We start from the raw sequence: 231,367 nt of genomic DNA on the forward strand, positions 1-231,367 counted from the left end.
AAAAAATTAGTCTAAACTCGCTGTCTCCGGTTCCTTCGTCCTCTACCCGGCAGCTTCTGCCCCCACAGAAAGTGGTCTTGTTGCCATCACTCATGTCATCTAACTTAAGCTTTAGGCACCATTTGACGCTGTTGGACATTATCACTTATTTTCTGACACTATTCAGGTTTTCCTTCTTCCTCTCTGGTCATTCTTCTCAGTCTCCTTCAACAATTCTTTTTCTAACCTGCTTCTTAAATATTAGTGTTCACAAGAATTCTTGGAGAACACTAATATTTAAGTGTCCCTTCATGTCCCACAGGCATCTCAAATGTAGCAATTTCAAAGTGACTCTTCCCTCCTCCCTATTCACTAATATTGACTCCAACCTTCAACCTAGATTCCTCCCTCTGTCTCACTCCTTCATCCACTTATGTCCAAATGGGCACCAAATTGTGTAGATTCTATGTCCTGAGTATCTCTTGAATCTGCTCCCTCTTCACACCACTGCCAGAGATTTAAATCAGACCCGTCTCATTTCTTACCTGGTCACAGCGTGGGCTTCCTTACTGGTCCCAGCACTTCAGCACCTCTGAGTCCTCCCTACTGCCATCAGGCCTATTTATGCAGCCAGCAAAAATTAATCATATCACACTTTTGGTTAAAGCATTTAAAGGATCCACTTGATTGGCTTTGGAAAGAGAAATGGAAGTGAACCTCCTAAGTGGTTTTTACAAAATATGGACACCAGCCCCACTACTTACTCTCCATCCTTACACATGTTGTGGTTCGGAGGTTCAGAGAAGAGAGATTTATAGCAGATCTTATTTCAGGGTAGGTGGATATCGGCATGTTTTAAACATTCCCCAGATGATTCAGTCATTCAGCAAGATGTATTTGGTTGATGCTATATACCAGACTTTGTGCTGAGTACTGAGAAAATAACAGGGAACAAGACAGTCCCTGCCCTTGTGGAGTTGATGGTCTCTTGGAAGAGATAGATATTAATCAAATGATCCCATACCAAAAAAATGAAACCAACAAAAACAAAACCCCACAATTACCAGCTGTGAATTATGCAGGAATTATTATGCAGGAAAAGTAATCAATTCCTTTCCCTTTCCCTCTGCCACCCACCCTATGGTGTTAATCAGCATATCAAACAAAGCCTGTCAGGAGCTAATCTCCTCCCACTGCCTCCTATATACTTCTAGATTTACCGAAATGCTGAACTGCATAAATTGTTCCTCTGTTTGGAAAACCCTTCCCTTTCTCCCTTGACTAACTTCTGTCTTACTCTGCTGCATTCGAAGCAAACCAGTAGAATACCAGGCTCATGGAAGGATTTTCTGAGGATTGGACTACGTCAGGTGATAACTCCCGGGCAAGCAGAGATGAGCTAGCTGAGTAGAGGAGCCAGGCACATTTGAACATGGGCTACTGGCAGCAGGGCTGTGTTAGCCGCTTTGGAGGCAAAGGGCCTGAGCCAACATACCCAACCTTCAAAACACAAATCAAGTGTCACCTCCTCCAGGAAGCCTTTGCTGAGCTCTCCCAGGATGAACTAATTGTTCTTTCCTGGGTTCTCATTGCACCCATGCTGACCTCTCTTTCAGTGATAGGCTAGAGCCAGCTCATTCCGGCTTTGAAAAGCTGTTTAATATTCAGGAATATTACAAGTCCGTTTTTAAACCATTGGTAACTTGAAATCAGCTGTGATGGGACTATTTACACCACCATGGAAATCAGCAAATGACAAATCAGGGGGGTTTTGTTTGTTTGCTTGCTTTTGAGCATCAGTTTACCAGCATATCACTGCCTGTGTCTCAAAATGCATCTCTACGCTGTATTGTAGTGATTACTCCCATATGAGAGACAAATTCTTTGTAACGACTTCATTTAGCAAATATTTATTGATATTTATCACTGTGCACCTGAGACTAGCAAAATGCTGAAGGGATTTACAGTGAAGAACAAACAAACACGGTCCCTACTGTTATGGAGCTTACAATCTAGCAGATAGGACAGAATGTAAACAAAGAACTGTGTGCTTACCAACTGAGCTGGGCTGCTTTGTTGTAGAACATACTGGCAATGAGTGGCGGTGGACATAGAATACTATGCTACTTTAACAAGGTGGTCCAGGAAGGCTTCTCTGAGGAGGTCACATTTCCAGTGAGCACTGAAGGATGAGAAAGAGATGATCAAGGGGAGAACCAGGGAATCAGTGTTCCAGCCAAAGGGATGAGACCACACAAAGAATGAGCTAGGCTGTTTGAAGGACAGTATGGTCAGTTTTGTGGAATGGTGTGAAAGGTAATTTTATGTGTCAACTTGATTGGGCCACTGAGTGACCAGATCAAACATTATTTCTGGGTGTGTCTATGAGGATGTTTCCAGATGAGATTAGCATTTGAGTGGGTGGACTCAGATAAGTAGCTTATTTGCCCTCCCTAATGTGGGTGAGCGTCACCCGATCTGCTGAGGGTGTGAATAGAATAAAAAAGGGGAAAGGGAGGAGTCCTTCCCTTCTTGCCTGCCTGCTTGAGCTGGGACATCAGTCTGTTGGTATTCTTCTGCCCTCAAACTGGGATTTACACCATTGGCTCCCTGGTTCTCAGGCCTTCGGACTTGGACTGGAATTATACCACTGGCTTTCCGGGGTCTTCAACTTGCAGACAGCAAATTGTGGGACTTCTCAGCCTCAATAAGATCACATGAGCCAATTCCTCACAATAAATCTCCTTTTATATATGCATATATACACACACAAACATATATACAGCTATATAGGAGATATATATACACACACAAACATATATACAGCTATATAGGAGATATATATACACACACATACATATATACAGCTATATAGGAGATATATATACACACACATACATATATACAGCTATATAGGAGATATATATACACACACATACATATATACAGCTATATAGGAGATATATATACACACACATACATATATACAGCTATATAGGAGATATATATACACACACATACATATATACAGCTATATAGGAGATATATATTTATCCTATTTATATACACATATGTAGGAGATGCATATATATCCTATTGGTTCCTATTTCTGTGAAGAACCCCTGACTCATACAGATGACAAGAGTGTGGGTTGAGTGATCCAGATGACGTGACAAGGTAATTAGGACCAGATGTGCACAGCCTTGAGGACATGATGAGGACCCCGGACTAAATTATAGCCAAGAAAATGTTTAAACAAGGGGGTAATGTTATCTGATTGACATTTTTATACAGTCATTCCTGCTTTTGTTCAGAGGACCAGAGTAGAAGTAGAAGCCCATTTGCTGCAGTAGTCTAGGTAAGAAATTATAAAATGAAGTGCTGGCAGTGAAAAAGGTGGGTGGTAGACTTCCCTGGTGGCACAGTGGCTAAGAATCCGCCTGCCAATGCAGGGGACACGGGTTCGATCCATGGTCCGGGAAGATCCCACATGCTGTGGAGCAACTAAGCCCATGTGCCACAACAACCAAGCCTGTGCTCTAGAGCCGGAGAGCCACAACTACTGAAGCCCGCGGGCCCTAGGGCCTGAGTGCTGCAGCTACTGAGCCCACATGCCGCAACTACTGAAGCCCGTGCGCTCTAGGGCCCATGCTCCGCAACAAGAGAAGCCACCGCAGTGAGAAGCCTGTGCACCACAACGAAGAGTAGCCCCCGCTTGCCGCAGCTAGAGGAAGCCTGCGCCCCGCAACGAAGACCCAACGCAGCTAAAAAATAAAAATAAATAAAAATATTTTAAGTTAAAAAAATGTTTTAAAGACTTAAAAAGAAAAGAAAAAAGTTGAGTGGACTTGACATATATTTTGCAGTTTGAGTCTACAAGACTTGCTGATGATTGAACGTTAGGGGAGGATGGGCGGTGAAGGAAAGAGGACCCAAGGGTAGAAATTGTTTACATCCATCTCCATATTCTCAGCCCCTAGATTAGGGCCTGGCGCATAGTAGGTGTTCAAAAACCGGGTGTTGAATAAATTCAGCCATTCTATGAGCTGAGCTCTGTGCCCTATCACTACCACCTTGCTTCACACAGGGCCCCTACGAGCCCATATACTACTTTGTGCAAATTAGAATAAAGTGTCCCTTTCTCCAGGCGGACCCTGTCCATCACCAGGATGCACAGATTGATGAGCAGAGTGTGGGCTACATTTCAGCACCCACTTACCCTCTCAGTTGGCACCCTTGTGCACTGCATAGTCTGTAAAACCACATATGGCAGCCCTGGCTTAACATCCCTGGGAGACGGTTTTGTGGAATTAATCCTAGTATTCATGGGGAGAATTTGAGGTCCAGGGAAAGGAAGCTTCCTGCCTGGGGTCGCCAGAGCTGCTGCTGTGACTGAGATCCAAACCTTTGCCCTCTTAATCCCTGTGGGCTCTTTAGCTTTGGAGCCACACTGTCTCTTCCAAATCACTCAGCCCATCAATAAAGAGCTAAACTCAAAATGGTAACTTTGCTTCCTTGAGTTTCTCATCTGTCTCAGTTACTATTGTTAGAGTATTTCCCATTTACATAGCATCCAATATGTGCTCCGTGCCTTACAAAATACAATAAAGGAATGTGAAACAAAAGGACCTTGATTTTTTTTTTAACAGAATAAATAAGGAATGGCTGGTTTAAAGGGCCCTTAGCTCTTGGATTAAAATGAACTGTGGTATATTGGTTTACGGTGATGCTGTAAGCAATACAGAAGAAGATATGCCCATGTGCAAGCTGTTTTTCCTTTGCATGCCTGACCAGAAGAAGAGAGGATATTGGAGCAGCTGGCTTCAGAAATATAAACAAGGGGGATGGGGGGTTAAGGACATAAGGAGGAGAAACACCCTAGAGCAGGAAAAGAATTCTCCCTTTAAGAAATAATAGCGTTTAACACTTAGGTGCTTAATGTGTGCAGGAGCTGTGCTAAGCCCTTTATATGCCTGATCTGAGTCAATCCTCACACAACCTTACAAGGTATCATCTATTATTACCGTCATTTTAGAGTGGAGGCAGCTGAGAGCCAAGACTGTGCAGCTAATAACTGACAAACCTGACATTTGAACCAAGACAATCTGGCTCTGGAGTCTGAGCTCTCAACCACTAAATTACATCACCTCTCATTCACAATCTCCTGATGCCAGGTCCCCTCTTTTAGTAGTGTGACCCTTCGGAATCCTTGAGTAACTAATAGAGGATATCTGGTCCTCGGACTCTTGGAGATTCCATGTTGCCTGTCTGTTCAATGATTAGGGCTTGGTCATCTACAGTCTAGCTTCAAAATGGACAATTTGAACAAGGCATATATAAGAGAAGAACTCTGCTGGGGACATTTCACAGTCTCCTTGGAGTTTCAATATCCTCCTAATATAATACTATAATTACCCAGATGGCATGGATGGTGGAGGAGAAAATGTTATTAGGAAAGAGGGACTAAATGAGCCTGCCCCTTGGAAATGTGGGCCCTATTGGTCCCTCCTAACTTGAGAATTCTTTCCTTCAGTGACCTGCAACCAATAAATGCAGAAGGATCCAAATTTTATTGGGCTTTTGGGCACTTGGTTCCTTCCCTCATGACTAGCATCAGTAAGTGCTACTATCTAGAACTGTATCAGTCTTGGGTATCAACTGGAGGAAAAATAAGACTTTTTAGGACAATAGGAGGGCAGAGTATCAACCAGACAGCTCCTATGTAATTCATGAGGAAAACATGACAGAGGACTCTGATGAGCAACAATGACTTCAGACCCCAAGCCTTAGTTAGGAGCCCAGAAAAATCTCCCGGCTCTAATTGAAACCACCTTTAAAAGGGCATGGCAGGGCTTCCTGCCATGGTGCAGTGGTTAAGAATCTGCCTCCCAATGCAGGCGACATGGGTTCGAGCCCTGGTCCGGGAATATCCCTCATGCTGCGGAGCAACTAAGCCCGTGCGCCACAACTACTGAGCCCGCATGCCACAACTACTGAAGCCCGCGCACCGCAACGAAGAGCAGCCCCCGCTCGCCGCAACTAGAGAAAACCAGCACTTAGCAACGAAGACCCGACGCAGCCAAAAATAAATAAATAAAAATAAATACCTTTATTTAAAAAAAAAGGGCATGGCAGCAACTATTTTTTTTTTTTGGTTGACTGTCTGCTGTGAGGTCACATATCTGATGCTCTAATCCAACAGCAAGCTGTGCCAGTACCTCCAACACACACACACACACACAACACACACACGACACACACACATGCACACACAATTAGCTTTCCTGCACCAAGCCTATTCTACCCGCCTCTTGACCTCAAGGCTTGTCCGGCTAAACTATCCAAAACCACAATGTCACTTGGAGGGAAGGGCTAGGTCATATTATGTCCATATTCATCCTGATCTGAGGGCAACTTGACTCCTTGGAGCTATAATTGAGAAAATAGTGTAATAACTTCTGCCACTTAGAATTTCCTGGCTCAGCTCTAACTGAGCCAGATATTTACGGCTGGGCTTTAGGTTCCAATGCAACACCATCTGTGCCTTGATTCTAACATTCTCAATACCTACCTCAGGATGTACAGCAAGACACCTCCCACCCCTGGGTGCCATTGGGAACCCCTGACATGCACAGCACAGAGGCTGTGCTGACCGCTGACTTAGAAGGCAAGGCGGTGTGTGTAATAGATCAAACATGAGATCAGGATGGGGAAGCTTTCTACTGCTATAAAGCATGTAACCTTGGATAGTCACCAAACCTCAGTTTCCTCATCTATAAAATGGAGACCAACCAAGGCCACCTGCATCATTGGGTTATCATGAGGATTAAGTATATAATGGATGGGAAATGGTTTGGTAAACTCTAGAGAGGCAGCAAGGAAAAGGGACATACATATTACACAAAGTTTTGCTCATAAGGGACAGGGGTGAGTAGGGAACAAAGAGATTTTTTAAATTGCAACAGAGCAGTAGGGGTAGAGTGACCTTAGCAGAGCAGTAGGGGTAGAGTGACCCTTTTACAAAATTTCCTTCCCGGCATACAGTCCCTCAGCCCCAGACTCTTTCCCACGGCCCCGTAGCACTCAGAGTCCTGATCCCTTATCCACAACACCCAGCACAGTGCCTTGTATACAGTAGAACTTGCTAAATAGTAGCTAAACAATCATCTTTTCTACTCAGCCGTAGAACACCAAGAATTGGGCTAGACAGGTCACAAAGAGTTACATTCTCAGGGATAACCTAGAATTGGTAACCTGGTCCCTCATCTAGGGCAGTGGGACCCCAGATCCGCTTACTCAAATCAAGAAAGCAAGAAGCCCATTTCCACATAAACAGAACTTCTTGCACTCCAAACTGCCATGCTATTTCACATCTCCCTTCTTTTGTACATGTTCTCCCCTCTACCTGGAATGCCCTTTCTCTCCTTCCTCCATCTCCACCAGGATCTAACTTGTGTCACCGCCACAAAACTTCCCCAACTTCCCTATGAAGCACCCAGCTCTTGGCACATAATAAGCACTCCCTAAACAATAGCTGGTTTGTAACAGTCCAATCTTAGACATGACAAGCCCATTCTATTTAAAACTTCAGAAGGCTGGATTTGTTCCAAGACATCCTGGGCAGAGAGGGGGCGCTGGGGCCACTCTGGAGTTCCACCTGGAGGCTCAGACAACTGGTCTCATCGACCTTTGATTCCAATCTGGATCCATCACTCCCCAGCCATAGCCCTTGCCTAAGTGGCTTATCTTCCCAAAGCCTGATGTCCCCAGTAGGGCTAACAGTACTGAACTGCCTCACAAGGGGGTGCCGAAAAGATCAATTTGTGTTAGCAAAGTGCTTTGGAAATGTAACATGCTAAATATTAATGGGTATCTCTGAGTGTCGGGAAATGTGCAATCTGAACTCCGCTCAGGGCAGCTGAAGGTGGGGAGAGCAATTCTGGGCAGCCCGATTGCCACATCCTCGGCCTAACTGGGAGGTGGTACTGATGAAGGAGTGAGTGCAGAGAGCACCTGGGGGCTGGGCTCCACTGCAGAGTGACTGCTCTGGAAGGAAGGATGTTCTGAGGAAGCACCTAATCCACAAATCGACAGAAACCTGGGGTAGGTTTTGGGCAAACCCAGAAATGTCCTCAGGCTTTCTTTACAAAGAGCAAACACAAATCCGCCTGCCAATGCAGGGGACGCCGGTTGCTTGCTGTTCTCTCTTTCATGACTCAATTCTGGAGGGGACAGCACTGTGAGGACGTCAACCCTCTGAATTCTTGCCGTGCTCTCAGCCTCCCAAACCCCACGCATAGAGTGATAAACAGATTTTTTGTTAATCTTAGCCAGAACTCTCAGTGCAAAATCTTTAGTGTGACCAGACAGCAAAGACTCTGCCCCAGACCTTGCTGAACAGCTCTGGAGTAGCATCCTTTAGGACCCTGCTCAACTGTCACCTCTTCCAGGAAGGCTTCTTAGATCTAACTAGGTTGAGTTGAAAGCTCCTCTTTACAGCTTCTGTAGTGCTTTGTAATTGTTCCTATAAGTGTGTGCAGCAGATACTGTCAGTGCTCTGCTCACATCCTATCGAAGCCATCATTTCTACACACCCATAGCTTTCTATTGCCCAGGGCCATGCATGTGCATAGCCAGAGGTCAGGGCAGACTAGAGGGTGGGAGTCAATGGGCAAATACCCCAGATTCTCAGCCTTAGATGGGGAAACACTGAGATAGCTTCCACACTAGCTGTGAGACATGCCCAGTGGGACTGAGCCCCCTTTGCCCTCAGCAGTAACATGTTCATTAACACACCCGGTATTGGTTTTCTTTACTTCCCCATTTCAGCTTCAGCTCCTCTACTGGTCCTTCTCGGATTGCCACCTAGGACAGATTCTGGGGCACCCGGCTTAACACATGGTACTTACCCTGCTGTGGGAACATTATCTGTTTGTGTTTTACTTTCTCACCAGACATAAGCAACCTAAGGGAAGAGACTGTCTACTTCATCTTTTTTTTTTTTTTTTTTTTTTTTTTTACGGTACTCAGGCCTCGCTCCGAGGCATGTGGGACACGAACCCGCGCCCCCTGCATCGGCAGGCGGACTCCCAACCACCGCGCCACCAGGGAAGCCCCTACTTCATCTTTTTTACCCTCGATGTTTTGCCTCATGCCTAGTACATAAGTGCTCAGTAAGTATTTGCTGAATGAATGAACGAGTCCAGTAAGGAATCCTGTCCCAGGGCTTGGAAGGAAAGCAAATACCTGTAATAACTGGACCTTCCAGATGTGGTCAAAACTTGCTTGCACACCTGGTGGGAGCGTCCCCAAGAGCCCTGCATGGTTCCTGTCACTCTGGCCCCAGGGAGTTCAGCACATGCTGCAGGACAGTGGCTTCTGCCTATATAACAGCAAATGCTCCTTTCTCCTCATGCCAGCTCCTCAGGCCTCCTCTCTCTTTTCTGCTCTTCACATTAAAAAACAACAACAAAACTTGTTGGTTATTTTTTATGAATTTTCTGCAGTGTTGTCTTTCTTCCTGATTTTTTAACTTTCTCAGTGCTAAAAGAAAGGGAGAAACATGAATATGTAAGAATAGTGTCGAAAAAGCTAAAGCCAAAGGAGGAGTCAGTGCTCCAGGAAAAACTAAAAGCAGTCAAAGGGACTCAATACCCATGTTTGCAGGAGAACATTAAGAAAAGGCTAAGCCGCTGTTGGCAGAAAGTGTGGGAATATGCGGGTGACAGAGACAAGGAGGTCAAACTAGTCCGTGTTTGTTTTTTCTCGCCTTCTCCAGTCTTTACAAAGGTGTTCAAACTAGAAATGGTACGAAAATCGATATAAGAATGCATAGAATTCCAGCAGAAGGAAAGCACCTAAGCAATTTACGGTGAGGGCACATCATACAAATTCAACTATTGGCATTTGGGGAAAGAGAGAAATAGAGACAAAGAGAGCAAGAGAGAATGGGCAAGCAAGTACAATTTAAATAGTCTAGCACATTCTGCTTGCCTTTCCACCCACTGAGCATATGCCCCAGTAGGAACATGAAATGGGAGATAGTAAAATAATCGCTAACATTAATTGAAATACTATGTGCCAGGTGCTAATCTGAGGACCTCATACACGTTGATGAATTTGGTCCTCAATATAACCCTATGAGACAGGTATGTATTGTTATTATCCCACTTTACAGACGAAGAAATGGATGCATAGAGAGGTTGAGTAACTTGCCTATAGTCACATAGCAAGTGGTAGAACCAGAATTCAAAATTAGACAGTCTGGCTCCAGCACTCACTAGACTTGGTTCCCAAACACTTCCTATAAGAAAAGCATCTAAGGGGCTGAGAGTGATTCAGGTAGTCAGAGATCCAGATTTTTCATACTAGTGGGTTCCTAACGCAAACAAACCAATTCCTTGGGTGCAGAACTACAGAATCAGTGATTTGTTGCAGTGCTAAGGATATTCAAGGAAAATTCCAATATGTCACTTTTTAGCTTTCTATGCTGACTTGAGAACGTAACCTTCATGCTAGATGTGCATCCTTTGTGCCTGCAATTTGTCTAGGTCCCTAAGCCTAGGAGGAAAATCTCGCAGACAGCTGAAAGAATTTGCAATCTCAGAGTCACCATCAAAATCTCTGAGAAATCATAAAAATTAGGAAATGCCACAGGATTTCAAATGAGAAACTGGGCTCCTTTTCAAAAAGATTGGACTTGTTTTGAGAAACTATAGGCAAGAACACTGGATGCTACTAGGAACGGCTCCTAGAATAGGTTTTCGAGGAGACTAACTCATTTATTCACTCCACAAATATTTATTTGGTACCTGTTATGTGTCAGTCTCCATTCTTGGCACTGGGGATATAACAGGAACAAAACAGATAAAATCCATGCCTTTGTAAGCTTACATTCTACTAGGAGAATGTCAGTTAATAAATATAAAGATAATTTCAGGTAGTTATAAATGTTACTAAGTAAATAAGGCAGGATAAGAGGATGACAACGTCTCTCTGCACAAGTGGCAATGGGGCAGAGACTGGGTGAAGTGAGGGATCAAGCCATGGGGAGGACCAAGGGACGGGGTTCCTGAGATGGAACACCCAGTGTAGAAGTCCTAAGATAGCAACTAGCAGGTTTGAGGCAAGAAGGTCTGTGTGGGGACTTCCCTGGTGGCGCAGTGGTTAAGAATCCGCCTGCCAATGCAGCGGACACGGGTTCAAGCCCTGGTCTGGGAAGATCCCACATGTCACGGAGCAACTAAGCCCATGCGCCACAACTACTGAGCCTGCGCTCTAGAGCCCGCGAGCCACAACTACTGAGCCCGTGTGACACAACTACTGAGCCCGTGTGCCACAACTACTGAAGCCTGAGCTCCTAGAGCCCATGCTCCCCAACAAGAGAAGCCACCGCAATGAGAAGCCTGTGCACCGCAACAAAGAGTAGCCCCCGCTCTCTGCAACTAGAGAAAGCCCATGTGCAGCAACGAAAACCCAAACACAGCCAAAAATAAATAATAAATTAGTTAATTAAAAAAAAAGAAGGTCTGTGTGATCAGAGTGGAAAAGTGCACATTCACGCGGGCAAAGAGAGGTGGCCAGTGTCGGGCCACACACGATCCTACAGGCCACTGTAAGGACCTCGGGTCTATTTCTGTGTGTGATGGGAACCTTGGAGGGTTTTGAGCAGGAAAGTAATGTGATCTGATTTTTTTCTTAAAGAGAGAACTCTGGCTGCTGTGTAGACACAAGAACAAACCATCTCTACTCTCTTCATTGGAAGTAACTACCTTTTCCTCTGTATTTGTACACCATTTAGCCCATGTCTTGATGATAGTATTTGTTTTACTCTTTTGTGTGTCTCCCCGCTGGCCTGTAATTTCCTAGGAGACAAAAATATGAGTTTATTTGTCCTTGTCCTTCCTTCCACCTCAGTTACCCCTGTGGAGCGTTCATGTTCCTCGGCACACATGTGGCCATGTACACACAATGCCTAGGACAGTGCTGAGCAAATAAAATGCTCGATAAACCCCCCAAATGACTACCATTACAATCAGGCAGGTTTCAACTGAAAAGGAGGAACTTTTGAACACAGAAGTCAAAAAATTGAACGCTCTGCCTTCAAAAATAACAAAGTTCCCTATTAGAGAAGATACTCAAGACCTCCAGTCTTTCGCAGGGAATGTGGTAGCCTGGCAACTACATCTTCCAGTGGGTGATCGTGCCTTTTAAAGATCTTTGGGACTCTGAGGTTTTGTAATTCTAACGATACTGGTTAAGTCATGAAAAATAAAATGATCTGGTCCATACGAGAGTCTGCGTGATCCACCCCAAACAAGTCATGGTCACACTTTCATGGACGTTCTCATTCTCCCTGCCTAGAGACACCGTGATGAGCCTCGTCAACTTGGCCAACTCCTTTTCACCCATCAAGACTCAACCAAACGTCCTTTTGTGTTGGCCTGTGCTGTGATTTAGTAAGATGACAGATGAAGCACTGTGTATGTTCTGGGCACCACAGTTTAAGGGGAATGTAGACAAGTTGGGGCATGACCATGGGAGGCTAACCAGAGACGGAGGGTCTGAAAAACCAAATACTATAAGAAATGGCTAGAAGCACTTAGACGATTTCCACTAGAAAAAGGAAAGACTGAGGTGGAATGGGGGCGGCGGGATGGAAGGCATGACAGCCCTCTTCAAGTAGTGAAAGGAATGTCATAGGACACAGGGAGAGCCTTACTGTGTGTCGTCCAGAAGGCAGGTAGAGGACCAAAGGGATGTAATTAAAAGGAGGCAGATTTCTGTCCTGCTTAAAACCCTCTCAACACCCAGCCCCGGGCCTTTCCTGTGGTAGGAACACAACGTGTTTTAATTGGATTGGAGTTCAACAACTAATAGGCTCACAAAGCTTCCAGAGCAGCCCTCTAGAAAGCCATGGAAAGTAGTCCTGCTGAAGTGATGTTAGACTGGATTAGACCAGAGAAGGCAAAAGGCGTTCACGTTAGGTCTCAGCCGTGAACGCTGTTGGGCACTGGCTGCCTGAAACGCTGGTGAGAACATTTTGAGGCTGCATCTCTGCTTGGCAAACAAGTGTGTGGATGCCCATGGGCAGTGTCTGCCGTGGGTAGAGGAGTAGGGAACAGCAGCAAGAAGGCCAGCCCCGACACTGAAAGGCGCTTTCAACGCTTCAACTGTGTGTTCCTCTGTTGCTGTAGCCTTGTATAGGGGGCTTTTGGTGGCTTGGGTAACATGGCAGGTGTGAAATTCAGTAAAGTGTGGTTCAGTCTCCCAAATGGGTGCACGTTGTTGTGTTCTGCGAGGTCCACGTGGAGCCTCCACCCATGGGCCCCGTGGCTTTCAGATCTGCTCAGCGACCTGCGGCAGCCAGCATCGATCCTGTTTGCTTTCTTAGAAGGAACGGTATTGATCTGTTGGGCTGTGAAACCTGCTCTTGGGTCGCCTAGTTCCTTGTCTTCAGTGGCCATTTCAAAGTCCCCCAGACACTCCACTTCTATGTGGCTTGGCCTCCAGCTAACAATCTACTGAGGCTGGGCATCACTGAGCAGCCCCCGCTTAGACCTTCCTTTTTCACCTTCAAACAAAGCCACATTGAACGCCTACCTCTTAGGTGCCAGGAACAACGCTGGGCACGTGGCATGTGGCTGGCTCCAAATCTCAGTCCGGTGTAGACAACTGAAAAACAGACAGATTACCAAGTCTGATACAGGCAATACTGGCAAAGGAAAGTGAAGCTGGGGCTAGGTGGAGGCACAGGAGGGGAGCTGAGCTCTGCTGGGGCGTGGCGGGGGCTTGCTGGGGGCTGCTGGGTGTGCCTTGAGGGAAGGCGCGGCAGAGGAGGGCGGTGAGTCCTGAAGAATGAGTAAAGATCCCTCCTAAAGCAATGAGTACAATGTTGTAGTTTGGAAGTCACCTCCAGTGACCTGACAAGAGCTCTAAAGATTGATCAACAAGGTGTGAAATCAGGGCCAGGGCTGGACAAATTGTGAGGAAGTTAAAGTCTGGCATTTCCCTTCCTCTGGACCCTCTCCTTCAGACATGGACACACTGCCTCAGGCCAGGAAACCATCCCTTCCACTAACCCCAGCCCACCCCCGAAGAGGGCACTCTGAACGCTCGTGCTGCCCCTTCACATGCGGGACTTGTCCATTTAGGGTTCTACTTGGGCCCTACCTCATGTGAATCCTGCCAAGCTCCGGAACACTTGGGTTCCTGCCATCAGAACTGATCTCCCCCACCAGGTTTGTAGCAGCGTTATTCACAGTAGCCAAAAGGTGGAAGCAATCCAAGCGTCCATCTGTGGATGAAAGGATAAACCGAACATGGTATAGACATACGATGGAATATTATTCAGCTTTAAAAAGGAAGGAAAATCTGACACACACTACAACGTGGGTGAACCTTGAGGACATAGTGCTAAGTGAAAAAAGCCAGGAGGACAAAAGCTGTATGATTCCACTTATACGAGGTACCTAGAGTAGTTAAATTCATAAAGACGAAGTAGAATGGTGGCTGCCAGGGGCTGGGGGAAGAGAGAATGGAGAGTTGTTGTTTAATAGGTACAGACTTTCAGTTTTGCAAGACAAAAGAGTTCCAGAGATTGGTTTCACAAGAATGTGAATGTACTTAACACAACTGAACTATATACTTAAAAATAGCTAAAAGGATAAATTTTATGTTTATGCATTTTACCACAATTTAAAAAATTTTTTATTACAAAAACAAACAGAAACAAGGCAAACAAACAAACAAGCCTGATCTTCTCCAGAACCGAGCACATGCTCTGAGGGAGCTGGCCTTACAAGTCCTTTCATCCCACAGCCTCTGATTCTCTGATCTCTGCCAGTTCAGCCAGCAAACTGATTGTGCTAAGTGGGTGATAACAGGATAAAGTGATGCGCCTCCCAGGTAAAATACTGTCCCATTGATTCTTCCGGAAATCATTACTGGAAGCCAAGGGTCATGGTTAGCGGAGAGACCTTAGAAACTGCGGCGGCTCATGCAGGGAGAGGTTTTTGAGCTCCACCAGAGGAAACCCATGTTTGTCTTCATCACCGCTTTACCCCAACCCTTGGCACTGGGCCTGGGGCTTAGGACACTCTCAAAATGATTTTATTTTCCTCAGTAACAGTGAATGAATAAATTAATAAGTAAATGAAGCTGGGCCCTTTAAATGACACAAAGTAGGCAGGCATCTTATGGGAAATGGTGTATTTTCTACTTGTGTGCTGAACAAGTTGGTCTTGTCTGCTGACACACCTTCTTTTGGAGGAACTACCTCTCCCTCATTCCTGTGGTCTGAAGGACTGTCAACCACTGTGTCCTTCCCCATGGGCCACAGGGGTGGGCATGTGACCCAGGCTGAGCCAACTATCGTACTTCGTCCTTTAGACCCACTGGTCTTGATGTGGGCACAGAACCCAACCAGAGTCAGTGAAAATCCTTCCATGAGATTTGCATGCAACACAAAGATAAAAAGGGCCTCTCTTCCTTTCAGCTTGCAAGTCAGTAGCCATCCTTCCCACAAACTGGAGAGATCCTGCCTGAGGATGAAGCCATTGGAGCAGGGCCCAAAGCTGGAGAAAAAGAGACAGAATCCTGACTTCAGTATTTTAACCCCTGGGTGCAGCTCTGCTTAAAGCCAGATGCTCTCCAGAACTTCCCAATTATGGGAGCCAATTAAAATTTTTTTTTCCTTAAGATTGTTTGAATTGGGTTTATGGACCTTGCAACAAAGAATCTTGACAAATATAATCCTTTCATTTCAGTTTGAGTGTTTTCCATATGTGTTTCACCTTATGACATTGACTATTTTTAAGAGTCCACAGAATGTATCCTGCACATCTTTGTATGCAGTGCACCAAGACACAGCGTACAAACCCAGAGAGAAAGAATTAGAAAAGCCAGTGTTTGTCCTAAGGGACATTCGAATGGACATGAAGGGTGGGGGAGGGAAGAATGTCATTTAACCAGCTTTTTAAAATTATCTGCTACGTGCCATAAATGTGGTACATACTTATTTCACAGATAATTGTGGTTCATCATCACCAACCCTAAAAATAAGGTATTATTCTACCCTACAGATAAAATATGGTTCAGAGAGGGTAAACAATTTGCCCAAGACGACCCAGCTATTAAAGAGGAAGAACAAGTTTTCAAACTCAAGCTTCTGACTCCAAGGTCAGTGGCCTTGCCACTGTGCAAACCTGCCACTCGGACAGGAGATAAGACAATCTCAAGGAAAGGATAAGGAAAGTAGAGGAATCTGTTCATTGGTCCATTCAGTAAATATTCGTTCAGTGTTTGCTATTCACTAATGTCTGTGACAATACTTATTAAACTAGTGTACAGCACATAAATGTAAAATACCATCAACACGTGCAAGGCACTAGGCTGGGCACTATAGAAGGGGCGTGTGTGTTTGTGAATAAAACAGCATTTTCCTCAGGGGCATACAATAGAGCAGACCTAGAAATATTGCATGGCAAAGTATGATTAATGGCATAAGATTGGTTCAAAGTGCTGTGAGTGTTCTGAGCAGGAAATGCTCATACCTGATTGAGGGAGCCGGAAAGACCTCACCAAAAAAAAGTACATTAGGTAAGTGCAAATAAATGTATTGCTTAGGGTGTGTATACTCAAGTGCTGATGGGATTTTGGAAGGACTGGAAAAGAAAAGAAGGAAAGAAGGAAGGAATGGAGGGAGGGAAGATAGAGGAGCAAGGAGAGAAGGACAGGGAAGAAAGAAAAGAATGAAAAAGGAAAAAAGAAAGGGACAGAGGGAAGGAGGGATAAGAAGGGAGGCAAGTGGGCAGACAGGCACCAGCTGCAGCATAGTCCTGGGGCTGTGGCCTGGGTAGCAGGACATGGAACAGGGGTTCTCCTAAGCTTTCTTTCATAGACACGGTTAGGGCGAGATGTCTTCTCGGTTACTCACTCGACCATGCTACTGATCTCTGCAAAATAACTCAAATTTTTACTTAATCCTGTAACCCTTACCTTTTAAAACAGGAGGAACCTTGTAATTCCAAAATTCTAAAGGTATTTAACTTGAATGGAACAAGAAGCACTTGGGGAGCTTGCTCTAATGCAGACCCCTAGACCCTATCCCCAAAGATTTGTTTTCCACTGGTTTGAGTCCAGGGAATTTGCATTTTTAAAAGCCACTCAGATGAATCTGATGCAAGTGTTCTGAGGACCACATTTTGAGAAACATTGGAGTTTAACCCTATTGTTTCACAGGTAAAGAAGTAATAGAGCCCCAGAGAGGTTTGAAGACTTGTGCGAGGTCACACATCTAATTAGTGACAGATCCAGGCCCAGATCAGGTCTATGGACTCTTAGTCCATTGCTTTTTTCCCATTAGCCTTAACTGCTCTCCAGCTCAGAATCTGCCCTAAATATTGATACTGTAGGAGGGTAGATCAGACCTCAGTTGCCAGGAACATCCATATGGACCATACTCTGAGAACCACAGCTCTGAGTCATCTCAGGGTACAAGATTTCAAAGCTAGCTTCTCCCAGATCCCAGTGTTAACTTGCACATAGTAAGCACTAAATATATATTTGTTGACTTGATAAATCCTTAGCTGGAATATAAAAAAGAAAAAGAAAAAAGAGGTTCTAGTGAATCTTCTCAAGCACGCTCATGTGGCATCTCGTTCCCATAAGGTTGCCCTTGATTCAAGCTAATTTAATGAGTATTTATTGAGCACCTACTACTTTCAAGGCCATGTGCTTTGGGAAAACAAAAATAAAAGTCAGTTTTTCTATTCTTATGTGTGACACAAGAGAGACGGGTTGGAGGTGTGTTCAAAAAAAGAAGTATCTATTCAGGGAAATCAGAGTACACTTTATCTAGATTTCTTTTGAAAGGAATCTTAAAGGCTGAGTAGGATGTTAATAGATGAAATATGAAGGGAAGGTGGTCCAGATGGGATTCATCTCATTGGCAGCAAGATGTGGAAGAAATAGAAAACAGCCCACTTTGGCTGTAGCTTGGGCACCAACGAGAGAGTAAAGAGATTATAAGACGGGGAAGATAATGGAAAGACCCTGTTGTGGAAGAATTAGATTTTGCTTGAAAAATCTGGACTAAATCTGAAACATATTGAGAAATCATTGAAAATATTTGACTGCTTTGAAGTTTTAGGAAGATGTTTTTGATAAAGGTGTGTAGGGTGATCAGAAGCTGGGGTATGCAGGAGGCAAGAAGACCAACTGGGAAGAGAGTCAGTTTGAGAGGGAGGTACTAAAGGTCAAGAAGCGGCCGGAGGCAAAAGTGCAAGCTCATGGCAGCCGGCTGGCTGTGGGGTATAAAAGAGAGAATGATATGGATGACTCTAAAGTTTCAAACTTGGCCAAAGGAATAATCAGATATAGGGGAATAGGGAAGCGAGGTTGATCTGGCTTGGGTGGTGGTGGTGAAAATCTTGGTGTTAACATGTTAAGATTAAAGCTTCATAGACAACATACAGCTACCTAGCAAAAAGCTAGTAGTGCTGGAGTTGGAGGTGAGGAGACAGGTGTCAGGTAAGAGTGTAGAGGAATCATCCACATAGATGTGATCATGGAAGCTACTGGAACGGGTGAGAACAATGAGATATAAATTATAAAGGGAGAATAGTGAAGAGGGTTATAATGGTTATAAGTTTCAACTGCAAATAACAGAAAGTTCTACACATTATGATTTAAATAATACAAGGAATTTCAGGCTGAGCACAAGATCCCTGGAGCACTGCCCTGTTACCTCACCACCAACCAATGAGAAGAAAGTAACCCACTCAGCAGCCCTCACCCTAAATTTTGCCTATTAAAAACTTCTCCCCCCAAACCATCAGGGAGTTCGGGTTTTTTTGAGCATAAGGCACCTGTTCTCCTTGTTTGGCCCTGTGATAAACCTTTCTCTGCTCAAAATAATAATAATAAATTATAAATAAATAAATAAAACAAGGGATCTATTGACTTCTGTAACTGTAAAATCCAGTAAAGTGGGCTTCAGGCATGGTTCAGTCGGGAATCTGGATCCACTATGCTTCAGTTTTCTAAACCCTTCTCTATTCCGTGTTTTGCCTTCACCTTTACACTAGATTCTCTCAAGGTTGTAAGCTGGTGGCCAGCAGCAATTAGATTTAATGCTTTATCATTCATACCAAGAGGAGAGAAAGAACTGGCTTCCCTCAACTATAAAACTAAAGTCTTGAGCTTTGTTCTAGTTGAATCACCATAGGTCACGTGTAAATGTCACATGTTGATTGCTTTGGTCTTCTTTTCCCTGAACCATCACTGCGGGAAGAGGAATGGGTTTATACTAAAGGGCTTAGATCAGTCATAAGCTCACCATGAGAGCTGGAAATGAAATCAATTCCATCCAATTCCCCTGGCAGCTGTACAATGGGAGGTAGGGATAATTTAGAGTTCACTAAAAGGTCCCAGAACAGATTCTTCTGCAGGTACAACACTGGTAGAATGGAAGGAGCTCTAAGGAAATTGCTCTGTCATGGAACCCCAGACCAGAGAAAGTCTCAACGAGGACACAATAGCCAACAAGGTGGTGGGGATGATGACTGATAAAAGGTCATTTGTTTGGGTGATTAAGAAAATGACTGGTGGCCTTGAGTTGGCCGCTTTGGTTGCGTGTTGGGCATCAGCTAAAGAGAGCAAAAGGCTGAGAAGGAACTGGAAGATGAGAAGGTGACATGTAGACTATTCTTTCAGCAAGAGGGATGGTGATGGAAGAGAAGAGTAGTTCGGGGGAGAAGGGAAACCTTATTGCTTTTAGGAATAGGATATTTGCAGGCTGTGGGGAAAGATCAGGAGAAGAGGGAGAAAAAGATGATGTGAGAAGAGGAGAATAACTAATGCAGCATGGTTTTGAAGAGAAAGGAGGAAATGAGGTCAAATATGCTAGAAGGAGGTTTGTTTGGAGAGGAAATTGGACACCTCTCCCTTGCAGATCAGCCCAGGAGGGGAGCTAGGGTGAAAATAGAAAGGTTGCCTTGGAAGGAAGCTGAGGAAACTTGAGGACACATGCCTATAACTTTCTCAGTAAAACCACCTCTGGAGGGTGAGGGTAGCTGAACACCCCAGGCAGGTCCAGAAGATTTGGAACAACCCCTGGAGGAATACACTAGGAGGGTACAAAACAAGAATAAAAAGACTGGAGAATTGCAAATTAGTGCAGTCTTTCTGGAGAGCAGCCTGGCACCTTGCAACAAAAGTCGTGAAAGTGTTCCTAGCCTTTGACCCAATAATCCTCCTTCTAGGAATATACATCATGAAAATAACTGAAAAGCAAATAGACACTATTTGCAAGAAGATGTTTATTGTTGCCCTGTTCATTATTGGAAAACCCTGGAAATTGCCCAAATGCTCCACAACTGGGGAATGGTTCAGCAAACTATGGGACATTAATATGGTAGAATATTATATAACCATTTCAAATGATAAATGTGAGTTCTCAATACATGAGAAAGTGTATACAGACAAATGTTAGGTGAACAAGGTAGAGTACGAAATGGGATGGATAAGTTGATTTCTACCCTGGAAAATGATGCTTATACAATGATGGTTCATAAAAGGTCACTGAATTACACAAACAGTTGGTGTGAGGAGGTGAAGAGATTTTTTTTCTCCTTTAGAAAATTGTTGAAATACACATTTTTTAAGGAGGTGCCGAGCAGCTGAAGCTAGTCAGCATAGCTTTGCAGTGAAGCTGATCTGCAGGGCTCTCAGGCAATCTCCTTTCGCAGGGAAAATGAAAGTGGGGGGCTTTCAGAGCCAAAGACTGATAAAGTGGTGGGTGAGGACGGCAGGGGTCACCAAGAGATGACTAAGTTCTTCGCTGAAATGGTTCATCGTGGGGCAGGCTTTGTAGCGACGCGAGCGAAGACAGGACACATGGGACTATTCAGGAAATTGGGAGGAGGGGAGAAACTGAAGATCCCAGGGGCTGAAAAGTTGTGCTGATGGAAGTGGATGAGTGGGAGCTTTGGGGGTCCTCAGAGGGGTGTCACAGAACTTGGGGTCATGGGGTGATGAGAAAGTGAGAACTGAGTGTGGTTGGGAGGTGGGGGTGGAGAGAGGTCCCTGGAGTAAGCAAGGTAGAAGGATGGTGATATTAGAGAAACTTGTCTACAATGAACAGAAAAGTACAAGAAACACAATGGCCATTCATTCATTTCTCCACCCAACAAATACTTCTTGAGCTCTAATTATGTACTAGGCACTGTTTTAGGCAGTAGGGAACCAGCAGTGAACAAAACAATGAGATTTGCCCTACTGGCGATTGCACCCTCAGGGCGGCCCTGACCCACATTTCCTCTGGATTGCAGGTCCTAGTTTATGATCGGTATTCAGTTACCTTTCGTTACATGAACACAGAAATGAGATGAATCCCGTTGGTCTTTCAGAGTGGGGTCCATTCAGTGTGCTTGAGCCCCGGAAGCACAGGGAGGGCAGGTCCTCAGGGCTGCTGACCTGCCCTGGAGCAGCTGGAGAGTTGCTGCCCCACGAAGCGGGACAATAACGAGGAAGGGGTCAGCTGGAGAGGAGAGGAGACACCATCCTTTCTAGAACCAGAGGGAGTGATAAGAAGATTGATGCAAGGATAGGCTATTGCATGATGAAGAGTATATTCATGGAGTGTTCTTGGGGTTTTCCGTGGAGTCATTCATTCACCATTTACCGGGCGTCACCTGGGTGCACAGCTCTGGACGAGGGATGGTGGTGCCTGCAGAGATGAAAGAAACTCAGCTGCTGTTCTCAGAAAGTTTACACGTTTTAAAATCAGAGTTGGTCTTGAAAACTGGGGCTAAAGAAGAGAGGCATTCCTCCTGAATCCCCCAGTGAAGGAAGAAGCTGTGAGACAGCTGGGCTCTATCCCCTCCAGAATTACCTGAAACCTGGGGCAGAAACCAGAACACCAGCCTGTGCAGGTTTTCCAGGGCTTAGCCTGAAGCCGGAGGAGCACTGGGGCCTGGGATGCAGGAGAGAGAACCTGAAATACTGCTCAAGGAGCTGAGGTTAGGGAGGGCACAGAAAGGGATGGCCAGAGGGGCTGCTGACTGGGGAGAGAGAGAGGGGTGGGGTGATGGGGGCTCATTCTGGGGAGGTGGCAGAGAACTTTCTCCAGAGCCTTACCTTGTCCAGGGGAAAATGGATAAAAGACTTCAGAGCAAGTAGTATTATGCCCTGGAGGCAGAGAAAGCCTGAGCTCACAGAGATGCGGAAGGGCATGGATGGATGGGATCTGGCTCGGGAGCTAGACACCACCACAGGTCCCCCTGCCAGTCTACCTAAGGGGCTGCGGGCACCAAAGCCAGGGGGAGGGGGTCATTCAGCCCGTCAGCAAAATTTATTGAGTTCAAGCCGTGCTGGTTTCTACTTCCTGCTCTGCCACGATTTAGCCATGTGTCCTTGGACAGGTCACTTCACATCTCCGAGCCTCAGTTTCTTCATCTGCAAAACAGGTTTAATAACCTGGAGGATTACATGAAATCATGTACATGAAGGACCTTCAGAGTGCTGAGTAAGCCCTTAGTACGTGCTAGCTAGTGCATGTTTTTATTAAGAACTACGCCTAGTTCCGTGGGAGGTACAAAAAGGAGCAAGATACAGCCCTCCTCCCCTTCCTCCTAGAACTCCCCGTAATGAGGAGAGACAGATATAAACAAAGGATTACAACCAACTAGAATATAGTGGGGTCATTGTTAAAAGAGTAGCATGCCTGCTATGGGAGCCTGGAGGAGGAAATCATTAGTTCTGCCTGGACAGGTCAGGGAGGACTTCCCAGAGGAGGGGACATTTGAGCTGGGCTGTTAAGCAGATCACCTAGCAGAGAAGAAGGAGAAAGACACTACAGGCAGAGCAGCCGCCTTGAGCAAAAGCAGCATGGGACTGGGGAACAGTGACTAGTGCAGCTAGCCTGCGGCCCAGCAGGGGAGATGGGTAGAGGGCTGGAGGGTCATTTGGGGTCAGTCTGGGAAGAGCGTTGAGCCAAGGGCCTGGGCTAAGACGTGTAGATGGATTCCTGCCGCAGTGGGCTGTTTCTGAGCATTTGTCAGCAAGGGAGTGACGTGCTCAGGAGAGATGTCTGCGGGTTGGAGGACTGGAGGAGGGAGGTGAGAGAAGGGGCAAGGACGCCCATGCGGAGGCTGCAGCTGGGATCCGCCCTGCCCCCGTGGCCACGCAGCAGGGCTCCTCCCAAACAGTTTCTTGTTTAGGGATCCAGGGCCCCTCTGCAGCAGTGTGTCAATCCCGGCACCCGGAGTATCCAGGTGCTGCCGCCACTGCCACCCACACTGTGTTCCCTGCAGTGTGAACACAGCACCAAGACACTGAGCTCCAAAGTCGCTCTCCTGCCATTCTGGGGGTGCTCTGTGAGCCCCGCACCAGTTTTGAAGCTGCCTGGGGGCAGCCTTGGACTCTTTCACAGGAGGAGTGAAAGGTCAGTCCCCACCTGTTAAGTTGATTTTCCTTTTGAAAAAGAGAGTGCGTTGGTGATGAAGATTGATAAGTGCCTTTCACTGGTGAAGAAAGGATTTTAATAAAGGCTGCCGATGACTATTGCCCTGCTCCGCTGAGATACAGAGGCTCATTCTTCTTCCCTTTAATAACCCAGGGCGACTGCACTGGGGAGTGAACCAGAGCGGGCCACTTCTCACCCTAGTGCCACCTGCCTTCTCCCCCTGAGCCCAGGTATTTTCCTCTGTCTCCCCCTCTTCCCGTCTGCCAATCCCACTCTCATTTTTTCTCCCTTGCCTATCATTTTTCGCAGAGGGACATGAGGCTGGGAGGGACCTTATGGACAGGACACTCGCTCCAATGAGATGGATGGGCTGACCGGTGAGGGATCGAGCTCCCTGTCACCTTGGTGGTGATCACACAGGCTGGAGATCTTGCCAAGGAGATTCATGTTAGCACGTAAAATGTGGTTGTCAGACTTTCGTTTGCTTTAGAATTTCAGAATTCAGGTATGTCATTAAAAACACAGTTCCTGCCCTGCGCCTGAGCTTCAGCTTCCAGGCCTGCAAAGGGCCAGGGAATTGCTGTTTCCATAAGCCCCTTGGGAGACCTAGGCAGGAGGCCGGCAGCCGCTGCTCAAGAAGCTCAGGGGTGAGCTCGGACAGGTTGCCATCTCAGACTCCTGCTAACCCCATCCAATAGCTTTTTATCCAACTCCACTGTTTTTCATGATCCATGTGTTTAAGTCCTGAGCCATTTTGGTGGTTTGGGAACTTGAACTGTATGATACGTCAAAGTTGGTTTTGTCATCACAGTAGCTCACGTGTATTGAGCAAGTGTGGAAGGAATCCGGGTAAGCACTTTGTGAGCCTCTCATCAAATCCCCTGCCTCCGCTCCGAGGTGGGTCTTATTCCCTTCACTGCCGTTGTGTGACTGGCCCAGGGCTCCAGGCCAGTAAAGGCAGAGGAGGGCCCAGGCCTGAGCTGACAATCTCCCCATCCCATGCCCCAAACTCTGCTCCACACTCTCCACTTAGGAAACTTCTTTTCCCACAAGAAGTTCAAAGGAAAATGGTCTTCAGGAGAAAAGACCTGTTTTCCCAATTGTTTCCCTTCCCCTAGACCTTCCTGTGTTTGGCCTGATAGCCCTCATCCCAAATAACTCTCTCCTTTCTCCACCCCACACCCCTGAACTCAATTCCCAAACTACCCAGTTTGCCACCATGCTCCAGGCCTGTACGCGGATATCCCATTTGACACCCTCCATCTTTTAGCCCTTACACCAAACCCTGGCGACCCCTTCACTGCAGCCTCTCTGGGCTTCACCCCTTGATTATTTTCTGGCCTTCACACCAGCCCCCGCTACCACCACCATCCATGCCCGGAAGACTTCCTTCATTTCTCTCCTCTCTAGAATTCAGTCCTCCAAACTTCCAACATTCCTGGATGGCTGGCGTCATTTACGTCTTCCTAAACCCACTGCTGTCATCTTGCATTACCTTGCTTAACTGTCTACCCTGACTCCGCATTTCTTTCCACGCTGAATATAAAATCCCCTCCCACCCCAGCCCACATCTCCCTGCTTCAGCAGCATGAATCTTCTTTCCTACAGATCCAACATATTATACCACGTTCTTTCCAGCCACCAGGCCTTTGCTTCTGAGGTTTCTGCCAGTCAAGCCCTCCCTCTCGTTTTCCCTAATCCCAACCCTTCCTTCCTTTAACAGCCCAGTTCCAAACTCCTCGCCTCCACAAAGCCTCCTCTTTCACCTTTAATTCCCTGATGCTCCGTGTGCACGGTTGGCATCGCATACTCTCACACTTATTTGCTGTCTTAGAATTAGTCTAAGGTTGTTTCGGGTCTGCATGTTTTTCTCTCCCCAGCCAGATGCTATTGCTGTTGAAGAACAATGACCAGATCCCTTGCTCTGCAGCACCTCCTCACCCAGAGCGCAGTGAGGGGCCTTAGTAACTTTGCACTGAATGGAAACAATTCCTAAATGACCATCCCTTTAATTACAGTGAATGACTCCAACGCCCAAAGCCAGTGGAGTGTGTGCTTTGTGGATGGAAATGATCAGGTGATAAAATGGGGGCAAAGAACACAGGACTGAAAGGTGGGACACCTGCTTTATAACTGCACCTTTTCTTCTGAGCAGCTGTGTGAACCACGGCAAGTCACTTTACTTCTCTGTCCTGAGGGGTCCATCCAGATGTCCCGTGGGACCCTTTTCAGCGCTCACATCCTAAGATCTGTGCGCATCCACCCACTTCTCACCCAGCTGATGATCAAGGGCACATGTGTCTCTCTGGACCTTACTTTACTTACATATGAAATGGAAACTACAGTAACAGTAGCCAATTTATAGAGTGGTTGTAAGGATTAAATGCAACAATTCAGAAAGCTCTTAGCCTACAGCCTGGCCCACAGAAAGTCATCAATAAATGGTAACTATTATGAAGTCACTTGGCCAGGGTGAGGAGGGTAAGGTGTGCCCACAGGAGACAAGAAGGTCGTCCCCCAGTGTTCTGACCCAGGTGGGAAGTCCCAGAGTCCATAAAGCCATCTGAGCTCTGAAGAGGTCAGGATGGGGCCCCGGTTCTGTCCAGCAGCCTTGCAGTGGCTAGAGCACCAACTGTCCCATTAACGACAGGACTGCTGGCAGTTGGGGCGACCCTGTTGTAGAGTCCCATCGATTTTCCCATTACCCTTTAATGCTGTGTATTAAAGGCTTTGCAGATCCACTCTGTTACCTTCTTTCTTATTGTCCCCAGGGCCTGCCCAACTGCTTGGGAGGATTAAATTGCCTGGATGCAGTAAACCTCTCCTCAGGGTAAGACACCTCTTCCTGGGCAGAGCTTGGAAGCCAGGAGCCTTGGAGTCCCTCCTGGCTCTCCCCTGAGGTCACGCACACACTGACAGGGACCCTACAGGGAGCACAGGCCATGCTCCTGGGCCCAGCACACAACCCACTGACAGCTGGAGGAAGAGATGCCCGCAGAGCCAGGTCCTCACTCCTCTGCTAGGTGTCTCCTCTGCTCTTACCTGGCCTCAACCTGCTCCTGGTGAGTCACTGCCTTTGCCTGAGCCTCCCCTCCCATGTTCCTCATCTTGCTTCCTGCTGGCCCTGCCTCTCCCTGCCCAGATCCTAAGATTCATCTTCTGGCCCTGCCTCTCGGTGATTCCGTTTAGTGTTCTGGATACTAACACATACATGGTTTCACCTCATTCTGAACTTAAGTTTGCCTTCATTTTCTTATTGGTGAATGGGACTCTAAGTCCTCTCTTCAGGACTGGGGGAGATGGAGTCCATACGGTTCTCTGATGAGAGGTCAGAGGAACAAGTACTGCTCTTATTTTGAGGTATGACCAGAGATAATGAGGTTGATATTTCAGATGACAATCCATCTATGCAAAAAAGATTCGCCTCACAAAGCAAAACACCACTTCAAAGATGTACCTGCACCCCATTTTCAGCTGGCATCCTAGCGAGCAAGTCTCCACCTTCTGAGGGTAGATTTGAGTGTTGGATATGGTCACTCACAATTAAGTCTGGTATGTAAGGCCAGACGCTATCAAACTCTTAGAGGAAAACATAGGCCGAACACTCTAGGACATAAATCACAGCAAGATCCTTTTTGACCCACCTCCTAGAGAAAGGGAAATAAAAACAAAAATAAACAAATGGGACCTAATGAAACTCAAAAGCTTTTGCACAGCAAAGGAAACCATAAACAAGATGAAAAGACAACCCTCAGAATGGGAGAAAATATTTGCAAATGTAGCAACTGACAAAGGATTAATCTCCAAAATATACAAGCAGCTCATGCAGCTCAATATCAGAAAACAAACAGCCCAATCCAAAAATGGGCAGAAGACCTAAATAGACATTTCTCCAAAGAAGACACACAGGCTGCCAACAAACACGTGGAAGAATGCTCAACATCATTAATCATCAGAGAAATGCAAATCAAAACCACAATGAGGTATCACCTCACACCAGTCAGAATGGCCATCATCAAAAACTCTACAAACAATAAATGCTGGAGAGGGTGTGGAGAAAAGGGAACCCTCCTGCACTGTTGGTGGGAATGTAAATTGATACAGCCACTATGGAGAACAGTGTGGAGGTTCCTTAAAAAACTACAAATAGAACTACCATATGACCCAGCAATCCCACTACTGGGCATATACCCAGAGAAAACCATAATTCAAAAAGAGACATGTACCACAGTGTTCATTTCAGCACTATTTACAATAGCCAGGACATGGAAGCAACCTAAATGTCCATCAACAGATGAATGGATAAAGAAGATGTGGCACATATATACAATAGAATATTACTCAGCCATAAAACAAAACAAAATTGAGTTATTTGCAGTGAGGTGGATGGACCTAGAGACTGTCATACAGAGTGAAGTAAGTCAGAAAGAGAAAAACAAATGCCATATGCCAACACATATTTATGGAATCTAAAAAAAAATGGCTGTGATGAACCTAGGGGCAGGAAAGGAATAAAGACACAGACGTAGAGAAGGGACTTGAGGACACAGGGAGGGGGAAGGGTAAGCTGGGACGAAGTGAGAGAGTGGCATGGACATATATACACTACCAAATGTGAAATAGATAGCTGGTGGGAAGCAGCTGCATAGCATAGGGAGATCAGCTCTGTGCTTTGTGACCACCTACAGGGGTGGGATAGGGAGGGTGGGAGGGAGGCGCAAGAGGGAGGGGATATGGGGATATATGTATGTGTATAGCTGATTCACTTTGTTATACAGCAGAAACTAACACAACATTGTAAAGTAATTATACTCCAATAAAGATGTTACAAAAAAAAATTGTCTGGTGAACAAACAGAAAGCTCTTCTCCTCTCTCACAATGATGTAAAGTAAGGAGATGCCATTCTCATTGTATTGATACAAGGGTTGTCTCAATGAAAAGTTCTAAAAACTACTTTGGAGTAAGTGTTGCTTCCCAAGGTGACAGCTTTGAAAGGAAAGGCATTTACATGATTCAGCTTTGATCTACTTCTATATTAAACAGGACTTTTTGGTGGCAGGTGAAAGAAACTCTTAAGGCAGAAGAAATAATTAATTGTCTCAGTGATTGACACACACACAGTTAGGTCTTGTTTCAGGCATACCTGGATCCACGGGCTGAAATAATATATTCGGGACCCGGCCTTTCTTGATCTCTCAGGTTTTTTCCTTTGCTTTCTCTTCACTCTCAAGCCAGTCTTCCAAACATGGTGGTCCCCAGCCACTCAATCTTCAAATCCAATGGAAAAGAGAGCTTTACTTTCCCATCAGTTTCAACAAAAGCCCCAAGATGGACTGTCATTGGCTGTCTTGTGTGATACCCTTCCCTAAACGATCACCATGGTCAAGGGGTTGGAATTCATGAATGACCAGTTCTGGGTCATATGTGTATTCTTAAAACCAGATTATCCCACAAGGACCAAGAGTGGGAAAGAAATGGGTCCACAGAGGAAAAAATGAGATGCTGGTACCAGAAGAAGAGGGGCAAATTCTTGCTTGTCAGACAAAAACAACAGATACCCACTGTTTTTTGTTTTAATGTGTTTCATAGTTGCCATATTAAAAGGGTAGGATCATGAAGGCTTTTCTTTTAAAATTTAACTTGATTCTTATATTACAGCTCATAAAATAGATAGGTATGTAGATATCCCTTGAAAGCAATTTATACTTGAGCAAACTAAAAATGAAACTGCTTCATTCATTTCTGGTGGCATCTTAAGCAGTGTCCTTGCACTGAAGTCTAGGACGTTTGTCTGGAGAGGTTTTCGGGAAGGTCTAATCAATTAGCATGGATACGTTCTCATTTGTTCTTCCCTTTATACAACATCTGGTGGGCATGATGGGCAATACTCTGTGGTTATAGAATACAATAGTAGTTTTCAAACCCTTTTTAGAAACAGAACACTGTTTGCAAATGCCATCCCCCAACTTATCAAACAGTTGAGGGCAGAGCTGCTCTGGTTGACCTGGGGTAGAAAACCCCAACCCCCTCTGCCAAGTTCCCGTCCTCCCCTGTTCTCCTCCCCCTTTCCCTCAGCCTCTGATTCATGACCGCAGAGCTCTGAGCCTCCGAGAAATGCAATTTGAAAACCACTGGAATAGAGCGAAGTACCTGGCTCTCCTGAACAGTTTGGGGCTTTGGTTTCAGAACCACAGTTGGGAGGAGCGCAAAACGGACATTTATCGGGCACTTACTGTTCAGGTACTACACCTTCTCCATCTCAGTTAACGGCTATGACAACCCTGTGAGGTAGCAATTATTATCCCCTTTGACAGATGGAAAAATTGGGGCTCAGAATATCACAAAGCTGGCAAGACATGGAGCTGGTTTCGAAGCCAGGTCTTTCTGATTCAAACCACCCCATCTCCTTGGATATTCATGGAGTGCCTACAGGAGGCCAGGTACCATCCTAGGTCCTTCGATATGGACGGTTTCATTTTATTCTTACAAGACCCTTTCCCCAAGGGAAAACATCCAGACACCAAAGAGCACATGCCGTATGATTTTGTATAAAATTCAAAACTACATCTACCTAACCTATAAGGATAGAAATCAGAAATAGTGGTTCCCCTTGGTGGAGCAGGGGTGGATGGGTGGTGCTGACTAGGAAGGAGCCAGAGGGAGCCCCGGGGAGCACAGGCAATGTTCTGTGTCTTGATCTGGGTGATGGTTACATGGATGTACTCATGTGTAAAAACTCATCAGCTGTACACTTAAGACTTGTATGATTTATCACATGTGAGTTAAACCTCAGTTTTTTTTTTTAAATTAAAACCCTACTATTTAAAAAATTATCATTGTAAATATGAGGAAACTATGGTTCGGGAAGGTAACTTGTCTAGAATCATATATCGGAATGGGAACCTTCCGAGGTCTTTGTGATGCAGTCCTCCTGACCCGTGGGCCGATCTAGGGCATTTTCAGTGACGCTTGGGTGGGAGCAGTGATGTCCACGGATTGGCACCCAGAAGGAGCTGTGTGTTGCTCAGGATGGTGGTCAGTCACTTCAGATTCCCAGAGCCGTCCCCTCCCTCCCCTGCCACTGCACCCCAGCCTCGTCCCCCCTGTTAGGCTTTGGTTTGGTGCATGCTTAGCTGTCCCTGATGTTCCTGTGTTGGTGTGATGGCTGAGGACGGGGCACTGGGCAAGGCCTGGGCTCAGAGCCACGAGAGGCGTAGGAAGAGGGGTCGTGAGCAGGTGAGGAAAGGAAAGCCAGTCCCTGCCGTCAGGGACACTGTGTCTCCTGCCAGAAGGCCTGGCCTCCTGGGCCGGTCCCCATGCTCTCCAGAGAGCCCTCCCAGTGTCACGTCTGTCTATTCACACCCTGCCTGGGTCCTTCGCCTCTTCCCTTACGCTATAGGAGAGGCTTCTATGTTTAGGTTCCATTGTAAGGGAGACCCTGGGTTTCAGGCCAAGGATCCAGGGAGCTGGGAAACCACAGTCCCAGGGGCTGGATCAGCAACATAACTCTGTGGATAGAAAGGCAGCAGCCTTGGTATTGACTGGGTATAAAGGTAAGTCTGGTGGTGAATCACCGTGAGGCCCGAAGCAGGCCCCTGGCTCCCCGGATCTGAGGGGCGGGCTAGGGTCATGACCAGAGTGAAAGGCCTGCCTCCCTTCAGTCCCCTCCCGCTCAGACCCATCCCTCATGACACTTTCAGAACAATCAACCCCAAACCCAAATCTGCCCACATCACTTTTCCACTTAAAACATTTCAATTCCTCCCCTTCCATCCAGTAGCAAAGGGGAAGCATCAGAAGTTTTTAAGCAAAGAAACAGTGCCAAACTAGAGTTGGCATCTGAGCCAAGTCATGAAGGATGAGTGTATTTCAGGAAGTGAGCAGAGAGCCCACTGAGAGGACTCATGAGACAGGAAGTTGGAATGACCGAGTAGGACAGGTTGCTGCCGTCAGGGCCAGGCTGGGATATTTGGATGTCACACACAAGCACTGGCGACGGGTGATAATTCCTGAACAGAAAAGTCTGGCCATGATGTTCACACCCAAAAAATTATTCTATATAGGATGATCCAGAAAGGAAATAGGTTGGAGGCAGGAAGATCATTTATTTATTCATTCAACAAGCATTTACCAAGCACCTATTATGCGCCAGGCACTAGACTGTGTCTTGAGGAAACAGTGGCAAACAAAAAAGATATGGATCCTGGCCTCGTGAACTTTATCACCAGCAGAAAGGAAACGTATTGAACAGCAAGTTTCCAATGACATGTGTGACATGAAAGAGGTGTGGTAGGTAGTGGTGCTTACCAGGCTGTGGTAGGTAGTGGTGCTTACCAGGTGTGGTAGGTAGTGGTGCTTACCAGGTGTGGTAGGTAGTCGTGCTTACCAGGTGTGGTAGGTAGTGGTGCTTACCAGGCTGTGGTAGGTAGTGGTGCTTACCAGGTGTGGTAGGTAGTCGTGCTTACCAGGTGTGGTAGGTAGTGGTGCTTACCAGGTGTGGTAGGTAGTCGTGCTTACCAGGTGTGGTAGGTAGTGGTGCTTACCAGGCTGTGGTAGGTAGTGGTGCTTACCAGGTGTGGTAGGTAGTGGTGCTTACCAGGCTGTGGTAGGTAGTGGTGCTTACCAGGCTGTGGTAGGTAGTGGTGCTTACCAGGTGTGGTAGGTAGTGGTGCTTACCAGGCTGTGGTAGGTAGTGGTGCTTACCAGGTGTGGTAGGTAGTGGTGCTTACCAGGTGTGGTAGGTAGTCGTGCTTACCAGGTGTGGTAGGTAGTCGTGCTTACCAGGTGTGGTAGGTAGTGGTGCTTACCAGGCTGTGGTAGGTAGTGGTGCTTACCAGGCTGTGGTAGGTAGTGGTGCTTACCAGGTGTGGTAGGTAGTCGTGCTTACCAGGTGTGGTAGGTAGTCGTGCTTACCAGGTGTGGTAGGTAGTGGTGCTTACCAGGCTGTGGTAGGTAGTGGTGCTTACCAGGTGTGGTAGGTAGTCGTGCTTACCAGGTGTGGTAGGTAGTGGTGCTTACCAGGTGTGGTAGGTAGTCGTGCTTACCAGGTGTGGTAGGTAGTGGTGCTTACCAGGCTGTGGTAGGTAGTGGTGCTTACCAGGCTGTGGTAGGTAGTGGTGCTTACCAGGTGTGGTAGGTAGTGGTGCTTACCAGGTGTGGTAGGTAGTGGTGCTTACCAGGCTGTGGTAGGTAGTGGTGCTTACCAGGCTGTGGTAGGTAGTGGCGCTTACCAGGCTGTGGTAGGTAGTGGTGCTTACCAGGCTGAGGCAGGGAAGATACTTCAGCTGAACCTAAAGGATGGGTGAGGAGGTGCAGGGGTGGGGGGAAGAGAGCTCCAGGCAGAGGGGAACCACGGAAAAGGTCTGAGGCTGCAAAGAGGAACACGACACCCTTGGACATTTTTTACAAGTTGAATATGGCTTGAGCTGAGAGAGGAGAGGAGTCCTGGTAGATGAGGCTGGAGAGGCTGGGGGCGGAGGGGGAGGTATTGAAGCCAGGGGCCTGTGGGGAGCCCACCTGTCAGGTTAAAGACCACTCTCGCTACAGGGGAATGGATGGGGGCAGGGGGCAGGAGGGGTGCAGGGCAGCCATTTAGGACGTCATTGTGATGCCAGCAGAAAGATGACAGAGCCCTGACAGAAGCTGTAGTGGGGAACGGAGGGGAGCGGGTGGATGCCAGGGCCGTGGAGACAGAATCTGCAGGACTCAGCGGGGAGGGAGAGGGAGCCAGAGAAGCTGGGGAGGATTACAGCGTTCCTGGCTTGGAGATGACCACAGCAGAACTCTTTCCCCTGAATTCAGTCCCTCCTGAACACCACATCGCGTGTTCCGTGCTTTGCCCTTTAACTGGATCATAAGCTCCTTGAAGCCAAATACCAGGTCTTGCTCTGCCCTGGACAACACCTGCCTGGGACATTCCAGGTAAGAGATATTCAGTAAATAGCTGGTAAATGAGTAACAACCATGGAGGAAACACTTGACTTAATCCTGTCCGTGGCCGCTATGGCTAGACCTGGCCTTCCCTCCCCTCTCAGCCTTTGCTCCCCGCCCCCGCCCCCACCTTCTCCATTCCCCATTAGTGGCAGGCACAACCCAGGGGCAAGGGGCAGAAGTGGCTTGTGAGCCCGGTGCCACCTGGGATACTTAGAACATGAATCGCGAGCCAAGTGGCCCCTCTCACAGTTAATCGATGGCAGCATATCCTGATCGTTTTCATTATTATTATTTTCTTATGCACGTGGGATCGGGAGATTTATTGTTGAGGCTACAGAGGCAAAATCAATTATTCATGTTATAAATTAGAAAATGATTTATGCCTACAGGAGACGGGGCCTCAGCGAGCTGAGCCCATTACAGATAAGCTTTGCTGAAAGAACCGAGATTTATCTGTAAACTTCACAAATTGCAGCTCCAGTCCCGTTCCCAACCCCTCCCCCAGGGCACCCATCCCTCTTCCTGAGTCATTCTGTCTTTCTCTGTTGTCCACCATCCTCTTGACTTCTATTTCCTCTCCCTGCTTCTCACTGACTTTTTGTTCTTCTCTCCTGGTTTTTTGTTTGTTTGTTTTTTTGCGGTACGCGGACCTCTCACTGTTGTGGCCTCTCCCGTTGCGGAACACAGGCTCCGGACACGCAGGCTCAGCAGCCATGGCTCACGGGCCCCGCGGCATATGGGATCTTCCCGGACTGGGGCACGAACCCGTGTCCCCTGCATCGGCAGGCGGACTCTCAACCACTGCGCCACCAGGGAAGCCCTTCTCTCCTGTTTTTTACCTTTGACAAATACCCCAGCGCTTGCTCATATCTCTTTTGGGGGCAGACACTCTTGAAGCTTCTAAATAAACTTTCTGGTCACTGGGTACAGCCTGACCCGTACAGGAAGAGATAGGCAACAGCTGGGGGAAAATCCTCCTCGTTCAGTTTATCTGTAAACCTGTAGAGAGGATGAAGGACCGAATCACATCTCTTGGAGTAGCTGACTCCTGCCTCCAGTTAAAGACAACTGGTACCCAACATCTGCATTCCGTCTTCTCAAGGGTTCTTCCCAGAGAACATGGTAATGAGAAGCAAAGTGAGGATGTGGAAAGCCCATGGGCTTTGGAGTCCAATGTACAGGGAGTTGAATCCCAGCTGTGCAAGTCACTTACCCTCTCTGGTCCTCAATTTTCTTCTCTGCAAAATGATTTTGCAGCATTGGCCCTACTTCACGGGATTGTTGAAGGAGTAACAAAGACGGAAGGCAGGAAGGAGTACAAGCACGGCAGCCCCAGCACTGTGCCTGGCACACCGGGAGTGCCCCCAAGATGTTAGTTTCATTTGGGTGGACAAAAAAAGTTTCATTTGGGTGGACAGTCTCTCTTCTGTCAAACAACAACCGCCCTGGATTCAAAGATGAGTTGAACTGGGAGCCTGAGGACAGGGAAAGGTGTGTCCCGATGACGACCACCTCCAGTGAAGGCATTGTGGACACAGGGAAAAGGGGGCTAGCCCCAGGAGTGAGAAAACCAAGGTTCCAGACTTGCTCTCTCTTACGAACCTATGACCAGGACAAGTCACATCACTCTCTGAGTCTCGTTTTTCCCTGCTGTCAAGTGGGGATGAAATACTTGCCCTTCTGACCTCATAGGTCTTTGTGTCAAATGAAAGGAAGGCTCTAGAGTTGCTTGGAAAACTCTGAACTTCTCAACAATCTTGATAATAATCACAGCAGCACCTTGGAGCGTTCTTATTGGATGATGTTATAGGAGAAAATTGGCAAAAAAGAGGTTTTGGTCAGCTGGAGGGCAACCGTGAAAGAAACGTGCTTAGGAAGAATCAGTCTCTTGAGTGACTGAGTGACTACACCTAGAATGCTCTGAAATGGCCCCAAAGCCCCCTGAGGGATCTGCACACTTCACGAGGGGCTGTGCTGGTCCTGCTGGCCCACTGATGCCCAAGACCCTGGACCCACCAGGCCCCCAGGTCCAAGGCTAATATGATGGCGCGGCACAGTCTCATGGCTGACTTGGCGCAACGTCAGGAATCGCTGACCACAGAGAGCTAACCCTTCTGAGTGCCCACGTGTGCCAGGCGCCAGGGATAGTAGTGAGCACACCAGGCACAGCGGCTTCCCTCGGGAAGTGTGCAGTCTAGCGGAGGAGACAGACATGAGACAAAACCACACACACACACACGTAAACCTGTAAATCGCACGCTGCAAAAAGGTGCTATGATAAGGACATACAGGGAGCTATGAGATCCAGGCAGGGGGCCTAGCCCCAGCCTGGGGAGTCAGGCAAGTCCCCCATGAAGAAGTGGGTCTAGGCCAAGACCCAAAGGATCAAAGGACAAGTAGGAGTAATGAAGGGAAAGGGATAGGTTGGGGAGACTGCGTGAATCCCCTGGAGGGAGGGGAATAGGGAGTTAGAGGAAGGAAAGCGGCCAGTGTGGCTGGAGCATAGGACCCAGCAGGCAGTGACCGGAGGTGGGGTGGGGAGGCCGGCATGGGAAACTTTAAGAAAGAATCCAAACTGTCTCCAGCTCCCCGGCCAAGAACCTGCCTGCATTTGGGGGATTGTCTAACTGGAGCCCAGGAGCCAAATCCCAGGCCCATAGTCCTGACCTGGGAGACTCAGCCACACCCTCTTCCAAGGGCCTAGAACCCTGGGATCTGCTGGGTCTCCTCCTTCAAGGGATCCCATGTCGAAAGACAGAGCCCTTCCCCCTGTTCCTTGGAAGATCATGGGAGACTAGGCCCCGGGTTGCCAGGGGAAGTTCCACAGAGTCCACTCAGTACTGCCCCCAGAGTCCCGGACCCTTTCCCCAGATCCATGGGTGCCTGCCCCCAGGGAACCTGATGCCTGAAAGTAATTTTTCTCACCCCTATGGCTCTTTCTTGAAGTCCTGACACCTGGTCTTTCAGCTGACGGGAACCCAGTGAACCCATCCTCTCCCAGTGCCCCATGAGACAACCCCTCAGACCCCTGCCCTGGCCCAGGGAAGGACCACATCCCTGTTGACCAAGAAGCCTCAGACTGACCCCAGCTCCAATGATATTCTCACTAGATAAAACCGCTAGATCCAACTTTAATTCTTTCATCTGATTCTCCAAGGACTAGTGCCAGCGTTTTCCTTGGAGTGTCAGATAATTCCCTCAGAGATTCCACCTACCTTAAAGCCCAGATTAGATGATCCTACGCCCTACCTCCAAAATCCAGTGGCTCCCCATTGGCCATACCTGTAATGAGGGTCAAAATCATTAACATGGTAAGAAAGCCCCTCGAGTGGGCCCCCATGTCCCTACCATATCCCTAGCCCTGTCTGTCCTCCAGCTGTGTTTGCCATGCACTGTCCCACATTCATGGCTTTCACGCACACAACCTCACCATCAAAATCCTGCTTGTGCACCATGGCCCAGTTCAAACATTGTCCCCCCACCACGGCCGCCACCCCCGGGGCAGGGGGACAGCCTACGGGCATGGAGGGAGCACAGTGTTGTAGAGAGTGCCCTGGGCTTGACTCTTGGCTCCTCTACTTAATAGCTGTGTGCCCTCACTCAAGACACAATCTCTTTGGGCGTCAGTCTCTCCATATCTTAAATACAGGTAGTACCATTTCCCTCCCAGGTAACAGGGTCTTTTTGGGGGCAGGAGCTAGGGTTTGGGGTTCAAACCTGGCTAAGGAGACAGATGAAGACTTGAACCCAGGAAAAGAGCTGGGGAGCAGCATTTCAGATAGTCTAGGCCTTTCAGGGCCACAAAGCACTCCAGAAATAGGGCCTTATTACTAAGGTGGAAACGAGATGACGCCTATGAAAATGCACCGTAAGTGTTAGATTGCTGTACGTATCCTAGTTATCATCATCTCTGGATTATCAAAGAAGGAAACTGAGGGCTTTGGAGGGAGAAGAGGTAGCAGACTCATGACAGGAGCCAGCAGCTGCCCCTGGGACGCCAACCAGCTTATATCAGGATGGAAGCTTCAGCTGTCGCCGGAGAGGAAAGTGCAGGAGGTTGATGAACTAGCTTTGGCAACGCTTGGTTACCTTGTCCTGCCAATAAAGTCACCAGGATTGAAAAATGGAACCAACTCCCTCCCTTGCCCTTGTGCTCGGGTGTTCTGTGTGTCTGAGCTCTGTCCTTTTTGCTGCCAAATTACCTTTGCTCCCCTCGCTCTGAAAAGCTGGCGGTGAAATGACCTCCCCATGTAGGTAATAAAGCTAAACTGGATGCAGTAGGGTGTGGATGGTGCTGGAACTAAAGGTGTCTCGACTCACAGGGGAGCGGACATGGGCCTGAAGGAAAGGCGCCATCTGCTCTCTCATCACAGGTGAGACACAAAGCCTCTGAGGCTTTGTTTAAAGACTAAAGAGATCAGTCTAAAGTGGGATTTATTAGCACAGGTTCAGAATCAGGTAAACCTGGAATGGAATATGAGCTCTGCCACTTAGTAGCTGTGTGACCTTGGACAAGTTAACTTAACCTCTCTGAGCCTCAGTGTGCTCATCTGAAAAATGGGGGGAATAATATCTACCTTACCAACTTGTTGTGAGGATTAAATACACTTACTTAACTTAATGCTTGACATTATTATAACCGTTCAATAAGTGAGAGCCATTATTATTATTAATGACCTTCCCAGCTGAACCCTCCAGCTTTCTCTCAGAACTATGTGAGAAGGCCAGGAAGTAAAGCACCTGGGAGAAAGAAGGTAAGATTGACATTAGGAAGATAATTATGGCTGAGAAGAAAATAAGCTTGTGTAGGGAGAAGATTTTGCCCAAGAACTTGAGACACCTACCTCAAATCCCCTTTGGCATGCCATCAGTTGTGGGAGTGGGCATAAGAATAGAGCAGCCAACAAGGTTTACCCTGCCCGGATACAGGGTGCAGGGAGGGTCTTGCAAAAACTCTGGACTGGGAGCCAGGCTAGTGTGACTATAACTGAGCCTGGGTGTTTCCTCTTTAAAAGGATCTCTAAGGCTCTATGCAGAAAAAAAAAGAAAAAAAAAAAAAAGCCTAGTGCAAATGTAATAAATGCTTAATAAATTTTTGTTGAAAGGAAGGGAGGTGATAGGGAGGATGAGAAGGAGGAAGAAGGGAGGAGAGGAGGAAAGAGAAGGCAGGCTCTAAGGGAGGAAGCCAGGGGAGCTGTATGGGGGTTGGGCTCGCACCTGTTCCCTGTCCACCACGTCTGCCAGGTAAGCAGCCTGCATCTGGTCAGCAGCACTGCCTCAGAAGCTCAGCTCTGTGCGGTGTAGTCTGATCACTCCGCACGCTGCTCAGAGGCCTGGAGCTGGCCCACAGCCCCTCTGTGTAGGTCCTGGTAAGCCTGCGTCCCCCTCCCCTCCAGCCCCAGGCTCAGGCGGGGCAGCGTAGGTAGGAACTAAGATCTCCCAGGCTGCTTACTGCCGCCCTCCTCCTCTGACCCCACGGATCTTTTCAGCTGCCATCCCAGCTCCTTTCCTTGCTTCACTGACCAAGCAGCTCGTCAGCGCCCTGTCCTTCTGGCTCTGGAGCCTTCCACGCCTTTGCGGCATTGGCCTGCTTCTCCCTTCCGAAAGGGCAGCATTGTCTGAAACCTCCCACATCCTCCCGCAGGCTGTAACTGCCTCTTCCCTCACCTCCCCGCTCACTGACTCTCCCCACCCCTCACCAGTAGCTTCTCCCATCCTCTGCATGGTGGGCCCACTTAGTTCTGAATTAAATCAGTATATCTGGTTATGGCCTGTATGGGCGCTTAGACATCCAAGGTCATGTTAGGAGATCCCCGCCCTCCCAAGCCACCTCCAAATTCAATCACAATCTTGGTCCAGAACATTCTCCACTCCCCAATCCACCCTCCACCCTTCTCCTCCTGCCGAAGTCTGCAGATGATGCCTCCATAAGTCCCTACATTTAGCTTGCCTCTTCCGACGTGGATGGCACATAAGGCCCAGCTCAAATGCCACCTCCTCCATGAGGCCTTCCCAGAGCTGAGCCATCAGAATTCAACACCAGCACTTTGCTAACAACAGTGTTTGAAGCACAAATCACAGGCTGTCTGCATTAGGCTCAGTCATGTGGCTGCCTCCCCACTCGGCCTCTAATTTCTTAAACAGGAAGCTTCACTCATTCATTTCTGCCTCCTCCGCACCTAGCTTGTTGCCTGGAACATGGAAGGTACTACAATAACGTTTATTGAGTTGACTAAATGGTAGACACTACGGTTTGGCTGGTTTACGGAGCACTCAGCTCTCTCAGACGATGAAAAAGTGTGTTGTTTAGAAGGATGTCGCTTCAGGCTCACAACCCCCCAAGGATGGAGCAATGACCTGGCAGTTTTCCTCTCCAGGCCTGTGGCCACCAGTGCCCATAGGGAAAGATCCCTTGATATCCAATTCCCATCTGTCATTGCACCACCACATTGCGATTGTTTTCTATAGCAGTCCTGATTTCTGGTTCGGAGTCAGATTATTCTCTACTAGGGTGTCTGGGTCTTTTTCATCCCTATGAATAGATAGACACTGGGTACTTCCCTCACCTCCCCCACACTCCTTTTCATTCATATAGTTTATTCCTCTCTCCTTGGAGAAAAACATAGTTTTGATCCGTTTGCCTGTATAAATAAAAATACAGAAAATAGTCTAATTTGGGCGAGCAATCATCTTCGTCCCTTTCCTAATTTCCATTTTCCTTGTGGATAACATCTTCAGGTTAAAAACCTCAGACATCTTTGCCTCTTCAGATTTACTCCTTCCCCATAGCTAAGGAGCTAATTCATTCTTAGGAATGTTTCTGGGTTCATCCCTCCCTTCCCATTTTTAGAGGTTTTAGTCCTCAACACCTCATACCCGAGAGACAGCCCTTATGGAATGTTCAAGCAGGAAAGGACATTAAAAATCATAGTCCAGACTTCTCGTTTTAGAGATGGGGAAGCTGAGGCTCTGGCGTGAACCAACGGTCCAGTGTCATGTTGAAAAAGAGTGGTTGCCCCATGAGGGCAGGGCCAGGTCTGCAATATTCACCTCTGTATTCTCAGCGCCTGGCAAAGTGGCACACAGCCTCATACTCGATACGAACAAGGCTTGACTGATGGAAGCAGATTCAGAGCTGGGTCTTCTGACTCTCAGCCCAGGGCTCTGTTCACCCCGCCAGTGCAGTGGCCACCTGACTCTCTCCCAGCTGCCAGCTCATCCCTTGCCATCTAAACTGTGCCTCAACATCCAATCATAACTTCCTTTGACAGGCTATTTCCCTGCCTCAGGACTGAACACAGGTCCTTATTCATTGCCTTGTAATGAAACATACTTTCCCTCCTTTCTCAAATTATAGCGGCACTAATATATTTCTTTCCAAAAAAAGAAAAAAAAGATGGAAGTATATATTGTTGAGGGTGATAGAAAGGAGAGAATGGGCTTTGACATTCTAAATTAATGAAAGTCCAGACCTGATCTCCCAGCAATAGGATCCCAGGCCAGGAAATGAAGAACCTCTTGAACTGGCCTGATGGGGAAGGGGAGGGGAGGGACAGAAGTGGGTGCAGGGCCAGGCTGGAGAAGCCAGAGGGGCTGGAACCGAGGGAACCTTAGCCTTGTCTGAGGGAATCAGAGGTCAGCTCTGACCAGGGGCTCATCAAGTGGCATGGTCAGGACATGCGCAGTCTTCAGAAAGGAAACTAGGAGGTGGCCTCACGCAGAATGGTATCTCCACTGAGTGCTTCCCTGTCTTGGGGTCTGGAGCTACCATACTGAAGGGAGGACTCTCTCCAAGCATCCTGATGTCTTTAGTCAAACATCCAAGACTGGGTTTCTCCCTCTGTATTAGTTTCCCAGGGCTGCCCAAACAAAGTACCACAGACTGGGTGGCTTAAACAATGGAAATCTATTTTCTCACAGTCCTGAAGCCAGAAGTTTGAGATCAAGGTGTCAGCAGGGTTGGTTTTTTTCTGAGGCTTCTCTCCTTGGCTTATAGATGACTATCTTCTCCCTATGTCCTCACATGGCCTTTCCTCTATGCTAGTAAGTGTCTGTGTCCTAATCTCTTCTTACAAGGACCCAAGTCATATTGGATTAAGGCCCCCACTAATGACCTCCTTTTAATTTATCTACTTCTTTAAGCGTTCTCTCTCCAAATACAGTCAGATTGTGAGGTGCCAGGGGACTTCAACACATGAATTTGAGGGGACCAAAATTCAGCCCATAACATCCTCTCAGGGGACAGAGTCCAGGGTGGAATGGACATAGGATAAAGGCTGCAGAGGACCTACCTGGCTTCTTCTTGACGCATGTCCATGGGCAGGGAAAGCTTGGAAGTAATAGCAACTGATGAATGCCTACGGGTTTAGGGGTTTCCAGTTAAAGAGCTTTTAGAGCTTTTAGAGACTGGCAGCAGCAGACAGGTTTTGGCATGCAGTGTCTTCTTCACTGTCCTAGAAGAGACAAACTCAGCCTAGATTGGGCCATCCAAAAGTCTACCTGCACAGAACAAACGTACAAGACTCAGTTTGTTGTCCCAAGCTGTCCCAAGCTCACTCAGCAGGACCAAAATGGTGAGAAGTAGAGTAAGGCAACAGAACAAAGACCCTGAGAATGGAGGCCTGGTGGTAGACTGATCGTGCTAATAGCTCTAGTTAATGGCTTTGCTGAATTACACCCCCTAACCTGTAATTTTGTAGTCCTGCCCACTCTGACTCTGGACTTGGCCATGTAATTTGCTTTAGCCAACAAAATGTTAGCAAATATTTGCAAGCAGAAACTTGCAAATTGGCTGTGTGTTTCCATTCCTTGTGTGATCAGCTTGTGGACATGTACCATGCCATGAGAACATGTCTGGGCTTGACATATTCTGTGCGGACACTTGACAGAGAGCTGAGTCACTTCGTTCATTGCAGTCATCCAAGCAATCCAGTCATAGCCATCCTAGATCAGCCGACAGCAAGCCAACCACCCCACAATTGCGGAAGAATCCAGAATAAGAAAACCTTCCAGGGGCTTCCCTGGTAGCGCAGTGGTTGAGAGTCCGCCTGCCGATGCAGGGGACGCGGGTTCATGCCCCGGTCCGGGAAGATCCCACATGCCGCAGAGCGGCTGGGCCCATGAGCCATGGCCGCTGAGCCTGTGCATCTGGACCCTGTGCTCTGCAACGAGAGAGGCCACAACAGTGAGAGGCCTGCGTACCACAAAAAAAAAAAAAAAAAAGAAAATCTTCCGGCTAAGCCCAGTCACTGACCATAACAAGCTAAACAAGTGCTTATTGTTTTTAACACACTGAATATTGGAGTAGTTTGTTAGCATTATTGTGGCCACATAAAACTGATGCAAGAGACGAAGCAAGACGGCGAGCATCCAAGTACCAGACAACAGTCAGTGATCCAGAGACCCTCCAGAGGTCCAGAGACCAGAGCAACAGCCAGACTTGAACCCTGATGTCAAGGCAGCTTCCTCCTTACCTTGTATCCCTGACCCTCCCCAAGTCCTGCTTTTCACCTTCCTTCAATCAAGGTTACACGTGCATTTGCCTAATTCTCATACTAGGTTTTATACGTCTTGGTTTATCCATCACTCTCCTTCCCCTTCTCTCCATCTCCCCAGGGTACCAGAAAATCCCCCTGAACCAGGAGACAGAGTCTGACTCTTCTAATACCAACTGGGTAACCTTGGGCAGCTCACTCCCCGGTCACTGATCCTCAGTTTTATTGTTTGTAAAGTGAGAGGTGGGGCCGGATGACATTTAGGGCCCCTCCAGCTTTGATAGTCTAGGTTCCTTGTCATCCTGATCCCAGACCTTTAGTTCCATGCAGCCTCTTTCCCTTCACCTTTTACTCTCCAATTGTGTTTTCTTGCTTTCTGGTCTGTATGCAGTTTGTTTCAGCTACCCGAGGAATAAAGCATTAAAAACCTATGCATTTCTGGTGTCATCTATTATCAGCTTTCCCTCATCATCTATTAGGAAGAAACATTCCCCCTTATCTTCCTCTTGTTCCTAGTGTATTTTAAAGAATGTTTTTCTATTTCCTTTTATGTGTTTTTAGGTTGCATCTCATTCCTTTCTTTGATTTTCCTCTTCTCACACCTATAAATTCTGGCTATTTCTTTGTTCTTTTCTTGGGGTATCGGGCCAAGCTTCCTGTTTTTGCCTTTCCAACTGGCAGATCAGTTCCCTCTGCAGCTTTTTGTCTGGCCAATGAGATTTCTCCTCATCTCTTACCAATCTTGTTCATGCTGGAGGTTTTTGGGGTTGTTTTGTTTCTGGTTTTTTTCCAAAGGACTGTAATTCATCCTGTATGCCGGAGAGCTGATTGACAGTCACGACTCTGCAACTTAACTAACTTGAGAGACCTTGGACAGATCATTTAGCATCTCAGAGCCTCAGTTTCCTCACCTGTAAAATAGGGAAGTGACACCTGCCAGAGTTGTTATGAGGCTCTGAGGAGATGGGAAGAGAGACTTTGGGAAACTGCAGAGAATTGGATAAAGATAGGGGTCATTGTTTTTGCAGATAGGCTTTATCTTCTGCCTCATAAAGGTGAGCTCTGCAGAATAAAAGCAGAAGCCAGAGCTACATTTTATCCCAAAGAGCCCACTGAACAGGGCTGCTCAGCTTTCCTGAGCCCTGTTTCTCACAGCCTCCCCACTTCCCTCTCCGAAAATAAGACCCCTGGAGACTCCCTGACCTAACTGCCTGGGGCTGTGTGTTTCTACTTAACATTTTTACTGTCCAGTCTGATTCCCCATCATCTTTCTTCTGGTTCTTTAGGAAGGTCCTCCCTCACTTCACCATTTGAGCCGTTATTCTCATGCCCTGTTTGCCCTTCTACTCCCAACAGGTGAAGCCATGAGACTCAGGCTGATCAATAAGGTGACCTAAGCAGGGCCAATCAGAATCTTACCTGCGATTGATACATGGATATTGGGAAAGAGAAGGTATTTTTCTGCTGGTGTTGCAAATCAGAGATGGTGTGATTCTGGGACTCCTGAGAGCCATCTTGTCATCAAATGAGAGCCTGTCTTCAGAATAAAGCAGAGCGGAGAATGAGGGCTAGAGGAAGGGGCAGAGTCATGATGACATCATGCGATAAACATCCTCTCCTCCTTCCCTCCCCCCCCCCCCCGCATTGAGTCAGCATATCTGAACCTGGATCTATACCTATACCTAAACTTCCTAGTCCTGTGAGCTAATTACCTACCTTCCTGATTAGGCTTATTTGAGTTGAGAAACTATTATGCTACTGAAAGATCTAATACACCTCACGCATCTCAAATAATTCTGGGGACCCTCTGCTCCCTCTCACCACCAGTTGGTAATGTTCCAGGGCCAAGATGGCAAGGAGACACATAGAGGAGGAAAGGGAGCAGAGGAGCTGGTCTTTCCATCATAAGCTTGAGTAAGCTGTGTGCAGACTGGAATGTTCCTTCCTCTGTAGTGGCCTCATAGGGGGAGTCATGAGAATTTAGAAAGACCCCAGGCTTTAGAGGGAAACAGGTATGGGTCTTGATCCTGCTCCTACTTTTAAGCCATGTGATTTGAGACCCATACCCTCTCTGGGCTCCCATCTTACAGAACTATTTAGAAAGAATGAACATACAGACCCTGGTTTATAGTAGGCACTCAATAAATGGTATCTGTTATGGGAAGTTTCCTAATCATTCTGAATTCAACTTTCTAAACTGAAATTGTCTTTCTTTTGTGTTTTCTCTCCTGTTTTTCTTGTAAACCTATGTTGTAACAGTTTTTGGTGGTTTCCCCTAAGGTTATCTTCAACTTTAAAATACTCAAAGTCTTCTTCTTCCCTACTGTACCTAGATGCTGCCTGCACATAATAGACCTTTAATGAATGTTTATGGGGTAAATGAGTCAGTGAACACTGAATTACAAAGTGCATTCGCTTCATTATAGCTCTACCTTCAGCACCATGGAGCTGTCCGCAGTACTCTGGAAGTGGGGAGTAGAGTCAGAATTTAGAAGTTGAATGTGAGTTGTCTAGCAGACTTCTTTAACTATTTCAGGTGTATTATCTGGTCTCTCCAACCTGGAAGTAGGTTCCTTGGCAAGAGGGAACTTTTCATATGTTTTATTTTTCACCTCATTCATTCATTCCTTCATTCATCCAATAAAACTTTATGCAAGTTCCTAGAAAGATACCTATATTTCTCAAAGAGCCTATAGACTCCCCAAAGTAAACCTAAAAAAAAAAAAAAAAAAAAAAGACCTTTCCTCTACACATTTCTAGGCACATGGCATAGGCTCCATGGGGATGAAAACAGAATCTCATGATATTAAAAGTGGAAAAACCATTAGAAATCATTATATTCCACTCTCAGCACCACAACCCACCTTCCCCACCACAACTTATTTATTTATAAATGTAGAGACTGATGCCCCATGGCTTTCCCAAGGCCACACTTCTGGTTTGCTGTTTGTTTTTCAACAAATTCCATGGGCCTCTATTCAAGTATTAAAAGATTTCCATCTTTGGGTTTCTGGAGGGCAGCCCAAAGTTCTTCATAATTTTCCCTCTGAAAAACAGCCCTCTGGCACCCCTCATCATAGGTCTACATTGCTCCTTCCCCCTCCTTCTTCCCCATGAGACTGCCTGTGCTTTGTGTTCAAAGCCGCATCACTGCTCTATCCCTTGCTCTCAGATTAATCTGGCTGCAGAGCTGGCCCAGAATTTCAATCATCTACATCACATCATGGTCACCAACACCAGGAACACCTCTGGGGAGGATGTGTTTTGCAGATTGCCTCTGGTAAGCCAGGATGCCTCTGTCAGAGTATTTTATCCTCCTTCCCATCACCTTTGGGTATAGAATGTATTCACCATTCTCCCCTCCCTTGTATAGAGCAGAGAAACTCTTCCATCTTCCTATAGTTCATGTCATTCAGAGAGGGATGTTATTCAGACATGAGACATTTATCTGACCCTCAAAAATGGAGATAGGAAGCACCCGGTAGGGTCAGAAATATGGGAACCCAGGTAAGATTTTTAAGACCCTTTCAGACTGCCCCTTACACTCTACCACCATGAGGCTGGTATGCTTAGAGTCCTTTTATGCAGATATATTACCCCCACCCCTTTCTACCCATTTCTGGAAAGAGGTTTCCTGGGGGAGAGCTGTGCATGGAGGAGAGGAGGGCAGAGGAGAAAAGAAGTATGTGTATTGTTGTTAGTTGCTGGCTTTCGCCCCCACCAGACTATAAGCTCCATGAGAAGAGAAACCAAGTCCATTTTGTTCACATTGTTTACCTAGGACCTGGCAACAAGTATTCAATAAATACCTGTTAGATGAAGAAATTAAAAAAAAAACAAAGAAGAGAAACTGAAGAGTCAAGCAGAGGAGAGGCACTTCCCTGTGCACATGTCTCCGTCTTAGAGCTAATGGAATGGGATGGATGAGAGGGCAGCCCGCCCTCAGAGGCTTGTCTGAAGGGCTCTTGTATTCCCTCCCCTCACCCAAGGGCCAGGGTTGCTTCCCATGATTTCTGATCCAGGGCTGACATTAGTCTTCAGGGGAAGACACAACGGGCAGCTGACTCTCTCTCCTTATCCTTGTCCAATCATCTGTAACTGTGACAGATGGCAGCCAGGGAGGGCTGCATGTGAAAAGGGGCAGAGGCAGTGAAAAGACCAGGACAGAGAGAAAGGAGCTGCCTCAGGGTTTCAGATTCAGGTCACTTCTGAGTTCTGAATAAGCAAGATGGACAAGCCTTTCTTTGGCCTTCTAACACAGACTGAGCTCTCTCTCCAGCCCACCATGCAGGCTCTGGGGACATGGGTGTTCTGGCCAGTCTGTGGCAGTCTCTGTGCAAGGCTCGGCAGACAAGTCTGTTAAGGTGGGGGTGGGGTGTGGCAGGACACCAGAAGTTAGCTCAGCTTCTTTAGAAATGCCCAGAAGTGCTGTGGGCTCTGCATGTCTTGGCTTGACAATCTAAGCCTCCATTATTTGGCCTTCAAGCTACTTTACCAACCTCATGGTCCATTACACTCCCTCTATGTCTCATGGCATTCCATTCATGCCCCCTATGATTTCTCAGGGAATTTGATTAGCAAGTTCTAGAATTCATACAGAGAAGTCATTGTGCAAGAATAGCCATAACTGTTTTGAAAAAGAAAAAAGAGAGTTTGTCCTACCAGATGTCAAGACATATTACAAAGGTATATGAATTTAAATAATGTGCTACTGGCTCAAGTGCAGAGAAAGAGGACAATGAAATGGAACAGAATCCAGAATGAGACCCAATAATTTAAGGGAATTTGTTATAAAAATAAGATGTTATTTTTAATTATTGGGGAAAGAATTGGAGATTAATTAAATTGTGTTAGGGCAATTAACCATCCATATAGAGAAAAATAAAGTCAGATCCCTACCTCACACCACATAAATATATTCCAGGTAGGTTACAACTTTTAAACACCCTTAATTCTACTGCTTACATTTCTTTAAACATAGATTTTTTTTAAATGCACTTCTACCTCTCTCTGCCTTTGCTTACACTGTTCCCTTTGTATGGAATATTACAAGTCCAAACTCTGCTCCTTCTTTCCTCCAAACTCCCTCCTGAAGGTCCAGGCTACATGCACCTCCACATAGACGCTTTCCCTGATTGCCCCTTTGGATTGGAAGCTCCTCAAGGACAGCACTTATATCATACCTCTATATATCTATCCCCAGGATCTAGAAAAGTTTCTTGCAAGAAAAATGAGCTCTGTAAGTATATACCAATGATAATGTTTATGGTGATATTAATGGTAGCGATGATGATGATGAAACTTAGCTGAATGCCCAGGGAAATAGGACTGATACTCATGGTTTGCAAACAAAATAATCTTCATCAAGCTTTCTAATTACATCAAGAGTCAGGACTCCAATTCAGTTCATTTTCTGACATCTATCTATTAATTCCTGATTTGGAATCCAAAACTTACAATGATACTTGTCAGTCAAGGCCATGCAAGATCTTCAATGGCTTATACTCAAAGAAGTTAAAATGCAACTATTTGGAAATAAGTAGTTAAATCATAGGAATCAAAAAGACTTTTTAAAATCCTCACCCCTAATCAATTAATTAAAAAGCACTTATTGGGCTTCCCTGGTGGCGCAGTGGTTGGGAGTCCGCCTGCCGATGCAGGGGACACGGGTTCGTGTCCCGGTCCGGGAGGATCCCGCATGCCCTGGAGCGGCTGGGCCTGTGAGCCACGGCCGCTGAGCCTGCGCGTCCAGAGCCTGTGCTCCGCAACGGGAGAGGCCGCAGTGGTGAGAGGCCCGCGTACCGCAAAGAAACAAACAAACAAAAAAAAAAAAAAGGAAAAGCACTTATTGAGGCAGAGTCAAGATGGCGGTGTAGGAAGACGTGGAGTTAGTGACTTCCCACAACTAGGACGCCTGCTAGCCGCTGGTGGGGGACTCTGATGCCCAAGGAGACAGGAGGAACTCCAAAGTGAACCACTTGCGGGATCTTTGTTCTCAAGCCTGGGTCGGGCTGAAGCTCCTGCAGTGGGAGCTCCGAGTCCAAACCACTGGACTAACAAAGAACCTCAGGCCCCAGGGAATATTCACTGGAGTGAGGTCTCATGGAGTTCCTCATCTCAGCAACAAGACCCAGCTCTACCCAATAGCTTACAAACTCTAGTGTTGAAAGCCTCAGGCCAAACAACCAGTAAGACAGGAACACAATCCTACTCATTAAAAAAAAAAAAAAAAAAAATGAGATGGCAAAAAAATATGTCACAGATGAAGGAGCAAGGTAAAAACCTACAAGACCAAATAAATGAAGAGGAAATGGGCAATCTACCTGAAAAACAATTCAGAGTAATGATAGTAAAGATGCTCCAGAATCTCAGAAATAGAATGGAAGCACAGATTGAGAAAATACAAGAAATGTTTAACAAAGATCTAGAAGAACTAAAGAACAAACAGAGATGAACAACACAATAACTGAAATGAAAAATACACTAGAAGGAAACAATAACAGAATAACTGAGGCAGAAGGATGAATAAGTGAGCTGGAAGACAAAATGGTGGAAATAACAACCGAGGAGCAGAATAAAGAAAAAAGAATGAAAAGAATTGAAGGCAATCTCAGAGACCTCTGGGACAACACTAAATGCACCAACATTCGAATTATAGGGGTCCCAGAAGAAGAAGAGAAAAACAAAGGGTCTGAGAAAATATTTGAAGAGATTACAGTTGAAAACTTCCCTAACATGGGAAAGGAAATAGTCACCCAAATCCAGGAAGCACAGAGAGTCCCATACAGGATAAACCCTAGGAAAATCACACCAAGACACATATTAATCAAATTAACAAAATTTAAATTCAAAGAAAAAATATTAAAAGCAGCAAGGGAAAAACAAAAAATAACATACAAAGGAATCCCCATAAAGTTATCAGCTGATTTTTCAGCAGAAACTCTGCAGGCCGGAAGAGAGTGGCAAGACATTTAAAGTGATGGAAGAGAAAAACCTACAACCAAAATTACTCTACCCAGCAAGGATCACATTCATACTTGATGGAGAAGTCAAAAGCTTTTCAGACAAACAAAAGCTAAGAGAATTCAGCACCAAACAAACCAGCTTTACAACAAATGCTAAAGAAACTTCTCTAAGCGGGAAACACAAGAGAAGAAAAAGACATACAAAAACAAACCCAAAACAATTAAGAAAATGGTAATAGGAACATACATATTGATAATAACCTTGAAAGTAAATGGATTAAATGCCCCAACCAAAAGACACAGACTGGCTGAATGGATACAAAACAAGACCCATACATATGCTGTCTACAAGAGACACACTTCAGACCTAGGGACACATACAGACTGAAAGTGAAGGGATGGAAAAAGATATTCCATGCAAATGGAAATCAAAAGAAAGCTGGAGTAGCAATACTCATATCAGATAAAATAGACTTTAAAATAAAGAGATACAGGAGGGACACTCCATAATGATCAAAGGATCAATCCAAGAAGAAGATATCACAATTATAAATATATATGCACCCAACATAGGAGCACCTCAATACATAAGGCAAATGCTAACAACCATGAAAGGAGAAAACAACAGTAACACATTCATAGTAGGGGACTTTAACACCCCACTTTCACCAATGGACAGATCATCCAAACAGAAAATAGATAAGGAAACACAAGCTGTAAATGACATAATAGAACAGATAGATCTAAATGATATTTATAGAACATCCCACCTAAATGTGGCAGAATACACTTTCTTCTCAAATGCACAAGGAACATTCTCCAGGATAGACCACATCTTGGGTCACAAATCAAGCCTCAGAAAATTTAAGAAAATTGAAATCGTATAAAGCATCTTTTCTGACCACAATGCTATGAGATTGGAAATCAATTACAGGAAAAAAAAACTGTAAAAAACACAAATACGTGGAGGCTAAACAGCATGCTACTAAATAAAAAGAGGATCACTGAAGAAATCAAAGAAGAAATTTAAAAAATACATAGAAACAAATGACAAGGAAAACACAATGACCCAAAACCTATGGGATGCAGCAAAAGCAGTTCTAAGAGGGAAGTTTATAGCAATTCAATCTCACCTCAAGAAATGAGAAAAATCTCAAATAAACAATCTAACCCTACACTTAAAACAACTAGAGAAAGAAGAACAAACAAAACCCAAAGTCAGTAGAAGGAAAGAAATCATAATGATCAGAGCAGAAACAAATGAAATAGAAACAAAGAAAACAATAGCAAAGATCAATAAAACTAAAAGCTGGTTCTTTGAGAAGATAAACAAAATTGATAAACCCTTAGCCAGACTCATCAAAAAAAAAAAGGAGTGGACACAAATCAATAAAATTAGAAATGAAAAAGGAGAAATCACAACTGCCACTGCAGAAATACAAAGGATTATAAGAGACTACTACAAACAACTATATGCCAATATAATGGACAACCACGAAGAAATGGACAAATTCTTCAAAAGGTACAATTTTCCAAGACTGAACCAGGAAGAATTAGAAAATATAAACAGACCTATCACAAGTAATGAAACTGAAACTGTGATTAAGAATCTTCCAACAACAAAACTCCAGAACGAGATGGCTTCACAGGCGAATTATATCAAACATTTAGAGAAGAGCTAACACCGAACCTTCTCAAACTCTTCCAAAAAATTGCAGAGGGAGAAACACTCCCAAATTCATTCTACAAAGCCACCATCACCCTGATACCAAAACCAGAAAAAGATATCACAAAAAAAAAAAGAAAATTATAGACCAATATCACTGATGAACATAGAGGCAAAAATCCTGAACAAAATATGAGCAAACAGAATCCAACAGCACATTAAAAGGATCATATATCACGATCAAGTGGGATTTATCCCAGGGATGCAAGGATTCTTCAATATATGCAAATCAATCAATGTGATACACCACATTAACAAATTAAGGAATAAAAACCATATGATTATCTCAATAGATGCAGAAAAAGCTTTTGACAAAATTCAGTACCGATTTATGATAAAAACTCTCCACAAAATGGGCATAGGGAGAACTTACCTCAGCATAATAAAAGCCATATATGACAAACTCAGAGCAAGCATCATACTCAATGGTGAAAAACTGAAACCATTTCCACTAAGATCAGGAACAAGACAAGGATGTCCACTCGCAGCACTCTTATTCAACATAGTTTTGGAAGTCCTAGCCATGGCAATCAGAGAAGAAAAAGAAATAAAAGGAATCAAATTGGAAAAGAAGAAGTAAAACTGTCACTGTTTGCCAATGACATAATACTATATATAGAAAATCCTAAAGATGCCACCGGAAAACTGCTAGAACTAATCAATGAATTTGGTAAGGTTGCAGGATACAAAATTGATGCACAGAAATCTCTGGCATTCCTATACACCAACAATGAAAAATCAGAAAGAGAAATTAAGGAAACACTGCCATTTACCATTGCAACAAAAAGAATAAAATACCTAGGAATAAACCTGCCTAAGGAGGTGAAAAACTTGTACTCAGAAAACTATAAAACACTGATGAAAGAAATCAAAGATGACACAAACAGATGGAGAGATATACCATGTTCCTGGACTGGAAGAATCAATATTGTGAAAATAACTATGCTACCCAAAGCAATCTACAGATTCAATGCAATCCCTATCAAACTACCAATGGCATTTTTCACAGAACTAGAACAAAAAATTTCACAATTTGTATGGAAACACAAAAGACCCCAAATAGCCAAAGCAATCTTGAGAAAGAAAAGTGGAGTTGGAAGAGTCAGGCTCCCCAACTTCAAACTATACTACAAAGCTACAGTAATCAAGACAGTATGGTACTGGCACAAAAACAGAAATATAGATCAGTGGTACAGGATAGAATGCCCGGAGATAACCCCACACACATATGGGCACCTAATTTATGACAAAGGAGGCAAGAACATACAATTGAGAAAAGACAGCCTCTTCAACAAGTGGTGCTGGGGAAACTGGACAGCTACATGTAAAAGAATGAAATTAGAACACTCCCTAACACCACACACAAAAATAAACTCCAAATGGATCAAAGACTTAAATGTAAGACCAGACACTATAAAACTCTTAGAGGAAAACATAGGAAAAACACACTTTGACATAAACCACAGCAAGATCTTTTTCTGACCTACCTCCTAGAGTAACAGAAATAAAAACAAAAATAAACAAATGGCACTTAATTAAACTTAAAAGCTTGTGCACAGCAAAGGAAACCATAAACAAGACAAAAAGACAACCCTCAGAATGGGAGAAAATATTTGCAAATGAAACAACAGAGGATTTATCTCCAAATTATACAAACAGCTCATGGAACTCAATATCAAAAAAACAAACAATCGGGCTTTCCTGGTGGCACAGTGGTTGAGAGTCCACCTGCCGATGCAGGGGACACGGGTTCGTGCCCCAGTCTGGGAAGATCCCACATGCTGCAGAGCGGCTGGGCCCATGAGCCATGGCCGCTGAGCCTGCACATCCGGAGCCTGTGCTCCGCGACGGGAGAGGCCGCAGTATTGAGAGGCCCGCATACCGCAAAAAAAAAAAACAAACCCAAACAATCCAGTTAAAACATAGGTGGAAGACCTAAATAGACATTTCACCAAGGAAGACATATAGATGGCCAAGAGGCACATGAAAGGATGCTCAACATCACTAATGATTAGATAAATGCAAATCAAAACTACAATGAGGTATCACCTCATGCCAGTCAGAATGGCCATTATAAAAAAAATCTAGAAAAAATAAATGCTGGAAAGGGTGTGGTGAAAAGGGAACCCTCCTGCACTGTTGGTAGGAATGTAAATTGATACAACCACTATGGAAAACAGTACGGAGGTTCCTTAAAAAAGTAAAAATAGAACTACCATATGACCCAGCAATCCCACTACTGGGCATGTACCCTGAGAAAACCGTAATTCAAAAAGAGACATGTACCACAATGTTCACTGCAGCACTATTTACAATAGCCAGGACATGAAACCAACCTAAGTGTCCATCAACAGATGAATGGATAAAGAAGATGTGGCACATATAAACAATGGAATATTACTCAGCCATAAAAATAAACGAAATTGAGTTATTTGTAATGAGGTGGATGGACCTAGAGTCTGTCATACAGAGTGAAGTAAGTCAGAAAGAGAAAAACAAATACCGTACGCTAACGCATATACATGGAATCTAAAAAAAAAAAAAAAAGGCATTGATTAACCTAGTTTCAGGGCAGGAATAGAAAGGTAAACATAGAGAACAGACTTGAGGACACGGGGTGGGAGGGCGAAGCTGGGGCAAAGTGAGAGTAGCATCGACATATATACACTACCAAATGTAAAATAGTTGGCTGGTGGGAAGCAGCAGCATTGTACAGGGAGATCAGCTCGGTGCTTTGTGATGACCTAGAGGGGTGGGATAGGGAGGGTGGGAGGGAGGCTCAAGAGGGAGGGGAGATGGGGACATGTGTATGCATATGGCTGATTCACTTGTTGTGCAACAGAAACTAACACAGTATTGTGAAGCAATTATACTCCAATAAAGATCTATTAAAAAATAAATAAATAAAATAAAAAGCATTTATTGAGCTTTTTCTATGTGCCAGGATTTACAGAAAACACAAAGAGCTAAATTCAAAGCAGCCAGTTATAAAGGATATACACAGCGTATGCCAAATTCTAGTTCTGTGATTAAGCACATGCATTTGAAATTAGAAATATGTGGGTCTAAGTCCTAACTCTGCCACTCGCTATCTGTGGGCCTGAGTGAATTATTTTACCCCTCTAAGCCTATGTTTCCTCATCTATAAAACGGAGACTATAAGTATCTATTTTATAAGGTTGTCATGAGAATGAAATGGAATGAACATAAAGCACTCAGCACTTAGCATAGTGGCAGACATGTAGGAGATGCTCAGTATACGATATCAACACATTTTTTGTTGTTGTTCTAGAATAGCCATGTCCAATCTGCAGGCAATAGACCTTAGTAGGGCCCCAGAATTATTATAAGGGAACCCCAAGTCCTGCATGACAACAAAGAAAAAGCCACAGAATGAATAAATACTATGCTTCTCACATATGTCTTACTATTTTTTAAATGCTGCTGTAGCGGGGAAAAAACTGATCTAAGATAAGAAGGGAATATCATTGTTCACTTTATCACTTGATATTTTGCCAACTTCTAAGCTACCCTCCCCCCAACATTAATCCAAAGACAGTAAGAAGGTTTTGCTTCTTTTCCTTGGGAAAAAGGAAACTCAGAAGCATGTGCATGAGTGGTAAGCAAAGGATTCTAAAAGCCCACTCTCTGTATAAGAATTTTGAGAGAAACTCCCAAAGTTTGGATTTGAGCTGGAGGTTCTCCATTCCTCTCACTACCTTTCCTCCCATCTGTAACTGCTCACAGATGGGAACTGAATGACCAGGATCCTTCCTGATGTCAATGCTTAGTGCAGGGTTGTTGTACCATCGCTAATCCTCCAGCTTTCCCATAATTGTCATTACAGAAAAGAAGACAAACCCCAAGCAGAAGTGGATTGGGTCCACTTGGGGAGCCTCTGCTCCGCGACGGGAGAGGCCGCAGTAGTGAGAGGCCCGTGCTGGTGAAGAGAGACCCAAGGAAAGGTGAAAGGGCCACTTCTTAATAGAGCGTAAGGGACTTGGAATCGTGTGAAAGGCAACATTAAGACTGATTTCCCAGCAAAGTGCCTTTTTCGTAAATGCTATCATTGGGTGTTTAACTGGATAATCTTTATTTTCAGGAACTTTTCTGAGGGAATTAGACTTGAATCTTTTAAATGCTGAAGTTTCATTTATTGAAACACCTGTTGGTCTCTAGTGGCCCAATATTTAGGTCTCCTCTAAAGTTATTGCCAACTTTGGATTTCCCAACTAAAAACTCCAAGCATCTGCAGGAAGGTGTGGCTGAGAGGGTACGTATACAGGGCAGGGGTCGGGCCAAAGAGATGTAAGCAGCTCACAAGGCAAGACCCAGACACAGAGACCAAGTACTCAACTTCCTCAGCAGAAAGAGAGAGACACACAGAGAGACAGAGATTCATTTTATCAGTTTCCAGACTTATAGAATCAACAAGCCACTGAAGCTCAGAGAAGGAAGACTCTTTCCCAAGGCCAAGGACTGAAGGTCTGAAAATTCTGTAATTAGAATTCAGGTCTCCTGGTTCACCAGTGACTCCCTCTGAATCTGCCACATAGCCCATTCCCATGGTGGCATCATGGAGAGGGGGACAAAGAAGCCAGGAACCCCAAGAGCTGAAGGTAGGAAAAGAAGACTGTGTTCACGTACCTTGTGCCACACAACACAACAACCCTGCACTAAGCTTCTGACTGGCGCCAGAGTACAGATTTGGGAGAATCACAGGACAGAGAAGAAAGGAGACTGAAAACCCTTTCCTGTGGAATGCAGTTAGGAATTCTAAACAGGACGACCATGGAGTGCTGGTCTCTGTTCCATCACCACCAGCAGCACTGAAGGCTCAGGCTTACTCAGTGTTCAGCTTACTTCAGCCGTGGAGACATTTTCCCAGTCTCTGTTCAGGAGCATTGCATCCGAAGATGGAGACCTGAGAACAGATTCAAGGAGTCTGATGATGAAAGAGAAAGTTGGCTCCTGGCTCAGCAGTGTTTCGGTATCAGGTGTCCTGAGCCCGTTTGGAAGGTAACATGATCTCTTCTGGTTGGTGGATGAGAAAGACAGCCAGTTGGACTTACTTTGGAAGAGGGGGCACCTGAGCAAGGGCTGCTCTCTGGGGCCTTGTGTGATTATGGAATAATCAAGGATATGCTGAAGTGCTTCTAAAGCCCGTAGCTTGCCTCTCCCACCCTAACTAATTCACCTCCATAAAAGGCAGAGTTGGAAGAGAGGCACCAACGTCTGCCACCAAATTAAAATATTTCAGAAGAAAGGTGGAAATAGGAAATGTTGTTTCTGTTACCTCTTCTGGGTCCAGCCTCCCAGGAAGGCACCCAGTGTTCTCGTAATAGGGGCGAGGCAGGCACGCGACCATTAGCGCCCGAGGTTAAGAGTCCCGCTCTGTCGACAGTCAGCCTGGCAGTGGTCCTCGGGGCAGAGAGAGTGGTGAGAGGTGGATCATGGCCTTCTCCCCAGAGCCCTCCAGGCCCTGTGGCCTCAGGCCAGCGGGTGAGCCGGGGGGGGCCGGGGGACAGGCTGAGGGCTGTGTCCCGCAGAGCTCCAGAGCCCTCGCCACGGCTGCCCACTGGCCGGGCCCAGGCCTTGAAGCAGCAGCGAACCTCTCCCCCATCCCCACCTACGCGACCTGATGGCGGTGGCAGTCTCCATGGGTCGCAGTCCCCGGGACCTGGCCCCCATTTGGGTGGCCTGAGGGCTGGCTGGGTCCTGGGTGCCTGGCTCCCTCAGTGATGACAGCTGGGCAGAGTCTGGGGACCCGGCCCTGAGGGCACTGCCAGCTGATATCTACCTCCTCAGAGCACCTAGGGTAGGTGGGGGGACCCAGACTGGGTGCTGGACAAACGCTCCCAGGCAAGGTAACCAGCCCGTGCAGGGACCCCCTCCTTCAGGGCCTGGACTCAGAGGGTGAAAGTTGAATCTCGGGACCTTGCCCTTTCTTGTCAGAACAGAGAATTACATTTATTTTGGTAGAGATTTACAGGAACGTTGTGACCTTACCGTGACCTGACCTCAAGAACGAAGAATCTGACATCAAGAAGTTTGCAAAAACTAACCATGCCCCTCCCTCACCTTTCCTACAAAAGGGCTTCGCTGAAAGCTTTCGGGGAGTTCAGGGTTTTTTTAAGGCATGAGCCACCCCCGTCTCCTTGCATGGCCCTGCAATAAACCTTTCTCTGCTCCGAACTCCCATGTTTTGGTATTATTTGGCCTCACTGTCCATTGGGCACACAGACATGAGTTTGGTAACATTCTCATCCCTACCCATCCCCCCTTGCCCCCTTTGAATGGAGCTGACCCCTATATCAAATGCCAAACTGTGGGTATTGACTCCTGTCTCCAAAATCCATCTAGTCACCCCCCCGTCATTCACCAGTTTTGACTTCTCTATATGAATTCTTGCTTCTCCTGACTTTCCAACCCCCATTCGGTTCCTCGTTCCTCTCTGGATGGTAGCAGCGGCACCCACCCACTCCTTGCTGATGATCATCGCGGATCTTTCTTGGATCAACTTCCATTCTCTTCTTCATATGTCATTCTTATGTTTTCCGCCAAGCCCCTTGCACGATGACACGTGTCTTTGCAGAAAAGAGACACGTGTGTTCAGCCTGCCTTGCAGAATAGACCATCTTCTTGTTCAGGACCAGCTCAAAGTGCACTCTCTCAGCACCTTCTCCTTTTGGCTGCTACCTTACAGTTCAGCACTGAAGTTCTACTCTGCTAGATACTGAGGATGCAAAGATGAATAACACAAGAGTCCCCGCTTTGGGGAAGCTTAGAGTCTGGAGAGACAGAAAGAGCAGCTAACAAGCAAAATGAATCAGTCAAGCTTCAGTTTGGGGGTGACCAGCTTAGGCAAAATAGCGAGGGCGGGGAGAGTAAGGAGAGATGAATTTAATAGTTTGTTGGATCGTATAACTTAAAAGTTGGAGGGTGAACTGGATTCAGGCACGGTGTCAACCAGGACCTCAAACGATGTCCTGAGGAATGTGTCACTCTCTTCTCTCCATTCTGCTTTCCTCTGCCTTTATTCTCAGACAGCCTCTCTCTCTATTATGTCCTCCAACCCCCACCCAGATGCTCCAGCCCTACACCCTTGGGGGTAGTTTAGCAACCCCCAAGAATATAACTCTGTCTCAATAGCAAGTCTAGGATAAGCCTCCTATTGGCTTGATTCAAGTCACATGCTTATTCTTGAAACAATTACAGTGGCCAAGAGAATGCAATGCTCTGATTGGCTAAGACTAGGTCACATGCCCAGTGAAATTCCATGGATGAAGATGAAAGGTGAGGTGGTTCCCCAAATAAAAATCGGGATCCCATGTCTAGAAAAAAAGGCATTGGGCAGGCACAACCAAATCGTACCTTCTTCTCACCTGTATTCTCCCAGCTTTTCCAGGTCGTCAACTGGCTGGCTTGACACCTAAAATGACTGAAGTGTTATTGTGCACCAGTGCATTAATAAGTCACCACTTTCTCATCACATATTTATACACTTGGTCTTTAATGGAAGGCCCAATGCCACACCCTCTACAAGTGACCAATGGTGAGAAATCACCAACCCAAAGTAGGAGAGGGTACAGGAACTCTGAGCAAGAATGGCCTTTGAGGTGCCTCTCAGACACCATACCCCATCAGCAGCTCTTCCCCGACTCTCAAAGAGCTGACCCTAGCTTATGCCACACGCTACTTATATGTAACACCATTTTAATTGCATCATTTACCAGCAAACACAGCTGTTTGTACAATAAAGTTTTTTCACCACAGGGTATTTGTGTATTTGTGTGCGTGCCTGAGTCTCATTTCAAGCACACACAGCCCAGCTTGAATCGTTAAAAGACTTCATCATTTGCAAATATGTAAACATACCCCCCTCTGTCTTCCAACTACCTCCACCCACCCTTGAGACTTTGAAAGCATTCTGCTAGATTAAAGAACTGCCGCCACTCTTTCTAGACTGTCTAGAACAGGGTTAAACGCCGCACCGTGTTGAAAGAAAACCTATAGGTTAGCTAACTAAGCTATTTGGCCCCCATCAGCAGTCCCAGCTGCCACAACACTGGCAATGTCCTGCCAAGGAATGACTCAACATTGTCAAGAATTCAGAAGGAGCTAAAAACACTGAAGAGAGGTCTACTATCTGCCAACCAAGGATGATTCATTCAACCTGGGAAAAAAACGTGCTGGCAATAAAAGTCAGTGGGCTAAAGGCACGATGTTTGTGAGGCCATACTGTCCCCCAACACTGAACTGGAATTCCCTGAGACTTCCTATAACCAGGGGGCTGGATGAGTCTGGAGACCATCATGAGTCTGTGCCTGCATCCTGGGCTCTTCCTCTGGGGATTATATAAAAGAACCATCTTCTTCAGGCAGCACCATAGAGTTGAAAACTCTCAGGTTTGGAGATCAGACAGATCTGGATTTAAGTCTTGGCTCCACCATCTGCTTGTTCCATGGCTGTAGGCAAGCCTCAGTCTCCATATTTGTAAAATAGGGATGATAATACCAACCTTCCAGTTGGCTATCATTTAACAAGTATTTACTGAGGACCTACTCAGCGCCAGACCCTGGGGGGTATAGCAGGGAACAGATATGTGGTCCCTGTCATCAAAGAGCTCTAATTATTTAAGTCATGGAACAGTGTATGCAAAGTAATTGCCCCATAGGAAATGGTAGTTATTAGTATAATGGAGACCCAGGAATTCCAAAACTTTACCTCTATTTTGGGGGTGGGGGGGTGTGACAGAGGGAAAGAGCATGGGAAACAGCCCCAAAGGACTTGGGGAAGTGGGCTGAGCTGAAGTCCTCCCTCAACTAAAGAAATAGTTTGTTAACAAACTATTAGTGAGTGCTGACTTTTAAGTAGAAAAATCATTTTCAAGCCTTACTTGGATGTAATCAGAACATTCGCAACCTTAAAACCATCCTAACAGTGGTAGGTCGCTGTCCTCATTTCACCCATGAGGGAGCTACGGCTCAGAGAGGTTAAGTGCCTTGCTCAAGGTCACACAGCTGGTGATGATGGAGCTGGGACCACTACCTGAATCTGTCCAATGTTAACCCCCATGCTAGTAATCCCTTAACCTTATCGCCTATCTTTCCAGCCTGGAAAGGGATGTGAAGACCTCAGGTTCCAAAGAAGGCAACCCTTTTCCCATGGTCCACACAGCTACTAGAGATACTGAGCCCAAAGTTTACTCTGAACAATAGTCATTCTTGTATTCATTCAACAAATATTTATTAAGTGCCAGGCATTGTTTTGGCTTTAGGGATACAACACGGAAGAAGATAGGCAAAAATCCCTGCCCTCATGAAACCTAACCTCGTAGGGGTGAGACAATAAACACAACCAATGAGAAAAATTAGGGAGAAAAATGAAGCAGGGAAAGAGGCAAGGGGGTGCTGGACAGAAAGTTGCAGTTCTAGCTGGAATAGCCAGGGAAGGCCTGGTAGAGAAAACCTGTAGATGAAGTAAGCCATGTGGATATCCAGAGGAAGCCTAGAGAAAGAGTGTCCGTTGGAGTATAGAATCAGGCTGTGACTTGGCTTCAGGCATGCCAAACTAGACAGGGTCATGGTGCCCATGAAAATGTGCCCGACAGACCTCTAGCTGCAGGACTGACCAAGTCTCCCGGTATCTGGCTCTGAAACCCACTGCCCAGTTCACACCGAGTCCTTGCTTCCCACAAGCTGCTCCCAGCCAATGACAGAGCACAGCAGGGATGCCATGGCAGGCCCATTCTGGAGACATCAGACTCCTCCAACAGCCAACCCAGGCTCGAGGATGCCCTGACAGCCTTGCTGAACATTCCCAAGGTTGCAGGGCAGTCGAACACACTTCTGCCCAACCTTCTCCCCCTGCATTCGAGATCAGATTTGCATGGCTTCTTCCAGCCTTTTTTCAGCTCCCTCCCTATTTTCTCTCCCACAGGTGCTTCTCCCAGTAGAACTGATGCCCCTTTAATCCCATCTTGACATCTGCTTCTTGGAAGACCCAGACTAATGCAGGGTGGAGACAAAAAAGAAAGGAAGGAAGGAAGGAAAGGAGGGAGGGAGGGAAGAAAAAGAAGAAACGGAAAGGGAAGGGAAAAGAGGAGAGGAGAGGACAGGAGAAGAGAGGAGACAAAAGGAAAGGAAGGAAAGGGAAAAAAGGAAAAGAAAAGGAAAGAAAAAAAAGAGGCCCACATTTTAAGTAGGCTGTGCTCACTGAGCTGGTCTTGAGTGATCTTGAGTTGAAGAGTCCCTGCTCTGCAAACTCATCCATTTCTAGGCCTTTGTACTTTCCTTTCCTGATTTGTTTTGGTAATTTACTAGTGGAGTTCCTTTTAAGTAAGTGACAAGGACAACAATAAAAGCTCCCGTGCTATCTCAGCTAACCTAAGGCGAGAAAGGCACTCGTGCATGTCCGGACCCACAAGCAGCAGAAGCCTTGATGACAGTGGCAAGAGGGGATCAGAGGCCAGATGTGGTGGCAGCAGCCAGGCCGGTGGGAGGCTGAGGAAGACATTAACACTGGAGGCCCTCTGAGGATACGAGTGGGGAGGACCGAGCAGGGGCGGCAGGGGGTACCGAACCCATCTCCCAGGCCCGGGCTTCCGTGTCGTTCTGGTGCTTGGGTTGATGTGTGGGTATTTCTGGGAGGGGGAGGAGAAGGGCAGGGTTCAGCAAAGTCTGTCCTAGACTCACTGACTTCAGTTTCCCAATTGTTTTTGAAGGCAAGTAAGTCATTTCCGGCTGTTCTGCAAACATCAGCTCCAATCGATAGCATCAGAATTGCTGCTTTGCCCCATTTGTTTTCAACAGCCTGCCACTGGCGGTCCCCCACGCTGACTTTCTCCAGCGGCAGCTGTGCTCTCTGTGCTCTCAAGGCTCCCTGTTGGTGAATGGCAGAGGCTCCCGCGGAGCAGCAATCACAAGTTCAGGCCTTTAATCTCCTGCTCAGAGGGATAAGGCCCAGTTCGCCTCGCTGAGCAGATTATAGGCACTTACTGTGCAAGCAACAGACAGCCTTCCTTTCCCTTGTTCTGTCTTTGCTCTTGCGAAGAGCATCTCTAGGTAGGCAGGACCTTCCCTCACTCACAGACACTCCCCAGGACTTTGTAAAGCTCAACAGTTTCAGGGAAGGCTAACAACTAGGTTTCTAGGAGGAAGAGACTCAGCAAGAAGAAAAGGGCTCATGCTCCATCCCCCCATGTGAAGGATTAGGTCTGGTCCAGCCCTGCCACTGCCAGACACCCCGCACCAAAGCAGATGCCTAGAGTACCTGGTCCCACCCCCACCCATTTACCCATCTATCCACATTTCTTCAGCAAATCTTTCTGAGCCCCTACTGTATGCCCAGCACTGTGTTACCCTGGAGCACACCAAGCCTGCTCCCACTGACTCTGCAGAACAACAGAAGAGAGGGCTGTGTGGACAGCTCATTTAGCTGAATGAAATGGTCTTCAAGTCCTGGAAGTCCACATGGTGGGCCTTGGGACCTGGGGAGGAGGTGTTATTTGCTTTGCCACTTATTCTGTTTTCCTTTATATGTTGATTTATAACCAAGTCTGACTATACCAAGTAAGAGATTTCAGTCATGGAGGGGACTGTTCTATATGGCAGACCACTGATTCACAAACACATATCAGCCAGGGAAGAAAAGTGGTAAAAATAGAAACTAAATATATTAAGTGAGCCCGGTGGGTTGAGGTGGGCAATCAACCCCTCTATAAATAAGTTCTATATGAGCAGGAAATTTAAACTACTTTTTTCACTGCTGTACCCCCAACTCCTGGCACAGTGACTGGCACATAATAGATGCTCAATAAATGCTTATTGAATGAATGAGTATTGAATAAATTGACAAAGAGAGAGCTGTGATTTTAAAATCAAGAATAATGTATTATTCATTAAAAATAAAATAATGATGAGTATATTTCTTTTAATGGCTAGGTAAGAGTGGTCATAGGAGGAGATGCAGGAAGGAACGTCATCAAGGTAGTAGCCAGAGAGAAGCAGCAAAAGGGGAAGAGGAAAGCGCCGCCAGCGAATGGGAAGGCCCACATTTCCCCGTTACTTCTCTGACCCGTCTGCGTTCTTTGTTGCATCTGCTACCCAAATACTCACCAAAATTCAACCTCAAAATGACTCAGATTATTAATATTTCAAGCCTCTGGATCCCTCAAATGGAAAGGCTGCCCAGCCTGGAACATCAGTGTGTGCAGCGGAAAGGACAAGGGTGGTGTGCCAACTAGATTATCTCATTTAGGCCTCAGAACAACACTGCAAGGTCAACATTACCATCCTCACTTTACTGATGGGAAAATTGAGGCTCAGAGGGTAAAGTAAGGTGCCCAAGGTCACACAATTAATAAGCATCAGAACTGGGAGTTACTTCCAGGTCTGACTTGAAACCCAGCTGTAGTTTTCGCTCTGCCACTACTCATGCAACCCTGTCAAGCCATTTCATCTATTCGGGCCTCACTTTCCCCAACTGTAAAACAAGGAGCTCATGGGACACCCACCCAATACAGTCCCATTTCCAGATCTGTCTTTGCATCAGCGCAGCCCCTCCCACCCCCACCAGTCTTCCTTTGTACCGCCTGGACACCCCACGTCTCTCTGCAGCTTGGACCCCATCCAGCAAACAGTGGGCCAGGCAATCCCACCACTCACCGTCCCCCCTCTGAGCCAGCCTGACTCCTAGAGCTACTGCCGGCCATCAGCTTCCTCCCTCTTCCACACCAGCTCCTTTGCTGAAACTACTTCCTCTCTCCATCCTTTAAACCTCAACCAACCAAGAACCGCTTCTCCCTCTAGAAGCCTACCAGCTCAGAGTGAGAGAGAGGGGATAGGGTGGGCTTTCTTCCTTCATTTGCCATTAGAATTGTTGGCCAAACAGGCAGATGCTCAACTGAATCAATTGCTGTAAATAGAGGGAAATGGGCAAGAAGGGACAATAGAAACATGACATGACATAGACCACCCCTTCTTCTTTCTTCTCCACACCTTTTCCCTGTACCCCATGTCCTGGGACCTGGAGTTTGGTCTTCTCAGAAGTGGAACACAACACCTATTTATGACCCACAATGTTACGTGGCAGGATGGGGTAGAGGGCAAATGAGAACAAGGAGGGTAACGCTGCAGCACGTGGGCTGGTAGAGGTTGGCGATGGTTCATTGCCAGCGTTGGGAGCTGGCCAGGGCACCTGGGCAAAAGCACTGGCAAAACAAGTCAGTGTCTTGGCACATCTTCTCCTGGGATTTGGGTCGAGTTCTGAGCTAGAGGACAAAATGCCTCCTCTGATTTCCTCTGAGGGAAAACGGGGTTGTGGGGGGAGGAGGCGGGACCTTAGAGGAGCAGGTGGAGAAGTCTCTAGTCACCAGCTCCAGCAGAATCATAGGCTGTACATCAACCCAGGCAGCCGGGACGCTTAGAGCCACTCAACCAATAATGCTAATGGCGATGCCTTTAATTGGGCAATGCTCAGTGTTTGTAAAGCCTTTGGACCCAGGATCATTTGATGCACACTATAATTCTGTAAGAGAGTAGGGCATGAACAGTCCCCACTTTACAAGTGAGGAAACTGAGGCCAGATACGACACTTGAACCAGGGATTCATAAATTCTGCCTTGGCCCAGGCACGCCTCCTCCCAGCAATGACCCCGGCATGGATAGATGCACAGTGAGACAGGGCCAGGGGAATGGTGCTCTCCTCTTGAAGAATATGCTACAGTAGTTAAGTGCATGGATTATGGAGCCAGACTTACTAGATTTGAATCCTGGCACCAAGACTTACTAGCTGTGTGACCTCAGGCAGATCATTTGCTTCCCCTCCTCATGCCTCAATTTCCTTGCCTCTGAGAAAGGGGTTATAATAGGGTTTATTTGCTAGGTTGCTGGGAGAACTAATTGCATTTAGTAGTTGGCACCGCACTACATAGGTGTTAGCTGTTATTGCCATGATTAGGTGGGGCTTTGAACTCATACCCCAGTAGGCTAGACTGTGCAGGGACACCCTTTCCTTGTACCAAAGGAGACCATTTATTCCCTTCAACATTCAAACTCAGGACTGAGAACATGAAGCCCCTATTGGATACAAGCCAAAGGATCGGTGAGAGGGCAAGAGAGGGGGGCTTGTCCCAATGCCCAGAATGAAGCTGGCCTAAGCGTCCTCCCCAAGGCTCCCCAGGTCTGGGGAGCAGCCCCAAGTGTGATGGCCTCCAGGAGAAATGAAAAGAGAAGAGGTAATGGAATGAGAAGAGATAATGGCACCTTCTCACAAGACTTGTTGCCATTGGACCATAACCCAACTTCAGCATCCTCAGGGGTGGGCCAGAAAGTGAGGTGGCCAGGACCAGCTATATCATCTGACAAGGGGTTTAACCTCCACTGCCCTGTGTTTCTTCACCAAGCCTCTGTAGCGGCCAAACAGAGCCCTTGAATTGGCCTGTTCCATCAGCTACACAGAGGCAGAACCTGGTGTGTAACTCAAATCCTCTGACTCTTGTCCTGACTGCCCACAGTGCTAATTTCACTCTGCACATCAACTCTGTTGGCCACTGTCCTGAGCATCTCTGAACCGTTTTCACCAGTGAAAAGATGGGGGTCATCCTTCTAAATGAGCTCACAGGCTTGTCTGGAATTACTCTGGGAACGGCATGAGAGGCCTTTGCAAATGGGCAGGACTATTTAGATGGAATGAATAGCTAGCTCAGACTCATGTGCAGTGCTTATCAAAACAAGCAGGGTCTGGCGGGGTAGGACCTTGGATTCCTGGGTGCTGGAGAAAGATACAAGAGAAATGGACCCATATCTAGAATTGTCCCAGATGTCCACAGTGTTGACTCTATTCTCTCTCCACACTGTAAGGAACTCCACACATCCAGAGTTAACAGCAATATTGGGAAACTATAGTTTTCCTAGAGTTTCATGACGCCAGGGCAGCATTTCATAACCTTTGGGGACTATGGACCTCTTTGGAAATATAACTAAAGCTATGGGCTCTCTCTCCAGAAGAGTATGTTGTCTGATTTGCTCACATTTTGCAAACAGTTTTGAAGGCATCACAGTCCCCTCTGAAGACTGTCCCTGTATCCCTGACTCATGGCGCATCCTTGGGTTTGGTGGGTTTAAAGAAGAAAGAGATTTTCCTAAGCTATCTAAGCAACCTGTAAGAAATAAGAATTTTTACATTTATCGAGTACGTCCCACTTTTTAAAATATTTTCCATTCCACACCCTCACACTTCTTACAACTATTACGTTCATGATGAAAATGAGGCTGAGAGGAGTTAAGTGACTCTTGCCCAATGTCACACGGTTAGTACTGATAGCTAGAGTTTACTACAAGTACCTGCTAGGCATTTTAGATATGTTAAATCTAATCTCCCGACAGTGCCATAAGGTAGACATTATTATTATTCCCAGTTTGCAGATGTGGAAACTGAGGCTTAGAAAAGCTGAATGGCTTACTCAAGATCACAGGTGGCAGAGTTGGGATTTGAACCCAGGACTGCCTGATTGCAAAGCCCATCCTGGCCATATAAGGGATCCTTAGAATATGAAGCAAACATTTTTGTAATAACAGGTTGTTTGGTTAACAAAGGAAGCTTAAAAGGAGCATTTGGATAGTGTATATATACTCGTGTTTCTCCAATATGGAACAGGAAAAAATGTGTGTGTCGATACACTTAACTGTCATAATAGCCTACCCAGATCTGGGTCTTTCAGCCAGGCCAAACCTCCCCAGCTGGCCCCAGTCACCGCAAGCTCTGGGCTTAGGCCCATTTGCCAAAAGCCCTGGACCCTCTCAGAGCATGCCCACTTTTGCTCCTTGATTTTTCTAGCTCTTACTTGGTACCTGCCCTCTTGGCTAATCTCCCATGCCAAGCCCCATGCCTGCCCCTTCAACCTGATGACCCACTGAGCTTTACTTCTCATGGAGCCCTGGCCTCTCTCACAGATGCTGTTTGAGCTCATCCTCTGTCCTTGCCCCTGCCCTCTCTGGGGTCGGTCCCCTGTCCCACCCGCTATTTGGTCAACATTCTCCAGCCATGCATGTACCTCTTCCCTCCAGGTGGGGTCAGACAGTAGTTCTCAGAGTAAATATATATGCTGCATTCTGTTTAACCATCAGTCTCTTGTCAAGTTGGTTTGGTGGATACAAATCAGACATGCACTGATTAGTCTGTCACTATGTCCATCTGAACGCCAGGGAGATATGAGACAGCCATTCAGGCAGGTATGCATCCATTCACACATTTATTGAGCACTTACTGAGCGTAAGGCCCTGAGCTATGTGCTGTGGGCACACAAAGGGAAGTCATATGTTTTGGGCACCTACATTGGGCGGAGCTCTGGACTGGGTGCTTTTCATACATTCTTATTCAATGATTAAGGCACAGAACCTGACTTAAAGTATGTACTTTTTAAAAAATATTTATTTATTTAATTTATTTATTTGGTTGCACTGAGTCTTAGTTGCAGCAGGCAGGATCCTTAGTTGCGGCTCGTGGGATCCTTAGTTGCAGTTCATGGGTTCCTTAGTTGCAGCTCACCACCTCCTTAGCTGTGACATGGGAACTCAGTTGCAGCGTGCATGTGGGATCTAGTTGCCTGACCAGGGATCGAACCTGGTCCTCCTGCATTGGGAGCATGGGGACTTAACCACTGAGTCCCCAGGGAAGTTCTAAGGTATGTACTTTTTTTTTTTTAACTATTTTATTTATTTATTTATTTTAATTTTCTTTTTTTATTTTTGGCTGCATTGGGTCTTCGTTGCTACACACGGACTTTCTCTAGTTGCAGCGAGAGGGGGCTACTCTTCTTTGCAGTGCATGGGCTTCTCATTGCGGTAGCTTCCCTTTTTGTGGAGCACGGGCTCTAGTTGTGTCATATGGGCTCAGTAGTTGTGGCTCGCAGGCTCCAGAGGGCAGTCTCAGTAGTAGTGGCACACAGGTTTAGTTGCTCCAAGGCATGTGGGATCTTCCTGGACCAGGGCTTGAACCCGTGTCCCCTACATTGGCAGGCAGATTCTTAACCACTGTGCCACCAGGGAAGCCCCCAAGATATGTACTTTTGAACACATTTGCTAACAAGAAATATAAAAATGACTTGAGCAAAAAGAAAAAAAGCAGAAAAAATTCAGAGGTTCATGGGGGAGATAAAAATCCATGCAATAATGACCATATAGGATAGACCATTATAACAAAGCAATATGAACACTTGCAGGAGCAAGGTGATACTTGCCAGTGGGAGAGGTTAATGTACTAATCCACGTTCTCCACAGTGAATCCTCATATTCTCAGTCATTTATACACTTGTTTTTCTTTTCCACCCCCCCAGACAGGTAAATATCTCGTCCATCACATGTCAGCAGTAATTCGACTTGTTCTCAGAGCAGATCAAGGAAGTGATATGAACCCAATGCATCTTGATTTCAGCGTGGCATTTGACAAATGCTTTACCTGGTGCCCTTGAAGATGTGATGGGGAAATGAGAATTGGGTCAGAGGACAGGAAGTGGAGTCATAGCTGGATGAGCAACCTCAGTCAAGAATGTTGATTAGTTTTTCTGTGTCATCCCCACAGAGGTCTCTAGTGGCATGCCACAGAGCTCTGTCCTTGGCGCTGACCTCATTGGCATTGTTACCAGTGACTCAAAAGACAGTGTACAAGGTGTTCTAATCAAGTTTGCAGCAGACGCAAAGCTGGGAAGCATAGTTACCACTACAGATGACAGAATGGAAATAAGAAATGACCTCAACTAGTTACCACTACAGATGTCAGAGTGGAAATAAGAAATGACCTCAACAGGAAGGAACACAGGGCTGAAACCCACATGATGGAATGAGAAGAGAGAAATGCAAAGTCCTGCATTTAGGTTAAAAATTAATGGCACGAGTACCGGATGGGGTAGGCCTGGTTTGGCAGCAATCCATGAGAAAATGCCCTATTTGTTTGTTATTCTGTAAATTGGCCACTAGCTCAGCCTGGTCCAACTGTGTTATGCGGTTGATACATGATCCACAAAGTGAACACGATCTTGGGTACATCAAGGGAAGCAGAGTGTCTCTGGTCTAAATCATAACATGATCTTAATGTGCTGAGAACTGGTCAGTCCTGTCTGGAGCACAACACTCAGCGCTGGGCATTATAGGGTAAGAAGGACGCTGAGAAATTGGGGCACTTCCTGAGAATGGCAGCCAGATGCTGCAGGAGCTGAAAGTCATGTCCACCAAGAAGGCTTGAGGGAACTGGAAAACGCTGGTCCAGGAGAAGGGGCAAACCAAGGGGCATGTGAGTGCTGCTTCCAACATGGACAGGTTGTCACGTGGAAGCTACGGACTCCCTCAGTGGGCACCTGTAGACCAGCCATTCCCAACAGTGTCTATCTGCTGGGACCCACGGGACAGATAAGGTTCACATACCCAACACATTCCCATGGCAGATCCTCATTTTTAGACACCGCACCCTCCCCCAATTCTTGCAGGAAAGTAAAGAACTTACAATAACTTGTCATTGTCACAACAATCGAAATCCGTTAGTTGTGGTGACTGTCGGCCTCCAGCAGGAGTCTAGTGGTCAAGAAAATGTCTCAGCTTCTATTCCTGCTTCCTCAATTCCCAGGAAAGAGTGTGTTCAGCAGACCATCAGGTCTGAGGGTATGCTGACTGGGGCATCCTGCTAGGGGTAGAGCCTGAGCAGGGTGGGGAATAAATAAACTCACGGTGTGCAAAGATGCTCATGGTCTCTCAGGCTCTTGTCTACTTCTAGCCAGCAAGTATAGCCTTTCTTTGAGCTGAAATGTTAAAAGCCAAGAATTGGGTAGCATTTTGGCGTGCAAGTCAGCAGAGTGGGCCTTTCAGCTGGCTTTCGTTCTAGGGTGTCCTCATTGAGGTAAACGAGTTCTCTCCAAGCTCCAGCATGGTTCACTGGCACCTGCAATGGGGATCCGGGACAGAGTGCAACAGGAATAACCTGTTCCTTTGCTTTGCCTTTTTCCCTGTCTTCTATGATTCTGGAAGTGGCAGGATCCCCCTATTTGGGCTCCTGGACAAGGATTCTACAGGTCTTCCCAACTGCCTCCAATAATCATGGGACAGTTAGAGACTACCGAGATAGACAGACCTACCCTACCTACCTGTTCAAGATCTTGTTCTGGTTTGTTTGTTTGTCAGCTGGGTGACCTCAAGCACATGACCTAACCTCTCCTCTCAGTTTCCTCACTTGTAAAATGAAGCTAATAATGGTTCCTCACTCTCCTAGGATTCATGTGAGCGGCCATTAACACCACATTCTTCTCCTCTAATCAAGAAAACATCCAGAATTCAAGATTGAATTCAAACATCCAGTAATTCAAGATTACTCCTATAAAGGAGTAATCTTGAATCTGCACAATTCAATTTAAGAAGTCAATAATTTGCAAATTTTGCCACTTTATTTTTAGGAAAAATTACTAGCAGCATATGTCACAACAGATCACACTGTTGGACACTGTGACACCAAGCTGAGACCCTGCTTGTGGGCCTGGTTCTTACAGCACTGTGCGTGTGTGAGTGTGTATGTGTGTGTGTGTGTGTGTGTGTGTGTGTGTGTGTGTATAAGAGGGAGAGGGAGAGAGACATAGAGGGAGAAGAGAGAGGGAGCAGAAGATGGGGTAGAAAGAGAGGGAGAGAGAGAAAAAGGGGAAGGGGGAAAGAAACAGAGAGAGATGCAAATTCCTAAGTCCTACCCCTTGGAGATTTTGATTCTGTGTATCTTGGGGGACACTGAGCTCCATGCCACGTTTTCTGGAATATTGAGAAGCGCAGTTCCAGAAAATAGAACCAGGATTTATTTATGGAATTTAAGCATCATGTAAAGGGAGGATCAATAAAAAGAATTTTCTATAAAACAAGAGTTTCCACTGGTGGGCAGACAGGGGCCCTGGGCTCCCTGTCATCGGAGGTATGCACACAAGGACCCACCAGAGCACCCACAGGCAGAGCAGGTCAGCAGTGACCCCAGGCAGAGCAGCACTGGCCGAGCCTGCCTCCCTCCCTCTCCCCGCGCTGGGGTCTCTAAACAGCTGGTTGGGATGTCATGGAACTAGGTGTGAGTCCCCACCACACCCTGGGAGAACTGAGAACTGAGAAGAAAACCTGGTCTTGGACAAGCTCTCTTTCCTTTCACTGCTCCCTCCGGTTTGGGTGGCAGGGAGGTGGGTAAAGACTCAAGGTCAAAGACTCGGCCTCTGCTCGGCCACCCCTGGACGGCCCTGGTGAAGGCCTGGAGCAGCCCTTCTCTCCGAGGTGACCACACCTTACTAAGGGGACTCCTGATACTGGCAAAACCCTACGAACCTTCACTGAGGAGTGAGTGGTGACTTTTCTATCATGTCAGAACCTAGCATTTCAGTATTTCACATACTCACTGGAGACACATAGTGGGTGGTTACGAGCAGGGTTCCTAAGCCACACAGTTCAGGAGAAAAATAATGTGAGCCGCTGTGGCATTTAAAATTTTCTCGAGGAGATATTCAAGATGGTGGGAGAGTAAGACATGGAGATCACCTTCCTCCCCACAAATACATCAGAAATACATCTACATGTGGAACAGCTCCTACAGGACACCTACTGAATGCTGGCAGAAGACCTCAGACCTCCCAAAAGGCAAGAAACTCCCCAGGTACCTGGGTAGGGAAAAAGAAAAAGAAAAACAGAGACAAAAGAATAGGGACGGGACCTGCACCTCTGGGAGGGAGCTGTGAAGGAGGAAAGGTTTCCACACACTAGGAAGCCCCTTCACTGGTCAGGGGCTGGGCGGGGAGAGCGGGGGAGGGAAGCTTCAGAGCCACAGAGGAGAGCACAGCAACAGGGGTGCAGAGGGCAAGTGGAGAGATTCCCGCACGGAGGATCGGTGCCGACCAGCACTCACCAGCCCGAGAGCCTTGTCTGCTCAGCCGCTGGGAATGGCGGGGGCTGGGAGCTGAGGCTCGGGCTTCGGAGGTCAGACCCCAGGGAGAGGACTGGAGTTGGCTGCATGAACACAGCGTGAAGGGGGCTAGTGCGCCACAGCTATCCAGGAGGGAGTCTAGGGAAAAGTCTGGAGCTGCTGAAGAGGCAAGAGACCATTGTTTCAGGGTGCATGAGGAGGAACATTAAATGCACCAACATTCAAAATATAGGGGTTCCAGAAGAAGAAGAGAAAAAGAAAGGGACTGAGAAAATATTTGAAGAGATTATAATTGAAAACTTCCCTAATATGGGAAAGAAAATAGTCAATCAAGTCCAGGAAGCACAGAGAGTCTCATACAGGATAAATCCAAGGAGAAAAATGCCGAGACACATATGGGAAATTCCATCTAAAAACAACAGAATACACATTTTTCTCAAGTGCTCATGGAACATTCTCCAGGATAGATCATATCTTGGGTCACAAATCAAGTCTTGGTAAATTTAAGAAAATTGAAATTGTATCAAGTATCTTTTCCAACCACAACACTATGAGACTAGATATCAGTTGCAGTAAAAAAATCTGTAAAAAATACAAACACATGGAAGCTAAACAATACACCACCTGATAACCAAAAGATCACTGAAGAAATCAAAGAGGAAATCAAAAAATACCTAGAAACAAATGACAATGAAAACACAACACACCAAAACCTACGTGATGCAGCAAAAGCAGTTCTAAGAGGGAAGTTTATAGCAAAACAATCCTACCTCTAGAAACAAGAAACATCTCAAATAAACAACCTAACCTTACACCTAAAGCAATTAGAGAAAGAAGAACAAAAACTCCCGATGTTAGCCGAAGGAAAAAAATCATAAAGATCAGATCAGAAAGAAATGACAGAAACAATAGCAAAGATCAATAAAACTAAAAGCTGGTTCTCTGAGAAGATAAATAAAATTGATAAACCATTAGCCTGACTCATCAAGAAAAAAAGGGAGAAAACTCAAATCAAGAGAATTAGACATGAAAAAGGAGAAGTAACAACTGACACTGCAGAAATACAAAGGATCATGAAAGATTACTACAAGCAACTATATGCCAATAAAATGAACAACCTGGAAGAAATGGACAAATTCTTAGAAAAGCACAACCTTCTGAGATGGAAGAAGTAGAAAATATAAACAGACCATTCACTAGCACTGAAATTGAGACTCTGATTACAAACCTTCCAAAAAACAAAAGCCCAGGACCTGATGGCTTCACAGGTGAATTCTATCAAACATTTAGAGAAAAGCTAACACCTATCCTTCTCAAACACTTCCAAAATATAACAGAGGGAGGAACACTCCCAAACTCATTCTATGAGGCCATAATCACGCTGAAACCAAAACCCAACAAAGATGTCACATAGAAAGAAAACTACAGGCCAATATCACTGATGAACATAGATGCAAAAATCCTCAACAAAATACTAGGAAACAGAATCCAACAATACATTAAAAGGATCATACACCATGATCAAGTGGGGTTTATCCCAGGAATGCAAGGATTCTTCAATATCACAAATCAATCAATGTGATAAACCATATTAACAAATTGAAGCAGAAAAAACATACGATCATCTCAATAGATGCAGAAAAAGCTTTTGACAAAATTCAACACCCATTTATGATAAAAATCCTCCAGAAAGTAGGCATCGAAGGAACTTACCTCAACTTAATAAAGGCCATATATGACAAACCCACGGCCAACATCATTCTCAGTGGTGAAAAACTGAAACCATTTCCTCTAAGATCAGGAACAAGACAAGGAAGTCCACTCTCACCACTATTAATCAATATAGTTTTGGAAATTTAGCCACAGCAATCAGAGAAGAAAAAGAAATAAAAGGAATCCAAATCAGAAAAGAAGTAAAGCTGTCACTGTTTGCACATGACATGATACTATACATAGAGAATCCTAAAGATGCTACTGGAAAACTACTAGAGCTAATCAATGAATTTAGTAAAGTAGCAGGATACAAAATTAATGCACAGAAATCTCTTGCATTCCTACATACTAATGATGAAAAATCTGAAAGAGGAATTAAGGAAACACTTCCATTTACCATTGCAACAAAAAGAATAAAATACCTAGGAATAAACCTACCTAAGGAGATAAAAGACCTGTATGCAGAAAACTATAAGACACTGATGAAAGAAATTAAAGATGATACAAATAGATGGAGAGATATACCATGTTCTTGGGTTGGAAGAATCAACATTGTGAAAATGACTATACTACCCTAAGCAATCTACAGATTCAATGCAATCCCCATCAAACCATCAATGGCATTTTTCACAGAACTAGAATAAAAAAATTCACAATTTGTATGGAAACAAAAAAGACCCCGAATAGCCAAAGCAATCTTGAGAAGGAAAAACAGAGCTGGAGGAATCAGGCTCCCAGACTTCAGACTACACTACAAAGCTACAGTAATCTAGACAGTATGGTATTGGCACAAAAACAGAACAATAGATCAATGGAACAGGATGGAAAGCCCAGAGATAAACCCACGCACATATGGTCACCTTATTTTTGATAAAGGAGGCAAGAATATACAATGGAGAAAAGACAGCCTCTTCAATAAGTGGTGCTGGGAAAACTGGACAGCTACGCATAAAAGAATGAAATTAGAACACGCCCTAACACCTTACACTAAATAAACTCAAAATGGATTAAAGACCTAAATGTAAGGGCAGACACTATAAAACTCTTAGAGGAAAACATAGGCAGAACACTCTTTGACATAAATCACAGCAAGAACCTTTTTGACCCACCTCCTAGAGAAATAGAAATAAAACAAAAATAAATAAATGGGACTTAATTAAACCTAAAAGCTTTCGCACAGCAAAGGAAACCATAAACAAGACAAAAAGACAACCTTCAGAATGGGAGAAAACATTTGCAAATGAAGCAACTGACAAAGGAATAATCTCCAAAATTTACAAGCAGCTCATGAAGCTCAGTATCAAAAAAACAAACAACCCAATCCAAAAATGGGCTGAAGACCTAAATGACATTTCTCCAGAGATATACAGATTGCCAACAACACATGAAAGGATGCTCAACCTCACTAATCATTAGAGAAATACAAATCAAAACTACAATGAGGTATCACCTCACACCAGTTAGAATGGCCATCATCAAAAAATCTACAAACAATAAATGCTGGAGAGGGTGTGGAGAAAAGGAAACCCTCTTGCACTGTTGGTGGGAATGTAAATTGATACAGCCACTATGGAGAACAGTATGGTGGTTCCTTAAAAAAACTGAAAATAGAACTACCATACGACCCAGCAATCCCACTACTGGGCATATACCCAGAGAAAACCATAATTCAAAAAGAGTCATGTACCACAATATTCTTTGCAGCTCTATTTACAATAGCCAGGACATGGAAGCAACCTAAGTGTCCATCGACAGATGAATGGATAAAGAAGATGTGGCACAAATATTCAATGGAATATTACTCAGCCATAAAAAGAAACGAAATTGAGTTATTTGTAGTGAGGTGGATGGACCTAGAGTCTGTCAAACAGAATGAAATAAGTCAGAAAGAGAAAAACAAATACTGCATGCTAACACATATATTTGGTATCTAAAATATATATATATATATATATATATATATATATATATATATATATATATATATGGTTCTGGAGAACCTAGGGGCAGGACAGGAATAAAGACGCAGACGCAGAGAATGGATTTGAGGACATGGGGAGGGAGAAGGGTAAGCTGGGACGAAATAATAGAGTGGCATGACTTATATATACTACCAAATGTAAAATAGATTGTTAGTGGGAAGCAGCCGTATAGCACAGGGAGACCCTCTTGGTGCTTTGTGACCACCTAGAGGGGTGGAATAGGGAGGGTGAAAGGGAGATGCAAGAGGGAGGAGATATGGGGATATATATATATATGTATAGCTGATTCACTTCGTTATAAAGCAGAAACTAACACACCATTGTAAAGCAATTATACTGCAATAACGACGCTAAAAAAATAATTTTCTAGTAGCCACATTAAAAATAGGAGGGCTTCCCTGGTGGCGCAGTGGTTGAGAGTCCGCCTGCCGATGCAGGGGACACGGGTTCGTGCCCCGGTCCAGGAAGATCTCACATGCTGCGGAGCGGCTGGGCCCGTGAGCCATGACCGCTGAGCCTGCGTGTCCGGAGCCTGTGCTCCACAATGGGAGTGGCCACAACAGTGAGAGGCCCGCGTACCGCAAAAAAAATAAATAAATAAAATAGGAAAAAGAATTGTGTAAAATTCATTTTAATAACACATTTTGTTTAACTCAATATATATCCAAAATTCTACCATTTTAACATATAATCAATATAAAAAATTATTAATGAACTCTTACATTGTCTCTCTCTTTTCTTACTGTCTTTGAAATAGGGGTTATAATTTACAATTAAAGTATATCTCATTTCAGACTGGCCATATAGCAAGAGCTCAATAACTGTATCTGGCAAATGGCAACATCATTGGACAACAGAGTTCTAGATCCTAAATGATCCTAAAAACTTCTTAGCTTTTCTAATTACTAGCACATGATCTCAGGTAAGTTATTTAGCTTTTCTTTATCTGAATTACCTCCTTCATAACTAAGGAGAATAATAATAGTGTCTCCATCACGGAGCTGTTGTGAGGAGTTAATATGTATAAAGCATACAGAATAGTGGCTGGCACAGAGCAAGTGCTCAGAAATTCAGTCCTCCCAGCTCTGTCACATAGGAAGGGCAGGAGTTTTCATCTCTTTTTTATACGTAAGACATGAACATTTATTAAGCCCCTCAGTCTGTCAGGCTCAGAGCTAGAGGTCATGATCTCATTAAATTCCCCAATAACCCAGTGAGGGAGAGACCATTGCCATGTTTTAATGATGAGGTCAGAGAGGTCATCTAACTTTGTCCAAGGCCACACAGCAAGTACACGGCAGAGCAGGGATTCTAACCCAAGTCTGCTGACTCCAAAACTCTATTCTTTTCACTGAATTTTGTGGCTTGAGATGAAAAGAGGTGACCCAAGCTTTCAGAGCAGGTGGTGACGACTCTGGGCCTTGAGCCACCACCTGAGTCCCCCAGTGCTCTCCCCTCCACCCAGCTCCCTGCCCAAGGGTAGACGTGTGGCCCCATAACAGGGTGCAGGGGCCATTTCTGGTGGAGTGATCCTTCCAGGGATTCCTTCAAGTTATATCTCTTTAGGTGGCTCTCCCAGTGTGCCAAGAAAACTGGGCCTTAGCGCCTGAGCCGAAGGTATAGAGGGCGTGGAGGGAATGAAAGTTTCTTAGCTTCACTAAACATACGTCACAACATCAGAACCCAATTCTTCCCCGGGTTCTGTCTAGTTTCTATGTCCTTGAATCCTCAATGCTTTGAACGAAGCAAGTGGGTGCTCTGGCCAGAATAATACAGCAAAAGGATGTATCCAGGGGGCTCTCCCGGGGTGCCCCCTGCCCCAGACACCCTAATTCCACAGCCTGCAGGTGAGAGCCTCTCAGAGGAAAAGGATTTAAAAAAACAACTGGAGACCCAGGAACTAGGATCTAGTTACAGAGAGAAAGGGGAGGAAAGAGAGCTAGTGAGAGTGATGGAGAACAGCAATGCAGCAAAAAGAGCTTTTAGGGATAATTAATAATTAACATTTCTAATGATGTCCCGGCGACAGGAAGAGGCCAGCACAGGGCTCTGGGGCACGACTGGGGGCGATGGCGACCTCCAGGAGAGGACCGGCAGCCTGAGCCTCATTAACTTTCATGAGGGCCCCATGCAGCCCTTCATGCAGCCGGTGGGCTGCCTGCTGCTCAGATGGTCATTGTCATGACAATCTCGAGAAGGGGGAGCCTGGGGAGTGATTTAAGGGGCATAGGCTGCCAGTAGGAGAGGGGTCTAGGGAATTCATTTTCTGGACTTACAGATCCAGCTCCTATGAAAGCCAGGTTTCCCTTGGCCAAGGCAAGCAGTGGAGGAAAATTATGTTCATCACGTTCAAAGACAGAGCATTCCTCGGGAGCAGCAAAGGAAGTGGGTAAAGACAGGTGAATGCCTGGAGTGGGGAGCTGTCGCAAGAGGGGGCAGGTACAGCCAAAGCCAAGAGTGGAAGGGACTGGTTACATGGTTATGGCTGTGATGGTAATGGTCAGACTGGATGGTGGATGGTCTCCCCAAAAACACCTGTGTTGAAGCCCTATCCCCATTGTGACTGCTTTTGGAGCTAGGGCCTTTACAGAAGAAATTAAGGTTAAATGAGGTCATAAGAGTGGGACCCCCCAGCCTGGTAGGATTGGCGTCCTTATAAGAGGACACACCTGAGAGTCCCCTCCACCCCATGCATGCACAGAAGGAAGGCCAGGTGAGGACACAGCTACAAGGTGGCCATCTGCAAGCCAGGAAGAGAGCTCTCACCAGAAACCGAGTCAGTCAGAACCTTGATCTTGGACTTCCCAGCCTCCAGAACTATAGAAAATAAATGTCTGTTGTTTAAGCCACCCAGTCTATGGAATTTCCTTAGTGTGACTTGAGCAGACTAATACAGTGATGGTTAAAGGGATTGTGGCAATCAGAAAACTAGTAATAGGCTCTCAGGTGACCAGCCATCTCAGTTTGCCCAGAACTGAGGGGTTTCCTGGGATACAGGGCTTTCAGTGCTAACACTGGGACAGTCTCAGGCAAACCAGGATGGTTGGTCATCCTAGCTAGTGGCAGTAGCGGCAGTAATAGTAGTAGTAATGGTAATATTTGTAGTAGTAGTAATAGTAGCATCACAGGTAGTCTAATAATTAGCTGATGCTTTGTATTATATTTATATCATATTTATGTTTATTCACTTTTCAGCTGCCTCATTCCTAAAGGATGTGGATGCTTTGAGCCCTCATACATATACAGTGCCTTACAGATACAAGCATTTTCACAAACACATCAGCTCTGCCGACTTGAGCCAACTCTTTGCCCCCCCAGATTCAAACTTGGCCCATTTTATCCCCAAGACCAATGTGACCTCAGCCAGCTGGAGGGGCTCTCTCCTGCCAAAGGCCCCATGGCCCTGAGGAGCCCTGGCTCCCTTACTAGGTGCCAGGCAGATGCCCAAGGTCTCCCTTTGGAGCTTCTGACCCCTTCCACCTGTGCGAGGCCTGGGACTTTGCAGGCTTAGTGAACCCTCCAGGGGGTTCTGAGAAAGGGCAGTGCTCTAAGGACCCCACAGTCGCTCTGTCTACTGCTACATATGTTTAGTTTATTTGTTGTCACTTTTTAATTTGATATAATGTTGAATTTACAGAACAATTTCAAGAACTGTATAAACAAACTGTCATATCCCCTTTACTCAGATTCACCAATTATTCATATTTGGTCCGTTTCCGTAATAATTTCTCTCATTTTTAAAATCTAAAAGTAAAACAGAAAATAAGCTTTTCTAGTGTGGATGATACAGATTGACAGCAGGACATATATAATATATAAGTAAATGCACCCAGATATTGGGAGACATAAATACATATTGGCAGCTCAGCCCCAGCTTACCGTTAGAAATGTGCCGTCGTAACTTTGGTGGCAAAGATCATAGTGATCTGGGCTAGGGGAAAAGGGAGTTGACTAGGATGAGAGTTAAGGAAGCTTTGGGGGCGACTGAAACGTTCTATATCCTGATCATGGTGGTAGATGCACAATGTAGAAATCCATCTAAATGTACGCTTACAACAGGTATATATTATTGTAGACAATTTGTACTTCAACAAGGTTGATTTTTAAAATGTAACCTTTTTTTAAGTTTAGTGGCTTCTGAAGGACCCAGCAGAGGAAAACTGATGCCTGAAGAAGTATGGATTTTATGCCATTAATTATCACACATTTATATGGCCCTTCTTACATGTGAGGCTCTGTTCTAAGCACTTTACAAAAACTAACTCGTCTGATTGTCACAACAATCCTGCGGTGTAAGAGCAATTGTGGTCCCCATTTTACAGATCAGGAAGAGAAGCTACTGGTGGACAAGACGGCACAGCTAAAAGCAGCCAGGCAGGCTGGCACCGGAGCCCTGCTCTTCGACACTATGCTTAGCTGCTTCTTTACGTGATAGTGAGAAACCAGGTCCCTTCTAAACATGGACTGTCTGCCCCAAAGAGCCCCCCGCCCTTCCCCAAGCAGCTGGGACCAGCGGGCAGGCAGAGCAAAGCTGACTGTCCCTGGGGCTTCCACTGCTGCCTACCTACAACACCAGATTTTCCTCCACTCTCCTCCATCCTCGACACTCCCCAGGGCTGTCAGTCTCATCTCTAGGGCTTTCCATTCGCCAACTTTTAGGAAGCACCCACTGATGCATTTTAGCCTATTGTTGGGGACAGAGTTGGCCACTTAAGCCACTCTGTCTGTCCCCAAGAGATACTAACAGAAAATAAATATATGCATGTGTGTGATTTCCTGAGGTTCTGTGTTTCAGAGGCTGGAATTTCCTTGTTACCTGTGTGCTTCCTGTAAGTCAGGGCTCTGTGGCGAGAGACAGCGGGACAAGGTTTCAGGAGACCTGGTTCAAGCATGAACTTTGCTACTGAATTGCCGTGTGACGTAGGGCAAGTTACTTTCCTTCTCTGGGTCTCAGTTTTCATACCTAAAATAGCAGGAGATTAGATCAGATCAGAGGTTCTTGGCCTACGGATCCCTAGGAAGTCCATGGATGGGCTTCAAATGTTCTAGGAATTCCCCAAAATTTATATGCAGAGTGTTTTGTGCATGTGGTTAAAGGAGCCCATAAATTCTTCTGATTTTCAAAGGGATCTGCTATCGCTCGAAAATTTCAGCATCACTCATCTGCCAAAATCCTTTCTAGTTCTAAAATTCTAAGATTCTGTGTGTTAATCTAAGACTTTGTATTCCACTCCAGCCTGGAACCTTCATTTACAGAGAATGATAAAGAAGACCCAAGACATTCGTGGTAAAGTGAGGACTACCACATGGGTCTCCTGATTGAATCCAGTCTTTCTCACTCATTCATTCATTTAACATATATCTATTATAATAATTATGTTTTACTCAAATGATAACTTTTGACATATGCCCAGAGTCTCTATAATGTTCCAGGGCATTAACATTAACATTAACACAGACCTAGCACATAGTAAATATTTGGTGAATGAAACAGTGACCAGGAAAGATGACTAGGTGCCAGGAATGGGAATGTGGAATGAAAAGGAGGAACCTCAAATCAGGAGACCTGAGTTTTAGCCCCAGCTTGGCTCCACACAAAGCCTCTTCCCCTCTGGCCTCTCTTTTTGCATCTGTAAAAGGAGGGAACTAGACAGCTAAGCTTCGAGGTCCCTTCTGGATTTAAGATTCCAGGATGTCAAAACTACCTCTGGCTATCCAGAAGGGGTTCTGGGAAAGAGCAGTGCCTTAGAGCTCCCATCCCAGGGAAGTCTCTATCTATTGTTGAGTAACAAATTAGCCTAAACTTTAGCAACAAATATTTATTATCTCAGACAGTTTCTAAGGGTCAGGAATCTGGGCAGTTGGTTCAGGCTTTCGCATAAGGTTGCAGTCAAGCTGTGGGCCAGAGTGGCAGTCCTCTGAAGGCTTGACTGCAGGTGGAGGTTCTGCTCCCAGGCTCACTCACATGGCTGTTGGCTGGAGGCCTCAGTTCCTTGCCCCATGGACTTCTACCTAGTGATGCTCGTGCCATGGCAGTTGGCTTCCCCCAGAGCAAGCAATTTGAGAGAGAAAGAGGGTCACCAAGATGAAAGCTGCAATGCCTTTTTGTAACCTAACCAGGAAGTGACATGCTATGAATTATGTTGTATTTTAGTGGTTATGCAGATCAATCCTGGTGTGATATAGGAGGGAGGTACACAGGTTGGAATATCGGGAGGTGGGGATCATTGAGGGCCATCTGGGAGGCTGGCTAACACACCCAGGCCAGAGCCGAATTCCACAAGGCCCCATTTAGACAAGGCCACCACTCATATTTTCTAGGAGTGCCCAGGCGGGAGAGTTCGGGCATGAGCCAGCCAGTATCATCAATGGAATGTCCTGCCTGCTCCTTTCCAAAGCAAGCACAGGAATTCTGCAGGGCTCCTCACTGAAACCCTGCTGCCCAGCATAGCCCTGCAAGGGTGAGAGCAGAGCTGTGTAGGGGGATCAGCAGGGACCACCCTAAATAACCTAGCAAAACCTCGATTAACCAGAGCAAAGTGAGCCAGGACACTCACCTAATCGGATTTTTTCTGTGTTCAACTACCCCACTCTGATAAATACGTCTAAATACTATGGTTGATGATAAAGAGACAAACGACAGGAAAGTATATTGCTACTAAACATCTTTTAAAAACCTCCAAGGGTCCATATCTATAAGCTTGTATGCTCTCTACATCTAAAGTATTGTCAAATCCTGCAAGTTCCAGAATTATCAGTGAATGATCTGCTACCTTTACTTTCAAAGGCAGAAAAGTGAAACAAAAATTTTAGGAAATTTTTAAAGATCAACATTTCTAACAATGGAGCCTTTCTACTGAACTTCCATCTAATTAGGAAATTAACCAGACCATTTCACTTCCTCAGTAAATGGGATTGAATTTCTTGTGGCTGGAACCCAGACTCGGTTCTCCATTTCCCTGACATGGTCGGCGCTTCCCACCCTGCCTTTCATTCCTCCCTCAGCCTGGAATTCTTGGTGAGCCTGGAGTGGGAGTGAGAAGATGTGGGTTCCAGTCTCTGTTCCGCCTCTTACATCTGGGGCATGTGGTCTCTCCAAGCTCCTTTTTCCTTGCTTATAGAAGGAGATGAAAGTACATGATCCTTTGGGTGTCTTTCATGCCTAACTTCTAGGACTCCATACACTGACCTTCTCTCTCTGTCACTTTCTGAAATCCCACTGCTTTTTCAGAATGCAAGCAAAATGCTATCACCACCATGAAGCCTCCTTTATCTTTGTGGACATAGTAATTTCTCCCTTCTCCATGACCCTGCAATTAACAGATATTAACACATTGTTTTATGTATTAGGTATAATATATATGCACCTTTTGTCTCTCTGACCGGACTCTAAGCTCTTTGAGAACAGGGGCCTGGTCCTTCTCATCTTCATACCCCTTAGCGCTGCATCTAGCACACAGTAGGTGTTCATACTGTAGTTTGAAGGAAGTCTGAAGAATGTTGTGACTTTGCAGCACACCCATGTACTGGCTGCCCTCAGCCAGCAGGGGGAGCACGTTCGCTCCTTAAAAGAAGTGGCCAATTCTGAACCTTTTCTCTGTGGAGAGCTGATGGGTGGATTTACCTCTGAGTATGAGAGAGGCCCACTGCCTTGGATGAAGGCAGGGATGAGGGAGAGCCTGTTATTTCTGACTAAGAAGACACCATTTATTTTGCAACTTGGTAAACAGAATAACATCTCAAGAACAGAGAGCAACCTTCGTGATAAATTCAGAGCACGTCCAATCTCTAAGGCCTACACGGAGTTATAATGGGGATACATTCTTGATTAAACACCGTGTAACCTGGGGCATTAAGTCTATGATAAATTAGAGATAGGTACCTGCAACCTCATTTCTTTTAAGGATATTTAATTATAAAATTTTGTAACGAAGTTACAGCCATATTAAAATGGTTTCTCACTGAAGAAAGGGTCTCAAAAGGTGAGACAATGCCGATAAGATAGGTACTGTGCCTTTAGGGTTTTCTAAGAGCTCCCACTGTGCCACTGCACGCTGCTGGAGATGAGAGAGAGGAGATAAAGCATCTATCTCCCTTCAGGAAATAGCCACTTGGGGAAGGTGATCTCTCTCTTCACAAGCCTGCCTCCACAGAGCCTGGAGTATCATGCAGCTAGGACCCTGTCCGGGAGAAGCTGTCCAGCTTCTCTTTAAGAGGAGGTCACCTGCCAGTAATGGGCAGCTCGGTAGTCACTCATAACTAAGTATAAATTACACCAGTCTTCTTATTCCAGTTCCCCTCCTGCAAAAATGGGGAAATATTTAGGCTGAGAATGTTGGTTGTATGTCAGAAGACGTCATAATTTTGGAGCACAAGATACTATGGGACAGGGAGGCCAGGGTGAGGAGCCGGTGAGGGAAGACGTTGGGCAGCCGGAGGGTGGTGTGGGGGACATGGAACAGAGGGGACACTGAGAGGTAGATGACTGTGTTGATAGCAACTGCCCCTGGATTTTTCAAGGAGCCTGCTCCGTCACCAATCATTACATCAGACCATGTGTCCTGATTTGTCACTCAGAAAATACAGCTTCTTAGCTTTCCTGGTGAGTTAACACCTTCCCCACTATCTAGAAGCCAAAACATAGCAATCCTGATAGTCCGAGCTTGGGGTACTTGTTTCATTGCTCAGGCATTGAGAGCCCATCTCCTCGACCAGTAAAAAAGAGGAGTCGTCTTACTCCGCTCCTAGCAAATGTCCTGCTAAGTGCATTGCCCTGCCTGGTGCATGTGAGCCCTCAGCTGCTGCTTGCTGCTGTAGCTATTGTTATTGCCATTGCCGCTGTTTTTATTGTTGTTTTTGTTGCTGTTGTCGTCGGACCTGACACATAAGAGACCCTCAGTCAACACTGGCTGGTATAATTACGGAATCATCCTGTGTCCTGTATCCAGGGTCAGCCTGTGACACAAGGCCTCCTGCTCATTACTTATATCCACGTTAGCTTTTCACCCCTGAGCTGCCTAATTAGGGGCCTGAGAATGGTGTTGAAATAAACCAAGAAATCTGACACCAGCTGTGCTCCCCCCCCCCCCCCCCCCCCCCCCCCCCGCCACAGTCTCTGTGCAGACCAGAGCAGAGCTCCTTAGGAGGCAAGTGCTACTTCTAGGAATTAGATATTCTGGAGCATTGGGTGGAGATGGTTTGTAAGTGCCAGATGCCTTGTGGCAAAGCCCTGTCACATTCCAGCTATGTGACTTGGGGTAAGTCACTTAACCTCCTTTTTTTTTTCTTCTCATCTGCAAAATAGTTACCTTGCTCTTGAGGCTGCTATGAGGACCTGGTGTCACCGTGCCAAGATCAGTGCCGGATGCAGAGTGGGAATTCAATCGACATTAGCCTCCTTTCCTCCAGTCCCTTCTTCTGCCCCCCACACCCACCCTGAACCCCGGTAAAGGCCTAGAACATCAGAGCTGCAGGGGATCTGAAAGCCCAGCCAGCTCAGTCTTATTTTTCCAGATTATGAAAAGATATACAGCGAGACAGAGGCAAGGCCAGAGGAGGGTCAGGTTGCCCTCTCCTAGTTCGTGCCCACCTTCAGTATCACCCTGTCACCAACTCACTGTAGCAGAACTGTCAACTCAGAGCTAAATCCTCCTGCTTTCATTTAATTGGGATTGTGGCTCTCGTCGTTCTCTGAAATTACATCAAGGAAGCTCTAATGACCATTAGCCACCATGGTTTTTCCTTTCTGAGGTCGCTCATGCCTTTGGCTATAAGCTCATCTGTACAAGCATTTGTACTCCCCTCATGTTTTCTGCAGACCTTAAGAATTGTGCCTGGGTCTGGGGCTCCCCTTACAAGTGCAGGACTCTAAATTCAAATTCACAAACCGGAGTCTGTTTTCTGGAGCGCATCCAGTGTGGGTGAGTGAGAACCGGCAGTTTTTAACCCTGAGAAGCTCATCCACATTTCCGGGTTGTGAATGTGGTGGAAGCAGTAATAAAGTTGGAGAACAGAAGAGGTTCCAGGCCCGAATGACCAGTAAAGCCTCTTTTCAAATGACCAAGAGCAATATCTATAAGGTACAAGCTAATTACAAGAATTAACAACAACCACTACCAAAAAACACAGACGTTTCAACTATATCAAATGCTGAGGACCAGAAATGCAAGCCAGCTTATTTTTACTGCATCTAATATTTTACTATCTGTCAAATTAAACCAAGTCCTAGTACTGGCCTCAGTTCACTTCTGGTCCTGGATGTATAAGGGAGGCGTTCAAAAAAGAAGGGGGCAAGGAGGACAGGAAACCACAGGAGGGATAAGAGAACCTCTGACTGAAATGCATAAAATAGGAGTCAAAGGGCCTTTTCCCCCCTGCCTCCTTCTAATCATTCATCCAGTAAATATTTATGGAGCAATTACTTCCCAAGCACCGTACTAGGCACTGGGGATGCAGTGGTTCCTGCCACTGCAGAGCTGACATTCTTGGTGGCAAATACAGAGGACAAACAAGCCCTTAAACAGAGAAATAAGATAATCTCAGAGAGTGCGAAGCCGTAAGAAGGCAACGCGGTAAGTTAACGAGACAGCGAGGAACTGGGCTTGAGTAGGGGCCCCTCAGGTGGATGGTTGGAATAGCATCTTTGAGGAGGTAACCTCTATAAGCCTAGACTTGTATGATGAGTAGCCTGTGATGAGTAAAGCTGAGAGAGCATTTCAGGCAGAAGGCAAAGCAAACGCAAAGGCCCTGCGTGAGGATGAGCTCGAAAAACAGAGAAGGTCAGAGTAGCTGCAGCCCGGGGAGCCGGGGTTGTGGGTTGAGATACGACAGGTGGCAGTGGCCCGATGGCATAAGGCGTGGGGAGGAAGTAGATGTGGCCCGTGGGGTCAGACAAACCTGGCTTCGAATCCCAGCTTTAAGATTTACCAGCAGCGTGACCTCGAGCAGATTGCTTAAGCTCTGAGCCCCAGCTTCCTCGTCTTTGAAATGGCGATGATGATAATAGGACCCACCTCAGGTGGTTGATGTGAGGAATAAATGAGATGCACCATTGAAAGGGCTTCGCAGGGCACCTGGTATCCAGTTAGTGGTCAATAAGTTCCAACTTCTTCTCTCATGGACTTCTTATCACAGACTTCCAAGGTCACGGCTCACAGGCCCTAGGCCCAGTTTCAGCCGCCACCACTGAGAAAGCCACTAGGTGGCGGGCTTTCAAGCTTTTCTAGTTTCACCAGTTTCCGGTCATGACTTTTGTCCTTGTTTTCACCCAATAGGAAAGTGCAAAGACCCAATCCTCCAAAGACTGATTGGGTACACGGTTATCGGAAATGTATAGGGACTATTTTCTGATTTCAGCAACAAAATGTAATGAAAAGAACACGAGGCTAAGAGTCAGGCTGAGTCAGATCTGGATTCTAGTCTCTACTTTACCTACAGACCAATCAAGCTTGGCAATGCATTGATCCTTCTGGGCCTCAGTTTCCCCATCTACTTATATCACAGCAACACCGTGAGGCGCAAAGGAGGTACTGGGTGTAGAATGGCTAGAGGCCGTACAAAGTGTGCTTGAATGGCAGTCTCAGGTGGTCACTGACTGGCTGTTTACTTAACCTCAGCTTTTTCATCTACAAAATGGGCATAATAATAGAATCGTAGGTTTGTTAGGACGATTAAAGCAGTCATAGCACACAAACAGCACCCAGCATGTGTCAGCGCAGCCTCAGTGTGAGCTGGCATCCTTTGTAAAGCACCGCTCAGGCGGATCAGCTTGTGAACACGGGCTGTGGTGGCTTTGATGCGGTGACTGCTGGGGACTGCAGAGAGAGAAGAACATTTGACAGAGGGTGAGCTCTCAGAGGACCACGAAGAAGCAGAGAGGCGGGAGAACTCCACATGGAGATGGGGAGGGAAGGTGCCCAGTCACCCAATCAGGGAACCATCTCCTGCCCCGTAGTTCCCAAGCAGACCTTGCAGGATGCAGGAGGGGCATGTCTCCCCGGACCATTCCTGTTCCCTGTCTCTTTTGGCACCAGTTGGGCAGCAGTTCCCTGTGTATTGTAAGCTCCTTGAAGGCAGAGAAGCTCTTATTCATCGTTGTTCCTCCCCTGGCCTAACCCAGAGCCCACACCTAACAAGCTCTGGATAAATGCTTGCTGGTGACCCATCCATCCTGGGCCATGTGGGGAACCAATCACATCCCAGACAGCCCTGGGCTATGCACTGAGCCTGAACTCCTCCAGCCCGCCCTGGAAATTGGGTGCTCTGCCTATGAGATGGGGACGTTGATGACTCTGTGCTAATGTCCTCATCTGTAAATGTATGCGGAACATGTCAGAATCCCCAGCAGAAGGAGAAAAGGCACAGGCACCAGCTGGATTTCCTGGGCTCCCCACGTGCCCTGCACCTGCCCCTCCTGCCTGAAAGGCTCTTAGGAGGGGGCACATGGCAGTGAGTGCCGTGCAATTGCTTAATGGCAGGACATAGGTGTGAGGAGGAATCAGAGAATCACGGGGAAGGCGCGGGCACGTGGGACAGGCACGGCTGCCCCAAAGGAGCACCCACGTTGCCAGCTCTGCTTTGCCACAGGAGAATTGTTGTTGTATGAGAAGGAGTGACCATTCCATCTTTCTGGTCTGTTTCCTCAAGTCCACTACAAAGAAAATATAAATACCCACTTCTTTGTCATAAAGGGCATAATGCCGGGCCCACAGAAAGGGCTTAAATGCTTGTGGAATATCTTGATGAGACAGTGCCTCAGACACTGTAAATACTGAAGCAGCCGTGGTCAAACTTTTCTACCAAAGAATTCTAAAAGCAGAAGAAAGGGTTATCACACACCCCACTCCAGGGCTCTGGGGGTCTCACCCAGCAGGAAGCCTGAAAGGTCTTTTGTCTAAAATATGCATGCAGTTTTGCATTGGAGTCCGTGATATATCCAAATGGATTGAAATGAAAAGTGTAATTTTCAAAGTCTTACCAGCGAAATTACCTACCTCTATTCCTCTCTCCCCCACCCCTAGCACATCTTCTAGCAAAAAGGATAGTCCAGGAAGATGAGGCACTTTTATCTGGAGTAATTTGTGGTTCTGGAACACTCCCCAAACACCCCTGTTTCAGAAGCACAGTAAAAGAGCACAGGTTTAATTATTTGTATTTAATATTTTGGTGGGCCATCCTGTGCACCCTGCTTTACTTACTGATAGATAGAACACATGGTCTTTGTTTGTTTGGGTCCAATGGCCCCCTCAGGGTCCACAAGGAGCCCCTTCCCTGCAGGCTGCCCCACTCTCGGCCCCAGCCAGCAGGCAGTAATTGGACAGATCAGAAAACAAACAGCCTGCGGGCTCTCGCTCAGAACTCTACCCCAGTCTTCACGTCACCGTGGTTCCTGCTGCCTGACCTTCTGACCCCACCTCTGCAGGGCCTGTGCTCCCCTCCCTGGCCCAGCCCCTGGGCCTGCCTTTGAGCTCTTGCCTGCATCCTGAGAGATGTCCTGGAAAGAAAATTGTGTTCCAGCTCTTAAAGACCTCCAGAGGAACAGTTTCTACAACCTCTGCAGGAATCTTGTTCTAACACATAACTCTCACGGAGAAGAAGCCTTCTTTTCATGAAATCGCAATTCCTTCCTCTTGCAATGAGCCTGGAGTTGCTTTTATTCTCTACTGGTCTGAGCTACACTTAACCCTAATTCCTCCTGATTTTCTCCTTGCTAGCCAGAGTGTGGAACATCGGCTTTGCTCTGGTCATCCCTCATCCTCCGCGTGCACAGCCCTGGGTCAGACCTGGGCTCCCAGCTACGAGGTGTGAGCAGAGCAGCACGGGGGCAGAGTGTGCCCTCCTACCACCAAGGCAGGGCTGGGTCAAGGGTGGCTGTGTGCTGCTTTGGGGGCCTGGAGGAGGGGAATCAGCTGACTCTGGTTGAGAACCTCTTGTAGACCAAAACATAGAGATGTTTATGAGAAATATAAAGCTGGGTCTTTATTCTCAAGAATAGCACCATTAAAGAAGCAATTACTTACTCAACTCTGTGGACAGTGGGCCGTGCCCAAGAGACTTAAATTCACATCCCAGCTCTGCCTTTCATTAGCTGTGCCACGTTGGGCAACCACTTCACCTCTCTGAGCCTTTGCTTATGTGCCTACGTCAGAGGTAAGTGTTAGTGAGGATGTTTTAATTCTGTAAAGTGCTACACAAATGAAAGGTTTACTATAGCTTGGGTGAGGAGAATACAAAGGCGGGGAGACCTACAGATCTACTTTGTAGGAATACAGTTGCGAGGTGCTAAAGGCCTGGGAGTGAAGAGAGAGAAATGAAAGTGAGTGGCATTTCAAAGGAAGGACAGGCAGGTGGAGGTGACAGGTTGGGCACAGAGATTGGAGGAGAGAAGAGAAGAATGACGGTAGTCATTGTTTATGGAACACTCACTACATACCAGGCGCTCTGCTAGGTGCTTTGCATACATTATCTCATGTGTTCCTTAGAAAAGCCCTATAATGAGTTCTATTATCCTTATTTTACCCTTGCATCTGGCAGGTCGTAACAGTAGTTCTGGACTCTGCAGCTGAACCTGTGAGAAATCCATTCTATCTCTAATGAAATTTGGTGTCAAGATGAGGGTGGAGTTTTAGGACAAATTGCGGAAGAACCAAGAGGTGCTGAGATAGGTGGTGGGGAGGGGAGCTCTCAGCAAACCCTGGTTAATGAAATCAGGGTGAAGTAATCAGAAATAATGTCCCTTGCAAATTCCAAACATGGATTCTTTTTCCCAGATGCCATCAACTCTTGTCCACCTGTTCTTATCGGTCTTCCACTTCTGTCCTACCTACTTCCTGGGATAGCCCATCACCTCAGCTCTAACACACACACTCTCTCTCTCTTCCCTTCTCTCTCTCTCTCTTCCCCATACACACACATACACACACACACACACACACACACACACACACACACACACGCCCTGGCTCAACTACCCTTTCCATCATCTTTTATGTCAATGCTGACTCTTTGTTGATGACAAGATCTTCATGCTCAGTTTAGACATTCAATACTGACTAGAAACATCCCCCCCGCCACCCTTCGCTTCCTCTCCTAACCTCCTTTCCCTTTCTCTCTCCTCTTGTTTCTTTTTTTTTTTTTTTTTTTCTTTTTCGCGGTACGCGGGCCTCTCACTGTTGTGGCCTCTCCCGTTGCGGAGCACAGGCTCCAGACACGCAGTCTCAGCGGCCATGGCTCACGGGCCCAGCCGCTCCGCGGCATGTGGGATCTTCCCGGACCGGGGCATGAACCCGTGTCCCCCGCATCGGCAGGCGGACTCCCAACCACTGCGCCACCAGGGAAGCCCTCTCCTCTTGTTTCTTTCCCTCCTTTTATTTCCTCCTTCCTGCTCACCTTTCTCTCATGTTCACTTTCCACCCATCCCTCTCTTCTCTTAGAATGAAACTGGCCAGGGCACCGCTAGCCCAGGAGCTCCCTGGCGTTTGCTGTCATCACTTCCCAACTGCTAAAGGCTTTTCTCTTCTTCTTTAAGCGATGACCATGAGCTCATGTCTATCAGAGATCCTGCTGGGTTGGCAGCTGGATATGACAGACCAGGATGGGCTGGAAGGTGAATCAAGACCTACCCACCAAGGCAGGGCCAGGACCTAGGGAGGTCCTGGCAGCTAGTGGGGGGAAGACGTGAGGCCAGGCTGGGGGCATGTCAACGGAAGCTGGCATGAGGCAGTTGGCAGAGCCTTGAGAAGGCAGTTGATGTCAGGAATGTGAGGCAGCAGGTGGTAAAGACTCAAGCACAGGGAGGGAAGTAGAGTATCTGGACCCAGGAATCCTAGTCCCTGAGCATCTGGGTCATAGGTTAGGGTACCAGGTTGGGAGAATGAAGGAGACACCCATTATTCTATCTGGGGGTACCAGACAGAGTTCTGTCAGAAGAAAAAAAGGTAAGAGCAGATACTAGGACCTGGGAACAAAGGCAAAGCAGGACGAAGGTCAGCAACGTGGCTAGCCTTAAGATTCAAGATGAAGCTTCCCTGCTGTTGACCTTGGGCTCCGGCAAGCCCCTGACCATGAAGGGTATGACTGGCTGAGCATCTCAAGCCGGCATAGAGAGCTGTGCAGTCCCAGGTCCACCATGGCCTTCCCTTTTACTGTCCTCCTCTCTGCATTATGCTCTCAGCCAACCACTCAGACTGCAAAGCCACTGCACTACAGTGGAGCAAAACCTCAAAGCACCCAGGCTGCCTGGGTACATATTAACATGATGATCAGTCATCTACCTTCATCATCACCCCCAGGCTCCCCCCAGCCCTAAGGGGCTCTGACTTTTCTCACCAGACTTCTCTAGGATCTCATAATGTCCCCCTTTACCTAGTCTCCCTTTCCCAGGTCTGCCCTCTGCACCCGGAGAAGCTTGCCTGTAGCCTGTGCTCCCGTTTTAAGCTGTTCGGAACTAACTCTCTGGCCATCTGGAAGTCCACCATGGTTTGTGGCCTCTCTTCAAGAGCTTCCGTCATCTTCACCCCTACTTGCCGCCCCTCAAAAGTGCATTCTGTACTTCTGCCACTTATATGCCACTGTTAACACAAGTCCATCTGAAAACTCACCAGCCGCTGATAAATATGTACTCCTTAGAAAAAAGGAGCTACAACCCAGTACAGCTTGGTTTGAGAAGGGGTTACTTCCTCCCACTCTCTTAAACCCCTCACTTCTTTCCCAGTTTATGGTTTCTCTTTTGCTACGAGTGCTGCTTTTCCACACCCTCACAAAACATTCATTTCTTTTGGGACAACCAAGCCTAAAATATCATTCCATATATCCCCTACCTGCAATTCCAAATTTCCAAATCTCTGAAAATCAAGGCATGGATTTTGGGGGTTTTTTTGGTTTTTTACAAGTTTGATGCCAGAACTCATCTGGTGACAAAACCAGACAAACTGAAGTGAAGCCATTTTATCCTCATACCCATTTAGTGTGAACATTCACACTAAATGTTTTATGTTTTACTGCAGAAATAATGAGGCTGATTAAGAGATGCTGCCCATGATCTCACAGGGCATGTTCGGTGCGTTCGGTACCTTTCTGAATTCTAAAGCACCTCTGGCTTCAAGGGCCTCAGGTAAGATTTGTTGAAACAGAAGCATCTCTAAGAGCTGAGATTCCCTAGCCTTTCCTCTCTATCTGGAGAGTGCGAAGACAGCCAGGTGGATCAGTGAGGGTCACAAGGAAACCAAGGATAGCAAATTTTCTGATTTGGAGAAAGAAGGGTTGAGTTTGTGTGACTCTGAGTAGCTTGTGTAACCCTCTGATCCTGAACCAGAGGAGAGGATTGGTTCCCAACAGCCTCTGCTCCAATGGGCTTTCGAGATGACTGAAATGACACACCCAAATGTCTTGAGCTTTTAGAAAATGAAGTGCTATGAAACTTTTCTAGTATTTTTTTTTGAAACATAAATACGTTTAATTGGAATAAATTAATCAGCAAACCCTGTGTTCATTCTGTGCCCAGTTTCACGCTGGGTTCTATGAGGTAGTCAAGTACAAGGTACAAACTCTGGACTTAAAGGGGCTTCTATTCTGAGAGGAAGGCCAAGTTTTTCTGCATAAGAAACAATTAGAGAGAACGCAGGACAATATGTATAATAGAGTGCTAAGATGTTGCAGACCTGCAGGAGGGCTGAAAAGGCAAAGCCCCAATGCAGACCAGAGCAGTTTTGGAAGATGCTGTGAGAAGTGAGACTTAGTTGGGTGCCAAAAGATGAGAAAACATTTTAGGCAAGTGTGCCAGGTAAGAATGGACAAGGTTTGTGGGGGACAGTACGGAGAGAGCGTGTTGGGAGGAGACTGAACAAGCTGGATGGGGGTAAGGAGCGTGTTGAAAACATATGTGTGTTAGTCTGCTCGGGCTGCCATAAAAAAAATACCACAGATCAGGTGGCTTAAACAAATGAATTTTATTTTCTCACAGTAGGAGGCTGGAAGTCCCAGATCGAGGGGCAGGTTTTTGTTTCTTTGGAGGCTTCTCTCCTTAGCTTGCAAACGGCCACCTTTGTCTGTGTCCTAAAATGACCTTTCTTCTGTGTGTGCCCAGAGAGACAGGAAGATCTCCAGTGTCCCTTTCTTTTCTTATAAGGTCACCAATCCTAAGGATTAGGGTCCCACACTTTTGACCTCACTTAACCGTAACTATCTCTTTAGAGGCCCTATCTCCAAGCATAGTCACATTGGAAGTTAAGTCTTCAACATATGCATTTGGAGGGGACACAATTCAGTCCATAAATGTGCATGTGCCCCGAGAAAGCAAGATATGTCTGGGAAATTTGTGAGGGCAAGATGTCTACAGTGATACAGGCAGGGCACAGACATGAACTGAGTGAATGGACATGGAGGACATTAGAGGAATTAGAAATTACAGGACCAGAAAGGCCTGGCCCACTGACTGAACCCTTACAAGTTCAAGTGCAGAAACCAAATTGCATTCCCTAAAGAACTTCCTGGAGAGACTGTCTCCGTCATTTCCTGCATTTTTCTGTCCTTCTCCAGCACCTCTGGTCTGATGCACCCTTACTTGGCTAGCTGCCGGAAAGTGTGAGATCATTATAGAGCTGTTTTGTACGGAAAGCCTATTCACATCTGGATGGCTAATGCTGATAATTACTGCGCTGGTTACTAAATCTGTCGGGCTTAGGTGAGGTGAGGCTCCACAGCTGGGGCTCCTGCTAACAGCTTCACCGGCAGAGAGAGAGAGGTGAGAACAAAAACCACGAAAGATGTGCTCAGAAGCTTGGGATTGAGTGAACCTGGTTAATTACCAGTCACTTGCTGTCTCCCAGAGTTGGAGTTTCTGGCTAAGGAATGCTCATAGATCAGACAGAACATGACAACCTGCAACTTATTTCTACACTAAGAGGGTGGCGGGGACCGAGATGCAGAGACAAGTGTGGAGATGGTCTCTCAGGTGCCGGGGCCATCACCACATGACTCAGATGCCCTCAGAATACGGTGGTGGTATGAGGCAGCATGGTTCAGAGCTCACCGGACTCCTTGTGGAGAGAGCTGGGGATCAGGTGTACCCATGGGGCAAAGTCTATTTGCTCTTTGCTGAAGCTTCTGAATCTGGTTTTGAGGATCCACGAACTCCCTAAAATTGCATGTCAACACGTGTGTATGTGATCGAGCAGTTTCCTGAGACACAGACTCATACCATTAATCAGATTCTTGAAAGGCTCAAAAGAGTTCTGTGATTCCCCAAAAGGAGGATGATTATAAACCACTGTCCTAGACCCCTAGAGAAACAGGAGCTTGACATTGGGCAGAGCCCCAAGAGAGACTCAGGGTCCCTAATGATCCTGAAATTATACTCAAGGTGTGTGTGTATGCCTGTAAATGTGTATGTGTATATTTTCCTAGAGAAAGGATTCAATGGTTTTCATCAGATTGAAAACAGTCAAAAGGTTTCATCACCCTCAAAAGGTTAAGAACCTGAGCTAGATCCAGGACCCCCAAAGCGAGAAAGATTGCCTGTCCTTAGCTATGTCTTTCCAGAGGACGATCACAGCCACCTGAAATCAGGGCCCAGAGTAGGCTCTGGTAGTTCTGCTCAAAACCTGGGGATAACCGGGTCTGGGGTCAGGGGCTGGCTGTCGGCGTCTTCCACGAAAGAGCACATTTGGAGTCAAGTGCCCAGACAGCAGGGTGGTGGTCATAAAGGCATCAATAGATGAGAAAACAGTCCTAGCTCCCTCCCTCTCTGATGGCTTATTCCCAGGTCTTTCTCTTCCCAAGCCCAGTACCCCAGCTCTCGGAAACCCCAAGTCCTTATTCAGTTCAAGGTTCATTCAGTAAATCCTTACTGAGCGCCTACTACGTGCCAGGCCCTATTCTAGGTGCAAAATAAGGGACCTGACTTGAGAGTGTTATCGACCTAGGCCAGTTTCCTGCCCCGCACACGGGCACTTTGGGCACTGCTGACCAAGGGCTTTCTTCCCAAGCTTAGCCCCCCGCTGCACCCTGCCCTGAGAGGCTGAGATCTTCCCGCCCACGGCAGGGGGCTGGGGCTCGAGGAGCGGGGGAAGCAATACCTGTGAGCAAAGCGGTGAGGGAGGCTGGATGGACGCACCGGACCAGAGCGGGTGGGCCGGGCTCAGCCTCGGCCCTGTCTGGGCAGGGGCTAGGAGGGGTAGGGTGGGGTGGGGGCACCGCCCGCAAGGCCGGCGGGCGGGCGGGCGGGGGACCAGGCGGGAGGGAGAGACGCTGCCCGCGACCGCCTCCGCCGCCGCGCCTCATCTCCGAGCTGTGCTCGCCCGCTCCCCGCCCTCTGGGGCCGTAGCGAAGCTCCGCTCTCCATACTGAGCAGTCCCCGGAAGGCACTCGGACACGTTCCCTGACCGGATAAAGATCGGCTCAGCGCTCGCTCCGCAGCGCGAAATCTCGCCATCACCGCGGCTCGCGCGGCCGCTCCGGCCCGGCCCGGCCCGGCGACGCCAGATCGCTATCTGGGGAAACGGGAAGGCACGCCGCTGTCCCAGCCGCCACTCTCGGCCCTGCGCGCAGGGGTGACCGCGGGGCCCTGGGGCTCGCCGCCCCCTCCCCCGCCTTCCTTCCCGGCGCTTCCTCCCGGGGGACCCCTGCTTCCCGCCAGCCCCCGGCCCCCAGCGCCCAGCCAGACGCCCTCGCCCCCCTCGCCAGGTCCCGCTGCCTCCTGAAGGTTACGCGACGCAGCGGTGGGGCGCAGGGGGGCACCCGCCCTCGCCGCCGCCCACCCCAGCGCCCGACGCGTCGCGCCCGGCCGGCCGGGCTGCCGGCGGCTGCCACCGCAATCCCGGCTCTAAATCAGCGAGGGGAGGCGCCCCTCCCCCCACCCGGCTCCCCGGGCTCCCCGGGCCGCGATTGGCCACGCGGGCGCCCCCCACCCCCGGGCCCTCAGCTCCAGCTGCGGCGCCATTGGCTGCGGGTCTCCGCCAGCCTTTACATAAGCCCGGGCGCGCTCGAGTGGAGTTGTATAAAGCGAGCGAGCGGCGTCGGGGCGGGAGGCTCCAGGCCAGCCCGGGACCGGGACTGGGAGCTGGAAGGCAGCGGCGGCGGCGGCAGAGGCGGCAGCGAGCTCCCGCTCTCCGACGCCCCCAGGCGGTGGGGCTGAGAGAGCCCGAGGATGGCTCCGAGCGCAGACGCCGGCGTGAGTACCCGCTCCCGTGCCCCTCACCCACTCAGGCAGAGAAAGTTTCTCCCGCCCTTTACGCCCCACCCCGATCCGCCCGCCGGGCTGGCGGGGGTGGCACCCGGGAATCGGGGAAGACGGAGACCGCTAAGGCGGCGGCGGCTTGGCTTCCAACTTGCCAAGAGGCGCAGGACTCGACTGGCGCGCAGAGCCTCCCGCGGGCTGGGGTAGAGGCGGGTGCGGGGCCGGAGGTGGAGGAGAGGTGGGAGCGGAGGTGCGGGGGCGATAGCCCTCATAGTTGCAGAGAAGGTGTCGGGGGCGTCCTGGAGGTCAGCTGTTTGGGGAGAGGGCACCGGGGCTGGGAGGGGGCGGAGCAGGTGAGGAGGGATGTGCCTGGGGTAGTGGGGAGTCACCCAGCGAACCAGGCTCAGCTCCGGGCCTGGGAAGCTACTGGCCTCGGCTGGGTGCCTAGGCTTCCAAGATGGGGAGGAGCCCTAGGGGAAGCTAGCTCTTCTTCCCCGTGAAAGCCGAGCTCCCGGGCACAGCGCTGGGTGGCAGAGAGCTCGGGGAGCCAGCCCAGCGCGCGGCGTAGCTGCCGGCTGCCTTTGCTGGACCGAGGTGTGGTCCGCTTGCTTTCAGCCTATCTCAGGCAAGCCAGCTTCAGGCATTCCAGGGGGACCAGGGATCCTCCTCAGCCCAGTGGGGACACATGGAGGCTTTGATGGGGCAGCAGGCCGAGCTTGGGGGCATGCCCAGCAATGCAGCGCGCTTCTTCGCAGTACAGTAGTTGGGAGTCCTGGTTAGTCCTGTTTCTGCAGAAACCAACTCAAGAAACCAGAGTCATCGCAGCCTGGATAGGAGCCTCCCAGAGTGGCCGGGAAGTGTTTCTGGGGTTGGGGAGGGGGGTCACTTTCCTTCCTCGGGGAATGACTAATGAATATTGCCACTGGTGGTGGTAAGGTGTGCACCTAGTGTGGCTTCTGTGTGTCCCAGGAGGTGCTTCAGCTCTCCAGGCAAGACATATTCTTGAGTCACACTTGAGGTGTCTTGGATGGGTGCAGGACTTCCCAAGTGAAGCCAGGTGGAAAAGAAGGCAAGAAGGTTCCAGGGATAGGGGACAACTCTGTAGTGCTGCTTGAATCAGGGGAGAACTCTTGTGGGAAGAGAAACGCTGTTGGTGGGAGATTTTTTGACCCTGATGACTTGGGGCTGCAGCTCCCCAAGACTGAATTAGAGCGAATTCAGAGTCACCCTGTACCTCATTCTCAGCCATGAGGAAGGGGAGATGGAGAATGGAAAGTGGGAATATGGCGGTTCTTCCAATATGGCCCTTGAGGAAGCTTTTTCTCTCAGTCTGACTTGATTAAGAACATGTTTCTGGCAGCAGGTCCTAAAGTCCATTTAAGGGACAATGAAGGGAGTTTAAGGTCTTGATGCTGGCTCAGTGGACCACAGTTAGAATATCCTGGTTTACAGTTGGTACTAATGGTCTCTGGAGAAGGTCAAAAGTGGGCTGCTCAGTTGGGGCTCATCCCTGAACATGAATGAGTGTTTTGAACTCCTAGGGCAGCTGCATCAGCCTGTAGATCTTTTAGTGGGGCTCTCAGTTCATACCCCCAAACCCAGCTCCATCCTCTACCTGCAGTCAACATTTTTCTGCTGCATTTCCCAAGACCTTCTCTCCACTGGGGATTTGTACAGCAAAATACCTGCTTGTTGCTTTCTTCTCTCCTCTCCATCTGGGCTGCACCTGGTGTTCTGAACCCTGAGGGTTATTACTCTGCACCTTGATGTTTGGTTAAGACGTCCTACAGCAGCACCGTAGTGCCCTCTGAATGTGTGGACCAATGGTCTGTGTAATTCTGGAGAGTGAAACATACTCTTATAGAGAGCGGACTACAGACCAGGAAGGTAGTCCTATTAAACAGCTGTGACAGTCCTGTTCTCAGTCTTGCTTGCTGCCTGCTGAGGCAATGGAAGCTGCCCAGCAGGCTCTTTGGTGCCCAGTAGGGGGCGCCAAAGGCACCCAGCTCAGGACCACTGACTTTTCACTTCTTGCCCTTCATTGGTCATCGTAACTTAATGCTTTAAGCAGGTTCAGGCTATAGCCTTTAACCATCACCTTCATGATTGGAACCCTTCTACCACGTACTTCCTGGACTTCAGGTGGTCTGTGGTCTCAGGTGCAATGAGACAGATACATGTACAGCATTCCAAGGAAATAGAGCTGGTACCTAGCCCCACCTGCTCTCTGAGATCATCCTTTGTGTTTGGTGCTGGTGTGTTCTTTGAACTTGTTTACGACTCATAGAGCCCAAGAATATTAGAGCTAGAAGAAAGGAACCTTGAAGAGCACCTACTCCAACGCCGTCCCACATGCACACTTAATTTACAGATGAGAAAACTGAAACCCAGTTAAGGCAAGTATCTTGCCCAAGGTCACATGGCTATTTGGTGGAAGGATAGGACTGGGTCCTAGGATTTCCAGTCCTCTACTTAGAGCTCTTTCCGCTCCCATGACCTGCTTCCTCTTTACTATGGAGATGGACGTGTGTTCTCTGCACAGTAAGTGTTCATAATTGCTGACTGATAAGACATCGGTAAATTAATAAATCTAGTAAACTGGGGGAAATTTCCTTTGAATCTGTTATTCAGACTGAGGAGGTGAGGAGCAGATAAAGTTCTCATAATGTACATATACAGGTAACAGAAATTCCTAATTATTCTTTCCCCTTCCTCCATTACCTTGTCTTGTTATTTCAAGTGGTCTTATAGGCAAAAGCAATGCGACTCCTGGTTTCTGTCCACACACGTAGGAATCAGATATGCCCAGCCCCTTGCGGTGGTCTTGGAACCCAAGCCTGGAGTTTTTCCTTCCTTCTGTTCAGGCATGCTAGAGTGAGGTCTCTCTGACCTGTAGTCGCACCACTGCCTATGGGGCCTCCAGTACTCAGATCCTGGGTGAAGTGGAGAGTTTCCAATCAGTATTTGCCCATTTCCCCATCCTTGCTGCTCCCAGCTCAAGGTCAGAGTTCTAGGATGTTCTATTTTTGCAAAATCCTCATATTAGGGCTTCTTGGGTGACCTGGAAGATACTACCATTTCCATTGCCCTTTTTCTTTTCTGTGAGGCTGGCTGTTGACATCTGAGCCAGGCCCTGGGAAGGAGGTTTGCTGAGTGGCCTGTGGGCTGCCCCCTCTGTGTCCTCTCCCCACCCTGCTCCTTTGCACTCTGCATAGAGCCCCCCCGCCCCGAGCCTCTGCAGACTTGCCAGCAACCCTCAGGAGGGACCAGTGCTGCGGAGCCAAAATTCCAAGAGGCGGATCCTCTTCTGTCCCTAAGGCTCACCTGAGGGATGCTTGTTGCCAGGGAAGGTGCTTGAGTTTCCTCATCTCCTTCAGGCTCACAGACAAGTTGGGTCTTTTTCTTCAGGTAGAGGAGGGAGGTGGTAGGATAATGTGGAACACCGGAGAGCCACAGCCCCCTCCTTGAAAGCAGGGTTTCTGAGAGGCTGTGCTTGGGATCTGCGCCTGATTCCAGCTCTAGCTGAAGAGTTGTGCCAGCATTCCCAAGGCATGGTTTGGTTCTGGATAAGCCCAGAGGAATATACTTACATAAAATACAGCTATAGCACAGTACCTCTGTATTTTTGTTTGAATGGGGGAGTGGCATTAGACACTGAGGAAACAAGAAGTCGCCTCTTTCATGAACCTCACCAGATGGTTGACCCTTAATCTTACTCTCGCTGGGAAGGCAGCTCAGTAGTGGAAATGACTCAGGCTTAGAATCCGACTCCTCACTTCCTGCTCAGGCGCCTTGGACAAACCGCTTAACCTCTGCATGCCTCAGTTTCCTCCTCTGCAAAATGATGAGGCTGGCAACCTGTGATGAGCGTAGGATAGTGAAAATCAAGGAAGATAGTCTTTAACATGCCTCTACCCTTGGTGAGATGTAAAGAGGTATTCAGCTGGGAGAGGACATTATTGCAGGACCCCTGGGAACCACACTGGGTCTTCCATTTCCCGGCGAATGAGACCGAGTGTCCAGGTTCGCACATCAGCCTCTGCTCACAGCAACATCTGGGCTGCGGACAAGGCCTCCTTGGCAGGACTCCCTCCTTGCCCTCTTCCCTCCCCCGTGTTGGGGTTTTCATTTCGGGGTTCTGCCATGCTTGGGGAAAAGAAAATTTACAGGTCCCAGGATAATTCTGAGTGTGATAGAAGGCCTTGAGCTATTGATTCCTAAGGAAGGATCTTTGTGCTGGGAGAAGGCTTCCTCAGAGCCCAGTGATTTAAGAGTGCTGACAAATCCGTGCTCACCGAGCCTCCTGCGGGCTGCAGATACAGGCTTCCAGGCCATCCAGGGTTCTGCGAGGGATTTCTGGGGAGCCTGGCTGGTTGCTTAGGGGACATAAACCTGTGAACTCTCTTTAAGAGAAGGTATGAAATCAATTGGTTCATTATCACACCAAACACACGCTGGACCACGGAGGGCATTTAAGAAATGAGAAGTAGCAAAGAACTAGGAGTTTGTGTTTGAAAAGTGTGTGGAAAAGTGTGCAGGGGTTGGGGAAGAGGCGGGGGCAGGAAGACCTTTCTCCACTGAACCACATGGTCTTGACCTTATTGAAGTCCTTGGGCAGTGAACGGAGGGATTACTTTGCCCACTTGACAATGTGTGTAGAGATTTTTGATTGTGACAACTGGGGCAGGGAGTGCTTTGGGCATCTAGTTGGTAGAGGCCAGGGATGACATTAACCATCCTACAATGCCCAGGACAGCCCCCCAACAAAGAATTGTCTGGCCCAAGAAGTCACTAGTGCCAAGGTGGAGAAACCCTGGACCAGAGCATCACATCATGGAATCACAGCATGTTAGAGGTGGGAGGGATTTTAGAAGTATTTTCACCCAATGCTCCCACTTTATAGCTGAGATCCAGAGAGGTGAATAGACCAGCCAGGGTCACACAGCAAACAAGTGGCAAAGCTGGTCTGGACCTCAGATCTGCTGTCTCCTGAGAATGACTTACCCAGACTCTCCACAAAGTTGTTGTAAAGATTCAATGTGAGCTGTGAAAACACTTAGAAAATTATAAAGAGACTATTATTAATATTGCTATGATTAGGAATTTGGGAGTTTGGAAAGTTCTATTTCTGGCTATGCCACTGACTCATGGTACACGTTTGGGCACGTCATTCCCCTACCCCCAGGCCTCTCTGTGAGTGCGTGTGGGGTCAGGGGTGGTCTTAGCGAATGATAATTATATCATAATCATTGTCTTTAGAGAAAAGTCCAAAGATTTGCCCTTCAAAAACCCTAGACACTTACAAAAAAGAAAGGATAAAAATTTTCCTTGAAAGAAATCATGTTGACTTCGTAAGAAGCAAAGCGTTTGCTTCTTGGAAAAATTCCAGTACCCGGGCCCTGTGAGTTGGTTCCAGCCCAGGAAATCTGATCAACATCCGGCGGAGAAACCGATAGCTCCCCAACTGACACGCGGCTGGATTTGTCCCCGCTCCCTCCGCGACTTCACCACCCTTTCCTGCTCAGCCCTCTTGGCCCAGGGAAGTTCTGCAAGGAACTTGGAGGGGTGGGCAGGCGTGTCATTAATTAGGAAAACCTTGTTTACTTAAAAGACATATTCTTAAAGATCTCTTCCAAGGGACATTTTGACATATTACTTGAATTAGCCACAAAGGAATCGTGTTGCCGAGAGTGTAAGATGACCCTTCCTGTGGCTTCCAGTTACTCTTATCTTTGTTTGCACCCAACAAGTACAGTGACAAGGTCATGGGAATCACTGTGGAGCTAAGGGGTCCTGTTGACTGAGGAAGGGACCGTGGGGACTTCTTCCCTCCCTAACAGCCGCTCCACCTACCTTGAGAGCCACCCCCTCCTCCGGATTTCCTTTGTCCCTGCCCTCCTTCGGGACCAGCAGGTTGCCGGGGAACCCCTGTCCCCCACCTGGACAGGCAGAGGAACCTTGCAGGGGTCATGGGAGCAGCCTGGGCTGGAGTTTCTCACTGAAGGCCCCGCCCTGCCCTTGCCCTCAGGATTGGAGGTGGGAAGTTCCTAGAGGCTGTCCTTAGAGGACCAAGGCTCCACCCCTCCCTGCCCAAATTGGGAGGGCAAGCTCGCTCAAATCTCACCCAGTTCCTGTCGTGCAGGTGGTGAGCATCTTGTGTGTCCAGGGCAGCCCAGCCTCTGGAGGTCAGTCCCTGTAGTCAGAGTCGGTGAGCACACAGGCCCTTTCTGTCGCCTTGCCTTAGTGATGTCACGTTCCCTTTCGCCCTAGTCTAAGAACAGACTCTTTCTTGGAATCGCAATCATGCACCAGTCATCCGAGAAGCTATGTATATCCAAAGAGCCTTTTGCAGGTGGGGAAAGAAGAGTTCCCAAGAAGGAGAAATGCTGCCTTGCAAGCAGCGGGGGTGGAGACATGTGTCTTTTGTTCTCAGCTGTAAACCCAGTGCCTTGCACAGTGCTTGGCATATGGAGGGGCTCCACAGGTGCTCGGTGGGTGAACAAATGAATGTGTGAATGTAGGCGGCCAGTCTGGGGCAGATGTGGCCCTTGGTATTAAAGTGGATCTCCAGACAGGCCTGGGTCCATAAGGCCAGCTTTCCTTCGGGCTCCTTCTTCCCAGAGCTGGCGCTTGGCCCCAGGGCTCTGTAAACCTCCAAAGGTCCCACGGATCAAGCAGGGTCTGAGGAGCCCACACAGGGCCCACTTGTGAGATGGTACCAGCTCTAAGCCTGGAGCAGGGCTGAGTTTCTCCTCCCCTTCACTTCTGGCGGGTGCCCACTGCCCCCATCCTCCACCAGGCTGCTACAAGGAAGCTCCGTGCAGGTCTGTCTTGGTAGCTGTAAGCTGATAGAAGAGACGATCATTTGGATTTCCACCAAAGACAGACTGGAGAGTGAATCATTGCTTCACGGAAAGATTCCCAGGAGAACGCTTTTAAATAGCAAGGTCCGCTAATGCATTTTAAATGATTTAGGAAAAAAAACCTGACCTATAGACACTTAGGCTCGGAAGAGAACTTTGGAGGTCATCCAGTACCGCACCGTCAACTACCCACAGCTCCGGGACGTCCAAGTCCCCTCTGTGACACTCTCACTCACTTTCTGGAAACCAGCCAGTCTAGCCGTTCTGCACACTGTTGCCCCAAATCTAATCGGATCTCTACCCGACTTCAGACCTCCCTCACCGGGTGACTCCAGGCTCCTTCCCAGATGCGCCAGGCGGGTTCTACAGGCCCCAGCTGCTGCCTCCACGCAAGACTGTCTCCGCCTTCTCCTGCACCCTCCACTCCGCACCCCAGACACTGCATTCCAAAGGCATTGCCACCTGCACCGAGCTGAGTCAAATCCACCTGGAATGTAGCTCCCATTGGAATCCAGATTCCCTGTCTCCAGGGGGCCTTTCCTGCCTGCCCTTCCCACCCCCTACACACCTCGATACTTAATCCCTCCCTCCTACGGGCTACGTCTGCACTTTGTACCTGTTGCTACTCTGAATACCTACGCCTGTATCATGTGTCCGCCCTAGAGGACTGTCAGCTCCTTGAGGTCAGAAGCCATGCCTCAGACATCATTTCTAACCTGGCTCTTAGCATCTGCAAAATGCTTGAAAATGGATGTGTATGTGACTATAAACTGAGGGGTTTTGCATTTGGAAAGCAGTGTTTAAAATGTCAAAGAACTCCACCAGGTCCCTAGACGAATTAGTCACAGAAGCCAGCCTATGCCTCAACGTCTGACAGTCCCGTGAGTTCCATTCGACACTCGGCAGCTACTCCCCGACAGGGAGCACCTGGTGGGCCTGGACTCCGTCTCCTGAGATGCATTCGTTCATTCGAAAAACATTTATGCGGTAGTAATAGCATCACTGTCGTCGCCATTACCTACCACGTATGGACTTTGCCAGGCACTGCGCATGCGTTATCTCATTTCATTTCCCATTTTACAGACCCGGAAGTCCGAGCAGTTGATAATACTCATTACGGACCTGCGCTGCCTTGTGCGTGAGGCTGGGAGACTCCATTTGTCCTCTCACTTTCAGAAACACCATTTCACTAGCCTGCGGGTCTCTGTGGCATCTCCCAGCCTGGGTCCCCTGCGTTTTCGTTTGCCTTGTTCTGGAGCAGGACCAGGCCTCTTTTCTATAAGTGCAGCCGCAGGCAGCATCTGGAGTTCTCTCCAGGTAGCGGGAAGGAAGAGGAAGGCTTATACTTTCACGGTGCTGGGGAAGATGCATAGGACATGGTGGCCCCGGGGGGCTGGGGAGGTACAGAAGGTCTGGTGTTTGTCTTCCAGGCTGGCAATGCGGAAGACGGGGACGGGGGACGGGGTGGAGAAACGCCGATGACTGAGGCATTAGAATATACGCTCCACGGGAGCAAAGACTTCATTTTGTTCTCAGCTGTTTTCCCGATGCCCAGACAGTGCCTGACAGAGGTGCATAAGACTAGCGAATGAATGACCGAGTGAATGACTGAATGGCAGCTTTCTCTCCATTTGGGCCACAGTATTTGCTTCCTAGCTGGCCTCTCTGTTTCCAGGCCCACGCTCCCACGGCCTCCTCCACACCCCGCTGCTGCAGTGTTCTCTCCAACACGTCCCTCCAGCCAAGTCATCCCTCACCCTTCTGGCTTGTGTTGTGCCAGGCCTCCGCAGCCTCTTCTGACCTCCTAGCCACGCCCCGACCCACCATCCGTCCTGTCCCAGCCACCCTGAGCCTCCTGGGGCTGCATGACCCTGCTCAGCCACCATGCACGTGCTGGCTCCTCAGCCTGGAATGCTTTCTCCACCTTGTCCCTCTGGCCAGTTCATCACTGCCTCTTAGGCCTTCCCCAGCACCCCCAGGCAGAGATGCTTGCTCCTTCCGTTGTGCTCCCATCTTACTTCCTTTAAGACAAGTCTGGTGTAGTGAAAGACACTGTTTAGTGTAGTGTCCAAGGGCACCATTTCTGGAGCCAAATGGCTTAGACACAAATCCTGGCTCTACCACGTACTAGTTGTGTGACCTTGAGCAAGTTACTTAACCTCTCTGTGCCTTCATTTCCTCATCTGTAAAATGGGGACAAAAGTGGTACCTACCTCACAAGGTTACTATGAGGATTAAATGAGATCATCCATGTAAAGGGTTGGAGTAGTGCCTGGCACATAGTCGGTGGTAGGTAAGTGTTGTTATTACTACCCATTCCTCATATAGTACTTGTTATATGAAATTGCAATTAAAAACAAATCTCCGTTTGCCTTGTGTACAGGGTCCCGTGAATTAGGTTGAAGAGTGACATGATCAGCTCCGAGATTTAGAAAGGGAGCTCTAATGTGGAAGTAGGGAGAGATGAGAAGAAAGGGGGAGCAGTGAACAAATATTACTGCTGTTCAGTTGAAGGATAAAGGGGGCAAATCCCCAGCAGTGGGGATAGAAAGAGTGGGCAGCTTCGAGAGAGATTCATGAAGTGGATTGACTCGGTGATCCAGCAGTTGTGAAGAATAAGGAAGAAGCAAGAACCAAATATGACTCCAGATCTCCAGTTTGAGTGTTGGGGTTTGAAAGGGTCCAATGAACAGCATCCCACTTCCCTGTTCAGATTCAGGACCAATGAAGGGAAAGAAAGGTGGGGAGGGACAGGGGAGGGGAAGAGAGAGGCAGGGCTCAGACAGATGGAGATTAAAACGCTACCATCATTACAGATACAGCTGTTTGGAAGGCCAGGCTTCAAAGTGGGATTCACGGAGCTGATGTACCTGCATCCCCACTGCAGCCCTCCCTGTGGGTGGGGGCAGGCCTGAGCCTGCCTGGCCAAGCTCAGCGCATGGCAGAGAGTGGCCTCTGCAGGGAGGCAGGTCCAGAAAAGGCTCTCCGGGCCCAGTTTTCCCAAACTGACCCATCTGGTGAGTCCCTGCTCCCGCCCTTGGAAGGAGGGAGTGGGAAAAGGAGGGGAGTCAGGAATGATACACTAGTCCAGGGGTTCTCAGTCTCAGCACTACTGACATTTTGGGCTGGATAATTCTTTGTTGTAGAGGGCTGTCCCCTGCATTGTAGGATGTTTTGGCAGCATCCCTGGCCTCTACCCACTAGATGCCAGTAGCACCCCCCTTCCCTGGTGGGACAACCCAAAATGCCTCCAGACATTGCCAGCTGTTGAGGGCAAGGGATGCAAATCACCCCTGGTTGAGAACCAGCGCTCTCATCCAATGGAAGGTCCTCCGGATGGAAACCTGGGGAGGGAAAAATAAGTGCTCCCTCTAACTCATGACCCAGTGTGGGACCTTTAAATAGGCAGTGCTAGGAGGGCAGGTTGGGATGGCATCTGGTTCGCCAGACCTTTGAGGAGTCTGCTGTCTTCCTTCTCTTCTCCTCCTCACTGTCCTTATCCAGCTAACTTCTTAGCATCCTTCACCGCTCAGCTACACCATCCTACCTCCACAAAACATTCTTCTTTTCCCCCTCCACCTGGCTGGTTTAGATACCTTTGTGCCCCTCCTCCACAGCACCCCTCACCTTGTACTGCAAATGTTGACTAGCTTTCTCCCTGTGACCCCAGCACCGAGCACAGCCCCAGGCTCATTGGAGGTCCACAGGAAGTGTCACTGTGGGTCAGTAAGCTCCCCTAGCTCTCCTCCAACGACGCCTTAGTCCCAGGCGCTCCTCTGTGTAGATCCGGTGGCCCAGCCCATACAGGGCGGAATGCTTCTGTGGCTGCCTCTCTTCCTCAAGCCTCTGCCCTCCTACAGCTTCTAGAAAGGGTCTGTGCTCCCTGCTGGTTCCCAACATCTGAAGCATTCAGGGCTCTTCCTTTTGTGAGAGCTCAGGGCGGTGTCCTTGGCTCTTGCGATAATTGCTAAAGAACTGCTTGCCCTAAAAATTGCCCTGGAAGCCACAGCTGCCTGACCCTACATCAGAGATCTAGGTTGCTTGGTTACCAGTTTTCAGACCCAATTCAGGAAAGTCCCGAGGCCGCAGAAAACTGAGTTTGGCCGCATGTGACCCACAGCCAGTGTCTAAAGACTGTCTAGCCTTACAGCTATCTGTGTGAAAGGAACGGAAATAAGCAGCGAGCCTGGCCCCCGAGAGCCGTTCACTAGCTCGCTTAACCCTGGAAACCTCGGCATGTCATAGGATTCCCAGGTTACCGATGAGGACACTGGAGATCCGAAAGATTAAGAACCTGCTAGTTTCTGGTGGAGTTGAGGTCCAAATCCAGGTCCCCGACTCTGGGCTTTGGTTTGTTTATTTATCTTTCTCTCGATCCCACTGAGGATTGTTAGCTTGTAGAATACTTTTAAGAAATTATTACAAAGCAATTCTTCCCACCGCCTGAAACACAAGCCCGACCACCTCTCGCCCTTGTTAAGAGCCCTCTTTGCCCCCTCCTCTCCCTTCCCCTGCAGGAGCAGCCCAGGTGTTCCGGTCCTGCACCCTCTGGCCAAGCCCTGCCACTGATATTTATCCTCGCCTCCCCCGGGCTGCACTGCCCCAGATGTCTTCCCATTGCACTTAACACTTCTTACTTACTACTTAACGCCACTGCTACCTGTAGATAGCTAGTAGGTGCTTGTTACACAGCATTCAAGAAAACAAAAAAGTTCAGTTCAACATACTTTTTAAAATTCGATTTTTAGCTTTTCTCCACATTCTCCCCAAAGATTGAGATGTTCCCAGTGGTGTGACAGGTTTCTGAGCCAACTGTGTAAAACTTGAGGTCACTCCAGCACCTGCTGTCCTTCTGCTTCAGGCAGTACCATCCTGCTCTGCTTTCCTCCCCAAACTCCATATCCCGCCTCTTCCTATGATGCTCTCTGGCTAAATAGATTTTCTTGGTAGACCTCAACAAGCTGGTGATGAATTCCAGTAGTAGAAACATTTTTCACTTCAAATCAGAGTGTAGCTTACACTCCCAGCTGGGGACTGTGAGTCTGGGGCAGTGGTTCTCAGCCCAGGCTGCCCCTTAACATCATCAGAGGAGCTTCTAAAAATACACCCGACCCCCACCCCAGACCAGTTAAATCAGAAACTGGGGTGAAGGATCTGGGCAGCAGCATAGCTCTAAAAACTCCCCAGGTGATTCGATTGGACAGCTAGGGTTTAGAATCACTGGTCTAGAGCCTTGCTACTACAAGTGAAGTCTGCGGACCAGCAGCCTCGGCATCCCCTGAAAGCTTGTTAGAATGCAGAATCTCAGGCCCCACCCCAGACCTACCAAATCAGAATCTGTATTTTACCAAGACCCTCAGGTGATTGGTAAGCACGTTACAGTTTAAGAAGAATTGCTTTCGGGAAAGAACTGTTTCTTGGTTTTGTTTTTGTTTTGCGGTACGCAAGCCTGTCACTGTTGTGGCCTGTCCCGCTGCGGAGCACAGGCAGGCTCAGCGGCCACGGCTCACGGGCCTAGCTGCTCCGCGGCATGTGGGATCTTCCCGGACCGGGGCACGAACCCATGTCCCCTGCATCGGCAGGCAGACTCTCAACCACTGCGCCACCAGGGAAGCCCGAAAGAACAGTTTTAAGATAACTGTATGACAAGTTGCAAGCAATTTCTGCTGATTCACATTTTCATTTGGACTTATTCCTTCATCCATTTAACAAATGTTAATTGAGTGCCTCCTAGTACTGGGCACCACGATGGTTTGGGGGAACACATTGGCATGCATCTCTATCTTGGCTTGCAAATTCCTGCCCATACCCCATCTTCTCTAGGCTCTGTGCATTAATGGTAGCTATCTTTTGTCTACTAGACCTGACCCCCCACTCCAGTTCCAGCCCTTTCCTTCTTCTCAATTCTTTGCAAAAATTAGAGTCAGAATCCCTCTTTGTCAGTCCCTATCAATTGTGGTACTTTGACTGAGCTGAAGATAGCTAGTACTTTGAGTATCTAATGATCAACCGAGCCTGCAGCCCTGAGGATTGTATGGCCCTAGGATTGGTTTCAGACCCTTAGATCTAGAGGCAGAGGAGAAGTTTCTTGAACGAATCACTATAGCATATAGTATGGTTTCTTTTTTTTTTTTTTTTTTTAGTAAAAGGCGAAAGATTTATTCGATATGAAGAGAAACGAGAGTATATATATAGTATGGTTTCTTAACCCTGGCTATTCAACATGTAGTTTATGGACCAGGACGGTCAGAATCACATGGGAGCTTGTTCAAAATATATAATCTTGGGCTCTCCTGCAGATCAGCTGAATCAGAATCTGCATTTTAACAAGACCACCCGGTGATCCATGTACATATTAAAGTTTGAGAAGCACTGGAGCACTGGTATAAATTGTCAAATTTTGCAACATGTTAGAATCATGTAGGGAGCTTTTAAAATTCTGATGCCCCTGCTGCGTCCTATGCCAAGTGAGTGAGAATATCTTGGGATGAGACCAGGCATGAGTATTTTTTTATTATGGTAAAATATACATAACATAAAACTTCCATTCTGACCATTTATAAGTGTATAGTTCAGTGATATTAAATGCATTCACGTTGTCGTGCAAACATCACCACCATCCATCTCCAGAACTTTTCATCTTCCCAAACTGAGACTCCATAACCGTGAAACACTAACTCCCCATTCCCCTGTCCCCCCAGCCCCTGGTAACCACCACTCTTCTTTCTGCCTCTATGAATTTGACTATTCCAGGTACCTCGTATAAGTGGGATCATACAGTGTTTGTATGACTGGCTTATTTCACTTAGCATAATGTCTTCTAGGTTCATCCATGTTGTAGCACGTGTCAGAATTTCCTTCCTTTTTAAGGCATATCATATTCCATTGTGTGAACATGCCACACTTTGGACATATGGATTGATGGACACTTGGGTTGCTTGTGGCCACTGTGAATAATGCAATTACGAACTTGAGTATACAGATATCTGTTCCAGTCCCCTCTTTCAATTCTTTTGGGTATATACCCAGAAATGGAATTGCTGCATCACATGGTAATTGTTTTTTGGATTTTTTGAGGAACTGCTGCACAGCAGTTTTCCACAGCAGCTGCACCATTTTATAGTCCTATCAGCAATGCATAAGGGTCCCAATTTCTCCACGTCCTCACTAACAATTGTTATTTCCTGTTTTTTTGATTATAGCCATTCTAATGGGTGTGAAGTATTATCTCACTGTGGGTTTGATTTGCATTTCCCTAATGATTAGTGATGTTGAGCATCTTTTCATATACTTATTGACCAATTGTATATCTTCTTTGGAGAAATGTTTATTCAAGTCCTTTACCCATTTTGAATTGGATTGTTTTGTTGTTGTTGCTGAGTTGTAGGGCTTCTTTATATATTTTGGATATTAATCCCTTATCAGATATATGATTTGCAAATATTTTCTCCCATTACATGGGTTGCCTTTTCACTCTATTGATAGTGTCCTGTGGTCCCCAAAAGTTTTAAATTTTGATGCAGTCCATGTAATCTATTTTTTCTTCTGTCACCTGTTCTTTTGGTGTCATATCCAAGAAATCATTTTCAGACAACGGTATTTTTTAAAGCTCCCCAAGTGATTCCAACGTACAGCTAAGGTCGAGCAATGTTTCTCAAATTTTAACGTGCATTCAGATCACCTGAAATCGTGTTAAAATGCACATTCTGATTTATTAGGTCTGGGGTAGGGCCCAAGATTCTGCATTTCTAACAAACTCCTCGCTAATGCCGATGCCGTTGGTCTGGCGACCACTGAGTAGCCAGAGTGTAGAGGAGCATTTCAGTGATTTCCTTCATCTGAGCCCTGAGCTAGAGGGGGGATATTTACCAGGCCTTTTCCTAAGTTTCCCACCACAACTGTTTCCCAGCAGGCCCTCGGCTGACCCTCTAACTTTCAGCTGCTGCTGAGCAGCCCTGGGAGCCTTTGGCATGTCAGAAGAATGAAATATAAAGGAATTGCTCTCCCTGCTCCACTCTCAGCCCACCCCCCCGGGGGGAGGCCGTCCACTGGTCTGCTCATGCCTAGTGCATCCGGTTCCACACTAATGATGGCACGTTCCTGTCTGGGCTTGGCCCCTGCAAGGGAACTGCTACAGAGCTCTGCTGAATAGCTGTTTTGCTCAAAATATGTTTAATATGCTCAGAAAGGAAAACTACACAGGTTGGTCTGAAGTTTATAGAAGAAGCTGGGAAGAAAAACTGCCGAAGGTCTGCTTCTAAAAGGAATCCTTTAATTCATCATAGAATTTTAGAGCCGGAAAGGACCTTTAGAGATCTCCTCCCAGACCCTCATTTTGGAGAATCAAGGTGGGACCCAGCAAGGCTGTGACTTGTTCAAGGTCACCAAGCAAAACAGAGGTCATCCCACAGGTGTATTATTTCTGTTTAATCTTGCTTTAGGTTATTTATCTGGAACTGGATAACACAGAGGAGCTATTTCTTTCAGATGTCTCCTTTAATTAAAAGTTCTACTTTTCAAACAAAGGTAAAAATCAAGAGGCTGGATCACGGTTCTTGCCCCTCGTGGCCTTCGTTAGAAAACTTTATCAGATGCTTATATTACCCTAATAGGACCTGCCTCCCTGGTGGCAGTGACCCAAACTGCAAGTGTAGTAGTGCCTGGGAGGAGCTTAATAGCTTCGAGAATGCATGCCCAATACCAGTTTTTCCTTCATGCCCATTGATTGCAAATGTTGTAAGCTGACCACAGTACTCTTTCAAGCCACTGCCAGTCAGTTTTTTCTGTCAAGTTGAAACTCATCTGCCATCCCTACAATAGAATTCATACCTTGAAAAGTCCTGTGACCTTCAGATCATGCTACATTTCAGCATGGCTAACCTGGTTGTTAAATACTCTTTAGCTTCTCATTCCCCCACCCCACCCCAGCTGCTCATTAATCCAATTATGAGTTTCCTTTATGCAACCAAACTTCTTGCCAAGTTGCAGAACTCTCGGAGTGATGTGTTTGCCTTTAGCGACTAGACAGCCCAGTAGATGCTGCTCTTGTGCTCAGACATCTCTGTAATTGGGACTGACCTCATTCTGATAGTGCAACACCCAGCATGTGCCCTCTAAGCACGCTACGAGAACTTTCTTCCCAGGAAGGCTCGCCGAGGTTAGTTTCTGCCCTGCAGTTAGAGCCCTGCCCCGTGCCTCTCTCCAGCCTCCCCAGCGAGGCATTAGGAAGGCTTCTGAATCACGTTTGGCTCCGTAGACAGTGCCTGGGCCCTTCCTTTTGGTCTCTGGGTCCTGAACTGGAGCAGGCTCCTTTGCTGGCAGGAATGTCTGTCTCCATCTGGGGAGTCAGTCTTCAGGTCTTCTCTTCATTAAGACATCAGCCTCACTCAGCCTTGCTCTTGGCTGCCAGCCACACTGACAAGCCAGCAGGAGAAGTTCCATCAGGAAGAGGTGTGCCGCCCTCTGTAGGCAGGAAGGCACCGCCTTGCCTGCGGGGCTGCCTGTGCAGGCCTTGTGGGCCTTGTCCCAGGGGAGCCTTTGGAACACTCTCAGCGTTCTGATTCTAAGCCTGCGGGCAGCAGCTCGGGGTGGTGCTATCTGTAGCGTTCTCAGTGTCTCCCTGGCTCACGTCAGGAAAGGATGGAGTTCTTCCACCTCCTTGGCCACTCTCATCTGTCTCCTGTGTGCCTGCCACCAGCTCTCGCAGCTCCAGGCTGTTTGGCAACACCCTGAGTTATGTTAGAGATACAATAATGAATTATACAATGGATTATACATAATTAATTTATAATAAAACACACACACAGTGGTTTAATTTCTCCAAGTGAATGATGTGCCGCTCGCCAGATCCTGCTGGAATACATTCCATAACTGACTGCTTCCTGGTCCGGAGGCGACGGCCAGCTGCCCTAGGGAGGGACCTTGGCAGGGGAACCTTCCAAGTCACAGATTCCCTCCAGGCTGCCTCTGGGGTAGGTCCCACAGAAGGATAATCCTTTACTGCCTCTACTATTGTTCTAGACATGGACCCTCATGGGGCTCTCACCCACCCCTGGACTGTCTGAGATCTGTTGTTTTCTTCATTCTCCCAGCCTTTCTCCCAGAGGATGGGAGATGCCCATGTGTTTATACTCTACCATTTCTTCCTTCCCTCCCTCCCTCCCTCCCTCCCTTTCCTTCCCTCCTTCCTTCCTTCCCTCCTTCCTTCCTTCCTTCCTCCCTCCCTCCCTTTCCTTCCTTCCTTCCTTCCTTCCTCCCTCCCTCCCTTTCCTTCCTTCCTTCCTTCCTTCCTTCCTTCCTTCCTCCCTCCCTCCCTTTCCTTCCTTCCTTCCTTCCTTCCTAAATATGTACTGAGTGCCTCTTTTGTGCCAGACACTGTCCTTGGCTTTGAGTGCATACAAGAACGAAACAGAGAGCCTTGCCCTGGTGGAGCTTATGTTCTGGCTGAGGGAGACAGACACTAAATAACAAAACATGATGAATGAGGAAGTCATCCGGCATGTTATAAAGTGATAGGTGCTGTAGAAAAAGAAAAGGCAGAGCAGGATAAGGGTGACCTGACATGATGGGGACAGGTTGCAGTTTTAAAGAGCATAGTCGGGACAGGTCTTGTGGAAAAGTGGCAGCCTAGGAGTTGCCAAGCCCTCCAGGAACAGGGAAGAAAGGTACTGCTGCACCTAACATTTGTAACTTTTGGTTTCAGATGTTCCAGATGTTTCTGTTCCTGCTGCTGCTGTGGCTTCTGCCCCTGACTGAGGGGTCCCTGCGCGCTGAACCCATGTTCACGGCCGTCACCAACTCAGTCCTGCCCCCTGACTATGACAGCAACCCCACCCAGCTCAACTATGGAGTGGCGGTGACTGATGTGGACCACGACGGGGACTTTGAGATTGTCGTGGCAGGGTAAGTACCTCCTGCCCTGGGTTTGACAGATACATTAGTCAGCTTTTGCTGTAATAGGGCCAGATAACAAATAGCTCCAAAAGCCCAGGGGCTTGCAACAACACACATTCTCATGCACTTGGGTCTTGGCCAGACTCAGCTGGGTTCTGGTAGGCTGTGTCCTTGCCTTTTTGCTGTAGCAGTGAGTTGGGATGGAGGGTAGATTGGAAGAAAAGTGCTTAATCCACAGGCTTTCCAGGGAGAAGATTTGAATGCCCTGCTTCAAGGCACTCTGTTCATATTTTGGCCTCCTTGGTTATGCAGGTGTTACTTCCTCACCAGTGAGACACTAGAGTCTCTATATACGAGGGATTTAAGGGTGACAATTATGGTAGAAGGGGATGCTCAAAGCTGCCTTTGCACAGCATTTTACACAAGACTAAGAAAACATGAATTGCCTGTTTCAGAGAAGGGGGGAAGTTGGCGATGAAGAAGGATAGTTAAACTTCCTCTAAATCATGCCTCGGCGCCCCCGGTCCCTTCTCTCCTGAGATGCAACATTGTGTATCAAGAAAAGATTTGGAGTCCAAATAGCTTGAGTTCATGCCTTAGATCTGCAGCTTTCTAGTTGCATGACCTTGAGTCAGCCCCTTACGCACCAAGATTCAGATGTATCATCTGCAGAAATGGAGATAGCAAGACGCCCCCCATTGTGAAGGTTCAATCGCTGTTGTACGTGAGTGCATTGTAAATTCTGCCAGTCACCATTGATAATCCTTATTTATGGAGCACTGATATGTGCCAGGCACTGTGCTAAGCCTTTCCACGCACTGTCTTATTTAATCCTCCTGACAACACTATGCAGTAAATATACAAGAAAAGGAAATTAGGATTCAGAGATGGTGAGTGACTTGCCCTCTATCAAGTAAATAATAAGTGGATGAGTCAGGATTTGAACCCCACGGCTCCCTAACTATAGAGCTGCTAAACTACATTGTACAAAGTTTAGTTGTCACTTCAAAAACCAGCCAATCAATAAATACACTCCAGGGCCCTGTCAACCTCATTCTAGAAGGCTGGAGCTTTTATGGCAGCACTGAACAAAGTAAATGGCAAGTAACATTATTTGTAGCAGTTGCATGTAACAGTAGAAACCACTGACTTTGGCATTGGAAAACCTGGTTTTAATCCTGTGTCATCCAATAGTTGTGAGCCTTGTGCAAGTTACTTAACTACACAAGCCCCCACTTTCCTCATCTGTAAAATGGGCATGTTGAAATCTACCCCTGCCTACCATACAGGGCAGTGGTGAGGATTAGTGCTGATGATGTATAGAAAAGATACTTTGTAAGTGCATTTCTTCTTTCATTTATTCTTTTCTTGTACACCATGAAGAGTAGAAGTTCCTAGATTCTAGATCTCATGGAAGTCTAGATTAGTGTGCTGACAGATAGAACTTTCTACGATGATGTAGAAGTTCTATCTTGGTTCTGTCCAATATGGCGTCCACTGGCCACGTGTGGCTGTTGAGCACTTGAGATGTGGCTACTGTGACCAAGGAACTGGATTTTTCATTTTATTTCATTTTAATATTATACAGCCACATTTAAATTAGACAGCACTGTCTGGGACTTCGGAAGGAAAACTAAAGAGCAGAGTGTGATAGAAAAGGGGGAAATAGGAATGGTTGTAATGACCCTTATTGCCGGGGGTGACCTGTGCAGGGCCGGAGCCAAGCAGCTTGTCTGTGTTCAGTTCTGTGACTGTCCAGTCACTCTCTGAGTCCAAGAGAAGCCTTCCTGGCCAAATCCTGCTTCCTGGAGCCTGTGCCGCTCTGCCAGGGTCTCTGGGTAAGGGGCGGTGATGTACTTCTGAGATGTTCTAGTTGGCCCTGCCTCCTACCAGATGACACCAGCCTCCCTCTGGTAGGCACTGGGAGCTGACAGAGGACAGAGAACAGTGAGGCAACTTCCCTTCTTCCTATCTTTCCCTCCTCCTGGGCCCCCACAATGATGACCAGGTTCTCCTTTCATTGGACAATGGGTGGCAAGCTCAGATTTCCATCCCACCCATCCTTTGAGGGGCAGGGGATTGTTACTGCATCTCCTGAGCACCCAGCTTCTTGCTTTCCCAGTGCTGGGCATGCATTTCACCTTCCTTTTCAGTGAAGCCTTTTTCTCTTTCTCTTCCAAGGAACTCAAGAAATTTGCTTTTGTGTCTTCTGTGGCAGAGCAGCTAGACCATCATTCGTAGGCAGTTTAGAGTAGATGTCTAAACCTTGTCTAGCTTGCTGCTTCCTGTGGGGCCTGTAGCACTTTGGAGTCATCCTCTAGAAGCAAGAACCAGACCATCCTGGGCCTTTATTCTGAATCAGCCAGAGACCAGGGAAAGGCCCTTGTCTCTTCTCCCAGCGAAGGGCTGAGCCAGGCAGCCCCTGTCTGAGAAAACTTGGGCTGCCAGGTGTTCTTCTAAAAGATGACATTGCTCACCACCAGCAAAGAGGAAGATTTACATAGAGGACAGGATGGCGAAATTGGGCAGCCTCCCAGCTCCAGGTCAGGCCTCCTTTGTGGCTGTTATTGACGCATTGTGAATTCTCAGAGCATCAGAAAGACACGTTCTAATTTAAGTACCAAAATACATTCCAAAGGCAAATATAACTCTTTATTATCTTCAGCTTAGGATGATTTGTCACTGTCTTCTTCTTTGGGCTGGATAACCAGGGGCTGACTATACAGACATATTTAAATCAGGACCTTGGCAGGTCATTCGGTCCACCCCTTGCCTTCCAATAAGGTCACACCTATTGTTTTTGGAGGCTCCCTTTATTTAGAGCCTTCCAAGGGAATGTGTGCAATCTTTTCGTAATCCAGCTCAGTTACTTATGTCAAGAATCTATGTGACTAATCTGAATCCCTCATATTCGAGCTTAGTAAGCCATTTCTTTTAACTTTTGTTTTGCTGTTACCTTTGAAGATTTAAACCAAGTGGTCACTACCCTTTCAAATAATGACAGCTAGGATCACTGCCCTGCCTTTCATGCCCTGTGGACTCCTTGGCAACATATCTGACTTTGACTTGCATTCAGTTTTATCCACCCTGCACCCATATTTAACTCTGTTTGATGGTAGACTCTGTTTAGGAATCACACAGCAGGAATTGAAATTTTTAAAAATTGAATGTGAATGCCTTTACCTGGGCACCTGCAGTCCAGCTCCTGACAGGACCCCCCTCTATTATCTTATAGACCTTTCCGTTAGCTGGCACCTGAAGGCCTTTGCGTTTCTGACCCCTGGGATATTGGGCAGCTCTTCAGTTTATAAAATGCCCACACTTGAACTAGTCTTGGATTTGTTGACCTTGTAGTGTGTCTGACTCCAGCCCTGTTGCTTTGAGTATTTACTCTCTGAATAGATTTGTTTTGTTTTGCCTTTTTGGTATCCTCCTTCTGGGTATTGATGGCATTGATTTTGAGCGTGTTGTGGGTGAGTTTGTGTTGTTTCAGAGTCTTAAGTTAATTGTGATGGAAGGCATGTGCACACTTCTGACTCTGGGAGGAGCAGAAAATGACCGCCCTTTGCTCCGCAGGGGTGGAGGAGGGAGAGGGCCGGCTCTGATCCTCCGACACAGCTGGGCGAGTGCCTCTGCATGTGGAGGGCTGATCTGTTAACCGGCAGGTGCGTGATCGCGGGTCTGGGTACAGTCTCCTCTTTGCGGGGGAAGGGGGAGGATTTGATCACCCCCAGGAGACGTCGGCGCAGGCACAGACCATTGAATATCTTTGAGACGGGTTCCCTGGGTAAAGAAAAAGCCTGGTGGCTTCTCCTTTTCTCAGTGGCACTAAATACCCAATCTACAGTCTCACGCAGTCTGGAAAGGAATCCCTGTTGGTGTCAATCTTGCACAATTCCTTTAGAGGAGATTTTGTTTCCTGGGATATCCCCAGAGGTCTGAAATAACCCCTCTACCCTGTCAGTTTCCAAGAAGTTTTGCCCAAATGGAAAGATTGTAGTGGTTCTAAAGTTTAAATCATGATTTAGATCAGTTTTTCTACACAAAGAGCATTCACTTGATAAAACCTTAACGCATTCTTCACACTTGGAAGGGTTTCTTTTAAAGGGATGCTACGTATTGTAAACCAGCGTTTCATTTTTTCTTAATTTTGCAACTGTGTCAGAAAACTTTTTTAATTTACTAAAATTAATCGAATTATTTTAAAGGCAAACAGTATTCAGTTACCAGATTAATCATAATCATATAGGAGATATTTTTGCCATTATAAGTAATAAGAACAATGATAAAGAATGAGATATTTATCTATGATTAAACCAAAGCAGCATTTATGCATTTTATTACCAGCATATATAGATATATGCAGTATATATAGATGTATATAGTGTGTATAGATAGACATAGTAGATAGATGTAGTATCCATGTACAAATATTTAGGTGTATGTAGTAAATATAAATATATACAGTACATATACATACACACACATACTTTCAACAAAATAGGAAAAGTACTTTTGAACTTTCAGTCTTAGCTGTTTTGTAAAATACCAATATGACGTTCTAATAGATTTGATCATCAGTTTTGATAACTTAAAAAGTTAGATTATTTCAGTTCCTCTTTTTTTAATTTAAAATACCTTTTACATTTTGATAACACAAATGTTTTATTGCAAAAAAATCCACACACGGGGCTTCCCTGGTGGCGCAGTGGTTGAGAGTCCGTCTGCTGATGCAGGGGACACGGCTTCGTGCCCCGGTCCGGGAAGATCCCACAGGCCGCGGAGCGGCTGGGCCCGTGAGCCATGGCCGCTGAGCCTGCGCGTCCGGAGCCTGTGCTCCGCAACGGGAGAGGCCACCACAGTGAGAGGCCCGCATACCGCAAAAAAAAAAACAAATCCACACAATATAGATGAAAGTAAAAATCCATCTTTACCAACTTCCCATCCCTACTCTAAGCTCATCCCAGTCCCCTTCCAGAATAACAATTGTTTCCAGTTTAGTGCTTATACTTCTGAAAATTTCTATGTTACATATATATTTTTAAAAATATGTAATTTCAAGAGGAATCAAACTGATACACATTGTTCCAGAGCTTGCTTTTCTCAGTGTAACATATTCATTGTTCGAACATATGGACCTAACCTAATTTTTTTAAGTTACTTAGTGTGGATGTGCCACATTTGTTTTGCCACTCCTCAAGTGACATTTAAGCTGTCGCTAATCTGTGACCATTGCAGACAATGCTGTACTGCACATCCTTACACACATATGCGGATGTTTCTCTGGGACGATACCAAGAAGTGGAAATGCTGGGAATGATATGTACATTTTATACCTTAATAGATATTGCCAATGTTACCAATCTCAATCTTTTTCTATGTATTCATAGCCTAGAAACAAAGAGTAATTTGGGGGATTATTGATATCAACAGCTATTCAAACACCTACTGTGTGTGCTTCCACATAGGCTCCAGGGGCTGAACTTTATCAATTTAGATGTAATAAAGAAGGGGGGGGGAGTCCTATTCTACATCTGTAAAAGAAGCTGCTGCTGTTAAAAACTGGATTGAGGAACTTCAATACTCTGATTCAAACTGCTAAAAAGACTTCCTCTAAAGCTTCCTCTGCAAAAATATATTTCTTAAATGGTTCACCCTTAACCCTAAGATTCATTGTCCTCGGTATCATGGAAGAATGATTGCAGGGTGCCAGCTCTTCTGCTATGGTTAAGCATGGACTGCCCCTGATTTTTTTTTTTTTTTGCGGTACGCGGGCCTCTCACTGTTGTGACCTCTCCCGTTGCAGAGCACAGGCTGCGGATGCGCAGGCTCAGCGGCCATGGCTCACGGGCCCAGCCGCTCCGCGGCATGTGGGATCTTCCCAGACCGGGGCACGAACCCGTGTCCCCTGCATCGGCAGGTGGACTCTCAACCACTGCACCACCAGGGAAGCCCTGCCCCTGATTTTGAATACTAATAAGACAGGAGCTGGAGCAGGAGCCAGGGCTTTTAAACCCATTCTTAAAACTTTTATAAAAGGGTTACTAAGTAGTGCATGACAGGTTTTTGAGAGACATCTCAAGGCTACATCTGAACCTCCTTCTCCCCAGCCCTGGGCAGCCAGAAGCAATGGGCAAAAATGCCACTCCCCACCTCAAGTCACAGATTCTCCTGACAGCTCAAAGGACTGAGGCCCCTATGTCGTTACCCTGGTCACACACACACACACACACACACACACACACACACACACACACAGCAAGGTGTCAGGAGGTATGGTAGGCAGAATAATGGCCTTCTAAAGATGCTCATGTCCTACACCCCAGAATCATGAATATGTGACCTTGCACGGCAAAAGGGACTCCACAGAGGTGATTAAGTTAAGGACCTCAAGATAGGAACATTATCCTGGATTATCTGAGTGGGCCCAATGTAGTCACAGTCCTTAAACGTAGAAAAAGAGAGGCAGAAGAGGAGGTCATAGTGATCTGATGTGAGAGTGGCCATGGAGGGAGTGGCCCCAAGACAAGGAATGTGAATGGCCTCTAGGAGCTGGAAAAGGTAAGGAAATAGATTTATCCCTAGAGCTTCTTTTTGTTTGTTTGTTTTTTTTCGGTACGCGGGCCTCTCACTGTTGTGGCCTCTCCCGTTGCGGAGCACAGCCTCCGGACGCGCAGGCTCAGTGGCCATGGCTCACGGGCCCAGCCACTCCACGGCATGTGGGATCTTCCCGGACCGGGGCACGAACCCGTGTCCCCTGCATCGGCAGGCGGACTCTCAACCACTGTGCCACCAGGGAAGCCCCCTAGAGCTTCTTGAAGGGAATGCAGCTCTGCCAACACCTTGATTTCAGCACAGACCAGCGTTGGACTTGGGACATACAGAAGTGTCAGATAATCAACTTGTATTGTTTTATGCCACTAGGTTTGAGGTGATTTGTCACAGCAGCAATATGAAACTAATACATTAGGTAAAGGTCAGGTGCTTGGCGACATTTCTCAGAGAGGTGATGGCCGTTACCTCCGAAGATTTTAATAGTATTATTTTACTAATTTCACAGCAATAAAAGAAATACACCACCCACAAACATATTATTTAGAAGAATAAAAGAATATATTTAAAAGAAATACATCACCAACAGAAGTATTATTTTTATTCAGTGACATTCCCCCGAGAACAGGTTCGGTTTTGGAAAGAAGCCCTTACATCACACTTCATTCCTAGGTGGCCATCCACATTAATTCACCCTGCAGCTCGCTGTGTGACACCTGGTACCATGGGTGGTCGGAGGTGGGGAGAGGGGTTCAGAACTTTTAAAGATCTCACTGTCATTGCTGAGGCAAACACACTCACTTGGGTGAGGTCATAAGTGACTTGTGCCCCTGGGGAGATGCAAACATTCCGAGAGGTCAGAGCAGGTGGAGAGCACTTCTGGCTGAGAATCACAAAGGCCTTGGAGGGGCATTTGGATGGTCACAGGAAGGATAGGTTAGGTCTATTTAACAAGGGGGCAAAGGCCTCTCCATGTTGAAGAGAACTTTAGGCTTATTTGGATTTTGTTGTTTGTTTGTTTTTAAATTAATTTTTTTAAAGCATTTTAACAAAAGACTGATTTTCACAGAGTATTGAAGAGTATTTAAAAAAAGCTGCTCCAAAATAGTAATATAATTAAGACACTAAAATTGCCTTTGCTGAAAACGGCAAAGCTACTTTTAGTCTGAATTTTTCATCCATGCAGAAAGTAGATGTATGCCCTGTCTCCAGTCACTTTGCTTTAAACTCTCTTCTCCCATTTTTTTAAGCGGTGGGCTGGATGGAAGGTCTTCCTTGTCCACTGCGTCCCACACCAGGCTCCCCAAGGTTCAGGCCCACAGCAGGCAGGAGCCCAGACCAACCCTCCACCCCACCCTCACAGGCCTCAGGCCTTCTTCCTCTCCCCCCCCCTCCCCCTCCCCTTCCTTCTCCCAAGCTCACCTCACACTTCCCTCCGGAACAGGTGCTATTTCCACTCCTGGAATCACTTCTGCTCTGGGGGTCCAATCTGACCCCTGCCTCCCTCTCTTGTGTTTTTCCTCATACACCCCTTCTCCCCAGTGCTACTGACCTGGTGAGTCACTTTCTTTCAAGAATGCTGTGGTTTTGACTTAATTTTCCCTCTGAGGAATCAGTTACTTTTGAGGCACAGGTATCTAAGAAAGCATTCAAGGATGTGAAGAAGCTAAAAGCAAACATTCCCCACTTCAGATTTTTACATGCTCTCCCCTCGTTTACCTTCACCTGTTTGCAGACTAAACTTGTGAAGGGGTGGAGGGCAGAAGCAATGTCTTGTATTTTACTTCCATCATCTCACTTTAAACCATCACAGCAGTCCATACGATGTGTAGTATTTAATTGAGTCTAAGTCACACATTTTTTCACACTTTTTTATCGACATATAGTTGATTTACAATGTTATGTATTAGTTTTGGGTGTACAACACAGTGATTTAAAATTTTTATAGATTATACTCCATTTATAGTTATTATATATTGGCTACATTTCCTGTGCTGTACAACATATCCTTGTAGCTTATTTTATATATAGTAGTTGGTACCTCTTAATCCCCTACCCCTAGTGATTTTAACATCTCTAAAATTGGGATGTGACCTACAACTGGCAGCTTGCATTTAATTGGCAGGGTTTTTTTCTCTAAAGATATATAAAAAAATGGTGTCTGATCCCTGATGATATTTTAGATTTGATGAAAGCACTGTAGATAGGGTTATCCCCATTTTGCAGATGAGGAAATCAAGGCCCAGAGATCTGCTGAGAGTCATAGAGATGGTGAGAGGCAGAACTGTTATTCTATATGTGCCCGTTAAATTAGGTTTGTTAATTGTGTTGTTCACGTCGTAACGGTAGTCCATTTCTTTCTGTGGTTCTGTGTTGTTGTGTATATGTTGAGGCTGCTTTATTAGATGCAATTTTAGAATTCTTTTTTTTAAATTGAGATATAATTGACAAATAACATTATATTAGTTTCAGGTATACAACATAATGATTTGTTATTTGTATATATTGCAGTGTCTTAAGAATTCTTATATTTTCCTGGTGAATGAAAGCCATTATCATTATGAAGTGACCCCAGCCATCGCTAATTATGCTTTTGGTCTGATGTTATTATAGCCACTCCATCTTTCCTTTTGTTAATATTTGACAGGAATATCTTTTTCCCATACTTTTGCTTTGAACTCTCCAAAGCCCCTGTGTTTTAGGTATGTTTCTTGTATGCAGCATAAGTGTGGCATAAGTGTGGCTTATGTTTTTTTCAACTGTTTAACCATTCTGCTGTCCTGTTACTAATGAGGTTAGTCCATTCCATTTAATGGGAACATTGATATGTTTAAACTTGTTTCTATTATCTTATTTTTTTTAATTTCCAGGCTTTCAATGCTTCTTTTCTTTTTCTTTCTTGCTTTTTAAAAATTGATTGATTTAGGGGCTTCTCTTTTTTTTTTTTTGGTTGTGAGGTAAAGATTCTTGTTTTTGAAATTTCATTTTTTGCCTCTACTGATTTGAGATTTATACCCTCTACTTCTGTACTTTTAGTGGTTCCCTTTGAAATTTTATGGTACATTTTTAACCTAACAAACTCTAAAATTATCAACCCCTTTCTATAACAATACAGGGATTTTAGTACTCTTTAACTCTGAACACCATTTCCTGGTATACATATAGTACTTTAGTCTTGCCCTTTGCAAACCCTGTAAGTTATAATTATCGTTATTGTTTTTATCTAAAAGCAGTGTTTTTATTACTATCCATTTTTACCATCTTATTTGCTCATTTTTCTTCTTACATCTCAGAAAGACCTTCCTATCATTTTTCTTCTTCCCAGCATACCTCTTTTAGCTGTTCTTACTGAATGCCAGTTGCTGGTAAAATCTCTAAGTTGTTGTTTAATCTAAAAATATATTTATTGTATCTCCATTCTTGAAAGATAATTTTTCTGCATTCAAAAATTTTAGGCTGACAGTTTTTATTCCTCTGTCACTTGTTGCTAAGGTGCCAATCACTAGTAATGTCACTCCTTTGTAGGTGGTCTGTCTCTTGCCTCTCTTTTTTGTCTTTTGGATTTTGCAGTTTCACTACTATATGTATTGATATGGGTCTTTTTTTTAACCCAGCATGTGCTTCCTGAGTCTGAGGATTCATGTCTCTCATCAGCTCTTAATGGTTCTCAGCCATCATCATTTTAAAACTCTGTCCCTTCTCTCTACTCACTCCTTATAGGACTTCACTCAGACATGTCAAGTTTTCTCATGCTAGCCTCCAAATCTCTTAACCTTTTTCATTTTATTCATCTCCTGTCTCTCTGTGATGCTGCATCCTGGGTAACTTTCCGGGTATATCTTCCAGTTCACTAATTCTTCCTTCAGTTGCATCCAAACTGTTGAGTTTTCATTTCAAAAACTGTTTCTCATTTCTAGGAGTTTCATATCCTTTTGCAAATCTCCCCAGTCATTTCTGATAGTGTGTTGTTGCTTACTCATTTATTTCATTCTTTGTTCCGTTAAACATTTCTTACATAGATATATTCTGTATTTGACAGTTCTGATATCTACAGTCCTTGGGGGTTTAATGTGTTCTTAGCTTTTTGTTTTTTTCTTATGCTTATTTGGAGTGGCTTCCCTTCTTAGTATATTTGCTTGATCTTAAAATGTGGGAAATCTGTGGCCCTAAAATGGAAATGCTTTTTACCAGAGAGGATTTGTAGTTATCTCTGCCGAGGGCCTGGGGGTCCTACTAACCTGGGAACACTATAGGTCTCTCCAAGGGTTAATTTAGGATTTAATGTAGGATTCTAGGGTTCAGCATCTCCACCATGCTGCCAGTTCAACCTATTTGTTTACCACTCATTGCTTCCAGATCTAGTTTTGGCTCACTTTTCTGTGGGATGGGGTAATTTGTGGAGATTTCCCTTAAGTTTGTACCCAGTAATATATTAAAGATATGTTTTATCTGGGACCTACTTGTTTTGTAGTGATAAGGCCCTTCAGCAATCTATCATATGGATGGAAACATAAGTCTGGGGTTGTCAGTAGGTTTAGGATCTGTAAAACTTATTTTTCTATTACCAAGAAGACTTGGGAGGGTATGTGCAGTTGAAAGAAGTAGTATTTAAGAGATTCTCTTCCTTATCTCTTCAGAGGTGCTTTAATTTACTTTTTGCAAAATAGAAACATTTCTATAGCATGGGACACTTGGGTGTGAAATGGAGAAGTATAGGGATGTGTGTTTATGGGGCGAGAAGCTTGTGCAATAAGCCACATGCACTCAAGTAGCCAGGCCAGACCCTTGGACTGTGCCTCAATGGAGGAACAGGGGAAAGTCAAGATTAAAGTCCGTTTCCAGTGTAGATGATACCATATAAGGTCACTGGTGTTTGGTTATGTCAACCAAGGAAATGTGTGACTGTGTACATCAAAAAGAACCCCTTCCCCCTCAGCAGCCATCTTTCCATGTTGTTTATAGGATTACAGCCCTATGAAGTCATGGGCAACTACCCAGTATCCTTTGACATGCCCTAGTGTTTTGGTCACCCTGTTTGCTGGCCACGAGTGGGCAGTGGTGGGATGAGCAGGCTAATGAGGCTACCTGGTTGGGAGCTACTCTGGAGAGCAGCGTTGCACTGGTGGAATCATCAGAATAGGGCAGCAGAATCTTCTCTTTGAACCTCCACACTGTCTTCATTCCTTCTTTTGGGAAGAACATTCCTTCTCCTTTGGCGAACTGTTCTAATCACAGGATCCTTTGGGGCTGCCAAAGTATCCTTTTGGCCACTAGGGATTAGTCTGGGGTTCTCTGTGACCTAAGACTGTCCAATCAGCTTCTTGATCTGAGATTTTTCATCCTGAATCTAAGGGAAGCTCTACCTTTGCTCTTGGATCATGAGTTGTAAGACTATATTACAGTACTACCACAGACATGTCCCCATCCCCCATCCCAGGGAGGAACCTGAGAGAATAAAGGTTACACCCAGAAAGAAGAAGAGAGAATTCTAGGGGCATCAAGGCCATGGTTCCTGTACCTTTGAGGTCCCTAAACCTATGGGTCTCCTGCACCTCTCCTTCAGTTCTGGGAGCACCTTGCATACCTTCAATAAATTCTCCTCTCCCCACTGTTTTCTAGACCTAGTTTCTCATCTAATGCCAAAACTAATGATATGTAAATTTGGACAAGGCAGCCCCTTTACATGCTAGAGCAAGCACCCTATCTGGTGCTGTGTCGCAGACGAGAGCTTAACCGTCCTAGCCCCAAAGGAGATCCTGTGGCTGCCTAATCAGAGGAAAGATTCTTAAGGATATATAAGAGCGGTTGACGATCTGTGATTAGTGTTAACCTATGTTTCTGAAGGAGTTTTTGCTAGCTGGATCAGATTGAAAAGGAAACTCAAACCAAAGAAATACCATAATGGTATTCAATTAAACAGTAAACATTCTGTATATATACTTTGATCAAGAATTCTTCTTAAAATTTGCCCTCTCACTTTAGATTGTGGACTCCTAAAGGCAGGAACTTTCTCTTTTTCGTCTGTGCACCTACAGTGCCTAACACATAGAGTTCAATAAATGAATGAAGTGAGATAGGCAGGAGTCTCAAGGATGGATAGAGGGTCTTAGGTAAGGGGGTTAATGACAATAATAAGCATTAGCTATACTCAGAAGCAATTGATTCAAGGACTTTAGTCTTGAGAGCAACCTCAGTCAAATCAATAAACAAATCCTACGTATGCCTACCTGCCACGTGCATAGCTGTGTGCTCTGTGCTTTGGCAGATACAAGAATACAGACCCTTCCTTCAAGGTCCCTGTGTTCATTTCCCTTTCATTAAACCACAATAATTGTTTGTTGACTGAGTAGTCCCAAGGAACTGACAACACTATTGAGCCTCCAGTCCTGGTTCTTCCCGGTTCCTGTCTAACACCTCAGAGAGGCAGTAAAATGCACCACTAGCTACAGGTGCCAGCAGCCTTGTTTTGTTTCTTTGTGTTTTTCTTAACATAAACTTTTCCATCAGTCATCTGTTGTCCATATTCTTCCCTCCAAGCCAAAGCAAATTATGGAAGAAGAAGGAGGGAGAAGTAAGCTAGCCATTTCCCCCAATTCCCTCCAAATAAGATGGGCCATAATTCTAGTTCCTTTAGTATCTTTTGAAGTTGTTCCCCTATTCTGGGAAGCTGTGGATGCACCAGGCTATAGCCAAGGCTGCATTCCTCCATCCCCCCATCACTCATTGTTCCATCTGGCTGGCCCGGGAAGGCCTTGGTTAAGCCATTTCAGCCCCTGGTTCCTGGACAGCACCAGAGCCTTGGAACAGACCCAGAGGCTGAACGCTGTCCTTCCCCCACTGCATCCCCACCCACACACAAACCATTTTGCCTCCACAAATTAGGAAAACTTTGAAACATATGGCAAGTCTCATTATAAAAGTTTCCTTTCCATACAATTCATGAATGGCAAAAGGCAAGAGCTAGTGAAATAATATATCTCAGAGTATCTAAAATCCAAGTCAATCTTTGGAACATATCTAACATTTCATGGGGAAATAAATCTTTAATTTAAAACTAGGAATTAAAAAGAGGACAACTTCATTCTTGGTTCAAAAAGCTAGAGAGCTAAAGAAATTTTCAAGGGACACTGGTAACTTTATGATGACTTTCAGACAATAATACTTCCAAGGCTGTGGTGAAGACAAATGAGATAAGACATATGAAGTGCTTATAACAGCATCTGGCACATTCTAAATGCTCAATTTTTAGCATGTTGAGGGTGATTATGTTTATTTAATGCCTAATATAACAGAACCAACCCTCATCTTAGAAACCTAAGTGTTTCTCTCTATCCCTTTTTCCATCAATGGAAAAAGATAGCACTGTGGAACATTTTCTGTTTTTAAATTAGAACTATATATCTTCTGTTGTTAATTTTTAACACAGTCATTTACACATTTTTATACTGTGCCGTCTGAAGACACGCTGTCCTAAATTAAGTTGTCTTGTATTTTACTTAGTTTCCTATAAATCAATGTCCCACCTAGAAAAAAGTTTGTTTACCCCTATTATATGACTCAGCTTTTATTCATTCATTCTGCAATTTTTTTTTATTAAGTTACCATGTGGCAGGCACCTTGCTGAGCCCTGGGGATTAGCAGTGAACTAGAACAACTCCCACCTTCACAAAGCTCAAAGAGAATCAATGTGCCTGATGAATTAAAGAAATTTGTACTTTGGGAAAGAATTTCAACTTCCTTTAACCAAATCCTGTATCAGAATTCATAATTTGTAACCAGAGAGGTTTCTCGCTTCCACTGTCCATTTTTGCTAAAATATGCTAATAAGAAATAGAATGATAAAACAAATAGTGATAGAAAAGAGAAGGCATGACTTGGGCAGTCCGTGAATTAATCAGCTCCTGAATAATCAAGAGGTGATATATAAAATGTAAGTATCATAGTTCATGCCTTCTTAAATAATTAAACCTATTAAAGAAGGGACCAAAAGACCGCATTTCAGAAGAAATTAGTAGCCTGAAGGCAGAGGGTTAGCAAAAAGGAGCTCTATAGTCGCATGTATAAGCCTTTTCTATATTGTAATAAACCAAGCAGGTAGCAGTAAGAGGGATGGTTATATGGATTCTCCCATATATTTTAAAGTAGCGGGTGCCAACGTAGAGGTTGCAGAATAATTACAAGGCATCTGAGAATCTACCTGTGCGTGGGCATTTTATCAATAGACACACAGCGACTCTTATACAGAGATTTTTTTTTAACATTAAAAAGGTATCTTCATACTTGAAAAGAGTTGAAAAGCCATGGTCTTAAAATATGTGCTCATGTACTGTCAAAGGAATGGGGCTAAAAGGAGCCAGAGAAGGGTCACTGAAAGGAGAAGAAAGAGTGAAGCCATCAGACAAGAGATGGAGAGAGGATGAGAGACTGGAGCAGTAGGAGAAAAAGAAGCGAAGGAGGAAATGTGCATGAGATATGGAAGGGAAATATGGAGTCGTGCAAACCTGCATTAAAAGTCCAGCTCTTATGGGGCTTCCCTGGTGGTGCAGTGGTTGAGAGTCCGCCTGCCGATGCGGGGGACACGGGTTCGTGCCCCGGTCTGGGAGGATCCCACATGCCGCAGAGCGGCTGGGCCCGTGAGCCATGGCTGCTGAGCCTGCGCGTCCGGAGCCTGTGCTCCGCAGCGGGAGAGGCCACAACAGCCAGAGGCCCGCGTACCGCAAAAACAAACAAACAAAAAAGTCCAGCTCTTAAAAACCTTGTGGTTGCCAAGGATGGGGGGAGAGGTGGGGGAGGGATGGAGTGGGAGCTTGGGGTTAGCAAATGCAAACTATTATATATAGAATGGATAAACAAGGTCCTACTGTAGAGCATAGGGAACTATATTCAATGTCCTGTGATAAACCATAATGGAAAAGAATGTTTTTAAAAAGAATGTATATATATATATGTATAAGTGAATCGCTTTGCTGTACAGCAGAAATTAACACAACATCCAGCTCTTTCTCTTTCAAGCTGTGGGACCTTGGAAGAAGTTACCTAGCCTCTCAGAGATTTGGTTTCCTCATCTATAAAGTAGAGACAGGAATAACTGATAGCCTACTTCATAGCACTTGTGGTTACAGTTAAACAAAATAATGCACACAAAATGCTTGGTCTTGTGTCTGACGCGTGGAAAGTACCCAAAGGTCAGCTACCACCACCACCAGCATCATCATTTCTTACTGTCCCACCTTTCATCTGTCCATGAGATCTTTCAGAGTCTTACCTGTCAGCAAACACCTGACTGTACCTTCTGGTCAATTTTTACCTTTAATGAACTGGATTAGTCAGAACTCTTTTGATTGCAATAGAAAGTAACCCTTGCTAACTTATCCTCCCCCTCACCAAAACAAAAGAGGATGTAGTGGAGGCATATGGGGGTAACTCACATAACTCAAAGAAAGTCTGACCCACTGAGCCTCAAGAAAGCGGGCACAGGGGAAGCGGGGGGACGTCAGGATTGACAGGAGCCAGAATCCAGAGACGGCTGGGATCACTCTCCCTGACCTTCTGACTCTCATTCCTGCCTCTGCATCCTGGCCTGTCAGCCTGATTACTTCAGAGCATCTTTCTCCCTGAGTCTGGAACCAAAACAGCCAGCAGCTCCTGGCTATATGTCTTCCCAGCCTGGCCACCAGAGAAAAAGTTCCAATGACAAGAAAGGGGTTCTGAGTAGCCGTGTGCCCATCCCTGTGGCTCAAGGAAACCATCTGGTTAGGAAAGGGGAAAGGGTTGATCCTCCAAATATAAGGGGTTCTGTTCCCAGATCTAAGAGGGCAGAGTGCTGAGCAGGCAGACAACCGTGATACAGCCACTTACTGAGCAAACGTTCATTAAACACCTACTATGTGCCCACACCTGTATTCAACACTACAGACACAGAGGCAGCCAAGACATCCATGGCCCTGCTCTCATGGAGCTAACATGCTAATGGCAGAGACAACAATAAACAAAGAAACAGGAAATCTGAATTTCTGTAGAGAGAGAAGATGCACACATATGCACAAATGTGCACACACGTGCACACGCACACACGCGCATGCACACACACGCCTCTTGGGAAAATCCCACACAGCCAAGTGCTGTTACACCTTCATGATCGCCCCCAGAGGCCTTGGGCACAGACCCATTCCCCTTTCCAGGCCGCCCTAGAATCCCTCAGTTACATCATCCACTTTAGCACCCATTTATCTTCCCTTCTAACCCTCAATTTTAGTCCTTTTGAAACCTATTGAGATCCAGTGATGCAAAAAAGACACCAGCTAAATTTCCAAGAAAATTTGCATGTTCAGAATTATGAACTAAAGGTAGGGATGTCTGGAGAAATGTTCCACATGAACTCCGGTCAGGAAAAAAAAACAAAAGAGAAGAGAATAAAATCAGTGTCTTCTCAGAGTGTGTCATCCGTGAGAACCATGGCTTAGGAAGGAATTAAGCAGGGCCTGTCACGGGGGGCCAAGGGGCTGCAGCATTCCAACCTCACTCTCACGCATGTTAGATGCATGTATTTTTATTGGATGCGTTGGATGTATATTCGTGTGGATGTGTTCCAAATATTTTTTTCTAATTTGAATATTTTTAAAATTATGTGAATGATTTTGGCAACCCTGTCTTAGCGTTCCTTCATTTTTAAAATATATTAAGAGTCTCAAAAACTGGAAATGACCCAGTCCTCTTAAATTTTGGGAGGGTCTGGTATTAGCGTTTAATGAGCACCTACTGTGTACCAAACTCTCTGCTTTGCCCCTCACATGCATTCTCATTTAAGGAGGTGCTATTGTTTCCTATTTGTAAAGGAGGAAAGTGAGACCCAGAGGGTCCTGCTAAAGGTCATGCAGTTGTTAAGGAGTGGAGCTGGGAGAAGACTGTGTCCCATTTGGCTCCAGGGCCCAGACTCTTTCCTTCCTGCCACAGGTTCCTGAGCTGGGAGGGTCTGGGAGGAAGTTGTTTTCACTTTGTAGCAAAATTAACTAAATAAGGATGATGTAATTTTTTCATAAAGCCAAAAATATTTCATCTAAAGGACTGATTTTTTAATTCTAAGATCCTGTCCCTTCTGATTTTTTTGGTATTAAAAATATTTTTATGGTTATCACATCATAGATGGTAGTTGTTGTTTTCTTCATTGCCCTTAGCTGGCAAAATAAAACATTGGCAATCCCGTGTGAGTGCTGCAAAGTCTGTGTTCTGAAATTTTACTGTGCCATGATATCTCCAAGTGTGGAAAGGACTGCTCTATATAATGTTGGCATCTCAGAAAAGCAGAGCTGCCCTTCATTGAGGGCCTGCCACGTGCGGGCACTGGGCTGGATAGTTTTCATCCATTATCTCAGATCAAAACACTAAAGGGAGGCCTTGCCCTGGTTTTACAGATTAGGAAACTGAGGCTTAGAGAGGTGAGGGTCCTTGCCGAAGCTCTCGGGCTCCAGCCCCACACGTTCACTCTCCCAGGGAAGGATGCAGGCTGCTTGTGAGCCCAGCGTCTCCCCGCCCGCTGTGTATTTCACTCCCAAGCGGCCCCCTCCCACTTCCAGGGAGACACTAGTGTTCCCGGCTGAGGTTACAGCCTCCTCTTCACGTCATGCTGCCTCTCACAGAGCCCACCCCTTCCCGCACACACTGAAGCTTTGATAGATTTCACAGCCTCCATAAACAACATGTTAGAGTGCTGAGGCCAGCTCTGGCGACCCTGTTCTGGTTCTCTGGTTGGAATAACTTCCTGGAGAAACTCAGCAGTGAGGTGGTGAGCTCAGTGTGTCTGTCGCTCATCGGCCAGGGCCACTGAGGTCAAATAAGGTCCCCGGAGCCCTTGGCAGTTCGCAAGGAGGTCTCTTCTTTCAGTGCAGGCCAGGTCGGGGCGGTGGGGGGCAGCGGCTGCCCAGAGGGCCTCGGGCCTGCCTTGCACGTTCACGGTGGTCCGGGTGCGTGCACGCAGCCTTCCCTCTGTGAGCAGGGTGTGGAGTGTGGTTTCCCCTGTGCAGGCTGGGGCTGGTAGTCTTGGGAGCATGCACATGTGGTCTACACGGGGGGACCTCGGCATTTTGCAGAGGCAAATGCACCTTTGGGTTGGGTCTCACTCGTGCCGCAGCTGATCCACAGTCCCAGCCTCGAGGTGTGGCCTCACGTGACTGCCAGCTGCGATGGTGGCAGCCATTCATGCAGACAGGAAGAGGGCCTGCTTTCTTCATTGGGAGAGGAGAAAACTGAGCTTGTTCCCTGGACTCTTGAGTCTCTGGGGGAAAGAGACAGGGTCTGGCTCTGCCTGGAGAAGATGGACCAGACTGTAGACCTATGTATTTTTTAGGTGATAACAGATAAAGGGAAAAACTTGCATCAGCTTTTGGAACTGGAGATGGCCCACGGGGCCAGTGTAATTTACAAAGTGAGAAATATGTTGACGAATAGAGCAAAGCTGAACATTATACATAACGTTAGGCAGGAGTAGTACTAATCATGGCAGGACTGAGCTGTGGTTCCTGTTTGTCATTCTTGGGTGCTTAGTCTTTAGTCCCTCTTCCTAAAAACACCCTCCCTTCCTTCCTTGTGGGAAATTGCTTCTCCCCTTTTGAAGATTCTTCCGTCAGATGCCAGGGGTGGAGCCAAGAGGGGGGCACGAGCCCTAAGCACATCTAATTGGATTCTCCCCGACGCTGTCATTTTGCGGCAGAGCAATGTAAGGATGGAAGAAACATTTGGAATTTAGCCATGTTTGCTACAGCATCTGAGCTGGGCTGTCAGAGGATTCTGGCTCCTTCTGGAGCTGTCTGTCTGTCCTGAGCCTGGTCCTTAGGCCTTCCCTTTGAACCAACAAGCTCCCCAGTAGCCTGACAATCAGTTCCTTTTCACAGAAGTTAGACAGAGTCAGTTTCTGTTATTTATAACCAAAGAACCCCAGCAAGTCTCCCCTGCCCAAATCAGTGCCGTCCTCTTCTTGGTGGCCCCCTGGAAGCTCATACACCTGGCTCAGCAGTGCGGCCCTCGCTCAGTCGGTGCTGGCCCTCCTCCTCTGAAATGGCTTTAGGGGGCTGTTTCCATGTCACACAGGAACAAGTGACCTTCAAACTATGCCTCAGTTTGGACCCAAAACAACATTACCAGCTCAATCGGCTGGTTATTCACCAGACTTGGCTACAAATGCCAAAAAAGCCTTTTGACTGTTTCCAAAAATAAAATCCAGCCTCACAGGGTGAGGATCTGCCACCGTCGTGCTTATTCCAAATAACATGGCATCGATCTTGAAGACAATTCTCCAGGGAGTCCCCAGAGTATCTGGAACAATGGCAGCAGCCTTGGGATAAACAACTGGCGTCTCTGGGTGACTGCTCAGCAGGGGGAGGGGTACCAGTTTGGACGGATATATTCCGATGTATTTATTAAATAGCTCATCTCATTATCTCATTATCTCAAAGTCATACTCCATGGTGGAGACATGTTTCTAAGCCTAAAAATTAGACTCCGTTTTAAAAACCCTTTGGAAAATCCCCTACATACAGCCTGAGAAAACGGCCCCACCCCAGCACCAAACTCACTCTGCAGACCTGGCCAGGTAAGGATTTCCCCCTTCACGCTGGAAGCAGTGGCTATAATCCGTTGTTCTTAAGCAGGATGTGTGTCCTCTGCTCAGGGATGGACGGCAAACCTAAAAACAAGAGAACACATGACATCCATTAGCAAATCCTGCTTCTAGAGCCTCTTATGTAGGCATCATGCTTCCTTGTTTTTTAAGTTTCTCTTAGATTGGGAAAAGTCTTGCCCTTAAGTCTCCCCAAATAAGAATGTGAGTGTGAGTGTGTGTGTGTGTGTGTGTGTTGTGTGTACATACGTTTAGATGACACTGTGGGCACCAGATCGAAACAGTAGAGTGGACAGAACACACCCTCCCCACCCTCACCCCATCTTGATGTGATCACCTGGCTGTGTACACATCCAGTCAAACAAGAAGAACAATAAATCTGCCCTCATCCACTCCCTCGCCATTGCCAGGCTCAGGGTCCTGGGCCACCCTGACAACTGAAGAATCCCACTTTCAGGCAGCAGCAAGAGAAATGTGGTCGTTCTTGATATTTCTTTTGATAGGGGGGAAAAAAAGGAAGAGTGAAGCTTCAGAATTGACTTCTGTCTTTTGGTGTCTTACAATTTCCATCTCTTTGTGATCAAAAGATCACGGTCCAACAAGGGGAGGGAAAGAAGAATCTCTACTTTTGGCAGGCTCCAAGACAGTCTTGGATTCTTTATTTGTTCGTAACTCATTCCTGTCAAACATTCTTTTTCTATCTCTTGTTATAAAAAGTTGAAATGCTAGTTTCTCAGTGGATGTCTTGTCTTTAACTATCTGTCTGACCTTGGACAAATTCTTTAACCTCTCCGAACCTGTTTTCTTGAGTGTTAGCACAGCATCTGACACAACACAGATGCTCAGTAAGTATGTGTGAGTGAATGAGATGATTTCTCAGGTCCTTTCAGCTGTAATGCCCTGTGGCTTTCCTGGTAATTGAAGGGAATATAACAGTGGGTTCCCTCCCTGTGGTGGACATCTCTGTTGCCCCTGGGCATGTTTCATATTCATTTGGGGCATTTATTCTCAAAAGCATGGTTATGCCATCCTCCTCAGCATGTTCGGTACCACACTAGGCATATAAGGTTCATCTCGGGAGTCTAGAATTCAGGGTTCACATGGTTTACCCAGAATTGACATTGACCGCCATTGCTCAATGCACCTGACTTTGGCTTGTCAAAAGTTGTTTGCTCATTTACTCTGTGTTTTTTAAAACCTTTTTGTAGACAACACCTGCCCTGTTTCCTTCAACTTTTATTAGTTGTTTATGTCATGTCACCCATAACAGAGAGGCGAGACCATAAACTTTGTTCAAATGTTGAGTCACTCTTTGCATTCCTGTTTCTCGGTTGACTAATTCCTGGATTTGCACAGTTGAGGTGCTTCTGGGGTTAATATTGCTCTTTTGTGAAGTTGATTTACAAAGTGTGTCCCCTAGAGGCTCGCTCCTAGTCTGAATTGTCAACTGGGGACCCGCCAGAGATTGATGACGGGGGATTATGATTGTCTACGTGTTGCGCTCTCATCCAGTTTTCTGATGTGTTTTGGTAATGATGTTGACAGTTGTGTGAAGATCTGTTAACTGAAATTAAAGCAGCAGCGTTTTTGAGCTTGATGGTTAGATTTGATTAGATCAGAGTGGGTTTTACTTCTCCCTCAGAGTCAGCAGAGATTTACTGTCCACCGACTGATTTAACTTTGTGATGGAAGATGGTTAGTGACATAACTTACCATCAGAAAAAGAAATGTCAAGGAGCATTGACATGAACACCTAACCTTGTTTGAATTCTGTGATGACCTTGAAGGGGCTGGAAATGTACACATTATCAAAGATTTCTACCCGTAGAGCATCATAGAGAAAATAAATGTTGACACGTTTTGGTGGACATTTGTCTTGATGAGCGTCTTCAAACAGTAGCTATCATTTGAGTCAGAGGCTTTCATGAAATCAGATATGGTAAAAAAAAAAGAATAGGATTATGGTTTCTGGATTTTTCTTGCCACTGGCGAGAAGTGAAAGTAACCATTTATGAGTCCGAGTCTATATGACTTAAAGCCACAGTGAGATGCTAGTGGAAAGCTCATGAACGATCAAATGCAGGAATTTCCTATAAGGTAATGTGTGAAATTTCACTCTGTATACGAATTCTTAAAATAATCATAACCAATAATTTACAAAAGAAGAGATGCAAATGGATAATAGACAGGAAAATAATATACAACTTCACTAAGAGTTTTCAAGATGCAGTGTAAAATCGACAATAGTTTTCAGTAACAAAACTGGCAAAAACACAGACAGATTATACTACTCTGTGTTGGCAAAGATGCAGCGAGGTGGGTATTTTCATGAACTACTGGTAGGAGCTCAAAAATCTGGAAAGAAATTTGTCAAAAGATACTGAGTCTTGGGCTTCCCTGGTGGCGCAGTGGTTGAGAGTCCGCCTGCCGATGCAGGGGACACAGGTTCGTGCCCCAGTCCAGGAAGATCCCACATGCCGCGGAGCGGCTGGGCCCGTGAGCCATGGCCGCTGAGCCTGCGCATCCGGAGCCTGTGCTCCGCAAAGGGAGAGGCCACAACAGTGAGAGGCCCGCGTACTGCAAAAAAAAAAAAAAAAAGATACTGAGTCTTAAAAATATGCAGACCCGTTGACTGTAATTCTGCGTCTCTAGCTCTGTCCTAGGGAGATGATCAGACATATATGGTCAAAAATTTACGTGCAAAGCTATTTACTGCACCTTTCTTATAATAGCAAAAACCAGAAGCAACTTTATTATCCATTAGTAACAAAATGGTTAAGTAAATTATGGAACACCAACATGGTGAAATTTTATGCGATCATCAAAAATTCTCTTCAAAGAATATTTAAAGGCGTGAGGGAAATATTCATGATGTCGTAACTAAGGGAAAGAAGCAGAATGTAAAACTTGAAACGGTACGGTCCTCACCTTGTAAAACATTTAAATACGCACAGAAAAAGACTAGAAGGAAATACACAATTATATTAAAAGTTATTCTAGGTGGCTGATTTAAGTTTCCTTCTTTATGACTTTATGTATTTTCCAATTTTTGAAAAATTAGCACGAAGTATTTTTTTATAATCAGGAAAAACTTTTAATGATCATAATCACAGCATCCGTAGGGTCACCCCAGAGTTTTTTTCCAGCGTTTCAGATCCTCGGGACGAGAACGGGGGGAGCAATTACGTGTTTCTCGTCACTAATTTGGAAAGTTTTAGCAGAAATTCCTTGGGCTCCAGATGCCTTGTTTTTTCAGCCACTTGACAATTTTCTGCACCTTGTCAAGAATCAGAGGGATTCTGCAGATTCTTTTGTCTGATATCGCAGGATAGAGCTGAAAACGTGTTCCTCAATAATTGTCTTAACTGGTAAAGCCTCTGAAACGCTCTTTCCAGAGCTCAGGGACAGCTTCATTCTTATTTAACAACACTCCATCCAGGAATAACAAGCAGGCTGGGGGCTACTCTATGTTTGTGTGTGTGTGTGTGTGTGTGTGTGTGTGTGTGTGTGTGTGTCTGTGGCACTTAAATCTACACATGTTATAAAATGTTGGAGGAATGCTAGATGGTTTCATGGGGTCACTTTTCCACCTCTTGTTTGTGCCAAATTTCTTTGAGCCTCTGCCCTGTTTTATAGATGCCTCAGTTTCTCTCCCTCTGAGTGGGCGTCAGTACCTGGAAATTAAAAGCCTCTACCTCCCAGCCGTGGTTTGAGGAGGTTGGACTACATGATCTAAGGTGTGGTTTAAAGTCGGTCACTCCCTCTATGCCCTCATTTTTCTTTTCTTTTTTATTTTTTGCCTCACCGCATGTCATGTGGGACCTAAGTTCCCTGACCAGGGATCGAACGCACGCCCCCTCCATTGGAAGGGCAAAGTCTTAACCACTGGACTGCCAGGGAAGTCCCCCCTCACTTTTCTTCAGAACCCAATTGTGATGTTTTGTGGGAGTGACTCCCAGGACTTCCACAGACACTACTGATGGTGGATTAAAACCCACCCTTCAGTTGACAAGAATGGAACTCTTGGAGTGTAGAATATAGTATTGGCAGCTCAAGAGGCTTCGAAGCAGATGACAGACAGGGTCTCTGATTTAAAGGGGAGGCAGGACCCAAACATTTTCCCATAACTTAAATGGATTGCATTGAAATGAGGTGCATTGCTAGATATGGCTTCCCAAAACCCACCTTATTGGGGGAGGGGGAACAAGTAACATTCATTGAGCACCTACTGTGTGCCTGGCATTGTGCCGAGCACTTTACATGAATCTTCTCATGTACTCCTCAGCAGTCCTCTAAGATAGATACTATTATCCCCACCCCAGCCCCATTTTAAAGATGAGGAAACAACAGAGGTTTAAGAAACTTTCCTGAGGTTGATTTAAGTTGCAAAGCTAGAATTCAGCCCCAGAGCTCACACAGGCCGTGTGACCAGTGTGTCCCAAGCTTGCTCAGAAGAATCGCCCAGAGTGTCTGTTAAAGAGACAGCTTCCAGGCCCTTGGAGCCGCTCTGACAGGGTGGTCTAGAGAGGGACCCAGGAAGTGGTAGTTTTAACAAATTCCCCTGGTGATTCTTACCATGAGGAAGGCTTGGGAGAACCCACGTTGACAATACTGTGATGGTTTTCAGGCCTGGCTGCGAGTTAGAACCATCCGGGGAGCCTTTTTTAAAAATCTTGGTGCCCGGCTCCACTCCAAGACATTTTGATTTAATCGGACTCGGGCGGGACCCAGGCATCAGTATCTTAAAGCACTCCAGGTGATTCTCAAGTGCAGTCAGGGCTGAGAACCACGGCTCTGCTGCCTCAGCTGATTAAAATTAAATCAGCCTGACTCACTCTAGAAAAACACTGGTAAAAGAAGAATCACTCGGTGCGGACCAACTGTCTCTCACTTCCAGCCCGCAAGCAGAGGCAGTCATGTGAAGGCTGAAGGCAGAAAAGCAAAATACCCAGCAGGGTGTGACATCGCTCCCTTTTGTCCATTTGCTCCCCAGCTCCTGATTGAACACCAGGGTCTGAAACCCTGGAGGCACATCGTAGGCCAGAGCTTGGATGAAGAGGGGGATTCTCTTGCTCTTTTACTGCAGTGGTCCTCAAACTTTGGCAGGCATCAGAATTGCAGGTGGCAGGGAGATTGTTAAAACAGGCGGCAGGACCCTGGGTCCATAGTTTCTGATGCAGTTGGTTGGAGGTGGGGCTGATGCTGGTCGGGAGGCCACCCTTTTCGGACCACTGCTCTAGCACCTGGGCGTCACTGAACTCACGTGCCGCATTAGCGCAAGGGTGGCCCAGCCCTGTTTCCTGGCCCGTGTAAAACTGTGCTTTGGAGGGAGAATTTCTCTGAGGGAGCCTTCAGTTGGGTCTTAGACCCTTTGACCATGACTTTTGCAGGAATCACCACGGAGGCATCTAAACAGATAAGTCAAGGACCAGTCCCGTTCCCTCCGCACCCCATCCCTGCCCTCAGTCACAGGTCATCACACACACACTTCCAGACACAAATGTTCATTCATCAGATCATTCAACAAAATGTATGCAATGCCTCCTGAATGCCAGGCAGTGTTCTAAGAGCTGGAAAAAAGGTAGACTAGTCAGACCAGAGTCTTACCTTCATAAAGCTCTTGTAGGGAACCAGCAAACATATCAAAAAAAAAAAAAACCCGAGATAATTTCAGCGAGTGGTAAGTGATATGAAGCAAGCAAATCTGAAGGGAGGACGTTTGAGCTGAGCCTTGAGTGACAAAAAGAGCTAGTCTTTCAAGGACCTGATTGAAGAGTCCCTCTATCAAGAATATCACAACTGGCTTCTTAAGAATAATGAGGGCACAGAGGAAGCAGCCACCTCCAAGGGTCAGAGGCAGAGGGAACAGCTCGTGCAAAACTCCCTGAGGCAGGGGGAGGTTGGTGCATGTGAGGAACAGAAAGCAAGAAAGCAAGGCAAGGTTGCTAGGTGTGTACCTGCCACTGGAGCTTCCTAGCACTGTAAGGTTCTTCACATGCCTTCTTATGGGAGCCTCATAACAGCCCTGTGATGTAAGAGGAAAGAGAGTGTATGTCCCCAATTGTTTGTATGAAAACACCGGAGGGAGGTAAAGGGTCTCTCCCAAGGTGACAAGGTAATAAGAAATGGAGCTGAAGGCAGAGCTTCTCAACTTTCATGGGCACACAGGTCACTGGGGACCTTGTTAAAATGCAGGTTCTCACTCGGTAGGTCTGGGGTGGCGCCTGAGATTCTGCATTTCGGACAAGTCCCCAGGTGATGTCTGCCTGAGGTCATTATTTCGTATTTTGGCTCTTTGATCAGGCAGGCCACGTCCTTGGAATTGACCTCCTCCCGACCTAGCCAGGGCTCCAGTATCAGATGTTGCAGTCCTTCCAGACACTGACGTTACACCCAGGAAGAGGCCTTGGGGACCACTCCGCCCCCTCGGGGGCACCAAAAAGGCCGGCAGAGTTCGGCTGGTGTGAAATCCTTCCTTTGTCTGAGGCGCAGCCTCTGGGTCAGGCGGTCCATGTTGATCAGTGTATTGGCTCCCTGCCACCCTGATTTACCCTCGTGAAGTGCTCATCAATTCCTATAGGCAACCTCTTGACTTATTTTAGGTTTTCAGTTTTGATAGCAAAAACCAACTCTACGAAGCCAACATTTCTCCTCTCGGTTATGTTTCCAAGGATGGCATAGCCGTCTTCTGGCTCTCTGGGTGCCTTGCTAACCAGGTCTTGCTTCTCTTGGAGTCTCAGAGCTGGTGTCCATCCCCAAGCTCTCCAGTCTCCAATTTGGATTGGGACCCTGGAGAGATGCCATAAAGGCCACCCCAGGAAGGAAACCAGCGTAGACTGCAAGTAGCTGGCTTTCCTTTTCACAGCAGGAACGTCATTGCAGCAGCCAGTGTCACAGAGGGAGAAAACTGACAAGATGTGATTTGGGGGACCTTTCACAGTGCCGTGCTCCCAGAAACCGCGGAGGTGAAATTACAGCTCCCGAGCCTTGCTCCCATCTCGCTCATGTGCCAGACAGTGTTCCCGGAACTCTGCTTTCCTCCCTGACCATAGTATTCCAGACATCACAGTTCCACTCCTGCCACAATGAGCAGCTTGCCAAAGGACTCCTAGAACCTGCCACAAAAGATGCCCGTGTGGAAGCCCCTTTATCCATTACCTGGGCCTGCTTAGCTGTCAGAGGCCCACCTGGCCCAGCTGTTCAGAACTTACCCGTAAATTCTAGGCAAACCCAATTCTAATTTGTCAGTAAACTGCCCGGGAATACCAACTGCATAGAAATGCTTGGCAAGCACTCCCACCTTGATGTGACATCCTGAAGGTCCGGCAAAGGTTCTCGACTTGCTGAGGGAATTATCTACTTCTCACCTTTCACCAAAATGATCCATAGACCCAAATTAGCAAAAATGACTGAGCTGACCTGTATTTGTCTACATTTTATTCAATTCAACAAATGCCCCTCGAGCTGTGTGAAGGAACCGTCACTGACTCAACCTTCACTTGAGAGGTGACTCTCAAGTCACCTTCAATGACTTGAGAAGGAACGAAGATGTAAAAGGTGCAGTCTTTATTGTCAAGAAGATTGTAATCTGTTAGCGCTGGGCCCGTAGATACATCCACAGATATCTGGCGCGCAAAATAGGATGTGACAAATCTGGGTTTCAAGGCAGGAACAGTGTGACTGGGAGCTGGTAGGAGAGGCATTAATTCTAACTGGGGAAGTCTGTAAAGATGTCGTGGAAAGGGTGGCAATGGATCTGGTTTGCCCATGGGATAGATAGAATTTCAACCCAGAGATGAGCATTTTTAGTGAAACGAACAGTATTTACCATGTATTAAGCTCTTACCATGTACCAGACGCTGTTCGAAGTGCTTTACATTTTAGCTCATTTGATCATCTCATTAACCCTGTGAGTTGGGTGCCTATATTATCATCCCCATACTACAGGTGAGACAGGTGAAGCCCAGCCAGGTCAGGTAACTTCCCGGGCTAACTACTGGTCCAGGGGGAGCTGGGATTTCAACGCAGGCAGGCTGGAGCCAGTGGCTAAGCTGGTAACTCTGAAACTCTATCGCCTCCACGTACAAGACATTTGGTTTCCTTTTTTATTACTTTCATTTAAAAAAAACACGAATCAACTCTGTTGAGCTTTGTTAGAAGCAGAGTAAGCACTGAGAACCTACTGAAGATGTTTGTTTACTCCTTCACTGCTGGCTTTTGAGCTTCCTAATCAGCGAGGCCCCTGAGGACAGCGGGCTGCTGCAGCCTGCCTTTCTGAGCTCTAGAAAGCCAAGAATGCGCTCTCCAGGCTGGCCGATCCCCTACCCCGGAGACCCTTTCCAGTCCTCAGAGGCCAGCTCAGCCCGTCTCATGTCCACCGGGGCTTTGAGCTCAGTGTACATGGTCCCTTTAGGGTACTAAGATGTAAGATGTGGTTGGGGGATAAGGAGAACACCCCGAGAGAGGAGAAGATTCCTCTGCCTTCCATGGCTTCATGGCTTGGGGCTGTTCATGGCCCCCAAGAGACAGCAGCTGGTTCCTCACTGGACAAGCCCAGGAGCAAGCTATGGCAGGGCCTCTGCCCGCGAGCGGAGGGCTCAGAAATCCCCCCCAGCCTTGCCCCCAGTGGGGGGCTGTACCAGCCTGGAGGAAGGGGCACCTTTCCGCCATCCAAGCAAAGGGTCCATTAGCACTCTGCGAAGATGTGGCTGACAGGTTGGACAGAATGATGCCACCTGACAGCAACGCCGTGTCCTTAAGAAGGCTCAGTCTCGACCTGGGCCAGAGTACTGACAGGGTTAATCCTCTTTCTCCTCTTTGATGCCAAGTGACGCTGAATCTTTCAGCTACTTCTCCTCTGAAGAAAAGGAAGAAAAGAGAGGTTGGCAAGCCCCCCACCCCCATCCCTCCATCTTGCCCCCTCCCCCAGCAAAGCCCACATCTCCGTACTCAGGAGCTGGGAGGTCTGAAGTCTTCTGAACCTTCCAGCCAGGAGGGAGGTCAGGGACAGGAGCTGCCTGCCTCTCACACCCCACAGTCTCTGACCGGAGAGTGAGAGCCAGCCACAGCAGCGAGCCACGCCCCAGGTCCCTCTCCGCCCTGGGATTGGTCTGGTAGCATTTTGTGTTAAAAGCCGACATATAAATTTGTAGACGTTCCTTGTGAGCAAATTGGATTCCTTCATAGGGCTCTTAAGTGCTGCCATTTAGCCAGATTTAAAGGAGGCTCAGGCCACCGCCACTCCCCACCGCCACCCCTCCCTGCGCTGACCCCTCCAGAGTCACCCAGGAATCGATTCCAGGCCAGTCCCACCGGAGACAGCCAGGGGCCTGTGCACACTCCAGCCCATCTCGGCGCTGCCCGTGCATCCTCTTGGCTTTCCTCCCTGCCGCTCTCAGCTCTCCCTCCGTCCTCTCCCCAGCGTCCCGCTCCCTTTCTCTGAACCGCTCCCTCCTTCCCGCCTTCCCCTCTTTCCTCCAGTCTCTCCCTCCTCCTGTCTGCGCTGCCTGCCGTGGCAGCTGCTTCCAGTGCAGTGAGATGCACCAATTCATTCAGCCTCACAGACTCTTTAAGGTCGTTACTAAATATATCAAGCAGAAGAAAAGGGTCTTTTTTTCCTATCTCTGAGCAGGGAGAATAAATGCTGGCCTTAGGATCCAAGCTGGTCCTCCCTGATCCTGAACGGCAGGTAGTCCAGAGCCAGCCTGGTTACCGGAGTTCACCCCTCCCAGGCACAGGCCGGGGGGTGACCCCAAGAGGAGGGGCAGAGGTGAAGTGGGGTGGGGTGCAGGGCATGCCAGGGAGACACCCGGCATTAGGGATGCAATCCATTCTATATCTTCAAGAGTCAAACAGCCCTGGAGACAGTTTCCACCAAAGCTATTTCTCCCCATCTAGATTAATTTTTTTTCCTTTATTTTTAAGGCAATTGTGCAGTGTTGAAGGAGGCTGACTTGCCAGTCCTGGAGAAAGTTTTCTGTTTGAATGCCCTAAGCAATGTTGTCTGATATTTTTCTAAGTTGGAAGCTGATGACCTTGCTGCTTGAGCAGTAACGGGTGGGTGAAGCACCAGACTTCAGTGTTCTGATTAGATGAAATGTACAACAAAGTTAGCCTGCATGTTACACGCCAGGGTGAATGCCTGGCCGGCTCCCTCGTCTGGGGTCATGGCTTCACGGCAGCTCCTCACTCTATCCAGTCCTCCTCCCTACTACACACAGACACAAGGCCTTCCTGGGAGTCTCTGAGACTCCATCCCCTCCTCCTCGTGTGTGTGGGCAGAGCAGGCTGAGCTGTGAGTTCAGAGAAACGCCTCTTCCCCATGCAAAAATATCTCCCGCACACAGCACGCAGCACCCATCGTTCAGAAGTTCTTGGAGGGGAGATAAAAATATAAGTGATATTTTATCTTCAAATCAAAAGTAGCTAAGGTCAGTGGAGAACGTGTAGGGCAATCATTTGTAACCTTTTGTTCTTTTATGAGACAAAGAATGCTGTGGCTGTGTCCCCAGGTGAGATATGCATGCTGTCACAATCACAGAATTCTGCATACCCTTGTGGGCAATGGTGAACCTCTGGGGCCTGTCCTTAGACTTGCTGAACCTCCAACGAGGAGCCATGGGTCCAGGGAAGGGAGGCTGGGGACGCAGACATTTCAGTGACCGTCCAAAAAGAAGGTGCAGTGACAGCGGTCAGGGAAGAGAAGTTCAGTGCAGGAGATGTCACTGACGCCCCAGGCTGTAATGGGTTCAGGCTGGAGGAAGTGGTGCCCACGAAGTGTCTCGGGGAGCTCGGAGAACAGGACCGAGACGTTTTAATTCGAATTAGAACTCGGCAGGTTGTTGGTGGTGACCTGGGAGAAGAGTTCCAGTGGGAAAAGGGGAAGGAGTCAGATTTTCCAGGTGTGGCCCAGGGGCAGGATGGGGGGACGGTTAGTGTAGACTCCGTCCTCAAAATCTTGGGCCAGAGCAGGGAGAGGCAGCAAATGCTTGGGAAACGCAGAAGAGGGAGCTGTTTTTTTCTGGGTGGGGAGTCAACAGGAGGACTTCAGAGGACAGGGGTTTTGAGATGGATCATTGAAAAATAAGTAGGAATTCACCAGGCAGAAGAGGGAGGCCACAGAGGGCATTTCAGGCGGGGAGAAGAGCATTTTCATGGAGACGGAGGCATGAAAGACCACACGCTGTATCTGGAGATCCAGGAATAATGTGTTGGCGCTCGGAGTCTGTGAGGAGAAGAGTGGGAGGGAGGTGTCACTGAAAGGCAGGCAGAAGCCAGAGGGCACAGGGGCTGAGGAGTTTGTGCTTCATCCTGTCAGGCACGAGCAGTCGTGGAAGAGAGATTTTTAAACATACTTTTTTTTTTCCCCTTCTGACTCTAAAAGCCATACAAGCTCATTATAAAATTTCTTTAAAATGTGGAAAAATTATAAAGAAACATACACATAATTACTGTTAACATTTTGGCATATTACTCTTAGTCTTCTTCTCGTACACTGTGTTTCATTTAATCTAAGACACCATCACTGGGGAGCACATCATTACTTTATGTGCAGTTACACTTACACAATGCTTCTTTTCAGAGAGGGAGGCACCCCTTTTCAGATGGGTTAAAACGTTGGGGGTAGGGGTTGGAAATCTGTGCCTTGGAATCGATGAAATAAGGCTTTTTTTTTTCAAACTTAAATTCTTCTTGTGTTTCAAATTTGGCATCCTGCTTCTTGACTCAGAATTATAGCACAAGAATTCTTTCAGGTTATAAAAGTATTTGTAAAAATGATTTTTAACAACTATGTAATATTCCATGGCATGGATATTCCACAATTTATACAACTATCTTCCTATCAACAGGTATTATGTTGATTTCTACTACTGTACATAGTTTTTTTATTTTGTTTTCTGTTTTTAATATTTTTCTCAGGGACTTCCCTGGAGGTCCAGTGGTTAAGACTCCGTGCTCCCAATGCAAGGGGCGCAGGTTCAATCCCTGGTTGGGGAACTAAGATCCCATATGCCGTGCAGTGCAGCCAAAAAATATATTTTTTTTCTCAAAGATAAATGTATACACCACAAGCTAAACATTGATATTGTATAATAAGACTTATCTTTGACAAACATATGTTACACTTTCTATCTCTCCAAGGGATATAAATAAACTGTTAGTGAACTTAGCTGCAGCTCTCTGTTCAGTCCCTTTTTTCTAATTCAGTAATTAGAAAACTTCTGTAGCTTTTGTTTTCTAACTGTGGTAAAATGCACGTAACATAAAGCTTACCATCGTAATCATTTCTAAGTGTACAGTTCATTGACATTAGGACCTTCACACTGTTGTACTACTGTCACCCCCAACCAACCACAGAACTTTCTTCATCTTGTCAAACTAAAACTCTGGACCTATTAGACAATAACTCCTCCCTCCCCTCCCCCCATCTCCTAGAAACCACCATTCCACTTTCTATGTTTTTGAATTTGACTGCTCCGGGTACTTCCTACAAGGGGAATCATGCAATATTTGTCCTTTTATGACTGGCTTATTTCACTCAGCATGATGTCTTCAAGGTCATCCTGTGGTAGCATGTGTCAGAAACTCCTTCCTTTTTAAGACAGAATAATATTCCTTAAAATACACCTTTTTAAGGTGTGTGTCTATACCACACTTTGTTTATCCATTCATCCATCTGTGTGCATAAGCGTTTATCTGAATTTAGGACTCTCTCTCTAGAATAGATTCTTAGTCATCGATCAAGAGATATTAAAAAAATTTTTAACTCTTGACATGTATACAAAATTGCTTTCCAAAAACTTTATACAAATCTGTACTCTATCAGTGTATAAGTATGCATGTCAGGACTTCCCCTGGTGGTCCAGTGGTTAAGAATCCGCCTGCCAATGCAAGGGACATGGGTTCGATCCCTGGTCCGGGAAATCCCCACATGCCGCGGGGCAACTAAGCCCGTGCGCCAGAACTACTGAGCCCACACTCTGGAGCCCGCGTGCTGCAACTACTGAAGCCCGCACGCCCAGAGCCCGTGCTCTGCAACAAGAGAAGTCACTGCAATGAGAAGACCAAGCACTGCAACGAAGAGTAGCCCCTGCTCGCCACAACTAGAGAAAGCCTGCTCGCAGGAGCGAAGACCCAGTGCAGCCAAAAAAAAAAAAAAAAAGTATGCATGTCAGCATTAGATATTATTTTTTGGTTTATTTTTATTACTTTGATACTAGAAAAATAACGTCATTTTTTTAACATGCATTTCTTTGAGCATTCTTAGTGAAGGTGAACTTTTTCTTGTATCTTCATTAGCTGGATATATTCCTTCTTTGTAAATTATTTTTGTGTCCTCTAATCATTTTTCTATTAAAGATCTAGTGTTTTACTTATTACTTTATATGTGCTGCCTACAGATTAACGATTCCTTCAAACAGTCACCAGTGTTCTCAGAGCCCCTCCCATCTGTGTCAGGCGCTGTCTAGGCATTGGAGATACTGCTGTGAACCATCAGACAAAATCCCTGCCCTCATGGAATTTACGTCCTATTGAGGGAGACATTAAACAAGATAATAAGCACACCATGTAATATGTTAGATGGTGTAAGTGCTAAGGAGAAAGGATCAGTTGGGAAAGAGAGGTAAAGTGTTGGGGCTGGGTGTCAGGGGAGCCTCATGGAGTCTGAGACCAGCCCTGTGGGAGGTAAGGGAGGGAGCCCCACAGTCATCAGTCAAAGGGTCCAGCCCGTGCAAAGGCCCTGAGGCAGGAACACTGGTGCCGTGAAGTTAGGAAGGGGAGGGCGGTGAGAAATCACGTCTGGGTGTGGCCAGAGCAGCAGACCATGTCGGTCCTGAGGGCTGCTTTCTAAGCCTTTGGCTTCTTCCTCTGAGTGAGGAGGCCATTAGGAGATGGATTTTGAGCAGAGGGGTGATGTGCTGTGGATTCCACTTTAAAGGATAGCTCTATTTCCACACTGAGAATAGACTGAAGGAAGGAAAGGAGGGAAGCCGAGACGGGTGTTGGGGAGATCTTAGAGCAATTCAGCTGAAAGATAGTGGGGCTTAGACCAGAGGTCAGCAGAAGTGTGAGAAATCAACCAGACACTGGTTATATTTAAGGCGGAGGCAACAGGATTTGCTAATGAATGGGGTGTAGGGAGTGAGAGGAGTCACAAAAGACTTGGAGCTGTGAGCCCGAGCACGTGGAAATCAGCAGTTGAGAAAGGAAAGAGAGCATGAGTGGCTCTAGGGGGCCGATGAGGAGCTCCGTTTTTGACAAGTTACATTTGAAACGTCTATTAAACATTCAAGAGCAATGTGGAGTAGGCAGCCGGATATATGAGTCTGGAGTTCAGGGAAGAGGTCCAGGGTGGAGATACAAATTTGGAAGTTGTCAGCATGTAGACGGTATTTAAAGCCCTGATACTGTATGAGGTCACCAAGGAGGAGGAAGTGGTTGGGAGAGAGGGAGAAGCCCCAGAGCTGAGGCTGCTGCCTCCAACATTAGGAGAGATTTGCACCCTGCAGCATGGTGCTCGCATCCTGAGGGTTAGCAGGCTGGGAGCGGGCAGGGGTGGGGGCAAAGACGTGATCGGATCTGTGTTTCAGATCAGTGGCTCTGCAGGGTCACCCGTGGTTTATCCCATCTCCCCTGAGCATGGAGGGAATATGAGAGCTTCCCATTAGAGGTCCCCAGCAGGCAATGGTGAATGTCTCAGATTTCCATTTACGTTTGACCAAAGATCAGCTAACTCTCTAATCTCGAGAGCCATCGTCAACAGGGCGAAGCACACTGGCAGCCCTTTGATACTGACATGGGGAAATGCAGGCTTTGGAGAAAGAAAGGAGGAGAAAGAGAGGAAGAGCAAGGGGTCCAAAGGGAGGCTCAGGGCTTAGGGCAGCACTGTCTTCATATCCATCCACTCCTTCTTTAAAGCGGTGATGCTTAAGGGGCTGGGGAAAGGGAGGAGCATCAAAACACCTACGGAGCTTATCAACCTACTTTTTCCTGGCCCCCATACTCCTGACCCCAGGAGATTCTAGAACCCTTCCCTGCCCCAACATGAACCTCTCCCCATCCCCGATAGAGAGCCCTCACTTTCAAGGGCAAATATACTCTCAGATTGTAGCTGGGATGGAATAGCTTGGCCAAAAGGATGCCTTGCAGATTCATGAGTCTCTCCTATGTGGCTCAGGAACATATCAGTGTTAAGAAGCATGACTATATAATTTGTCACTCAAACCAGGGCACTTTTGACATAATACCCAAATACCTAATAATTTCCCAGAACAAGAAACAAACTGGGATTGTCCTGGTGTTAAACCACCAGCGTAGCTCCAAATGTGCTTGAGAAATTCCAATATCAGTATCACCTAAAAGAGATTACTTTAAAGATAAATCTCTGAGGGCTTCCCTGGTAGCGCAGTGGTTGAGAGTCCGCCTGCCGATGCAGGGGACACGGGTTCATGCCCTGGGAAGATCCCACATGCCGCGGAGCGGCTGGGCCCGTGAGCCATGGCCGCTGAGCCTGCGCGTCCGGAGCCTGTGCTCCGCAATGGGAGAGGCCGCAACAGTGAGAGGCCCGCGTACCGCAAAAAAATAAAAATAAAAAATAAGACAAATCTCTGAGCCCATCTCCGGATGTACTGGCTCAAAGTATTTGGGAATGGGACTCACCCTTGGGGGAGGAAGTCTCTCTTTATCCCTTCATCTCTCTTTTCTTTCCTCCAGAGGTGTTTTACAGTCTTTTTGGACAGGGCTTTAGCAAGAAGGAAGAACTGCTGGTTGAGGAGGGTTCCTTTTTCCTACAGTGGGTTGCCATTCTGTTTCTAACTCATCCTAAAACTGTGGCAGCATCGCCTTCCTGGGAAACCCAGCCCTCACCATGTGTTCAGGACGGTCAATTCCTTGTCTCCTTCTCTTGGACACTGTGCTGCTACATTTTCCCTGACTAGACCTTGGGCTGTGATGGTACGACAAAGAATTATCCCTCTGACTATGCACACTCAAGACTCTTAAAAGGACAGCAGGATTAACTCCTTAGATGTCAGTCGCCTGGCATGTGTCCTGCCCACAAGCCAGCCACTCCCCTTTCATAACCCATTCTGACTCTGTCGTCTGTGAATTTAAAACCTTTTGAGTTTCATTTATATTTTAAGCTTGTTTTCTTTTCTTTGGATTACAAATGCCATAAATTTTCTACCTGTTGAATAGTGCTTCCTTTATTTGTCCTAGATATCAGCTCTTTCTCCTTGCCCAGCTCTTAGACTCCTGTAAGGTAGAAGACGATGAATCCTTTTTTTTTTTTTTTTAATGAAGCACTAATAGCTTCTTTTTTAAAAAATATTTATTTATTTATTTGGTTGTGCCCAGTCTCAGTTGCTGCAGGTGGGCTTCTTAGTTGTGGCATGTGGACTCTTAGTTGCGGCATGCATGTGGGATATAGTTCCCTGACCAGGGATCAGACCTGGGCCCCCTGCATTGGGAGCGCGGAGTCTTAACCACTATGCCACCAGGGAAGTCCCAAAAGGCGATGAATCTTTAGGGGAAGCCATATAGACCTTTTCCTTATATGGCACAACGATTTCAACAATCATAGGGCTGGAAGGGATCTTGAACATGGGCAAGTTGAACTAGCTTTTCCAATTCCACCCACCAGATCTCCCCCTTCCTTGTAGTTGCCCCGTCTGCTGGAGTATACTCAGTGACAGAGCACTCGCTACTTCCATAAGCACCAGCTCCAGCTTTGCAGAATGTCTTTTTAATGGTGTCCCCACCAGCTTCATTGAGATATAATTGACATATAGCATTGTATAATTTTTGTATACAGCTAGATGATTTGATACACACATATATATTGAAATGATTACCACAATAGGGTTAGTTAACACAGCCATCACCTCACAAAATGTTTTTTGTTGTTGCTGCTTAAAAATCAGCCTCCCCTAAGATAGAATGATTCATGTGGCAATGGATTAGAGTTGGAGACATCATTGTGACCTCATGTCTAGCTTAATATAGATACAGATGGTTACATACAAAAATATTTATAGATACGTATATATACATGGGTTAGTATACTTCCTTGCTCTGTCATCTGAGGGCCTAGAAGCAGTGGACAATTCAGTAGCAATGAGCACACCGAGTCCCTATATCTTTGTTTCTAAAAACATTCTTCAATAAAAGGAACCAGGGCTTCCTGGAGAAATGGCTGATTCTAGGACTAGGGCAGGAAATATACAAGACAAACCTGGAGCATCTGGTAGTGCTAGAATGTAAGGACGTGATCAAAAATCCACAATGATGGGTATGTTAAATAGGCCAGGAGCCAATGGGAAGAGCTCCCAGTGGCCAAAGCTGGAGCAGTTTGAACAACAACAGAAAGAAGTATTGAATTATAACCCAAAGTATAAAACAAATAAATGAGCAAATATATAAGTGAGGGAGAATAGATAAATCTACCATGTAGAAGAATTCCAAATAACTCATATAGATACTCCATCCTCAAGGAGGTGAAGCATAGCTCCCTACTCCTTAAGTGTGGGACCTCCCTCCAAAGGGTGCAGTATGTCAAGGAAGGGGAAGACTAACTTTGTAGCGGGCAAATCTGACAAACACTCCTGCAGCCAGGTGATCAAGGTCAACATCAGTAGGAATAAGTCCTGTTGATAGTATGTACCCTTGATATGAGGTGATGAAAATGGGTCTTTACCTCTGTGGTTTTTCTTCCCAAAACCCATAACCCGGGTCTAACCATGAGAAAAACATCAGGAAAATCCCAACTAAGTGACATTCAACAAAATACCTGATCAGTACCCCTGAAGCTGTCCAGGTCATCAAAACTAAGGAAAGTGAAAAGGTGTCACAGCCAAGAAGAGCCTAAGGAGACATGACAACTAAATGTAATGTGGTGTCATGGATGGGATCTGGGATAGAAAAGGGACCTTAAGTCAAAACTAAGGAAATCCGAAGAAAGCATGGACTTTAGTTGATGACTCGAGACAAATGTAACGTCCTAATGTAGGATGTTAATGACAGAAGAAATTGAGTATGGGATATATGGGAACTCTGTGCTATATATGCTGTTTCTCTGTAAATCTAAAACTATCCCAAACTTAAACGTTTCTTTTTTAGAAAGTCAGCCTTTCCTGCCTACCACTCACCTTGGCTCTGTCCTTGGCCTGAGTCCACTCCCCAGCACAGCCATCAGACTCACCTCTCCCCCTTCTCATCTCCAAGTCAGTTATCTCCATCTCCTTTATCAGATCCTCTGAGTCCTGGTTTCAGTGTCTCTCACTGACCAGATCACCCTTCTCCAGGCAGGTCAGTTTGACAACTGCCCCCCAAGTTCATTGACTTGCCCAGAACTGAACACAGCACTCTGAGTGTGGCTTCTCAGCCCAGGGAAGAGCAGGGCTCTGTCACCTCCTTCAGTTGGTACACTATATCTCTATTAGTATAAGCCACAGTGACTTCAATGACTTGTACTTTGGGGGGCTGCCACCTCATATTAATATCTCAACTCAACACCCCATTTTTTTCAAACAGACTCACTACAATCAACATAAGGAATAACTCTCTGCAAAGTTGAAGCTTACCTAAAAAATGGGGGATTGCCTCTGGAGGTAGTGAGTGTTCCATCAATGGGAGTATTCAAGTACACTTGGCAGTACAAAGAAAGGGGAGATTTGACAGGTGGAACTGAAGAAGGAAGTTGAATCCAATAACATTTAAAATCCCCTGGACAAGTTACCTAACTGCTCCTGCCTCACTTTCCTCATCTTTAAAACAAGAATTACAATAGAACCTACCTTGCATGGTGTTGAGGATTAAGTACATTAATATGTATAAAGGCACTTAGAACAGTTTTTAGCACACAGTACTCTATAAGCATTTGCTATTATTTTAAGTTACTATTTAATATTTGTTTCAAAGATGGAGATGGTCCAAGTATAAGACCTGCCAGCAGCCCCTATAAATCACTCCTGACCCAGGTCCCTTTTGGATCCTGGCTCCCTCCCAGCTTTATGTCATTTGCCCATTTGATCAGGAGGCCCATCAGTGTCCCGTTCCAGTTCATCTGTGTGCATGTTGAATAGAAGAGGATGGAGGGAAGAGCCCAGTGGTAAGTGTGATGGGGTGATAAGGCTGGGTCTCCCACCAGCTGGGCTGGGGTGACGCTGGGAAAATGAAATACCCTTCATCTCTCGGCACCAGATTGGTCTCCGCACAAATTATGACAAGCGCCTTACACATGCTAATGACCAGCTTCCTTTGCTTTTAAAGACCAGTCATTTCAGGAACATCAGGGTAAATGATGGGTTCAGTAGCTACTGAGAAAGAAGTTAGAGGTGCTGGCATCTGAACTTAATTAGACTCCTGTGCTCCTTATAAGACCTGATAAGGTCAGGCAAATACATTCAGCATTAATAACATTATCAGCACGGTGTGGTTGCCAAGCCTTGCCAGAGTCAATGTGTCAAGTTTCTGTGACTTGAAACATGTGGCTTCTATTCACACTCGGGCTTGTTTCTTATGTGCCAGCAGCTGGTGCCACATCTGGAAAGCCTGTCTCTGCTGAGACTTCTTTTCTCCTATGAGTGTTTTATGGGACACCCCACCCCAATCCTTTTAAGAGAAAAGAGCTCATTCGTTCATTCTCTGACGGCCTGTCAAGGGTCAAGAGGCAGCCCTGTGCATTTGCTGCAGGGGGACCCAAGTGGACAAGGTGAGCTCATGGTCCAGGGCAGTGAGCCTTGAACATCAATGTGCAGAATAACTCTGGGGGAGGGGGTGCTTAGGAGAGAGGCATCTCCAGACCCTACTCCAAGCCCACTGGGTTAGAACTGTGGGGCGGGGAGGGGGCGGGGTCATGGCCTGGGGCTCTGCATTTCTCACATGCTCCCCAGGTGACTCTGATGCAGGTGATCTGACGACCACACTTTAGGAAATACTCATCGAAGGGTTGTCAGTCGCCCATAAGCCACCCACCATAATGGCCGCGGATCATAGGTGTCATTAGCAAGTATTTCATTCTGTCTTGAAACAGGATCAAGTGAGACTTCACAGAGGCTTACAGCACAAGCTGAAGCCTGAGAACTCATGTAGGTGGAAAGATAGTAAAATGGTCACTGAGATCTGATTTTGAACGGAAATACGTTTAAGGCATGAGCCCTGGAGACAGACAAACTGGAATGAACTCCAGCTCATCGCTTGGTGTCTGTATGTTCTTAGGCAAGTTATATCAGCTCTCTGAGCCTCAACTTCTTCATCCATAAAGGGCACCTACCTGCCTCTACCTCTCAGGGCTGACAGGTTTAAAAAGGGAATAAAGAATATCATAGTGCAGGGTATTTACCAAATTGTCAGTAAATTGCTCCACAAATGATAGCTACTAATAAAAATAGTACTAACAAGAAGTAACAGTCAAATACGATTCTACCTTACTGAGGAGTTTCTAGGTTATCTTGTACAGGCCATCAAGGTTTTAAAAGCAGAGTTTGTATTTCATTTAGTCAGCCAATAAAGATTTATTGTGCACCTACTATGTGCCAGGGTGCAATGAGCACCGGAGCTGATTAGTCTGTGTTTAAGAAGATGGCTCTGGTGGCCGGATTGAGGGATGGATTGGAGGCAAGAGATCATTACAGACCGTTGCGACGGTCCAAGCCAGTGGTCCTCAAACTTGAATGGGCATCAGAATCACCTGGAGGCCTACTTAAAAACACATTTTTCTGGGTTTCATCCTCAGAGTTTCTGATGTGAGGAGTCTGGGTTTGGGGTCCGAGAAATTTGCATTTTTAACTAGCTCCAGGGATGCTGATACTGCTGATCAGGAGACCACTCTTTGAGAACTGCTGGTCCAGGCAAAAGAGGAGAACGTGAAAACATAAAGAAGATGTAGGCACTAACTAGGGATGGTGCGGAGCTGGTTCTAAAACGGACAGGAAATGGTGATGACATGGCCCCAGGGACACTGTGGCTGGGCAGCCTCTGCGTCCGGCTTCCAGGTTTGCTTGTCCTTGGATTTTCTGTGCACCTTGGGGTCCTGCCAGCCCACCAGCTTCAGGGGTAAGGAGGAGGTGCTGGCCATTGTGGGCTGGCCATACCTTTGGAATCTTTAGTCCTGTTGTCCCAGCAGGGTTTCCCAGTGTGGTCTCTCTATCTCTGTGTATGTTCAGAGGAGAGCCTTTTTTTTTTTTTTTTTTTAATGCCTTTCTATTCCTCCCGGGATGTCGATGCCGCCAAGATGCACGGGTACCGTTCCGCAAGAGTGCCCGAGGTGTGTATTGAATTTCGGTCCTGGATCATTTAATGCGTGGTGACAGAGAGAGCGGCTGTTGTTGGGATTCATGTGGAATTCTCCACCTTTTCTATTTTCTGTACGGAAAGACCGCAGAGGCTTGCTCAGCAGCCGGCCCCGACTTCCCTGCCTGTGAGATCCTCATGGCACCAGGAACCCCCGGTCCCCGCGGCATTGCCAAAGCTCCTGTGAAAGCCAGTGGAAAATTGGAACATTTGTGCAGGTCTTCAGAACATCCGTTTCGTTTAAAGCTCTCCGCAACTGGAGCCGTTACTGAATCAAACAGCGAAACAAACACCAATCAATAGCCTAATAATATTATGTTCTGAAATGTGTTCTTTAATAATGACTGTGAAGCTCTTTGAGGCTGGAATGAGTCTGTGTGTGCACTAAACGGTGATCTGCATTAATTCCTTTCCAGCTGCTAGTTTTGAAAAATGGTTCTGAGTATTTCTTACTGATGCAGGGTGTCCTGTTTTCTGTGGATCAGAAAACTTCTCCTGGGTAGCTGGCTGTGGCCCCCCCTCCTGGTCTTGTTTGGGAAGGCTGCTTCGGATCCTCTCAGCCTCTCCTTTCTTTTACCTAGAGTGTTGCCTAAGAAACTGGACAGGGAGACCCAGCCCTGTGACCTGAGACCCAGTTACAGACGGGCACTGAGTGAAGGGCACAGCCACAGGTATGGAGGCTGCACGCCCAAGAATAGGGATCTGTTCCTGAGCACAGTGAGGTCCCAGGGCTTTCTGAAGAGAGTTAAAGACATGGAAACTGTCTTCTGGGATCTTGTGTTCTGAAACAGACACCACCAAAAAGGGTAGACACCAGCAATAAATGCATATGGAAATTAACCAGTTACCGTTCAAATTAGATGCAAGCCTGGGGTAGGTGCTTATTGTAGACAAAGGCGTGAGATCAATGCATGTGAGCATTGGGGTGTTTATGTTTAAGTGGAGTCAGAATTCTCTTCCTTAGCCACCACCCCCCTAAGGGGAGGGAGAACGAGAAGAGAGTGTATATTGGCTTTTGGTTTAGGATTGGGAGGCCTTAGAGAAATTAATAATTTCCCCAAGATCCTAGATCGACTTGGTCTACTCCATGAACACATTCCCCCCCTCTCCTTTCCCTCTGATCCAAGATCCAGACTGATATGTTTTCTAATATCATTGAAATTATTTTCATTGGTTTTAGAAAAAAATTATATTGAAGAATTTAAAACATATACAAAAGTAGACAGAATAGTATAATGAACCCCCTGTAATTGGGGTGGGTTTTTTCCCAGTCATTGATGTCCCGGAGTGAAGTATTGGTATCTCTTGTTTGAAGTAACAAAAGATGAGAAAAAGAACAGGTTGTTGGCGTAGGTAGGGGGTGGGGTGGAATACAGTGTTACAAGTGATAGAAAGCAGAATTTACCACTTCTGTTGACTTCCATTCCCTGAGGGGTCTTCAAACTTGGACTGGTAGAACCAATAATCTACTAAGGGAACGCAGCCTGGGCAGGTGAGGTGCACAACTGAAATTAAATCACAAGACAAGGCACGTCCCAGGGACTGGGAACCAGCAGCTGTGCTCTTAACGATACATGATGATGCTGGAAGAATGGTGCAGTTGGAGAGGAGAAGAGGCAAATTGTTTCAAACGGGGAAAAAAGAGTGCCTGTCAACTAACCAACAGTAAGTTGGAACAAATAGCTTACATACTTTTAGGACACCATGTGATCACCAGGACCTAGCACCGGCTGCCTAAGAATAATCCGTACACAGCTAACCTCGCTTCCTTGCAAGGAGGCATTTGGCTGGTGGATTGGCAGGATGCTATCTAGGGACATAGCTTAGTTTCATTTTAGTGAAGCAGTTAACAGTCTCCCCACGTATTATTGTAACTAATATGTTGACCCATGAGCCAGATGATCATTCTCTTAGCAGGATCACGGTCCTGAAAGTTGATTCCGAAAGGGAGGCTTTAAAGTAGACTGCCTGGGGCTCTGTTCCGGGTCCTACCTTGATGAACCTCTTTCTTATTAATGACTCGGCTGAAGAAATGGAAATCGTACTAATCAGAACTGTAAATGGCAACTAAGACCAGAGATGAAGGAATTATGATCTGACATTTGAAGAGGAAAAGGTTTATTATGCAAGCAGTTACTTTATCTTAGAAACACACTTGCACGTATAGATGTGTGTGTGTGTGTGTGTGTGTGTGCACTTGTGTGCACAAGTGTTTTTCATTTTCCACGTGGGTACCTGGTTTGACTTGGAGGACACTAGTGATGGTATGATGAGCTCTCCTTCCCGTAGAGAAAGGTAGAAAAAACATGACACTGCTGGTAATGATAGCTGCAATGTATGGAACGTCCACTATGTGCCCAACGACAAAGCAGGCTGTGCAGAAAAGAGTTAACATAGTGGGCCTAAGCCTGTTATCCTTAGAAAACCCCGTTTGCAAGGTTGGCCTTTGGCTGGCATATGGGAACTCGGACCTGGGGAGAGTTACCACTACCCCCAGGAATTACCACGCCTAGACTGTGGTTTATGCCGAATACCTGCTTTCCTTCTGGGAGTATGGATTTTTGGTATGTCTGAGCAAAGGGTGCCTATTTGACCAGCTCTCAGTACAAACCCTGGGTGCTGAGTCTCTAAGGAGCTTCCCTAGCAGACAACACTTCACACGGGTTGTCACAACCTGTTGCTGGGGAAGTTAAGCACATTCTGTGTGAATCTACTGGCAGGGGCCTCTTGGAAACTTGTTCTTCCAGACTTCACCCGTGTATCTTTTCCCTCTGCTTGTTTTGCTTTTTACCCCTTCTCTCTAATAAATTGTAGCCGTGAATGCTATATGCTGAGTTCTGAGAATCCTCCTGCAGAATCATTGAACGTGGGGTAGACTTGGGGAACCCTGATCCACAGGCTTGATTCTCATTACATCATAGAATTTTTATAGCAATTCTATATTTATAGCTGGTAACTCACAGATCCAGAGCTTGAACCAGGTCTAACTCCAAAGATTCGCTTGTCTTTGGAATCACAGAGTAGCGTGTTGCTCTTTCACACTCCCTCTGACACAGGCCCTGAGACTTTCACGGAGAGTCCTGCTGTTCCTGGATTTCCAGACAGTCTCCCAGGCTCATCTAAGTGTCTTCTGGGGGTGAGAATGAATCACTGAACAGCTCACCTTGAAGCAACAGGGGTGAGGAGTGATTCCTACTTCTTCAGGCCCATGGCATTTATTCCTGTTAGTTTCATCCCTGTGGACTCTCTCCACGCCTCTTTCTTGTTATCTGCCCCAGGAAGACCAGTTGATTGTATTTTCTGGTGAAGAAGGTGTTGGTGTGAGAGTAACCAAGGGTTAGGGGCTGACGTTGGCTGCAGCCTCACCCCACCACATGGCCACGAGCCTGTCATCCCTCCCTGTTCCTATCAGATAAGAAAAGGGACATGCTCCAAACCCACAGAATGTACAACCAAGACATAAACCATGGACTTTGGGTGATAACGATGTGTCAGTGTGGGTTCCTCGCTTGTAACAAATGCGCCACCGCAGTGAGGGATGTTGATTGTGGAGGAGGTTATATGTGTGTGGGATCAGGGGGCACGTGGGAACTCTCTATGCCTTCCGCTCAGTTTTGCTATGAGTCTACAACTGCTCTAAAAAATGAAGTTTATTCATTAAAAAAACAAAAAAGGACATGCTCTAGCTCTCCAAGTGTGGTTTGGGGTATGGATTAGGGCAGCAAGAGATCACCACTTTCTTAAGAGGGTAAGTAATTTCTAACGTCCCCTGCTACTATCTTTATTAAATGCACTGAAATATCTTTGAAAGAGAAGAAATGGTCCCTTTTCTTTTGCCAACTGGGATATGATATGTCCGTCCTCTCCTCCAGCCTGAGAAGGCATGGAATGCCCAGTTCTCTGACTTTAAACTGCATCCTTCACCTAAGGTGCCCTGGGCTGAGGGAGCCAGAGGTTTAGCGTGGAATTACCTTTTGTATGAGTATTCTGTTTCCAGTGCCCCCCACCCCTTGTCTGTTGTGGCTGCAACAGGACCCTCTCAGGAGTTAGAGGAGGCAAAGAAGGAAGGGACTTCCCGCATGCAGCCCTGGAGGTGGTACAGGGACGGGAAGGAGGAGGGCTCATAGGACCTGCCCCAGTGCACCCAAATTCAAACCCACTTCTGCTGCTTGACACGGGAAGTGATGAGAGGTTATAGTACCTGTGAACAAATGTCATTGCCACTTCTGGTTTCTAAGCCCCTCCCCCATCCTCCCCATCACCCCACTAATGTGTCTTTAACTCTTCACACGCTGTAAACCCAACTTCAAGGGTGTGAACAGTTCATCGCACTTTAATGCAATAGCTACAACCAATGCAGGGAGACAGCCCCACTGCTTCAAAAAGGTACCACCTTCTGAGTGCAGGGGACCAGCCAGCTGAAAGGCAAGCAGAAGGCTATGTAAGAACATGAGCTCTAGGATCCCACAGACCTGGGTTTGAATCGGCTTCTGCCACTTTCCAGCTGTGCAATTTCGGGCAAGTTGTTTAACCTTGCTGAGCCTTAGTTTCCTCATCCGTAAAATAGGGGTAATAACAGTTCCTACCTTATAGGGTTGTTGTGAGGATTAAATGAGATCATTTGGCAAAAGTGCACATTACTCACTGTAAGCATTCCATGAATATCAGCGGCTGCTTCTGCTGTTGACTGACATTGCTGATGCTGTTAGGAACAAGCCCGCCTTCCCAGGGCCCAGTGAAAACATACTCTTTTGGTTATCACTCACTCCCTCTCTCCCTACCCCTCAATTCTGTTACCTCTCGCCGCGTTCTAAAAACATCTACCATTGGCCCCTGTAGAGAGCCCACCAATGCCAGACACACCCTTGCCCCAACGTCTTTTTGGAGCATTTCCTACTCTGCCCCAGAGCCATGCCTCTTCTCTCTTTTTTTTTTTTGCGGTACGCAGGCCTCTCACTGCTGTGGCCTCTACTGCCGCGGAGCACAGGCTCCGGACGCGCAGGCTCAGTGGCCATGGCTCACGGACCCAGCCGCTCCGTGGCATGTAGGATCTTCCCAGACGGGGGCACGAACCCGTGTCCCCTGAATCGGCAGGCGGACTCTCAATCACTGCGCCACCAGGGAAGCCCCGCCTCTTCTCGTAAAATGAGTGTTCTGCTTCTCACAGTGCACTTTCCAGAAAGTTCTCCCTTCCCTGTCACCTCCATCTGGGGGCATGTCTGTCACCCTGGCACACCACTGTGCCTTAAGAGGAACAGTCAAGATCTGTGTTAGTGCTCATTCCTTTTGTGAACCAATAGCTGTAGATTTCTGTGATTTAGAGGAAAATCTGACCCAAAGCAAAATTTTTCTTAGTTTGGGTTTTGTTGATGGTAGCAGTGTTTTGTGGGGTTTTTTTGCTTAATTACCACCATTACTGAATATAACATTTAATGATCAGGGGAAGATTCTTTCCAAAATGAAGATGTAAAAGAACAGGCAGTGCGAATCCTTTCTCTAGAGCGCTGGTCCTAGAGGGTGGTCACGGGCGGGACTGAGAGCACAGCCTCCAGAGGCTCACGCAGACCAAGTCTGCACCGAGCACCACCACTTCACAGCTAAGTGACCTTTGGGGAGTCACATGACCTCCTGGTCCTCACCTGTAAAAAGGGATAATCGGTTCACTGGGAGGGAACACGAGAACGTTCAGTTGACGTCCTTAGCCCAGCGCCTGGCGGGCTGTAAGCAGTCAATAAATGCTAAGTTCTCATTATAACACGTTCTAAAATTCCATCGGAACCTGTGCTTAAAGCAGCTGTTTGGGGGACTTCCCTGGTGGCGCAGTGGTTAAGAATCCGCCCGCCAATGCAGGGGACACGGGCCCTGGTCCGGGAAGATCCCACATGCCACGGAGCAACTAAGCCCGTGTGCCACAACTACTGAGCCTGTGCTCTAGAGCCCGTGAGCCACGACTGCTGAAGCCCACGTGCCTAGAGCCCGTGCTCCACAACAAGAGAAGCCACCGCAATGAGAAGCCTGCGCACCGCAACGAGGAGCAGCCCTGGCTCGCTGCAACTAGAGAAAGCCTGCGCACAGCAATGAAGACCCAGCGCAGCCAAAAATAAATTAATTTTTTTTTAAAAAGCAGCTGTTTTGGAATATATTGAAGAGGTTGGTGTCAGCCTGCTTCCTGAAACTCACGTGTCTCATTCAAATGGAAGCAAATGTAATCGTAAGCCCTTAGCAGAGTCAGGTAAGCTTCCCTTTGCCACTTACATCACACCTTACAAGGAGCTGTACTTGGTCATCGAGGCAACAGCTGCGTACTGCAAGGTCACCTAGAACCCCACAGATATCGGCAAGTAAACTTTCGTGACTACCAAAGATGTCAAAAAAGCCCCACCCCTCCTTCCAGGGCCCAGCTTTTGCAAGTTTCATCATTAGAGCCTCTTCAGGGACTCCTGTCTGAGGCAATGGCTGCACCTTGAATTCACCACGACTGGAACTCAGACCCTTTAGACATAAGTATGGATGACAGCTCCTAATACGTGAGCCAGGAAGAGTGACATCGCATGTCATTGTCCTGGGCTGACACCACCCCTCTCCTCTAGAAGCTCTAGTGAGGGGAAACCCACCTATTCTGGAGAAACATTTTCACTTTCAAGAGGTCCCAGATTGAATATCAAGGGAACTGATCAGTAGAGAAATGCACAAGCCAATGAAGATAACAATGAAAATAATAGCTCTTCTTTCTTGAGCATTTTTAAGCATTATAGGTGCACTATAAGCTTGTTCCGTTCTCACGCCAACTCTTTGAGGTAGACAGCGTTACTATTTCCACTGCACAGATGAGAAACATGATGTTCAGAGACGTTAGGTAACTTGCCCAAAGGCACAGAGCCCAGGTGTGTCTGCCTCCAAAGGTGGGGCTCCTGAACCTGGGCCGATGCCCAAACAATGCCAGGCAGTGAAGTGCAGAGCTGTGGCTTGCAAACTTTATTTTCTCAGCCTAACCCTTTGGAGCAAAGAGAAATCTTCTGCAGTCTCCGAACGTCTAAATCAGACCAAAGTGGGGCTGCTGTGGTGGAAGAGGGTTCGGGACCCAGAGCCCTTCTCATCATCCTCTCTTCTTTTCCCCCGGATCCTTGAGGACCTTCAGGTCCCACAGGACACAAACCAAAAAGCTCTGGTGAAGCTGAAGGAGTGTGGGCTTCAGAGCTTCTGGTTCTTCTCTGCGTTGGAGAATACAAGTATTGACCTTCCAGAGTTGTGGGGAAGAGTATGTGGCTAATGCGTATGAAGCACCTAGTAGGCCCCCGCCCTCCGGCTACTATTAGTATTATCCTAACTGGTACGTCTTATGGGAAAATAAGAGTTAATTCAGAGGAGACTGTAGTGGGTTGATTGGTGAGCCCCCAAAAATGCACCCATGGCCTAATGCCTGGATCTTGCGAACATTACCTTATATGGGAAAATATGGGATTAAGTTAAAGATTTTGAGAAGAGCGTGTCCTGGACCATCCAGGTGGGCCCTAAATGCAATCACACGTTTCCTTAAAAGAAAGAGACACAGGCGGGGCTTAAAAGAGGAGGCGGTAATGTGACCACTGAGGCAGCGGTTAGAGGGAGGCGGCCCGAAGCCAAGCAATACCTACTGCTGCAAGAAGCTGCAAGAGGCAAGGAAGGGATTCTCTCCTGGAACTTGAAGAGATGCAGTCCTGCCCATACCTTGATTTGGGGTATCTGGACTCCAGAACTGTGAGACAATCCATTTCTGTTTTAAGCCGCCCAGGCTGTGGTAACGTTTGTTACAGCAGCCATAGGAAACTAATACAGGGGCTCGTTGCCCCCGCTCGGCCCCGGCGCACACTCCATACGCGGGGATTGTCTCACACAGAGGCAGGCGCGGAGGGCATGTGCTGGAATCCTTGGAATAAGACGTCAAAGGCGCGCACGCACCTCACTCCTGGACACGGGCAAGCAGGCGGGAGTCCTCTCATCTCCAACAAGACCTTTCCAAGGGTGGAGTCTCCCGGTCACTGTACATTCCTGCTCACATATCCACTCTCCCCCTGCACCTCATCCCTGACAATCACAACGTTCAGTTGGGTATTTGTAATTCCCAGATTGTCATTTCTGACAACACGTCTGTGTCTCTCTGTTGAGGCCAGTGATTGTGCGGATGGGAGCCTTATTTGTCGTGCTGCCACCCTTGAGCTTCCTCACTGTCCACGTCCGGGCCCGGAGGGGGCTCTCAAGACGAGTAGTCACGCCTCCTCGATGCAGCTCTCACTACAGCACCTCTGCCCTCATTTCACTGGACTGTCAGTCTTGAACACTGCACGTGGAGCTGAGCCAGGTCAGGTCTGTGCTGCCGTGCGGGGCTTGTGTGGTCTGGGGTCCGGCCGGGTCGTGCCATGTTCCTCAGCTGCAGAGACGTTCTTCCCCTGGTGGTTCCTCGGCAGCCAGGCCGTGGAGACTTCTCCGTGAGAACCATCTGGCACTGATTTTTCACCTCCACCTTTGAGAATTCCCCAGAGCCACAAAGGAAAGAAGCAGTAACTCTTCTTTGGCCACCACACCTGCTGAGGGACTATATCACATGCTAGTTCTGCACTCACTGGTATAATTTGGAGAGAGCTTAGCCGAAAGGAATCCCTGGTCTAGTCAAAATAATATGTTAGTTCATGAATAGAAGAAAAATAAGGCCTTATGGTGGGGTAAAAAGAAACTAGAATTTGGAATCAAAGGAAGCAAATTCAAGACCCAGCCCTGACACTTTCCAGCGGTGTGATGGGCACATGACTAACCCCTGACCTTAGTTTTGCATTTAAAGGGGAGAGGAGATAAATAATAACCCCCACGGGATCGCTGAGAGGATTAAGCCATATGTGTAGGTAAACCAGAAAGCACTAGGCAGCCGCATACGCACCCCACGAGACCATGAGGTTCTGTGTTTTGAGTCCTGGGATCTGGGCCAGGTTAGCCCAAGCCAGGTACTGTTCCACTAAAGGACTGCCGTTGAGGGCCAGGCTCCTTGCCATTTATTGAAGCTCTGAGTCAAGAGAGATCCCCAGCCAGGCTCCCATCACACGTTGCCCCATCTCCACTTGTACATTGAATTTCAAAAGATGCTGGCTGGTTTTCTCTTATCTCTAAAACAGAGTGTTATGGTCGTGTCTCCTTCTCTCTGAAGGAACCAAATGCAGACATCAAAAGGAGAAGAAGAAAGCTCACGCCATCCCCAGGGGCTGATGCTGGCAGATCCCTAGGCTTGATCTGACCCTTTCCTGACCTGTGTGTGGGGAACAATGTGGGCAGAGCTGCAGAGGTCTGCACCCTGCTGGTCCTGGGAAGGGGTGGTGGGGAGAGGGGAGGGTTTATAGGAAAAGGCTAATGAAATGAATCGCCAGTTTCCTATCTGCTCTGAGTGGGACGCTCGAGTAGCTGAGCCCTGGGCTGGGCTCTGCTTGGTAGCTCAAAAGAATGAATGGTCCCTTGGAGTGGGAGTCGACTCAGTTCCAGGAGAAGAGCTAGGAAGGGTGACGACAACCTGTCTGTTATTCTTCACCCTCAGGGAGGATGTACATCCACCAGTGTGGTTGAGAGACTCAAATGGATTGTGAATTAGTCAATAATATAATGCTTCTAGGTATTCACACCATAGCTTGTTCTCTACCTGTTCACCTGGAGCAATGTTGTTATAAACCCCTAGATGGTAGAGATCACGTCCATCCAGATCCTTGCGTACTGGACTCACAACACCGCGTGTCAACTGGTCCTTCCTGGATCTTGAGGAGATTGAAAGGACTAGGGCTGGGTCTCACAGTTTGGTGAACATAAAAACCACCCAGGAGTTTGTTTGAAATGCTGATCCCTGGGCTCAGGAATTTGCATGTTTAACAAGTTCACCAGGTATCTCCGAGGTAAATGGTCTACAGGCTACTCTCTGAGGAATACTGATCCAGACTCGCCCTTCTCAGCCTTCAATGTGCACATGAATCACTGTGGCATCTTATTAAAATGCAGATTCTGACTCAGAGATCTGAGGCCCAAGATTTTGCATTTTTAACACGCTCCCAAACGTTGCTGGTGCCACCCGTCCCCACCCCCACTCAGAGTAGCAAGGGTCTCTCTACCTGCTGGTCCTCTGCAATCCCGAGGTACCAGTCCCTGCAAGGTCTTTAGTCTAGATGGACGGTTCAAACGTAAAATGTCTGCGTTACCTAAGACCTTAGATTATAGTCACGTACCTTTCATTTGTAATTAAAACAACTGTTTATCTTGAGTTGCCAGTCAGGTAGGTGATTTCTATACTACAAGCACTTTAAGGAATAAATATCTAGGTACATTGGATACTTTCTCACTAATACTTAACACACAACATTTTCTGTCCCTAGAGCTTTAATGCACACTCTCTCCAACAGCCAGATTCTGATTAGTGTTAATGCATGGCTAAGGGAATTCAAGCCGTCGTGGCAACAAGGACCCCTCTGAATGAACGCCTTTCATAATTGACAGCTTTATATGTTTTTAAAGCAAGAGTCTCTTCTAGGACTATTTCCTCCAAATCAAAATGAAGAGTTTAATTCATCAGTTAACACTCCATAGCAACTGGAAGGCTTTGCTGCTTCCTCCAACCATTATTTCTCAAGACACAGCCAGGCATGCCTCCATTAGCTGCAGCATGAGGGAAAACTGGAAGGAACTTGATTTTACCGCAGGGAGGGGACAGCCAGGTGCGTAGGGAATGGAGGCCAGCAAGCAGGACGACACCGTCCGCAGGGTCCGGAGAGAGCAAGCGGAGATCCCAGCAGGCAAAGTGGGGACAACGTGTGTGGCCCCTGTACCCTGTGGGGCATGGGTGCAGCGCTCCAGCAGTGACTTGTATTAGCAATTCCAAGCAGATAGTTGTCACGGGGGAAGCTCGTCATCACGAAAAGGGCCTGCACCCAGCTAGAGTCTGGACCAGGACTCTGGGCGGACAGAGCCCTGGGCTAGAAGGACAGGCCTTTTCTAAGTTGAAGCTGGCCGTCTCCATCTGCCCATGAACTGTGAGCCACAGGACCCCACTGGTCCTTGTCTTCACATGACAGCCCTGCCTTTCACCAGCCAAGACCTGTCTGTCCTCTGCCCTCACCAGGGCCTGTGACCTGTGTCTGGTGACCTATGTCTGCTTGCTTGTCCAACCTGGGCATCAGGCCAGGCTGACTGAGGGCAGCCTCCTGTACACCTCGCATCCAGTCCAGCGCCCAGCTCCGGACTTCCTGCCTGCTGGAGAAAACCACAGCTGTCTCTGACCAGACCCTCAGCAAATTCCTGTCGCCTCCATTTCACGGGGCGTTCCTGCAGCTCGATGGGTCTATCATTCAGCTCCTGTCAAACAGGGTAGAAGAACGAGGGCTCCTGGGGGGCTCAGTGAGGCTATCTCTGCTGCAGACAACAGCCATATATTGTGTGCACGTGTGTGCGTGTGTGCGTGCGTGTGTGAGCGTGTGTGTGAGTGTGTGTCTGTGCATGCGTGTGTGTGCATGTGTGTGTATGCGCACATGCAAAACCTGCAGCTGTGTCATAGTTTACACATTTTCTTTCATCTGACCTTGAGGTAGAGCAAATATTATTAGCCCCACTTTATAGATGAGGAAACTGAATCCTCGGGAATGTATGTACACAGGCTCCTTTATCAAACACTGTGATGGAGACTAGAAGTATAAAATACAGTCTAGAACTCCTTGGAGCTCACAGTCTTCTATGCTCAAGGCTACAGAGGTAATAATCATAATAATTCATTCTTTCAAAAGTATTTATCGAGTTCCCGTTACGTGTCAGGTACTAAGTGTAGATGGGAGAAGACAGACTGACTAACTCGGGTTTATTGAGCATTTGCTCCACACTCAGCACTGTGTTGACTACTTTACAGGCTTTATCTTCATCCTTGGCACAACCCATGGCACAGGAGCTGGTATCAGGAAGCTGAGGCCTGGACCAGCTGGATGACTGGTTCAAGGATGCCCACACAGCTGGAGAGTTGCAAGCAGGGACGTGCCCTCAGGCAGTCTGGCTTGTGGTCCAAGCTTCTCATTACGGAGCTGTACTGCCTCTCAGCCTTTCTGTTCTAACTTCAGGTCCAGTGTGCTTTCTGCTGTCCCGTGTTGCCCACACAGAGCCCACCTCACTCCCAAGAGAAGATGCTCCCACTGCCTTTTCCCAGCCATTCCAAAGGGCTGGAGGCAGGCAGTCCCCATTCTGGATTCAAAACTCCAAATGCCTGCCCTCACCTGCCCCCACCCTGAGCCAGCCCAACCTGTACTCCACCTCTGCCTGTGCCTCTCCCCAGGCCAGCTCCTGGCACCCTGGTCCGGCCTCCCTACTGTGATCGCTCCACTGCTGAGATGCTGCTCTCATGAGCATTGGTCCTAGTCAAAGGCTGTCAACCGTAGGCTCCAGCTCCTGGCTCTCAGGATGGACATGTGACTGAAACGGGGCTAATCAGGGCCCTTTCCTGGGGTTTTTCACATCGGAACTGAGGAAAGCAAGCCTGTCCACTCCGTGCTAAGGCTGAGGTGTGAGGCTGAGAGTGTATACAGGTCAGGCCTCGTGAAGAAGGGTGGTGTGAGACGATGAGGCCAACAGAGAAGAGGGGAGAAGCCAGGGGAGAGGAAGTCCTGACGACCTCCTGGTCAGAACCCTGGCTCCAGGCACCCCAAGGCCTCTCTGTTCCCCTGCTCTTCTGGCAGGTTGGACACCTGAACCAGTACTTTCTTCAATTAGTTTCAGGTGGAGTGTTTGCCACTTGCAACCAAAGAGTCCTGATTCACCCAGCCTCCATCTGTCACCTGAATCCCTCCTTTGATAGTGTATGCAATTCCTGCCTCCCTGTCTTCCTCTTTTCTTGAGATAAACATGCCTTGAGGGATGGAGTCATGGTCTTCTTCATCATCATCAACCATCAACATGAACACCATGACTGAGGACCCGTCTTTTCCTGGCATCGTCCTAGGTATGGAGGGGCTAGAGCTGCAAACAGTAGCCTCTGCCTTCTGGTTGCCTCCATGTTCATCAAAATATAAGAAATTCCAAGGGCACAGAGCACGTGCTGAGCACAGATCTTTTTTAGAACAGGGCATAAATCAATCAGTCTGCGTGGAATTTTTACAGAACAGAGACACTCATCACTGCAGATTATTCTGACCTTTCGGTGCCAAACATCCCTTTCTTGAAAAACCATCCATCCCTTAGGACAAAAGGTTTTTATCCTTCATCTTAAAGTAACCTTCTTATTCTTTGCACTGCATTTGTGGGGTCTTTTCCACCCTGGTTAGCTCCTAGTTCAGGATCAAGTGTTTTTGTTTGTTTGTTTGTTTTCTGGGATGCCCTTTCCAGACTTATCCAATTCACTCCCCTGTAAGATCTCCAGCCCCAGATTTCTCATCATGGCTAGAAACCTCCCATTAACAGTCTCCTTTCCTTTAAACTAACGCCTGGCCTCTGGCTATGTCCCCTTCTAGGATACAGTCTGTGAGTCTCCTGTTGGAATGCCTTCCCATATGTTTTCTGGTCCTATTTAACTTCAATGGCTTTCAAAGAATTAAATGCGTAAAAAGGAAAAAGGAGCATTACACACAGTTCCAAAGAAATGATCCATGTTCAAGGTTACGCTTTCAAAATGGGAAACAGATGTGGCTAGAAAGGAAAGAAGAATTCAAAGGAGGAGTAGAAAAATAGGGGTTTCTGGAATCCTTGTATTTCTCATTACCCTTCCACCCTTATGCTCTGCACAGACCCTCAAGATATTCTGAGATCCATGTGTCAACCCAACAGATCCAGGCCTCCCTTGTGTAGACCTGCCTACTGTGAATCAAAAGGCTATCTTAGGGCTTCCCTGGTGGCGCAGTGGTTGAGAGTCCGCCTGCTGATGCAGGGGACGCAGGTTCGTGCCCCAGTCCGGGAAGATCCCACATGCCGCAGAGCGGCTGGACCCGTGAGCCATGGCCGCTGAGCCTGTGCGTCCGGAGCCTGTGCTCCGCAGCGGGAGAGGCCACAACAGTGAGAGGCCTGCGTACTGTGCAAAAAAAAAAAAAGGCTATCTTAGAGAATTCTACTGATTACTGAGTAATGTTTTTTCCTATTTTCCAGAGATAAATTCTTCTTCCCCGTAGGTCTGAAATGATAGGTCATCGTTGTCTACTTTCTTGTCCAAAAATGTAGCTAGTTAAAAACAAGTTATCCTTTCTCACAGTTCTTTGAGTCGGGAATTTGGGCAGGGTCAGCTGGCAGGGGTGGAGGGGTGCTCTGCTCCATGTGACATCAGCTGGTGTCACTCACTCAGCTGCACTGTGTCGTCAGCTTGGCTGGGCTGGAAGGCCCACGAAGTGTTTGCTCATTTATCTGATGCCTCGGTGTTCTTCCACATGGCCTCTCCCTGGGGCTAGATTGGGCTTCCTCAGAGCATGGTGGTCTCAAGGTGGCCGAACTTCTTACATGGTGACTGGCTTCCCCCAGAGACAACGTGGGAGCTGGTAGGCCTCTTTAAGGCTAGGCCCAGAACTGGCCCACGTTCTGCCAACCGAGTCAAGTCACAAAGCCAGCCCTGAGTCAAGGGAGGCGAAATGGATTCCACCTCTTCATGGGTGGAGTAACACGTCCATACAAAGAGGAAAGAAAAGGATGACAGCCATCTCTGGATATCAGCTACCGTATCCCTATAACCACTTCACTCAGAGGGCACGTGCTCATTTCTTAACCTTAGATAAACCCCATGTATAGAGCACTGTTCTCATCTTACTTAATTCTTCTCAGTCTCTTTTTTTCCCTGCAGATTATTTTACCTCACAATCTCTATTCTAAGACCTAACACCTTTCTTCCCTTCAACTTATACTCTCTCTAAATACTTGTTTCAGAAAACTGTGTGTTCCCAAGTACTGAGCTCAAATTAATTTTTACTAAAGCTTATTTTAATTTTGTGTTCTGTTATGATAACGATGACTTAGAACCTGTAATATACCCATAATATAAGGCTGACAAGCCTTTAAAATCATTTTCTGTGAAGAACCAAATGGTAAATATTCTCAACTTTTGGGCCATACAGTCTGTGTTGCAATTACTTAGCTCTGTTGTACAGGAAAAACAGCCACAGAAAACATGTAAATGAATGAGCAGGTCTGTGTTCCAATAAAACTTTATTTACAAATATAAGCAGCAGGCCAGACTTGGCCCAAAGGTCTTGATTTTGCTGATCCCTGCTTTAGACTAAGGGATCAGTTTGTCTTTCAATATATATTTTGTCTAATGATTAGCTGTTTGACTTTCAGAAAGTCACTCTTCTCTGAAATTCACTTCTTCATCTATAAAATAAGGGTATTGAAATAACCAAGAATAAAATAGCCCCTTACGCCTGTAGTCCTGAAAACGCCACACATCTTTAAAACCCTTTGAAGGAAATGCCCAGAAAGGCCATAAGATGAGTTGTTTCTCTATGATAATATCTCAGAGCTCTGTTGATATTTCCACGACTTTGTATCTTTCCAGGGATCTCTCTCTTTTTCTCTCTGGGTCTGTGTATCCTCCCTTCTGTGTGTCCCAGTGTCTTTACAGGCCAATCTCTTTATCTGTGTTTACAGTGTTTTTCTCTCTATGCTCAGGGCTTCATTGCCCCTCAGTTTCCATTTTTCTGTATTCTTGTGTGTCTCTCTCTTGCATTCGGATTTATACGTGCATCTGTCTCGTCTCCCTGCATCTCTCCCCTGATTATAATGTTGAATAGCTATATATTTTTCATTATTTTCCTTTTTAATGAAAAAAGTTCCCTATTCTTAGTTTTCAAAGTAGTATATTTTTCAAATTTCAGCCAAGTTTCTATTTATGTACAGTGAAATATCATGTATAAACTACGTAGCACAGTATCTAATATATAGTAGGTACCCAATAATCATTACATCCCTTCATCTGGCTTCCCCTTTATGTAACTGCCTAAATGATTTTTTTTCATGTAGGTCAACAGTTCTCAACAGAGAGAAAGGCTGGTCCTCTGTCTTTATCTATAATACCTTGTTACTCTCTCTCACCTTTACTCAGGACACCAGCTCCTGGCCTCCTCCTGGTGTCGTTACCATGTTTGTACATAACTTGAGGACTAATGTAAGCAGAGCATCAAAGACCAAGCAAGAGACTGGTGGCTCAGTTGACTTTGCTCGGCCACCCAGTGATGATCTGGTACCTCCCAGAGGCTCCTTCTATTTCGTTCGCTCTGCAAGTATTTATTGAGTGCTTGTTACGCCCTAGGTGATGGGGAGACAGAAGTGAACACAGCAGACACAGTCCCTGCCCTCCTGAAGCTTATAGTTTCCTGGGAGAAATGGGCAATACATAGGTAACCAAACCAGAGTAGGACAGAGGAGGCCGTGACTGGAATACGGAGGAGGAGAAGGTCTCTCCGAGATGCCTTTCAAGGTGAGACCTAAAGGACGAGATGAAGCCGGCCCAGGAGAGAGGTGGAGGGAGGGTGCTCTGGTCAGAGGGCTGGAACCTGCCTGCTGGACCTTTAGGAGCTGAAAGGGAGGTGGTGTGGTGTTATGCGGTCAGCAAGGCAGGAAGCAAAGCGAATATGCTCCCAGGACAGGCGTGATAAAAGGTCTGGGTTTCATTCCAACATAATGGGAAACCACCACAGGGTTTTAGGCAGGAGAATGGCTGATCTGATTTATGTGTTAAAAAGATGACTCTGGCTATGCCGTGGGGGATTTCAACTGGTGGGGGAAGTGGGGAAGCAGAGAAAGGAGGCTCTCCAGAGATGGTGGCAGTGGAGGGGGAAAGAAGAGAAAGGATTTGAAATATTTTAAGAGGTAGAAATGACGGGATTGACTGATGAATTAGATGTGAAGTCAAGGAAGTGGGAGAACCAAGGCTGACACCAGCTTTCTGGCTTTGGTATTTGGATGCCCATTGCAGGGAGGAGCGATCAATAGTTCCATTTTGGTCACATTCCATCGGAGATGACTGTGGCGCATGCAGGGGGAGATGTCAGGTAGGCAGTCGGATATATGAGTCTGAGGTTGGACTGGGGATTTGGGTTGGAGGTATAAATTTGGGAGTTGTCAGTCATGGGGTTGGATATTATCCCCTAGTGAAAGGGGATGGAGAGAGGAGAAGGGGCTCCTGGACCGGGCTTGGGGACTCCAACATTAAGAGGCAGAGAGAGGAGGGAGTGCCTACAAAGAGGGAAAGGAGGGGGAACCAGAGAGAAAGAAGGAAAACCAGAGGAGGACGGCATCCTCAGAGCCAAGAGAGAAGAGTGTTATAAGAGGCAAGTGGCCGAGAGCCCAGGCCACTGTGCCAGATACAGCTGAGGGTCCCCAGGAGATGGGACAGAAAGGGCATCCCTATTTGTGGCCTCATGAAAGCCACCAATGGCCATAACAAGGGCAGCTTTGCTGGAGTTGGGGGGGGGTGGAATGTGGATAGCAGGTGGGGTAAATTGTCGGTAAGAAAATGGAGAGCACTTGTAAAGACATCTCTTTGAGTTTAGTGACAAAGGGGAATGAAGAAATATTCCAGCAGAAGATGAGAGGTCACAGGTGGGATGTTTGGGGATGAGAAATGTTAGTGTGTGTTTGGAAACTCGAAGTGATCACTATAGAGAGTGAGAGCTTGTTCCTCGGCTTTTTTTTTAAGTAACGATGAGAACTTATAATTGTGTAACCTCTTCACAGTTTACCAAGTGTTATCATAACACACACTGTCTCTTATCCTCACAGAGTTATAGTTGAGGAAGCTGAAGCTTAGAGGAATTGAGTGACAGGCTCAAGGTCAGAGCCAGGAAGTGGCAGGCCCAGGACCCCACGCCCTGGCTGCTCTTCTTGGCCTGACCCCAAGGCCCCTCCCTGTCGACAGTGGACCAGCGTGAAAACTGGGCGGCACTCACACGAGGATGGGTTGTGCCCCGCTGGTGTCTCGCAAGCAGATTTTTAAATTTCCACTGAGCCAATCACTTGTGCCTGCTGGCCCAGCCTTTGATATTATGAAGTCGCAGCTGCTTTTCGAGAACACAGGACCCTGTCCCACTTCCTAAGCCTGTTTTTTTTTTTTTTTTTTGCGGTACACGGGCCTCTCACTGTTGTGGCCTCTCCCGCTGCGGAGCACAGGCTCCGGATGCGCAGGCTCAGCAGCCATGGCTCACGGGCCCAGCCGCTCCGCGGCACGTGGGATCCTCCCGTACCAGGGCACGAACCCGCGTCCCCTGCATCGGCAGGCGGACTCTCAACCACTGCGCCACCAGGGAAGCCCCCTAAGCCTGTTTAATTGAGCTTCAAAGCCTCCTGAATTTCTAGAAGTGCCCAACAATCTCGGGCGGTGTCAGAGAGAGGAAACATGAAATCCCACGTCCTTCACATCCATCTTCCCCGACTGGTGGGAACTGCAGCCCCAGAAGGACCGTGGTGGGACTGTGGCTGACCTCTGAACATCAGTCTCCACACCTGTAAAATCCTAGGATCGTCATGAGGATGAAGTGAAGTAGTGGGTGTGAAGTACTCAGAAGGGTGCTTGGCGCGTGGTGACTGCTCTGCGAATGCCACCCGTGATTATTTTCTTTATTGCTCACTCACTCACGTTTATGACAGACACTTGCTGGGCATCTTCTCTCTGCCAACTATGGCTCTAGGCACAGCAAACACAGAGCTGTATCCACATGCTTCCTCGGCTCAAGAAGCATATGTTTTAATGAGGGGAAGTGATGTTGGAACACAAACAACTCTGCCTCGTGGTAATAAGCAAGGTGCAAAACGCTGTGGGTGTCCAGGGAAGAGAAGATCACATGTAGCCCAGGCAGCTGGGGCAGGCTTCGTGTGAGGAGCGTAGGGCGGGGTGGGATGGAACCAACTGGAGCGTCAGCCCCATGCAGAAGAGGGGGAGGGGATAAGGCTGGCTGTCCTGGGGGGAGATTGTGAGAGGCTTGGATATCAGTGCAGCAGACCCAGCCAGGTGGGTGGGGGGAAGGGGTGGCAGCTCCGTGCCCCACCTCTCAGCCTTGCACCCCGTGTTGCTGGGACCCCTACCTAGGAGCCCTTGGTCTGGCTTTGTGTCTGTAGTCCCTTGGGGGGGGGGCGGGTGGTGGGACGCAAGGGGACAGAGTGTCAGGATTCATCCCAGGCTGCCATGTAGGCTTGGGAGGACTCTGTGGCACGTGCTCACTCTGTAACAGATGGAGGATTTGAGCCAGCCTAGTACCCCGACCCCTCTACACCTTAGGGAGTACACTGGAACTAGCACCCCCAAGTCCTTCAAACAAGAGATGGTCCAGGGCCATCCACTCCCCCAGGGCCACCACCATGGGAGCAGGGACCTTGTGTGCACGCCCATCACCCCCCATTCAGGGTGAAAGGACTGCCCTCCAATAAGTGCAGAGGCCATGGCCTCTCCCCCCACTGGGGGTGGTAAAGACATTCTCCTTGGGGGAGACCCAAGGGACAGGGGGTGCGAGGAGGGGTGTCAGTGCTGGACTTCATGTGGAGGCTCCTCAGCCGTAGCCTGGGGGGGGCCACGCCCGCTCTGTCCGTCTCCCGAGGTGGGTTAGACGCAAGGCACTATTGTTTCAAGAGCATTAGACTAAGAAGTGCTCTCACACGGCTTCTAGGCCAGTGGCTCTGGAATCCCTTGTTTAAACAACATTTTATGGAACGTGACGCATAAAATAAAATGCATCGACATAGAAATGCTCTGGATGAAGCTGAGAGGAGAGGGCAGAAGCCCGTCCCCAAGACCGCGTTTGTCCACACACTTTGTGACCCTCTGATTTAGTCCAGCTCTCGTTTTGCAGAAGAGAAACTCAGAACCTAGATTGGGGAACTGACCAGCCTAAGGTCACAAAACTAACCTCTGGAAGAGTCAAGACCTGCAGAGAAGCAAATGAAATCAAGGCTGAGAAAGTGTTTTATAAACTGTAAAGTGCGATAGAAATGTAGGGTCATTATCTCCACTTCATGTGAAGTTCTTGGGCATTTCCCATGTCGCTGCTTTGAGAGAGGCCACCAGAAAAAAAAAAAATGCAGAGGACAAAGAGTGTTGGCATCATAGGCAGTGTGGAAAGAGCACAGGGTTGGACCTGAAGACAGTTAGAAGCCTAGTGCTGCCGTGTACGAGCTGTGTAACCTAGGACCTGCCATGTACGAGATATGTAACCTCACTTTGCCTCTCTGACCCTCTGTTTCCTTTTCTAGAAAAATGCCTTCTCTACCTTCTTTCTGGGATTACTAGGGCTCAGGTGAGGCAACGCATGGGAAAGTGCTTTTAGCAAGGCCTAGCGCCGCAGAACTGTACTATCTTGTGAGGAGCAGTAATGGTAGTAAACAGAAGACCTGGAGGCTTTGAGGCTTAGTGTTTAGCACCCTCGAGGCACTTCCTGCCCCTGGGGGCTGGAGCCAGCTGCTGACGGTGCTGGAACCCAAGTGTTCCATCTCTGCCGCCTAGACACGTCCCATAGGTCATGCCGCGCCCTCAATGCACAGCCCTCAGACGCTCTTTGTCAAGGTGTCTGAGGCGCAACCTCCCGTTACCGAGTGCTGACTCAGCCCCCAGTAAGCTCCGTCTCCCCTTCAGCACACTGTGGCTGCCAGAAGGCGCGTGGCCAGTCACTCAGCATCCCCCAGACTTCACTGGCTCTGCATCTTGGTGACAAAGGGCTAAATTGGTTCTGTTTCAGGAAAGCAAGAAGTGATTTCTCTCAAAGACCTTGGAGAGTTCTTTCCTCCCTCCCCACAGTGTTTTCGGCTGGGGACCGTCCAGAGGCTGGCAGCTGAACTTCACTTCAGCGTGTACAGCTGATGTACACGCCCAGGTTCAAACAAAGGCAGTAGCCCGGGGACTAATGGATGGGGGGTGGCCAGGTTCCTTTGGAGAGCCTGACAGGTGTTCCAGGAGGAGGGAGGAGTCCAGACATTCCTGGCTGTGCTGCCTGGGGTGACCTTGGACACACCACTTTCTCCACATGGGAAGGCAATGGGAAGAAATCGACCACGGGACACCTAAGCCCTTATGACTCAGACATGGGGTCTGAGGATCCACTCATTCAATCAGTCAGCAAGGATTTACTGAGCACCTATTGTGTGCCAGGCATTGTGCTAGGTCCTGGGGGACAAAACAGACAAAAAGTTCTGCCCTTGTGGAGCTGACATTCTAGCAGGACCAGACAGAGAAGGAAGAGCTAAATGGGAAGCTAGAGACCGGTCAACCGGTGGTAAAAAGCCGTGGGAAAGAGAGCATGGGTGAGGGGCAAGGGTACGGGGTGACGGTGGTTGCAGGTTTCAGGAATGTGGGCAGGAAGGCCTCTCAGAGAAGGGAAGATTGCGTGAGGGCCTGAAGGACATGAAGGAGGGAGACAGCCATGTGGGTACCTGGAGGAAAAGTATCCTGGGTGGAGGGAACAGCAAGTGCGAATCCCTGAGGCAAGAGCAAGCATCAGGGAGGTCGCGTGGTTGCAGGAGAGTCAGACGAAGAGAGGTGAGGACTGAGGAGGTCTGTAGTGTTTTCCTTCCAGTGCCTCGGACAAAGCGATCCAGCAGGTCCACCTGATGGCTTTAGATGCATTTGTAATCTCCTGTCTGGGATGCCAGTTTCATCCTACTGTTTAAATGCTGGGACTTTCTGTCAAGAGAGAGTCATTCCAGACCTCAATGACAAAGCCTTCTGTGCTTCCAGAATTCACTCCAGGTCCCTTGGGTTAGCAGAGAGGGCCTGGGTTTGAGTTCCAGCACCCGATGCTTACTAGCTGCGTTACCTTGAGAAGGGCACTCAACCTCTCTGAGCCTCACTTTCCCTGATGAAGTTCATCAGTTGCCTCACCTGCAAAATGGGTTAATAATGCAGACTCCATGCCTACCTCACTTGATTGTTGTTAAATTTAAATTAATGAGATCATAAATATGAAAGTGCCTTTTACATTGAAATGAGCAAGATAAATGTCAGGGGGTTTATTTCAGCAAAGCCTATGGTAAGGGGCTTATCACTGACTGCCCACTCCCCTCCACCACCCTGCTCCTTGTTTGCATCCCACGTGGGACCTGCTGACTCTCACTTTGCTTCGGTCCACATCTGATTCAGGGACACTCGTCAAATACCCGGGGACCCCAAGGCAAGGCTGCCAAGGGTTCCCCAGGAATACAGCAGTTCCCCAGGAACGTTCCGGGGCTGATTTGTCCCCACATAGACCTGTCCGGGAAGACTCTGAGCCCACTGCTCTGGTGGGATAGAGCCAGGTGGGCCCAGCTCCTCCCCGCAACGTCCCTCCCCCTTCCTCCTCCAGGTACAATGGCCCCAACCTGGTTCTGAAGTATGACCGGGCCCAGAAGCGGCTGGTGAACATCGCGGTGGACGAGCGCAGCTCCCCCTACTACGCGCTGCGGGACCGGCAGGGCAACGCCATCGGGGTCACAGCCTGCGACATCGACGGGGATGGCCGTGAGGAGATCTACTTCCTCAACACCAATAATGCCTTCTCCGGTAAGGGCTGGGGGCCTTGGGCCTCCCCTGGCCCCCACCTTCTTCCTCCCGGCACTAGGTTACTGTCCCCGGCTTCCCCAGGACCTCACTCCATCCCAACAGAGACAGCCCCAGGAGGCTCCGTTCTTCTCTTACACATGAAGCTGTTTCTCACCTCCCAGCCCCTGGAGAGGGAGGCCTTGAGCAGAAGACCTGTCCCCTCCCTCGGACTTTACGTCCTCCTCACCTCCCGTTCCGAGCGGCAGCCCGGTCCTCCTAACTGACCCCTCCTCCCTTCTCCCCGACTCGGTGGCTCAGCCACTCAGCGCTTCTCACTCCCGTAGCTCGCAGACGACTCCCTGGCATAGCCCTCCGTGCTGCTTCTAGGGAACTTTCTAAAATGCTTTGAAATCCTTCAAAGGCCCCCATAGCTTTCAGCTGAGCTCATTTTTTCACCCCACATTCCTGCAGAGCACCTACAGCACGCCAGACCAGAGGCGGTAGGTGCTGGGGGTACAACTTGGTGGAAGACAGATCTGGGGCCTGTCCTGGCCCAGAGTGCCATCCCAGTCACTTCGGCTCTTGTGTAAATGCGGGTTCTGACTCAGCAGGCCTGGCTAGGCCCTGAGATCCTGCATTGCTAACATGCTCTCAGGCTATGATGCTGCTGCTTGTCTAGGGACCACACTTTGAGTGTGAGGTCCTACACACCAAGGAATGGCTGAGAGAAACTGATACCCAGAGGCTACATAAGAGTAACGATAACAACTAATACTGAAGTAGCACCTACTGTGTGCCGGGCCAGGACCTGAGCACTTTGTATTCATCATCTCATTTAAGTCTCACAATAGCTCAGTTAGGTGGGTACTGGTGTGGCCCACTTTATAGTTGAGGAAACTGAGGCACAGTGAGGTCATATGACTTGCCCAAGGCCACACAACTTGTAAGTCCCAGGATTCAAACCCAAGTGTTGGACTCCAGATCCATCCTTTTCATCAACACACTCTGTGGCCTTACTCAATCCGACGCCCTCGGGGCCTAGTGGAGAGCCAGGCTCATGGTTGGTGCTCAGTGTTTCATGAGTTGGGGGACTGTGTTCTTGGGGCTGCAGGTGGAAGTCTACTCCCTTGGGGCCATAACATCTGCAGGGAAGTCCCAGGCCATGGCTTCCTCCTGAAGGATGCAGGGCCCAGTGCCCCTTTGGGGCCAGGTTGGACATGCACTGCACTCTTCCAGATGGCAGCAGCCTTTCGGGTTGGTCTGAACAACACCTTGTGGTTCAGACCTGTGAATTCACCATTCAGGACCCTCCCAACCTCCTGGAGGCAGGTGACCGCCTGGCTATGGGGACCACCTTCCCTGCTCCCATAGACACACACACACACACACACACACTGGCTATGGGGACCACCTTCCCTGCTCCCATACACACACACACACACACACACACACACACACACACACACACACACACACACACACACACACACACACACACACACACACACACACACACACACACACACACACACACACACACACACACACACACACACACACACACACACACACACACACACACACACACACTGGCTTTACCCTGGGCCCATAATGCTGCCCCTGCTGGTTGCTGAGCCCAAGCCAGGATCCAGCCCCAGACTGCCCCTGCTGTTGAGCCCTGCCATGTGCATGAATGGCGAGGGAAGGGGTTGGGGCTGGTGCCAGGGGCAGGGGCAGGCGGAGCTGACTGGCTGACAGCCAGCTTTGTGCAGCCGAGAAACAATGAGCCACAGCCCCAAGTGGTGTTTTATGGGTTTTCATCTCATCTTGCCACCAAGTGAGGCCTGAGAGATAGTAATTATCCCTACACAAATATCAGGACATGATTACCCAGCTGGATTTACTGCCCTCTCTCCAGCCAAGCCAAGATTGGATTAGGACACAATTAATTGATGGGCTGATCAACCTTTAATGTGGGGCAAGGTCAGGAGGGGAACAGCAGCAAGGGACGGCTGTGGAAGGAGTGAGTGCCCAGGAAGATGCTGGAGGGACGCAGAAATGGGGAGAACTGTGGAAGGAGGTGTTTAACGTGGGCTCAGCAGGCACTGTGCCAGAGGAAGGGGACAGACTCTTCTACTCACTGAGTGCGGAGCACCGGGGCTGGGACCCGACCGTCAGGTGTCTTGAAGCGGCTGCCCTCCCACGCTCTTAGAGCATTTCATCGGGAATCCTCGAGCAGCGGTGCTCAGCCCAGGCTGCACACTAGGATCTCCTGAGGAGCTTTAACGTGCCCAGTTCCCAAGGAGCATCCCAGTCCAGTCCAATCTGAACCTCTGGGGGCGGGACCCAGTTATCAGATTGGAAAGCTTTCCAGGTGATTCCCTCGTGCAGTCGAGGTTGACAGCAATACCCCAGAGTCATGTTGGTTCCGTGCTCAGCCTCACCATCACCCCATTTACTCACTAATGTGTTCACTCATTGAGTAAGTATTTACTGAGCACCTACCGTATGCCAGGCACTGTTCTAGGCACTGATGATGCCCCAGTGAATGTAACAGACAAAAATCCTGCCCTGTCTTTCCAGTGCAGTCTTATATTTCTCTAGGAATCTGACTCCACTCTCCTAGCCACTAAGTTCCTCAAGGGCAAAGTCCATGTATTGGTTATTTTGTGCCTCCCTCTGGCCCAGCCAGAACTTGAACATCCTAAGAGTACAATTCAAACTTGATAAATAAATCCGGAAGAACAGGCACAAGCATTTGGCCTGAGAGAAGGTTTAACAACAGAGGGAAGACAAGAAGAGGCAGGCAAATGGAGCCCCCAGGAAGGTTCCTCTGGGAGAGGCTGGCGCTCGGCCCCCAGAGCTGGGGTAAGGGTGACACTGCCCCCCAGCCTCGGCCCCAGGCGTGCACCTCCCAGTGACCGTCTGTGGGTTTGAGGGATGTCTGTGGGTTTGAGTTAATCTTTCAGTTGAGTGATTCGATTGATTCATCGACAGTGGGTGGGGTGTGGAGCCATTTGTGTCAGGTCAGCACTTCCCTGGGTCCAGCTGGCATGACGCTCAGCCATTGCCACCCTGCCCACAATGAGGAACTGGCGATCCTCTCCAGGAGCCCCAGCCAGCCCACACCTGCCCATGGCTTATGACTGGGGGCTGCTTTAGCCTGTGCCCAAGCGTTGGAGAGACCTCTGGAAGGACGGACCCACCCTGTCCCTCAGCCAGCTTTTAGGATGTCAGGCACTGGGGTCCTGCGTCCTGGCAGTGTCCCGTGGGAGTCAGTCTGTACAAACCTGGGACGTGCCCCTCACCTAATGGGTGACCTTGGGCAAGATGCTTGACCTCTCTCGGTCTCAACCCCTTCACCTGTATGTAGTATAGGAAAATCATATCAACTTCATAAGTTCAACTCCCTCCTGTAGCCCCACAGACTGTATCCAAAGTCTTTACCGTCACCCACCACACCCCTCCGGCTGTGAGCCAGTCGCCCTTCTGGCTCCGTTTCCTCCACTCTTCCTCTTGCTCGCCGCTTTCCTACCCGAGGCCTTTGACTTGCTGTTCCCTCCGCCTAAAATGCTTTTCCCACCGTTGTTCTCAAGGCTCACTCCTTCCCTTCATTCAGGCCCTTTCTCAGATGAGGTCTTCCCTGAAAGCCTTAAGACTGTACCCTATCACTCCCTACGCCCTTAACTTGCTTTATTCCTCTTCAGAGCACTTACTGCTGTCTGAAAATATGTTATATATTTGTTTGTTGTTCATCTCTTCTACTCTTCTGCTAAACACCATGGGGACAGAAACTTTGTCTTGTTTTCTGTTGTATCTCTAGGACCAAAGAAATACTTATGTCACTTAGTAAACATTTTTTTAAATTTTTATTTATTTATTTATTTTGGCTGTGTTGGGTCTTCGTTGCTGCGCGCGGGCTTTCTCTAGTTGCAGCGAGCGGGGGCTTCGTTGCGGTGCGTGGGCTTCTCATTGCGGTGGCTTCTCTTATTGCGGAGCATAGGCTCTAGGCACGCGGGCTTCAGTAGTTGTGGCACGCGGGCTCAGTAGTTGTGGCTCGCGGGCTCAGTAGTTGTGGCTCACAGGCTTAGTTGCTACGCGACATGTGGGATCTTCCCCGACCAGGGCTTGAACCCATGTCCCCTGCATTGGCAGGCGGAGTCTTAACCACTGCACCACCAGGGAAGCCCATAAACATTTAATATATATATTTGAATGAACAGCTGAGATAATGAATGAAAAGTACTTATTATGGTGTCTAGGACCTAATCCATGCTGTCTAAGCTACGGCTGTCTTAATTCTGTGGCTTGAAGAAAGGCAGAGACTTTAGAAACGTCCTGGATGGAGGGGCCACAGGCCTCCCTCCTGGCCGCCTGAAGAGAGAGACTCTTGGAGCAGAAAGAGAAAAGGACCATCATGTAAATAAGACACCACACAGATGAGGGTATCAGGTAGGCACAGCTCAAGGGTTAAGAACTGGAAAGTAGTAAGAGGGAGGGAACAGAGGAAGACCGACCACAATCCCAAGAGGCCTGGAGCAGGAAAGCAGCGTACAGCTTAACTGACCTGGAAGAGTACTAGCCAATGTGTTTCAGGCAACACTACTCTGTAAAAAACCAGGTAGGGGTGTGTGCAGGACAGACGGACAAGAGGCCCGCTCCAACACCCCCTCCACATCCAGGAGCCCAGGACCTGCTGCAGCTCCTGCTCAGAGCCCATCCCTCAGAGCTCCTGTGCTGGCTACTCCAGCTGCTGCTTGGCGTGGCCCTGAGCTCTCCTGCCCGCGTGGCCTGGCCTGGGGTAGTAGGAGTGTGGTGCTGAATGGGTCGCTGTGGACTGTGGGCCCCACACCCTACCTTATTTATTAACTCATTCAGTTCAGCAGGATGGTCACTGACGCTCCGCCATCTTCAATCTACATATACCTCCCTCCCTTTCTACACAAATAGTAGCACGCTCTGTTCACAGTACTGCCCCTTACTTTTTTGTTTAACAATCAGCTTTGGACAGTATTGCACAGCAGCACACAGAGAGCTTTCTCATTCTTTTTATGGCTGTATAGTACTCCGTTGTATAGATTTGCCATTTGTTGAATTGGCCTCTGCTGACGAATAGTTAGATTGCTTGCAAACAGTGCCACCGAATGAATAAGCTTGTACAACATGCCATTCTCCACAATTCCAGGTGTATCTGTAAGGTAAGTTCATAGAAATGGAATTGCTGCATCGAAGGAATATACAGGGGTAGTTTTGATAGGCATGGCGCGTCCTTCAAAGGGACAGTCCTAATTACACCCCTATCAGCCCTGATACCAGTGAGCCTTTCCCACCCCAATAGTGTCACCAATACATGTCATCAGTTTTTAAAATATTTGCTAATCTAATAGGGAAAAAATTGGGATCTAAGTGTAGTTTTAATTTTTCTTAAACTGAGCGAGGCTGAACATATTTCTTTATATTTGAGTCTCTTTTTTCTATTGATTATCAGCCTTCTTCGTGCTGATTTGTAACACCTCTTTATAAATTAGGGAAACCAGCCCTCTGTCTGTCATACAAGTTGCATAGAGTTTCCTCTTGTTTGTCATTTTTCTTTTGTCTTCGCTCATGGTGGGTTTTGCAGTGCAGAACATTTTTCCTTTTATGAACTTGGATTTATGACTCTTTTCTCGGATGGCTTCTGAGCTCCATATTATACTTAGGCCTTCAGCAGGGCTTTTGTAACCTCTCAGAGAGGAGGCTTCAGTCACTGTGCCAGAGAGAAGAACGGAAATCGGGGGCGCCTTGCACTTCCAGGCTCTTCTGCCCCCCACAGCAAATGAGTCTGCCTTGAGAGAGCACCCACTGTCCACAGCTCTTCACTCAGGCCCAGTCCTGCTGCACCCAGATGCTCTACACCTCGCTTCTCAAAGCAGCTTTCGCAGCCCAGCACTGGCAACAGCTGGAAGCTCATAAATTTGCAGAATCTCAGGCCCCACCCCAGACTGACTAGACCAGAATCTGCATTTTACCAGGATGGCCAGGACTTCCTGTGCCTGGTAAAGCCTGACATGCACTAACCCTGAGGCTCCACCCTCTTTTCCTAGGATCCTCTAAGCCCTAAAATGGATCCTAGGGTCCCTGATCTCCAGCCATGTTTCCCTTGGACACAAGGCCCAGATTTTCGGCTCCCCCAGCATGATCCCATTTGGGGAGACGAGCGCATGAACTGCTCAGGCTCCCCGCCCCCATCCCCACTGTGCCTCATTCCCACGTGGCCCCAGAAGAAGCAAGGATGGGATGAGGCTGTCAAAGCAGCATCATAAAGAGCATGGAGGGCTTCCCTGGTGGCGCAGTGGTTGAGAGTCCGCCTGCCGATGCAGGGGACGCGGGTTCGTGCCCCGGTCTGGGAAGATCCCACATGCCGCGGAGCGGCTAGGCCCGTGAGCCATGGCCGCTGAGCCTGCGCGTCCGGAGCCTGTGCTCCACAACGGGAGAGGCCACAACAGTGAGAGGCCCGCGTACCGCGAAAAAAAAAAAAAAAAGAGCATGGAGCCCTGAAATCCATTTCCTCGGTCCTAACAAAAAATGCGGTTCCTCGGGAGCCAGGACTGCCCTCCACCAGCCCCCGCCCAGCTATTTATTTACTTATTTTTAGTGTCTGCTGTGCAGCAAAGTGAATCAGTTATACATATACATATATCCCCTCTTTTTTAGACTGTCTTCCCATTTAGGTCACCACAGAGCATTGAGTAGAGTTCCCTCTGCTATATAGTGTGTTCTCATTAGTTATCTATTTTATACATAGTAGTGTATATATGTCAATCCCAATCTCCCAGTTCATCCCACACACCCCCTTCCCCCTTTGGTAACCATAAGTTTGTTCTCTACATCTGTGTCTCTATTTCTGCTTTGCAAATAAGTTCATCTGTGCCATTTTTCCAGATTCCACATATAAGCGATATTATATGATATTTGTCTCTTTCTGACTTACTTCACTCTGTATGACAATCTCTAGGTCCATCCATGTCTCTGCAAATGGCATTATTTCATTCCTTTTTATGGCTGAGTAATATTCCATTGTGTATATGTACTACATCTTCTTTATCCATTCCTCTGTCTATGGACTAGGTTGCTTCCATGTCCTGGCTTTTGTAACTAGAGCTGCAGTGAACATCAGAGTGCATGCATCCTTTCGAATTATGGTTTTGTCTGGATATATGCCCAGGAGTGGGATTGCTAGGTCATATGGTAGCTCTATTTTTAGTTTTGTAAGCAATCTCCATACTGTTCTCCATAATCTGCCCAGCTCTTTAATATGTGGTGAGGGGCTTTGCAGTCAGACCCTAGTTGGAGGCTCGGCATTGCCACTTAACAACAGCTGTGCATTAGGTAAACGGTTCAATCCTCTGAGCCCAATTTCTCTCTGTAAAACAAAGAATCTGTCTTCCTGATGCGACTGTGGAGAGGACCAACTGAGCTAATGTGGGTGATGCACTCGGCAGAGGTTCATCGGATTTCTCTCTTCTCCCTGGGGTGGAAGAAGAAAGATTGAGAAGGAAGAAAGACTGGTCTTTCCCTTCCGCCCCAGCTCCAGCCTCACTGCTCTGCAACCTGCCATCCCTCATGGCCAGCGAGCCCTTGGGCATGCCTTCTCGGCGACCTCAAAGGCCAAGCTCCTGCTTCCACCCTCGGCTGGCCCAGTGTCCCTGCTTCCATCACTAACCCCGCACTGTGGACTGGCTCTGATCTGCCAGACCGAGCCACGCCCTCCCGCCCCTCCTTCTCCAGCCTCCTGCACCCAGAGCTTCTTCCCCACTTTTCCTGTAGCATCACCCGGGATCGTGCCTGAGCTACTCCAGAAGCAGCCTCCCCACTTCATTTTCCCCACTGTTAGCCCACACCTCACTCCACTGCCAGGTGAATCTTCAGGAAACACTGTCTTCCCCAGATCAGAAACCACCCATGGCTCCTTCACCCTCAGTGCTGGATTAGTGGCTATCTCCTGGCCTGCCATGCTGTTCCTCCTGCACCTGCACAAACCCTCCCCTCTAGGCAAACTCAGTGTCCCCTCTGTGCCTTTGTCGATGCTTCCCCACCTGGCCTTAGCACCGCCCCTCCTCTCTGCCTAACGGGCAGTGGAGTGAGTGCTCAGAAGCACAGGCTTTGGAGTCAGAAAGACCTGGGTTTGACTCTGTCTCCACCACCCACTGGCTCTTGGGCAACTGAAACTCTCTGCCCCTCAATTTCTCCATCTGTGAAATGGGGCTACACCACTTTTCAAGGTGCCTGAGGGGTTTAGGCAAGATGATGATTGTAAAAAAACAAGAAGAAGTGCTTCACGCAGAGCCTGGTTATCCTAAGTGCTCTGCACGCTGGAGCCGTGCTGTTGTTACTCTGATGCTTTGGTTCAGGTGCCTCCTCTGTCACGAAGCCCTCCCTGATCACTGTGGCCTGATTTCACAGCATCTCCGTGGTGTACTGTCCTGTTGTCTCTGCGGGGCTCTGCTAGTTGGGGGATCATAGGCAAGTCCCCTTGCCTCTTGTGCCTCAGGTCCTTCATCTGTAAATTGGTCCTGAAAATAGTACCTACCTTGTGGGCTTGTGGCGAGGGTTAGTGAGTGAATGTGTGTGAAGCGCCTGGCACGTAGAAAGCTCCGTATGTGAAGTAGTATTAGTTTTACCGCAGTCCCATGGCATCGCCTCTGCCTATCCCTCCTGTCATCAAATGAACTATTAGTGCCCTGAGTGAGGGACTGAGACTCCTACTTCCATGAGGCCTCCCCCAGCACCCAGCAGGGAGTGGTGGGCCCCTGAGCCTCCTCCACTTGGCCTTCTCAACTGGCCACCTGGCGACAACTGCTGGTTCCACTGAGCTCTGAGACCTTCAATGCTCCCTTAATGCCAACAGGCCAAAGTCTGGGTGGGAATGGAAGTCCTCAGATGTGCCTCTCAGAGGGGCCGTGACCTCCAGAGCCCCCTACCCTGCCCTTGAATGCCCTGTTTCTCCCAGGCCTCCAGGCTGTAGGAGTCACCCCCAGGGACTCGGGAGAGCCCCTCTCTCCTACAACTAACAGCCTCTCTTCTTCCCGAGCTGCTGCCCCCGACTCAGTGAGGGGCCCCGGGGCAGAGTGCAGCTACAAGGAGCCAGAAGGTGAGATTACACGCTGACAGGGGCCAGGGGCCAATGCTGGGTGTTTATTGCCAGTGCCATCGACCCACACAGCTCACTGTTTATCTGTCTTCCTGACACACCTAATTACCCAGGTTGCAGCTGCCAGAGCGTTTGCTCTTCCTAAATCACAGGCTCCCATCCCTCCTGTCGCCCAGGCCTCCAGGCCTCTGCCTGCAGAAGGGCTGCCATTGATTTTGCCGTTCCCGTTTATGATCTACAAGGCTGTGCATCACTGCTGCACATTCTACCTTAGTTGAGTCTTCTGGACGTCCCTGGTCAGCTCAGAAGTCAGGAGGCTGGAAGGGGGCAAGAGGCTAACAGTACGTGGCGCCCTAACCCCTCTGGCCACAAAGCCCAGAACGTGGCCCGAAGTCAACACCCCCGCGCAGCAGTTTGCTAAGAACAAGGCTAGTTCTGCCGGATGCTGACAGGTGAGCTGCAAAAAGGGGTTCCATGGCCGAGTGTGTTTGGGAAAGGCTGGCTCACGTCAAATTAAGCCCGTGATTTATTGCAGGACTTTTCAAAGTTTCGATAGACTGATGTCCACTGAGAATCTCCAAGGGTGGATGGAAGGTGCAGTCTTTCCTGAACGCAGACGCTCACGAAATCTTTTCTCCAGGCAGCTGGCAGAGACCAGGGTTCCACAAAGCACACTTTAGGAAATGCTGGGAAATGTGGACAGGGGGACTTGGGGGTGATGAGGCAAAGAGAGGGGTATAGGGTCACCCTGGGCTCGTTTTTTCCTCTTGTCTAGCTGAGGCAGGAACTCGGCGGCTTGAGAAATTTCTCCCGCTGAATGCAGAGGTGCCCATCAGAGCTCGGCAGAGCCCCAGCTGCCCGCAGCTGCCTTCTCACCTAGGCTGAGCTTTGGTAGAGTTTAACCTCAGGATTTCAGGTGGGACTAGACGAGCTGGAGGTACTGTCTAAAGAGGCCCTGGTCTGACAGAGAAGGGCAAGGGTTGCTCGCTGTTGTGAAAGCTGGGCACCCGGAAGCCTGCAGTGCCGTCCTCGGAGGCCCCCAGGCATCAGAAGGCGATGACAAGGCTGCCACTGCCTCGGGAACAGGCATGAGGATGGCAGTCTCAGCCCACAGTCCCTTTTCCGCAGTCCTGAAATCCAGAACGCTCTGAAAGCCTCAAGTGCTTTTTTTAAGTTCGTGGGAAAGTGAATTGATAGCAAAACCTGTCCTGAGCTGACGTGAGCTATTTATGGGCCATATTTATCCCACCTAGTGTGACTATTTGTATATTTCACTGCAGAAATATTAATGTGTTTAATTACAGGGTGCTGCCCCGGTCCCTGATGGGGCTGTTATGTAATAAACGGTGTATGCACTGTGTTACCTTTCTGACACGTGAAAGGAAAACTATCTCAATCTCTAGACACATCTGGTCCCCGGGGATTGCGACGAGGGCCCGGGAGCCGGGGTGGCACAGAGCGGCCAGAGGACAGTCCCCGCGTGCCGACCCGGGGCCCCAGAGTTTTCCCCTGCGGTTCCCACAGCGATGCTGGGAGGGAGAAGGCACAGCCGTCACCCCCAACTCTCAGATGAGGAAACCGAGGCTGCGGAGAGGATAAGGAACCGGCCAAGGCCCCGAGCAAACAGGAGTCAGAGCTGGACACAGGCTCAGGCCCTCTGAGCCGGCACCTGCGCTTCTGTCCAGATCAGGCTGCTCAGCGGCGCCCGTGGGCCACCCTCCCAAGCCAGGCAGCTCTGTGCAGACCCCAGCTGCGGCTCCTCAGCCCAAGCCCCACCCCATAGACACCGGCAGGACCCCTGGATCTGCCTTCCGCTCTGCTGGGAAAGGGCCTTCCCCTCCTCCTCTGCGCCGCCAGGAGGGCCAGGCAGAGTGGCACAGCTCTGCCCCTGTGCCAGCTCCCTGGAGTCCGGGGAGCATCCCGAAGGCCAGCTTCAGGCCCCGCAGACGATACGCCAGCCCCTGAGTGTCCCCGGGGTCTTAGGAGGTGCCTGTGTGAGGCCACTCGGAGAGCACACCCTTGGTCCTCTCCCAGGCAGAGCCACCTGAGGAGCCTCCTGTGCACAGCCCTCACCGCACACACTCACACTCATCCACTCACTCTCACACTCATTCTTACACTCGATCTCACACTCACACTCATTTTTACTCACATTCTCACTCTCACCCACCCACTCACTCCTGTGCATTCCCACACACTCACTTTCACACACTTATCCTCACACTCACTCTCCCCACACTCACTCTCACCGCACCCCTGCAGTGCAGAGCTGAGGTCCCGGAAGCACCTCACAGGGTCCCCCTGTCTATGAACGGGAATAATCGACCTCCAACCCCTTGGGGGATGGGCGGCGCCGTGCTAACTCTTTCAGGTGCATTATCTCGTTTACCCCTTGAATTAAGCTGGAATGCAGCTGTTATTGTCCCCATTTCCAGATAAGGACACTGAGGCTCAGACTTGCCCGAAGTCAACAACTAGAGCCCAGAAGTAGGATCTCGGTAGAACCCAGCCTGAGACTCAGTCCCGTTTACTCTGAACCCCGAGTTCCTGACCACCGCGTCACCTGCTCCCCTCAGGCTGCGCCCATTGCCTCTCCACAAACCCTCACCCCATCGACCCCACTGCCAGCCAGTTTTCCTGGAGTGTTGGTGACACACCTGTCAGAGCTCAACTTCCAGCCCCTTCCTCGATTTGGACTTAGAGACCCACCCGCCAGCCCGGACCATTTCTTCTGAGACCCAAGTCAGGTCCTGTGGTTCAGCAGAGAATGTGGGCGGCAGCTCCTGGGGGAAGAGACGTCCTTGGTTGAGCTTGGGCGTGAAATACTGGCAATCCCAGCGTCGTGCTCGTGGTGCGGCAGGAGCGCAGGGCGGGCCGCGGGATCCCGGGCCAGCTCAGGCCCCACGACCCCGTGCTGAGGGCCAGCTCAGCGCCCAGGAGTGGGCACACGGCCTCCCAAGTTCCTGAGGGCTGGGCCGGCCATTTTCACAAGCCTCAGAGTCTCTTCTCTCAACTGAGACCCTGCGTGTCCCCAGGAGAGGGGTCGCAGCTGCCTAAGCGCTCACCGTGCCGCAGGCGACCCGTTCACCTGTGGCCCCAACCCCTGCGGTAGGTGCCGCACCGGCCACCAGCCCTCCCTTCCCTCCTCTCTCCAGGGGTGGCCACGTACACGGACAAGTTGTTCAAGTTCCGCGATAACCGCTGGGAAGACATCCTGAGTGACGAGGTCAACGTGGCCCGCGGCGTGGCCAGCCTCTTTGCCGGGCGCTCTGTGGCCTGCGTGGACAGGAGGGTGAGTCCAGGGGTACATGGGGGCCTGGGGAGAAGGGGGGCACACAGCGATGTGTCGGCCAGGAGGGGAGGCCCAGGCAGACGTCCCCGGACAGAGCCTGGCTCCCGAGGGCAGAGCAAGGCCCCTCCCACAGGGCCTTACACGTAGTAGGTGCTAACATACTTTCACATCCTTTCTCCCCCTGAGGCCTTTCCAGCAACCAGGGGCTGTCATCGTTGTGTCCACTGGACACAGGAGGGCACTGAGCCCCAGCTTGGAGCAGGAACCTGTCTGAGGACCCAAAACAGATTGGTGGTGTGGCTCGGACATGAATCAGAATCTCTCAGCTCTGACCCTTGTGCTCATTCATTCGTTTATTCAGCTCTTATTCATGAAGTGCCTACTACGTGGCAGGCATTGCACCATCAGGCCTCCTCCCCATAAGTATTTATGGAACAAATGAAGGCACAAGCAAAGTGGCTCGTGGGTGGGTGAGTGGAGGGTTGCCTGAATGACAAGTACTTTAGTTAACCCATAGCTCCATCAATCCTTTCCCGCCCGGCTGGTCCACCCGGCACACAGGTGCTCAACTCGGAGTGCGGGGTAGAAAGGCCGAGAGGCGAGGGCAGGAGCAGCTGCAGCCATCTGCCCTGTGGGGCGTCCACCCCCCACCCCGGGCGTGCGTCCCGGCCAACCAGCCAGAGCCAGAGCGTGGAGTGGAGGTGATTTATCCCGCCTGTCACCTGCTTCCCTGCCGCCCCCTCCCTGGCTTTACGAAACAGTCCTCACTAAGTCAGGGACCCAGCTGCTGCCCAGCTTCCATGGGAGCATCTCTGGCCCCCGTTCTAGGGACAGGCACAAGGGGGCCAACTCTTTCGGGACTGAGATGGGGACTGATGTGGCACTGAGGGGACTGGGCATTCAGCGTGATCTTCACAGCGGGGGCCTCCAGGCCTTGGGAGAAGGCAGGTGCCAGGTATAACTACTTATTGCTTATCAAGCTGGTGCCGGGAAGAGCACCAGGCCGGGCTGTGAAGCCACACTTGGCCCTGCCTGGTGGGAGGAAACCGGGAGGCGGCTCAGCGAGCCGCCCCGGGGACTGGGGGTTCTGGGGGGCTCCAGGCCTGGCCGCGCTGCTGCCAGGCCTCTTCCCGTGTCTCCTCCTGGCTTCCTGTCTCACCCCTTCAGGACCAGGGCTGCCACGCTCGGCTAAGGCAGGAATCTTCTCAGCACTGGTGGGAGGGCCTGAAGGTTAATCACAGAGACTCGCTGTGTCCTAACAAGGTCATCTGAACACCAACGCACTTAACCACAGGAGGGGGGCGCCACGTGAAGTGCAAAAAGAGAAGCACAGGAGGCGGGCACTTAGTGGCTTGCTCACTCCCGGCTCAGGCCCAGCCTCAGGGAACTAGGAGCCGCCCACACAGCTGGTCTGCCGCCAGGAGAGGGGCTAATTGCTGCGTCCAGCCACCACCTTGGCGACCCCTGAGGCCTGAGAACTGTGGAGAGGTCAGTGCCGGCGTGGAAGTTGAGAGACAGGGATGCAGCGTGGTATGGGAAAATACAAGAGCAATCATAACGTTAAGAATATAATATTAACATAACAAAGACAATAATAATATAATAACAGCTAACGCTTGTTAAACTGGCCACGTGCCAAGCTCTGTGCTGAGTGGTTTCCACGTACCATCTCATTGAATCCTCAAAGTAAGCCTATGAGGTACATGTTATCGTTATCCCCATTTTACAGGTAGGGAAACTAAGGCTTCTAGCAGTAAGCTACTTGACCTTGGTCACCACAGTAAGCGGCAGGCAAAGGCAGGAACTGAGCCCTGCCTGGCTGAAAATAATCAGATGCCTTCACCTCCCTGCTGCCCTGCCTCCGGGTAAACCCGTGTCAGACACACATTCCTAACCCCAGGTTCTATTACAACGTTTGACCTACTCCTTCCTCAGCCCCACAACCCCTACCTGGGGCCTGTTAGCATACCTGCTCCAGACTAGCAGCATCAGCATTGTTAGAAATGCTAATTCTCAGGTCCTACCCCACTCCACCCTCCAGACCTACCAGTCAGAACCCCTGGGGGTGGGGCCCCGCAGCCTTGGTTTCAACTGGGCCCAAAGGTGACTCTGAATTATGCTAAAGCTTGACAGCTTCGCACCAGGTAATAGCCTCAACCCCTAGGTGTGCCGTTCTCTCCCGCTCCCCTCGCAGCCCTCATCCGTTCTCTGTCCCAAACCCGGAACACCTCTGCCCTTCATCTTCAGGTGCCTCATCACTCATCCACCTTTCTGGATCCAGCTCAAAGCCGATCTCTTACAAGAAGCGTTCCCTGATCGATAATGATTCTGCCTCATGTTTATATAGCATTTTTATCTTTTCAAAGACCTTTCACATGCGTTGTCTCACTTCATCTTCTCAGCAGCCCTGCCAGGAAGCAGGGGGGTTATGATTCCCACTTAACACGTGAGGAGATACGGCCAAAGTGGGCGAGGGACCTGCCCAAGGGCACAGAGCCAGTTGGGACAGAGCTGTGACTAGGATCCAGACTGACAGCCCCAGACCAGTGGTTCTCAAAGTGTGGTTCCTGAAACAGCAGCACCAGCTTCACCTGGGAACTTGTTAGAAATGCAGATTCTTGGGGCTTCCTGAATCAGAAACTCTGGGGATAGGACCCAGCATCCATGTTTTCATAAGCCCCCCAGGTGATTCTGAGGTTGGCTACAGGGTGAGACCCACTGCCCTTGACGCAAAGCTGCAGAAACACCTTCCTTCCCCTGGAACCAGCTCCCCCTCCCAGAATTACTGGGTCAAGTTCACATGTGAATTTCTTCAGTCTTCTATAACTGTAACACATCTATGTTTTTCTGTCAACCCAATACACTGAAGTAAGGAACTAGGTATAAATGAATTTTATAAATATCCTAATTTCTAGCAGAGTGCATTTCAGTTCATCTGGGCTTAATTGCCCATTTGTCGATGAGATTGCTAACAGCTGGTACGGTCAGGAAGCGTCACAGTGGTGGTGCACTTTCCCCTTTGGCCCCATTCATTCTCTCTTCATCCAGCCATTCCACACACATATACCAAGCTCCTGTGATGGGCAAGAACCTTTCAAAGTTCTCCCCTAATCACAAAACCATGTTGTAACGCAGTGCAACTCAAAGTTCATTTTTGTGTAGGGATCACTGGGGATCTTGTGGCAATGCAGGTTCTGATTCAGCAGGTCTGGGCTGGGGCCTGAGAGTCTGTATTTCTAACACGCTCCCAGGTGACACGGATGCTGCTGGTCCAGGGACCACTTTGAGTAGAAAGACTTGTAAAGCATCGGTTCCCAGATAGCAGGCTAGAGACTCAGGGAACCAAAAATGAAGGGGCCGAGAAGTCTTTACAGAACAGGTTGGCCACCTTCTCCAGCGTCCTCCCCCCACAGGCCCCGCCTTGCTTTGTACATTCTGACAGCATTGAACGAACTGTTTGTGGCTTCCCGACATTCATCACTCTCTGTCTCATCTCTGCCTGGAAGGTTCTTTCCCCTCCACTTCACCTGGCCAAGACTTCTCTTAGAAAGCCTTTTCTGAACTCCCCATGGCGAGGTGCCCTTCCTCTGGGTTAAGAGCCCCTCTTCTGTGCACCCAGGAAACCCTGTACACACTCAATCAGACATGTAATTGCTGATGCACCTGCTTCCGCCAGGAGACCCTGAACTCCTTCCTTGGCTTCACCCACCTGTTAGACCCAAGTGTCTCCTAATCAGTTTCCCCAAAGAAAATGGTCCCAAAGAAGGGATAAAGTGACCAGTTAGGTGAGAGGGGCTGTCATGGGACCATTGGACGGGAAATAGAGGAAAGCAAAGAGGGCTGAGAAGAGGTGGTGACAGAGCGCACTTTGCTGCCTTAAATTCAGCTGTTTTTCCTGGGTTGTTTTGTGTTTATAGCTTCCTTCGTTTTTTTTTTTTTTTTTTTTTTTTTTTTTACTTTTAAAGTATAGTCGGTTTACAATGTTGTGCTAGTTTCAGGTGTACAGCAAAGTGATTCAATTATACATACATATATACCTATGTTTTTTAGATTCTTTTCTCTTATAGGTTATTACAAAATACTGAGTATAGTTCCCTGTGCTCTACAGCAGGTCCTTGTCAGCTTCCTTTAAACTAGACTATAAGCAACCTAAGGACAAAGACTTGGTCTTAAGTACATTTATACCCCAGCACCTTGCACATCATTAGAGCTCAAGAAATATGTACTGTCTGATTAATTGCAGGGAAATGCTGCAAGGGGTAAGAGGAAAGCTAGAAAACTGACTGAGAAATTGTGTGGATCTCTTGGGGGAAAGAAGGTATCCATTGAAGAAACACCATTATAATAACAGGCAGGAAAGAATCTTTCATCGGCTGTGTCTTGGACTAGAGAAGAGAATGCCTACAGCAAGGAGGAGCTGGTGCCCAGGGCTTCTCCTGGATGCAAAGGGGAAAATATACATACATATTTGAGACAGTGTTATAAAGGCAGGAGCAATATACTATTTCTTTCTGGTAACGTGGGAAAAACAAGGGGGTGGGAGTGGGAAGGAGGAGCCTGGCGTAGCCGAGCCTATCGAGCTACCCAAGTGGAGGAGTGAAGAAGTACAGGGTGGAGGTGGGGCAGGGAGATGGCTCACGAATTTGCTTGTCATCTTGGCTGGAGCGAGCTAGAATGGGAGAGCGAGACTGAGAATAATGGGAATTGGTAGATCAATCAATCAGCAAATATTTATTGAGCAGCTACCCCGGCTGGCAGCTGGAGAGAGCTCAGCTGGAGGAGAAGGCACATTAGAAAACTGTCTATAAAAAGGTGGTTGTGGAGGAGAGGGAGGGATGTTCTTCTGGAACAGGATGGAAGGAAAAGCGGGGCCGCTTTGCTGTAGGACTCTGGGGGTGTCGTGCGCTTCGTAGCCTCTATGAAAAGCACCTCTGGAGTTGTGTCGTGCAAGGTCACGCACGCCAGACCCCGGGAGCAGAGGCCGAACCTGTGAAAGAGCTATGGTCCTGCGAGAGAAGCGGGGGAGCTGCTCTCTGGGCCCCCCGCCCCCCGACCCCGCGCCGTGGTCCTGCTCAACTACCCTCCTTCCCTTCCTCCTCAGGGCTCCGGACGCTACTCCATCTACATCGCCAATTACGCCTACGGTAATGTGGGCCCTGACGCCCTCATTGAAATGGATCCGGAGGCCAGTGACCTCTCCCGGGGCATTCTGGCGCTCAGAGACGTCGCTGCTGAGGCTGGGGTCAGCAAATACACAGGTAGGCGGAGTGACATGGGGGGGCTGTGAGCTGGAGGGGCTGGGGGCTGGAACCCCGCAAGGCTGAGTCTAATACATCAGAGACCACCGGAGAGGGTGGGTTTGTGTCTCTGGGGAGGGAGGATGAAGGCTTTATTCCATCCCACCACCCATAGACGGCTTCTTCCCACGCGACCTCTCCAGATGATGAGACATCTGGCAGGGGTGGGCTTTTGGGGGGGCCAGTGGGTGACGTCAGACAGCCAAGAACATCACCACATCATCCTCTCCTTGGAACCTCTTGCCCCATTCCCTGCTGTAACCCGAATGATGGGTGAACAGGTTCTGTAGGAGAAAACTGACAAGTCACAGAGGCCGAGATTTAAAGCCTTCTTTATTGCCAAACAGCAGGTAAAATTATTTACCTGCACATAAGCGGCCAGGAAGTGAGCGCTAAATCCCTAACCTGCAGCTGGGTCCCGTCTCAGATAACTGAGCTCAAAGAATTGTGTTCTTGTTCCAAAACCTCTCCAGCACTTTTTTTGAAGTCACGCTCCCCGCACATCTTTCTGGATGGGGGACCTATTGTCAGAGTCTCTGACAGGGAGATTGTTCTAGGGAAGGCTGTTTTTCTAATTCCAGCACGGCTGCTGACTAAACTCTGATCATCTGCCAATAGACTGCTGATGGCAGAGCAATCCAGTTCCCGTCTGGGGCGCCAAAAATCAGGAAGCCAGAGGTGTACACGGCTTCTCACGTGAACTCTGGCCTCACTCACACCCAACCTGCACTTTGGGTGTAGAAATTCCCTCAGTGGTTGACCTTCCCGATATATCCATCCCAATTTACACTACAGAATTCCAAGTGGCAGCTGGCCTGGATCCAAATTTGGGGGCTGGAAGGATCCTTGAAGGGTCATTTGGGCCATTCCCCCTGCCGCCAGACACCCGGGTGGTGGCATCGTCTCAAAGCCCTACCCAGAAAGGGTTGCCACAGCCTCTCCCGAGTTTACCATGCTTTTCTCCAGCCAGCTCTCCTCCTCAGTGAGAGGGAAAGATTGATGTTGACCTGTCTGACAAAGTTTGTGGGAACAAACGGCTAGACAATAAAACAGTTTGCACAGCTCAGCTCCATCAGAATGCGCGAGAGCTCTGCCTGGGAACGTGCAGCAGAGAGGCTGAATGTCAGTAATAAACCATGTTTGCCTGGGAAAAGGAATAAACATGCAGGAGCATCAGCCTCGACTTGTGCAGACAATTTTTCTGAACCGTTCTCAGTTCTATGCACTGGGCTGGTTTGGCAATTAAGTGCCTTGATCTGCAGGAGAAGGAGGGGAGACTGGGGAGATGAAGCACTTGAAAATGATGAGCTGGAAGGGAGGCAAGGTCTGGGAGCGAGGGTTATACACAGAATCAAAGAATTCAGAAGGCTGGGTGTGAGCATATAGGGGACACTGTTCACGCTGGTGGGGCTGGCAGAAGGGCTGGCAGGAACCAGGGACGGGGAAGGAGGGGACCAAGAGGAGACCGCTGAGGAGCACAGGGTGGGGATAGGGGCACCGGCCAACTGTGCCAGGCTGTGCTGGAAGGACGGGGCAGCTCAAGGAAGGAACAGCAGCTTCCGTGGAGCACGCAGGCAGGCCGGGGCAGCTGGCACGCCCAGAGGACATGTTAGAGCAGCGTTGCAGACTTCCAAAAGCCATTTGGCTGACAAGAACCTATTTGGCCCACCAAGTTACTATTCTGTCTGCCCGCCTTCCCAGCCCACCCTTTCCCTGCCCTCCAAACCCCGCAACGCTACCTTGCAGCCCCCGTCGTCACTCTGTTCACAACACATGGACATATGGCTGGAAAACTAGCCCAGAGCAACCTCCTGAGCCCCAGGAATGGACCCCAATGTAAGGGCCTGACTGCCGAGGCTCTGCCACGTGGCCAGTGCTCAGCTCCAGGCTGGTGCCTGGGGCCTGGGGAGTGGGGAGAGACGCAGGCAGTGAGGGAAGCAAGCCATGGCCAGATGTGCAGTCAGGTCCCCGGAGCCAAGGCACACAACACCCATCTGCCAGACAGACCCTGGAGAACCTCCTGTTTGCAAAAGAACAAATCCAGGTCCAGAGAGGAGAAGATACTTGCCCAAGGTCACACAGGAGGTTTGCAGAGAAACTAGCACTTAGAGCCCCGGCCCCTGATGCCTAAACTGCCACAACCAGCTGACCTTTCTGATGACCTCCAGCTTGAGAATCCTGCTCCAGCCTGCAAGACAGAAGGGGTTGGTGAAAGAGGAAGGGGCCCGACCACCGAAAACTCAGCCCCCGGGACTGGCCCTCTGGACTTTAATTGCGGCTCCCGGTTTTTTGTTTTTGATTTGGTTTTTTTGCCTGAAACAGCTGCCTGGCCTGGGCTGCTCAGGGTAGCAGTGGGTTGGCCTGGGCATACCTGTCTGCAGGCCGGGCAATGGCGAAGCCCGCACCGGGCTGTCCGGCTCCGCGGGAGGAGGAGGGGAGGCATGTCGTCCGGACTCGGGATTCTGCCTGCGGCCGCCGCTCTACTGGGTCTACAGTGCCATCTAGCGGCCAGCGCGCCCGCTCTCGGGGGACTCGAGGGCCCCTGGAGGGCGGCGCAGCCAGAGCTGCTGGTGCAGAGTTGAGCAGAGGGAAGGCCACTCCCCCATGGTTCCTGGTTCTCCAAGAACCCCGCTGCCTGCAGCCTCTTGGAGCCTGAACTGCCCTGCATGGGAATCCTGAGAACTAGTTCTCCCCATGAGAGAGCCAGGCAGGAACTCAAGGTGGGGGAAGGTGGGGACCAAAAAGTTTGCACTGCCTCTCTGGCCCCGAATGATCTCAGGAACATCCCATAGGCTCTCTGAGGACCTTGAACTAGCCGTCGAGCAGAGCTGCTAAGTGGACAGGATCTGGAGCCAGAGTACTGGGTGCAGATCCTGCCTCCACCATGTCCTCCTTCCCAGGCAGCAGTGGGCAACTTATTAACCTCTCTGGGCCTCAGTTTTCTCACCTGAAAAATGGGGGGTATTAAAGGAGATAAACATAGAGCATGCCTGGCACAGGGCCTAGCACACAGGCAGTACCCACCGAGTGTAGCAGACATCAACACCCTCCTCTGAGGTTCTGAAGGAAGGATGCCAGGACCCTCTGCTGGGCATCTCCTGGGTGTAGGGAGCCCAGGGGGGAGCACAAAGCAAGCAGGGCTAACCCCTGCCCTGGAGGTATTCTGCATGTGTCTCCTGGCATGTCCTCCAGTCCTGGGCACAGGCGTGGGCATCTTCAGCCCTGTTCCCACTGGAATCCATCTCTCTTCCCTTCTTCACTCTGGACCCTGTCTCGCCCTGGCCTCTACTCCCTCCCCAGGAGCTCTGCAATTTGGCCTCACCCTTTTAGGGAGCATCTGTCCAGGTTGCAAGGTGGTGATTAAAGAAGACTTAGAAGAAATTTGGAAAGAAAATGAAGGTGGATTTATGATATTGGGTGGGGAGTTTTGCTGTTGGCTGGGAGCAGTGTAGAACAAAACAGAGGGCAGATCTGATTTACAGGAAGTAAATGGAGGAGACAGAGATGCCTACAGCCCAGCTGAGGCCTTCTGGAGGACCCCTACCAGCCGCTCCAGAGAGGTGACCCGGGGCGGCAGAGTGGGGGCCTCAGAGTCTCCCAGGTTCCCAGGCAGTGCTGGCCTTTCAGTGGGCGTGCAGCCAGACCTGTCAGCTGGGGACAGGCAGGGCTAGAGTGACAGGCTCCTCAGCCAGGGCCCGGGACCCCCAGGGAGTACAGCCACAGGCCCGCCAAAGCCCCAGGAAACACGGAGTGTCAGAAGCATAAGATGATTGACAGGGAGGGACATCATTTTTTATTCAAAGCAAACACAGATGTTATAGAATACAAATGCAATCTTGGTACACATTTTCTTCAGCTAAAACAAGAGAGTTGTTTTTTTTTAACGTCAAGCCTATGGCTGGCCATTCTGGGCCTTACCAGGAGTACAGATCCCTCTTCTGCTGAGAGGGAACTTGACTAGAAATGTTTGAGAGCATGCTGTGGGGAGAGAGTGGCTCTGGGGTCACTCAGACGTGGGTTTCAACTGTGATCCATTGCCTGCTGGCTGCAGTTATGCCTCCCTGAGCCTCGGTTTCCTCACCTAGAAAATGATGAGGTGAGGTGAATCGTGCATGATACCTAGTACACAGGACTGAACTGGAGCTATTCCTGCCCCTCCTTTTCCTGCCCTCCCTCGTGAGACAGCTACTTCCAGCCCCCTCCCTGCCTCGGGGGGTGGGCACACAGAGAGGAATGACTTCCCTCCTGTACCCACCAGGTACCCAAGGTTTGAAAATCCCCACCAGTGGACAAATGATGGAGCCTGTCCTCCTGCCTCCCCATCTCCCTCAATGTCCTGCAGGGACAGACCAGAGGGATTAGGGGTGAGTGGGAATGTCCTTGTCTAATACCCTCCACACCAGTACACTCGGAACCCCACCCAGCATCTGGACCACTCTCAGAGGACCCGGGGGTAGCAACACCAGCCCTAACACAGTATGATTCTGTGTTAGAATTTCAGGAAGTTTAAGCTGTTATCCTGCCCTTCTCACACCTCCTTCTCCAACACACACACACACACACACACACACACACACACACACACACACACATACACTGTCCATTCCTCCACCCCTGCATGTTCCAGTGCTTTGCTATTCTTTTACGATATCTTAGATGTTCTTGGCAACCTGCAGGCCTTAGCATCCACTAGAATCATTAATCAGCAGAATAGTCCCACAGGGTCCAGGTTCCTTGTCTGACAGCCTCGCCGCGGAGCCCCCATGGTGCAGACTGTAGAGGGGCCCAGGAGGATGCACTGAAAAGTAGAGCTGGAAGGAGCCTTGCAGACCTTCTCACTCCCGCCTCCACTTCACGGAGGGAGACCAAGGCCTGGAGGGCACACTTCCCAAGTTCCTGCCTCCAGAGAAGGTGCAGAGGCCGGGCAGCCCCCGGAGGCTTTTGCTTAGCACCGCGAATCCCCTGCCTCTTCATCCCGGGCCCTCTGCTGTACAGCTGCCGCAGCATGCAAACGCCCCGCTCCCTGCAGCCTCTTTCCCTTCCCCACCTCCAAGCCCAAGGGCTGCCCTGATGCCGTCTAAGAGAGGGATTGGCTGCACCCAGATTGGACTTGGGTCTACATCTCCCAAGTGCAGGGGTTCAGAGGTTTAGGGGTGCAGTTCTTAAGGGTAAGCGGGGCTGCCCCGTGGGCTCAGGCCCACTGAGCGGATCAGAGCGGGTGTCAGAATGTGGCAGGAGGAAGAGGGGGCCGTAGGGAAGCATTTTCCCTTGTCACCACCTCTTCCACCCCGCCTGGTGGACAGAGTGAGAAGCCTTCGGGAAGGGATGGGCAGGGAGCAGCATTCACACCCAGCAGCAGAACAAGAGGCCTTTGAGGCTTGAAAGTGCTGGAAAAATAAAGGGACATTATTCACCCAACAGGTGGGAAATAGTCCCACTAATGACTCTGTGGCACCTGACGCTTTCCAAGGTACCTTCCAAAAACCAGCTCACTTAATATTTATGACAACCTGGGAAGGGGCTATTATTATTATCAGTCTCGTGTTATAGGTGAGAAACCAGATGGCCGGAAAGGTTCAGTGACATGCCCAAGGTCACACAGCTCGAATATCCTGATCCCCAGTCTTTCCTACCAACCGGTGTGCCTCTCCAGCCCCAACTGGGGAACTGCTTGCCCCCACGAGGATGTTCTTGCCTCAAGTATAAAAGAATTAATTGATGTAAAGTGGAGTTCAACTCCCTATTGGAACATCATTTTCCAGGGCTAAATAAAGATGTTCCTAACTGCCCCCAGTAGCCCCATAAGGTGTGTGCTAAACCTTAGGAGGCCAGGAGACAGGGTGGATGTAACAGAGAAGACAGGGAGACTTAAGGGGAAGAGCTAGGGGAGGAGGGGAAGGTCCAGGTAGAAGATACTTGCAGAATAAGGGGCCTCTGTCATGGACCGGGCAGGGAGTGGGAGAGTCAGGCTACACTTAAGATGGATGGATTTTATTAGTTTGAAGAGAGCTAACATGATGGACCTGGAAGTAGGGTTTCCCCTGCGGCCCCAGCGAGGGGTGCAGGCACCTGGCTGTCCCTGCCTCAGACCCCCATTTGGCTCTCCATCCTGAGGCTGCTGGGGCTCGTGCCCAAGAGGCTGGCTCCCCGGCTGCCAACTCACCTGCTCCCCAACTGTGCAGCAAACTTGCCAAGAAAGAGGTGTGGGTAACATCTCTGTTATGGTCCAGTTGCCATGGCAATAAATTGTCACTAATTAGTAGTGTGGTTACCATGGCAATTTTCTAGTAATTACAGGTTACAAATGGTGCAAGGCTTCAACCCAACCCAATTAGTTAATTAGAAAGATTTAGAAATTTGTCCAAGAGGGAAATAACCTGCCTTGTAGAAAATGAAGGGAATGTGTCACAGCTTGGGAGCCAGAGGCAGAGAGGAAATTGGAGGATGCTGGAGCGGTGGAAGAAGGATGGAGTTGCATGGCAGCAAGTCCCGGAGCCCCACCTGGAATTGCTGGGGACCCAGACAAGACCGAGGGTTTCTCACCAAAGCCTGATCCTGGGCTGGAGTTTGGCAGAACCAGGGCAGGGACGGCTGCCAGCAGCCACTCAGCAGCACTCTTTGAATGGGCAGAAGAGGAGCCCAGGTTGTAGCCCAGCACCCTCCCTGATGGCTTAGGAAAAGAAAGGCGTCTGAAAGCCTCCTGCCCTGCCCCATGCCTGGGCTCTCCTAATGAAGGCTCTCCCGGGAGTATTGTGGATTCAGTGGCTCCATTTTCACAAGGCTTGAGCTCTCCTTGAGAGCTAATTAGATTACCTGGGAGAAATCCGGGGGCACAGGGCCCAGGATGTGTTAACGAGGAGCCCCACCAGGAGAACCATGACTGCGGCAATGCCATTTGCCCCACTCTGGCCCCAAAGCCGGCCCCTGGTGGGCAAGCTCCACCTGCACAGGTGAGAAAGGCCCCATGATTTCCTCCAGGGACAAATCTCAGAGGATGGGAGGAGCCTGGGGACCAAAAGAACCTCCATCCCAAATTAGCACAGTGGGAACCTCTGCCCTGTCCAGAAGCGGGCTGGGGAGGGCACCTGACTTAGTGTCACTCAGGTCTGCCTGAGTGCTCATTAACTTTTTAAAAAAATCACATGCTGGTGCTCTAATAACTGCTCTCATTGTACTGAACAGCCCTTCAGAGCAGCACTTTCCAAACTTTACTGCGCACGTAAACCCCCCAGGGGTCCTGTTTGGGTCGGTGGGGACCTGAGATTCTGCATTTCTAACAAGCGCACAGGTGTAGCGCTTAGTAGCAAGGTTGTAGGATTCACAAAGACCTTTACCATCATTTGATCCTCTTATTTTTCTCACCTCATTTGATCCTCTCAAAAACCCTGAAATAGAAAAGGCAGGTCACACTATCTGCATTTTTCAGATGAGAAAAACCTAGGCTAAACGGGTAACGTAAATTGCCCAAGATCACACAACTTGTAAAAAAGCCAAGGTGGGACCCGAATGCATGTCCTGCTTCTGGTCAGGCTGTTTCCTGCACCATACCTGGGGTAGGAGTGAGGCTGAGGGCAGGCTCTCAAGGCTCTATTTGAAACTCACTGGTTGGGGGTGGTTTGTTCAAGACACCTTAAGATTAGACTTCGTGACATGTCCACATTGATCTTGGGCATTTCAAACCCTAACGGAGAGCTGGCTTGCTTGCTTTCTTAAAAAAATATACACCTTATTGGATTTTTTCCTTTCAAACTACAGAAGCACTTCTTGTTACAATAAGCCAAACGATACAGACGTTCCCCAAAAAGGCCAACATACTGTCTCTCCTTCCCTCCTTAAGTCCTACCCCATCAGGGCAGCCAATGCGAACAGCTCGGAGTGTGGCCTTCCCCACTCTTCCCCAAACTCAAAAACAAGTTTGCACAAACACGTACATTCAGAAGTATCATTTGTTTTCCTTTTTCTGGAGAATAAAAATAAGATCACACAATACCATTACCTGGCGAATTGCTTTTTCATTTAACGATATGTCATGGGCGTTCCTCCAAGTCAATACACGGGGCTCTACACAGTCTCTTCAGTAGCTGCAGAAGAGTCCGTCATGCGGATGTACCGTAATCCATCTGCGTCGCTGTTGATGGACAGGCAGGTGCTCGCATTTGTTTCCTACATCAAGCAAAACAAAGTGAGCATCCCTGTACCTGTGGCTGGAACCTGTTTCTTTAGGTCCTTCGAACAGGAACACACCCAGTATCTCGACCAGCATATGTGTGATCAGGGTAAGGCTGGGGGCTGTCAGGGAATCTGTGACTTGATCAAAATGTTGCAGGTAGAGATGGGTTTAGGATTAGTGCAGTTCAGCTACCAAAGGGAAGAGAAGGCTCTGTGTGGTGGCCTCTGTGTTCCTCAGCTCATGGAATCATTCCTTTGGCACAAAGTAACTCCATCTTGCTCCTCACTTGCCTCATCATCAGTGCAGTCACCCTCCACGTTGGTTTATGGAACCCTGAGCCCAGATCTGGGCTCCAGGAAGCATCTGGAATGTCAGAATCCGCCCTTCCCCGCCCCCCACCCCTGCCTCTTCCGAGGCATCACCATAGCAGCGCGTCATGGGCCTCCGAGGCGGCCCCCATCCTCCACGCGGGCCTGGGGCTTTGCTTCTGCCGCTCGGTGAGAGTCGCTGTGCTCTCCCAGGCGGCCGGGGCGTAAGCGTGGGCCCCATCCTCAGCAGCAGTGCCTCAGATATCTTCTGCGACAACGAGAACGGGCCCAACTTCCTCTTCCACAACCGGGGGGACGGCACTTTCGTGGATGCTGCGGCCAGTGCTGGTGAGTAAAACAGCCTCTGTCCTGTGACCCCCACCACCCTACAGGGTACTCTGGTCTGCCCTGCTCCCTCCAGGTCCCACAGGCCCCAGGGAGAGCGGGACAAGTCGTTGTCTGCACCGCACAGGGAAATGTTACTTGTCACCTTTAATTCCACATCCCCATGGTTCAGGACGCAGGGGATGTTTGTGGCTGGGGAGACAGCGTCTGGAATGCCTGACTGTTATCCATTCTCCAGCGACTGGGATTGGCCCATGCCAACTCTGAGTCCTGCCTGTGTCTCTCAGCACTGGTTTCCACTCTAAGCTGCCTCTCTCCATTTCTTCTCCCCACATCCATCTTAAACATGCAACTCAATCCAATAGCCATTTATTGAACCTGTGCTAAGTGCCAGGCTGGTGCTAAGAGCTGGGGACGCTGACCTGAATAAGGCTAAGATCACCCTACCCCACCCCCCCACCCGCCCATACAAGGCACTGACATTTTAGAGGAGGAAACAGACAAATGAACGAATAGCTATAATATGAAGCAGAATAAAATCTACACAAAAATAGTGCTCCAGGCTCCCAGCTCTGCTCCCCTTCCTCCCTTTGTGTTCATCCATCATCTGCCTCAGGACCTTTGCACCTGCCAATCCTCTCCACCTGAAGTACCCTCTCCCCCTTCTCTATCTGCAAAACTTCTATTTGTCCTTCAGCACTCAGCTTAGGTGTTATCTGTGAAGCCTTTCCTGCCTCTTTCTGTGCCGCCTGGCAGAGATTGGCACTGCCTCCTCTGTATTCCCACTGCCTTTGCATGTGCCACTCACTCAGGCTCCTACATCACTATAATAATCTGTCTGTGTCTGCAAAGACTGGGACACATAATAAAAGTATGTGGATGTAATCAGTCTGCCCTTCAGCCACTTCTCCCCACCCACTTCCTCCCCACCTTGCCAAGGAATGGGAGGTTTGATTTCTCCTTCTTGGTGGCGTAGGGACGAGCTCCGGCCTCCGGAAGAAGAGGTGAGCCGGGGTGTAGACACATAGATCCAAGGTCCTCCAAGCGCCAGCTCGTGCTGACGGCTAGCATCCAGTTCCTGAGCAGGTACTAATCCATTCTCTGTGACTTACAAGTACCTGCCCTTCCAGCACTCTGCCCGGGAGTTCCCATTTTGAACACCCCACAAATGCACCCTTGCAGCCAGTCAGCTCCCCTGTTCTTCCCGGGCAAAGCTAAAAAAGGAGGCAGCTCCCCGGCCCGTCCTCCCATGTAGCTCACCCGTTAAACGCTCCAGCAGCAAATTTTCTCATTGCTGAAAAATCGTAAAATGAAGAGGAGGTGGTGGTGGAGAAAACCTAGAGGATTTGATAAGGTGTTAAAGAGACGGAAGCAGAGGTGAGCGAGCAAGTTGGAATAGGAGAAGGTATCAGACGGGAGGAGAGAGGAAAGGTGCTATGCCCGTAATTGAAAGTCAGAGTGATTGCAGGGGTTTAACGAGACATGTCAAGAGGGCATTCATCACCCAAACAGATGCTGCTGTGAAGTGCAGCCTGGCACCGATTATTCTCGTGAAAGGGAACCAGCTCCTTGTCAAGGTGCCTCATAGATAGGAGAGAAATGGGCCAACACAGAAGGCCACCGACATTCGGGCTGGGGAGTTTTGCAGAGAATTAATGGGGTATTTCATCCTAGAGGTTGGAGGCTGCCCCCATGCCTTTGCAAACCCTCTTTCTCCAGCCTGGGTCTCCCTGCCTCTTCTCCCCCACCCCCACCCATCCTCGCCTCCCCAAGGGGATGCCCAGCCCCCAAGGTTCTCAGGGGGGCACCACCTTGCTTTCTGCTGGCCCCTATCCTCAGGATCTCCGTATCTGCAGCTGGCAAGAGCTCGCTGTGTCCTGGGTCTGTGATCCCCGTCCCCCATCATATTGTCCTATCACCTGCCATCTCTGAGGGCCTGATGACCAACGGCAGTTTGTCCTCCAGAAGACTCAGCATGGGTATTCAGAGCCGGCCTCCACTGCCTGTCAGCTCTGCACTTGACCTGAAGGATCATGTCTGCCTTGGGCAACTAGGAGGTCAGGCCATCCCTCTGGGCAAAGCCACCTTCCATCCTCCCCCAGGATCAGCTCAGTCCCACTGACCACTGGTAGATGCAGGGACAGCACAAACAGGTGACACTGGACCCACAAGCTTTCTTCCCAGATCTCACAAGGCACACTGTGCGTTTCTTAGTCATGGTGCTGTATTTTCTCTGCTGTCACCAAAGTCCCTGGTCGCCTTCTGTCAAATTATTTATGTCTCTTCATTCATTCAGCAAGTGTTTACAGAAAAATACCTGGTCACCACAAGCACTGAGATAGACTCTGTGGGAACACAGGTAAACAAGAAGACAGACCCTCACCTCATGGAGTGTAAGGTCTAGTAGGAAAACTGGACCCCACAAAGGAACATAACTGCACGTGTGATCAGCTCAATGGAGGAGAATGGGAGGCTGTCAGGATGAATAGCAGCGTGGGTGGGAGGGGCTTATTTTCATGGGCGTGGTCAGGGAAGGCTTCCTTGAGGAAGTGACATTACAGCTGGGAGCAGAAGAAAAACAAGGAGCCAAGTAACCAAGAGCGTTCCAGAAGGAGAGACCAGCTTGAACAAAAGCCCAGAAGCTGGAAAGAGCTTGGGTCATTTGAGAAATGAAAGGAATCCCGGGTGGCCGGTGCATATGCGGAAGGGGGAAGAGTGGTACCAGTTAAAGACCAGATAAGGTAGGCAGGGGCCTTGTGCTCCCTGGGCAGGAATTTGAACTTGACCCAAGAGTACTGGGGAAGCACTGAAATTTGAGCAAAAGAGTGATGATCAACTTAATGTATCCCAGTGTCAGGGGTGGCTGGGGAGGGCTTTAGTCCTCCAGAATCTCCACAAGTCTCCTTCCCTCAGCCCATGCTGCCCCCAAAACGGGTAAAAATAGTACTTTCTGGGCAAGTGCAGCTTGAAGGCAAGTCTCTGGTTCTCTCTGCAACCAGGTGGCTGCCCACCTTCTGCCCCTGTGGAGAGATCGGGACAGGATGAGGCTCACCCTCCCTTGCTGCTCTTCACGGGGCCCTGGCAAGGTGAGTGTTTGTGGAGCCTGCAGGGGGCGCTGCCCTGAGGGCGCCTGCCTTTCCTCCCCAGGTGTGGATGACCCCCACCAGCACGGGCGAGGTGTCGCCCTGGCCGACTTCAACCGTGATGGCAAAGTGGACATCGTCTATGGCAACTGGAATGGCCCCCACCGCCTCTATCTGCAGATGAGCGCCCATGGGAAGGTGCACTTTCGGGTAAGAAGGAGCCTCTGCCTCGCTCCCCTGCTTTGTCATCTTGGGGTTGCAGCCCCGCCTGTGCCTCCCCCCAGGCTGAGTAGGGGCTTGTGGCTCTGCAGAGCCTGGGGGCGGGGTGGCCACAAGGAAGGTAGCATCTGGGGGACGATGGGCTCCTGCCTGGGCTGCTGTGATGTCTGTAGTGCCCAGCGCACGGGCATGGGCAGAGGAGAGAGAGCAGCCTTGCAAGGTGCGCGGCAGCAGGGCAAAGGCCCAGTGAGGTGGGCTTCACTCTGGGTCGGGAGCATTTTCCCATAGCCTGGGCCTGAGCTTTTCAAATTGAGGCTCAGGCCAAGGGCACAGTGGGGCTGGCGGGACAGGGGAGGTTGAGGCCACAGAGCTCCCAACAGTTGCCCCTTCTGGACAAATGGCAGGTGGGGGACAAGGTAACCTTGAACCCCTCTCTGTGCCCCCTCCCTGAGCTATCAACCGTCTGTGACACCAAGAATTCTTCAGAAAGACTGGTGACAGTAAGGGATGTACCAGCAGCCCAGTGAGCTTGAGTCTGGGCCTTTCTCAGGAGGGTGATGGAGAGCATGGGGTGGTCAGAGCTGACCTCTGGGAGTCAGGGTGCTTCTGGAGGTACCTGGTCTTGCCAAAAGCCCCGGAGGAAGCAAGAAAGTGGCGGCATTTGCCAGAAGCTTGATGGTCCCAGGGGAGTCAGCAGGGCCCTTATGTCTGGGGCACTGCCACAGCCCCTCCCCTGTAGGCAGCCGCCTTGGGGTGCTCAGGGCCAGCCACTCATTCCCTGCAGAGGCTCGAGACCCAGGCTCTCTGGGTGAAAAAGAGGTGCATCCTGGCCATGGAGAAGCTGCTCCTGGGATCCTGGATGATTTCCACCTTTATTCAGCTTTTCCTTCTAACCCAGGTTCTCAACCAGGGGTGATTTCGTCCCTACCCCAGGACATTTGACAATATTTGGGGACATTCTTGGTGGTCACAAATGGGATAGAAGGTGCTACTGGCATCCAGTGTGCAGAGGACAGACGTGCTGCTAAACGTCCTACAATGCACCGGCTGGAATAATCTAGCCCCAAATGTCAACTAACTCTTCTGATAGCCCAGCCCCAGAGCTCACAGGAGCAAGAATAAGAATAAGAATAAGAATGGAGACCCCATTTATCAGGTGCCTTCTGTGTGCCAGGAACTGTGCTAAGCATCTTACATACATTATCTTGGAAGCCCAGGCAGCCAGTGGGGCAACCCCGAGGGGCCTATGTAGGTTTCCGTTAGAATAATAACAACTTCGAGATCCTGAGGTCTCTTTGTTACCAGCTCTCAAGGCCCTCTTCAGCCCACCCTGGACAGCGGGCCAGGCTCCCAGTCAGCTTCATCACTGCGTTGTTGGGGACAGCCTATTCCCCTGGGCAACCCAGAGTGGGCAGCTCATTCCTGTGGCCAGGGGAGAGGGCCTGAAGTAGGAGGCCCAGGGGCAGGGCCAGGGCAGAGGACCACTCCCAGAAACCCCAACTGTGCCCTTCCCAATTCTCCCCACGTGGACCCTGGGACTTAGACAGGCTCCTGCGTCTTTAAGGGACAAACCCACCCAGAATGGATGTTCTGCTGAGAACCAAAAGGTCGCCCTCCACAGCTCTTCTATTTCAAAGGCAAGTTCCACAGGTGGGACACTTCGCCAGGCCCACCGAGGCCCTCTTAGCACGTTGACGTCCCTGCTGGGCTGTCCTGGGTCTGGGGTCTCCTCGTGAGCCCTGCGCAGAGGTATCTGATACTGCAACCCCCCAAGGCAAATATCTCAAAAAAAAAAATCAAAAGACTCCCAAGAAACAAAGTAAGGTAATAAAGGCAGCAAAAACACAGCTAAAGGCCACCTCTGCCACCTGTCATGAGGCTGATGTGGGCAGGGCCAGGACAGAGTGCCAGGGATCCACCTGGTGCCCACCCTGTGCCAGGCGCTTTACACGCGGTGCTCACAACCTGGACAGCTGTTATTCATCTCCGTGTCACCAGTGAGGAAGGTGAGATCCGAGCGGTTAAGTAACCTGCCTGAGGCCACACAGCTAGTCTGCGGAGAAGCCTGGATTTAAATGCACAGCACTGCCCAGTGCCCTCCCGGCCTCCGCCTCTCACTGCGGAGGACGAAGGGCACGTACTAGGAAGGGCATAGCGTCTGGAATCAGAGCCCTGGTGACGGCCCCCACTCATTAGCTATGACAGTGGGCAATTCCCCTTCCTCTCCAGGACTCAGTTACCTCACCTGTAAAATGGGAGTGCTCACATCAGCCCTGCCTTGAGTGACTGATGGGAGGGCCCCATGTGGTCCGGACCAGGGAACAGCAAGGTGCTTCACCAGTGTGAATTAGGACTGTTCCTCTTACCTCCTTGTTCTCCTACAAGCAGCCTGAAGTTTATGTGATCCTAAACACAGCATACCTAGGGCCCTTACAGGGAAGGTGACAGAGGACGTGCTAGGTCAGGATTTTATCTTTGCGCGTACGCGCACACACGGGGGTGGGGAGAGTTGGCCTCTAGGCCACCCCCATCGCCCCACGCATCTGTCCGCTGACCTGCAGCCCTCTCTCCTCCCAGGACATCGCCTCACCCAAGTTCTCCATGCCCTCGCCTGTCCGCACAGTCATCGCTGCCGACTTCGACAATGACCAGGAGCTGGAGATCTTCTTCAACAACTTTGCCCACCGCAGCTCTTCAGCCAACCGCCTCTTCCGGTAGATGCTTCAGCCTGGCTCGTGGCTACTCAGCCTTCGTGGGTGGGGGTCAGGGAGGAAGGCTTAGGACTCAAAAGAGGAGCTCCAAGGGGAGGGAGGAGGAAGGTCCCCTGATGAAGGAGCATTAGAAGCTGGAAGGACAGGGATTGAGCAAGAGGCTGAGAGAATGGGGGGTGGAAAGGTGAGGCGGGGAGTCCTGGGCCTCCTGCTGTTGGGGAGGAAATGGTCAGGGGGACGTGCACAAAGTGTGCCTAGAAGCCAGGCTCCACTCTACCACCCAAAGGGGTTCCAGAGCCAAATCTGTTTGGGTGCATCTGGATGAAGCAAAGACAGGCAGGTGTATTGACTACAGGACTTCTCAGAGCCTTTAACGTGACCATGAGTATTTTTACTTTCCAAGAGGTGAATGGAGTATTCCAAATAGATTTCAGTACAAGATACTTCTTTCAGAGATTTTTCTCTTGGGATTGGTGCTCTGCTAAACATCCTTTGGGAAATGCTGAATGAAACAATTAATGGTAGATGAGGGAATGGTAGACAAGAATGGAGGCAACTGAGCACTGCATGCAGGGAGGAAAGGTTCGATTTTTCTCTGATTGGGGTCCAGAGACCACTGGCCTCAGAACCACCCAGAGTGTTTATTTAAAGTAAAGAATCCCTGGGCCCGCCCTGGATCTCCTGAATCAGAATCTCAGGGGCTGAGGCCCAGGAATCTGTCTTTTTAACGCGTACACTAGGCATCAGGTGATTCTTATCCCACCAACGTTTGAGAACTGCTGTTGGGGAACAAACCTCAGGACACATGCAGCCCTGGTTCCTGGCCTAAAACATGCTAATGGGCCTCAGCAGCAGGTGGCAAGAGGAGGGTGGGCCAGGGGCCTTGGAGGCAGGAAATGGGCCAGAGCACCTGCTCAGTTCCCCAAGGCCCCCGTCCCCTCCCCCAGAAGGGCCCTCCACTATTAATAAAAGGCGAGAGCTGTGACTAAGCGTGTTTTAAAATATAATTATTAACAAAGCATCAATCCCGACCAGCTGTAATCACCCCCTGAAGGCACCAGATTTGCTAATTAGGTGCCTTGCAAGAAGCTTTTTCACAACTTCCAGATTAATTGCGGAAGATCAATTGCTGGTTAACAGAGACTCTGCTTTCCTTCTCTGGCTGATAAAGTGTCACTCGCCAGGGCCCGGAGCACCAAGGAGTCTCTGTGGCCCGAGCACCCAGGCACCTCCTCTGCCTGTCTGGCCTCTGTCAAACCTCCCAGCTTCCCTCCCGCCACCCCAAGGGCAGGCTGGCCCCGGGCTGTCTGCGGACAGGGTCACCACATGGTCACCCTATGGGTTAGTGTGTTTGTTTCCGCACAGCGTCAGTGGAAGCCACTTCCCAGTTCCGTGGCTGTGCCCCGAGTCCCTGTGGCAGACGGTTGGGTCTGGAGCTCGCAGCAGAGAGTGTAGGGGCTACAGCTGGGGCCACCACTCAGCTGGCAACTCTAGAAGTTGAGCCCCTACCTGCCCCATACCACGTGGGCTTGTCACGTGTCACCAAAGGAAACATGGTGGGCTCCTTGTAGGAGTCACCAGGGATGCAAAGCCTTGGTGTGTGTGAGTCTGCCGGCCCTTCAGCGATGCCTGGGAAACCAGGGAACTCATCACCCACTCCAGGTGCTTAAGAAGAGTGCAGAGGCCCTGTTAACAATGGCGGGGTGACAGGCGTGAGCAGGGACTGTCCCAGGCCGGGCAGGATGTGCGTTGATCTGGTCCCATGGCTCCACCCTGCACACTCCCTCTTCTCTAGCTGCCGCCCTGTGTCCAGTCCTGCAGAGCAAGCTGTTGAAAATGCGAATCTGACCACACCCCTCTTCCACTTAAACCCCTTACAGGCTCCCCACTACCTTCCCTTCGATACATCCCACAGGCTGGCTTTGTCCCCAGCCTTGTCACTCTCCACTCCCCAGTTTACACCGAAGCGCCAGACACCCCAAGCTTTCCGTTCTGGGCTGCACCAGGCCTGGACCCCTCAGGCTGCCCACACCATCTGCCTCTCTCTCGCTTCTGAGTGACACAGACTCACTCATCATTCTGGTTTCAGCTTTGTTGACCCTTCCTCCGAGAAGCCTGCCCTGGTTGCCCAAATCTGGGTGAGTTTGCCCAGCTCTGCCCTGGAACTTCTGGGCTTTAGCCTTAGAAACCCCTAACTCCGTTGTCACCTGAACCCAGGGATGGCTCTGCCCAGCCGTGACAGAGCTTGCAGGACACGAGTGGTTGAAGGGACTGTGGATGCTAGCGGGCTGAGGCAGACACACACCTCCGGCAGGTGTGCACACACACAAAAGCACTGCCGGCCATGCTGCTCACTGCCCAGACTGCACACGTGGGTGTGCTCAGCACAGACGCTCCGCGCGGACAGAGGACACCTCCCAGGACATGTGCTCAACCCTGCAGACACCTTGCAGTTCTGCCAGCACCCTCTGCCATCCAGCCACCAGAAGCTCCAGCTCAGGGGACCCTGGCTCCCTCCTGAAAGAAAGCATTGGCCACAGCACAGCCCTCTGGTGACTGTGATTTAAGTGACAGCCCCACCTGCAACGTAAGGGGAGAGTGATACAGATCCTTCCTGGTCCTTTCTCCCCACCCCAGCCCCAAGATTGCTCCACACAGCCAGGACAGAGCGCCCAAGGCTGCGAGAATCTACCCAGTGAGAAAAATTAGAGAGGAAAGCTCAAAGCCATCATCAGCGTTCAGCTCAACGTGCAGAAAGAACAGGACTTTCACAGTGGACTTTTCTACAGCAAATATTATCATGATTCAGAGTTCAAAACAGACAAAGCCCTAGCAACCCAAAGGGACCCTTTCTTCCCTTTCGTCTCTGGATTCCTCCATGCACCCCACAGACATGTCTGGAGCTTCCTGAGAGCCAGGCACTGTGTTAGATGCTGCGGGAGATGCAAAGAAGAGTAATAATACATGGTTCCAGGTTGCAAAGAGTTCGCAGTCTAACTGAGGAGATAAGATGCATTCATATAGAGCTTCAACACAAGGCAGAAAGCGATAAAGGCCAGGAAAGTGACAGAGGCAGAGCAGGACGATCAGGGAGGGCTTAGAGGAGGTGGCACCGGAGTAGGGGTGGAACCCTGCGTAGCATTCAGAACTCAGAAACCCAGGGCCGCTAGAAGGAATGTGAAGGTCGGTTGAAGGTAGTTGCATCCCTGCCCCTTCTCCATCCATCAGCTGCCCTTCCCCAGGCTGTCTATAATTCATCCATTAGAGAAGGAAAAATCAATATTTACCAACGTGAATTAAAACCCAAGAAAGGCGCAGGCAGGGTCTGTGAGCAGAGTGGCTCTGTCGGCATGCAGGTGGCAGCCCACGTGCAGCAGGGTCTCAGGGTGCTCAGGGGCTGGAGAATGGAGCTAGTGGGCCTCGAGGTCCAGGGAGCCCACTGGGGCTTTGCCAGCACATTGTCGTCCATGAACAGCCTGTCTCCTGTCCCGCAGCATCATCCGTAGGGAACACGGCGACCCCCTCATCGAGGAGCTCAATCCTGGCGACGCCTTGGAGCCCGAGGGCCGGGGCACAGGTGAGGGCGCCTGAGGGCTCTGGCCTGCTCTCCCCTGTCTCAGTGCTGCCCTTAGCCTGGGGGGAGGGCGGGAGGGGTGGTGCAGCCTGTCCCACAGCAGGGCTCATCCTATCCCTGCCACTCTGAGGGCTGAGATCCTGGGGCAGGGGTGAGAGTGGGGGAGGAGGCCCTGGGAGTGCCAGGCGGGAAGCAGAGGAGGGGACGGTCCGTTCTCCCAGTCCCAGGGCCGCGGGGTCAGAGGCGTGGGATTCCACGGGCAGTAGCATCTCTGGTAATGCTCTGCTGGGAGGAGAGGCAAAGGCGAGGCTGGGCGTCCTGCTGTCTCACCCCTCCTGGCACTCAGCCTGGTGTCAGCAAGCGAGCACTGGATCAGGAGTCCCAAGAGTCGGCCCTGCCGTTGCCTCGCCTGTGGCCTTGGAAGAGGCGCTTCCTCTTCCGGATCTTGTTCGCCACACCCATAAAATGGGGCTAATTGCATCCGCCCTCCTCAGGTCTCTGGGTTGTAGTGAGGACCAAAAGGAGGCCAGGTATATGCAAACCCCCGATAGACTGACAAAAACCATGCAAATATAAAGGGTGTGTATAAAAGACCAGAAAGCAGCCCTCATAGTCTGAATTATTTGCACCCATGCTTTCCTTCAGAAGTCCAGGGGGAGGAAATGGACCCCCTCTTCCATGAATGCGCGGCCACTGGAAAGGAGAGGAGCTTCGAGCTCCAGTCTTCGATCCCCAGCGCTGTGCTCTTTCCTGCCACACTCAGGGCGTGGACCTGGCACTGGTCAGGAGCCCCCCTCCCCTGTGGGTCTCCTGGCCGATGGACAGAGTGAAATCTGTGCCGTTGCAGGCGGTGTAGTGACAGACTTCGATGGAGACGGGATGCTGGACCTCATCTTGTCCCACGGAGAGTCCATGGCTCAGCCGCTGTCCGTCTTCCGGGGGAATCAGGTGTGCCTGGACCTGGGGACCCACAGAGCCCAGCCCAACGTGCTGAGCCTGGGCTGGATGAGGGCCAAGGAGCCCGGGATGCTTGCTTGACAGAGCGGCAGGAAATGGACACCCGGGCCCTGGAGGAAGCAAATTCCCAGCAGCACAGTGAACTCCAAGAAGAGCTGCCTCCCAGAAGCCCTTTGCCCCTCAGCCTTCTGCTGGCACTCCTCCAAACACTGTTTTCCCCAAGTCTATTGGCTTTCCCTCCTCTTTTCCAGGACTGCTCTTTGCAAACTTCAGCCAGTCTGTCTCCCTGCCCGGCTCCCTCCTCCTCTCTTTCCTCTGCCCCTTTTCTTGTCCCCTTCTTTCTCCTTCTGTCCCTCCCTTACCCTCCCTCCCTGTTCCTTCTGCCCAGCCCGCTGATGCCGGGCCTACCTTCCTCCCTCCCTGCAGGGCTTCAGCAACAACTGGCTGCGGGTGGTGCCGAGAACCCGGTTTGGGGCCTTCGCCAGGGGCGCTAAGGTTGTGCTCTACACCAAGAAGAGTGGGGCCCACCTGAGGATCATCGACGGGGGCTCAGGCTACCTGTGCGAGATGGAGCCCGTGGCACACTTTGGCTTGGGTGAGTCAGAGCTCGGGGCGGGGGGCGGTGGTGGGAGTGCGCGAGTGAGCTATTGGCGGGACGGTGGGTGCTGAAACTGCATCCCGAATCCCGGCGAGATGCAGGGCTCACAGCCTGAGCATCTTCTAGATACCACGTTACTGTGACACCAGCCACTGGAGGCAGCCCTGCTTTGAAGTGAACCTGAGCTCAGCAGGGAGGTTTTCATGCCCCCTCCTTGCTGGGGTCCGCATCCTGGTGCCTCTGTCAAATTAGTTCACCTTGGGGTCAGAGGATTTAATCCTCCATTTGTCCGAGGCCATGGCCTTGTCCTTCAAACAATGGCCTGCATCGAACCTACCCAAACCAGCTGCTTCCCTGGCCGCGTGGGTGTCGGTTCAGTGGTTAAAATGTCTCACCAAACCCCTGGTGCCCTCTCTTGGCTAGAAGCCTTGGGGAAAGCATGCGTGATCAGCGGGAGTGATGTCAGGCCCGAGAGGGTGAAAACTGGTTCTTGGCTGGGGGTGGTATGAAAAAAAATGCTAGTCTTTTGTGTGTGTGTGTGTGTGTGTGTGTGTGTGTGTGTACACACATTAAAGACTAGCATTTGATATATATATACACACATACGTATGTATATATATCTATATGCACATATAGATGTATGTATGTTACATATATGTGTGTGCATGCATATATATAACATAACCAGGTATACAGTATACCTGTGGTGTTAATAAAATATCACTATACACCTATTAGAACAGCTAAAGTAAAAAATAGTGACGAAACCAAGTGCTGGCAAGGAAGTGGAAAAGCCGGGCCTCTCGTTTGTTCCTGGAACAGCTACTCCAGAAGATGGTTTGGCAGTTCCTTTTAAGACAAAAACTAAACTACACAACCGTTATAGGACCCAGCAATTGCACTCCTGGGCATTTATCCCAGATGAATGGAAACTCATGTCCACACAAAAATCTATACATGATTGTTCATAGTAGCGTTATCTGTAATAGCCCAAACTGGAAACAACCTTGATGTCCTTCAGTAGGTTAACGGTTCAACAAGCTGTGGTCCCTCCACACCATGGAATATTATTCAGCAATCAAAAGGAATAAACTACTGATACAGCAACTTGGATAGCTCTCATGGGCATTATGATGAGTGAAAAAAAAAGGCCAATCTCAGAAAGTTACATGCTGTTGATTCCATTTATATAATATTCTCAAAATGACAAAATTATAGAGATGGAAAGTAGATCAGTAGTTGCTGGGGGCTAGAAATGGTGAAAAGGAGAGGGGTGGGTGCGACTGTAAAGGGATAGCCGCAAGGAGGTCTTTGTGGTGGCGAGCAGTTCTGTGTTTTGATTGTGGTGGTAGTTGCACGAATCTACAGCTGCTCTGCATAAGGTACCTTGTTCCATTCTCACCACAACAAGATGAATTAAGAACCATAACCCCCATTTTACAGGTCAGGAAACTGAGGCTGAGGTTAAGTAACCTGCTCTAAATCACACCTCCAGAAAGTAGGGAGATCTGGATTTGAACCCCACTTCCTTGGACGCCACAGTCTGAGGTCTTAACCACTGTGACTTGACTGCCAGACCTCCCATAGCTGCTCTGTGCACAGCCAGCCAAGGTCCTTCTGCTCTGCCCCTTTCTTACTGGACATCCATGACCCCTCAGTTACTAGATGACCCAAGTGAGGCCATCCACGCCAAGGTGACTGCCATGGTCTCATAGGTAGGATGTTTATCCAGTTATCTGGCTTGGATATCAACCCACACCCCATTGTACAGATAAGGAAATTGAGGCTCACAAAGAAAATCAGTGGTGAGGCCAGGACTGGGGCTGGTTTCTCCTTCCACACGTCCCATGAGCTGCCTCTGCTATTTTGAGACGTGTATTATAGGTCTTATTGGGTCTCTTCTCTGGCCAGTATCTGTCCCCGCCGAGAGCATAGATCTGCTTCTTCAGCTGGGCAGCCTCAGCTGGGTCGTTTGGTGGGATCACAGGGGCCCAAGAGCCTCCACGCCTCTTCACAACAGTCTGCCTCCCCTGCTTAGGGATACGGATCCTGCTCCTGCTTGGGAGTCCCTGACTGCCCTGACGCCAATCCTTGCTGTCTTGCAAGGCTGTGGGATTTGTTCTGGGTCTGAGCTCTGGTTCAAACTGCTCCACGGGTCCCATGCAGCCTCCCCTGTTGCCGGATCCACTCCCAGAGAGGCGCAGAAGGAAGGCTGCTCTTGGAGACCGGCCCCAGTGGGTCAGCCTTGGGCCTGGCAGTGAGATTCCCTGAGGCCACTCAGCAGGCAGCAGGGCCAGCAGCCGGGGGCACAGCGAGGGGCAGGTGGCTCCATGCCTGCAGCTCCAAGGCCCCCACGTCCGGAAGGAACTTCATGGATCCAGCACAGCACAGGCCTTCCTGATTGATGGAGGGCCAGCAGTGGGGCAGGAAGAGAGGGAGCTGATGGGAAGGCTGGATGGAAGGAAGGATTGAGGAAAGAGAGAGAACAGCGGGGAGACAGAGACGGGGACCAGGGGAAACCAAGAGACGCAGAGAGACATGGCAAAGAGACAGATGAACAGAGAAATGCTCCCTCCCCTCCAGGCTCACGGTTGTGAGAGAGGCAGAGGGACACAGGAGCTCTCGTTGCAAGCAGATTTGGATGCCCCGTCATACTGGCCCAGTGGCTGTGAGGACTGAGATGGGAGAAATTCTCTCTGCTCTGGGCAGTTTTCCCAAGGAAGTGGGCCTTGAACTAGGTCTCGAAGGATGGTGGGAATTTGGAAGGTGTGGATGGGAGCTGAGGAGAGCATCCAGGGGCTGGGCTGGTTTGAAAAAAGGCCAGAGGTGGGAGTGTTCACTGTGTCCACAGAGTAGGAAAGGTCTGGTAGGAGCGGAGTCTGGAAAGGGAGGCCAGGGCCAAACTGTCAGGAGCACGCAGAGCCAGGTGGAGAGGGCGGGCGGAACAGAGGGGGCTGCGGAGCCAGAAAGCCAAAGCCAGGCTTTGCTGTGGGAGAGCAGGGCCGCGAAGGAGCCCAGGAGCCACTCGCAGGGCATAGTTATCTATAAGTGTGCTCCTGTGTGTTTTGCATGTAATAAAGTCAAATTAGAAGGCTTTAATTTTTTTCTGACTGCAGGAATAATGCATATTGGTTATAGGAAAATTAGAAAATATAACATCATTAAAAACAGAAAGTAAAAATAACCCATAATCGCACCACTATGTTTGGAATATTAAGCAAAAAGGAAACATTCCCTCTTCACCCTCCGCCAGTGTCATTTGATTCATTTAGTCTCTACTCACTTACTGAGCACCTACTCTGTGCCAAAAACTAACCAGACAAAGAGCCTTACCATGGCTAATCCTACATTCTAGCGGAAGGAGGAGTAGCATATGACACCTAATAAACGTAACAACTAGGTAAATATATAAAATGTTAGATGTTAAGTGCTATGAAAAAAGAAAATGCAGAACAGGGTGAGGGGATTAGGAACGCAGAGGGGAAGGGGCAGGGAGCAGATTCAAATATAGTGTTCCAGGGTGGCCTTTTCCCAGTTCCATACTTTTGATATGATTTTATTGCATGCAAAATACACAGGAGCACATTTATAGAAAAATATGCCTTGGAACCTTTTTTAGCAGAAATTATTATACTCTCCCTGTTATTCCCAGACTTGCCTTTTTGTCTCTCTCTCTTAACGGTATATCCTGGCCATCACTCCAAGTCTGTGCTTGTCTCCTTTGTTTTCCTTTAGTGCTGCACAGTATTGTATCGTGTGGCCACATTCACAATTTGTTTAGCAAGTCCCCTACTGATGGACAGTTTGATGGTTTCCAATCCTGAACAGTTTGTTTTGTGGTATTTGGGCTGAGAAGGGGCAGGTCCAGAACAGGAATGCAGAAAGGGCTGCCTTGACGTCTGCATGAGGAAGAAGGAGATGCGGGCCTGAGGCTGTGAGGTTAGGGCCGAGGGCTGCGGGAAGCCCCCCTTCCAGCACCCGCAACGCCCGTGCTCACCACCTCTGACCCTGCTCCTTCCTCCCTCCAAAACCACCCCTGCCTCCTGACTTTGCAGCAAGGTGCGGTGAGCGGCTTGTCCGTGGACTTGTGTGTGGGTGCACACGTGTGCCTCTCAGCAGCCGCCTCCTGGGCCCTTCTCTTCCCCACGTGCCTGGCCAGCTCATCTCTCGGTGGCTGGAGAAGGAACGCCTCCCAGCTCTGCAGGCCTTTGCTTGGTCAGCACTGAGCTGTGGTTAGAGGACTCAGCTTCTCAGACCCTCACTGTGCACCCCGAGGATCCAGACTGCATCGCATCACACAATGAAAACTCGGGGACCTTGCTGTGTTGCATTCTTCCGGGGGGTTCCCAGCAGGCCCACTCCGTTGTGCTCTCAGCTTCACCCTATAGAACCATTCCACGCGCCCCCGCTCGGGGGAGCCCCTGGCCTCGTTCGCTGCGCCCTCCACCCTGCCCTGGCCTCCCCCTGCTCCCCCCGGTGCAGATGGCCCTCCAGGCTCATACATCAGCATTTCTGCTCACAGCCCTTGTTGAGTGCCCCACTGGACCCCGGCTGCTCTGAACCGACATCCCAGCCCTGCACACCCACCGCACGTATCCCACACCCAGGCTCTCTGGAGCCAGAGCTGAGGCAGCTCTACCAAACCCAGTAAGTGAAAACAAGCGCCAGTAATCTCCTTGCCCCACCAGCCCCCGTTGGGGGCTCACCCCCTGGGCCAGCCCACCCCAGGCTTCGATGGCATCCCCAGCCCCTGCACACACACCCCTCCTTCCTTTCAGCTGATGGTTTGCAAGTGACTCAGAGCTGCCTCCAAGCCGGTTGGTGCTCATTTAGGGAAGGGAAATTCAGTGGCCCACATAAAAATCGCTTTATTAAAGTGCAGAAATCTTCCCCCAACTGTATTCCCACCATCTGTTTTGCTTGTAATGCTTCTGAAAAGCGCGATTCTCTGTGCCTCCTTGGCCTTTGTCCTTTAAAAGCTGCCAGAGGCGACTCCCTGCTGCTCTTAAGGGGCCCTCCTCTGCGCACCAGCTCCCTGACACACTGGCCCCGCAGCCTGGCAGCTTAAAGGCCCCTTGGCTTGTGCAGCTGCGTGAAGACTTGAGCTTTCTGGGGCAGAGGGAACAGCGGGACCTGGGGGCAGGAGCCTGGGGTCCAGTCCCAGCTCAGACACCTGCAGGTCACTGCATCTTGCCCAGCCTCAGTGTCTACATCCGGGAAGTGGGGATAAACTCTCCCTCTCAGAGTAATTGGGAGGATTCAAGCCAGCCACACCTGTGAGGGCTCCGAAGTCCCTCCCCACATCACCCCCCCCGCCCTGTCTCCTCTCCCACCCACCCCACCTAACACACACGCTCACACCCTGCTGCTTCCACTTTGAGCTTCTCCCTGATCTTCAACACACATGCCCTTTTCATACCTCTATACCTTTGCCAGTGCTGTGCCCTCTGCCTGGAATGCCCCTTCCTTCCCTTCTCTGCCTCACAAGCTCTTGTTCCTCCTGAATCCTCCAATGAAATGACTTTTAACACCCACCTCTCTCACCAAGTGGTACCAATACTGTGGGTGCACTTTCCCAGTTTATTATAACATAATCACTGTGTTCCTTGCCCTCATGGGGCTCAGCTCCTCCAGGATGGGGCCTGGGTCTGTGTCCTTCCTGCTGAATCCCAGATCCCTGCCTGATGCTTGGCCCATGGTGGGCTGGTCATCGGGGTGGGGTGGGCAGTAGAACAAGGGTTTAGCAGGTACGGGCTTTGGGATCAGATGCTCCCTCTCTGGGTAACTGTGAGCAATTCCCTTCTCCTCTCCAAGTTTCATCCCCCTTGACTCTAAAATAGAAATTATAAAACTAGTACCTTCTCATGGGACTGACGTGAGGATCCAGTGCCCTAACACTGAGAGTCACCTGGTACGGTTTGGGGTGCATACTCTCTAGCAGTGTTGCCAACACGCAAAAGCCCTTTGGGAACTGCAGGGCACCCCCCCCCCATGTCTAAGAGATGATGAGGATGGGGCTGCTGAGGGTCCACATCGGCCGGGGCAGGGCTGACATCCAAGCAAGAGCTGTCCTTCCTGGATGGGGTAGAGCTTCCTTCTTACAGATGAGGAAACCAAGGACCCAAGTCGGCAAAGTAATCAATGACGAAGGAGGGAGTCCTACCGAGGTGTGCTCTCCCCGCGGCTGACTTATCTCCTAGTCCTGCCCCTCCCTGGGTCTGGAGGAAGGGAGGAAGCAAGATTCAGAGGCAGGATGTAAGTTCGTGGTTGTCTATGAACATTCAGCAGCTCTTTTGAGTTATTTGTGGCACTTCTGTCAGGCTGGAAAATGTATTCATGTAGCTGTTCTGTTGGCTTAGGTGAGAAACATTTGCTCTTCTGTGTCTCCTTTGTTTTTTAGTAGAAAAGTGTTTATTTACTTATTTTTTGTGGTACGCGGGCCTCTCACTGTTGTGGCCTCTCCCGTTGCGGAGCACAGGCTCCGGACGCGCAGGCTCAGTGGCCATGGCTCACGGCCCAGCCGCTCTGCAGCATGTGGGATCTTCCCGGACCGGGGCACAAACCCGTGTCCCCTGCATCGGCAGGCGGACTCTCAACCACTGTGCCACCAGGGAAGCCCAAGTGTTTACTTTTTACATCTGCCATTTAATCTGGGTGCTGAACACCCTAAAAATGCCACATCTCTTGAACCTGAAGAGACTGCTTCAAAACAGTAAAAGAGGGGCTTCCCTGGTGGCGCAGTGGTTGGGAGTCCACCTGCTGATACAGGGGACACGGGTTCGTGCCCTGGTCCGGGAAGATCCCACATGCTGCGGAGTGGCTGGGCCCGTGAGCCATGGCCGCTGAGCCTGCGCGTCCGGAGCCTGTGCTCCACAACGGGAGAGGCCACAGCAGTGAGAGGCCCACGTACCAGAAAAAAAAAAAAAAAAAAAAAAACAGTAGAAGAGGGGGCAGTTGATAACCTCCCCAATCCTATTTTCACCCCCTTCCCCCAAAATGAATTATTGTGGAAGGAGGGAGTGGGGCAGTAGGAGTTTATGAGAAATGTTTTCTGGCTTAATAAAGCCAACCCCAGAACCAGCAAAGACCAGGCCTGGAAGGGGAGAGTCTCCGCAGGAAGAGAAGCTGCACCGCGTCTTCGAGTCTCTGCATTGTGTGCGAGTCTCTGCTCCAGCGGCCTCTCTCTGGTGCTGCTGCCCCATCGCGGGCACAGGGGCAGGGGCTAGTCACCTTTGACACTTCTGGATGGTAGCAGCTGGTCCCTGCCCTCGATAATTCACGGCGGCCCGAGACTGGAACGCTACAAGGAGACTTCTCTGGAGGCCTTGGGTTGGAGGCAGTAAAAGAGAACCAAACACAGGGAGGCTCAGGAAGTGGATGATGTGGCTGTCAAGGTGCACCTTCTTCTGGAAGCCCCAGACTGACGCACCGGGACTTGGGGAGAAAGATGCAGCTGAGTCCTTCCACGCCGTCCTGTCTTAGCTCCCACCCCAGAGCAGACCTCTGCACAGAGGCGTCTGTACATAGATTCCCCACAAAGTCTAGACGTAGCTTCAACCCTTTTCTAAAATATGGGAACCTTTCATACGTGAAAATGTTTCACAGACCACCCTCGACCCCCATAGCAGCGATCATTGTAAAATCCACTGGTTGACAGCAGTGACCAAAAGCTGCTATAAATCTGACAGCACTCTTCAGTTTCACTTGTTTTCTAACAGTGTCTGTATGCATTAAGGGGAAAGTAGTGCACACATGTGGGCGACATCATTTTTTCCGCCTACGAATGATGCTTGGGGGAGTGTATGGACTGGTGGACCGCCGAGCACCAGGCCCACGTCTGGTCAGCCCAGGAGGGTGACTACCGACGAGGGGGCTGCGGCCTCCCTCCTGCATGTGCTGAGCACGGCCCTCTTCCCCAGGTGACTGATGGGAGAAAGGCCCCTCCCAGCAGGTGAGGCCCACCCCCCACTCCTCTCCACCCCAGTCCATCACCATGAGCCTGACCTTGCCTCGGTGACGGGCCTGTTGCCTTAAGCAGGGAGCTGGGGCCGGCTTTGACGATGCCTAAACACCTGACAAATCTTTCCAACCTGCTCCTGCCAGTGATGTAACACGTTGCTTTAAGGATGTGTGCAGGTGGATTCACCATGAATGTTCTCTGAGCTCCACCACCGTTCGTTTCTGTAAACATCTCAGCTTTGTAGGACGGCCTTTCTCTGCCTTTTGGTTCTTTGTCGCCTCAGCTTTTATTTGGAGCTCGGCTCAAATGCTTTCTCCCCAAGAGCCTATCCCTCACCACCCTGACTAGAAAAGCCCCCAGCCTACTCTTACTTCCTTTTTATCCCATCACCCTATTTTTGTTTTCCTCACAGAGCTTGTCCATATCTGGCATTATTTGTTCATCTGTGTGCCTGTCTATCCCCACTAGAGTGGAAGCTCCCTAAAAAGAGGGTTATTCCCAGTGACGGCCGCTAGCAGACTATAAACATCCAATATAAATACAAATACGAATAAACGCAACACGCCTGAGATTAAGTCAGATGTAAAGCTGAGATTTGTCCCCAGGTCTCCCAGATGCCCACCCCCCGCCATGTCCTTCCCAGCATGCTCGGTAAGTGGTACAGCCAAGATCTGAACCCAGGACTCCAAAGTCAACATGTTTACCACCAGGCTTTACTCTCTCCCTTCCAAAATCCACTAGAATATAAGTTCTAGAAATGTGCTGTCCAATATGGTAGCCACTAGCCATGTGTGGCCATTTCAAGTCAGTCAGTTAAAATTAAATTGAATTTAAAATTCAGTTCCTTAATCACGCCACTAGCAGCTACCACAGCTGACAGAGCAGATAGAGAACATCGCCATCACTGCTGAAGTTGTCCTGGACGGCATTGTTCTAAAAGAGCAGGACCTCATCTGCCTTGTTCACTATTTCCCCAGCACTTAGAACAGTGTTCAATTCATATTTTTTATTAGGTGAGTGAATAAATGAATGATGATACTTTTGTGGAGAATCCCTCCCCGCCCCCTGCTCTGCAGCTGATCCTTTCATCCCCTAGGGAAGGATGAGGCCAGCAGCGTGGAGGTGACATGGCCCGATGGCAAGATGGCCAGCCGGAACGTGGCCAGCACGGAGATGAACTCGGTGCTGGAGATTCCCTACCCGTGGGATGAGGACAGACTTCGGGACCAGGCCCCCCTGGAGGTGAGCAAAGGCATCTGGGCCTCAGAGCCAGAAAAGCAAGCCCCACCCATGGGCTGAAGCTGGATTCCCAGGAATCTGCAGACTTTGTTTCTAGAATGATGGAAATCATCTTAGCAAAAGGCAGGCTTCATAGTGACCCCTCCATGCGTAGTTTGCACACCAGTGTCACACCCACATCTCTTCTGCTCCTCGCAGAAATCCTGGCGTATTGGAAGGGCAAGCATTTTTCACCCATTTTATAGAGAAGGAAAACCAAGACCAAGAAAGAGAACCCACCAAAACCGCACAGCCATTTGTGAGCAGAGTTAACAGTTGGCCCCAGGTCTCCCGCTTCACTTCTGGCTCTTTCCAAAGCTTCTGACAGAGCTGTTGCTTCTGAGGGCGGGGCAGGGCCTCTGGGGGCTCCTCAGGAAAGAGCTCTGGACCACTCTCTGGAAAGGATCACGCCATTGTAGATAACAGGGGCCCACGTAAACTCACACAAAAGAGGGGGCTTACAGGGAGGGTTCTAGAGGAGCTCGCAAAATGCAAGGGATGCTCAGGGTGAGAGCCATGGCAGCTCAGTGGCCCCAGGAGCTCAAAGACCTTTGCCATTAGTGCACTGGCTCTGGGGGGAGAATTATCCTTCCCCAGGAAGCCGCACCAGCACCTCATCATTTGTCTTTTCCAACAGTCAACATTGCTGTCTTGTGTAAAGTGTTCTGTTTCGAGTCCCCGGCCACCCCACCTCCAGCCACCAGCCTGCTGTCTATGAGACCTCCACATAGACACAGCAAAGCCTCCACAGCCCGGCGTGACCAGGCGCCAAAATCTGTCTCAGCCTCACTTAGTTCAGCTTCTAGCCGCAAAGCCTTTGAGTCCCTCCTCCTGCTGGGATGTCCACCTCTTGTCCAGTCAGCCCTGCCCAGAGGTGGGGGACGGCCTGGCTTGCAGGCACCCACCCCTTGTGAGTGGGGAAGGTTCTCAGAGAAGGGGGTGCGGGGAGTGAGCAGACACCTCTAAAAGCTTCTCCACCCCTCTCTACACTTTGCCTTCCTGAGACCCGGCCTGTCTCAGGGTGATGCCACAGGAGGGACAGACTCTGTTAGGTGTCCCGGTGCAGGCGTGTGGATCCCATGCAAGGGGAGTGAGCAGGAGTTTGCACGGATCTGTCCGTGGCCTCCCCGCCCAGTCTCCTATTCTCAGTGCAGGGGAAGGGGCCTGGCGGGAAGGGGATCTCCCAGGCGCAGAGCTAAGAGCAGCCCTCATGCTGGGGTCAGGGTGACAGCTGCTCTGCGGCTGTAACTAGGAGGGGACCTGAGATGGGATCTTCTCAACTCACTAGTGTCTCTGCTTCTGCCTACCTTGCAGTGCGGCCAAGGATTCTCCCAGCAGGAAAATGGCCATTGCATGGGTGAGTTGCCTGCCGGTACCAGGGGACAAGGCAGAGGCCGGCCTCTCACTGGGGAATGTCAGCCTGGGCCCTGGCAAGGCTCAGGTTGCAGACAAGGGGCGGAAGGGTGAGGAGGCGAATGTGTTGTTTGTCCCTGAGGCTTCAGATGCCAAGACCACCGCCAGGTGACTCGGCAAGGTGGGAGTGATGGTAGTGACCAGCAGGCTGAATGACTGCCGCTCTGGGAATTGACAGTGCTTTCCTGCCATGCATACAGAGAGAATGAGCATGGGGAACAGACGCACAACCATCTGGACAGAGCTCACAGGGAGGCCTGGCTCCCAGGGGGCCGTGGTGGCTAGGGCGGGCGTGCATCCTCCTTCCAACAGAACAGCAAGCAAGGGGGCCGGTGAGCAAGGGTGGGCATGGCTGGGGGGCACTGGAGCAAACCAGAGTGCAGCATGCGGTCACAGTACAGAAGGGAAATTGCAGCCTTGTGCAGTGCTGGCGGGCACGTAACTACAGCATGGCCAGGCTCCGTGAGGCAGCTCTGTGAGGGTCCAGGGACCTTCTAAAAGTCCCCCGAGGATCTGGAATGGGCAAGGGGCAGCCTAGAGGCTCAGCACCCAGAAGGTCTTCAACCCAATGTCTTCCATCCCAGTGACCAGCAACGAGGGGTCAGGCCAAGGATTCCACCTGCCCTTTAGATGCTCAGGCAGCTTTCTTGCCAAGTCCCCTCTGCAGATACTCATCAGCCCCAGGTGAATGCGTTTGCTACTGAGATGCAAGAGTAAACAAGGAGGACGCAGTCCCTGCCCTCTTGGAGCTTAGAGCCAGTGGGAGGGGCACACAAGTAAACAGCGATGACCACACAGCCTGAGCAGGGCTGGGGTGGGGGAGGGGAGGGGACTGTGGGAGCACAAAGGTGGGGTCTTAAACCAGTCTAGGGAGGGTCCAAGAAGGTGTCCCAGAGAAAGTAAGGTGTGAGTTGAGACCTGAAGGGTGATGAGGGGTTCGCCCGGCAGAGGGGAGAAAGTGTTCCAGTGGAGGGCGCTGCATGGGCAAAGGACCACAAGTGAGAAGTGGAGGAGGATGGCTCGAAGGGGGGCTTGAGGAAGAAATTAGTCCCCTCTGCTCTTCATGTCCCCACAGACAGTGCATGTACACAGAAATTCCAGCTCCTTCCCCATGTGCTGGGCAGACCCCATGACACCCCCAGTGCAGCCGCCGCTTCCTTTCACCATCCAGCAGACATCTGTGTGCGTCGTACATAGCACCCCGCTCGGGGAGCTGGGGGTGCAGGCCAAGCACCTGCCCTGGAGGGGCATCTGCTCTAGTCTGGGAGACAGGCCACAAACATGTGACCCGAACGCTGGACGAGATGAGTTAAGAAACCTTCAAGCAAGGTGCTCTCTGAAGACTCTTCTAGATGGCGTGGACAGGGAGAGGACCTTTGAGCTGAGACCTGAAGGATGAGAAGGGTCCAGGCACAGAAAGACTGGAGGGAGGAGCTTTCCTGGCAGAGGGAAGGGTGGGAGCAAAGACCAGGATACAGGTAAAAGGCTTGGTGTGTCAAAGGGACAGGAAGAAGGCCAGTGTGCCAGGAGACGATGGACGAGCCAAACGCCAAGTTAAGGAGGGTCTTGAGGCCCTAGAAAGGTGTCTGGACTTTGCTCTCAGGGCCCTTTGCAGTTAAGCAGGAGAGTATAGGCCAAACCAGCAGACATGGGACACATAATCAACTGAGCAAGGAACCGCCTGGGAGCCATCTTTGTTAAGGGCAAAATAAGCCGCTCATGACACTGGAGGATACAGAAAAGACAGGACTATCTTGATTCTTCTGAAGGAGTGAGGGAGGCTGGATGGGGTAAAAAACATGTGGTTCACATTTTCAAATGATCACCTGGTTGCTGAATTGCAGATAGAATTGGAGGGAGGGGGGAAGTCTGGAGGCCGGGAGGGAGGCAGCTGCAGAAATCCAGGCAAGAGCTGCTGGTGGTTGGGGACAGGCTGGTGGCAGAGGAGTGAGAAGGAGGTGGCCAAATGGGAGAGGTACTGTGGGGGCAGAACTGACAGGATCTGTTGTTAGATCACCTGCAGAGGTCAGGCAACCAGAGGAATCGGGGATCACTCTGATGTCTGCTTGAGCAGCCAAGTGACTGACAGTGGCATTGCTTGAGTTGGGGGAGATGGGAACAGGGGGCAGAAGATGCTTGAGGGCCAGGGGGGATCTAGAGTTCCATTTGGACCCAGTAAGTTTGAGATGCACGGTAGACAGATTTACAAGTCTGGAGCCCCGGGGAGAGGTCGTGGCTGGAGTTGGAAGTTCTGGAATCATCCATGTACGAAGGGACCACCTAGAGAAAGTGTGGTAGATAGAAGAGAAGACCCCGGACCAAGCCTGAATGCCCCCCACGTGTAGAGGTAAGCACAGGAGCAGCCAGCCAAGGGGACTGAAGCGAGGAAGTTGAGGCCCAGAGAGAAGAAAGGACATGCCCAAGGTCACGGCGGGGGAGGGGTGTGCAGCAGAGCCTGAGCAAGGATCCACTGCCCACAGCCCCCAGTGAGTGGCTCCCCTTGCCTTTCAGACACCAACGAATGCATCCAGTTCCCATTCGTGTGCCCTCGAGACAAGCCCGTGTGTGTTAACACGTACGGAAGCTACAGGTGCCGGACCAACAAGAGGTGCAGTCGGGGCTACAAGCCCAACGAGGACGGCACAGCCTGTGTGGGTGAGTGGAGCCCCTGCCATAGTCCAGTAGCAAAGGGAACTTGCCTTCCACTGGGGAGCTCTGGGAGGCCCCAGATCCAGGTCCCCAGCCCGTCTTCCCCTGGCTGGAGGGAGTCTCCCTAGACCCTCGTGGGGTCTCCAAGGAAGACCATAACAGAGGCTTGGAGAAGCCCTACCACTACTGCCATCATCTGAAAGGCCCCTGGGGCGCTGTGTCCTGGCCAGAGGCTATTGCTCTTCTTGTTTCTCCCCTTCTCACATTTCCTAAAACTAATGCTCCTACCTTAAGCTCAGCCCACCTTTTCCTACCTGGGATATAGACTAACCCCTACTACTCACCTTTGTCTGAATTTCTGAACTGCTGTTTGTCTTCTTCCTCCCAAACGCTTCCCCACACCCACACCCCACCCCTACCCCCTTTCTCTTTTTCCCATTTTCTATCTCTCTGCCCCATGCTTTTTGCAGCTCAAGTGGCCTTTTTAGGTGGGTATCCTTCTGCCGCCTTTAGAATCTCTGAGCCTTTCTCTCGGGCCTCATCTCTTTCTCTAGGCCTTGGACTTTGCCTTCAGTTATATGCACTTTAAATTCCATCAATAAAGGAAAAAACAAAAACAAAACTAACAACCTTTGTGGCAAACTAAATCTCTCCCACTGCCTGTCTCTCTCTCCATGCCCAGTAGATTCTGCTGCGCGCTCCCTCTGAATGGACCGCGGGGGTGGCCATCTTTGAAAAGGGAAGTTTGGGAGATATTTGTGTCACCTTAGTTGTTTGCGAAGCTTTCTTTGCATGCTTTCTGAGAACATGTTTTTTACCCCATCCAGCCTCCCTCACTCCTTCAGAAGAATCAAGATAGTCCTGTCTTTTCTGTATCCTCCAGTGTCATGAGCGGCTTATTTTGCCCTTAACAAAGATGGCTCCCAGGCGGTTCCTTGCTCAGTTGATTATGTGCCGCATGTCTGCCGGTTTGGCCTATGCTGTTTCTGCTCTGCGGGCCCTGACTGCCCATGGTAGAGAAAGCCATATTGGGGTTGGTGGTCATAATGGGAGAGGGAAAGGGTGGCCCTTTGGGACTCTTGATAAAAATGTTAAAGTTTGAACTTGCGAAGTCTTCCAGCCTCTTTCTGGAGAAATCATGCCAATAAACTCTCTGCTGGGTGTTAGTGTCTAGCTAGTGAAAACAAAAATGTGTCTGAGGCAAGCAGAGCTGGTTGGAATGCTGAATTAGCAGTAGCCCTTCCATCACATGGCCCTTGGAAAGCAACTCATGAGATAGAGTGTCTGCCCCAGGCATAAGCAGTGGTTGGCTTTGTGCATCAGTGTTCACGTGTCAGGGACTGGGGTTTGGACCAGGTAAGG

At 48.5% G+C, this 231,367-nt stretch overlaps 1 protein-coding gene across 3 annotated transcripts; it reads left to right on the plus strand.

The window, feature by feature from the left end:
- Positions 1 to 97,151: 97,151 nt before the first annotated feature.
- Positions 97,152 to 231,121, plus strand: CRTAC1 (cartilage acidic protein 1). Of its 3 annotated transcripts, none has more exons than XM_060286853.1 (15): positions 97,156 to 97,354; positions 114,926 to 115,125; positions 178,846 to 179,042; positions 191,307 to 191,443; positions 196,545 to 196,701; positions 205,432 to 205,566; positions 208,711 to 208,856; positions 211,443 to 211,579; positions 215,071 to 215,153; positions 215,998 to 216,098; positions 216,534 to 216,702; positions 225,762 to 225,907; positions 227,258 to 227,300; positions 229,868 to 230,011; positions 230,476 to 231,121. In XM_060286853.1, exons 1-15 carry the CDS (start codon positions 97,331 to 97,333, stop codon positions 230,592 to 230,594), a joined length of 1,938 nt encoding a protein of 645 aa, XP_060142836.1. In that variant the 5' UTR covers positions 97,156 to 97,330; the 3' UTR covers positions 230,595 to 231,121. The 3 variants fall into 3 exon arrangements, with proteins under 3 accessions (XP_030721125.1, XP_060142836.1, XP_030721123.1); XM_030865263.2 differs by having other exon boundaries at positions 230,833 to 231,118; XM_030865265.2 differs by lacking the exons at positions 225,762 to 225,907; positions 227,258 to 227,300; positions 229,868 to 230,011; positions 230,476 to 231,121 and adding an exon at positions 220,761 to 221,982 and having other exon boundaries at positions 97,152 to 97,354.
- Positions 231,122 to 231,367: the final 246 nt, after the last annotated feature.

The sequence above is a fragment of the Globicephala melas genome, chromosome 16 (assembly GCF_963455315.2).
Source record: "Globicephala melas chromosome 16, mGloMel1.2, whole genome shotgun sequence".
NCBI classification, from domain to species: Eukaryota; Metazoa; Chordata; class Mammalia; order Artiodactyla; family Delphinidae; genus Globicephala; species Globicephala melas.

What these genes read in the sequence shown, in the direction of transcription:
- CRTAC1 (XM_060286853.1), top strand. Translation starts at nt 97,331, where the DNA reads ATGGCTCCGAGCGCAGACGCCGGC. An exon ending in TTTGAGATTGTCGTGGCAGG is followed by an intron (nt 115,126 to 178,845) that starts GTAAGTACCTCC and finishes TTCCTCCTCCAG; the next exon opens with GTACAATGGCCCCAACCTGG. An exon ending in TGGCCTGCGTGGACAGGAGG is followed by an intron (nt 191,444 to 196,544) that starts GTGAGTCCAGGG and finishes CTTCCTCCTCAG; the next exon opens with GGCTCCGGACGCTACTCCAT.